The sequence below is a fragment of the Chelonia mydas genome, chromosome 26 (assembly GCF_015237465.2).
Source record: "Chelonia mydas isolate rCheMyd1 chromosome 26, rCheMyd1.pri.v2, whole genome shotgun sequence".
In the NCBI taxonomy this organism is placed as follows: domain Eukaryota; kingdom Metazoa; phylum Chordata; order Testudines; family Cheloniidae; genus Chelonia; species Chelonia mydas.
In genome coordinates this window covers 14,231,959-14,474,488 of record NC_057859.1, presented here as the reverse complement: position 1 = coordinate 14,474,488, position 242,530 = coordinate 14,231,959, and the positions used below count along the sequence as shown (strand labels likewise).

Below are 242,530 nucleotides of genomic sequence, written 5' to 3'. Positions count from 1 at the left end.
ATGTTATTTTCTGTCTTCTTATCTATCCCTTTCTTAATGATTCCCAACATTCTGTTTGCTTTTTTGACTGTCGCTGCACATTGAGTGGATGTTTTCAGAGAACTGTCCACAATGACTCCAAGATCATAGAATCATAGAATATTAGGTTTGGAAGGGACCTCAGGAGGTCATCTAGTCCAACCCCCTGCTCAAAGCAGGACCAATCCCCAACTAAATCATCCCAGCCAGGGCTTTGTCAAGCCTGACCTTAAAAATATCTAAGGAAGGAGATTCCACCACCTCCCTAGGTAACGCATTCCAGTGTTTCACCACCCTCCTAGTGAACCCCCTCTTTGGAACCCCCTTTCAGGTAGCTGAAAATCTCCTTCTTGAAGATCTCCTTCTTAGAATCATAGAATCATAGAATATCAGGGTTGGAAGGGACCTCAGAAGGTCATCTAGTCCAACCCCCTGCTCGAAGCAGGACCAAGTCCCAGTTAAATCATCCCAGCCAGGGCTTTGTCAAGCCTGACCTTAAAAACCTCTAAGGAAGGAGATTCTACCACCTCCCTAGGTAACCCATTCCAGTGTTTCACCACCCTCTTAGTGAAAAAGTTTTTCCTAATATCCAATCTAAACCTCCCCCACTGCAACTTGAGACCATTACTCCTCGTTCTGTCATCTGCTACCATTGAGAACAGTCTAGAGCCATCCTCTTTGGAACCCCCTTTCAGGTAGTTGAAAGCAGCTATCAAATCCCCCCTCATTCTTCTCTTCTGTAGACTAAACAATCCCAGTTCCCTCAGCCTCTCCTCATAAGTCATGTGTTCTAGACCCCTAATCATTTTTGTTGCCCTTCGCTGGACTCTCTCCAATTTATCCACATCCTTCTTGTAGTGTGGGGCCCAAAACTGGACACAGTACTCCAGATGAGGCCTCACCAGTGTCGAATAGAGGGGAACGATCACGTCCCTCGATCTGCTCGCTATACCCCTACTTATACATCCCAAAATGCCATTGGCCTTTTTGGCAACAAGGGCACACTGCTGACTCATATCCAGCTTGTCGTCCACTGTCACCCCTAGGTCCTTTTCCGCAGAACTGCTGCCTAGCCATTCGGTCCCTAGTCTGTAGCGGTGCATGGGATTCTTCCGTCCTAAGTACAGGACCCTGCACTTATCACTCCTCCTTCACCTGGAGAACTCCCTCCCCAAACTCCCCCGTTAGCCGCTCCTGGTCGCTAGCGCCAATCAGACTGGAAAACGGATACCCTAGGATGCCCAGAAGATGCTGTGTTATTTCAATCCCATAACTGAGTCCCTGGCTCACTAAAAAAATCGGTGAGAACCATGAGCACAGACACTAGACCCCCGTCAGGCTGATGATGGCGGTGGGGCAAGCAGCCTAGACCCACGGTTCAAAAAGGGCCTCCAGTGGTATTGCCCGAAAAATGCTGGGGTAGGGGAGCTATGGTCTTGTGGTAGGTGCCATGGCTCATTGGGGGGCCCTGTGTCTGGGCAATGGGCACCATGGGGGGGGCCCTGTGTCTGGGCAGTGGGCACCATGGCTCGGGGGGGCACTATGGCTCGGGGGGGGGGCTGTGTCTGGGCAATGGGCACCGTGGCTCGGGGGGGCACTATGGCTCGGGGGGGCTGTGTCTGGGCAATGGGCACCATGGGGGGGCCCTGTGTCTGGGCAGTGGGCACCATGGCTCGGGGGGGCACTATGGCTCGGGGGGGGGCTGTGTCTGGGCAATGGGCACCATGGGGGGGGCCCTGTGTCTGGGCAGTGGGCACCATGGCTCGGGGGGGCACTATGGCTCGGGGGGGGCTGTGTCTGGGCAATGGGCACCGTGGCTCGGGGGGGCACTATGGCTCGGGGGGGGCTGTGTCTGGGCAATGGGCACCATGGGGGGGCCCTGTGTCTGGGCAGTGGGCACTATGGCTTGGGGGGGCACTATGGCTCGGGGGGGGCTGTGTCTGGGCAATGGGCACCATGGCTCGGGGGGGCACTATGGCTCGGGGGGGCACTATGGCTCGGGGGGGGCTGTGTCTGGGCAATGGGCCCCATGGCTCGGGGGGGCAGTATGACTCGGGGGGGGCTGTGTCTGGGCAGTGGGCACCATGGCTCGGGGGGGGGCTGTGTCTGGGCAATGGGCACCATGGGGGGGCCCTGTGTCTGGGCAGTGGGCACCATGGCTCGGGGGGGCACTATGGCTCGGGGGGGGCTGTGTCTGGGCAATGGGCACCATGGCTCGGGGGGGCAGTATGACTCGGGGGGGGCTGTGTCTGGGCAGTGGGCACCATGGCTCGGGGGGGGGCTGTGTCTGGGCAATGGGCACCATGGGGGGGCCCTGTGTCTGGGCAGTGGGCACCATGGCTCGGGGGGGCACTATGGCTCGGGGGGGGCTGTGTCTGGGCAATGGGCACCATGGCTCGGGGGGGCACTATGGCTCGGGGGGGGACTGTGTCTGGGCAGTGGGCACCATGGCTCGTTGGGGGGCAGTATGGCTCGGGGGAGGGCCCTGTGTCTGGGCAATGGGCACCATGGCTCGGGGGGGCACTATGGCTCGGGGGGGGGGGCTGTGTCTGGGCAGTGGGCACCATGGCTCGTTGGGGGGCAGTATGGCTCGGGGGAGGGCCCTGTGTCTGGGCAATGGGCACCATGGCTCGGGGGGGCACTATGGCTCGGGGGGGGGGCTGTGTCTGGGCAGTGGGCACCATGGCTCGTTGGGGGGCAGTATGGCTCGGGGGAGGGCCCTGTGTCTGGGCAATGGGCACCATGGGGGGGGCCCTGTGTCTGGGCAATGGGCACCATGGCTCGGGGGGGGCTGTGTCTGGGCAATGGGCACCATGGGGGGGGCCCTGTGTCTGGGCAATGGGCACCATGGGTCGGGGGGGCACTATGGCTCGGGGGGGGGGGCTGTGTCTGGGCAATGGGCACCATGGCTCGGGGGGGCACCATGGCTCGGGGGGGCTGTGTCTGGGCAATGGGCGCCATGGGGGGGCCCTGTATCTGGGCAATGGGCGCCATGGCTCGGGGGGGCCACCCCGGCGCGGGTGTCTCCGGCCTGCTGCCCCCGCCCGCGGCTCCCCGAGCGCTGCCCCCGGGCCCCCCCGCCGTGCCTGGCGGCGAGCCGGCCAGCTCCGCTCCGGGCGGGTCGGGGGCCACCCGCCGGGTTGTCTCAGCGCCGCCGGCTCCGCTCCGGAATCCCGGCAGCCGGGTCTTGTGGGAGCGGAGCGGAGCATGCGCAGTGCGCCGGGGCGGCCGGGGCTGCGGCGAGGCCTAGTGCAAACGCCGAGCGCCAGAGGCGCGGATCCGCCCCGCGCGGTGAGTCCCGCCCCGCCCCCCCGCGCCCCCCACTGCCCCCCCACCTAGTCCCCCCCCGCTACCCGCCATTGCCCCCCGCGCCCCCAGCTCCCCGCCCTGCCCCCCAGACTTCCCACTGCCCCCCCGTCCCCAGCGCCCCGCCCCCATTGCCCCCCAGTGCCCCGCCTAGTCCCCCCGCTACCCGCCATTGCCCCCCCAGCTCCCCGCCCTGCCCCCCAGACTTCCCACTGCCCCCCGTCCCCAGCGCCCCGCCCCCCCGCGCCCCCCATTGCCCCCCACTGCCCCCAGCGCCCCGCCCCCACCTAGTCCCCCCCGCTACCTGCCATTGCCCCCCCACGCCCCCAGCTCCCCGCCCTGCCCCCGAGCGCTCCGCCCCACCTAGTTCCCCCCACTGCCCCCACTACGCCCCCTCACTGCTCCCCTTCCCCGCCCTGCCCCCAGCGCCCCACCTAGTTTGCCCCACTACCCGCCATTGCACCCCCGCGCCCCCCAGCTCTCTGCCCTGCCCCCCAGACCTCCCACTGCCCCCCCCCGCCCCCACCCTGCGCCCCAGTGCCCCCAGCGCCCCACCTAGTCCCCCCCGCTACCCGCCATTGCCCCCCACTACCCCCAGCTCCCTGCCCTGCCCCCCCGCACCCCCCACTGCCCCCCAGCCCCCACCTAGTTCCCCCCAGCTCCGCACCCTGCCGCCTGCACCCTCCGCCCTAGCGCCCCGCCCCACCTAGTTCCCCCCACTGCCCCCACTACGCCCCCTCACTGCTCCCCTTCCCCGCCCTGCCCCCAGCGCCCCACCTAGTTCGCCCCACTACCCGCCATTGCACCCCCGCGCCCCCCAGCTCTCCGCCCTGCCCCCCAGACCTCCCACTGCCCCCCTGCCCCCACCCTGCCCCAGTGCCCCCAGCGCCCCACCTAGTTCCCCCCGTTACCTGCCATTGCCCCCCCGCGACCCCCAGTTCCCCGCCCAGCCCCCAGGGAGGCTGGCTGGCTGGGTGGGTGTTGCAGCAGGAGGTCAGGCTGTGGGGGGCATTAAGGGGGATTTGGGAGGGGGCGGTGCCGGATGCTCTGCCAGCGGGAATCTGAAGGGCAGAGGGCACTGGGTTGTTTGGCTGGGGGTGTTATGGGGCTGGAGCTGGATGCCGTAACGTGCCACAGAGGTGTCTGTCTCCCGGGGTCTGGTGGGGGGAGGCTGCTCTGCCTGGGCTCTGCCTTGTCATCTGTGTTGGGGACGGGGCAATACAGCAAGGGCCATTTCCCCACAGTGTGTTTACCTCCTTCTCCCATGTTGCCCCAGCGCAGGGTGGACAGGATGAGGAGCCGTAAGAAGCATTTACATTGGCGCTAGAAGCGGGGGCGCCCCAGAAGACATGTCGTACCGAGGCAGCGAGCGGGACTTCCAGACTTCAGCCAGGAGGATGGGAACCTCGTTGCTCTTCCAGCTCTCTGTCCATGAGAGAGAGCTGGACCTGGTATTCTTGGACCACAGCTATGCCAAGCCATGGAGTGCCCACCCCGATGCTAGCAGTGCCCGGCCTACTCGGATGCTCTTTGTCACTCCCAGGAGGCACCAAGACAGCACCATGTGAGCATAGCCTTTTCTGGTGCTACTGAGTTGATTGGCTTTGGGTTCACGCGTACCTTGTATATTCCTTTCCTGTGCTCTGATGGTTCACTCGTTGCTTTCTGTGTCTGTTTACAAGGTGCTTTTTATCACATTAGGTAACACATGTTGAAACCCCAGTCTAAGAACATAAGAATGGCCAGACTGGGTTAAACCAAAGGTCCATCTAGCCCAGTATCCTGTCTTCCAACAGTGGCCAGTGCCATGTGCCCCAGAGGGAACGAACAGAACAGGGAATCATCAAGTGATCCATCCCCTGTCGCCCATTCCCAGCTTCTGGCAAACAGAGGCTAGGGACACCATCCCTGCCCGACCAGATCTACGTGCAGTATTCCAGATGTGGGTGTAGCATGGATTTATATAGAGGCAATATGACATTTTCTGTTTTATTATCTATCCCTTTCTTAAAGATTCCCAACAGTCTGTTCGCTTTTTTGACTGCCACTTCACATTATTCCAAGATCTCTTTCTTGAGTCGTAAGAGCTAATTTAGACCCCATCATTTGGTACGTAGAGTTGGGATTATGCTTTCCAATGTGCATTACTTTGCATTTATCAACACTGAATTTCATCTGACAATTGTCTAGACAGGACAATTTGTATTTGAACATGTTAGCTGTAGAAGGTCTCCCCTAGAGGGCAACCTGTGCTGTCTAGTGTAGATTTTTTAAGACATTAACACATGCTAACTGAGCTGGGTGGGAGGTTTTCAATTAAATGTTTGTCAGAAAATGCTGATTTTTCTAAACTGAAGCTGTTGCAGTTGAATTTCCCCTTTTGAAAAATGTTTGAAAAAAATGTTTTGGAATGATCAGCATGTTCCCTTTTGACTTTTTTAAAAAATGAAATATTCAGTTTTTCAGTTCAAAACAAAAAGTCACTTTGGAATTTAATTCAGTAAAAAAACAAACTAAAAAAACTAAAAAGGTTGAAATAGAAATGAAACAGTTCAAAATTATGCATATATTCTGAGGCCAGACAGATCATTACGGTCATCTGGTTTAACCTTCTGTATAACAGAGGACAGAGAACTTTCTCAAAGTAATTCCTGGAGCTGATATTTTAGAAAAACATCCAATCTTGATTTTAATATGGTTGGTGGTGGAGAATCCACCACGATCATTGGCAAATTGTTCTGTGGTCAGTTACTCTCATTTTTGTGTGTGTGTTTGTGAATAATGTCTTATTTTCAGTCCAAAATTGTCTAGTTTCAGCTTCTAGCCATCGGATTGTGTTGGACCTTTCTCTGCTAGATCAGTGATTTTCAATCTTTTTTCATTTGTGGGCCCCTAAAAAATTTTGAATGAAGATGTGGACCCATTTGGAAATCTTAGACATAGTCTGCGGGCCCCCAGGTGTCTGTGGACCACAGGTTGAAAACAGTTCAGTGGTAACAACCTTTTGCAGACCCCTTAAACATATTCTGCGGCCCGTCAGGGGTCCGTGGACCACAGGTTGAAAACAACTGTGCTACACTGATGAATCCATTATCACATATTTGTTCCCTATGTAGGTACTTGTAGACCAGTGATTCTCAAATTTTTGTACTGGTGACCCCTTTCGCACAGCAAGTCTCTGAGTGCGACCCCCCCACCCCCTATAAATTAAAAACACATTTTTTATATTTAATACTGTTATAAATGGTGGAGGTGAAGCGGGGTTTGGGGGTGGAGGCTGACAGCTCACAACCCCCACGTAATAACCTTGTGACCCCCTGAGAGGTCATGACCCCCAGTTTGAGAACCCGTTATAGACTGTAATTAAGTCACCCTTTAATCTTCTCTTTGTTATACAAAACAGGATGAGCTCCTTGATGTCTCACTGTAAGGCAGGTTTTCTAATCCTTTAATCATTCTCATGACGCTTCTCTGAGCCCTCTCCAATTTATCAACACCCTTCTTGAATTGTGGGTGGCAGAACTTGTCAAAGTATTCCAGCAGTGGTCGCACCAGTGCCAAATTGAAGTGAAATTACCTCTCTACTTTTTCTCCAGATACTGAAATTAAATGTTTCAATTGACTTGAGCTGAAACTTTTTTGCATTTTCAAGTCATGTAAATTTTCAAGATTTTGACTTTTCAGGGAGTGGGGAGGTTGGATGGGGGTGGGGTCCTGGGGGGGGCGTTTAGGAGCAGGGGATGCTGGGAGGGGGCGGTCAGGGGACAAGGAGGTGGGGGGGGGTTGGATGGGTTGGGGGCAGTCAGGGGCGGATAGGGGGTGGGGGCCAGGCTGTTTGGGGAGGCACAGCCTTCCCTACCCGGCCCTCCGTACAGTTTTGCAACTCCAATGTGGCCCTCGGGCCAAAAAGTTTACCCACCCCTGTGCTAAAGGAGCACTCAAGAAAGACAAGGGCATTGCAGACACATTAAATGAATTCTTTGCATCGGTCTTCACTGCAGAGGATATGAGGGAGATTCCCACACTGGAGCCATTCTTTTTAGGTGACAAATTTGAGGAACTGTTCCAGATTGAGCTGTCAGTAGAACAAACTGATGAATTAAATAGTAAGAAGTCACCAGGACCAGGTGCTATTCACCCAAGAATTCTGAAGGTACTCAGATATGAAATTGCAGAACTATTTTTTGAATGTAACTTCATGCTTAAATCAGCCTCTGTACCAGATGACTGGAGGACAGCTAATGTAATCCCGATTATTAAAAGAGGCCCCAGACACAATCCTGGCAGTTACAGGCCGGAAAGTCTAACTTCAACAGCAGGCAAACTGGTTGAAACTTTAGTAAAGAACAGAGTTATCAGACATGTTCATGAAACAGTATGTTGGGGAAAAGTCAACACGGCTTTTGAAAAGGGAGATCATGCATCACCGATCTTTGAATATTATGTGGGGGTCAGCAGGCATACGGACAAGGGTGATTCACCTGATATGGTATACTTGAATTTTCAGAAAGCTGTTAGCAGGGTCCCACACCAAAGGCTCTTAAGCAAAGTAAGCAGTCAAGGGGTAAAAGGGAAGGTCCTTTTCTGGATCAGTAACTGGCTAAAAGATAGGAAAACAAAGAGTAGGACTAAATGGTCACTCTTCACAATGGAGAGTGGTAAATAGCAGCGTCCCCCAAGGATCTGTACTGGGACAAGTGCTGTGCAGCATATTCATAAATGATCGGAAAAAAGGGTTAAACAGTGATGTGGCAAAGATTGCAGACAATACAAAATGATCCAATATCGTTAAGTCCAAAACTGACTGTGAAGAATTACAAAGGGATCTCACAAAACTTGGTGACTGAGCTACAAAATGGCAGATGAAATGCAGTGTTGATAAGGGCAAAATAATGCACACTAAAAAAATAATCCCAACTATATCTACAAAATGATGGGGTCTAAATTAGCTGTACCACTCGAGAGAGATCTTGGGGTCATTGTGGATAGTTCTCTGAAACCATCCAGTCAATGTGCGTCGGCAGTCAAAAAAGCTAACAATGTTTGGAACCATTAGGAAAGGTAGAGATAATAAGACAGAAAATATCATGCCACTAGAGAAATCCATTGTACGTCCACACCTTGAATACTGGGTGGAGTTCTGGTTGCCCCATCTCAAAGAAGATAGATTAGTATTGGCAAAAGTACAGAAAAGGGGAACAAAAATGATTAGGGGTATGGAACAGCTTCCATATGAGGAGAGATTCAAAAGACTGGGATGGTTCATCTTAGAAAAGAGATGACAAAGGGGGGAGGGGATACAATAGAGGTCTATAAAATCATGAAATGTGTGGAGAAAGTGAATAGAGAAGTGTTTATACTTTCTCGTAACACAAAAACTAGAGGTCATCTAATGAAATCAATAGACGAGGTTTAAAACAAACGAAAGGAAGTACTTCTTCACACAACGCACAGTTCACCTGCGGAACTCATTGCCAGGGGATTCTGTGAAAGCCAAAAATGTATCTGAATCCGAAAAAGAATTCATAGATTCATAGATATTTAGGTCAGAAGGGACCATTATGATCATCTAGTCTGACCTCCTGCACAACGCAGGCCACAGAATTTCACCCACCACTCCTACAAAAAAACCTCACACCTATATCTGTGCTATTGAAGTCCTCAAATTGTAGTTTAAAGACCTCAAGGAGCAGAGAATCCTCCAGCAAGTGACCTGTGCCCCATGCTACAGAGGAAGGCGAAAAACCTCCAGGGCCTTCCAATCTGCCCTGGAGGAAAATTCCTTCCCGACCCCAAATATGGCGATCAGCTAAACCCTGAGCATATGGGCAAGATTCATCAGCCAGATACTACAGAAAATTCTTTCCCGGGTAACTTGGATCTTACCCCATCTAAAACCCATCACAGGCCATTGGGCCTATTTACCATGAATATTTAATTACCAAAGCCATGTTATCCCATCATACCATCTCCTCCATTTAATCTTTTAAGAGTTTAATCTTAAAGCAAGATAGATCTTTTGCCCCCACTACTTCCCTCGGAAGGCTATTCCAAAACTTCACTCCTCTGATGGTTAGAAACCTTCGTCTAATTTCTAATCTAAATTTCCTAGTGGCCAGTTTATATCCATTTGTTCTTGTGTCCACATTGGTACTGAGTTTAAATAATTCCTCTCCCTCTCTGGTATTTATCCCTCTGATATATTTATAGAGAGCAATCATATCTCCCCTCAACCTTCTTTTAGTTAGGCTAAACAAGCCAAGCTCCCTGAGTCTCCTTTCATAAGACAAGTTTTCCATTCCTCGGATCATCCTAGTAGCCCTTCTCTGTACCTGTTCCAGTTTGAATTCATCCTTCTTAAACATGGGAGACCAGAACTGCACACAGTACTCCAGGTGAGGTCTCACCAGTGCCTTATATAACGGTACTAAGACCTTCTTATCCCTACTGGAAATACCTCTCCTGATGCATCCCAAGACGACATTAGCTTTTTTCACAGCCATATCACATTGGCAGCTCATAGTCATCCTATGATCAACCAATACTCCAAGGTCCTTTTCCTCCTCCGTTACTTCTAGTTGATGCGTCCCTAGCTTATAACTAAAATTCTTGTTATTAATCCCTAAATGCATGACCTTACACTTCTCACTATTAAATTTCATCCTATTCCTATTACTCCAGTTTACAAGGTCATCCAGATCCTCCTGTAGGGTATCCCTGTCCTTCTCTAAATTAGCAATACCTCCCAGCTTTGTATCATCTGCAAACTTTATTAGCACACTCCCACTTTTTGTGCCCAGGTCAGTAATAAAAAGATTAAATAAGATTGGTCCCAAAACCGATCCCTGAGGAACTCCACTGGTAACCTCCCTCCAACTTGACAGTTCACCTTTCAGTAGGACCCGTTGTAGTCTCCCCTTTAACCAATTCCCTATCCACCTTTCAATTTTCCTATTGATGCCCATCTTATCCAATTTAACTAATAATTCCCCATGTGGCACCGTATCAAACGCCTTACTAAAATCTAAGTAAATTAGATCCACTGCGTTTCCTTTATCTAAAAAATCTGTTACTTTCTCAAAGAAGGAGATCAGGTTGGTTTGGCACGATCTACCTTTTGTAAAACCATGTTGTATTTTGTCCCATTTACCATTGACTTCAATGTCCTTAACTACCTTCTCCTTCAAAATTTTTTCCAAGACCTTGCATACTACAGATGTCAAACTAACAGGCCTATAATTACTTGGATCACTTTTTTTCCCTTTCTTAAAAATAGGAACTATGTTAGCAATTCTCCAATCATACGGTACAACCCCTGAGTTTACAGATTCCTTAAAAATTCTTGCTAACGGGCTTGCAATTTCTTGTGCCAATTCTTTTAATATTCTTGGATGAAGATTATCTGGGCCCCCCGATTTAGTCCCATTAAGCTGTTTGAGTTTCGCTTCTACCTCAGATATGGTGATGTCTACCTCCATATCCTCATTCCCATTTATCATGCTACCATTATCCCTAAGATCCTCTTTAGTCTTATTAAAGACTGAGGCAAAGTATTTGTTTAGATATTGGGCCATGCCTAGATTATCCTTGACCTCCACTCCATCCTCAGTTTTTAGCGGTCCCACTTCCTCTTTCTTTGTTTTCTTCCTATTTATATGACTATAGAACCTTTTACTATTGGTTTTAATTCCCTTTGCAAGGTCCAACTCTACTTGACTTTTAGCCTGTCTCACTTTATCCCTACATATTCTGACCTCAATAAGGTAGCTTGCCTTACTGATCCCTCCCTTCTTCCACTCCCTATATGCTTTCTGCTTTTTCTTAATTACCTCTCTAAGATGCTTGCTCATCCAGCTTGGTCTACAACTCCTGCCTATGAATTTTTTCCCCTTTCTTGGGATGCAGGCTTCCGATAGCTTCTGCAGCTTTAATTTAAAATAATCCCAGGCCTCCTCTACCTTTAAACCCATAAATTCTTCAGTCCAATCCACTTCCCTAACTAATTCCCTTAATTTTTGAAAGTCAGCCCTTTTGAAATCAAAAACCCTAGTTGCAGATTTATTTTTGTTAATCCTTCCATTCAGTTTGAACTGAATTAGCTCATGATCAGAATTAGATTAGTTTGTGAAGGTTAGGTCCATTAATGACTATTAGCCAAGATAGTCAGGGATGCAATCCTATGCTCTGGGTGTCCCTAAACTCCTGACTGCCAGAAGCTGGGAATGGATGACAGGGGATGGATCCTTCGATAAATTGCCCTGTTCCGTTCGTTCCCTTTGAACCATTTGGCACTGGCTGCCATCGGAAGAGAGGATATTGGATTAGGTGGACCTTTGGTCTGATCCAGTATACCAGTACTTATGTTCTTAAACTGTATTTGACCCATGTTACCAAACTGCTACCACCTCGGGCCATTGAAGGCCCCAGTGGGGCTAGGAAATCTCCAAGCATGGACCACTGCGTGTATGGCGTCCCGCTGAGTTCACTGGAACATCATGCAGACGCACAGGTGTGTGCTACAGGATCTGTGCCTATGACTGGAGTAGGTTGGGAGACGTGGTTAAAACCTGATTCAGGGCTCATCAGCACTACAGGCTGCAAGTAACCTTGTCAGGAGACAAGCATGTTGTTAGATGACATTTCATAGTATTACCAGGATAGCTCAGTGGTTTGAGCATTGGCCTGCTAAACCCAGGGTTGTGAGTTCAATCCTTGAGGGGGCCATTTAGGGATCTGGGGCAAAAATTGGGGACTGGTCCTGCTTTGAGCAGGGGGTCGGACTAGATGGCCTACTGAGGTCCCTTCCAACCCTGATATTCTATGATTCTGTAGCATAGCCTGGCCCCAAGACAGAGTGGTGCAGAACACTGTTACAAATACAATGAAAAACAGCGCGATTCCACCTTCTGCTCCAGTGACAGCAGCTTCAAAGGCTGTCTCTCAGTCATGGTCCGATATCTGAGGATGAAATAAGCTTGAAGGAGCCTTGTTCTTTCAGACAGATGGGCACAGGTGTGCTGTCTCGGTTCCATCTCGCTAGGCAGGTACCTGTAACCCGCTGCAGTGTGTTTCCAGTTCCTGTTTTGTGTTGAGAAACCAGCTGCTCTGAGGCTGCTGTGATATGGCAGGGTCCTGTTCTCTGAAATCCCAGCTCTCCTTTCAGTGAGGTGGATGTCCCCATCGACGTGGAGACTGTCACACCCACGCCTGTCCCCCTGTACGACAACCAGAAAGCGCGCAGTGTGATGAACGAGTGTGAGCGCCACGTCATCTTTGCCCGTACAGATGCCGATGCCCCTCCTCCGCCCGATGACTGGGAGGAACACATGAACAGGTAGCGTGGCTGGGATGCTGTGGGGGGTTTCTGTGCGGCAGTGCTTACCGAGAGGCTGTTAGCTGGGAAGAGGAACAAAATAAGCAACTTGGAAATGGTAGTACGTAGAGACAGCGATCTAGTGGTCCCAGCGGAAGATTGGGATTCAGGAATCCTCTTGTTGGTTGTATTATGCTAGCATAGAGAGCCTGAGCCGAGATTGGGACTTCATAGTGCCAGGCGCTGTGCATACGGATAAGAAAGGGTCCCTACCCCAAGGAGTCTGCAGTCAATACAAAGGGTGGGAGGGGAAACTGAGGCAGAGGTGAAATGACTTGCCCAGGTTCCCATAGCAGGTCAGTGGCAGAGCTAGGAAGAGTCTCCTGACTCTGTCCATGGTCATGGTCCATGCTGTCTCTGGGTTCTGTGTTTGCCTGGGAGAATTAATGTTTGTAGAATGTTTTGAAGTCCTGATGCAAAAAAAGCTATAAAAGGACAAAGCGTTATTAATTTGCCGACATTAAACTGACTTGCATTCTCAAGTAAAACCAATGACTGATCTGTAATGTTGTCTTGTGCGATACAAAATGGGTAGATCACAGACCTAGGGTTAGTTTATTCTGTAATGTGCATTGGACAGCAGGCCTTTTCTCGTTTTTGCATTGGGATTGTGTGTATGCAGTGTTTGGCAGTGAGTGTTTTGCAGGATGAGGACCTTGGTTTGGTTTTTTTATTTGTTTTAATGTGTCTAGACATGCACTGTTCCACTTTAGGTGACTTTTCACATCCTTCTGGGCTTTATTTTTTCTTTAGTATTCTTCTTATGTTCAGATTTCTAGAAATATATTTCCCAGAATTCCCAGTAATTTGAGACTTTAGTTCCTTTATAAACTGTGGAACTTTCACTTATTTCATTGCACAGGTATTCAAAGGAATGTGTTATCCAGCTGTTAATTTTACAATGACATATGAGCCTCTGAAGTCAACATCTGAAGATAGGCTGCAGTTGCTCATAGTCTAGCCACTTCCTGGGGCTTTAGTTACCAGTCTAAATAAATGGATTTTCTGTCCTTTTCCCCCACTATGAGCCCTGCTAATTCTTGTGGCTTTCTAAATGTAATGTATCATGTTTGCCCTGAATTTTGCACACAAGTACAACTGGATCAGATGCTGCCTGTTTTTCACTTGCATGAGAGTTCACATTGGTCCAAGCTCCCTTCCCTTTTTTCCTCAGTCAGTCTTCAATCAAGCAAAATATTCCTAGGAAGAGCTTTCAGTTGCCTCTCTATATGTGCTAGCCATCAGTCTCCTTTACAGAGGCCTTTCTCTTCAGAACTTATGAAGACTGTCTGTAGTCTGAAGCAGACACTCTTCTGTTCTGTGTAAGATACTGTACATCAGTTTTGCATCTGCATGTGTAATTTGGATTGAAGCCTGGAGCTAGTAACTGTGTTTCTTCTTAAAACATTGTTTGAAAATGCTTTTTCTGCCTGAGTGCTTTGTTTATTAGGAAGGAAAGGTGATTTTTTGTCTAAGGAATGGGGTTAGAAATCGTCTAGAATGCAGGTCACCCATCTATCTGTGGGCTTTTGTCCCCGGTTGTGTAATGTCTGAGTGCCTCTTGTGAGACAGAGGAGCAACGAGGAGCTGAGGCACCGCATGTGTGTTGGCCAAGATCACACAGGAAATCTGTGACAGAGCTGAGAATTGAATTCAGGTCTTCTGAGTCCCAGGTCTGTGTTGGTTAGGGGTGTGAAAAAACAAACTCACTAGTGACACAGCTGTGCCGACAAAACCCCAGTGGAAATGCAGCTATGCCAATGACAGAGGGCTTCTGTTACCATCGCTAACGTCATTTGGGGAGGTGGTGTTCCTGGGCCAGCAGAAAACCTCTTTCTGTTGGTGTGTGCTGTGTATGCCCTTGGGGCTATGCTGACGTAGGCTGTGTAGTGTAGACATAGCCCTAGCCTGTTCCTGGCTTACCACTGACTTGCTGGGTGAACTTTATATTCATTATAATCTTAAATTTTAGAAACAAAATTCAAATGTAAACTAATCTACCAGAGTCACAGAAAAATCCACACAGCGCTGAGGTCATGAGTGAGATCCTCATTGCAAACCGAGGGAAATCTGCCTGTAAAGACAAAGGTGGCACTTCCAGCTCCTGATCATCCCCGAGACTTGAGCGTGACTATCTGGACATCCTCTGATGATAGATGCATGGGTAGCTTTCATGTAAGATGGATGGTATTTTCTCAGTCTGCATTGCCCAGATCATATATGTAGCCAAAGCCATAAGACAGTGTAGAGACAATAATTATTGATCGTGAGGCATGGGATCCGAGCGCAGGAGTGGGAGCCATTAACTCCTGGGTGCTAAAAGCTGATAGATCAGCTGCACGGTCTTACCTACCTGCACCCTTACTGCTTCGTTTTAAGAGTTAGGAGTGAAAAAACGTAATGTGGAGCTAAACTCTTTATATCCTATCTAAACTACCCTCTTGGATTTCCTTTCAGGTCGGGTTGGACGATGGCCCAGAACAAGCTATTTAATAAAATCCTTAAAGCCCTGCAATCTGACAGGCTGGCCCGCTTGGCCAATGAAGGGGTAAGATCTTTCTTCCCCCATCCCCTCTCCTTCAAGCTGCAGCAGCTGCATTGCCTCCTTATGCACCCAATCCTTCCTGGCAGCGGCCATGAAACGTAGGACAGTTTGGATCCTCAGCTCTTGTAACCTCCACCGTGAGCATGTTTATGGCTCTGGTATGGATTAGAATGTGGTCTTCAGTGGGAGAAGGATTGGCCCATGCTCACTCGCCAGAGGAACAGAGGCTGTAGCAGCGAATTTTGCCCTGGTGGATTCTGTATGGTCCTGGCACACTCACTTTCCTTACGCCCATGTGGTCTGCTCCCCTTGTTTTTAGGCTTGCAATGAGCCAGTGCTGAGGAGGATAGCAGTGGACAAGTGCGCCCGGCGGGTCCGCCAAGCTCTGGCCAGTGTGAACTGGGACACCAAGCTGATCCAGTGGCTTCACACCACACTGGTGGAGACGCTCAGTTTACCTATGTTGGCTGCTTACCTGGATGCTCTGCAGACACTTAAGGGAAAGGTGATAAACACAATGAGTTCTGGAATGTACTTTGCTTTCACTTAATACCACTTTCTCTTTAAACGGTTTGTTCGGGGGAAGCTGAGGGGACATTGATATCCTTTCTGGGTGACTGGGGGAAAAGTAGCTTCTTTGCCCCGTTCTCCCTCCCTTTTCCCCACTGCGCTATCTTGGGGAGCTTTTGCCTTGAGGATTAGGAGGGAGGACTCCTAGTTTTTCTGTGGTGGTACTGGGTGATCTTCAGCATGTCGCTTCACCTCTTTCTGCCTTGGTTGCCCTATCAGGAGAGTGAGGAAAGGAGAGGCTACTAGCCTGGGACTTGGGAGAGGCTGGGTCAGCTCTTCGCTCTGCCACAGGCTTCCTGTGTAACCCAGGCAAATCCCTTATTTTCTGTGTGCCTCAGTTCCCCTCTGTACAATGAGGATAGCAGCTCTGCCCTGCCACAGAAGGGGCTGGGAGAATAAATACAGCATAGCATGAGGGGTGCTCGGTTATCGTAGATAGATAGATTTTTGTAAAAGAGGACTAATACTTTACAGGCAGGTTGTAAACAATTGACAAACAATTAAGTTTGTAAAGCCCCTGGAGCTCCTGGGATGAGAGTTATAGTAACATATGAGTTTCTAAACTTTTATGGAAGTGATTCAGAGAAATACAGGGGACTTAGGAGGTGCTGTGCTAGGAACAAGGGGACTTGGGCTGTTTTCCTTGCTCTGCCACTGGTCTGTTGGATATCCTTGGCCAAGTCTCCTCACACCTCTGTGCCTCAGTTTCCCCATACATAAAATGGGAGTAATGATACTGAGCTAGTTTGAAAAGTGCTTGAGATCTATGGATTGAAAATCATGAGATCAGAGCAAGGTGGGGGTGATCGTGTTAGTAGCAATAGTATTCAGTACCTTCTTTTATGCTTTGTATGCAAGAGGCACGTGCCACGGTTAAATGTTCTCGGCAAACAGAGAAGACTTTGAGGAAAGGTGCTACAGGAATGTTGTGTTTTACTAAAACTTCATTAATTGATCTTTTTCTCTCAATTCGAGTAGAATTGTGTGTTTTATTTGTTTGGATAAGCACTTTCAGTACAAGTGCTGAATCCCATGATTCCATCCCATGAAGGCAGGGTGAATTGGTACAATACAGCTGTACTTTTGCATAGCATCCGTCATACAAACTAACTCCCCAAATGGTTAAATACAATAAATATTAGAGGTGCAGAAGGATGAGCAGGTTTGAAAAAGACATTTACAGCAGAGAGATCAGCTAAGATTAGGGCCGTCAAACAGTTTAAAAACACAGTTGCGATTAATCGCAGTTTTAATCGCATTGATAAGCAATAATAGAATATCACTTATTGAAATATTTTTGGTGTTGTGGGGGAAGTGTGTGTGTGTGTTGGGGGAGCAATGGAGCAGGGTGGCAGTAGGGGGGCACCCGTGCCCCGAGGCATGCACTGGTGCCCCCCCCGAGGATGGCCCTGGTGTGCAGTTAACATTTGTTAAAAAAAAAAAAAAAAAAGCGTTAATTTGTTTTGAGTTAATCGTAGGCGTTAACTGCAATTGATTGGCAGCCCTAATTATTATTTTTTATTACAAATATTTGCACTGTAAAAAAGATGGTGCAATCTACAAGTCGAAGCATGAAGGGGCATACAAATGCTTAGCACAGCGGTTCTCAAACTGGGTCAGGACCCCAGAGTGGGTTGTGACCCCTTTTTAATGGGGTCAACAGGGCTGGCTTAGACTTACTGAGTCCTGGAGCCGAAGCCCAAGGGCTTCAGCTCTGGCAACAGGGCTCAGGTTATAGGCCCCCTGCCTGGGGCTGAAGCCCTTGGGCTTTGGCCTCCCCGGTATTCAGGCTTTGGCCCCCCACCCGAGGCGATGGGGCTCGGGCGGGCTCAGGTTTCAATCCCCCCCCCCCTCCTGGAGTCGTGTAGTAATTTTTGTTGTCAGAAGGGGGTCGCAGTGCAATGAAGTTTGAGAACCCCGGGTTAGCATATCTGGCACGTAAATACCTTGCAACCCCAGCTACAACAGTGCCATACAAACACCTGTTCTCACTTTCAGGTGATGTAAATAAGAAGCAGGAAGCATTATCTCCTGAAAATGTAAACAAAGTCGTTTGTCTTAGCGATTGGCTGAATAAGTAGGACTGAGTGGACTTGTAGGCTCTAGAGTTTTACATTGTTTTATTTTTGAGAACAGTTATGTTAAAAAAAAATTTCTACATGTGCAAGTTGCATTTTCACGATAGAGATTGCACTACAGTACTTGTATGGGGTGAACCGAACACTACTATTTTTCTTACCGTTTTTACAGTGCAAATATTTTTAATCAAACAAAATATAAAGTGAGCACTTTGCATTGTGTTGTAACTGAAATCAATATACTTGAAAATACAGAAAAACACCCAAGATAGTTGTAATAAATTTCAATTGGTATTCTATTAGTGTTTCAGTGCGAATAAAACTGTGATTAATGATGACTGATTTTTTTAAGCTAATTAATTTGTTTTGCGTTAATTGCTTGGGTTAACTGCGATTAATCGACAGCCCTCGCTAAAACGGAGAGTCTGTGAAGTAGAGGGAGATTGTTCCACCGGATGGCAGGAGGCGCAAAGGAGAAGGCTTTCGTGGCAGCGGCGATGCAGTGCTGTGAAGGGATTAAAGGAGAGCTCAGTGCTAGTTGAGTGGAGGGAGCAGAGAGGGCAGAAATCGGCCAAGGTCTGGTCTGGAGGCTGGAGAAGTGCATGCAGGGTTTTAACCACAAAGAGATCATTTATTTAACTGGATCCTGCAATGAAAGAGAGCCAGTGGAGCTGTGTGGGGGTGAAGGTTGCACGTTGAGACAAGAGCGTGCAGATATATCAAATACAGACTCTCCCTTCTGGTGGGTTGACACTTCTTGGTGCTCATGCAGTATCTGCGGAATGAGTCTCTTCTAACAAAAGATATTGGAATCGGTAGTGACACCTGTTCACTGATGTGTTGTCCTTACCTAGTGCCCTGAGGAGGGAACATTTACTGGTCAATTTCTGTGCTCTAAAGGTCTCATTTTCTCCAACTAAATTCCGGTGCCCTGAGTCAGCAAGTTCCTTGATGTGCGAAAATGCAAAGTCTGTAGTCCATCAGTAATGGTCTGCGAGCAAATATTCCCCAAAGGGCAACTTGGCTGGACCTGTGTCTGAAGACAGCTCCTCCTGAGCTGTGGCCTGGGCACTCCCAGCTGTGCTGCTCTGGGTCTCCTCCACAGCAGTGCAAAACCCAAGTACTAGCCCCTGGACTCGTACCCCATAGTGTGTGTGGCAGGGGAGTGCCAGGTGTGCATTCTCCCGTTGCTGGGGAAAAGCTAACCGAATTTCCCATGCTCTGGTATAGACATTGAAGTGCCCAGTGAAATCAGTTCTGAAGAAAGATCCCATAGGATATCAGGTGTGTGGTTAATTAGTTTCTTCAGCCATGGTCTGGCCTTTGGTTTCAGATCCCCACCCTGATTGACAGGATGCTGCTCTCGTCCACCACAAAGACAGGGGCAGCAGGGGCTGAGGCTCTCTCCCTCCTCCTGAAGAGACCATGGGACCCAGCTGTGGGTGTCTTGTCACATAATAAACCTGTGAGTACATCCCTGGGCTTGCAAGGAGGGAGGGGCTCAGCTCAGTGTCTGATTGGTGCCCGAATCTGTTCGCTCTCCCCAGTCCTCTCTTTGTGCTTCTCCGTCCAGGTCTCTCTTGTACGCTCGGCATCATGGTCTCTGTCATGGTGTCTCTACCCCGAGTACCTCCTGTCTTCAAAGTGCCCAAGCGCCCTCTTCTCCTTCAGACCCAGTCCTTGGAGAAATCCATACTGCCTTTTCTCTCTGAGATGAGCAAGGCAGGGGGTCTAGTTTTCCCTTCAGTCTGTGCCTTGGGGATGCTGTTTAGCCCCTGTTCTAGGAGGCCTGGGCTGGGCTTGTCCTTTGTCGATCATCCCTAGCTGTGTGTGTTTGTTTAGTAAGGGTTGCTCCAAGATCATCACTGGTGCTCGTAAGTACTGCTGGCCATGTCGTTCTCGGCAGCTGTGGCAGAGGGTGCTCGAGTGCATGTTTGGGCTTTGTAGCAGCTCTGGTTCAAATGATCTGCCGTCTTAACTTGCACACGGCTTTTCAGTAGCTCAGCCTGACAAACTCCTCTGTGTGCCCTGTGCTGGTGCAGATGTCCGAGTCCTTTGCTCAGAGCAGCGGGGGGGAGGGTGTGGCTTGACTGGTACGCTTCGCAGGCTTGTCCTGGGGACCATGCCTGGGCCTGTCAAGGATGTGGGGGAGCGGGCAGGTCTCAGGGAAAGGAAGCGGCTTGTCTTATCTTTCTATTGCGGTGAATTTTGTAGAGCAAGTTGCCTGGTTCTCCTCTCATCCTGATTGCGTCTTCCGGACCCTCCAGTTCTATGTTCCCCACCTCTCGCCGGCACCGGTTCTGGCAGTCGCAGCTCTCCTGCCTGGGAAAGGTTTGTAACTCGGCATGTTTTTGAAGGGAGGAGGGGCTGACGTTCGTACTAGCAGCTCTTCAGGGGCATTTAGGGGCAGTGTGACTGCTGTTCAGCTGGCTTCTGTGATCCTGCAACTGCTGTCAAACGCCCAACAGCTAGGTCCTCCCCTGGAGCAGCTCCCCTCAGACCCGCACTGCTTGGTCTTCCAGGCAGGGCTCTCCACACCTCTGCGGCCATGGGCCATAGCAGCAGACCTACTGTCCTAGCACATGATTCTGCTTCAGGGATTGCCCAGTTGAGTGGATTGAAGAGCGCGTGGCTGGGATTCTCCAGTATAAACAGGTCACGGGAAAGGGTTATTTGGTGTCTGGTAGCCTGTCTTCTGCCTGGGTGAAGTGCTGCTCGAAGCCTTCCTTGTGCATTGACTGCATGAGCACTCTAGGAGAAAAGCCAGTAGCAGGTGGGGTGGGTTGGTAGGGGAATGACCGAAAACCCCTGAGTCCTGACTCTGTGTGTTCACCCCTGTCAGAGCATCCATACGAATGGTCATCAGGACATATTGCTCCACAGTGGAACTGCTGTGATTTATACGGTGCTCTCTTTGCGGCTTGTGTTCCAGGTGATCCCTGTTGCCACCCACCTGCTGAATAATGGTAGCGGGGTGGGAGTGTTGCAGTGTCTTGAACACATGATTGGTGCAGTCAGAGGCAAAGTGCTGGAGGTAAGTGTATGGGCAGCCTAGGTGGGCCTGTAACGTATGCCACTAACACCCATGACCGTCACTGTGCCTGCACTGTACTGTTGCCTTTCCTCTCACTCCTCCTTCTGTCTCGGCCAGATTCACAACCATTTCACCCACAAGCCGATCATCCTGATTGGATGGAACACAGGAGCCTTGGTGGCCTGTCACGTAAGTAACTTCTTGTCTTGCATCCTATCAGAGGCCACTTTACACTGTACCTCTTGACTAAAGGTCACCTGGATTGGCTCTGATTCGCAAGTGCCCTCCCAGCGCTCGGCCCCATGCTGGATTGGGCACGGGTGGTAACTGAACAGTGTGGCCCTAAGGTGTGTCCAAGCTAGTTATAGAACAGCGAGGAACCCGGATATTCCCTGGATCTTGTATTACCAGACCAAAGGCACTTGTGTGGCCGATCACCTGCCTCACCACTCCGTGTTACCGAATGGTCAAGTGGTGATGAGCAAGTTAAGTTGATTAGTGGCAGTTGAGGTGGATGTGGCCAGTGGGGAACTGGATAAGGCAAACTAGGGCAATGGGTAAGAGTGGAGTTGGAGATGCCGGTGTAGGGGTTTGATACATGGTTGCAGCCCAGTGAGTATATCGGACTGGTCCAGATATGTCACTCTGTCAGGGTATTGGAGTTAAAGGACCCACTTTCCTTCGAGAACATGAAGCAGTCATTGAGACAGATGGCCTGATTCTGCCCTGTTGTACCGCCCCTTGGAGTTCAGTTTGCACTTACATCCAGGCAAAAGTGAGCTATGGGAATCAGGCGCGGTATCTTCAAGGGAGGTTCTGTATTCCAGGAGCACAGGCAAAGGAGAAGAGGGTCCTCCCAGAGTGAATAACTGTGCTTTCCCTTCCTCTTGCAATCTCCGCATGAGCACTAGAGTACCAAGAAGGGGGTGGGGTAAAGTACAGGAGAACCTCAGAGTCATGAACTGACCGGTCAACCACGCACCTCGTTTGGAACCGGAGGTACACAATCAGGCAGCAGCCCAGACACAAAAACGCCGGTACAGTGCTGTGTTAGAAATGTAAACTAAAAAAATAAAGGGAACATTTTTTTAAAAACAAAAGATTTGATAAAGAAAGTATTAATACAGTTCCAGAGCGTGGAACCTGAGGGTGGCATGATGGGTTCCAAGCTGCTTGGAGATCCAGGTCGTAGGGAGGGAGAGGCAGCTCAGGAAGAATCTAACTTCAGGGTGATAGAAAGAAGCTTGCTATTTGGCAATCACACCAAGTAAAGCCTTGTATTAGTTGGTTCCCCAGCTTCGTGTGAGCTGATGTTTGGCGTTATCTGGGATTATGTGTGACTCTATGATTAAAAGTCTGTCCTTTACTGGTGGTCTGCCTGTTGTCAATACACAGCCCCAGTGTTCCCTTATTTTTTACGTCCATGTGCAGAATGAATTTTGTTATGTGCACCAATATGGAGGTGATGTGTGACACCACATCAGGGTTGGGGATGAGGGGTTTGGGATGTGGGCTCTGGGGTGGGGCCAGGGATGAGGGGTTTGGGGGTGCAGGCTGCCCCGTGGCTGCTGTGGGGAGAGAGGACTCCCCCCAGCCTTCTTGCCGCAGCAGCTCGGGGCAGGGGGAGAGGTGCCTCTCCCAGGCTGCGGCAGCTCCGGCGGGCCTGGGCCGGGCCGAGGGAGGGGCCCCTCTCCCCCGGCCATGGCAAGTCTGGGGCAGGTCTGTGCTGGGGCCGGTGGGGAGGGGTCGCCTCTCTCCGCCACAGCCCTGAGCGGGCTTCTCTCCTTTCCCTCCCATCCTGAGGTCCTGTGTTGCAGTCTCCATCTTTCTGGGCACAGGCAAATGAGGAGTTTGAGATCTTTGCTAGAGGGAGGTATTGTCAAAGCCAGGTGTGTGCGATGGCGGGAGCCCAGCAGCAAGGGCTCTGCGAACTGTGTTGACGCTGAGCGGGATTGTTCTGGACGGGCTCTGGGTAATGATGCTGTCTTGCTGGTCTCTCTAGGTCTCAGTGGTGGAGTACGTCACCGCAGTTGTGTGCCTTGGATTCCCTCTGCTCACAGTGGATGGGCCCAGAGGGGTAAGCGCAAAGCAGTGGTCAGAGTTCAAAAGACGGGATTGGTTAGTTAACCAGGCCACTGGATCTCTAAACTTGTTTTAAAGTCCAGCCAGAAGAGCAAGGGTCTGAAGTTTGATTTTCACCTGCAAGTATTTTCAAGTGTGTCTGAGCCCGTCTAGCGTTTGGGGTGATGGAGAGCCATGTCCCAACAATCCGGGCTCTGGGCAGTGAATTATGGTGGGGCAGTCTGGTAGGGAAGGAACTTAAGGGTTTGACTGCATCCTTGGTGTGACAGCAGAGTTGTGTGCCTGTGACCCATCTCTAGAGCCCCTCTTAGGCCCCACTCCAGAAACAGTTGCTGATCTCACCTTGCTTTGCACCCAGCAACAAGAACGCCAATTTAGGCAGACTTATCTGGTGACCTGATGTGCTCCTTTGTTAGCTGGCCTGTCTGAGACTGATTCAGGAGTGACCTTGGGACCCTGGTGCCACTCAGCTGACTAGCTTTGGGGGCTGTGTGAGAAGAGTAGGCCCTGGCACTGTATTGCCTCCATATAGAAGGCAGTGAGTTCCATACAGGGGACAGTTCTGTACCAAAGCCTTGTGCAGGGCCACATTTTCCCACTGGGAATATCCCCTTTGGGGCATAACCTGGGAAGTCATGAGACTGAATGGTACAGGCCTGCGACTTACTCTTGCATGTTAGGTGTCAGAGTAGCAGCCGTGTTTGTCTGTATTCACAAAAAGAAAAGGAGGACTTGTGGCACCTTAGAGACTAACAAATTTATTTGAGCATAAGCTTTCGTGAGCTACAGCTCACTTCATCATGTTCGTCGATCTAGCATGGCATTTGGGTAGCTACTGCAGTGACGGGGGAAAATGCAGCGAGAGTGGCTGTCTTGATAGTGGGTCAGTCTCAGCTGGTGTAAGTCAGTGGAATGACACCGATTTAGATCAGCTGAGTTTCTGGCTCAGTGCCTCTAGTATAAATGTATTAACTTGCCCCATAAAGGTTGTTAGGTCCCGGGCCTTCATATTCTATCGCCCAATGGCCCCTCTGTCCTTCAATTTTAGCTTGGCTCATTGTCCCATGCTTCTGCAGGATGTGGATGACCCCCTGCTGGACATGAAGACGCCAGTTCTCTTTGTGGTTGGTCAGAATTCTTTGCAGTGCAACGCTGAAGCTATGGAAGATTTCCGAGAGAAAATCCGAGCTGATAACAGCCTGGTGGTGGTGGGAGGAGCTGATGACAATCTGAGGTATGGCTCTGTGACATAGTCCCATGGTGTTGGGATGCTGTCTCCCAGAAGCGTTGAGCGATGTCTGGTCAGGCCCATGGGCCATGCATGAGGATTCTAGGACTTCATTCTGAAATTAGATGGGGACTGGATGGCTAACCGGATAAAGAGCCTTTTATTTCTGGGTAGTCACGTTACATCAGGCCCAGGCTCGGGGGAGGAGAAACTTATTGCCATCAAACCAGCTGTGTGGAATGAGTTGGTAAGACGTGGCCCAGCTCCTAGTGGTCACGTGTCCATGTCACAGGTGACACACACTGTAGCAGTCACAGCTTGAGTTGGCCATAGAGAATGGACTGTCCCCTCTGGAGCCAAAAGCTGTCCTTTTCCAGATCAAGGTGGAGGCAGGTGGGCAGGGCAGGGTGTGCGGGAAACTTGTGCTGTTCCTGCCATCCAGGCTCTGTCTGTTCCATGGGCAAATGGCAAACTCAGTTCTCCAGGGCTGACAGGCTTTGCCTTTTGCTAACATGAGCATTCGTCACGCGAGGCTGATGGGTGCGTGTGGGGTGATGGACTGCAGCCGATTGACAGCATTCCTTTCCGCTGACAAGTTGAAAGTCCTGGGTGCAGCGATTATCCCCTTTGTGTAAGGCCAGAGAGCCTGAGTTTTATAGACTTTCCTTTTCCAAATCATTCTCGGCTCTGCTCTTGGAGGTGGATTTTGGCTGATTGCAGTATCCTAAAGGGCACTCCTTTGGGAGGTGGTCAGCAGGAGAAAGGGTGCTGTGGGACTGGCAGGAAGCCATGGACCACCTGCTCCAATCACACTGGTGTAAATCTTGAGTAACCCCATTGAAATCAATGGAGCTGTACTGCTATAAAATGAATGTGAGAGGAGAATCAGGCCTGGTGGCCAAATTATGCAGGCGCTGTCATGCCAGTAACATGTAACTAGGAGCATATAATAGGAGTGATCAGAAACCTGGGGAGGGGAGTGAAATGCAAAATTAGCGACTAGCAGCATTGAAAATGCAGCTTGAAGGGAGAAGGCGCATGTAGCCTTTCTGACGAAGCTTTGGGCCTGAGTTTCAGAGCTGCCGAGCCATTTCCCTTTGAAGCCAATGGGATTACCAGGTGCTTAGCATTAGAGCTGGGTGAATAATGAAGTTTTTGGTTCACTGGCAAATCCAAAACATTGGAAAAAAAAATTCATTTCGGGTGGAAGCAAAACCAGTTTTTTGTTTGGAAATTTTCATTGAATTAAAAAGTTGAAAAATTTTCATGTCAAAGCTGCGTGTTTTGCTTCAATCCAACTTTTTTGATTTCAGGCATTTTGATAAAAGCCAAGGAGGACTAGATTCACAGACTGGGGGAGGAAGGGCAGCTGATCCCTTATAACCTTGAACCCAGTGGTTATGGTCCTCCTGGGGTGTGAGTGTCCAGGTTCTCCCATGGGGAGAAGGGGTTTGAACTTGGGTCTCCCACATTGCAGAAGAGCACCTTAGCCGCTGGGCTATTGGATAGGCTGGTGTAGGGTTTTCTCAGTCTCTCCTGGGTGAAGCTGTTCCACTTGTTATAAATAGTTAAATAGTCATTGGAGCAGGGATATGAACTTGAGTCTCGCACCTCCCAGGTGTGTGCCCTTCCCACCAGGCGATAGTCTCATTCCTTTTCTAGTCACTGTCATCTGAATTTCACCCAGCGCTCCTTGGCATATCGTGTCCAGCAGATGGAGCCCTTGAATTAAGCACACTTTGAGCTGATTAGTTCCTACTTCCTATTGGTGGCATCTCGGTAACACAGCAAACCTCATTTGATTATTGGCTTTCAAGCTAAGAATGTTGTCCACAGTGCGGTGGGGGCAGGGGAAAGGGGGGAGGAATGAACATCTATTGACTCGCCCACCTTTTTAAATAGGATAAGCAAAGCCAAAAAGAAGGCGGAAGGCCTGACCCAGAGCATGGTGGACAGATGCATCCAGGTAACGAGCAAAAAGATCTTTCAGCGCCGTTTCCCCTCCATAGCGTGACTTCCTGGTCATCTCCATGAGCACACGCTCCAGGGCTGCTGCCTAGATTGCCTGGGCAGGGGTGGGTGGGCAAGGGAAGTCATTGACAGCATAGCAGTCCAGTGCCCTCGAGGTGAACTCAGTAGTCCTGACATGTTAGCCCTTTTGGGTGCTATCAGGGCCATAGTCCTTCATATTTCCCTCTTGGTTCAGGTGTGTCCCAAGTCACAGGTTCTAACTTCCAGCAGAGGGGCTCAGATATCCTGGTGATGGGCGCAATGTCAGCGGCTGAATGGGTAGAAGGCAGAGCAGCACCATTTAGAGTCCTAGATTCACCAAGACTCATGCTCTTGTTGCGTTAAGTGCCCTGACTCCGCAGTGAGCAGCTCTCTGGGTTACCTGGTGCTGGAATTTCTCTTGTGGCAGTTTAGCACAAGCCCAGCCTCCTGTGCTAGCCTGTTTGCCCCCATCAGTGCCTTGTTCTGAGGCCGGCAGCACACTAGCTCTTCCAGTCATGGGCTTCTCTGAAACACAACAGCCTGCTGAAGCATGGACTGGCCTTATGCTTGTGGGGGAGGAAGCTGGGGGGAGGATAGAAACCTCTAGAACTAGTTCATGGCGTCCACGTTCATTTCGCTTGTGGCCCAGACGGCTTTGATGCTACTTTAGTGTGTCTGCTGATGGTACTATGCACACGAATCCCCCAGCAGCAGTTTTCAAGAGGCGCTGTCTACTGGGGTGGCTGTTCCTAGATTATGGGCCATAAAGGGGATGTCCTGATACAGATGTCTGGCCTGGGGAAGCAGGTGTTTCTGGTTCTTCCTTTTGTGCTACGGAGAGCGGCATACTCCCCTCCTGTTCCCAGAGAGCCACCGAGATTAAGCGTTAACACGATACCTACTAACATTAAAAATAGCTAAATTCTTCTTGTCTTGAGCAGCGTAGCTGGGTTACGACTCCTCGCTGGGAAGATCTGAGTGGAGTAGAATCTAGTGCAACCCTGGCTATTCTCTGTTTCTGGACTCGTAGTATTTATTTCTTTAGACTGTTAAGCTAAATTCCCTGCACCCTAGTAGGGCAGTAACTGGAAGCTGCTTCTAGGCAAACTGTGGAGGGTAGTTGTTAAGAGGAGTCTGACCCTTCTGTAGGATGAAATAGCTGACTTCCTGACCGGAGTCCTCACCCGCGCGGACAACCATTCAGGCTCCGACCCCAGGGACCTCGATGCCGAGAAAAAGAAGAAACCACGTGACTTGACCAGGAGGGACCTGTCGTTTGACTTGCCAGAAAGAACCAGCAGTCCCACCTCCCCGGCAGCCAAGGTGCCGGCCTCACCTTCTGGCTCAGAGGTAGGGACTGGCCCTCTGGGATGTGGAGCTGGGGAAGGCCTGTGTTTGAATGACCATCCTGTGGGCTGTTTTTGCACTGATGAGCCAGGCTGTGAGAGCACAGGGATGATGTCTATATGGGGGGAGAGGTGTGCATATGAAGGTGTCAGCTGCTCACATGGTGGCAAATGGCTCTTCCAAAATAGATGAGTTGCATTTTAAGGTTTCCTGCAAAGCTTAAGAACATAAGAACGGCCATAGTGGGTCAGACCAAAGGTCCATCTAGCCCATGTCCTGTCTTCCGACAGTGGCCAGTGCCAGGTGCCCAAGAGGGAATGAACAGAACAGGTAATCATCAAGTGATCCATCCCCTGTCACCCATTCCCAGCTTCTGGCAAACAGAGGTTAGGGACACCATCCCTGTCCATCCACGAGCTTATCCAGTTCCTTTTTTAACTCTGTTATAGTCTTGGCCTTCACAATATTCTCTGTCAAGGAGTTCCACAGGTTGACTGTGGGTTGTGTGAAGAAAGACTTCTTTTTCTGTGTTTTAAACCTGCTGCCTATTAATTTCCTTTGGTGACCCTAGTTCTTGTGTTATAAGAAGGAGTAAATAACACTTCCCTATCTACTTTCTCCACACCCGTCATGATTTTATAGACCTCCATCATATCCCCCCTTAGTCGTCTCTTTTCCAAGATGAATAATCCCAGTCTTTTGAATCTCTCCTCATACGGAAGCTGTTCCATCCCCCTAATCATTTTTGTTGCCCTTTTCTTTATCTTTTCCAATTCCAGTATATCTTTTTTGAAAAGGGGGGACCAGATCTGCACGCAGTATTCCAGATGTGGGCGTACCATGGATTTATAGAGAGGCAATATGATATTTTCTGTCTTATTATCTTTCCCTTTCTTAATGATTCCCAACATTCTGTTCGCTTTTTTGACGGCCGCTGCACAGTGAGTGGATGTTTTCAGAGAACTGTCCACAATGACTCCAAGATCTCTTTCTTGAGTGGTAACAGCTAATTTAGACCCCATCATTTTATATGTATAATTGGGATTATGTTTTCTCTGTATTATCAACGTTGAATTTCATCTGCCATTTTGTTGCCCAGTCACCCAGTTTTGTGAGATCCTTTTGCAGCTCTTCGCAGTCTGCGTGGGATTTAACTGTCTTGAGTAGTTTTGTATCATCTGCAAATTTTGCCACCTCACTGTTTACTCCTTTTTCCAGATAATTTATGAGTGTGTTGAATAGGACTGGTCCCAGTACAGATCCCTGGGGGAACCACTATTTACCTCTCTCCATTCTGAAAACCGACCATTTATTCCTACCCTTTGTTGCCTATCTTTTAACCAATTACGAATCCATGAGAGGACCTTCCCTCTTATACCATGACAGCTTACTTTGCTTAAGAGCCTTTGGTGAGGGACCTTGTCAAAGGCTTTCTGAAAATCTAAGTACACTATATTCACTGGATCCCCTTGTCCACATGCTTGTTGATCCCCTCAAAGAACTCTAGTAGATTGGTGAGGCATGATTTCCCTTTACAAAAACCACATTGACTCGTCCCCAACAAATTGTGTTCATCTGTGTGTCTGATAATTCTTTTCTTTACTATAGTTTCAACCAATTTGCCCAATGCTGAAGTCAGACTTACTGGCCTGTAATTGCTGGGATCGTCTCTGGAGCCTTTTTTAAAAATGGTGTTACATTAGCTACCCTCCGGTCATTTAGTACAGAAGTTGATTTAAATGATAGGTCGCATACCACAGTTAGTAGTTCTGAAATTTCACATTTGAGCTCCTTCAGAACTTTTGGGTGATACCATCTGGTCCTGGTGACTTATTGCTGTTTAGTTTATCAGTTTATTCCAAAACCTCCTCTATTGACACCTCAGTCTGGGACAGTTCCTCAGATTTGTCACCTAAAAAGAATGGCTCAGGTTTGGGAATCTCCCTCACATCCTCAGCCGTGAAGACTGATGCAAAGAATTCATTTAGTTTCTCCGCAATGGCCTTATTGTCCTTGAGTGCTCCTTTAGCATCTCGATCGTCCAGTGGCCCCACTGGTTGTTTAGCAGCTTCCTGCTTCCGATGTACTTAAGAAATTTTTTTCTGTTACTTTGAGTCGTTGATTAGCTGTTCTTCATATTCCTTTTTGGCCTTCCTCATTGTATTTTTACACTTCACTTGCCAGAGTTTATGCTCCTTTCTATTTTCCTCCCTAGGATTTAACTTCCACATTTAAAGGATGCCTTTTTCCCTCTCACTGCTTCTTTTACTTTGTTGTTTAGCCACAGTGGCACTTTGTTGGTTCTCTTACTGTGTTTTTTAATTCGGGGTGTACATTTAAGTTGAGCCTCTATTATGGTGTCTTTAAAAAGTTTCCATGCAGCTTGCAGGGATTTCACTTTTTGCACTTTACCTTTTAATTTCTGTTTAACTAACTTCTTCATTTGAGTGTAGTTCCTTTTTTTTAAATTAAATGCTACCTGTGGTGGGATCCTCCCCCCCCCCCCCCCCCCCCCCCGACAGGGATGTTAAATTTTATTATGTTGTGGGCACTATTACTAAGCAGTTCAGGTAGATCACCTCTTGGACCAGATCCTGTGCTCCACTTAGAACTAAATCAAGAATTGCCTCTCCTCTGGTGGGTTCCAGCACTAGCTGCTCCAAGAATCAGTCATCTGTGGTGTCTAGAAACTTCATCTGTGCATCCCGTCCTGAGGTGACATGTACCCGGTCAGTATGGGGATAGTTGAGATTCCTTGTTATTACTGAATTTTTATAGCCTCTCTAATCTCCCTGAGCATTTCACAGTCACTCTCACCATCCTGGTCAGGTGGTCGGTAACATCCCTCCGCCTATATTTTTATTCGAGTGTGGAATTACTATCCACGGAGATTCTGTGGTACCGTTTAGTTCATTTAAGATTTTTACTTCATTTGATTTTACGCTTTCTGTCACATACAGTGCCCCTCCCCCACCAGCACGACCTGTTCTGTCCTTCTGATACATTTTGTACCATGGTATTACTGTGTCCAACTGATTATCCTCATTCCACTAAATTTCTGTGTTGCCTATTACATCAATATCCGCCTTTAATAGGAGGCATTCTAGTTCACCTATCTTGTTATTTAGACTTCTAGTCGTGGTATATAAGCATCAGAGTGCCTGGGCTGGGGGTCGGAGTGCGGGGGGGAGGGGGGAATTTGCCTGGGCTTGGGCGGGAGGGTTGCCTGGGCTGTGGGTCGGAGTGTGGGGGGAGAGGGGCCTGGGCTGGGGGTTGGAGTGCAGGGTGGGGAGGCTGCAATTCCTGAATGCTAATCCTGGCTCGGATACTGACTCCTGGTGTGACTTGGGGCAGGTTACCTGTCCTCCATGACCATCTGTAAAACAGGGATGGTGATATCAAGCTTGGTCACTGGGGATTGTGAGGGTCAAGTGGGAACCACCGATCTGCGGAGATGTAAATTAATTGCTATACCAAGCATTATGATTAACCCATTGCTGCATCCTGCCATGGAAACCTGACTGCATGGGGCTTCTCTTCTTGTTTGGGCAGGATCTGTCCAGTGTCTCCAGTAGCCCCACCTCGAGTCCCAAAACCAAAATGGCTGCTGTATCATCTGTCCAGAAGTCCAGCCAGATGGGTGCCACCCAGCTGCTGAAGAGACATGTGCAGAGAACAGACGGGGTCCTGACACACAAGCAGGCACAAGGTAACACCCCAGCAGCTTGCTCCACTCGCTTCCTCCTCATTACCCCGGTAAAGCCCCTTGCGGGTGTCACTGTCCAGCCATGCTCATACTTTGCCCTGCAGGATTATTCTAAGTCTGCAACCTTCCTTTGGTCATGTGACATTCAGATGGGGCGGTCTCCCCACAGCTCAGACCCCATGCACTGTCACTCCTAAGTAGTGGCATATGGGAGCTGACTCGGGGCAGGAAACGGTAGTCTCTCTGGCATAGGAGGGTGAGTCACTTACAGGCCTTTGCTTTGCTATTGCCCAGACTGGGAAGGGTCTTTTCCTGTCTTGGTGGCCAAATCATCGTGCAGTTGTAGAATGTCGGCCCAGGGGGTGTGGGCACATCTGTTTTGGGGCACCTGATGGGCTGGTGGTTTGTATCAGTGAAGATTTTCTAGGGAGTAGAGGGTGGTCGGGGTGGGTAAGGCCACTGAGCCGGGATGAAGATGAGGGTCTAGCGCAGGGGTAGTCAACAGGTGGATTGTGGGCCAAATCCAGACCGCCAGATGCTTTTGAATGGACCCCCAAATCTCTTTATTTACTTCTTATCGTTGTTGTTGTTGTTTTTCTGGAATCTGGACCGTTCCTGTACCTTGACAAAAGATAATTGACTACCCCTGGTTTAGAATGCAGGGGAGGGCCAGCCACCAAGAAGGAAAGGCTAACCTGAGCTGTGTTTTTTGTCCTGTGGGATGCTGATTAGATCTTGGGATGAACCTTCAGTCGTGCGGGGAAAGGTCTGACAGGCAGTGCTCTGTCTGGTGTAGGCAGGGTTGTGGTAGCCATGTTGATCCCAGGATATTAGAGGGACCAGGTGAGTGAGATAATATCTGTTATTGACTGGCTTCTGTTGGTGCGAGAGACGAGCTTTCGAGCTACACAGAACAAGAGCGCCGTGTAAATTCGAAAGCTCGTCTCTCTCACCGACAGACGTCAGTCCAATAAAAGACATTACCTCCCCCGCATTGTCTCTCCGTGGAGCGGGAGGTATGTTTTCCTCTGGAACCTGTGGATAATACTTTGTCACGGATGGGCCATAGAAAACCCCTCCTGGCAAACACTATTGATTTAGTTGGGGTTGGTCCTGCTTTGAGCAGGGGATTGGACTAGGTGACCTCCTGAGGTCTCTTCCAATCCGAATCTTCTATGATTCTATGATAATTGGGAAGTAGTTCTCCCATTTCCAATCTTTCTTGCTTCCTTTGCTCAGGACAGATCTGAACAGGCCTGCCAGTTCCCCGTGAGCATTGCCCTGTGCTCCGGCTAGTTCTTTCTCTGATTCACAGTAGGTTGCAGACTGGAACTTGAGCCCAGGTCTTGCGCATAGTAGAGCAACGCAAGAACCGTTGAAGTCTGCTCTGGCCTATGTTTTAGCTATAGGAGCAAGTTCCTGGCGAGTGTATGAAGGGAACTGAGCAGGAGAAGGCTCTGTGGTTGGTATCATTGCAGACACTTCTGCAGGGTAAAGACAGTCCAGAGGGAGGGTTCATGGAAGCGTTGTGGCAATGAATGTTTGTGTGTACTAGTTACTGCTTTCCAGTCATTGCCAGCATTTCAGCACAGAGATGGCCAGTGTGACTAGCTCTAGGGTGTCTGTGTGGACAGCTCCAATATCAGACATGGGGCGGAGCCCAGCATCACAAGCCTGCTCGTGCTCCCTGGAGGCGGTCATCAGGGGACAGGTAGGGGGCTGTGGGAAGGATGCTGTGTAGTTTGGTAGTGCTCTTGGGGAGGGAGGGAGAGGGATGTCTCCAGACCTGTAGCCCCTTCCTAGGCGGGTGTGATGCATTGCAGTTTGGGGGATGAGTCAGGGGTGTCTCCAAATGCCATGAGGCTGCATCATGGAGCTGTACTTCCATCTGTCAGAGTGAGTGGTGACTGCAGAGCTCCCTGCTGGCCAGCTGTGGGTCCCAGGGAGTGAGTGGTGTCTGCAGAGCTTCCTGCTGGCCAGCTGTGGGTCCCAGGGGCGTGAGTGGTGTCTGCAGAGCTCCCTGCTGGCCAGCTGTGGGTCCCAGGGAGTGAGTGGTGTCTGCAGAGCTCCCTGCTGGCCAGCTGTGGGTCCCAGGGGAGTGAGTGGTGTCTGCAGAGCTTCCTGCTGGCCAGCTGTGGGTCCCAGGGGAGTGAGTGGTGTCTGCACAGCTCCCTGCTGCCCAGCTGTGGATCCAGGGGAGTGAGTGGTGTCTGCAGAGCTCCCTGCTGCCCAGCTGTGGGTCCCAGGGGAGTGAGTGGTGTCTGCAGAGCTCCCTGCTGCCCAGCTGTGGGTCCCAGGGGAGTGAGTGGTGTCTGCAGAGCTCCCTGCTGGCCAGCTGTGGGTCCAGGGGAGTGAGTGGTGTCTGCAGAGCTTCCTGCTGGCCAGTTGTGGGTCCCAGGGGAGTGAGTGGTGTCTGCAGAGCTCCCTGCTGCCCAGCTGTGGGTCCCAGGGGAGTGAGTGGTGTCTGCAGAGCTCCTTGCTGGACAGCTGTGGGTCCAGGGGAGTGAGTGGTGTCTGCAGAGCTCCTCGCTGGCCAGTTGTGGGTCCCGGGGAGTAAGTTGTGTGTGCAGAGCTCCCCGCTGGCTAGCTGTGGGTCCTAGGGGGTGAGTGGTGTCTGCAGAGCTCCCCGGTGGCTAGCTGTGGGTCCTAGGGGATGAGTGGTGTCTTCAGAGCTGCCTGCCCCCACCGGTGAAAGTCAGCTGTGGGTCCAGGGAGTGAGTGGTGGCTGCAGAGCTGCCTGCCCCCCGCCTGTTGTCTGTCTCTCCCCCCACCCCCCGTGAAAGCCAGCTGTGATACTGTAATTCTCTCTGATTCATTTCAGCTCAGTTTGCTGCTTTTCTGAAACAAAACATGCTGGTGAGGAAAGCTCTTCCTCCTGGCACCTCTTCATGTCTCTTTGGTGAGTATCTCCTCACTTCCTCTCTCTCTCCGCTTCCTTCCTCCTCCTCTGGCTTTCCTCCATCACCTTCCTCTCCTCCTCGCACTGGTTTGGGGGGCGTTCTAGCGTGTGGTCCCCCTCTCTCTGCTCTTTGCTTTCTCATTGCTGTCGTGGGAGCTGAAGCAAAACAGCCACACCCCTCCCCTGGCTTTCCCTCTTTCTGGCCGGTAAATGTTCCCTGGGAGTGACATGATTTTGCAGTGGTTTGCTCTGATGTACCGTGGAATCATGTGAGTGTCCTGGCAGCTTCCTGTGCTCAGGAGCGTAACTCTTTTGTGTGCTGGGTCTGACTGGCTGAGATGCAGACCACAGCATGGGGAGTTGTGCTTTTGACATGGAAGGCGCTTCGTTGATGCATGGTACGGGAAAGTGCTTTGGACAGCCTGTCGCGGGTGCAGAGACGGGGCTGCTTAGTGGCTCAAGGAGGCCGGCTGGAGCATCTTTCCAAACCCATGGAGAGTTGGAGGAGGAACAGCAGAGGAGTGGGTAGGGAGGGCGAGGGATTCCTTGGGAAAGCAGGCAGGCAGTGCTGAATTGGATCCTGAAATGGATAGGAAGCCACTGTTGATGGTGGGAGAATGGGACTGGAGGAAGAGACTCTGGCTACTGTATGTCAGAGCCTCTGAGACCTAGAGATGAGGGGGCCAGATTCATAGCTGAGCTAAATGGATACAACTTCTTTGCCTCCGATTGCATTGGCTGCCACTGTGGAGTCAAGCTGAAGGATTTGAGGTTAGAAGAGGTTGGTGATAAAGGTCTGAAGGAGGATTTTAGCAGGGCTAGGCTGGTAAGAGGGTTGGGAGGCATTTCAGTTGCTGTAATAGCTGGATCTGTCTCTAATGCGAGTCGCTTTGTCATGACATGACCTGTCAGTGCCAGAGCGGGTGGCCCCCGGCTGTGGGGAGTGCGAGTGTGATGGAGGAACACCTCTCTGTAAAGCATGGTGCCTCATGGCATAGTGCTGGTGGCTTCTTCTCTGGACGAATGAAGCTCTGGATAATTAGTTGGAGACCAGCGGGACTGTGGGGTGATGTAGCTGGGTTCTCTGAGATACCAGGAGGTCCCCATCCCTCTCTCTGCCTAACACACAACTGGGTTATTGTCCAAACACTCCCTTCTTGGGGTTTGGCTGTGTCCAGAAGTGATATAACAAAGCCCGAGGCAGGACTGTATAGACAAGCAGGTCCTAGCCTAGGCTGGCTACTTATTGAGTTCTCCTTCCCTCAAGCTCTGCCTCTGAGAACTTTGGTTTTTCTACTACGGCGTTGGAGGTAATGAGATCCACCTGGTCTGGGTGACTCAGCGGAGTAGTTCTGCACTTCTCCGTGGGGTCTGAACACGCAGCAGCAGCTCACAGGCACAAAAAGGATTCATTGCCTAACTGGGGTGATTCCTGCTCGCATGCTCTCTGGATGGGAAGAGATTTTTCCCTGGGACGCATTGGCAGCAGCCCCACCCTGTTTCTGGAGCATTGAGCAGGCGGCATTGGCAGGATCCAGGTGTGCAGTGTTCCACACCATCAAAGGGGCACTTCAGTCCCTGCCATCCAGCACTTTATGGGAAAATGCCTTCGTGCGGTTACATTGGATTTGCCCGCTGGCAGCTCTGACAGTAGCTAGTGTGAAGCCAGGGCTGGTCACACTATCCTCCAGCCCTGCTGCTTCTGCATCGGTGGGGCTGAGGAGAGGGATGCAGCCTCCCTGCAGGAGAACAGCGTGGTGGGAAGCCATGGTGAAGTGGGAGCAGTAGGTTTGTCTAACTAGAGCTCAGAGGGCTGGTGCCTGGGGCTTCAGCCTGAGCGCACAGGGAGCTCTTCCCATCTGTTGTGAGAACAAGAGGCTGTGTGCGCCACAGTGAGAAGTGTGTGCCACAGTGACTATGTAACGAAGGAGGCTTTGATCATGTGGAATGCAAGAGGGTGTGTTTGATCACTGGTTCCTACAGACTATCATGGATGCTCTGAGGAGTAGTAGCATCATTCCCCCTGCCGGTGCCATTTCATGGTGCTGCCCAGCTGATGGCGCTGGGTGGTGCGCTTGATGCTTGGGCGGTCTCAAGGGCTTTTGCAGCGGAACTGATGCCTGTAATCTCTTTGCATAGGTGATCAGAAACTCTCTGGGTAGTTCCATTCACTCTGCATGTTCACAGTTCTGGGGAAGGTGTGTAAGCTTTGCACATCTGTTATCAGCCAGCACCCCACCTTGCTGCCCTCAAAGCAGGACCCTGGGTGCAGGTGCTAGGATAACATGCACTGATGCTTGCGTTGGGGTAGAGCAATGCCAACAAATAAATGCCTAGCAGTAATGTGGTTCAGCTGCACTCTCCCCCAGCAGTAGGTCGGGGACCTGCTCCTGCACAGTGGGGTCATTGATCTCCAGGAGGATGAAGGCTGTTCAGTAAAAAACTTGGACCCCAAGGACTATTTCTTCTACACACATGCGCTTCCTCCCCTACCCCCATAGGAGAAGGAATTAACTACCTCAGTGACTTTTTTCAGGCTTTATATATTCTTGTTTCCCCTACAGCCCTCCCCAGCTTGAGGGTAAGTATTTAGGGCAGGTCTTCACTACCCGCCGGATCGGCCGGTAGCGATCGATCTATCACATCTCGTCTAGAAGGGATAAGTCGATCCCCGAACGCGCTCCCCGTCGACTCCGGAACTCCAGCTCACGAGAGGCGGAAGCGGAGTTGACGGGGAAGTGGCGGCGGTCGACTCGCCGCCGTCCTCACGGCCAGGTAAGTCGACCTAAGATACGCCGACTTAGTTGCGTATCTTAGGTCGGCACCTCCCCCCAGCGTAGACCAGGGCTTAGAATTGAGAAACAGAGGCTGGAAGGGACCTTGGCAGGTCATCTCGTCCAGACCCCTGTGCCGAGGCAGGGCCAAGTAAACCTAGACCAAACCTGACAGGTGTTTGCCCACCTGTTCTTCAAAACCTCCAGTGATGGGGATTCCACAACCTCCTTTGGAAGCCTGTTCCAGAGCTTAACTCCCCTCAGATTTAGAAAGTTTTTCCTAATCTTTAACCTAAATCTCGCTTGCTGCAGATTAAGCCTGTTACTACTTGTTCTGCCTTCAGTGAACATGGAGAACAATTGATCAGTGTCATCTTTATAACAGCCCTTAATCTATTTGAGACTGTTCTCAGGTCCCTCCTCAGTCTTGCTTTCTCAAGGCTAACTCAGTTTTTTTAACATTTCCTCACAGGTCAGGTTTCCTACATCTTTTATCATTGCTGTTGCTCTCCTCTGGACTCTCTCCAGTTTATGCACACCGTTCTTCAAGTGTGGCGCCCAGAACTGGTCACAGTACTCCAGCTGAGGCCACCCCAGTGCTGAGCGAAGTGGGACACAATTACCTCCCATGTCTTACTTACCACATTCCTGCTAATACACCCCAGAATGATAGTAGCCTTTTTTGCCACTGCATCACATGGTTGGCTCATATTCGGTTTGTGATCCACAATGACGCCCAGACCCTTCTGAGTGGTACTATGATCTAGGCAGTTATTCTCCATTTTCTACTTGTGCAGTTGGTTTTTCCTTCCTAAGTGCAGTACTTTGCTCTTGTCTTTATTGAGTTTCATCGTGTTGATTTCAGACCATTTTTCTAATTTGTCCAGGTCGTTTTGAATTCTAATGCTGTCCTCCAAAGTGCTTGCAAAGGGTTGGTGTCAAGTGCCTTACTTCTATTGCCCCTTAGTCCAGAGTGGACTGAGACCAGGTGTGGTGGGAACTCCCTTTCTGAGCACTGTAGATTTACACCTTTCACATTGGAAGGCCGGTCTTCATTTCAGCACCTCCGCTGCAGAATGTGCCGGGGCTGGGTGGTGTGCTAAAGCTTACTTCTCCAGTGAAGAGATGGACAGCAGGGTGCAAGCCATGAACTCCCGGGTTCTAAATTGAGATCATGCAGTTACATATCAGCAGTGGAATACAAATGGGCAAGATGCGGTACTGAGGAAGGATGGTCTTGTGGTTAATAATCACTTCTGTTCCCCTAGTGCCCAGGGTCCCAGTCATGTAGAGGGTCCCATTTTGCTGGGAGCTGTGATGTGTGCGCCAGAGCATCGACAGAGTAGGCCTCAGGACAGAACAGATGTGCTCGGGCAGGGTGGGTTGGGAGGCTGAGGTATAAAGAAGCTGTTGAGCAGAAAAACGGAAGTCTCGGCTTGCCTATGTGAGGCCAGACAGGTTAGGATATCGGACAGAGATCCTCAATCCTGAAATCAATGGGATTTAGGCACCTAAATACCTTGAATGATCTGGGCCTTAGTCTTTGTGGACCTCAGTTCCTCATCTGTACCTTGGGGATAACAGTGCCTTGCAGGGGTGTTGCGAGGGAACGTACAGGAATGATTGAGCTGTGCAGGTGTGGTGGTGGTGAGCGCCAAGGAAACACGATAAAGAACTGACTCTTGCAGAGCAATGAATGGTGGAGTCCAGCAATACGCGCTGCAGTGCAGGGACGGCTGGGGCAGAGCACGGGGTCAGCAGCTGAGGTCTAATCCCAGCTTTGACGGGGTCTTGTGTGCATTTGGGCAAGTCACTTTACCTCTCTCTGGGCCTCAAGTTTCCCCGTTGGTAAAGTGGGGATACGTGATGATGGGCTGGCATTTGTACTGTGTTTTGGAAATGAAAAACACTTCTGTAAGGGGCACTAGTACTGCAGTGGTTCATAAAGTGATAAGCCTGCACTGTTTTTCAGTGCAGAAAAAGACAGGATCCTTAGACTGTGCTGCCTTAGAATATGAAGAGCTCATTCTAAATACAGCAATTTGTGATGCACAAGGAAATCAGCTTAGAGACGTGAGTGGTAAGGAGAGAGAGGACTCTCCAGCGGTTGGTGATGGGACACTAGATGGGGAGGGCTCTGAGTTACTACAGAGAATTCTTCCCCCGGTGTCTGGCTGCTGGGTCTTGCCCAACTGCACAGGATCTAATTGATCACCATATTTGGGGTCAAGAAGGAATTTTCCACCATGTACTGACAAGCTGAGGTTGTTTCCTCAGCAAACGTCATTCCTGCCTGAAGAAAAGGAGGACTTGTGGCACCTTAGAGACTAACCAATTTATCTGAGCATAAGCTTTCGTGAGCTACAGCTCACTTCATCGGATGCATACTGTGGAAAATACAGAAGATGTTTTTATACACACAAACCATGAAAAAATGGGTGTTTATCACTACAAAAGGTTTTCTCTCCCCCCACCCTTCTCTCCTGCTGGTAATAGCTTATCTAAAGAGATCACTCTCCTTACAATGTGTATGATAATCAAGGTGGGCCATTTCCAGCACAAATCCAGGTTTTCTCCCCCCCCACCCCACAAACCCACTCTCCTGTTGGTAATAGCTGATTCCTGCCTGAGTTTGCAGGCTGCATCCTGGCGGCCTGTGTCCTAGGTGCCAGGCCTCCCTGGTATGGTTGAAAATGGGGTACAGAAAGCACTGGTGAAGGGAGCTGGGGGAAATTCAACACAGGGCATTTTGGAAACATACTATTAGAGTCTGTCCCCTTCTGCCATGTCACTTTCACGGGGGACTCTGCAGAAAAGTCTGCGTGTTTAGTATCCAGGGTTGTTCCGTGGGCTGGCTCAGGAAATGCTACACTGGCACAGATGCAGCGGTGCAGCCGGGCTGCTGCCGTGTTCACACTTACTAGAGTGACAGAAGCGGGTCTTCCAGTGCTGTACTAAACCCACCTCTTCTGCCGACCTAGTGGTGTCTACACCGGGGCTTGGGGCGGCTTCATTACATTGCACAGGATGCAAAATTTTGTAATTTTGTAGTTAAGGCAACGTAACGCTGTAGTGTAGACCAGCCCTTAGTAACCAACTTCGATTTCCCTGGGCCTTGCTGGGCTCTCCCCCAAAATCTCCCCAGGAAGCAGCCTGAGTTTGAAACATCGAGATTTTATACCGCAGATACTGTGTCCACCTCAATGTCTGTGCAGCACCTGGCACAACAGGGCCTTCCACCGTAATTTACGGATTAGAATCAGGAAAATAATATAAAACAGAGGAGACAAATCAACCAAATACAGAAGCCTTGGCATGCTGCTAATCCCTTTGCTCAGCCCAGACAGTGACAGACTCTGTAATATGGCAGTAAATATGTCCCTTTCCGGTGGAGGTAAATAATGTGCACTATTTTCAGACAGCTCTTTGGCAGACCTTTAATCAAATACCGGTTTGTTATGAAGGATCTTTGCAGGAGCCCATGCCAGCGACCTGTAATTCAGAGGGGTATCTTCCCACATGTTCCTGTGTCCAATGGTAGTTTTCAGGAGCTACCTCAACAGCTGAAGTTAAACTCAGCCCTGACTCTTCCACAGATGCCTTGTAAAAACGTTAACAACGTCACTTGTGTCTCTCTCGGCTTTCAGAGAGATCTGAAATCTCGCCCAAGATTTCTCTCCAGTCTTTTGCTGCTTTTTCCCAAATTCTTGAGGTGGTTCCCAACAGGCTTGAGGGCTCTTGGTGTCCCTTTTTGACCTCTAGAAGCAACACATTCACACACACGGGAACTTGGACTGTCTTGCTCTTTTATATGGCAGGTGCCCAGTAGATAGTTGGTTTCTAAGAGTCTGAGTAATACCCAAACCTCAGCCAGACAGGCCTTGGAAGTCTCACGGGGATCACGGTGCAGGCCCCCTCCTTGCCCAGTCACACCTTCCTCACCCTGCAGTTTCCCTATGTCAAAAGACAAAACGGAGAGGCAGACCCAGGTTGCTCTAGCCCTGACACAGGCCTTCAACACCAGCACCCTGCGATGCAGCATCTGACAGGGGCAGCTGAGCCAGTCAGGAGGGGTTCACACGGAGCACAGCACAATCCGTTAAGATTCTCACTTGGCTCCTGCACTTCCTCAGTTTGCAGAGCAGGGCCTAAAGGACAGGCGTGGCTGTCACCGAGTCAGCCCTGGGGCCCAAGTGGGAGCAACTTGTGCTGTGGTGCTGAAGGCCTTAGGGTTCCGGTGCAGCGTGGGGCACGGGTCATTTGCAGGTTTAAACTAGCGTAAATGGTGGTTCTCTGTAACTTGACCCCTTTAAACCATGATTTGAGGCCATCAGTGACTCAGCCAGAGTCTGTATAGATGATCATGATGGTCCTCTCTGACATTAGAGTCTGAGTCCTGGTGCATGGAAGTCAGGAAGGGGCCGCATGAAGGAAGCTGTAGAGAATATGCATGGGCTTGTGTTCCCTCTCTGGGTATATATCGCATTATCATCCGTGCTGGAGTTATGCTATCCTCAGGGCACCAGGTATTGGTTTCAAATATACACTTCTGTGTCTTCTAGTTCCAGTCTCCTCAGAGCAGCCAGAAGCGACTGAGAAAGAAGATGTGCGAATGCAGCTGAAGAGACATCAAACCCCCAGCCCGACCCATTGCAGCAAATCCTCCAAGCGAGCCAAAATCAAGGTGACCATTGTCTCCCACGGGGAAGCTGCTGGCACGGGGAATGGAGCACCCCTCATTGCACAGCCGGAAAGTGAGTCCCAGTTCCAGAACTGCTCTTTAAACCGGAGATATTTACATTCAGTGATATTTACATGGAGATTGGGTAGTCGGTGTGTCTCAGGCCAGCTCTGGGTATGAGGATATGTCTGCTGACAAAGATGGAGCCAAAGGGGAGGAACCTTCTTCTTTAACAATATAGACATGGCAGGCAGCCTAAGTGGTTCCAGATGCCTGCGACTGGATGCTCAGTGATGCTTGGGGAAGGGTGGGGATTGAAGTCCCATAATAGATAGTGTACAGCAGAGCATATGGCAGAAGCTTCGGTTCAAGGGAATCATTCAAATTGTATGTGCCAGGGTGAAAGGCTGATTGTGGGGGTGGGGGGGGAAGGGTTTTCCCTTTGTATATGACTTTGCACAATCTACTGAGTTGTGAGGGACATGGTCTTTTCACTTTCCTCTGGAGCTTCAGGCCACTGCTGGACGCAGGATACTGGTCTTGAGGGACACTCAGTCTCGTTCAGTTTTGTAAGTCTGTGGCTTGCTTAAGTGTCTGTCCCTCAAATCCTGATGCTGTAGAAGTGACAACAAAGGACTCCCAAACAGGTTGGAATCTCTCTGCAAAGATCTCATCTGGGACCCGCTCCATACAAGGAGGACCATGTTGGGATTTGATGTGGTCTCCCACTGGAAGAATCTCTGTGTATTCTCGGTATAGAATAGTTTCTTGCTCTGCTGATTCCCTTTGGGCATTGCAACGGTCTGAAGTCTGTCAAATACACCTTTTATATATACATATGCAAAACCCAACTCTTTTCCCGTCTTCTCCTGGATTAAGAAAACCCTCCTGTGATCTGAGTTGCAACCTGGTGAGCTGCAGTCCAGAGAGAGCTGTAGTGTGTTCAGTTTTGTTTCCCTCCAGCACTGGAGAGGAGGCCAGGAATTTTGTTTGCTTATTGTAACCACTGTACATTAAGGAAACTGTCCATTGTGGTAGGCCAGGTTGATGCATAGTAGGACTTCTGCTTGAAGCACCAAAAAAGAATTCTTAAACGTAATTGCGAGTGAGTGGAATTAGTGTGCAGCGTAGGACTGAAAGGGTCAGCACGCCATTCCAAAGCCCTGGGAAATCAGAGATTTTTCAAAGCTGTAAAGTAAATTGATCCATTTTGCACCATTTCTTGGTTAATTTAACAGTTGGTTTTACTGTGAAAATTAACTAATGAATATATTGTGGCTTACCTTCAACAGCTTTGGAAGTCTCTGATTTCCTGGATTATTTTTTTTAATTTTCAAAACTTTATTTCTTTTCACAGAAAAAAAATGAAATGCAGAAGTAAACATGAACCAAACAAGAATTCCCTCTTACCGTGCGTGAGCAGGAGGAATACACAGGACAAACGCATTTGTATCCCAAACACCGCAATAAACAAATATTGTAACTCACCGGCCTTTCTGTGTATTTTGTAAAGTGTCTCAATAGAATGCTTACAAAATCAACCACTAGAAAACCGGCATGTGCTCAATGATCCATCGAGGCAGTAGAATTGTATAATAATAATAATCTGGCAAGGAGGAAGTGGGGGTGTGAGTGAAGTAGAAGCAGATTAGTGGAATTCACCAGAGATGCTTACATCCCTGTGCAGAGCACATGGTATCCAGTGCTTTCAAATGTCGAAGCTGATTCCCTCAGTCCTATTGTGCATCATAAGATTGTCGCAGTGGCAACTTCCTGGTTTTATTAGTGATTCTATTTGGTTTGATGTTTCTGGAAGGACTCGCTCTCCTAGAACGTGCTAGAAAATATTTGGGATTGCGCTGGAGCTTTCCTTTAAAAAGTGCTTTGGGCAGCTGGATGAGCTCTGTTCCCCCAGCATTGCTCTGTGTCACTGGGCCGTGCGTGATGGCAGGGGCTCCCCAAAGGCTGGAATAGGGCAGAGCTTTACGTCTCGTGTTTTTCTTTGTTTCCCACAGGTGTGCCAGGAAAGCCCCCCACCATGACCGTAGGCCAGTCTGGGTCAGGCGTAAAGGAGTTCTCGGGACTACTTACCACCACCAAGTGAGTGTATCATTTTATTTTTAATCTGTGGATCTCTGAGAGAGCTGAGCCGACGCCAGGCTCCAGAGAGCAGTGATTCCAGTGTCTGCCACTTCCTCGGACCTTGAGTGTGAAAGGACATGTCAGAGGTCCAGCTCTGTGTCTGAATCCTGAGATATAGGAGATATCCAACCCCCTGGAACCTACCCCTCGTTGGTGTTGACTTGTTGCAGGGCAGTCCTGAGATGTGTTGGCAGAGTGAGGGGAATAGTGGGGAGTGCATCCTGGTGATAGGTATATCTCTCTCTTTCTATGGGGGAGACAAAGATTGAAATGATAGATTCAAACCTCCTGATCTTTGTGATTCTGGCACTGCTTTCTCTCTCCCTGCATCTTCTGCCTTAACCTGGACTCCAGTTCCTGTCCTTAAAGAATCTTCCCTGCCCAGCCCTTGTCTCTGCCACTGCGGCCTCTCTACCTGCTGCCAGACTCATCCCCCAGGGCTGTAATTCTCCTTTGAAATGCCCCCCCCGGGAGTTTCTTGCTGTACATCTAATGCTGTCTCAGTCTTCTCATCTCCCATGGTGCTGCTCTGGTTTGCTGTATGCCTCAGAGAGGCAGCCCCTGCCTTTAACCTGGAACAGGAGGCAGGATCTGGAAAATAAAAACGGTTTTAAATTGAGAAGTCCCTTTAACTCCCAAGGTGGAATCTGTCTGTGTATAACACCTAGTTGGCATGGCATGGGGACAGAGGGCTTACAGTCACCCCGCATTTCAGAAATAGACATCCTACTCCATTTGTGCGTGCTTCTATCTCCCGTCATGGAGGCACAGCCGCTGCGGCAGTTTTGAGTTCACCACAGTAAAGTTTTCTGTCTCACCCAGCCCTTCCAGAAGGAGAGTGGCTCTGGGCTGCGTTTGACCCCTTGTCTGCAATCTTTGTCCTGGAAATACATCCCCTTGGAGTTTGTTGGTTACTGGAGTGCATTTGCCTTGTTTCTCTGTTTATTTTCCAGGCTGAATTCTGTGGCGGAAACCCCCACCCTCAGCTCTACCCCCTCGGCCATGATCCCTAGCAGCACAGCTCCCAGCGCCTTCCATTCCTTGCAGAGCAGGCTCGTGGCCAGCAGTGCCCACTGCAGGCAGGCCCAGCCTAGCAACGCGCTCCAAGGTACCTGTCTCTTTCTTCATGCCTGGCTTGGGAGTCTGCAAAGCAAACCTGGCCTGCGAGACGGATCTGTTGGAATCAGTCGTGTGTTTCCCTGCCTGCACCTTTCCTCTAACCCGGGAGTGGCTGAGAGCCTTCCCAGCGTTTGGCTATCCCGGGGGCCTGATGAGGCCAGTGGCTTACTCAGGAGCTGGAAAGTGAGCCTGGTGGAGGATGGAACACTGGGCCAGGCCCTGTTTCCATTGCGGTCAGGGGCAGCTAGACTGGGTGACATTGTTTCAGTGAATAATACATCTGCAGAAAAGTCCATTTTGGGGGATACTTTCAGGTCAAATTTAGCAAATAGTATCAACCTAGAAATGGGGGGGGGGGGGGAATTCCAAAGTGATTTATTTTGGTCCATTTTTAAATGGAACATTTCAGCTTTTTTGTTTTGAAACGGTGTTTTGTTTAATAATTTAGCTAGTATTAAAAAAGGGTGAAAGACACCCCAAAGTGACCTGGAGCAAAACATAAAAACTTGAAGAACAAACAAACCAACCCCCAGATGTGTTTTGTTTTGATAAGAAAAACCGTCAAAATTCAATTTCAGTTTGAACCGAACCACGTTTTTGTCAGATTTTTTGGTTCAGCTTCTGAAATAAGAAATCAATGATGCTCTCCGCTCTAATGGCAACATCTCCACCGATTTCGGTTGTACGGGAGCAGGAAGTGGCTCGCTATCTGGTGTTCTAGACATGACTGGCCCTGCCTACACTGGGCGCACATCCTGTGTGCAGTCATGCGAGTTGATAGGTGTTGGGTCGTGTTCTAGAATGGTGTTTTCCTCCTGGAGACATAGCTCATAGGGAGGACCGAGGGGCTCCCACAGGTCAAGAGGTAGCGTGACTCAGGGGACAGCCTCCTGCTGAAGCTAGTCCACCAAAGGTGAGAAACTGGCTCTTCATGGCAGGTTATTCTCCAGCCTTGTTTGCTTTCAGGAGCAGCGTCTGCTAGCAGCCTCCTGCAGGGACTGAGCTTCAGCCTGCAGGACATCGGCACCAAGTCACCAGCCCTTCCAGCGAGTGTAGCATCCGTGGGGCCATCCATACAGGTAGGCAGCCCTAGCGACATGGAGGGTTTCAGATAGGCACAGGCTCTCCTGGAGAGCGGGAAAGTGGATCTAGAGAGCTTGGGAGGACAGCATCCTTGTCATCCTGGAAGTAGAGCTCTGCTGTGGTAAGGAGCTCTCTTGAGGCTCTTGCTCTTGTGTTTGGGGCTTGTACCCTCAGGAGGAGGGTACTTGAGGACCAAGGGTGATGGATGCCTTCTCTACAAGGACCACTGCTGTCTGCAGCCTGCCCTCCCATCTGGAGGCTGGGTGCAGTGATGGCATGAGGTGCATGGCAAATGGGAGTTCTGGCACAGGAGACATTGAAACCTAAACTTGACAAAACACTAGACAATGCAATGTAGGATTGGTCCTGCACGAGCCCCGGGGAGTGGGTGAGATGAGCCCGCTGGGCCTTTCCCACTCCTGCTTCTCACAGTGGAGTTGATTGCAGCCCCATCAGCTGTAGCAGGGGCAGCCTGCAATGCTCCACCTCTATCTGAGCAGCCTCCACGCAGATCAAGGTGGTTTATTGCATGCTAGGGCCAGTAGACTCCATGGGCTGCCCCTTCATCTTAAAATCAGGGTGTCCATCGTGAAAGGGCCAAACTTCATCCGCCCTTGGGCTGAGATGCACTGGCTGCCTACTGGGATGAAGGGTGAGAAGACTCTGCCAGACCTCGGAGACCTCGAACTGCCCTTGAGAGTGAGGGGGAGCAGGGAAAGACATCCTGCCCCTTCCTCCCTGGTGCTCACCGCACTTGCCTTGCCTTGCAGACCTCAGCTGGGAAGACACCAGCACCTATCCAGAGTTTGAGTGCCATAACCACGGGCACTGGGACAATCGTCCGCACCATTCCAGTCGCCACATCCTTGTCGTCTCTTGGAGCCTCGGGGAGCGGGAAGCCCACAGCTATTCACCAGTTGCTGACCAACGGCGGGCTGGCCAAGCTGGCCAGCAGCCTTCCTGGCTTGGCTCAGATCTCCAATCAAGCGGCAGGTAAGGGGCTAGTGCTGGTGGGGCGTTTTGAGACGGAGATGCAGGCCCTCTCCCATCTCCTTTCAGACTGTAGTTTGCATTTACAAAGCTTGTTTGAAGTTCAGAGTGCTCTGTGTATGCCGACTTACCCTCCTGACGCCGCTGCAAGGAGGGAACTATTGCCGCCCCCCGTGGAGACACTGAGGCACAGAGAGAGGAGGCGATTTGCCCAAGGTGTCCCAGTGAGTCAGTGGCGGATCTGGGATTGGAATTTGTGAGTCCAGCGAGAGAATTTACATCCCTCGCAGGGTGAAGGGGGGATCCGCCACCATAGATAGTGAACATCCATTTCCTCCCCAGTAGGAGTCCATCTTCATCATGCACATGATTGAAGGCCCCTTTGCATGTTCCTTAATACCAGGCAGAATTATACCTCGCATGGTTTAGGATGGCTTGTAAACAGGGCCAGGTGGCTGTCTCTGAACAGTGAGTCCCCTAATTCAGAGCATTCCAGGCACCATAGAGCCAAGATCCAGCTACGGGTGCGGGCTGTGTGTTCCTTAGAGGTGCCAGCCAACGTGTGACTTGTGCCCTGTCTGCTCACCCGAGCTAGTGACCGCCATTCCAGCCGTCAGCTCCATGCTCTGGAACTCGCATTACTGCCTTGGGTCGTGCTGACATCCTCGTTACACAGCACGTCGTCTGGTAATAGGAAATGTGCAGGGGGTCTGGGTGCAGGTCTCCGAATATTACTGCCAGAGACTGGTTACTGCCTGGAGAGCTAGTGTTGGGCTTTCCCAGAGGTGGATTTGCTGAGCTGTATGTTGTGTTGGGGACTGTGATCCTTGCAACACTCCATGTTCGGTCTGTCCTATAGCTGAGCTCCATTTGCTGGCAGTTAGGGAGCAGCTGCCTGGCAGCTGGCAGGGCGGGGTTGTGTCTGTTTGATCTGATTCTCCTGTAAAAGCCCGGGGCGAAGTGTGTGCTCGGAGATCGGCTGGTCGCAGTGACTTGCCTCGCTCCTGTGTCTTCCAGGCTTGAAGGCTCCAACCACCATTACAGTGACCCTACGGGGGCAGCCTAACCGTGTCACTACCCTGAGCCAAGCGGCTGTGGGGACTATCCAGCCCCAGCTGGAGGAGCAGCAGCTGCAAACTCAGACACCTCAGGTAATTCCGGGTCTCTGGTCTTAGGCGAAGAGAAGCCATTGGGGGTATGTTATGCTTCCATCATCAGTGTTTGCTGACCCACATGTTTTGTGCAGAAGCATCTCTCCTGGGGGGAGTGTTCTGCAATATGGCCCAGCAACCCTCATTGGGATTTTCTCAATAGGGTTTTGCCAATGCCGAAGCCAGGGTGTTTACTCCCTTATGAGCTGTTGTGCCCCTGTGCTGTGATTTGAGCGGAGACTGAAGTGGACAGGAACGAGCGCTTGTGAGGGAGAGCAGTGTGCGCTCTCTGGGCAGAAAGGGGCGTAGTAGGACAGTGGTTGGAGATAGATCAGTCCTCTCCTGCCACAAACGCAGAGGCCTCCACCCAAATAGTGTATCTGATGTTACCTCACAGCTGCACTTAATCAACTGGAAATGCCAAACCACGGCAGTTACGTTGGATCCAAACACCTGGAGTTGGTGTCAGCCTGGGAGCCCCTGTTTAATGTCCCTCTGACACTTGGGGCTTTCTGGAGAGGTGTTTGTAGACCCTGCTGTGTGGCGAGGAAGGCGGAATGGGGCTCCCTCCAGAGCTGAGGTCGGTTTGGGCCCAATTTGACCCGAACCTGACTAGAGCACAGACAATCCAAACCCAGCCTGCGGTTGTTTTCATACCCGACCCTGGCGCTTGTAGCTAGTCCCAGGGGTTGCAAGGGTGTAGCTGCCAGCCCAGACTCCGTTTTCCATACTTTGTTTCCTCCTTCGAGCCGCAGGGCTAATTATCCTCCAGCCCTGCTCTCCCTCCGGAAGCTTGTAGTCGGGCTCTGCTGGGGTCAGGTCAGATTGCAGGACTCTACTCCAGAGCCTCTTGCTGCATCTCTTTCAACAAAGGGTCAAACAAAGAGTGAGGTCGTGGGGGGGGCGGGCGGGCGGGCAGGGAGCGGCACGGTGCCCCATCCTGTGCCTGGAGTTTGGTGTCTCAAGCCTTCAGATCCCTGAACTGAGACCAGGCACCCGGATGGCTAATGATTGGCAGGTGTCTGTGGGTAACACCAGGGTCTCCATACTGTCATCTCCTCCACAGGTCCCAACACTTCCCCATGCAGGTGGCAGGACCCAGTGAGGTGGGACTGTTCAGTATTTATCATGTTCTCTAGGGCAGTGTTTGTCAGCGACCGGTCTGTAGGCTGGTGCTGGTCCCGAGAGCTCTCTGACATGGTTTAGGAAGGTGACAAGCCAGTCCCTGGTATCGAAAAGGTTGAAAAACACTGCCATAAAGTAACATTTTTTCATGACAAATCTCCCTTGGGATTTTTTCACTCACTGTGACAGGAGTGAGCCCTGCTGCTGTTGGAAGAAGGTTGTAGACTCCTGACCTGTCAAGTTCCCTCCCTGGGAAAGAGACTCAGGGCACCGTCCTCCCAGCCCCCAGCTGTGTCTTGTCCTGGGGCTGAATCCAGAACACAAGCTGCCTTTGTTAGAGGCAGATTTGTTTAGTGAAGAAGCAGTTAATGGTGTCAGATGTTCCAGGCTTGTGATCTCAGATCTGCAGTGGCAAATTTCAGCCCAAGGCTGAGTTCAGAAAGGAAACGAGCAGCTAGAACATGTTAAGAAGAGGGTGAAATCTCCAGGGCAGACGTCAGTTTGCAGTTGAGACGTAGATTTGCAGATGTCAAAGCCAGAAAGGACCATTTTGCGCATTCCAGCCTGAGCTGCCTAACCCAGGCCAGAGACCCTCACCCATTGTTCACCATCGGCAAAGTTGCAACCCTCATAGACTGTAAGGTCAGAAGGGACTATTCGAATCATCTACTCTGACCCCCTGCACATCACAGGGCACAGAACCTCGCCCACCCACCCCTGTAACAGCCCCTGAACCTCTGGATGAGTTACTGATGTCCTCAAACCATGGTTTAAAGAGGTCAAGTTACCGAGAACCACCATTTACGCTAGTTTAAACCTGCAAGTGACCCGTGCCCCACGCTGCACCGGAACCCTAAGGCCTTCAGCACCACAGCACAAGTTGCTCCCACTTGGGCCCCAGGGCTGACTCGGTGACAGCCACGCCTGTCCTTTAGGCCCTGCTCTGCAAACTGAGGAAGTGCAGGAGCCAAGTGAGAATCTTAACGGATTGTGCTGTGCTCCGTGTGAACCCCTCCTGACTGGCTCAGCTGCCCCCGTCAGAGGCTGCATCGCAGGGTGCTGGTGTTGAAGGCCTGTGTCAGGGCTAGAGCAACCTGGGTCTGCCTCTCCGTTTTGTCTTTTGACATAGGGAAACTGCAGGGTGAGGAAGGTGTGACTGGGCAAGGACGGGGCCTGCACCGTGATCCCCGTGAGACTTCCGAGGCCTGTCTGGCTGAGGTTTGGGTATTACTCAGACTCTTAGAAACCAATTATCTACTGGGCACCTGCCATATAAAAGAGCAAGACAGTCCAAGTTCCCGTGTGTGTGAATGTGTTGCTTCTAGAGGTCAAAAAGGGACACCAAGAGTCCTCAAGCCTGTTGGGAACCACCTCAAGAATTTGGGAAAAAGCAGCAAAAGACTGGAGAGAAATCTTGGGCGAGTTTTCAGATCTCTCTGAAAGCCGAGAGAGACACAAGTGACGTTGTTAACGTTTTTACAAGGCATCTGTGGAAGAGTCAGGGCTGAGTTTAACTTCAGCTGTTGAGGTAGCTCCTGAAAACTACCATTGGACACAGGAACATGTGGGAAGATACCCCTCTGAATTACAGGTCACTGGCGTGGGCTCCTGCAAAGATCCTTCATAACAAACCGGTATTTGATTAAAGGTCTGCCAAAGAGCTGCCTGAAAATAGTGCACATTATTTACCTGCACCGGAAAGGGACATATTTACTGCCATATTACAGAGTCTGTCACTCTCTGGGCTGAGCAAAGGGATTAGCAGCATGCCAAGGCTTCTGTATTTGGTTGATTTGTCTCCTCTGTTTTATATTATTTTCCTGATTCTAATCCGTAAATTACGGTGGAAGGCCCTGTTGTGCCAGGTGCTGCACAGACATTGAGGTGGACACAGTATTTGCAGTATAAAATCTCGATGTTTCAAACTCAGGCTGCTTCCTGGGGAGATTTTGGGGGAGGGCCCAGCAAGGCCCAGGGAAATCGAAGTTGGTTACTAAGGGCTGGTCTACACTACAGCGTTACGTTGCCTTAACTACAAAATTACAAAATTTTGCATCCTGTGCAATGTAATGAAGCCGCCCCAAGCCCCGATGTAGACACCACTAGGTCGGCAGAAGAGGTGGGTTTAGTACAGCACTGGAAGACCCGCTTCTGTCACTCTAGTAAGTGTGAACACGGCAGCAGCCCGGCTGCAGCGCTGCATCTGTGCCAGTGTAGCATTTCCTGAGCCAGCCCATGGAACAACCTTGGATACTAAACACGCAGACTTTTCTGCAGAGTCCCCCGTGAAAGTGACATGGCAGAAGGGGACGGACTCTATTAGCATGTTTCCAAAATGCTCTGTGTTGAATTTCCCCCAGCTCCCTTCACCAGTGCTTTCTGCACCCTGTTTTCAACCGTACCAGGGAGGCCTGGCACCTAGGACACAAGCCGCCAAGACGCAGCCTGCAGACTCCGACAGGAATGATGTTTGCTGACGAGACAACCTCAGCTTGTCAGTACTTAATGAGTAATGGAAACAGAGATCTATTCGGACCAAAAGCTGATGCCAGTTGCTCTCCTTGCATCCAGAAGATGGAGGATGAGGATCCCAGGGAAAAATGTTTCTCCTGACTGTGAGGGGGTCTTTCTTATCGCACAGTTGAGTTCCCTGTTTTTGGCGTCACTAATGCAAGTTCCGTGCAGATGGCCCTGCCATCGGGGATGCAGGAAAGCAGACTGTGACTGGGGACTCTGAGCTGTCCATTTTGAAGCCCACTCCTCTCAGAACAGTTGCTGTGACCCATGGCTGCCTCCAGCTGGGAGCCCCATGGAGCTGGGGGAAGAGAAATTGCTTTGGCTTTGCACTGCTCCTTCATCATGGGACTTCAGAGAGAAGGAACTTCTGAGCCACTTGAGGCCCACAGATGTGGGCGAGGGTGTCGCTGGAAGCTGCCCTCAGGCTCCGTCAGTGGAGCTGGTACATTAAGCGTTTGTAAGTCCTGGGCCTGTTTCTGGTTACATAAGGATCTGCACTGTACTTTTTTATCAGTAATTTCCACACATAGACATTCCTCCCGTGTGCCTTGTAAATGCTTGGTGGCTGTTCTCCAGCTTGTCAGGCGGTGGGAGCACCTGGTCCCTTCACCTCTCTATTCAGGGTCAGTTTGCTGGCATGAGGTGGCCTGTAAGTGTCTCCGGAGTTAGTATCTCTGTGTCAACGCTGAATCTCGTGAAGGGAATGTGGAGATGGTGATGATAGCTCCTTGTGTGACATTGTGTGCACTCACCATAAATCCTCTTCCAGTGTTGAAGATCAGTCTGTCGGAGTCACATCCAGTTCTGTTGCTCTGTAGGTCAAAATCTCCTTGTGTAAGCCTGAGTCAGTCTCTGGTTTTCCAAGGCTGGTTGAAGAAGTGATCAGAAATAGCATGTTTTCCTTTCTACTTCGTTACCTGCATTGAGGTACCCTAAACAAACGTGGCAGAACAATAACTAGATTATTAGTCTGACAAACCCATGACATTTCCAGGCATAGATTAACTCCATGCGTTGTTGCAAGGTGGGACTTGAGGCTTAATTCTAAGCTGTGAGTTTGACTTACATTGTTGGGTTTGTGTGTTTAAGGCAGTGCTTCGTTGTGTTAATGTCCATGGAGAATTCTTTTAATGTCATGAGTTATGTATTTCAGCAACTGCTCTAATTATATCCATTAATGTAATTGACTTACATTTGCCATTAGAATGTGTAATTCTGTTTGACAGCACCTCTTCTTGATAAAAGACTGAGGGAAATAACCACAAAGAACAAAGGCCGTTTTTCCAATACAGCTGGGTGGTCTAAGGGAGTTGAAAGTCATTGGGAGTTGGACTCTTGGTCCCCTTTGAGAAGTGCAGCCTTCCGCTCTAAACCTGTACCTGTAATAGGTAAGCTTTGGATTGCCCAAGGTTTCACCTAATTACTGGGGCTTGGCTAGTTCTTCTTCAACCTCTATGGAAATAAGATGTAAAGTTTTAACAACGAGAGTAATTAAGTATTGGAACAGCTTACCGAGGGTTTTGATGGTGATCGACAGTGGACGTTTTCTAACAGATCTGTTCTAGGGATTATTGTGGGGCAGGTGGCTGGCCTGTGATCTACAAGGGGTCAGGCTAAATGATCACAATGGTCCCTTCTGGCCTTGGAATCTATGAAAATTTTGCTCGGAAGGCAGTTCTATTGGGCCAGTGTCCCCTGTCCAGGTTACACCTGGAATCTAGATGAGATGCAGGTTTTCAGGATTCAGTACTGGTTAAATAATAGGAAACGCAGTCCAAGTGGCACATGATTAATGCTGGCATCATAGGGGTTGACAGTGGAGACCAGTGCTGTTGGAAGATGAAGGGGATCATGACTTGTTGGTGTTTGCTTATGACACTGGCTTTGTTTCAGTTGCAAAAGCCATAAAGGAGTATGAGGCGCTCTGTTGGCTTTAGGTTTCAGAGTGGGAGCCGTGTCAGTCTGTATTGGTAAAAACAACAAGGAGTCCTTGTGGTATCTTAGAGACTAACACATTTATTTGGGCATAAGCTTTTGTGGGCTAGAACCCACTTCATCAGATGCATGGAGTGAAAATACAGGAGCAGGTATAAATACATTAAAGAGGGGGGATTGCTTTACCAAATGTGAGGTCAGTCTAATGAGATAAATCAATTAACAGCAGGATACCAAGGGAGGAAAAATAACTTCTGAAGTGGTAAGAGAGTGGCCCATATCAGACAGTTGACAAGAAGGTGTTGCAGGGTTTGGTTCCTGTGTTGGTGTTTTTGTTGTGTGGTGTGTGGTTGCTGGTGAGTATTTGCTTCAGGTTGGGGGGCTGTCTGTAAGCGAGGACTGGCCTGTCCTGCAAGGTCTGTGAGAGTGAGGGATCGTCCTTCAGGATAGGTTGTAGATCCTTGATGATGCGCTGGAGAGGTGAGACCTGACCAGGAATACTGTGTGCAGTTCTGGTCTCCCATGTTTAAGAAGGATGAATTCAAACTGGAACAGGTACAGACAAGGGCTACTAGGATGATCCGAGGCATGGAAAACTTGTCTTATGAAAGGAGACTCAAGGAGCTTGGCTTGTTTAGCCTAACTAAAAGAAGGTTGAGGGGAGATACGATTGCTCTCTATAAACATATCAGAGGGATAAATACTGGAGAGGGAGAGGAATTATTTAAGCGCAGTACCAATGTGGACACAAGAACAAATGGATATAAACTGGTCATTGGGAAGTTTAGACTTGAAATTAGATGAAGGTTTCTAACCATCAGAGGAGTGAAGTTCTGGAACAGCCTTCCACGGGAAGCAGTGGGGGCAAAAGATCTATCTGGCTTTAAGATTAAACTGGATAAGTTTATGGAGGAGATGGTATGATGGGATAACATGGTTTTGGTAATTAAATATTCATGGTAAATAGGCCCAATGGCCTGTGATGGGATAATAGATGGGGTGGGATCTGAGTTACCCAGGAAAGAATTTTCTGTAGTATCTGGCTGGTGAATCTTGCCCATATGCTCAGGGTTTAGCTGATCGCCATATTTGGGGTCAGGAAGGAATTTTCCTCCAGGGCAGATTGGAAGAGGCCCTGGAGGTTTTTCGCCTTCCTCTGTAGCATGGGGCACGGGTCACTTGCTGGAGGATTCTCTGCTCCTTGAAGTCTTTAAACCACGAGTTGAGGACTTCAGTAGCTCAGACATAGGTGAGAGGTTTTTCGCAGGAGTGGGTGGGTGAAATTCTGTGGCCTGCGTTGTGCAGGAGGTCAGACTAGATGATCATAATGGTCCCTTCTGACCTTAATATCTATGAATCTAAGGCCCTTCAGAGTCTGCTCCAGCTTGCCTAAAATGGAGCAGATTGCAGCCCCTCTTCTCTTTAATGTGCAGGTGTCAGTGCTCAGGACACCAAGATTCATAGAATCATAGAATCATAGAATATCAGGGTTGGAAGGGACCCCAGAAGGTCATCTAGTCCAACTCCCTGCTCAAAGCAGGACCAAGTCCCAGTTAAATCATCCCAGCCAGGGCTTTGTCAAGCCTGACCTTAAAAACCTGTAAGGAAGGAGATTCTACCACCTCCCTAGGTAACGCATTCCAGTGTTTCACCACCCTCTTAGTGAAAAAGTTTTTCCTAATATCCAATCTAAACCTCCCCCATTGCAACTTGAGACCATTACTCCTCGTTCTGTCATCTGCTACCATTGAGAACAGTCTAGAGCCATCCTCTTTGGAACCCCCTTTCAGGTAGTTGAAAGCAGCTATCAAATCTCCCCTCATTCTTCTCTTCTGCAGACTAAACAATCCCAGCTCCCTCAGCCTCTCCTCATAAGTCATGTGCTCTAGACCCCTAATCATTTTTGTTGCCCTTCGCTGGACTCTTTCCAATTTATCCACATCCTTCTTGTAGTGTGGGGCCCAAAACTGGACACAGTACTCCAGATGAGGCCTCACCAGTGTCGAATAGAGGGGAACGATCACGTCCCTCGATCTGCTCGCTATGCCCCTACTTATACATCCCAAAATGCCATTGGCCTTCTTGGCAACAAGGGCACACTGCTGACTCATATCCAGCTTCTCGTCCACTGTCACCCCTAGGTCCTTTTCCGCAGAACTGCTGCCTAGCCATTCGGTCCCTAGTCTGTAGCGGTGCATTGGGTTCTTCCGTCCTAAGTGCAGGACCCTGCACTTATCCTTATTGAACCTCATCAGATTTCTTTTGGCCCAATCCTCCAATTTGTCTAGGTCCTTCTGTATCCTATCCCTCCCCTCCAGCGTATCTACCACTCCTCCCAGTTTAGTATCATCCGCAAATTTGCTGAGAGTGCAATCCACACCATCCTCCAGATCATTTATGAAGATATTGAACAAAACCGGCCCCAGGACCGACCCCTGGGGCACTCCACTTGACACCGGCTGCCAACTAGACATGGAGCCATTGATCACTACCCGTTGAGCCCGACAATCTAGCCAGCTTTCTACCCACCTTATAGTGCATTCATCCAGCCCATACTTCCTTAACTTGCTGACAAGAATGCTGTGGGAGACCGTGTCAAAAGCTTTGCTAAAGTCAAGAAACAATACATCCACTGCTTTCCCTTCATCCACAGAACCAGTAATCTCATCATAAAAGGCGATTAGATTAGTCAGGCATGACCTTCCCTTGGTGAATCCATGCTGACTGTTCCTGATCACTTTCCTCTCCTCTAAGTACTTCAGGATTGATTCTTTGAGGACCTGCTCCATGATTTTTCCAGGGACTGAGGTGAGGCTGACTGGCCTGTAGTTCCCAGGATCCTCCTTCTTCCCTTTTTTAAAGATGGGCACTACATTAGCCTTTTTCCAGTCATCCGGGACTTCCCCCGTTCGCCACGAGTTTTCAAAGATAATGGCCAAGGGCTCTGCAATCACAGCCGCCAATTCCTTCAGCACTCTCGGATGCAATTCGTCCGGCCCCATGGACTTGTGCACGTCCAGCTTTTCTAAATAGTCCCTAACCACCTCTATCTCTACAGAGGGCTGGCCATCTCTTCCCCATTTTGTGATGCCCAGCGCAGCAGTCTGGGAGCTGACCTTGTTAGTGAAAACAGAGGCAAAAAAAGCATTGAGTACATTAGCTTTTTCCACATCCTCTGTCACTAGGTTGCCTCCCTCATTCAGTAAGGGGCCCACACTTTCCTTGGCTTTCTTCTTGTTGCCAACATACCTGAAGAAACCCTTCTTGTTACTCTTGACATCTCTTGCTAGCTGCAGCTCCAGGTGTGATTTGGCCCTCCTGATATCTTTCCTACATGCCCGAGCAATATTTTTATACTCTTCCCTGGTCATATGTCCAACCTTCCACTTCTTGTAAGCTTCTTTTTTATGTTTAAGATCCGCTAGGATTTCACCATTAAGCCAAGCTGGTCGCCTGCCATATTTACTATTCTTTCGACTCATCGGGATGGTTTGTCCCTGTAACCTCAACAGGGATTCCTTGAAATACAGCCAGCTCTCCTGGACTCCCTTCCCCTTCATGTTAGTCCCCCAGGGGATCCTGGCCATCTGTTCCCTGAGGGAGTCGAAGTCTGCTTTCCTGAAGTCCAGGGTCCGTATCCTGCTGCTTACCTTTCTTCCCTGCGTCAGGATCCTGAACTCAACCAACTCATGGTCACTGCCTCCCAGATTCCCATCCACTTTTGCTTCCCCCACTAATTCTACCTGGTTTGTGAGCAGCAGGTCAAGAAAAGCGCCCCCCCTAGTTGGCTCCCCTAGCACTTGCACCAGGAAATTGTCCCCTACGCTTTCCAAAAACTTCCTGGATTGTCTATGCACCGCTGTATTGCTCTCCCAGCAGATATCAGGAAAATTAAAGTCACCCATGAGAATCAGGGCATGCGATCTAGTAGCTTCCGTGAGTTGCCGGAAGAAAGCCTCATCCACCTCATCCCCCTGGTCCGGTGGTCTATAGCAGACTCCCACCACTACATCACTCTTGTTGCACACACTTCTAAACTTAATCCAGAGACACTCAGGTTTTTCCACAGTTTCGTACCGGAGCTCTGAGCAGTCATACTGCTCCCTTACATACAGTGCTACTCCCCCACCTTTTCTGCCCTGCCTGTCCTTCCTAAACAGTTTATAACCATCCATGACTGTACTCCAGTCATGTGAGTTATCCCACCAAGTCTCTGTTACTCCAATCACGTCATAGTTCCTTGACATCACCAGGACCTCCAGTTCTCCCTGCTTGTTTCCAAGGCTTTGTGCATTTGTATATAAGCACTTGAGATAACCTGTTGATCGCCCCTCATTCCCAGTATGAGGCAGGAGCCCTCCCCTCACAGACATTCCTGCCTGTGCTTCCTCCCGGAATCCCGCTTTCCCACTTACCTCAGGGCTTTGGTCTCCGTCCCCCGGTGAACCTAGTTTAAAGCCCTCCTCACTAGGTTAGCCAGCCTGCTGGCAAAGATGCTCTTCCCTCTCTTCGTCTTGCCTTTACCTGTTCTCTGATAACCTCCTCTGCAAGAGGAGCTGCTATATAAATGGGAGGTATCTAGATGGTATCTGCTTCCTTCAGAGCCCATCAGTGCGTGGGGTTATGGAGTTGAGCCTCTACCTCCAGAGCAGTCTAGACTCTTCTGACCAAAGGAATTGGGCCTGGATTTCTGGCAAAGCAATAAACTGTTCAGCCACTGGGTCTTGCAATTTGCAAGACTTATAAAGCAACATTTTGTCTCAATTTGGATAAAGCCATTTAAATTAATAGTGTCAAAATCAGCTCGGGTACCACTAAGCAGAGAGGCTCTTGGGTCTGCAGAATGTCCTGCAAGTCAGGCACTGCCTGGGCTACTTCAGAAAACTGCTTCACGTTGGAAAATCACCTTAGTAATCAGGGAGAATTAGCCTGGCAGCAGGGAGAGAGCTCAGTCTGTCGGGGTGGGCGCTAAGCTCTTCTTAGTGAGAGATGCTTCCTCGTTTTCTCATCAGACATGACAGATACAGGATGCTACTAGCAGGCTCCTGCGCTTGGGTGTGATCTGCAGTGCACAGGGTGTGCGCTCCTTAAAAGAATGGGCCAGCTCGTTAAAGTGCAGATCTCCTGGGTTCCGTTCCTGGCTCGGCAGCTGACCTGCTGAGACACCTTGGCCAAGTTTCTCTGTGTCTCTGTTTCCCTCTCTGCAGAACAGGGCTGCGAAGGGTCATGTGCCTGGGGGGAGCTGGAGAACGGCCTCCTGGGTGTCTTTGGGACCCCCTACGAAGAGGGGGTAGTGTGCTGTTGTGTAAGCGGGAGCTTCCAGCCTCAGTGGCTCACAGTTGCCAAGCCCCCGGGGAAGGTTTGGTCTGACAGACCTGACAGAGTTGCCGGTGGCTTGGGTTAGTGTGGGGCTGCTTGGGGGAAGCAAGCCCACTCTGAGATGGGACCGAGGGGCAGACCCCTCCCACACTCGCTGAGGGTTTGTCTGCACAGGGGGGTAACGCTTGGACTCAGCTCATGGCAGCAGATTTCCATACAGCGTGTGCCAACCCGTTTGCTAACTGGCAGCCAGTTAGTTCCAGCCTCGACAGCCCCTTGAAGCGAATGCAAGTGGGTGACTCTGGATGTGGATGGCACAGTGCATCTGTGAGCCGAATACCTAATAGACCTTTTAGGAATCCCCGAATTGGTTAGTTTCTGGAATGCGCTGGGAAGGTTAGACGTCTGACCAGAGGTCTCCCACTGAATGGGCTCTGCACAGACATCAGGCTGAATGTCCAAGGGAACTTGTGCATCTTTCGCGGCCCAGCAGAGCGCTCTTCTGATGCAGAAGCGAACGTGAGCATGCTGCTTCCAATCGTGTTGCAGTGCTGGCAGCATCCTGACAGTAACCGTGCAGCGTTGCTTTCAACAGAGGATCCCTGAGCGCTCAGAATCTCTTGTTAAGCCTCACAAGTCCCCAGGGACATGGGTCAGTATTAGCTGCATTTTACAGCCGAGGCACAGCGTGGGAAAATGACTTGCCCAAGGTCATCCATAGAGTCATTGTGGAGGTGGGGATAAGGCCTTAGGTAAGACACAGTCACCTCTGCTGAACTCGCCCTCCCAAAGGTTGATGGGGATATTGCTGAATTTATTTAAGGAAGGTCTTTGCAGAGCTCTGTCTTGTTCCACAGAGTCCTCCTCCAGCTGACAAGTAACTGGTCAGAGGGAGGGAAAAGAGGCGTAGAGGAAAGGTTAAAACGTAGAGAAGTGGATTTGAATTTCCAGCTGCTGAGAGAGGTTACAGGCAATGGAAAGAGAGCCCCGCTAGCGAAGGGCTGGTCGGCGTCCCCGCTCTGCATCACACTCCCAGCTCCTGTGAGTGCTGTGAGTTTTTCCGTTGGGTCTCAATTACTTTAACCCTTTCAGGCTCCAGGTGGTGCAGTTGGGAACTTGAGCACCCCAGCTTCCAGTGCCGCCCCTCCTGGCAAGCTGCTGTCTCAGATGGAACTCAGCAAGGCTCAGGCTGGCATAGAGATGGCTCCTGCTGACCCCGCGTCCCACCTGACCTCCGCAGCAACGCCACCTGTAGGTGAGGCGCATGGCAGTTCTGGGGCACACGCAGCCAGGCCTTGGGGTCAGTGTGGAGGAAGGGCTGGAGCCATGCCTGCCTGGTGACTCGCAGGGTTGCTGTGGTGGTGTGGCTGGATTGCCAGGACGCCCAACGGTCTTGTTGGTTTTTTTAAAGTCACAATCCCCCTAGTAACTGGTTTCTTTGAGTACGTGTGTGCACTTTATTGGGCGTGACAGAGCAAGGGAAGGCTGTAGAGCAGTGTAGCTGAGACCATTAACCCCAACACCTAGGTAGTTGTTTTAAGTTCAGCTCCATGGCCTAAAGTTACAAACTCCTCAGGTTCTGCATTTCTGCTGGCTGTGATCAGCTGTCCTGCAGCTTGTGCGAAGCGTGCGCTTTCAACGCTTTCTCCCTGCTGTGCGTTATTGTTGATCTAGACTAGGGAGAAGGGATCCAACCCCCTGCAGCTCAGTGAGTGTGTCGGTTGCAGCTGCCCAGGGAGAATCCAAACCCACATAACCAAGCTGCCCTCTATTGTATCCTTGAAATGCTTTGGTAAGAAAAGCTGCATCGCGGCTGGTTTGATTCTTTCTTTCCTGTTGGTTTCAAAGTGAAGAGAAAAGCTCTCGAGGCAGATGGATGGTAAGCATTCTGGGCGAAATGAGGAGATGGGACAAAGCCCCACTTGAAAACAATGGAGCTGTGTTGAAGTGTCTGCCAGATTCCTCAAAGTGCCAGGGTCTAAACAAACGGCTCTGGAGCGCTTGGGAATCTCTGCTGTTGTACAGAGGCTGGCGCCTGGTACTCGAATGATCTCCCAGTCCCTGCAGGGCTAGAATCACTGCATACCACAAACCCCAGCAGTTCTCCCACTGAGAGCAATAGGGCAGTGGGAAAACGCTGTTTTCTTTTTCTCTCCTAGCTTGAAGTGTTTCCCTTTGCTATTTGTACTTCAGCTAGTGGGTGACCCTGGTTGTTTTCAGAAAGCTTTCTTGGGTCACTCGTGGCCCTGGATGACTGTTAACCCAGTAGCAGAGTTAGTGTATGCTTGGTTGCTTGTTTAGTGGCCAGAGCCGCAGTAGGTGCTCCAGAGAAACACACAGCAGATACAGCCACTGCCCTTCAGAGCTTACAGTTGAAATAAACCCCTGCCCAACTGGGAAATACAAGCAAAACAAAGGGCGGGGCGGGGGATGAGAGATGGAAGGACAGGGGAGTGCTTTTCAACAGTGCAGTCTAGGATTTTCCATACCAGCTTAGATCTCTGGGTTCAACTTCACTGGTACCCTGCCTCCAAGGGCGGCCCCAAATTGAGACTTCAGAGAAAGGAGAGCGCTACTCACATAGTGAATTTGGTGAGTTGTGTGATGTGTTTGTGATGGCAGGGAGGGGGAAACGTTGCTCCTGATCCTTGGGATGGCTGGTGGCGTGCAACCTTACCCTGAGTAGGGGACTAGGAATCAAGGCAAGTCGAACTCCAACTTTCTCTGTGTCAGGACCTTGTGCTCCCAGATAAGCCTGTAAGTGCCCTTCTCTTAGGGACATCCCAGCATGCCAGGGCTGCTGAGTTGGGCACTATTCAGTGAGACAGGAGTCAGGTAGGGGTCCTGTCTTTGTGGCATGAGACTATTCCTGCGTTAAGGCAATGGCTGAGGGAACCTGCAGTCAGGATGCCTAGCCCGGGCTTGAGCACGTGCAGGAAGCTTCCTCGCTCAACAGCATTCATGTTGTTCACTTCACCAGATCCTGCCTCCTGGCCTCAAAGAGATCAGAGCCTGTGGGCGGAGGTCAGGTGGTGGGGGAAGAGGGCTCATCTTGTCCCAGATAATTGCCACTGTAGCACTTCTAGCTAGGAGCCTTTCTGGTCCCTGTGAATCTGACCCCAGTGCTGTCACACAACCTGGCCGGCTGCTGTAAAGGTAATGTAGCCAGCTGCCTCCTTGTGAGACGCAGCATGTCCTCCCTGGGCACACGCTTGCATTCCCTGGCTGGGAGGTGCTGGTGTGACCCAGGAGCTAGGGCTGAGATAATACCCCAGCTTACTGCTGCGGGCACCGTGCTCCAGAGGTGCCATCTTTCGTTGTGGTGAACAGGACCTCGGCTGATCGCTGTGGCATTTCTAGCCCCGGTAGCGCTTTTCACAACGATAGAAATAGTTCTGGAGCCCTGGCCAAATGTAAATTTGGTCATTTCATTTGAATGTCCCCTCCCTGCTATTTTAGTTGGCTGTGGTCATCTTGTTCTCTCTCTGACCTAAACAGCTGCTGTAGTCCCACTCAGAGGTGGCTATGTTTGGAGTGATGGTGAAATGATCTGCCTATATTCTACTCTGCATTTCTACGGCAGATTTCCACCCAGTGGTCTCAGAGTACTTCACAAACACTAGTTAAGTCTCTCAACCATTTCTGTGTAGTACAGACAGGGAAGCTGAGCCCCAGGAGTTGAGTGACTTGCCAAAGGTCAGGCATGCCACCTTGAGCAGGGATTAAAACCCAGGTCTCCTGACTTGAAGTTCTGTCCCTTAACCACAAGACTATCCCTGTCCTGCTAATCAGCTTGGAAGGTGCTTTGACATCACTGGCTGGAAGACGGAGCACGTCTGCTGGACATGATCAGTGCTGAAGAACGGTGGTGTTGTGCTCCAGCCCTGGAGCTGTTCTCTGTGTGTGCAGCCACTTTGCTGCCAAGGGTTTGAAGGACAGTGGATCCACAGCAAGGGCTTTTCCTGAACCTGCATGTGAAAGGGGACCCGGGGTGGGCAAATCCATGCTGTTTGGGCCCCCAAAGGGCATGGCTTGCCAAAGCACCAGAGGAGTGTGCTGTGCAGTGGGAGAGGTCAGGGCCACTGCATAGTAATGGGGGCATGAATCTGACCCTTCCACTCTGCAGCTGACCTCAGTTTCAGTGTACTTGCCTGGCCTAACCTCCTTTGAGTATCCTGCTCCCTCTGGTCTGTGCAAGAGCTCCTGTCTTCCTCCAGCATTAGAGTTGCTGTACGTTTGCACTTCTGCCGTTCCCTTGAAGAACCCCAAGTAGACCTCCCTCCTTACTCTGGCAATCTCAGCTGACTCTCGGCTCCCTCCTGGGGTTTGCATGTGGCTAGAAAGTGGGCAGCCTCTGTGTCAGCTTCTCCTTCCTCCTCACACCACTGCTGCTCAAGGTGGAGCTGAAGGCACTGTGACCTGTGCTAACAGGACTTTTGCTTAGAGCTCAGCTAACGCAAGCCAGTATAGGCTCAGTGTTCAGGCCAGTGAGTGAGATGAACCAGTCACTGCTGGCCATGGGTTCTGTGCAATACATGTAGCTTCGGCGAAATCGCTGGGGGAAAGGCCTTGACATCTTCCCACAAGCCTGCCATGGTTTCCCTGTCCCCCGCAGGAGACCAGCAGTGATCATGCAACTCCGTGCCAGAGGAGGTTGTGAAGGCCAAGACTATACCAGGGTTCAAAAAAGAACTAGATAAGCTCGTGGATGAGAGGTCCATCAATGGCTATTAGCCAGGATGGGCAGGGATGGTGTCCCGAGCCTCTTTTTGCCAGAAGCTGGGAATGGGCGACAGGGGATGGATCACTTGATGATTACCCGTTCTGTTCATTCTCTCTGGGGCACCTGGCACTGGCCACTGTCGGAAGACAGGACACTGGGCTAGAAGGACCTTTGGTCTGACCCAGTCTGGCCACTCTTGTCTGATCAGCCTGCCAGAAAGACACAGTGCAGGACAAGCTGTGAGTTAAGGATGAGAGCTGTTGTCGTGGTGGTAATTCTGACTCTGGAGCTCTACCCCCCTCAGAGAAACAGCACCATCACACCAGGGCAAGGCAGGCGAATGTTCATGCCAGTGCTGGGTATCGGTCACAGCTGTTGTCCTCTAGCATTGTGATTTCCATCCTCCGGAGTGTTCCTGCCCCCTTTATTGCGGGAGACCTATCCTCCTCTTATCCAAGAGGGTTGCAATTTGAGGATTACTTTGGATCCTTGGCTGCTTCTGGGTTTGCAGCTGGCATAGGTGGTCCCTGGTCTGGCACTCAGGACGTAGTATTCGTGTGCTGTGCCAAGCGCCTGTCCCCGGGGGCCACAACACGCCAGGGCGCTTGCAGTTGTAGGGGTATATGCTGGCTCTGGGGATGACCTGGGCACATACCGTGGTTTACAAAGTAACTTGCCCGCAGCAATGCACAGCTTACACCCTGGTTACCTCTGCCCCAGCTGCTGCGGGCTTGGCCTGTAGAGACGGTGGAAAGCAGAGGGGAACACTAAGCTGTCTTTGTCCCTCTGTCTCCGCAGTGACCACCACCAGCCCCATGAAAACCCTGTATGTCATGTCAGACGCCAAGCTGTCTGCGCTCACCAAATCTGTGATGGCTGAGGCTGTCTGCGCCCCCCTGAAACCTGTGGGGATCCAGACGCCCTCCTCGTCTGCCTGCTCGTCATCCTCCTCCAGCTCACCCCCCGGTGCCGTGACCTTCACCTCTGCGATGCCGGCTAGCCCCCACTGCAGCCTGGTGCATTCCAAAGTGGGGCCCATCCTGCAGAACACTACCAAGACTGTCATCCTGACCTCCACGCTGGCAGCAAAGGGCGACGGGCCCCTGGGGCGCAGGGCGGAGAAGGTCGGCCACACCCTCGGGGCAATGGAGTCCCTGGGGAAGGTGCCCTCTGTGGTGGACAATGGGAGCACCATCATCCACACCAGGGAGACTCTGGCTAATAGACATTTGCTGCCACAGGGCGTGGTGCCAGCTGGGGCTGGCACCACGCTTATAACGCTGGGCAGCAGCCTGGCCAGCCCATCCATCCTCGCAACAGCGGGGCCCACGATCAGCCAGAAGCCATAGCGAATTGAGCACCGCTTTGCCACGAATTTGAGTTTGGCCTTCAGTATGAACTAGCGCTGTTGGCTGCGGGAGTGCAGCACCCGTGCTGGGCCCAAATGGACATTTCTTTTGGTTTGGGGTTTTCTTTTGCTGTTTAATAAAACTATTTTTTTTCAGTCGTGTGATCTCTTCATTGTAGCATTTCTCCTTTGATCACTGCCTGCACTGTAGCCCGAAGAGGAGAAGGAGGGATGTAGATTCTCAGCATGGAATGGAAATCAAAATGCAATTATGCTTTGCATCTTTATAGTATCTTTCAGTGAAGGATTTCAGAGCTTTGCAAACAAATGAGCCCCCCAGCACCCTATGAGTGAAGGAAATGCTATCCCCTTCTTCTTTGGGGAGCTGCAGCTGTGTTCCACACAGGCATGTGTGCACATTGGAGAATTTTGCCTAGCAGTACCTGTTGGGCTGGGCTTGTGCCTTGGGGCTGTAGCCCGTCCCCTGGCTATTTGAGGCAGTTCTGCCCAGCCCCCCCTCAGTTCCTTCTCACCATGCATGGCTGGAGTCAGAGCTCTGTGTGGTTATCACCTCTGCTTCTCTGTCTGTTTTCCTCTTTGTGTGTGTAGCTTTTAGATAGCTAGCCCTACCCTAGATAGTGTTAGTTAAGCTCAGTAGTTGGGATACTTATTGCCCTGTGCGGTGTCCTCACCACGGTTCAAGCACTGCTGTTGAGTGCGTGGAGCGATTGCTAATAATGATCCTTGCATGAGGTGCAGGCTGTGTTTAGGCCAGGAGTGTTCTGGTACTCCTGTATACTTTCCTTCTGATTCCGATCATCCCTTAGGTCATCCTCAGACTGAAACTGTACTGTGCCAAGGTCAGCGTCCTTGCTCCGCCATGGCCGAGGCTATGTTGCTTCTCCGACCTTCTTGTGTTTTCAGCCTCCAATGTCCCGTCCTCTTCATCCTGACCTTCTGACTCAGCATCATGGTCAGATTTTGCATCCCATGATCAGCTCTCTGCATCTCGCTGCGTGGCTGCTCTGTGGTTAAATGAGGAGGAAGAGCGATGTTCAGAGGCAGGTTCTACTCAATAGCAGGAAAACCTGTTTGGCCAATGGAAGCATTTTTTGATATGGTTGTTGGTCCACAGAGTTCCACCAAAGCTGGCTGATATCCAGGACATCTTGATGTACCTGTTACATCTTCAGTCGTCAGGTCTGGTACTTAGGTTGTTGAGGGTGCATCTGGTGTCGATTTTGGCACTTCATGCACCCATCCGTGGAGGTCAGTATTTTCCAAACCATGGTAACAAGGTTCTTCAAAAGAGTCCGTCGCCACGCACCAGTGCGAGAACCAGTTCCTTTCTGGCCTTAGCGGCTTCGCCTCATCTGGCACCTCCATTCAACCCTTGGGCATCCTTGTCTTTCTTTTTTGTGTCAAAAAGCAATCACGGTGGCAATCACGTCTGCAAGTGTGCGAATTGCAGGCTCTGATGGCAGATCCTTCTTAAGCGCAGTTCTCCAAATACAAAGTGACTGCGGCTGCATGCGAAGCTTTTATCGAAGCGGTCTCTCCATTTCACTTGAGCCAGGCGATGTACGTCCCTGTGTTCTTTCTTTAAGCCACATTCAGCCCTGAGGCAGTAATGTCTTCACACGGGAGGCGATCTCTGCCCTTTTACCTGGACAGAACTCGATCGTTTTGTGCTTCGCCTCATCTGTGCCTTACGCAGCCCAATGAAGGGACAAGCAATCTCTTCACAGACTCTCCCTGGGGGGATAACTTCCTGTATCAAGACAGCTTATGAAATAGTTCTGTCCCCGCAAAGGGTTTGAGCTCATTCTGTGAGAGCCGCAGGCTACGTCAAAGGTGTTTAAGTGGCGTTTCAATGTTGGATGTTTGCAGGGCTGCCCCTTGGTTGTCTGTACTTACTTTTCTGAACCACTATGGCATTACCATAGCATCCAGAGCAGAGGCAGACTTTGGGAAGGTGGGCCTGCCATCCTGGTTTGAATAGACTCTGAGCCCCACCTCCTGCGAGTGCTGCTTGAAAGTCACCTACGTGCAATACATGGCTGCATCCACTCGAAGAAGAAAAATGGGTTACCTGCCTGTCTAGTCACTGTTGTTCTTCAAGATGTGATGCAGACATGTTTCCACAATCACTTTCCATCCCCTCTGCACTGGAGTTGGGGCGGTGCTGCCCAGGGAGGGGCTATGGCCATGAGGCGCGAACGCTGCCCCTCTGCGGGTACGGCAAAGCAAAATTCTCCGGCTCCGGTGCACTGGGTGCGTGCACACCTATGTGGAATCCACGACTGCATTGCATCTCGAAGAACAACCGTTACAAATCAGGTAAGTAACTGTTTTTTCAGATGGGGAAACTGAGGCTTGAGTCAGGGCGATCAGCAGCGCCTCACTTACCTGTAGATTAGATAGTTTTCGTGGTAGTAGACTTAGTTATTAGATAGTTTTATCATTATTACCAAGTAATATCACCAAGACAGACTTTATCGCCAAGTCTGTCTCGGTACTGATGGCACCAAGCTCGTCAGAACTTGTGCTGGGAAGCTCCAGTAGAGTGAGTTCCCAGAGAGCAGAAGACCCGAAGCAGGCAGGCTCGAAGAGAGCCCCACAGGGCAAAGTGAAACCTGCTACTTCGGTACCCACGGAGCTGAAGCGGCACTCAGCACCGAGCGGCACAGTGGCGCCACCTGCTGCAGCTGTGCAGCACAGCACAAGACCCTCGGCACCGGCTGCTATTACTCACTCTCCTGCACCACCAGGGACACCGACATTGGTACCGATGCTCATGTTACCGCACCAGTTCCTGAGACCTCCTAATCTCATCAACACCGAACTCTCCGCTCCTCGGTACGGATGGCACTCCATCCTGATCGATACCGAGCTGACTGACTCCACCCAGGTCGGCTCCCCTCCTCTCTAGTGAGGATGACGACGAGGATGAAGGGGTGATATATACAACCCATCACTCCTCACCCAAACCGGGACCACCCCATCAGAGTACCACTCATCCATGGATGCAGGTACCAAAATATGGGCACCAATGGGCACCGCCCCCTATGTCATTCCCACCAAATTGGCCCTACTGGGACCCATGGGCACTATACAGGACGCAACATCGAAGGCTCCCTAGCCCACAAGATCAAGAGCACCACGGTCTTTATCATCATCTATCCCAGCAACCTCAGAAACATAAGAAGAGGTGACTGAGGAAACAGGAAATCTCCGATCAGGAAGTCTTATCACCAGTGAGCCTGTCATCTTCGTCTTCAGACAAAACTATAATGCCCCCACCCCACCACAGGGGATGATTTCAAGCAATTCTAGGACCTTCAAAAGGGTGGTAGAGTCCTCGGACATATCACTAGAAGAGGTACCTGTATCACAACAAACTACTTGACATACTGCAGACATCTACATCGATGAAGATAGCATTCCCAAACTATGATGCTATTATGGAGCCTGCCAAAACCATCTAGCGGACACCAGCTAGTGCACCCCCATCTTGCAAAAGATCTGACAAATGTTCCATCGAAAGGAGTTGAGTGTTTATTTACACCCGCCACACACACTCACACCAAACTCACTTGTAGTGGAAGCTGTTAACAAGAAGAGAAAACAACAACCCCCCATGACAAAGAATGGAAGAGGCTAGACCTCTTCGGCCACAAGGTGTATTCATCCACAGCACTGCAGTTTCGTAGAGCCAATTATGAGGCCCTATTGTCCAAATACACACACATCATTTTCTCAAAAATGTCAGAATTTCTTGACAGTTTACCCAAAAAGAAAAAAAGAGCAGTTCAATGCTAATATTGCTGAAGGCCATCTCATCATCATGACAGCGCTACAGGCCTCATTGACTCTGCAGAGACAGCTTCACAGTCTATCAACATCTGGGGTCATGCGCTGTGCATCTTGGCTACTTCTCTCGGGGCTCCCTTGGGAGGTCCTGTCAACTGGTGAGGATCTGTCCTTCGAAGGCCCAAAGTTATTCGCTGCCAAAATGGATGAGTCTCTCCATACTCTTAGGGACTCAAGGGCAACCTTAAAATCCCTGGGCATCTATACATCTGCAAATAAAAAGAAACAGGGCAGGTATTATACCCAGAGATTCCGATCACCACCGTACTCACAGTCGCACAGGCACTATGACCAACATCCCAAACAAAGACAAATCAGATGTTGACAAAACCAAAATCAATCATCAACGTCCCAGCAGTCCACCTTGAAACAACCATTTTGAAGGTGTGGTCAACGGCGCATGAGACCACCGCACTCTTTAATGCCGGAAACAGACTAATCTCCCGACCATTTGGTGATGGCCTGTCACCATTTAACAGAGTCTGGAACACCGTCACAACAGACAAATGGGTTTTGGAAATTATCCAAAGGGCTATTCCATCCCCTTTATCTCCATCCCACCTACCCAACCTCCTTCCCCGTCCCTCTTCAGGGACCCCCTCATGAGCACCTGCTGCAACAGGAAATAAACCACCTCATGCAATTAGGTGTAGTGGAACCCGTACCAACGCAGCAGAGGGGGCAAAGTTTTTACTCATTATTTTCTAACACAGAAAAAGATGGGTGGGTGGAGACGCGTTTTGGATCGAAGGAAACTCAACAGGTTTGTTAGAACACGTTTCAAAATGGTGACACTAACCCTTATAATTCCTGTGTTAGAGAAGGGGGACTGGCTGTTGGGTCTCGACCTGCAAGACGCATATTTTCATATTTCCATCCATCCATCCATCACACAGAAGGTTCACCCTGGGAAAACGCTTCCGATACAAAGTGCTACCCTTCCATTTCTCGACTGCCCCAAGAGTTTCTCCAGCGTTTTAGCAGCGGAGGCAACATACCGCCGCAGACACGGAGTCAGGATGTTTCCTTATCTGGACAACTGCCTCCTAAGGGCACCAACACAGCACGAAGCAATAAGTGCCACACAGAACATCACCCTTTTCATGAACTTAGGGTTACCGGTAAACACGTCACCACGCTCGTCAACTTAACTTTGACAGTGACGGACAGTCCACAAATATCTGCCAGAACACGTCTCCAAATACGGGGACGTATGGCAGCAACAGGGTTTGTTGTCGAACACGCCAGACTCCACATGAGAGGCCTGCAGGCCTGGCTTCGAACAGTCCACATACCACACGGGCACAGCCTAAGCAGATGCCTCATGATGCCAAGGAAGGTAAAGGACTCACTAAAATGAGAGACGTCTGCACTCATTGGAAAGGTTATGCTTTACTGAATGTGATTATCCTGTAAGGGAGGAGGGATAGCTCAGTGGTTTGAGCATTGGCCTGCTAAACCCAGGGTTGTGAGTTCAATCCTTGAGGGGGCCATTTAGGGATCTGGGGCAAAAATTGGGAAGTGGTCCTGCTTTGAGCAGGGGGTTGGACTAGATGACCTCCTGAGGTCCCTTCCACCCTGATATTCTATGATTCTATGTTTGTATGCATGTATCATTTTGGTATCTGAAGTTAGGAATATTGTCTATGCATCTATTACAAGTGTGTTTACGCCTGGGGAATGCCCATTAGGCAGAATGCACTCAGTCTAAGATGGCTGGCTGGGAAAGGCCATTGGGGAGAACAATAGGTCTTAGAAGAAGCTAATCTCCCAGCCTCCAAGTCATGGCTGCTGTGACGCTATAGGGACATGTGACCAAGTCACCTGGTGCTGGACTCCATCTTGGACTACCAGTGTTTTTCCACTGACCGGGCATGGGAACCAAGCTGGGAGACAAATGGTTCCTGCCATATGCCAAAGCTATTTAAGGCAGGGGAGTAACATCATTGTGATTCTTCACTGACTCCCCGCCCAAAGGAGACTCTTGGAAACCCCTGAGGAACAAGGACTGACTGGGGGAGAAGGGTTGGACCCAGACTAGAGGGATTTCTAGCCTGAGAAAGGAATACCTAGGGTTTTAAGCTGCAAGCAAGGGCAGCTGGCCCCTTAAGAATCCCTGCAACCAGCTTAAGTCATCATTTGTGGTGACCTGGCAATGTAGCTGGCCCTTTGGGGTTCAGAAGAACGTTTTGTAAATGTGAGCGGAGTTTTAAATAACTTCTCACTGTACTGGGTGCTGACTGGGAGCCAGAGAACTGGAATGCAATTAGGGGGCTGTGTGAGTTCTTTTTTAGCTTCTTGATTTTCAGTGGGGGGGATCAGGACGACAGTTTGTGATTGGTTGGGGAGTTTAATTTCAGTACAGGAGCGACCCATGCCCTGCCAATAGTGGGGGAGGGGGTGGAGTGAGGGCAGCTGGCTTCAGCAGTGTTGCTGAGCATGCTCAGTCCGTGTAAGCATGGTCAGTACAAGCCAAGCAGCAAATCTAGGGAGGGGGGACCCTGCCTCCCCCCCCCCTCACACACACGCACCAGTTTTGGGAGTATCTCTTCCCCCTTTTGCAGCCTGCCCTAACCTTGGCATTCTCAGTGTAGGCTGACCCAGGTCACACTGGAGGTAAATGGTAAAGGGGATATAATTCAACATGGTAGATTGTGCCAGACAAACCTGATCTCCTTCTTTGAGAAAATATCTGATTTTTAGATAAATGAAGTGCAGTAGATCTAATATACTTGGACTTCAGTAAAGCATTTGACCAGGTACCACATGGGAAATGATTAGTTAAATTAGAGAAGCTGCGGATCAGTACAAGAATTATAGGGTGGATAAGGAACTGGCTAGAGGGGGGAATGTCACGGGTTGTGCTGAACGGAGACTTATCATGCTGGAGGGAGGTTACTAGTGGAGATCGTCAAGGATTAGTTGTGAGGCGTCTGAGCCACAGAGTGTGATGAGTCATCAGAGGTGATTTCCTGAAGGTCTTGTGATAGGCCCCAGGCCATTCCGCCAGGATTGAAATGAAGAAGAAGACAGGAAGGTGCATGTTCCACCCCGGTCTAATCCGGTGCCGCTCCAGCTGCCCCACGGCCAGCGCCCATGCACATCGACGCAATGCAAAGAGTATTGGTGATGGAACAGCCTTTGCCTGTATTGGGCTGGTGAGGCCACTTCGCCACCGAATGCACCCTCAAATAAAGAGCTGTGGCAGATCCAGGAAATGACCATGTCCAGCCCATTAAAGGGGCCAGATGTAATTACGCAGTCCGGTTCCCCAAACAGACCCCGCTCTATTCTGCCAACATGCATTTCACAGCTGTGGACTGTGGCCATCCCCACCTGCAAGTCTTACTCCATCTCCGCATCCGGATCATACCTGGGGTGAACTGCACCCAATTTGCACTCGTGGTTTCTGGAGCCTTTAACAATTTTATGGACACTAGGTTCACTAAGGCTAACCAGCTTCTGGTACGAAGAAAGCTCACCCCAGATCTCCTGGAATCAGTCGATGGTGGCGTACTGCCCTCAGGTCACGTCACCCATTAAATTGTGCCCCAAGACCACCGAGAAACTCTGCAATTGTAACTTAACTCAGCCCACGTCCCAGTCATACTTAGCATCCTCTGGCTCTCGGTCCATGATCCAGCTGTCTCCTGGAAAATGTAAACGGTCCAGATATAGTCAGAGATGATGTCTAGCCGCGTCAGGCGCCAAGGAAATGTGGAAGAGCCTGGAGAAGGACGCTGCCTTCCACGTTTAGTCCATACGAGGAGATAATGGCTCACCAATTGCTGCAAAGCATCACGACTTTGCAGGTAGGTTTGATCAAAGAAATACTGAGCCCTACTCCCTGCCTCGCTCCTGTGACTGCCCACCCTCAAACCCCATTACGCTCTCTCTACCAGGCTCAGTCCAGGGTTCTCCTCACCAAAGACCCCCGGGTCTGTTCAGCTCCTTACCATGGGTACAGCTCTGCCTGAATGGCTTAGCCTGGTGCTGCCCAAAGGCCCTGCCAGCCAGGTCCTTGGAGGTGCTTTTCGGGTGGGTTTATAAGAAGATGTCATGAAAATCCATATTGATGTGCTGGGGGTGGGAAAATGGATTAAATAAAGCCAGGCAGCCCCCTGGAGAGCCCAACAGTGTCCGAAGGGGCCTGGCGCTGTCCCACGCAGGCGTCGGCTCACAGCTGTGGAGTTACTGTCAGTTTCTGCACTCGGGAGCAATGCATCAGAATCAGTCCGAGCTTCCTGGTCAGGCAGGGAGGGAGGGTCTGGCTTGAACTAGGGAAGGCCAGGAAAACATTCCTCCCTGCACCTGGAAGTGGGGAATCAGTTACGAGTCCTGAGAGCACAAGCAGCAAAACCAGGTGGTTTTCTTCTTGTTGCATAAAGACAGTCTCGTCTGTCTCCATATACCCACCCTGCCATTTGGTTAGACCCTGCAGCGTCCACACTAGATTCCCGGGGAGCAAGACGACTAATCTAGTTGTGTGTGAACTGCTGGGGGGGGGGGGGGGGGGCTGCGGAGCAGGTGGGGTGGCAGGATATCAGCAGAGCTGTTGATGGGGTGAGCCCATGTCATGAGCCCATCTCTGAGCCTGAGGAGTCAGCCCTCAGACTGGCTCCCTGGCAACCAACCAGGGCTCAGACAATCCACAGGCGCTGGTCTAACCAGGTGACCCCAAGGCCAGGGATACAGGCTCCCAATGAGAGCAGCCCACTCCAGTCTGCTCAAACTCGCGTCCTTGCCAGGAGTATCCCCCGCCGCTTGGTGCTTCCGACCTGTTCCAACCCGAGCCTGCTCCTGCTCCAGCCTTGTGCCAAGCCTGCTCTTGGGTCCTAATTCCTGCTCTCACTCCTGGATCCAGTCCCTGGCCCACCCACGAGCCCTGCCTACCGCTGCCTCGCTAGGTCTGCCCATCCACTTCCCAGTGTCTGCCAGTCTGAGCAGACTCCCTCCTTTCTGGGCCTGGGTCCAGCGGCTGAGCTGGGGACCCCCCTGAATGTCCACCACTGAGATGACCGAGTTGGTCCTTTGGGGTCAAGTTGCCCAGTTGCATCTGGAGAATGCTTCCCTCCGCTCACAGATCCCAGCAGCCACGGTAACCCCACGAGGGCTGAACGTAACTGTGGAGTTGAGTTCTCGAACCAGGCCCCCTCTTCTGCCCACATGTATGTTGGCGTCTATGAACTGTCATCCTCTGCACCTGCAGGTCTTGCTCCATCTCTGGGTCCCAACTGCACCTGTGGTGAATGTGACGGGTTCCCCCCAGGGTTCCCCCTGGAATGGGGATACCACTGAGCCCCCTGACCCACCAGCCTGGGCTCCCTCTCACACTGCTGCTGTGACAAACTGCAAAGCCCTCCAGCCTCCGTACAGGTAGGCCACACCCAGCTGCAGTTAGATGCAGGCTCTGTCCAGCCCCTGCAATGAACCAACGGTGGAAAGGCTACAGCTGAGGCAACTGGTGGAAATGATGGATGGTAGCATGCTGCCCTCTGGTCCAGCTATCCGTGAACTGTCTTGTCTTGCCTGCGTCCCCTTTAGCGCCGTGATCGCCCAGTGCTTGTTTGGCGAGCTCCTGCTTCTGGGGGACTTTAAAACCTGTTGCTGTTCGGTTTTGTGTCTTTTGCTAGTTACTCTTCAAATTCCTCCTTGGCCTCCGTAATTATACAGCGACTGGCCAGAGCGTGGGCGCCTTCCTATTTTCCTCAGCAGGATTCAACTTCCACTTTTTAAAGGGTGCCTTTTCGCCTCTCACCACCTCTTCTACTCTGCTGTTTAGCCAGGGTGGCATTTCTTTTAGTCCTGTTACTGGTTTTTTAATGATTATTTTGCATGTACATTTAGTTTGAGTCTCTGCTACGGCGTTTTAAAATCTTTCCCCTGCAGCTTGCAGGCATTTCACTCTTGCGACGGTTCCCCATTTTTGGGTCGTTTCCCTTTCTGAAGTTGATTTCTTTGGTATTTTCCGCACTACAAGGACGTTACATTTAACTATATCACGGTCAGTATTACTGAGCGCATCCGCTATATTTATCGCTCGGACCAAATCCAGTGCTTCACGTAGGACTAAATGGAGAATTGATTTCTGCTAGTCCCTTGGCATCAGCAGGCTCTTTCACCGCAAGACCAATTTCCTTGCTTTGTGTATCTTTTCAGTCACAAGGAGCTATTTTGTCCCTCTGGTGTCTGACAGCGCTGCTGGAGACTCCTAACACGATTTCAGCAGCATCAGTGCTGGCAGGCAATAGGATAAACTCCCCGCACCTGTTGCGTGAGGCTGCCTTGCTGGTCTAGTGGGTTTTGAAGGCACAGTGCAGGAGGCCTGCCAGGCTGTCTCCGAGGCAGAGGTACCTTTACAAAAGCACTTTTCTCTGTTCTGAGGTCAGTTGCCCATCTCTAAAACAACTCCCGCTGTCTCCTGGCATGCGGCTTATGTGACTGGAGCTGGCTGGAGCGCCGGCTTGGTGTCATGCTTTCCTTAGCCAGCGCGGCATCACCTAGCGCACACACTGGCTCTGGGAACAAACTGCCGGGACCTGCAGATACATAAATTCCAAGGCCAGAAGGGACCATTGCGATCATCTCGTCTGAGCCCCGGCTTCACACAGGCCAGAGACCTGCCCACTATACTTCCGAGAGCAGATCTGTTAGAAAACATCCAACCTTGATTTTACAATGGTCAGGGATGGAGAATCCATCCCAACCCTTGGTAAGCTGTTCCAGGGGCTAATTAATCTCACTGTTAAAAATTTACACCTTATTTCTGGCTGTATTTGTCTCGTTTCAACTGCCAGCCATTGGATGGTGTTAGACCTTCCTCTGCTAGACTGACGAGCCCAGTATCAAATCTTTGTTTCCCACTGTCACGTTATTGACTTGAACTGGGACCACATAGATCATTGTTGCAACCAAGGTCCTGGTGTGGCACCAAATCTTATATAAAGGGGGTCAAATAAGGTGTCTAAGACGAGGTGATGGTTTGCTGGTTAGGATCGTGCTGTCTATATGTGGGTATCATTTTTATAGTTGAAGTTATGAATATTGGCTCTATACTGTCTATAGTTCAAACTTATGCTCTGCTTCTGGGGGACACCCCAGACAAGTTGGGGTCAGCTCTGCTTAGCCTACTGGGTGGCCCATTAAGGACCACCAGCTACACAACTGGCCCATTGAGAGAAGGCAGACACGCCTTGGGACTCAGCCAGGCGTGCAGGGACCTGCTAGGGACAGAACTTTGAGCTGTTTCCAGGCCATGGGATGGGCAGCTTGTCTTTGGAACAAAGAAAGCAGAGACCACATGGCAAGAGACTATACAAAGCTGCTGCAGCTCCTCCATCTTGTCTTCAGTCCTGCTTCTGGCCTCTGGAGGGACTTAGCTACACTGAAGCTTTGAACCAAGCACTGAACGACCCATCCCAGCTGGGGATGTTCTCGAGAGACTTGATTTGAACCTGCCGTTTATTCCATCACTGCTACAAGCCTGAACCAAGAACTTGGTCTTGACTGTATGTCACTGATTCCATGTAACCAATCCTAGCTCTCATCTCTATCTTTTTCCTTTTATGAATAAACCTTTAGATTTTAGGTTCTAAAGGCAATGGGGCTTTGCAGGGGCTTCCAGATGAAAGTGGTTGGGGCTCAGTGGAGGGGTCTGGGTGCTGGGGGAGTGGGGCTTGGTGGGGTGGGGGTCAGTGGCCTGGGGGGTCTGGATATGGGGGCTCAGGCTCGTCAGGGTGGGGGTTTGAGTGCAGAGAGCTCAGTGGAGGGTGGTCTGGGTGCAGTGGAGGGAGTCCAGGGGGCAGGGAGTCTGGGTGCAGGGGAGCTCTAGATGCACAGGTTGAGGGTCAGTGGGGTGGGGTTTGGGTATGGAGAGCTAGGGGGGTTATGGGTGAGGGTCAGGCTTGGCAGTGGTGTCTGGGTATGGGAGGTCCAGATGCACAGGGGTTGAGTGGATGGGTGAGCAGCTCCCCGTACAATAACCCCCCCCCCACTCTCCTCCCCCTCCACAGCTGAGCAGTGATTGGGGCAGGAAGCAGGGGAGGATGCTGAGCTTCCTGCAGCTGGGGGAGGTTTCTGGGGGTGGGTCTGACATAGCCCCAGCCACTCCATGCAGGGGAAGAGGAAGTTTTGTCCTCTCCTGCCTCCAGCCCAGCCAGGACTAGCTGCTGATCCCAGCTCAGAGTAGGAGCCACTGGCTGGGGTGTCCCCAGCCCTGCAGTGATTTACCTCTTCGCCGGCTGCTCTGCGCGCCTGAAACAATGAACCTGCACAGCTGGGGAGTGCTGCGTGGCTGCTCTTGCAGCTTCTCTTTGCTTCCCTATCAGAAAGTCATTTTTCTACGGGGAAACAAAGAAATCTGCAGGGGGCATAAATTCTGCGCATGCGCCGTGGCACAGAATTCCCCCACGAGTAGATAATCATTATATAAACCCAGAGTACTCCCACACCTTGACTATTGCATGCGGTTCTGGTCACCCCATCTCAAAAAAGATATGTTAAACCCAGAAAAAGTACAGAGATGGGCAACAAAAATGATTAGGGGTCTAGAACAGCTTTCATACGAAGAGAGATTAATAAGACTGGGACTGTTCACCTTAGAAAAGAGACGACTAAGGGAAGATATGATAGAGGTCTATAAAATCATGACTGGTGTGGAAAAGGTGAATAGGGAAATGTTATTTACCCTTGCCTATAGTACAGAAACCAGGAGTAACATGATGAAATCAATAGGCTGCAGATTTAATATAAGCAAGAGGAAATACTTGTCCACACAATGCACAATTAACCCATGAAACCCTTTGCATGGTGGGATGCTGTGAAAGGCAAAAGTATAAGAGGGTGCAAAAAAATACTGGATAAGTTCTTGGAGGACAGGTCCATCAATGGCTATTAGCCAAGATAGTCAGGGATGCAACCCCATGCTCAGAGCAACCCTAAACCTCTGATTGCGAGACACCGGCAGGGGTCGATCACTCCAACTGCCCAGTTCTGTACACTCCCCCTGAAGCTGTAGCGCTGGGCATTGTGGGAGACCGGACACCAGACGAGCGTGGCAGTTCTGATCTTCATGTGGTTTTACTGGGGCATTGTAAGTGGCTAATTTTGAAAATTTAGCTGGTGTGCGCCCAGCCCAACCGGTTCGGGGCTCTAATCCAGTTGTACGGAAATCAATGGGAGTTTTGCAATCGGCACCAATGGGGGTGGGTTCAAGCCAGCGAAGAGTAACTCTTGGTTGTGTACAGCCAGAGAGCCACAAGGCAGACTGAGATGGCTGGCTTGTATTTTCAGACCAACGTTAGAGGATTTCTGGAGCAATCGGATGTCTGCCTCAAAGTGACGAATCTCAGTCCTGCAGTAGAAGAGGGACAAAACGCTACTTGTATTTCCTTATGAGGAAGGACTCAGATGGGAGTCGTTACATCTGCAATGCCCCGTCCCTCCTGGACCGGGCTGGAGAAGCATCAGTAGCTCTGTGAAGGTACAGAGCGCTTCTGCTGACTCACCCGGCAACTGGACACGTGGGTCTCATTATCTCCATTGATCAGGCTCTGACAGCGTGTCAGCGTGAATCTCTCTTGAAGTTCTTTGGGCAACACTGGCGCAGGGAGGTGAAAAGTACATTTCACTCTTCCAGTTTCAGTGAACTGAGTCCCCCAAATTGTACAGAACTGATGGGGCTTTCTCTAAGACTACAAGCTTTCCGTGTGGGCGGGTCACGTGGATTAGCACCGCATTCTGCTCCGGTTTGCTCAGTTGTCGAGTGCAAAGGCAGTACCGTTGTAAAATCCAAGCCACGCCAGTCATCAACCATTGTTTAGCTTGTGAAACCGAACTGGTTTAAAAGATCCTTTACCGCTCTCTGCATTAACTAGCTAATGCAGCCGTGTCAAAATCAGAGGAGAGACAAAGCACAGTGTTGCAAGGACCAATTACTGTTTGTTCAAATAAGCTGCAAATCAACAGTGCTGTATATTGGTCATTCTTATATGCAGGAAAATAAGTTCTGCCAGAATCCTTTTGCTGAGAGCCAGAATCAAGAGCAAACTGTCTTTGTCACCAAATAAGCAGATTAGTCCATCCCCCGTCCTCCCCCCCACAATCAACCATAACAGCTGACTCAACAAAACTGTTATTGAGACTAAATCAAACACACAAAAAGCCCCCAGGGAAACAAAAGCTCAGGAGACGGGGGGTGCTGACAAGCACCCAGCTATGCGCTCACAGAGCACGACCCCCACCCCCCACTCCCGCTAACCCTGCAAGCAAATGAAGACGTATCAACTCCCTCCTGATAAGCCCAATACATGTCAAAGCAGAATGCAAACACCAGCTGAGAACAGAGTGGCCCAGAAGGGTTCTTACACAATACCCAGGTTTGGGGTGGACAATCAGTGGCTCCCCCATCCAAGATGGGGACCCTAAACCTCTCCGGTATGTTCTTAGATACTTACAGCACAACAAGAGTCGATGCAGAACTGGTGGGGTGTAGGACTAGAGCTCCCCAAACGCCACTGCCATATGCAGTGTGGGTCACCACTAGGTCCCAAAGCTCTTTTCAGCAGGCTTATGATCCCCATTTTAAAGATGGGGCAAGGGAGGCACCAGTTGGCAAAGTGACTTGCCCAAGGTCACAAAGTAAGTCAGTGGCAGAGCAGGGGACAGACCCCAGGCGTCCTGCTTGCCGGGCCCATGCTCAATGCACTAGGCCAAAGCCGGAGCTCTCAGAACATGGGGCTCTAAGGCAGCAGCCCAGCGGGGAGGCAAAAAGGCATTAGTCTGGTCCTTAGCTGCCTAAAAACAACGAGGAGTCTGGTGGCACCTTAAAGACTAACAGATTTATTTGGGCATAAGCTTTCATGGGTAAATAACCCACTTCTTCAGATGCAACCCCTCTGAGACCTAGTTGCATACAATCTCAGGTGGGGAAAATCCACAAGCCAATCTGTACACAAAACATAACAAACTGGCACCCTGGGGCTGTCATTAGAGTAGTTATCTGTGGGAAGAAAGGAAAATCTCGGCAGTTTCTGTTTTTTCAATAGCCACTAGCTTCACTGTCCCCCGCTACACACAAGAGAGACTCCCCCCAGGCTCCGGCCTCTTCCACGCAGAGCCTGGCGCGCTACATCGCAGCATCCGATGACGTGAGAGCCTGTAATCGTAGCGCGGTGAGATCTTGTGCCTTGCAGAGCTGCGCTCTCAGGGGGAGAGGTCCCTCAACCAGGCACACGCAGCTTTGTTCTGGGCAGGTGTCCGCGGGCAGGAAAGCAACACGGTCCCTGAGAGGTCTGTGCAAACACGCACAATCTAGTCCTCAAGCAGGCCCCCGAAGCATGGGAGACAAGCCTGGTGCAGGGGCGAGGGGTTTGCTCTGCGAGACTCCGCTGCCCCTCGCGCTGTCTCAGCCATAATGACTCCTCGGACGTCGAAGGCGTTACGCCGAGGTCGAACTCACGGGAGAGCAGACTCAGGCCTATCCCAGCCTGGCCCTTGCAGGCTGTGTGACCCTGGGCCAGGCATTCAGGCTGATATTTCAGGGGCTTAGAGACTATGGGGAGGAGTGTGGGGTATAAAAACTGAGAGAGAGAAAGAGAGCGAGCCTCCCTTGGCTGTGTTCCAAGACGAGGTGGGTTGAACAAAGCCCCTCTGTTGCCCGCTGTCCCCCCGACATTTAGAGGTGCTGGTTCCCGAGTCTCCCCCCCGTTTTCCTGGACATGCCAGTGGCCGCATCAGCGGCATCTTTCCCCGTCGCTGCTTCAGACTCTGGACGAATTCTGCCCAAGCCTGGCAATCTCTCGGAGGCTGGAAACCTGGCTTCCCAGTGCGTGCCCATGGGCATTAGCCCAGCATGCGAGGCTGTGCCACTCTGGCATATCCACTGGCTGGGACTGGGCTGCTGTTTGTCAATGCCGCCTGTTGGACCGAGTGGCCTGGGGAGGCAGCCGCTGCAGTGTGTACCCAGGAAAGGGCCCGTGCAGCTATCACACCGCTGGGATCGGCGCCGTCGGGAGCTGCGCTGAGACCTGACCTGTTGTCAGCGGGCACTTGGCTTTCAAATATGGAAAGTGGACTCAAAACCAAACGGCGATGTTACATCTAAACCAAACCGCGGCAGGGACGTAACAACGTACCGGGGAGGGACCAGTTAAAGGGACGCTGTCAGGTTGGATCGATCCACTGCTAAAGCAAAAAGAACAAATAAAGGAGATCTGATAAACTCAAACAAACAAACTCCTCGTTGTTTTTGTGGATACAGACTAACACGGCTACCCCTCTGATACCTGATAAACCCAGGGAGTCTGTGTTTCAGCCTGGCCTTAACTGGACCTCTGTTTTGCGTAGCGAATTTGTGATGTGTTAGTTTTGCATCGGCAGTGATGTGTGGGTGTGTTTTAGGTCATTCAGAGGTGGCTGTCCCTTGATTTGTGGGCAGAGGCTGAAATGGAGGACTTTGCCCTCAGCCACACTGGCACATGAAAGTTGTGGGTGCAAAAACCAGGGCCAGTCTTTACAAACCTATCCCAACCGGGATCAAAATGTCACATTGTTTATTTGTATGTCAATGAAAACTTTTTTTACAAATCTAACCCGCACCCTGCCGTGTTGGAAACCCGACCATGTCCACTTCGTGCTACGTTCCTCCAGTTTCACAGGCCACGCTTTTATTAAATACATATTGTTCAAAAATCTGAGTGCTTGACATTGTCCCGTAATAATGCCTAGCTGTTCGGAGTGACGTCCCATTGGTTCTGGCGCTGTATTTCATGGGTGTCTTTTCTTGGTCAGATTTGGGACATTGATGTGTACAGAGAATGCCAGACTTCACTTGTATCCTATTCTATGCCCGCTGAGTGGGAGGTGTCAGTCATCGCCCAGTCTACTGTGCCTTTTCCCATGGATATGAAACCTGTGTTGTGCAGGAGATCAGACTAGACGATCAGAATGGTCCCTTCTGACCTTAAAGTCTATGAACTGGGCTTGTTTAGTCTGCAGAAGAGAAGAATGAGGGGGGATTTGATAGCTGCTTTCAACTACCTGAGAGGGGGTTCCAAAGAGGATGGAGCTCGGCTCTTCTCAGTGGTGGCAGATGACAGAACGAGGAGCAATGGTCTCAAGTTGCCGTGGGGGAGGTCTAGGTTGGATATTAGGAAACACTGTTTCACCAGGAGGGTGGTGAAGCACTGGAATGGGTTCCCTAGGGAGGTGGTGGAATCTCCTTCCTTAGAGGTTTTTAAGGCCCTGGCTGGGATGATTTAGTTGGGGTTGGTCCTGCTTTGAGCAGGAGGTTGGACTAGATGACCTCCTGAGGTCTCTTCCAACCCTAATTTTCTGTGATTCTGTGATTCTAACACAACCCAGAAGGGATTGGATTTCAGTGACAGGTGAAGGAGTATCTGTGCCTATCATCAGTGAAGCATTTGGGGTTGGGAATAGGGCTATAGAAATGTAACTCATCTGCTAACAAACATCTGCAGTTCCTGATGTCTATACCCAGACCCAGCATTTCCTTCTCCATTCACAGCAGGTGAACGTTGTGATTTCTTTTAGGCACTGCCTCATCCTGATATTTCATGAGAAGATCCTGTTCCGAGTTTGGCCCATCCTTATCAGCAAACATCAGTGGAGGTAATGACATTTTGCCAGGTGCTCCAGGATCTCGGCACAAAATAAACATAAACTCAGGAGTAAAGGTTCTCCTTTTTTGAAAGACATTTGGGCACATTAGCGCCTCTAAAAGGGGAGGGAACAGTCAGGGTCCTCCTGCGTTTCTATAAATCCAGGCAGCAGGTTTCTGACAGACCTCATAGGGAACTGTCTCACCCCTGGAGCCATTTCTTAGCGAACTCCAGCTCCGTCTGTAGGACACTGAAAAGCCAAGATGGTGAGTTGAATTTTCTGCTTTGTGCCATGCATCTCTCTCTCTCTTCCGTCAGCGCTTTCTTTACGATGGAGAAATAATGTTCAAGCCATCATCGGGTTACAGATGACCTAGCTGAACTTGTAGGAATCTAAAGACTTCTCTCCATTAGAACAGAGCCAAGCAAAGAACCGATTTTTCAGTTCAGTGGCGGGCCCGAAAAATAAAAACAAAAAAATTGTTTTGGGTCAAAGATTTGTTTTGAAATAAAAAGTCAAAATGTTCCTTTTTGACATTTTTGAAATGAAGTGTTTCAGCTTTAAAATTTAATTTATTTTTGGCTGAAACTCTTCACTGAATTCAACCTGAATTTGCCAATAGCTTCAGTCAATCCAAAACAGCATTTTTGTGTGTGAATAAACTATTCCCTCCCCGCAATTTGCCAAGCTCTACATTAGATCATAATCTCAAATGCAAATATTACATCTGCTGATGAAAACAAAGAACTTTATGGGGGTGGGGCTGCGGGAAGGGAGAATCAGTCTTTACAAAGGGTACATATGTGTAAGCGGGGGAATGGTCCGGCTATTGGGGAGAACTTTCCTGGCTCGCGAAAGGATCTGAGTCCTCGCTCCCGCCCCCTTTACCCAGAGCCCTGCCTGACCTCGAGGGCTCCCCTCCCACTCTCCCATGGGGCAGAGTCCGCGGAACCCCAACAAGGCTGGGCCCAGGATTCCTGGGGGCTCGACCCCCAACCTGGTCATGGTTACTTGGGCAGGGGCAAGGGTGTCCCCACGCCGGGGTGCTCTCTCTGCACTGATCGTTACACACAATTCAAAGCAAATACGATTTACTAAACAGCAACCAATTAAAAAATAAGGGAAAAGGGGGAAAGGCTAAAGGAAAACCCGACACCCCGCTCTGTGGCCTGGGGACGTCACCACCAGCCTCTCTGGGATGTCAGGGCAGTTCAGTCTGTTCCTCACACGTCCCAGGCCCTGGCTGAGCGGCAGAGAGGCTGTGGGTCGGACACTCGCTCTGGCGGTGGCCACACGCTCTCAGGCTCTCGGTGGCAGGACCCTTCTTCCCAGCATCGCTCCCGCCCTGGCAGGGTTATAACCCCCTTCCAAGTCCGGCCTGCAGGGCCTCTGGGCTGGGGGCGTCTCCCTGCGCTGGGCCGGCTGCCCAGGGTCCCCCCCTCGCTCTGTCCAGCTGTTCACCGCACCCGGCTCCGGATGGCTCCAGCCCCAGCCCCCGGGGCTGCCTTTTCTGGCCCCTCTGGGCACTGCAGCTCTGCTCCCAGCACAGGTCTGCTCCCTGGGCTGCTTCTCTGGCTGGCCCAGCCCTGCTCCCCAGCTCAGCTTGGCCCCTGATCTCTCCTTAGCTCGGCCCCCACTCTGTTCCAGGCCATTCCTGCTCATCCCCCGGCCTCCGGACTCCCACATCATTAGCCTGCCTGCCCTGTCAATCCGGCTGACCTGGAGCATTGGCCTCTCCCCATTGCCCCTGGGGACTGTCAGTCTCAGGGTCCTGATTTCCCATCCACCCTTCCCCTTTCTTTTGATACTGAGAGCTAACCCCTCCATAAAGCATCCTTTGGCCTGAGTCACAGTCATGGATTGCAAGGCCAGACGGGACGGTTGCGATCGTCTAGTATCAGTACCCTTGTCCTTAGTTTTGTACAGAGCTGTAAGTGTTTAGACAGGGTTTCTTGGGTTGTTTCTCATCTCATCCACCCTGTCCTGCACGAGGAGAAGAGCTCACACTCTGCTGTGGGGTTGGAAATAGGAAACATTCGCTAGAGCCAGCACAGATCTCCCGGTCAATAGGTAGCTCGAGAGAGGGTGTGTGGAAAGGCAGACAGGCAGCAGCTCCACACTGGGAGAGGTTGCCCAGCGCTGTGAGTAGCGTGGCCCGTGGAACGCCCTCCCGGTAGCCCCCGTAGGGTTGCCTATGACATATTGGGCCTGGGTTTAAAGCCCCGATTCTAAGGTCCCTTCAAGTGGAAGTGTCGTAACCAAGCCCAAGCTGTAGCTGTTCAAACATCAGTCTGTCAGGGAAACCTCCGAAGGAGGGAGAGTCCAGGGCCCAAGAACTGAAGTCCAAGAGGGTATGTTTACACTGCAAAAAACGACCCGTGGCTGTGAGTGTCAGACCTGGGTCAACTGACTCGGGCTCACAGGGCTTGCGCTGTGGGGCTGACACTAGCCCTGGAGATGACTGGGCTCAGGCTGGAGACCTGGTACGTGGGGAGGGTCTCAAATATCTACCCTGCTATCTTTAGCCCTGTGGCACGAGCCCTGTGAGACTGAGTCACTGACACGTGCTGCCACGGGTCTGCTTTTGCAGTGTAGACCTACTCAGAGAACACAGTTAGGGCCTGATCCTGCGCTCCCTAGTTGAACACAAAAATCTCTGCCCGCCTCAGGAACAAATAGATTCTTTGTTGTGACTCTTCCCCCTGCTTCAGCTTGTAGCTGCCGAGGGCAGCAGGAGTGGGTTTGGAGAAGCCTCTGGCTCACTCTGGCATGGCTGTGATGGGACCCAAAGGGAAACATGCCCCTCACGCAGAAGAGCAGATTAGCATGATGGCAGGGAGGGGTTGTGAAAAAGGGAGGAGATAAGGGGTACTCTGGGAGGACTGTCCCCCAGAATAAGAGAATGATTGGTAATCAACAAGGGATGAGATTTTCAGAGGTTCCCAGTCAATGGACCTTGTGCTCCTTTGGAAAATCTCACCCCGTGGCATTGGGTAGGATCCCATGGGGGCAGACATGTGGGGACTGTTACCTCCCTGCTCCTTTCCGCACCAGGCTGGGGGAGCCCTTTATCCGTGTTCTTCGTCCCAGCCGGTCCCCCAGGCAGTCTGAAAACAAACGTATCGTTCACCCTGCAGCACTCATTTGAGCTGTGGTTTGATGATGATACAGCTGATCATTGTAAAGCCTGGGGGTTTATTTGAATAATAAACTAAAATGATAATAATAATGTCCCCTCCCATCTGGGTCACTGGTTCCAATCCAGCCCAGGTTGGGAATGTCAGAAAGTTATTGCCACCTTGTGGCTGTTTGGCTGGCATGAGCTGAGTTTTGTCAAGAAAACACACGTCTGACCGTGTCCCATGCCTCGCGGGCAGGTGTCCCTGCGGCAAAAACTGCCCATCTCACAGCTGGGGTTAATTGATTCTCTACTTGGCAGACTCAGCAGAGAACTCAAGGTTTGACTGGGCCACGGAAACTGGGTTCAGTCCTGGGACGATCTGTCCCCAGTAGAGATGCGTTGATTGGGTGCAGGCAAACCATATGCGTTTTAATGTGGCTAGATGTCAATGTAAACATCTAGGAACAAAGATCGCAGGCCACACTTACAGGCTGGGGGACTCTGTCCTGGGAAGCAGGGACCCTGGCAAAGATTTGGGGTTGTGGTAGATAATCAGCTCCCACTGCGACACCGTGGCCAAAAGAGCTAGTGGCATCCCGGGGTGCATAGCTGGGGAATCTGGAGCAGGAGTTGAAAGGTGATGTCAGCTCATAGCACAACCATTGCTGGGATCCGGTGTCCAGTTCCGGTGCCCACAATTCAAGCAGGATGGTGATAAATTGGAGAGGGGTCAGAGAAGAGCCACGAGAATGATCAAAGGATTAGAAAACAAAGAGAAGGTCAAGGGCTGACTTGATCCCAGCCTATCAGTATCTACAGGGGAAACAAAGATTTGATACTGGGCTCTTCAGTCGAGCTGAGGAAGGTCTCACACGATCCAATGGCTAGGAGTTGAAACTAGACAAATTCAGACTGGAAACAAGATGTAAATTTTTAGCAGTGAGAGTCATTAACAACTGGAACAACTCACCCAGGGTCCTGGTGGATTCTCCATCCCTGACATTGTTTAAATCAAGACTGGCGGGGTTTTTTAACAGATCTGCACCGGGAATTATTGTGGGGGAAGTTTCATGGCCTGTGTTGTTCAGCGGGTCAGACTAGATGAGCGCAATGGTCCCTTCTGGCCTTCGAAGCCATGAAAGTCAGAGTTAGTGCTCCCTGGCAGGGAGCGGGGCTGGAACAATTTGTAGAGTGGGGGTGCTGAGAGCCACTGACCCAAACTGTAAACCCTGTGTATGATGGAAACCACTTCAAGCCAGGGAGTGGGGCAGCACCCCTAGTTCCAGCACCTATGTTGGCAGGGCAGTGTGGGGAAACTCACATGGTCACTGTTTGTGCTGGACCTGCTCTGTGGTTTGCAGTCTGCCAGGGTTTGCTGGAGGGACACACCAAGAGGATAGCTCCTTGCTTTCTTTCATGAGAACGATGCCCGTTCTTGTACGGCTGCTGGCTAAGGCTGCGTGTTCTGAATGCAGCCGGGTGTTGGAGGGCAAGAACTCCAGGGTGGTTCTGTAGGGAGCCTGTGAAGCTGCTTCCATGAATTCTGGTGCATCTTTTGCAGAAGACCCTGCTCTGTCTGACCGTGGTCTGTGCCAGCCTGGCTGTCTGCCGTAGAGTCGGCTTTCTGATGAACAACGAGCAGATAAAAGAGGGTAAAGTTATCATTATTACTTCAGGCAAATGTTTATTTGGCACAAGTGGCAGTCTCTGAGCTAGTCCCAGACTAGCTGTGGGCCTTGCAGGCCAGGAGAGACGTGCCTTGCTGGAGCTGGGGGTGAGGCGCTCAGTGAGATGGCAGGTCAGGACTCAGATGCAGCATTTGTTTGTACCAAATGTCTGGCTCTAGCCAGTGTTATCAGCCCTTCACTGTCCTGTGTCTTTGTCTTTCCATGCTCTTCCATGTACGCATGCCCACCTGTACACACTCACAGCCACTCTGCAGAGCAGGTTTCTGTTCTGAGGCACCCCTACGAGAAAGAGCCCAGGAACCAAGGAATTTTTTCTTTCACAAGTCCGTTTACTATATAGTCCTCAGATAGAGGACGTATCAGACATTAAACGGATAAGAACAGATTTAAAAATTTTATTAAGATGATGCTAAAATAAAAAAAAACGGTACAGAGTTTAAGCATAGAAGTTTCTGGTTATCAGGGAATAAGGTACAGATTATCAAGGGGTGCGAAGTTCGGTTTAGGAATGGGTGGCGTAAGGAATACATAATCTGCAATCTCCCCGATTGGGGGTAAAAGTTTAACGGGTCAAAGTACAGACATTGAGATATGGGGGTATGTTGTTCATATAATGGCTATATTCAGGTGTGAAGTATAATTACACTTGATCTTAGCCAAAAGGCCGAGGTGAACTTCGTTCTCCTCACAGCTGAGATCTGGCCATTACAGACTACAGGTGGCTCTCCATTACAAAGTAACCTTCAGAAATAAACCAAATCCAATTTATGAAACTCATTACCCTTCTCTTGAGGCCACTCCTCCCAGCAAGTCCCTGGCAGCGTGTGCAGGGTGAGAACACGGCACTTTGACAGCGCTGCTGCCAGGCTCATACAAAGGCATTTGATCAGCAATCTGCTGGGGCTTATTAAAGAGACTGTCAAAAGGCAGAAATGGATCATGGGATCATGGATCATGGATCATAAGAGCTGCTGCAGTTCTGGAAAGCCTTTGCAGGAAGGTGAAGCCACACTCCTGAGTTTTTCACTGAGCAAAGCATGTTAATTAGCGAAGTAATTATGTTACAGGACCCTGTACCAAATAGGCTTGGCATTTACCCCCCTGCCAAATGTACAGCATAGACCTTGAGCAGACCTGCGCAAATAATGGATTTGTCAGTTTCTGGCAGTGCAGAAAACTTTTTTAAAACATCGTTTCAGGTCAAACCAAAAATGAAATGTTTGATTAATTGAAAAGGTAAAGAAAACAAAAACAAAAACCCAACTCATTTTTGGGTTGAACAAATGTTTTGTTTCTGTTTTGAATGTTTTTTAAAGTTTGACTTTTTTAGAATTATTTTTCTTTGTTTTATTCATCACGATACAATTCGGTGAAACCGACATGAACACATGACATGTTTTGGTGTCACCTCATCTGCCTTTTTCACCCGGCGCTCATCCTAATGCACCAAGGGTGGGTAATTACGATGGGTGGGTGAAATGGGTTAGTTAAAAATGCAAGACACTTGAGTAGTAAGTAGCACTTGGCGCATTCCCAGCACCTTCCATATGAGGCTCTAACTCACCCTGCAAAGAAGGCCAGCATGAGACCTGTGAGCCATCTAAGGGTCAGACTGAATTTCAAAGGAGTCTGCAGGAGGTAGCCACTCAAGTCCCATTGAATTTCAGTCCAGCCTAGGTCTTTCAGGACTTACGTGGGGTCGGTGGTGCACAGACCTGGTGCTAGCTCTCCACTTAGGAGTGAGTTTCACTCCTTAATGAGTTAAGACTCAACAGCATCCCAGTGAGGGAGGAACCTTTCCCAAAAACTGAATCGAAACTTTAGGTTGGGGGTGAAAATACCTGGTGAACTTTGAGTTTGTTCACTCGTTTTCCGGCCTCATCCCACCTGCCCAAGCTGCTGAAACACTGCCCGAAGCGCCAGAGCAGGGAGCTCTGAAATTCCCCAGAGCTTGGTCTGGAGATCCTGCCTGATCTCCAACCAAATAGGGCTTCAGGGCGTGCAGGTCCCCATCAGCACGTCTGGATCCTGTTCCAACCTGAGTGGAGCTAGTTCACCTCAGTCTGGGACAGTTTTGTCACCCCAAAAGAATGGCTCAGCTTTGGGAATCTCCCCCACATCCTCTGCAGTGAAGACCAATGCAAAGAATTTACGCTTCTCTGCAATGGCCGTATCTTTCTTGAGTGTGCCTTTAGGACCTCAATCAACCATGGCCCCATGGATTGTTTGTCAGGCTTCCTGCTTCTAATGTTCTTACATTGTTTTGTGATTCTTTTTTGTGTGCTTCGTTTAGTGGGGCTGATGTAATTGCTCAAACGCCTTGCTTGGGATGATTTTCAATCTTCTTACCCCACTGGCTACAATTAGAGGTGTCAACGTGCTGGTTAAAGGCTTCTGCTGATTGTCCTCAGTTTCAGAGACCTGTATTTATAACCTTAATTGATGCTTAAATAAATGGATGCTTTTAAATGGAACAGCCACTTAATCAGGCCAAATATGAATCCATTCCGGAGTCCTGACTAAGAAGTTTCTACTCTGGACACAAAGCCTCTGACTGTACAAAGACTTGTTTTCAGATCTGTCTCTGTGCTGCCCTTTTCATCCCAGCCGTACCCTTGGGTTGGGAAGTGTGGACGCACAGGGGATTTTTGGGGTCTCAAGAGCTCCTGAGCTGTATCCAGGCAGTTGAATATTTCAAGTGGATTTGCAATGTTAATAATTGCTTTGTTCAATGACTGTTCTTTGGCTAAAGCATTTCTTCCAGGAAGGTAACTAGGTCCGAGTTGAAGACATCAAGATATAGCTTTGCCTTTGGCTGCATTAAAACGTATTTTGGTTACCAAGCAATCTCTGTATCAGTGACCTGTTCTCATCGTTTACCACTCTGCCAATTTTTGTGCCACTCACACATTTATCAGCTGTGATTTTACATTCACTTCCAGATCTTTGATGAAAATGGTGAATAGCATCAGGCCTAGAACCAATCACTGTGGATCCCCACTAGAAACACCCCCAGTCAATGATGAGTCCCGGCTGACAGTAACTTTTTGAGATCTTAAAGAAACAAGATGGGTGAGGTAATGTCTTTTATTGGATCAACTTCTGTTGGTGAGAGAACCAAGCTTTGGAGCTAAAAGATAGAGCTTCAGCCAAGCTCAAGATTTGGAGCTTCACCACCTTGTCTCTCAACGCTGCAAACACACTGAAAGATTGTTGAGATCTGTCACTTAGCTCGTATTTCTTCACCCAGTTAATGTGTGCTCTCTCGTAGAACTAATTTTTTATGAGACCGTCATGCGGTACTAAGTCAAATGCCTTGCAAAAGGCTCAGTAGTATTACATCTATGCAGTTACCTTTATCAGCCAAACTTGTGAGCTTATCGATGAATGAAATCAGTCTGTTTATGTTAACCTGAATTTGATGGGCTAGTTGTTATGGCTCGCCACTGATCGCATCCCACCAGAAGATTTATAGGTCCTTGTCCAATTCAGACTACAGGGTCAGAGAACTCAGAGAGTTCTATATAGGGAGAGGACTTTTGGGGTGCCTTGGCAAAAACACTTACACTGAGGACAATACCAAATTGATAAAAACGTCATTGAGAGTAACAAAAGAATAATAAATGCTATGAAACTTATGACTGCAAAACAGTAGAAGAATTCCAAAACTCCTGGTGGTAACGTTCCTGTTATAAGTACCTTAACCTAACATACTCGCACCCTTCCTTGAGGAGCCGGTAATAGGAGGTGAAGGACCAGCCTCACTCCTGGCATGCCCGATAACAGGATGGTGCTGGCTTCCCCAGTAGTTAGAAATGTCGAGTAGTTATACTATACTGCACAAGCTGAGCTGACAGCGTGATAGAAGTTAGAGTAATAGGTAGATAAAAAAGATAATCTATAGAATATAGGAGAACAAAGAAAAGAAAGAGCTAAAGACTAAAAGAAGGCTAAAAGAGAGCTCATAAAAAGAAGCTCCAGACTTCTTCCGTACATGGTATTTTATAGGATCCTGACACTATGTAATTCAGGCCTAACCTACTGTACCCAAATCTTATTTCTGTACCTAAGAAATGTAGGGGTGCCCTTCTCCAATAGGTTAGTGGATTATGACACTTACTCTCTATATATTAAAAAGGATTATCTCCCTCCAAAAACTGCCAACCTAGGCTCTCTTGGCGACTTCCAAGTCGTGGTGTACCCTGTGGTTACTAACCGGTTGTAGACGCTGGATAAACTTGTTCAGTGATGTGTGTCATTCCTCCCTTTGGTTCCCCAAAGTTCAGGGACCATTCTTATCTGTGCCAAAGGCTACCAGCTTTTCTGCTGACTTACTCTTAACTGATTATACTTTTAGCTATATAGCATATCTTACCGGGTACAGGCTGGTAGGCTTCTTGCATTTCAGCAAAACTTATTCTCTGTATAATTATTAGGAAATACATATCATATGCCTCAGCACATCCTAAATTCAAAGGAATTAATACTGATAAAATATAAGAATGAAAAGGATTAATTCAGAAAGAGAAACATATTATTTGATACGGCTGGCTGGATTAGTAGGATATAATAGCCAGCAAAGTAATCCTATGGGCTACATTTAACAAGACCTAGTTTCCATAAAAATTATGTTGCTGCTATTAATATATTCCCAACCTTGAATTCTGTATCAGCTGAGTCATGAGATGGATCTCTCTCTCTCTCTAACCCCTGTCCGTGCCTGATGTCATTCACCAGCTTTGATCACATTCAGGGGAGTATCACGATGAAAGATTTTCAGTGGTGCAGCATTTAAATCGAGTAGTTGCTTTTCCTTGGCATCTTATAAATTGCCCGGAAGCAGCTAAATGTCTGATTCAGTTTGGGGTAGTGCTTGTCTTCTGTTTATAACATGAGTTTCCTTATCACAGCATTGACCCATTTTACCTGGGGCTGCGCACCAAATCTTAAATGCTTCTCAGAAAAAAACAACAACCCCTGTACTTGGAAAGTTACAAATGAGGCCGCTTTTCTGAATACACCAGATGAGCAGAATGGTTCTCCTTCGCCGTTGTTCCACTTTGGGAACCTCTGCAGGGTAGTTTGGATGTAGGTAGTTATTACATAAAACCCCCGAACAGTGGCTCCTCCGTGCATGTGATAATGAGACACACGCAGGGGCGGCAGGTTTGTATAATTTTTGGTGGTGCCCAGACTGGGTCTAGTCCCCCCGCCGCCCTGTAAGCCGATATATATTTTATTAAATAATTTAAAAATGGACTGGAAACTGTAAGCGTTCAACAGTTTCCCTTTATTGCACAATATCACTGTCGTAAGAAAAAATTATTTAACCAAGAATATCAACGTTATTAATACGCTTTTGAATACGGAAACAACTAAGCACTCTTTGATCAACAACCCTGAAAAGCAAATACTTTCTAAAATTAAAACAAATTTAGGGTTCGGGTTGTTGGTTGTTAGTGGTCCTACAAATCAAGAATTCGTTGCTGGGATAAAATGAAGCTACAACACGCCGGCTCCAGAAGATTTCAAGGGTCAATTAAAAGTGGGAAGTCAGACGCAGCTTCAATATATTATATTTTGTTGTACCTGCTGTGACAAAGTGGGCATGTTCTTCCTGTTTTCTCTGAATACTGTGTGGGTGCCTCAGTTTCTCCTAGGCATTTCTTCAGGATCTAGGTGGTGGGATAAGGGTGTGTGATTGTTGCAGAGCCCCAGAGAGCCAGTGTGATGCTGTCTGTCACACCGTGCACCTCCTGCAGCGTGTCCTCCCGGGCGGGGCTCCTGGGGAAGCCAGAGGGCCCTGCCCCCCAACTCCACTGTCAGCCGTGGCTCTCGGCCAGCCGGTAAAACAGAAGGAACACAGGATAAAACAGAGCTTGTTGCAGGTACAGAAAACAGGACCCCTCAGTCAGTTCCAACTTGGGGCGTGGGGAGCCCAGACCCAAGTTCTGGGCCTCTCCCCGTTTCCCCAGCCAGCTCCAAACGGACACTGTCTCCAGCCCCTCCTCTGGCCTTTGTCTCTTTCCCCGGGCCAGGAGGCCACCTGATCTCTTTGTTCTCCAACACCTTCAGTTGGCACCTTGCAGAGGAGGGGCCCAGGCCATCAGTGGCCAGGAGACAGGGTGTCGGCCATTCTCTGTGCAGACAGCATCACACTGGCTCTCTAGGGCTCTGCAACAATCACACACCTTTATCCCACCACCTAGATCCTGAAGAAATGCCTAGGGGAAACTGAGGCACCCGCACAGTATTCAGAGAAGACATTAAGAAAGTTCCTGTTTCGTCACACCTGTATACGACCAATTATATACTTTAAAGGGTGTAAAATAATCAAGTATTGTGCTAAACACGATCATACCCCAGACTGATCCCCAAAATTTAAGTTGGGTGTTTTTCCCCTCAGGTGAGGGCTCTGGGATGGGGCTGGGGATGAGGGGTTCACACTGAGGAGGGGGCTCAGGGCTGGGACTCAGGGTTGGGGTGCTGGGGGCACAGGCTCTGGGGTGGGGCAGGGCCGGGGAGCTCGGGGTGCAGACAGGCTGCCCCAGGGCTAGGGTCAGAGAGGAGTCTTCCCCGCCCCTCCCCGCCGGCAGCACCGAGCTCCGGGTGAGGGACCCCTCCTCTTCCCCCCCCCAGCACACTCACTCTGCACATGCTCCTAGGGCCCCACTCAGGTCCAGGAAGCCCCCTCGCCTCCCCTATGGTGGGTACTGGGTGGGGGCTGCCGTCATGTGAGGCCTCCCATGCTGCTGTCCCTGACCATAGCCTCACTGGGGGTGGGGGATGGGGCTGCCCCTTGCCCAGTGTGGGGCAGGAGGGGTGGCTGTGCGCGTAGGCAGGCAAGCTTTCCTTCTGGCGGCAGGGGCGCTCTGGGGAGGGGCGTGGGGCACTCCAGGGGGGTTGCATGGGGGGGGGCCCGCTCCAGGCAGGGCTGGGGGAGAGAGGGGGCGCTGGGACAGTTCGAAGGAGGGTAGAGGACAGATGTCAGCCTGCGGCTGCGTCCTATCTAAAGCCATGCACAGAGCACATGGTCGCAGGAAGAGAGCTGAAAAGCACACGGCCCCATGTTTTCCCCCCTGGTTTTGATGTTATCCATGTTCCTAGTGTTACTCTGCCAGGGGACGCAGAGGCTCGTGAAGGTGCTGAGTAGGGCATCATTAATACTCTGTGGTCCCCAAACTGGGGGCGTGCCCGCCTAGGGGGTGCGGAGGAACATTGGATGGGTGCAGCAGGGCCTCACCCAGCCCCGTTCCGCCCCAGCTCTGCTTCGGCCCGGCCCCCGTGCCCCGGCTGCAGCTCTGCTCCTGGCCCCGGCCCCCGCCCCAGCCCTGGTTCCCTGGGGGAGGGGGTGTCGACAGGGATAAGGGGGGTGCAACCGTGAAAAGTTTGGGTTCCACTGCTCTAGCCCTTGGTATCCTTAATCAGTCAGCAAATTCCTCTGTCTCAGGCTGCTGATGCTTCCACACAGTTAAGAAACTGGGCGTTGATAGACCCTGAGGACCTTAAGGGAAATAGGTGTTAAGCTCTGTGCACTCTCCAAGCCTTTCGCCAGGCCTTTGGGTGGATTGGAGCTTTGGTTTGCCACAACCGTTTATCATGCCCTGGTTCATAGCATCTCCCTCCATCCTGGCTTGATGCAAAGAAATCCTTGAAGAGGCTCCGGATAGTATCGGGGTGGAAACACAACAGTTCCTGAAGACTCTGGAGCACGGATACGAGTGTGAACGTTGCCATCTAGTGTTCAAGTAAGCACTGGCTTTCTGTCTCCGACTGTCCTTCATGGGGCGTGATAAAGTGTGTAACACAAAGTGGGCATGTCTACACTGCCAGGTAAGCCCCGGCTCAGACTCAGGCTCAAATCCTAATCCCCCTTCTGTCTACACATGAATCTCTCTGACTTGGGCTTGGACCCAGGCTCCTACGACCCCATGGGAGTGGAGGGGCAAACCCTGAGTCCAGTTCCAGGGTTCAAGCCCTATTGTTCTGAAGCATGGACCCGGCCACACCAGACTCAGACCAATGCTATCCCACAATCCCATGGGCTGAAATTCTTTGTCCTCTTTATCCCAGGAGTCACCAATCAACTCCCAGGAAACAGAGTCAACCCCCGTTTTTCATCACAGTTTGGCGTTTAACAAGCCGTCCATTTTATTCTGTCTGCTCCCTGAGCTGCAAACACAGCGAACCTGCTCCTGTCTTTGCAGCACCCACTGGCCAGAAAAGGTCCTTTGCCAGGCGCGCTGCTTCCTGGTCATGGGAGCATGGCCAGATTTTGGTGAATCTCCGGGGTGAGGCGAGCAAAGCATCAGGTTTAGTCAGAGCTCCGGGAATGACTATGCCTACCCGCAAAGAGGAGAGAAGGTGGCAGCACTGGAAATTTATTAGATCAGTGACCAGAGCAGGGGGTGGCTTAAGCAACTCAAGACCACTTACCGCAAAGCCAGGGACCAGAATGCAGCATCCGGTTGATTCCCCCATGAATTTTGACGCAATCCCAGGTGCTGTAGCTGCAAACTTAGCCCGTAGCAGGAATGCCAGATAGGGAGTCACATTTCAGGGAAAGGCCTGTTTTCAGGGCCCCCTCAGTAGCTGTCCGGCCCACTCCATTCATAGATGAGCTGTTTACTCGCCATTCATTTCAATCCTTCAGTGGCACACGTGGCTGGCTTCCACCGGCAGCTTGGGATAAAACCTCTCTTTGCCACTTGGGAACCACAAGAACTGGCATGTCTTCCAAAAGGTGGAACACTTGAAAGGACAGAGGAGGTTTCTGTAGAACGCTGTGGGAACCAGCCTCCGCCCAAGTCCAAAAGGGTCTGCAATTTTCAGAAAAAGTGATCTCTAACTTACCGTTCTCTGTCACATCTTTCACGGCTGTTTAGCCCAGCGCTGTCCAGGGAGCTTCTGTGGGCTGACACATCCCGCTAGCAATATATTGAAGGAGTGTTTTGCAAAGTAACTTTTTATGTCCCTGAAATTCCAAAAGGCCTTTTTCTTGCTCATGGTCTGAGACACAACAACCACCTTGTGTGTCCTGGCTGCTTTCAGGCCCACTGACCTCTATAGACCAGAGTACCTTGACAGCTCGCCCGCAAGCAAGGAGGAGCCTGGGTCACTGTACAGTCACGGACCGGTCCGAGAGGAAGCATTTCTGTGATGGACTTTTGGCTGGCGTTCTGGTCAGGGCCAACAGCAAAGAGAGGGGGACTTACAGCAAGTGGAAAGGCTCCGGCTGGCTGCGCAGCCTGAGGGCAGGATTTCTGCACAGGAGCAGACACTTGTTCCCCAGGTCCTGGAAGAGGAATGGCAGTTAAGGGAGGAAGACAGAGCACAGCAAAAGAATCGTTTGAGCAGCCGCTTTCACTGATGGCTGCCAGACTGCAGGTTTCTGCTGCACCTGCCCACCGGCCTGAGTTCCCTCCCTGGGACGATGGACCAGGAACAATGGGTGGGCCATGCAATTGGGCCATATCAGCGGATGGATAGGCCAAATGTGCCCCAGACCGAACAACCCCTCCCCCATGGACACCTCCTGCCCCGGTGCCAGTGCGTGTCAAACGTGCAACGAAGGGAAAGGAGAACGGGGGCCCGGGACATGCTACACTATGGGGTTCTGTCTTGGAAATTGTTTTGTTGTTTGCAGGTGTCTGTGCACTCAATTCCTGATTGTGTTAAGGGTTTTGCTCTGACTGGTGTTTTGGTGTGCTAGTGGCCGCTGGTCTGCCTGGTGAGGGTTAATATTGTGCCTTTCTAAGAAGTGTTCAAAAAGAAAGGTTTTTATTTTATTAAGAAATCGTATTACCCTCATTGCATCACATCACAGAACATGTGTTTCAAATAATAAACACACAATAAGTGGCCACTTTGAAGTTGTATGCAAACAGGATGTATTTGTCAGTCCAGATACCTTAATCTGTAGTTTTACCCTCCTTCCCTTATTTCATAAGTGGTCAGGTTATTCATAAGAACAATGCATGGCACTCAACTCCCTGCCCCCACTTACCTAATGGACGGCAAACACTGCACGAGCACATTCATAAAGGTACTATTCTCCCTCCTCCATTGGCCCATGCAAGTCTATGATGTGGGCGCACGGAGCATCCCTGCTCTCTGTTGCCCTGGTGCAGCCAGCCCCAGCTGTGGTAGCTGCATTGTCTGGCTGAGTGCACTGGCTCAATGGGCCCCTGCTGTCATAGGTGACCTTGGGCTTCACAAAGATTGTGAAGAGCGCAGCAAGCCACAGTAATGCAGACAGCGTTGATGACACTGGCATCCAAATGGGTCTCTAGGCATCGCCAGCGGGATTTCAATCTGTCAAACGCACATTCAGTCACCATTCTACACCTGCTGAGAGAGAAATTAAACCGTCCTTTTCCAGGGCCTCTGAGATCAGGATAAACCAAGGTGAAAGAGGGTACGCAGAGTCCCCCAGACTAATCATGGGGACAGTAACTCCATTTATGACAATGTCATTTGGTGGGAATAGTGTCCCAGCCTGTCCTTGAAAACCCTGGCATCAGGAACTTGTCCAGTAAAACCCACAAAGATATTCATAAACCACCCTCTGTGGTCCATGACCCTTTGTGGTTTATGTACTCATGTGCTCCTTGAGAGGGGCAAACTGTGGGCCCATGAGTCCCATCAGAGGCCCTGGCTCAGTTTGGAAACTGCATTTGCTCAAACCCAGCAATTATTTCAGTAATATCTCTAATGCCTGGCACCGGGGGTAAGCCACATGTCTGATAGCCTCAGAAACCTCTGCCACCAAATACACACAGTCGACTTTCCATCCCCAAACTGGTTGGCCATGTTGTAGAAGCAGCAGTGATCTGTATGCTATGTGTAACCTGTATGCTCAAAAGGTCTGTGACACCTTCCCCCCCTCACCGCTTTTGTCGCCTCTCCCTCTTTGAATACCTGTGAAGTGGCTTTCCCTCTCCCCCTCCCTCCTGGAAGGCTTGTGGGATGAATGGGCTGGTTGAACAGCTGGAAGATCAGAAGAGCTCCCAGGTAGACAAGGTGTCTGGGACTCTGATTAGGCAGCGATCACATGCTCAGTGCATGGACACTGCCCGAGGTGGAATGTGACCAACCAGACGCAGCCAAGACACCTCTAGTCGCAGGCCATGAGGAGCAGGTCCTTAAAAGGGGACGGGGCCATGTGCTCAGGAGGGCATTCACAAGGTTGTACCTCCCGTGAAGGCCCTTCGCCTGGACCGCCTGGCCAGAGGTTCATAGATTCATAGATATTTGGGTCAGAAGGGACCATTATGATCATCTAGTCTGACCTCCTGCACAATGCAGGCCACAGAATTTCACCCACCCACTCCTGCGAAAAACCTCTCACCTATGTCTGAGCTATTGAAGTCCTCAAATCGTGGTTTAAAGACTTCAAGGAGCAGAGAATCCTCCAGCAAGTGACCCGTGCCCCGTGCTGCAGAGGAAGGCAAAAAACCTCCAGGGCCTCTTCCAATCTGCTCTGGAGGAAAATTCCTTCCTGACCCCAAATATGGCGATCAGCTAAACCCTGAGCATATGGGCTGGACTCACCAGCCAGATACTACAGAAAATTCTTTCCTGGGTTTGCCACGTTGCATTCCATCGTGCCTCAGAAAGACTGACCTTCATCGCCCCGTCCATCGCTGCGCTGTGGGACACTTACCTCGAGGGTCCTGACATCTCCATTGCCAGGCCTGTCCTGGGCGCGTGAGTATGCGAGTGTGACTGTGACATCCCCCCACCTCTTCTTTTGAGCTTAGCTATCAGTATAATAAACATGCTGCTTTCTGCCAAACTCTGGTGGGTCATTAGTCCTCCCTAAGCTTACTAGGTGGCCCAATTTCGGGTAACAGGCAATGGACCGGTAGCAGTCTGGGGTCGCCAGCTCCCAGACAGTTATAGCAGCCCTCTTCTGGACCGGCCAGAGCTCTCCTGTGTGTGTCTTGATGCTGGAGGGTTGGGAAAAGTGTCTCACAAAGCCCGAAATGTAGCTTTCTGCATGCAAAAGTTCTGGGCCTGCCGCTGCTCACCCCAGCTCTGCGTGATGGTATGATTCCACCACTCTATGGTTCTGGCACTGCTTCTGAAGCACTGGTCCACATCAGAGGCGTCCGTAGCTATACCGAATGCCATGAGCAGCATCAGGCAGTTTGCGTTTGAGTCTGCCGTGCCCTCCGGCATTAGTGGTGTCACCTGCCTTTGGTGGGTCAGGAAATGCTGCTGGAACATCAGGATGTGCTGACAGGCCACTCAACTTCCAGTGACATGCAGGGATGGATACTCAAGTATTCCCCACAGGGCATGCGCAAAGGGCGAGAGCTACCACATTTTGGAAGGGTGCTAGGAAGTCTGGGATATGGTTGTGTAAGCAGAGTCTGAATGAGCTCTCCCCTAACATCTAGTGGTGAGCTGTGGAAGAGGACTTCAGGAGCTGATCTCGTTTGCTTGGGCAGACCCACCCTGCTCAGGTGCTCTGCATGATGGGATTGCTTGCCCAAATGATCACTTTTGGCTGGTGTTGGATCCCCAGTCTTCTTGTTATTGGGGCAGGAGTAATAAAGGGTTGTCATTCTTGTTGTGTGAATCAAGGGCAGCAGAACTGTACTTGGCATAGCCTGATGGAGGGACTCGCCCTCAACTAAAAGACACTTGCTAGACAGGGGACAAGGGTTCCAAAGCCCAGTGAGCTGAGAGAGGGTAGGGATGGGTATTTGTACTTGGTGGTGTGAGTATTGCTTAAGGGTTGCAGATATCCTGGGGGGCCTCTGTATAATCAAAGAGCTGATTTAGACTCAATTGAGAGTCATTATATGTGGTAGAACTGAAATCAGTGATCCCTGGTCTAAGTGTTAGACCTGCTTTGGGACGGTGTCTCTGGCGCAAAAGACACCAGTGGTGAGCCTCCCCCACTAACAGCTGAAATTACTGAGAGCTGTGTTAAGTGGAGGGACCTGAAGACATCTCAGCAATTATCTGGCAAGGTGGCTGGTGGAGAGGGCTGGAGTGGAGCCCCGCAGAGTGGCACAGCAGTCAGCCAGCAGGGTGGCTGGCAGAGAGGTGCAGCAAGCGAGTGCCCAAGCAGTGGAGCAAGTAAGGTGCGTTCCTACCCTCTCTGCCGAGAGTGGGAGGAGAACTCTGCAGACGCACCTCTGAACTCTGGGCCTGCACTGACCAAGGACAACAACTGTGAGTGCGGTGAAGAGAAGGGACAGACACATTAAAGGGACTTTTGGTTGCTGGACTTAAGAATCCGAAGGGAAAGGACACTGCCCAACTTACTTGGGTCTTCTGCTCATGGTTCATGTATATGAACCCTGTTTGTGGTGTTTTCCCAAATTAATGCCGTTACTTCCCTCCTTTTATTGAAAGTTTCCTTGCTACACTCAGACTCTGTGCTGGCGAGAGGCACCCCAGGGGTGGTGTGTAATTGTCCCAGGTCAATGGGTGGGGGCTCAAGCTGGTTCTGTGTTGTATTGTTGGAAGAAGAACCCCTAGATACAGAACCCAGCCCTTGCTGCCAACTCTGACTGGCAGAGGGGTTACAGTTGGTTGGACTCAGGATGCTGGAGCCCTGGGTTGGGGGTTTGAGTTAAAAAAATTCTCAACCTCAGGTCAGCAGGCCATGTATCTGCTTGAGCCCTGGGTTCCCAAACCCAAGGTTCGCTGACTTGAGCTCTGCTAACATGAGGCTTGCATGGCAGTGAAGACACACTTAGTGAGAGCTGCACAAACGCACACGTTAGGCGCATAGCCAGCCAAAAGCTATTTTAGATACCATGGGGTTTGTTGAGACTGCAATAAAAGACCTGCAGCACGACCATGGCTGGCCAGAGTCGGCTGACGTGAGTTTGCAGGGCTATAAAATCACAGTGTAGATGTTCGGGCTTGGGCTGGAGCCTGGGCTCTGAGACCCCACGACAGGGGAGGGTCTCAAAACCCAGGCTCCAGCCCAACTCCGAATGTCTACGCTGCAGTTTTTAGCCCTCCAGCCTAAACCCCACAAGCCCACGTCAACTGACCCGGGCTCTGACCCATGATGTGGCAGGTTTTTTATTGCAGTGTCTAAAAACCCATAAAGGCTGAGACACAAAACCAGGAAATTCAGAGTTCAGGCTCGCATCGTAAGAACAACATAAGAACGGCCACACTGGGTCAGACCAAAGATCTTTCTAGTCCAGTATCCTGTCTTCCAACAGTGGCCAATGCCAGGTGCCCCAGAGTGAATGAACAAAACAGGGAATCATCAAATGATCCATCCCCTGTTGCCCATTCCCAGCTTCTGACAAACAGAGGCTAGGGACACCATTCCTGTCCATCCTGGCTAATAGCCATTGATAGACTTATACTCCATGAACTAATCTAGTTCTTTTTTGAACCCTGTTCTAGTCTTGGCCTTCACAACATCCTCTGGCAAGGAGTTCCACAGGTTGACTGTGAGTTGTGTGAAGAAATACTTCCTTTTCTTTGTTTTAAACTGCTCCCTATTAATTTCATTTGGTGACCCCTAGTTCTTGTGTTATGAGAAGGATTAAATACCACTTCCTTATTTACTTTCTCCACACCAGTCATGATTTTATAGACCTCTATCATATCCTCCCTTAGTCGTCTCTTTTCCAAGCTGAAAAGTCCCAGTCTTATTAATCGCTCCTCATACGCAAGCTGTCATTTTAAAAAGATGAGATACGGGCAGCGTGTGCCAGAGGGAGTGCTGCCCTGGGTATGTTTGGCTCTCTCACAACCTGAGTGTGCTGTAATTTTAGATATTTTTTAGGGCTGTCGATTAATCGCAGTTAACTCACACAATTAACTAAAAAAAAAGTAATAGCGATTAATTGCAGTTTTAATAGCACTGTTAATAGCTTACCAATTGAAATTTATTAAATATTTTGGATGTTTTTCTACATTTTCATATATATTGTATTCTGTGTTGTAATTGAAATCAAAGTATATATTTTGTATTATAAATATTTGCACTGTAAAAATGATAAAACAAAAGCAATAGTATCTGGGGGGTAGCTGTGTTAGTCTGGATCTGTAAAAGCGGCAAAGAGTCCTGTGGCACCTGCTCGACTAACAGACGTATTGGAGCATGAGCTTTCATGACGAATACCCACTTCGTCAGGTGCATGTAGTGGAAATTTCCAGAGGCAGGTATAAATATGCAAGCAAGAATCAGGCTAGGGATAACGAGGTTAGTTCAATCAGGGAGGATGAGGCCCTCTTCTAGCAACTGAGGTGTGAACACCAAGGGAGGAGAAACTGCTTTTGTCGTTGGCGAGCCAGTCAGTCTTTGTTTAAATCTGCTATTGTGTGTCCAGCGAGGTTGAAGTGTTCTCCTACAGGTTTTTGTATATTGCCATTCCCAATATCTGATTTGTGTCCATTTATCCTTTTACGTAGGGACTGTCCAGTTTGGCTGATGTACATGGCAGAGGGGCATTGCTGACACATGATGGCGTATATTACATTGGTGGACGTATAGGTGAATGAACCGGTGATGGTGTGGCTGATCTGGTTAGGTCCTGTGATGGTGTCGCTGGTGTAGATATGTGGGCAGAGCTGGCATCGAGGTTTGTTGCATGTATTGGTTCCCGAGTTAGAGTTACTATGGTGCGGTGTGTAGTTGCTGGTGAGAATATGCTTTAGGTTGGCAGGTTGTCTGTGGGCGAGGACTGGCCTGCCTCCCAAGGCCTGCGAAAGTGAAATCGTATTTTTCAATTCACGTCATACAAGAACTGTTGTGCAATCTCTTTGCCATGAAAGTTCAACTTACAAATGTAGATTTTTTTTTTTGTTACATAACTGCACTCAAAAACAAAACGATCTAAAACTTCAGAGTCTACAAGTCCACTCAGTCCTACTTCTTGTTCAGCTCATTGCGAAGACAAATAAGTTTGTTTACATTTACAGGAGATAATGGTGCCTGCTTCTTATTTACAATGTTACAATGTCAGAAAGTGAGAACAGGTGTTCTCATGGCACTTTTGTAGCCGGCATTGCAAGGTATTTACGTGCCAGATATGGTAAACATTCGTATGTCTCTTCATGCTTCAGCCACCATTCCAGAGGACACGCTTCCATGCTGATGACGCTTGTTAAAAAAAAATACGTTGATTAAATTTGTGACTGAACTCCTTGTGGGAGAATTGTATGTCTCCTGCTCTGTTATACCCACATTCTGCCATATATTTCTTGTTATTGCAGTCTCAGGTGATGACCCAGCACATGTTCTTCCTTTTAAGAACACTTTCACTACAGATTTGACAAAATGCAGAGAAGGTACTAATGTGAGATTTCTAAGGATATCTATAGCACTCGACACAAGGTTTAAGAATCTGAAGTGCCTTCCAAAATCTGAGAGGGATGAGATGTGTAGCATGCTTTCAGAAGTCTTAAAAGAGCAACACTCCTATGCGGAAACTACAGAACCCAAACCACCAAAAAAGAAAATCAACCTTCTGCTGGTGGCATCTGACTCAGATAACGAAAATGAACGTGCTTCGGTCCGCTCTGCTTTGGATTGTTATCGAGCAGAACCCGTCATCAGCACGGACACATGTCCTCTGGAATGGTGGTTGAAGCATGAAGGGACATAGGAATCTTTAGCGCATCTGACACGTAAATATCTTGCGGCGCCGGCTACAACAGTGCCATGAGATCGCCTGTTCTCACTTCCAGGTGATACCATAAACAAGCAGCGGGCAGCGTGATCTCCCGCAAAGGTAAACAAACTTGTTTGTCTGAGCGATGGGACTTGCAGGCTCTAAAATTTTACATTGTTTTATTTTTGAATGCAGGTTTCTTTGTACATAATTCTACATTTGTAAGTTCAACTTTCACGATAAACAGTATTAGTAAGTACTGAATTGCAAAATACTATTTCTTTTGGTTTTTTTTTTGCAGTGCAAATACTTGTAACCAAAAATAAATATGAAGTGAGCCCTGTACACTTTGTATTCTGGGTTGTAATTGAAAGCGATAGATTTGAAAATGTAGACAACATCCAAAGAATATTGAAATAAATGGTATTGTATTATTGTTTAACTGTGCGATTAATTGTGATTTTTTTAATCGCTTGGCGGCCCTACCATTTTTTTACAAGTGCAGTTGCTAAGCAGTAGTAGCTGGTAGCCATCTACTGACTTTTCAGTGCACATGTAAAGTGAGTAGATGGGTCTCAGTCCAATTCCCAATGCAACAGTTATCCAGGACAGGCCGTAAGTACTGTCACAGGTCCCAGGCTCACGGTCTCTCTGACCCCTGGCTGGTCTCCTCGAGTGTGCCCCGCACTCAAGCTGCAGACCGCCCCTTTTCTCCTGGTGCGATCACACGACTCTCCCACTCTCAGACCAGGTATCTGGCCACTGTCCACATGCGGATCCTGGTAGGCCTAGCTGTCTTAGACCCCCCAAGGCCTCTAGGGATTGGGTAGTAGACCCTGTTCCATTAGCTCAGAAACCAGTCCAATCCCCGTCCGCTGCCCCTCCAGAGACTCCTTTGGTCAACACGCCGTGGAACATCACAGCTGGAGCCTGGAAGAATTCCGCTCTCTTGGAATGGAGGCCGGGGGTTGCTTATCTGGAGGCATTGTGTTAATTGCATGCTTGTTTTTCTAACAGCTGCCCATGAAGTCAGACAAATAGATTCACCCAGGAGCGTCCAATCACCCAGTGCAGCCCATACAGCAACGTGCCTCGCCGGCCAGGTCATGTTCAGTATTCACACAACTATCTCACAGCCGCGTTCTGGGATGAGTACAGGCAGCTCCCCAGAGCCCATCCCCACAGCTGCTACTCGTTGTCCCCCCCCCCCCCGCCCCCCCGAGAGTTGTGGAGCCATTATTTACCTGTGACCTGTATGTTTGTAAAAACCCAATAGCGTGCAATAGCTCCTTGATGGTGGGCGATAGTTTTAAATGCCGATTCTTAATTTGCTAGTCAGAGCTCTGGATCATTACCTGATAAATGCCAGTGCACAGCCACAGAGCATATGTGTGCACTGAAAACGGTGACGACCTCTTCAGCAAATTGCAATTATCAACCATGTGAAGGAAGTTGGCCTCTAAAACGGAATCACTTGCTGGATTACATTGTTCTCCAGCTAGCTTGTGCCGGGCGCCTGCATTAGAGAAGCAGGGTTGTCTGGGCAGAGTTTGAATGGGGCTGACGGGGCAGGTGGGAGTGCAAACGGGTGGTGGCTCGCCATGTGACCATAGAGATGGACTTCAGTGAAACTTGAAGCACCTCTGCCAATCAGACTCTTTTCCTCGGTCTGCTTCAGTGTCCCCATCTGTGCAATGGGACAATAACACCCACTAGTTTTGCCATTACACCGTGTCCACTGAGTGCAGGTTCGTGCCTCAGGCAATGGCCAAGGACTGATGCTTCAGAGAAAGTTACAAACCTCAGCCTGCATCTGGCCGACTGCACGTGAGGGGGGAAGTCCATCTCGCCCTCTAGGTGATTACATTACTTTTATCTTTGCATAAAAGCATAACTGCAAATGTTATTAGCTGCTGTCAAATTATCCAATCCCTTACAAAAAATCCAGCTGAGTACTTAACTCTGTGACCTGTGAAGTGTCCACGCTGCCTACACAGAATGGGACACTTTATTTCCAAGGAGTTTACAAAGAAAAAGTGGATGGGCTGTAAGGGAAGGCCTTGTTCTTTGGAAAGCCTTGTGCAAAACAGACCAGATTCTTCAAGGGGAGGGAAGTGTCTACTCCAGCACAGTAGACAGCACGACCTGCTTGCAAACTTGCATTGTCTCTTGTCGTGTGAATGGGCAGAAAGGCCTGGCCTGTCAATGTTGCTAGCGGGTGGATTTTCCTCTCCAGAAGGAAGCTCAGAATAATGAAACATCACATGCATCTGATGCATCTCAACCCTGGGTGCAAGCCTTACAAATGGACTTTAGAAGCCTGCCTGACGGTGAAGGCAAAGGGAAGGCCCCAGAAGTGTGTTGGAGAGGGAGCGGGGAGGGATAGCTCAGTGGTTGGAGCATTGGCCTGCTAAACCCAGCGTTGTGAGTTCAATGCTTGAGGGGGCCATTTAGGGATCTGGGGCAAAAATTGGGGATCGGCCCTGCTTTGAGCAGGGGGTTGGACTAGATGACCTCCTGAGGTCTCTTCCAGCCTGGAGATTCTATGAGTGGTGCCTGGCTCGTTACCGGTGCCTGCCGGTGAGCTCTGTCCCTGCACTGGATCAGCTCAGTGGCAGTGTGGGATCATTAGGGATGTGTGGAACAGGCAGCTGTTGGACACACCTCACTGATTACCAGGCACATTCTTCTACCTTTGCTCAGTCAGTTTAAAGCCTTTCCTCTTCCAGGTTGTAAAGCAACCCTCCCCCTCCCCCTCTATTCTGCGGGTCTCAGGGGGTTTTTTGAGACACACCTGGTGGCTCAAAGAACAGGTAACAGTATTGTGACGGTTTCAGGGTAACTGCACCTGTCCCCCCCCTCCCCGTGGGCCCTCAAGGGCACCCGCATAAGGTTTCGGGCTCCCAGCCATCACCTCTCGTGGGCAGAGAAACGGGTCTCTTTCCCTCCGCCTGGGGATTTTAATGCTCACAGCCCCTGCCATCCATTGGGCTATCCCCAGCAAGCTGGTCTGCCCCTGAGCCAGCCCCTGGGCTGTGCTTTCTCTCCCAGGACGATGGTCAGTGGGCTCCAGCAGGTACAAGTCACTACCAAGCTCTTCAAAAGGACGTTTATTCTTAGAGCAAAAGCATCATCTTAAAAAAAACACTAAAAAGTCCCCCGGGCGCGCTAAACCCACACCAGAGGTCACCCCCCAGCTCCAGCCTCAGGGAGGTATCAGGCTTGCAACCCCGCTGAGAGTTACCTGTTCATGGCAGGTTTTAGATGAAGAACAAGAACCATGTTGGCACAGTTCAGCTGTTTCTTTACACAGCCTGGGCCTTGGTTCTCTAGGCTCCCGTAACATCAGTCGCTGGCCCTTTCCTTAGGGCAAAGCGTGAAAAGGCTGGGGGGGTTTGCACAGGGGGTGTTGAGTCGTCTGTATTCATCACCCCTCAGTGATTCCAGATTCTGCAGCAAACCCACCCCCAGGGAGCCAGGAAGACACGTCACCTGGATCGCTACAAAGAGCGGCGAATATTTGACACCTCGCGCTGTCCGGCCCTTCTCAGTACAATGGCGTTCCAAAGGTTTTAATGTTTTAAACATAAACTACAGTGTGGGCCCCAAAGATGCTGCATGTGATTGCAGTGTCTGTACCGGGGATCTGGGCCCTTTCCTCACGCAGCCAAGGGCAATGAACTGGAGCCCTCGGTCTGTGCCCCAGCGGGTAAGGACAGGTAGCTGCAGGGCACAGAAGCCAGCAAACAGAGCTGCAAACAGGGGAGCGTGCGTGTGAGTTTGAAAGGGGAGTTTGTATTGCGGTGCTCGTTTGGGGTTTGTTTTTGCTGTGGGGGGTGGTGGTTTGGTGTGGTTTGTTTCCCGGACGAACAGGCTGTGACAGATACAGAGGCAGCAGTAGTAACGACCCAAGTAGGGGAAAACACAATGAAGATGACGGGATGTGGAAGCTGCCGTATGTCCATGATCCTGGACGGGGGACCTGGAAAGAGTTTCGTCTGCATGAAATGCCGCCTGATAGAGCTGATGGAAGAAAAGATCCGAGGTTTGGAGATGCAGGTGGAAAGTCTGGTTGAGTTTAGAAGGGGGTTCGAGTGGATTATGGAGCAAAGACACGAGGCGGCTGAAGGGAAAAGCTCAGACTTGCAGATGGAAGCAGGACCGAAGAACTCTGAGGGGAGACTGCTGGGTGAAGAAAATGGACAGTGGAAGCATGGGACTAAGAGAACCAGGCAGAGGAAAAGATGGGCTAGTGAAGGAGAAATAGAGCTCAAGAACAGGTTTGCAGAGTTGGAAAATGAAGAAGGGGCACAGCAGGTGGTCGCTGAAGGTGGAGGGGCAAGGAAGAAGAGAAGAGCTGCTAGTCCTATAGGAAAAGGGGAAGAGTCAATGGAGACAACACCAAATATGAGCCCCAGGAGGATACAAGATGGGTTGAAGAGGATTACAAGGGAGAATAGGAATGGAAAGGACTTGCAGCCAGAGGGAACGGGATAGACCAGAGAATCGCACCATCATCAGGAAAAGGCAGGTCTACATGACTGGGGACTCTTTACTGAGAAGAATGGACAGGCCTGTAACCAGACGTGTTCCAGAGAACAGAAGGGTGTGCTGTCTGCCGGGTGCTAAGATACGGGATGTGGACCTGAGGTTGAAGAGGATCCTAATGGGAGGGGGAAAGAATCCACTGATCGTCCTTCATGTGGGAACAAATGATACCAATAGATTCTCGCTGGAACGTATCAAGGGAAACTATGCTGGGCTGGGGAAGACGCTTAAGGAAATCGAGGCTCAGGTGATCTTCAGTAGGATTCTGCCTGTTCCTAGAGAAGGGCAACAAAGGTGTGACAAGATTATGATGCTCAACAGATGGCTTAGGCAGTGGTGCTATAAGGAGGGCTTTGGGATGTATGGCCACTGAGAGATATTCATGGACAGAGGACTGTTCTCTCGGGATGGACTTCACCTGAGTAGGGAAGGAAATAGACTTCTAGGATGGAGGCTGGCACAACTGATTAGGAGAGCTTTAAACTAGGAATTTGGGGGAGATGGTTGGGAGATGTCCAGGTAATCTCCACGCTGGATTTTAGCATTGAGAGGGAAGAAAACAAAGTAAGAGGGGATACAGCTGTGGGTAGGAGAATGGACATAAGGAGGAAGGGCAGTGTGGATACCAGTCTAATAGGTTATACTGGCTGCAGAATGACCGTGCCTAATAGGGTACAGAATGTGAGCGAGGCCAAACAGCAAAATTTAAGATGTTTGTACACCAATGCGAGGAGCCTAGATAACAAAATGGAGGAAGTAGAGCTACTGGTGCAGGAAGTGAAACCAGATATTATAGGGAAAACAGAAACATGGTGGAATAGTAGTCATGACTGGACTACAGGTATTGAAGGGTATGTGCTGTTTAGGAAAGACAGAAATAAAGGTAAAGGTGGTGGAGTAGCATTGTCTATCAATGATGAGGTAGAATGTAAAGAAATAAGGAGCTATGGAATGGATAAGGCAGAGTCCGTCTGGGCAAAAACCACATTGGGGATGGAAACTACTAGAGCCCCCCTGGGATAGTGCTTGGGGTGTGCTATAGGCTGCCGGGATCCGACGTGGATCTGGATAGAATCACTGAATATCAGAGTTGGAAGGGACCTCAGGAGGTCATCTAGTCCAACCCCCTGCTCAAAGCAGGACCAATCCCCAATTTTTGCCCCAGATCCCTAAATGGCCCCCTCAAGGATTGAACTCACAACCTTGGGTTTAGCAGGCCAATGCTCAAACCACTGAGCTATCCCTCCCCCCAAAACCTCTTTAATGTTTTTAATTAAGTAAATACTAATGGGAATTGTGTGATCATGGGAGACTTTAACTTCCCAGATATAGACTGGAGGACAAGTGCTAGTAGTAATAATAGGGCTCAGATTTTCCTGGCTGCAATAGCTGATGGATTCCCTCACCAAGTAGTTGCTGAACCAACAAGAGGGGATGCCATTTTAGATTTGGTTTTGGTGAATAGTGAGGACCTCATAGAAGAAATGGTTGTCGGGGACAACCTTGGTTCGAGCGATCATGAGCTAATTCAGTTCAAACCGAATGGAAGGATAAACAAAACCAGATCTGTGACAAGGGTTTCTGATTTCAAAAGGGCTGATTTTCAAAAATTAAGGACATTAGTTAGGGAAGTGGATTGGACTGAAGAACTTATGGATCTAAAGGCAGAGGATGCCTGGAATTACTTTAAGTCAAAGCTGCAGAAGCTATTGGAAGCCTGCATCCCAAGAAAGGGGAAAAAATTCACAGGTAGGAGTTGTAGACCAAGCTGGATGAGCAAGCATCTCAGAGAGGTGATTAAGAAAAAGCAGAAAGCCTACAGGGAGTGGAAGATGGGAGGGATCAGCAAGGAAAGCTACCTTATTGCGGTCAGAACATGTAGGGATAAAGTGAGACAGGCTAAAAGTCAAGTAGAGTTGGACCTTGCAAAGCGAATTAAAACCAATAGTAAAAGGTTCTGTAGCCATATAAATAAGAAGAAAACAAAGAAAGAAGAAGTGGGCCCGCTAAGCACTGAGGATGGAGTGGAGGTTAAGGATAATCTAGGCATGGCCCAATATCTAAACAAATACTTTGCCTCAGTCTTTAATAAGACTAATGAGGATCTTAGGGATAATGGTAGCATGATAAATGGGAATGAGGGCATGGAGGTAGACATTACCATATCTGAGGTAGAAGAGAAACTCAAACAGCTTAATGGGACTAAATTGGGGGGCCCAGATAATCTTCATCCAAGAATATTAAAGGAACTGGCACATGAAATTGCAAGCCCATTAGCAAGAATTTTTAATGAATCTGTAAACTCAGGGGTTGTACCGTATGACTGGAGAATTGCTAACATAGTTCCTATTTTTAAGAAAGGGGAAGAAAAGTGATCCGGGTAACTACAGGCCTGTTAGTTTGACATCTGTAATATGCAAGGTCTTGGAAAAAATTTTGAAGGAGAAAGTAGTTAAGGAGATTGATGTCAATGGTAAATGGGACAAAATACAACATGGTTTTACGAAAGGTAGATCGTGCCAAACCAACCTGATCTCCTTCTTTGAGAAAGTAACAGATTTTTTTAGACAAAGGAAATGCAGTGGATCTAATTTACCTAGATTTCAGTAAGGCGTTTGATACGGTGCCACATGGGGAATTCTTAGTTAAATTGGATAGGATGGGGATCAATATGAAAATTGAAAGGTGGATAAGGAAATGGTTAACAGGGAGACTACAACGGGTCATACTGAAAGGTGAACTGTCAGGCTGGAGGAAGGTTACCAGTGGAGTTCCTCAGGGATCGGTTTTGAGACCAATCTTATTTAATCTTTTTATTACTGACCTCGGCACAAAAAGTGGGAGTGTGCTAATAAAGTTTGCGGATGACACGAAGCTGGGAGGTATTGCCAATTTAGAGAGAGACTGGGATATCATACAGGAGGATCTGGATGACCTTGTAAACTGGAGTAATAGGATGAAATTTAATAGTGAAAAGTGCAAGATCATGCATTTAGGGATTAATAACAAGAATTTTAGTTATAAGCTGGAGACGCATCAATTGGAAGTAACGGAGGAGGAGAAGGACCTTGGAGTATTATTTGACCACAGGATGACTATGAGCCGCCAATGTGATATGGCCATGAAAAAAGCTAATGCGGTCTTGGGATGCATCAGGCGAGGTACTTCCAGTAGAGATAAGGAGGTGTTAGTACCGTTCTACAAGGCACTGGTGAGACCTCACCTGGAATACTGTGAGCAGTTCTGGTCTCCCGTGTTTAAGAAGGATGAACTCAAACTGGAACAGGTACAGAGAAGGGCTACTAGGATGATCCGAGGAACGGAAAACCTGTCTTATGAAAGGAGACTCAAGGAGCTTGGTTTGTTTAGCCTAACCAAAAGAAGGCTGAAGGGAGATATGATTGCTTTCTATAAATATATCAGAGGGATAAATACCAGGGAGGGAGAGGAATTATTTAAGCTCAGTACCAATGTGGACACAAGAACAAATGGATATAAACTGGTCATTGGGAAGTTTAGACTTGAAATTAGACAAAGGTTTCTAACCATCAGAGGAGTGAAGTTCTGGAACAGCCTTCCAAGGGAAGCAGTGGGGGCAAAAAACCTATCTGGCTTCAAGATTAAGCTCAATAAGTTCATGGAGGAGATAGTATGATGGGATAATTTTGGGAATTAATTGATCTTTAACTATTCATGGTAAATAGGCCCAATGGCCCGTGATGGGATGTTAGATGGGGTGGGATCTGAGTTATTACAGAGAATTCTTCCCTGGGTATCTGGCTGGTGAATCTTGCCCACATGCTCAGGGTTCAGCTGATCGCCATATTTGGGGTCGGGAAGGAATTTTCCTCCAGGGCAGATTGGAAGAGGCCCTGGGGGGTTTTTTGCCTTCCTCTGCAGCATGGGGCATGGGTCACTTGCTGGAGGACTCTCTGCACCTTGAAGTCTTTAAACCACGATTTGAGGACTTCAATAGCTCAGACATAGGTGAGAGGTTTATCGCAGGAGTGGGTGGGTGAGATTCTGTGGCCTGCATTGTGCGGGAGGTCAGACTAGATGATCATAATGGTCCCTTCTGACCTTAATGTCTATGAGAATTTAGCTCCACGTGTTCTCATCTGCTCCCCAGCCCAGAAATGGCTGTTTAGAAACACCCTTCAATTTCTCTTTAAAGTTTTGTGACCACTCAAACAATGGGTTTGGCTGGAGCTTGTCCGGGATGTCCTGGGCAGTGCCGGTAGCTGTTCAGAAGGGTTTTGCCAGGTGGAGCGAGTGTCAGTGCTTTTCCTTTCTCCCCAGTCTGCTTGCATTTTGGTCTCCAGAGGTGTATGGGCCCCAACCTGCAGGCAGTCTGTGCCAAAGCTTCCCTCAGGGCTCAGCAAGCCCTATGTGAATCCAGTGGCCGTTAGAAGGGTCACTTGGCCCCCTGCCATCCCAAAGTCGTAGTATGAGGGAGAAGGGAATGAACAGTGATGGAGGCCTGGACTTACTCTCTGGTGAGGAGAAGAGCTCTGCCGCCTCTCCGCTGAATGTCTGACAAGACAGTCTGAGAAGGAAAACTCCCTCCAGCTCTCCTATTGACGTTGTTCCCTTTAATTGAATAATTAAATATTAATTGGGGCAAAGAAAGCCCCAGAATCTCTCTCTAGCCTAGGGTTGCCAACTTTCTCATTGCACAAAACCGAACACCCTTGTCCCGCCCCTGCCCTGAGGCCCTGCTCCCACTCAGTCCAGCCCCACCCCCTCCATTGCTCGCTCTCCCGCACCCTCACTCACTTTCACTGGGCTGGGGCAAGTGGTTGCGGTGTGGGAGGGGGTGAGGGCTCTGGCTGGGGGTGCGGGCTCTGGGACTGGGCCAAGGATGAGGGGTTTAGAGTGCAGGAGGGGGCTCAGGGCTAGAGCAAGGGATTGGGGCGTGAGGTGTGGGCTCCAGGAGGAGGTGTGGGTGCAGGAGGGAGCTCAGTGCTGGGTTATGGGGTTAGGGTGCATGCTCTGGGAGTTGGCTCAGGGCTGGGGCAGGGGGTTGGGGTGTGGGTGGATGTGCTGGATGCAGGGTCTGGGAAGGAGTTAGGGTGCGGGAGTGGGTTACCACCTGGGGGAGGGGATTTGGGGTGTGGGCTCTGGCCGGGGGGGCACTAACCTCAGGCGACTCCCGGTCGGCGGTGCCATGGGGCTAAGGCAGGCTCCCTGCCTGCCATGGCTCCGTGCTGCTCCCGGAAGCGGCCTGCGTGCCCAGCCCCTAGGTGGAGGGGCCAGACAGCTCTGCCTGGTGCCCGCAGGCGCTGCCCCCATAGCTCCCATTGGCTGAACTGCAGCCAATGGGAGCTGCAGGGGTGTTGCTCCAGGTGGGGGCAGCATGTGGAGCCTCTCTGGCCTCTCCGCTGCTTCTGGCAGTCACAGTGCCTGCCCCCCATTCAGTTACGAGAATTCCAGGCTGCAACCCCAAGGGCTTCTCCAAATGGAAAGATGGCATTTGGGAGCAGCTTGTCCTCTAGGGAAGGCTAGCTTACACACAGACCAATGGCTGGCAAGCACAGGGCCGTCCCTAGCTATTTTGGTGCCCTATGCAGCCCCCCCCGCAGGGAGGCTGTGTGGAGCCCCAGGCCTCCCTCGGGGGGAGAGGGGCTGGCTACTTCCTGCGGGAAGTGGAGTGATCCGGCCCCAGCCTGCTTCACTCCACTTCCCACAGGAAGTGGCCAGCCTCCCTCCTGCCCACGGAGGCTTGGGGCCCTCCTACCCGCTGAGGCCTGGGGACTGCTCTGCTCCCCTGGCTCCCAAGCTTGGGGGAGGAGGAGAACCTGTAGAATTGATCAACGAAATTGTTTACTTTATTAATATCATAGAATCATAGAATATCAGGGTTGGAAGGGACCTCAGGAGGTCATCTAGTCCAACCTCCTGCTCAAAGCAGGACCGATCCCCGACTAAATCATCCCAGCCAGGACTTTGTCAAGCCTGACCTTAAAAACTTCTAGGGAAGGAGATTCCACCACCTCCCTAGGTAACGCATTCCAGTGTTTCACCACCCTCCTAGTGAAGTTTTTCCTAATATCCAACCTAAATCTCCCCCACTGCAACTTGAGACCATTACTCCTTGTTCTGTCATCTGCTACCACTGAGAACAGTGTAGAGCCATCCTCTTTGGAACCCCCTTTCGGGTAGTTGAAAGCAGCTATCAAATCCCCCCTCATTCTTCTCTTCTGAAGACTAAACATCCCCAGTTCCCTCAGCCTCTCCTCATAAGTCATGTGTTCCAGTCCCCTAATCATTTTTGTTGCCCTCCGCTGGACTCTTTCCAATTTTTCCACATCCTTCTTGTAGTGTGGGGCCCAAAATTGGACACAGTACTCCAGATGAGGCCTCACCAATGTCGAATAGAGGGGAACGATCACATCCCTCGATCTGCTCGCTATGCCCCTACTTATACATCCCAAAATGCCATTGGCCTTCTTGGCAACAAGGGCACACTGTTGACTCATATCCAGCTTCTCGTCCACTGTCACCCCTAGGTCCTTTTCTGCAGAACTGCTGCCGAGCCATTCGGTCCCTAGTCTGTAGCGGTGCATGGGATTCTTCCGTCCTAAGTGCAGGACTCTGCACTTGTCCTTGTTGAACCTCATCAGATTTCTTTTGGCCCAATCCGTCTAGGTCCCTGTGTATCCTATCCCTACCCTCCAGCGTATCTACCACTCCTCCCAGTTTAGTGTCATCTGCAAACTTGCTGAGGGTGCAATCCACACCATCCTCCAGATCATTTATGAAGATATTGAACAAAACTGGCCCCAGGACCGACCCCTGGGGCACTCCACTTGATACCGGCTGCCAACTAGACATGGAGCCATTGATCACTACCCGTTGAGCCCGATAATCTAGCCAGTTTTCTATCCACCTTATAGTCCATTCATCCAGCCCATACTTCTTTAACTTGCTGGCAAGAATACTGTGGGAGACCGTGTCAAAAGCTTTGCTAAAGTCAAGGAACAACACGTCCACTGATTTCCCTTCATCCACAGAGCCAGTTATCTCGTCATAGAAGGCAATTAGATTAGTCAGGCATGACTTGCCCTTGGTGAATCCATGCTGACTGCTCCTGATCACTTTCCTCTCCTCTAAGTGCTTCAGAATATAACTTCATAAGCAAAGTTTTATGAATGAAACAACATTCATTCATAAAACCGGTTATCCCAATAACTGGCTAATTGAGTTTCACTTTCAACCCAATTGCTGCTTAAATTGCTGAAACTTGCATGGCTTCAACATTGGAACTTCTGCTCCCTGTTTGTCGTTCCTTACACGTGTCCATGGTGTAACTCAAACTCCATTTTAACTTGTCCCAAACTCTATTTTAAAATGCTCACTTCATTTTGTAAACTCTACTGCAACCTTCATTTTGCAAAACCCGGCTGTAATCTGATTAGTGTAGTTTAGATGTGGGGGATGAGGGATGGATGGATGATGGACTCAACCTCCAGCCCCAGCCTGTCCTGATGAAATAAGTGTAAACGCCAACTGCTGAAGATGCAGACAACAGCCCTGACAAAGCAAGAAGAGTCCACCCTAAAAAGAAAAGGACAAAAGTACAACTGAAGAAACATCAAAGCTGAAAGTCAGGTCTGAAATTGACGGGTGATCAGTCACACCGGACCCAGAGGCAGCGTGATACAGCAAGACCTATAGACTCTGGATTCAAACTGAAGCCTACAAAAAGGATGGATGAGATGGAAGACTTTGGAGGGTAACATTCTGCTGCCAACATGGAAGGGCATCGGTGCATGCCCCACAGAGACCCAGCCCTTCCTTGTGCCCAGCTTTCCTGGCCAGTTAGCCGCCACAAGCTACGAACCCAAGCCACGAACTCAAGCTGCATTCAGGACTGGTAACTATACAGCAACTGCAGAACGTGTGTGTGTGTGTGTGTGTGTACGTACACATAGGTATTAGATATTAGTTATTGGTCATAAATCAAATTGTGTTATAATAAACGTGTTGTCCCCTGAAACGATCCTGTGTAGTTTTGTCTGCATAACAACCCGCCCCCCAGCACTCGCCGGTGGCGCGGCTGGGAGCCAGGGAAACGGAGCAGGCTGGGGCCGGGTCGGGCCTGGCTGCAATCTTCAGGGGAGTGGGGGGGGGGGGGGGGGGGCTGGGGCAGAGCCAGAGCAGGGGCTGGAGCAGCATGCAGCTGCGCAGGGCACCAGGAAACTTGGTACCCCAAATTTCCTGGTGCCCTACACAGCTGCGTGCTTTGTGTATGGGTAAGGACGGCACTGGGCAAGCAGCATCAGGAGGCTGAGCCACAGCATAGAAGGTCAGCATTAAGGCTGAAGCACCTGCGTACCAAGCAACATACTCCAGAAGCTGGAAAATTCAAAATGGGGAACCAATCCAGCAACACTAAGAGCCACCCTCCTTGCACTTTGCTATTCGATGGCTGGATATGCATGGCCGGTGGGGGAAAGGTCGGTTCACACAAAGCAGCTAGCTCATGTGCTGAATGGACAGCTGCCGGGTCCATCCTAGGATGTCTAAAACCAACAGACGTGAGCAGCCTGTAGGGGCTTGCTGGAATTGCTCCACCAGACATTAGCAGAGTGGTCACGAGCAAAATGGAATGATTAGGACGAGTTGAAGATGCCAGACAACATGGCCACACCATGGCAGTTTGCCACCTGAAATCGCAAAAAGCTTCCTAGTTGCAATGAAACTGCCCCCCCCCCACAAAAAAAAAATCACAGACAGGTGCATGGCTGGAAATGTGATGCCCACCGCTCAAAATACTCACCAAGGACACCAAAATGCACATGGACTTTACCTTCCCGCAGGTGCAGAGGAGCATTAGTTGACCTGGAGATGTTTAAATTGCCGCTGAACAAGAGTTAGCAGGCCAAAAGCCAATATCCGGCAGTGGGATTATTCCAACAACTCACACACTTGTGACTGGTGAAACACGGACCTTGGAACCTCTGTTGGTCTGCTAGCTCCTGGAGGAACCGTACACCATGGGAGATCTCACTAGAGCTACAGACCAGGACGTATCACGTGCCCAACACTGGGAAAACCCTAGGATTGTGGTGGAAGGACACAAGAAGGAGAACCGGCATACTGCTCACAGAAACGTCATGTACCAGGGATTAGAACCACACCTTTAGATACTGGAGATATCAGCCAGCGGTTTTACCTGCAATGGAATTGCCTCCCTCTGCAGTCTGCTCCCATCAGAAATAAGCTTGGCCATGTTTAGAAAGATGGATTGATACAGCTGTTTGCCTACCACTGCTTTGTGTGACTGGCAAGGTCTCTCTCCTTTCTCTGTATTTATAACTGCAGGGGAGAATCGTGGTTTTGCTCCTCAAACTCAGAAATGTTAAATATCAAAATTTAAGCAATGCCATGAAATGTGGGTACATAATAACAGGCCCCTTAAAGGTATGCAATGGTCCACAATAAAATAATCTTGGCAGAAGCGTGAAGGAGAAATTGACTGTCAAATATTTTTGTTGGAAACCTGTGTTTCGAAATAATGTCCTGTCTGCCTTAGAGAACTGCTTGGGATCAGAAAGTTCCTATTTATTTTTTAATACAAAAGTAATCTGTTCTCTTGTTTCCACCAAGAGCAGCTGCTATCCTACTGCCCCACTTACTGGCCTCCAACTGCATCAGCACCACAGGGTCTGATTTCTAGCTAGTGTAAATCAGCGGACTTCAGCAGAACTATGGCAAGGTACAGCAGCTGGCCTGGTGCTCTCAGATGAGAAGGAAAAGAAAATAGGTCTGATTCTCTAGTGCCCTGCACCTTGGCCCCACTTTTCAGAAGGGCTTTCTCAGCACCCATTTATGCCCCCAAATTGGTAGCCAGATTTTCAAGCTCACTTGTTGAGCACTGAGCTCTTTTGAAAAATCTGACCATGGGTGTCCAAATAGAGGTGCTAAATGCAGGCTCTTTTGAAGATCTGACCCCTTGCATGGTCATTACCACCCGTGGAAAAAGCAGAGACTCAGCTTTGGCAGCATTTTGCATCCACTCTGCACTTGTGTAAACGCCTGCACATGGGACGTGGCAATGCAGATTCAGGCTCAGTGACCTGGTGCCTAAACATTCCCTGGCATGTTTTAGAAGACAGAGCAGCTCTCCCATCCCAAATTCCAACGTGAGTAAGTATATCTTGCCCCTACACTCTGTCATCCCAGCTGAAAGAAGTGCTTTCGGTTCCTATTCCAAACATGATGGGAGGTGTTACACATCTCCTGCAGTTTAGTGGTGCATGAAGTGATTACTGTATATAGCAGTTTGCAAAGAGCTTTGGTAAGGCAGTGTTAATTATTATACATAGACCAACAAAAACAACATTTCACAATTGCAGTAAGACTTCATTCCTTACACTTCATTATATGCATTCGCACTGCACTTCCCTGCTGCCAGGAGACTTCAGTAACACAGTACAATTCATGCCTCGTCACACCTGTTAGTGTTTCCTAAATGAGACCCTTAAGTAGATCTAAAGGAGCCAACGTGTTTGCCCATTTAGCCAACACAGAGACCATATTTAATAGATACTTTCTAAGGCTATAAACCTCTAGTCCAATGGAATAGGAAGTACCTTAGACAAATACATAGGAAGAAAGCACAACGTGTCCCCAGGTTCACATTTTTATTTTCACGTGATCCTCAGCCTCTCGATTTATAGAGCACCAAGGGACATTTCATCACAGCACCGTGCACCTTTCCCTTGGTGGGCTCACAGCAAGTGAATGACAGAGTAAAACAGCCTGCCTCCATGAGGCTAAGATTTCCAGGGGCTGACTGTTTACTTGCTAATGCCAGACTCATACAGCTGCCAGATTTTACCTGCTTCTCCACTGGACACTGATGGCAGCTAGTCTCTGCCAAGGAAATCCTGCCATGCAGGTGGGGAAGGTTGCATGTCAGCGTGAAACTGGCATCTCCAGCGCTCCCCACCTCACTGAGCAAACACACAACTCCAACATCTTCAGCAGGAACCAGCTCCTGATGCAATGGGTTTACCAGAACAATGGGCCAGGGCACGTGATTTGCCAACAGAGGTCAGCAAATGAAAAAAGGGGAAGATTAGAAAAAGCTTTTGGAATGGAGGAATACCCACCTCACCCCACCACAGCTAACAAACACCACCACCAGAGATTGACTGGTGTGATTTGGGTACTGGAGCAAAGGTTTGGAAGACCAGTGAGCAAAACCAAAGCTGTAAATGAGAAAATTAACATTCTCACCTTGGATACAAGAGAACAAGCTGGGTCAGAGCTAGAGCACACATTCAGCAAACCAGTGAGAAAAGGAGGTACAGCCCAAAACTGCAACAGAGAAATTAGATGATATGGATAATCAGACATACATAAGAAAACCTCGATCTCCAAGTAGAGAGACAGGGAAACTCCTGTACATATCTTGCACAGTGGATGCTCAGAAACCAGAGAATGAGACAATTCAAACTGAAAGGACACACTGGCAAAAACAAGTGTGAGACTACGTAACTCCCTCGACTAATAGCAGGTTCTGGTGCTGCTGTTCCAGTCTCTGCCTGAAGCCTCTTTCCATGCAGTATATGTAATATATATATTTGAGAAGGGATCCCAAGGAGAAGAGCAGAGCTTAGTATGCAATGCTTGCCTTCCTACACGACTCCTCTGAAGGCCACAGAGGAAGAAGCAAGAGCCGGATTTGTTGGCGCTGGAAACCAAGGCATGGCAGCAGCTGGAAAAGTAACTCGTGTCCTTTGATGGAGTCGTTAGGCTCTTGTAATGAATTTACATACCAGGATGTGGCAGTAACATAATTCAGTAGTAAGCTTCAGAACAAGAAGTTGTTACTCCTGACTAGCCACTTGGGGGCGCTGAACATCTGCAGGTGTTTCAGAACACGCCTGATGGGATTTTCATCTAGGCTGACCAGTGACCAGACAGCAAGTGTGAAAAATCGGGACAAGGGGTTGGGGGTAATAGGAGCCTATATAAGAAAAAGACCCCAAAATCGAGACTGTCCCTATAAAATCGGGACACCTTAACCATAACATACTTGCAGAAGGTTTCTTTTTAACCCTGTTATGTCAGGATTCTGCCAGGAGAGACACCCCATTACAAGTGGGATTCCTCAGGCTAGAGTAGTGGTTTGCAGTAACTCTGCCAAACTAAGCCCATGCTAGATGACGTAGCATTCACCACCTCCCATTCACGTCACCTGAGGCTGTTCTGAGCCCCAGCTAAGACCCTCGGTAAATCGGAGCATGCATGTGTAGAGCTGGTGGCCAGAGAGAGACACTGACCTTCTACATTAGGGTCACTGGTGTAGCACTTACAGCAGCAAAATCAGTGAGCATCCCTGCACTGATCTTCAGTGCTTAGCGAACTGGCCTCACATTGTCCAGCTGCAGGGCTATTGGAAACCTAACCCTGAACTGCAGTTAAATACATTCATTCAAAATAATAGCTTAACAAGGAACCTGAAATACTGCACTGGGGGACTGAAAACAGACAAGTCATTTTCAAGTAACCTCTAAGAACAGCCTAAAAAACAAGTCTAAAGCCCTCTCAGCCAGTCACAAGTTCCTCAAAATAGCATGTTATTCTACAGTCTCTAACATCATGCTAACTCACAAGACAACTCTCACCTTTGTGCCCAATTTTCTCCACCTTCATAGCCCTCAGCAACTCCCATTAGCAGAGCACGTGAGTGAGCAGGAACGCTGGCCACAGGTCTGGGTGAAGCTTGCCCAGGGCTCTGAACAGTAACCGCTGTATACTTTGACCCATACCTAATTATACAGTGGCCATAAATAGATCCAGTGCTGGAGCCTTCGAATTCCACCTGTCCTGCTGGGAGGGAGCTCTCTGGTTTGTTTTCTCAGGGCTGCATGGGGAAGTTTAGAACTTGTAGTGCTGTAATGGGATGTCTATATGGAAATCTGTCTACAGCGCCCTCTCAAGGAAAGCATCTTGAGCTACTTCAGTGCATCTACACTTCACCAACGGGCGTGCTGGCACCCAACAGTTACAGTCAACTCTTCTGGAGCTAGAGCATGTGAGTCTGGCCATGAGAAGTTGTGGATCGGCTTGAGACTAGTCTGTTTTCCAACTTGTGTTCTTTTCAGCTCCAGAAGAGGTGTGTCAAACCCAGCAGAGAAAGCAGCACCGTGGAGCAGGAATTAGACCCAAGGCCAGGAGAAAGCACATGAGAATGGAGCAGCTTTCTCTGAAACACATGGGGCTCACCTGAATAAGGCACTTGTTTAGGATGACCACAGGGCCCCTTAGGGTGGAGGCCACCAGGGCTCCTTGGACTCAGGGTGGGAAGCATGCCACTCGGCCAAAGGCTGCCCAGTCTATTCTCCTGGCAGAGAGAAGGCTGATTTGCAATGAGGTGAAGGCCCCTGTTCAGTGGAATTAGCAGATAGCTCTAAATGGGTGAGAAAGTGGATAAAACAGTGACCATGCCCCCTTATGCAGCGAGAGCCAGCTTCCCCAAAGGTCAAGGGACATTCAGGCCCATATCTAGTTTAGACATGACCCCTTGAGTGCGTGCAAGGCACAGTTCAGAGTCCTAGAAGCACTGCGCCGTGCCTCAGGCAGCGTGGTATTTGTGCAGAAATAAAGGAGGGGGCAATGCAGGCAGCATTCCTGCAGCAGGAATGCTTCACAGGAGACACTTGGGGGCCAACCAGGGGAGGGAATGCCTTTCATCTTTAGGGATTTAGGCCAGTCTGCTGGTAACACGATCCTGCAGAATCGGATGAGCCTGAGAAGGCTGAATACAAGGCTGAGTAAGAGACAAATGGAGCGTGTCTCTTTTGGGAATGCGTGGCTAGGTCACCTGTCCATCTGGACACAATTTCTCTATCCCTTACCTACAGCAGCATTTGTTAACACTTCCACCTCTGCCCACTCCCGATCTGGAAGGCTCAGATCCCACAGAGACTGTGCTGCTAAAATAGTCACCAAAATTGCCAGTCCCATTCCCTGTTTCCTATCATAATATGCAACAATGACCTGTCTGCATTGAGAACCCTGCAGTGAAAAGCTGCGCTCTTCTGTTACCACCCCAGGAATGGGCAGTGCTGGCATGGTCAGTGCGAGAGAAGCGGCCTGTAAGCCTGAGCTTAGCCCCTTCAGTCCCAGCTCTAGTGGGGGGGAAAAAACAGAGCCTGAATTCAGATTTTTTTTAAAATAAAAACCAAAACGCACAAAAAGCAATGGGTGCAGTTGAGAGAGGATGGAAGTTGGAATCCCTGGTCTTGATCCTCCTCTTACAACAGTGACTAGTGTTACTGACCAACACAGGGGTAAGGTCCACGTCTGGTTTAACTTGTACTCCCACAACAACTTGGTACATGTATCTACTGTCCCATCAAAGGGCCGGAGAGAAGGGTGAAGTAAAATGGCAGGTGATTCTCTCTGCCACCTTTGTGTTGATGCTTTTCTTGCTTCCTTCCTCTTTTCTAGTCTCCGGCCACACGAGCCACAGCATCTTAGACTCAGGCCTGGCCTAGCCTAGGATTTAAAGGGGTGCTGTTAGCTAGATGGGAGCCGAGACCTAGGACATGTGAAGGTACAACTTGCCTGGTCTTGATTAGGCTTTCAAAGGTGCTGGTTAGTCCAAGCCAGCTGACACGATCTGATACTGCACCTTTAAATCCTGGTCTAGCTGAAGCCTTGTGGGGACAGATGCAGATGAGCTGCGTAAGTTACATGTTGGTAAGCGGCTGTTTGAACTAGTGCAACACACACAAAGGGAACGGAAAGTATCAGGCACACCACTTCAGACTCTTGGACACTCTCACCTCCGAAGTTGTCCCTGCACTCCCAAGAGCTCTGTGGGCTGCAAAATCCCCAAAGGCAGAAGTTAGGCAGCACAGGACACTAGCCAGAGTTCCGGGGGGGGTGAGGGGTGTCACTGAATTAGAGAAGAGGGTTTGTTGGAGGAAGCTGAACCAAGGGTTAGAAGGAGAGTCCCGATATGCCCTTCACCAACACTACACAAGGGAAGGATGGCCAGAGGGGCAGGCAGAAATTCCCATTTCTAACATGCAGGAGGCATTTCAGTCGGAGCAGTAGTTTTGAACGCGGCACCACTTGCAGAAGCTGAGCAACTCCCAAGATCCCACAGCTCAGGTGGCAAAAAGTCTTAGTTTCCTGCCAACTTTAAGATTCTGCATCTTTAACCCTTTCAAGGCCTTGAACTTGCTCCCACTGAAGTGAGCGGACAGGTCTGGCATCGAAACAGACAGGAGTAGGAGTCAGAATTCACATCTCCTAGTCCCACCAGTGTGATTAACCCCGCTGAAGTCAGTGGAGTTGTACCAGTGCTTACACCCTATGTGAGGACAGGCAGTACCGTTTGCTGCTCATTCCTGCAGCAGCATCCAACCACCTTCTTGCAAGGTGGTGCCAGCCTGTTCCCAAGAGAGCTATTCCTCACCAGCCCTGGACATAGTGCCGGGTCAGCAGGTCCCCATCACATGTGCTTCCTTAAGTGACAATGCCATCATCACAAAGCATACGCACCGAACACACTATTTGCTTAGTATTGACCACTCCTGATGGGCCTCTTCCTCCTCCCGCCACAGTCCCAGAGATCACACAGACCCCAAACACTCTACCCATTTTGCACCATCTTGGGCAGTTTTATTGTAGACCACCTAGATGCTTCCAACCAGACCAACGCAGCCTTTGGAGAGATCCACAGGAGCTTCCACAGACAGTGTCACGTTGGGATGGGAGTAGCTTGGGAACGTCTCAAAGCATTTCAGGGCTCTGCAAAACCAATGGGTGTTTTAACTCCCTTCCCCCAAGCCTCTGGAAATTTAAACCCATGATTCCTGTCCTTGAGGCGACTCAACTGAAATAAACTCGCACTGTTTTAGATCAGAAGAGCTAGTGCTCTGTAACATGGATCATAGAGCACCCCAAAAACTCAGCTGGCATACTGGGATACCCTAGAAACAGTACTGGTTAGTTCATTTCAATTTTTCTTTTCTCCCTGTCTTTACACTCCTATTTTCAGTCCTGCTATTAAGGATCATGGACCGACAACATCCACGTTCGTGCTGCACTTTGGAACCTACTTGTCTGAGCGATTACAAGATGGATGGGGTCACCTCTGGCATTAAGAGGAATCTCCAGAACCTATTTTGCTCCCGTTTTTTTTTTTTTTTTAAAAACCCACAACACGTGTGTGTTGAAGTCCCCAGCGTACGATGTCAGTTACAAATAAAGCTCAAAGATCAAGAGTAAAAATGATGTGGTCCACACTGTCCGTATATTCTCTGATTGCTTTGCAATACAAGGCCACGGGACTGGGGCAGCTCCAAAGGCGAGATGCAGCACAGCTGCAATGTTACTGAGTGTCCTACTCCTGCGCCATGGCTGGCTGGGACCCACTCCCATCAGTAGAAAACCTCTCTCTCCACAAGTGACAGGGTCCGTGCCAGTGGCTACAGCTTGTTGTTCCGGTGAAAGGTGGTCCCGTGAGGGGAGGCGTACGTTGGCTGATTGTGCCACGTCGACACAGGGTACAGCCTCTGGCGCAGCGAGCTGTCGTAAGACGTAGGGTAGTGCACTAGGCTGGCAGCCAGCGGCCGGCAGAGGTCTGAGGATTGAGTGGAGGCAGCTAATAAGTGGCCTGGAAATGCAGGGATGACAAATGGGCTGACAGAGAGCGAAGGAATCAGTGAAGAGGACTGGCCCTTTAAATGGTCCGCGGGGCTGCCAAAGTTCACCGGGAACCTCAGCATCGTCCCTTTGTAACTATCCTGCCCTGCAGCAGAGGGGAGCGGTGCTGGGAAGCTGGGGCTTGGCACCACGGCCTGGGGCTTGGCCAGGCCCTGCTGGAGGCTCGGCGACTCGCCGCGTTTGTCCTTTGGCTCCACTCCCTTGATGAGAGGCGAGACAGCCTTTAGCTTCTTCCCATGAACAAAGCCCTCCTCCTCCAGACTGCGCTTGCTCCTCGGCCCGGGGCCCAGGGCAGGGCTGCCCACCTGGCTCTGTGGGATGGGCTGGACGAGCCCACCACTCTTGGGCAGCGGGGGACTGGCCTTGGCAAAGCTGGCCATGGGTGGGACCCAGCAGGCTTTCACACTGGCAAAGGGAGAGCCTCTGCTCCCCGCAGAGCTGCCTTTATAGAAAGCAGAGGGTCCCTGGCTGTCTCTGCTCCAGGAGGGCGGGGCCTGGCTCGCTTTGCTGCGCAGATCTTCTGGCTGCTCCACACAACCCTCCGTACCCTCCTGCCTCTTCCGAGTGAGGTTGGCTGGCTGCAGGTCCTTGCCTGGCTGCTGATAGATGGAGAGAGACTCTGGGAAATCCTTGAAGCCCCGAAAATACTCCATCGGGCCTCGTAGGGGGTGGCAGCTCACGGGTTTCAGAACCTCACTTCTGTACGCATGGAAGTGGCCAGTGAAGATGGCAGGAGCAGGGGAGAGGTGGCGCCCTGAACTCCCGTCCTCTGTCCTCGGAAATATCTGGCTGCCTCTGGGGCTCAGAGATCCCTTTGGGCACGGTGCCCCCTCCCCTTTGTTAGGGGGGTGACACGCCTGGGCTGGGTCATTGGCATCATCCCCCTCTGGCACAGGGCTCCTTCCCTCTTTGCTCTGATGAATGACTGATGGCCTGTTGGAGTCGAGCTCTGGGCTGGGGCAGGGGAGCCCTGCAGACCTGGATTTCTTGCCTTCTGGGCAATGGTTCAGATGTCTCTCATGACAGTGCAAGGATTCAGCCTTGCTCACTTGAGCCAGCAGCTTCTTCTTGGCCAAGGGAGACATGATGCCATGGTTCCCTTTGAAGTAAAAGCTGGAGAAGAGCCGTTTGTAGGCCTCCGAGCAGCCGTGGGCCCTGCAGTTGCTGTGGCAGCTCATGGATGGCTGGCTCTTGGCCAAGTCCTTGGTGTTCGAAAGGGGAAGCCCCTCAGCTCGGTCTCCTGGTCGGCTCTGCTCGGGGCCATCTGTCACAGCCTCCCTGCCCCGTTTTGGAGTGGCAGAGGTATCCGGCTTCACCTTCTCAGGCAAAACCTGCAACCCAAGGGATGGGACCATGAGCGCTGAGAAAGGGCTGAGCACACTCCTGTGAGCAGAGCCAGGGTAGGGTCAGAGGGGGCACAGGACACAGCCCCCACTCATCTGCTAAATGCAGAGGGGCACTCCCAGGCCAACCCCTGACCTGGGTGAGCAGCTCCCACTCCTCCTCAGCCGCTGTAGTAAGAGCTCCCCATTCTAACCTGAACTTCTAACTACAGCTGTCCAGATCCACCGACCAGTTGGAGTCCGCCCTGAAAGCCATGGGGGGCCAACCCTCCAGCTCCCACACTTGCCCACTCCTTTGTTCTCTTCCCCCAGGCGTCCAGTCACAGCCTCCTCCTCCTCCCTGCAGCTCCACAGCCCATTGCAGTTCTCTTCTCTCAGAAGCTTTTCTCCCTGCCCAGTCCCTCGCCCCAGCACAGCCCCCAGTATCTCTCCTTGCAGCATGAGCACTGTCAGGAGCAATGGTCTGGAGGCTGCTGTTGAGAGACCCTGAGGAGGGGTTGGCCCAGCTTGGCCCAGTCCTGCACCTGGTCTCCGCTTTTCTCCTTCTTGACTCTCTTGCTCTTTTCAGCTGCGTCATCGCCCTGCTCCCCACGGGGCTCCCTGGAGACCTTGTACTGCTTCCGGGGCTTGGCAGGGGGCAGGGGCTTGTCATCCTCGCCCTTCAGGTGTCGCACATATGGGAGGACCAGCCTGCAGGACAGAGAGGCCAAGTGCATGAATCAGGGACTGTGGCCCAGAGGAGCCCAGTTCCACTGAGACGTGCAGGCCCTCCCCACCCTAACCATGACCCACTGCAGAGGACTTGGCTGGGCTCGGGCAGAGCACAGCAATGGCACTAGGCCTACGCAGCAGTACCCGTGTTCCTAGGAGAAAGCACCAGATTCCAGGACTGCTACACCCTAGCAGGTGCAACCAGCATCCTCAGGGACCTGTATGTCCGCCAACAATTGGGCTGCTCCCCCCACCCCACTCTTCTCTGGTCCCTTCCATTGGAGGATCCGCAAATACCTCAAACATGGTTGGGTGCATTCCTGCCACAACCTGCAGAGTAAGGGTGGTACCACACCCCATTTTACAGATGGGGAAACTGAGGCACAGAGCAAAGGGGCAGGACTTGCCGGGGTACCCAGTTTACACGTAGGGTGGGCACAAGGTGGGAAGCACCAGATGTAGCATGATGTTAACTGGAAGCTACTGATCTGGGGACCCAGGAGTGGAAGAGTGACCTCAGCAGGGGTCAGACCTGGGACCACTGGACTGGGGAGCAGGAGTTTCTGCTGCCTGCACGAGAGGCACAGTAACCAGCTCAAACCTCATGTGCCGCAGAGGGAGCAAGCCCCCTGCTGCGCTAGTGTGGGCTCAGCACCACAGACAGTGCCGGTCGCCGGGACAGACTTCACAGCCTGGCTGGCAGGGCGGACACTCAAACCGAGGCCTCAAGGGCAGCCGTCCGTGGCTGCTCCTGGTGACACTGACAGCTCGCTGAGGTGAGGCACTCCAGGAGGGCTGGCTGCTCTTCCTGTTTGTGCCTCCAGGGCTGTGGCATGGGCAGCAGGGCCCGTACCTCTCGTAGTGCCTCCGGGTGCAGGTGGCCGCGCTGGTGCTTCCAGGGCTGCCCCCCAGCTCATCATACACGTTCTTCCAGAGGCGTCTTCCTGTGACCTGCAAAAGGAGGGGAGAATGAGACCTACTGGGGACGCTGCGTCCACAGCATCCAGGAGCACCTTGCACAGCCCGCCTTACCCCAGCGATATGCCCTGCTGCAGAGCAGGGAGAGGCCCTGCCAGCACAGGAATCTGGGGTGCCTGGGCAGGGCTGGGGTGGCGACAGCAGCTCCCCTCCAAAGCTTAGGGTTGGGGAGTACCCAAGGAGCTGACCACAGGTTCTATGTTAGAGCTGGCATCCTTGGGCCTAGGCTCTTGGACCTGCTGATGGATGCTCATTGCACTAACGCCTGAGACTACATCCAGCCCTCCATGGAGCCTCACGACAGGGCCATGGCTGAGGACAGGATACCAGCACACAGATCACGGGACACCTGTTGGGATCCAGCCTAAGGCTGTGACCATCACGTTTTACAGCAGGGGAAACCGAGCCACAGAGCAACAACGGCCCAGCTAGAACAGAACCCAGGCTTTCCAGTTCCAGCACAGCACTGGTGTAGAGAGGCACAACCTGTCAGCGCCAGTGCAGGCCCTACTTGCTTATGCTGGGACCTCCTGCTGTCCTGCTTTGACCCCCAAGCCATCCTTCCCCTGAACAGCAATCAGCACCGTGCTGCACTGGGAGCCAGGCAAGAGTTAAGTGATGGGTGCTAACTAGATCCATTCCCCTCACCCCAGGGTGGGTCATCTGCAGGTGGCAGGGCTTTTGGTCAACTTGCTGAAAACACCACATGCTCCATCCCACTGGTGTCTGGAGCTGGAGAGCCCCTCTTGCGGGCTCCAGGCAGCCTCCCCTCCCCATGGCGCTCCACACAGGTGCTGGCGCCAGCAACTCTCATTGCTGCCGTTCGCAGGAACAGATGGGGCGACGGGGAGGAAATTAGCTGAGCCAAGCAAAGTGCCAACATGAAGGAAAATGTTCATTCTGCAGCAAAGTCCCCTCCCCCTTCTGCCCGTTAAATCCACCAGGGACAGGAAGAGGCAGCAGGAGATGCCAGCGCTGCTCTGCTCAGAGAGATAAATCACCAGGTGCCTGGTTAACTCTCTCATGCCCACCAGCCTCAGCAGGGCAGGGCCTTTAAATGGCCAGCTCCAGGACTCTGCACACTGCTCTTGCTCTACGGGGCTGAGCAGGGTACCTTTCCCTTTCCCCCAAACTCTCTTGCCTTGGCTGCCAATGTCCCCAGGGACTAGGTTCTCCACCCCTCTCCCTCCAGGTCCAGCACTGTGCTTTGCTTATTGCACTGCACTGTCTGTCCCAATCAGCAGCTGTGTGCCCTGTCCTTTGCTCCAGGACCTGAACCATGAGCTTCACCAAGACGCCCCTGCCCCTCCCCCTCTAACGCAGTGGATTTGCTTGTTGCAGGGAGGCATGAATCAGTTGGGACACCCCAGCGATACCATCTTTGCAGTTCTGCTGCAGAAGAGCCCGAAGGAAAGTCTACACCAGCTTCTGAGCCCCTTCTCTTCGTTCCGAGTGGGGTCACTGGGGCCGAGATCAGCACCAACAGCATGGATTGGCCACCACAGCTTTGTGCACCAGGGACTACCTTCAGCCCTCCGGGCATGACTCTGGCTGGAAGCAATGGCAGTTCCACCTCAGCTGAGAGACTCTGGGAGGTCTCTTCCATGCCAAGAAGCCTTGCCCCAGCACTGCAGCTGAGACCTGTTTGAACAGGAGTTTGGCCACAGGCTAGGACAGTCCGCCATGATCCTCTAAACCCTGTCCTGCTCCCAGCTGCTGCACATAGCAACAGATTTAGGCTCCAGAGGAAGTTGTGTCCCACTTTGCTAAAGAGATGACCCTGCAACAGGGCAGCATAAGGGTGATGGCAGTGGGTCCCTGCCCCAGTAATTCAGTTCCACGCTTCTTACCAGCTCATATGCTCCCAGCTTCTCCACAGCTTTGTAGATCTTCCACAGGTTAACTAGACAAAGACAAGGAATGGGCAAGGAGTGAGGACAGGTCACTGGGCTAATGTTTCATGACACCTGTGCCAAGACACTACTCACCCTTCATCACCAGCAGCCCTGTCAGTCAGACTCTTGGAGGTTGTGTGAGAGCAGCCCCATTGACTTTAATGGGAGCTACAAGATGGGCCATTAGCAACATGATGCAGGGTCGTCAGCCAGGGCAGGGTTCCATACACAGGATGTATAGGGAGCACCGCAGCGTGTCATGCCTGGAGACCAGCTGCTGTGCTGCCTTTTGGGGAGAGGTTAGTGCTGGGACACTGGGTGGCTTGGGCAGGGCACTGCCACAAGGAAGATTAGCAGACTGTTATGGGCCCAGTGAGCACAGAGGCACTGTCGCAAGGAAGCTGCCCGCCTAGCCGGCATGGCCAAGGCACTGACAGAGATCAGAGCAGTAAGCTTCACCACACACGATGGCTTTCTCCTTTCACTCTCTGCCGTTAGCACCCCCCCACACCCTGCTCCAGAGGGCGCAGCATAGATAACACCCCCATCCATGCAGGGCCTGGGAAGGGGAGTTCTGGTCACTCAAAAAGCCACCCTTGAATTGTTGTGAGCCACCTGCACAAGGATCTCACAAGCAGCAACAGTTTGCTTCCTTTGGGCCATTGAGTGGTGCTCGTTGCTCGTGGCGCTGGCAGGTTACTCAGCCAACAGGCCTGGGCCTGCCAGTCGTGGAGGGGGAATCACTGGCACTTGTCCTGGGGTAGCCCCACTTCCTGCCCCCAGTCTATGGCTGGCTGTTACATGGATGTGTCAGCCTCTCACAGGCCGGCCCTGAAGAGGTGGCTGGCATGTCACTCCTAAACCCACTCCTGCAGTGCCACCTGCGCTGGGAACCAGCAAAGGCTTCTGGAATTCTCCCCCCCACCCCAAGACACAGTTATGAGAAGCTGAGCAGTAAGCTGTGACAGGAGAAATGAGTGGACGCGTGCAAGGTAAATGGACGCACTCTGCTTGAAGCCAAGATGAGGCACTCTCTCGATGGGCGTGTGACGGTCCTTCATGAACTTGTAGAGATTGACCAGGAAGGCCTGCTCCTCTTCCTTCTCCCTGCTCGATGCCTGCTCATCCCCCATCTCCTCCACCAGCCTCTTCTGCTCCTCTTCGGAGCTGCTGTCTGGCTTCAGCGCTGGCGAGTCCTGCAGAGAAACACAGCCAGGCAATCACCAACTGAGGTGGGGAAGCCAAAGGACAGAGAGGGAGGGGACCTGCCTCAGCTCACACAGAGAGTCCATGACAGAGCCAGGAATAGAACCCGGGAGTCCTGGCTCCCAGCCCGCACTCTACTCACTGGACCATGCTTCCTATCAGAGCCAGGAATTGTACCAGGAGTCCTGACTGCCAGGCCATTGCCACTAGGTCACCCAACTTACATGCGTTTGCCACACAGAGCCGGCTAAAGCCATCCTGAATCCAGAGAAGACTGCATTTGTGCGTGTGTGGGGGGGGTGGATGATGGTGGGGGGACTGTATTAATTCCTTAACCCTCCTAGATATGCACAGCTGAGGAGCAGCAGCAGCTCCCACGACCTAGCTCATGTTTGCTTCAGAACAGCTGTGCAGGCTGGAGGGCCAGGATCCAGGACCAGTTGCCCCCAGAGTCCCTCAGCAAGGAGGGAAACAATGCAAGGCAACTTACAGAATGGCAGGGATGATAAGAGAGTTACTGAAGCTTCACATCTTCTTGCTTCTTTTCAACCTAATCTTGGACACCCCCAAACACATCTGCACGACTCTGCCTGCTGGACACACACTTGCAGCAGTGAACTGGGAGTCAGGACTCCTGGGTTCTATTTCCACCAGTGGGGTTTTCACCAAATGCCATGCTGCATTGTACCACTGCTCTAAATACCATCGAGAGGCGTTTTGCGGTCGGAGGCATTTTATTAGCTCCGGAGAGTAACAGACTTGTGCAACTAAAGAGTGAGAGCCAGAGTTTATTATTCTCCCGGCTGGGAAGGCAGCCAAGTTGGTCAGAGCACTGGAGCTGTGTGAGAACACGAGGAACAGCTTCCAGGAAAACAGAAGGGCAGAAATACTCGCTCTCATCCTCTCTCTCTCTCTCTCGGCTAAAAATGTTTCTCGTTTGTTTGTTCTACATTTTCCAGAGTTATAAAACTTGTTGCTATTTTTGGGCAAAGCAGCTGCTCAGCTCCCAGCACTTTTTCTTCTTTCTATTCTTTTAACTGCTTGTGACAGTGGTGTTATTTTAGCTGCTGAGCTATTTCTGGGCCTCCTTTTCCTTTTTTAAACCTCAGTGAATTCAGTGCGGGGGACTGGTGCGTGAGCGAGAGTCCTGGCAATTCAAGGCCTCTGCCACAGGGTAAGTTTCTCAAACCCACTCAGCACCACCACAACCCACTCAGGCCTGCCCTGATGGGACAGGCCTCTCCTCTAGAGCACGAGACATGCTTTGTACACCATCTGGTCCTCGCCCGCTCTCCTAAGCCTACCCACTTAAGTTGGCTGTGGCAGTGGTTTCGGTGAAGCGGCCACCTGCCTGTTGGAAACCAGACTGAGTGAATGAACCACTTCACCAAACTCCTTTCACCAGAACAACTCTCAGCGAGGAACAATTTTTCCTAGATTGGATCAACACTGGTGGCCCACAGAGCGAGAGGCATGGTCTGCCATTATTGGTCACCTAAGACATCCAGTGCCATTTAATGGAAGCAGGGTTATGGTGTGTCCTGCCATGGCTGTCACAGCAGCTAGGCCCACGGCAGGGGACTGCTGGGGACACTTTGTCTCTAGTCCCATCTTTAGCAATCACACCAGCCACCCAGTGCTGAGGACTCACGCAGTCTACACCCCTCACTCTCAGCACCAAGGGGAAGGTCTCTTTCGTATCCATCCCATCTCTCTCCCCACCACGATGGAAGTGGCAGGTGCCCCTTAAATGTGCCCACAAAGGCACAAGGCATCATATGTGAGTTTCCATAGTGCTTGGGGAGATAATGGATTGACAAGAACCAGTGTAACCCAACACTTGACCCAGGGAGGCTGTATGACTCACACCCACCCCATGGCTGCAACCTAGGAGGACTTTAAATTGACAGTGGAAGTGGATGAGGAGGGACACATCAGTCTCACGCGACAGTCCTGTGGAAGGTTCTGTGGCCAGGAGCCATGGAACAGGCCCCACAGGCAGGCAGATGCCTACAAGCAACAGGAGGAACAGAACTCACAACCTTCCACAATGGAGAAGCCACAGGCCTCTGGTAAGCTAAAGGGGCATCTCCCCCAAAAGAGAGAACGGACACGCTTCCTACGGCCCACATGCTCCATGCAGTGACCTCCACTGGGCTGGGTGCGCTCCCGCAGGCCTTTCACAGAACAGCATGGGGCCATGTGCACCCAGCAGCATACATAACTATGCAACATGCTCCATGCAGCAAGGGCAGCAATGCTCAGAGAGAGACAAAGGCGGACATGACTTTCCCGACTGCCCTTCACCCATTTCCCCCTCACTAGTTCCTTGGCCCTGTGGCTCCCCTCTCAGTTTCACGTGATGCAGACGGACAATCTGAGCATCTGCTTTCTCTTTTGGGTTGTCACCATTCCTGGAAATGGTCTCAATTCCATAACTGCACCGATTATTCCAGAGGCCTGTAATGTGCCTTGCCCCAAAACACTCTCAGTGTCTCAGTCGCAGCCTGGCTTCCGACGCCCTGCTGCAGATGGTGCACACCTGTGTGTGCACACCAGCCATTTGTGTGCACAAACTGAGCACCGGGCAGGTTTGCACACCTAGGAGTGCAGCAGCATCAGTAGTCTGTTGCACAACTGCTTCAGCAGCACAGGTTGCACTTGTCTGGAAGTTCAGGAGAACCCCTGAGTCTTATCTGCATCCAGCAGCCTCAATCAATCATCCCCTTCTATTTATAAAAACCAAGTTCTGGGTCTTCTCTATGGTAAGGGACACACCTTTGCTGCATGTTGCAGGTGCAAATAAGGGACTGATGCAGGTGCAAGTCAGCCCTGCCCATGCAAACAGGCCCCATGCAGAATTCCGTAGCCACTCTATGGAATGGCTCTGCATCCAAGGAGCCTGGCTTCAGGGGGAGCTGGCGACTGAGGCCAAGCTGAAGCAGCAGGTTATAAAGGCGATGCACACAGTCTCCCCCATAGTCCCTTCATCTCCGTGTCACTCCACATCTGCCCCTCCAACCCTCTCCCCCTCATCCCTGTCCCTTTTCTTTCCCTTTAGCTGATCTTAAGAAAAAAAAATCCTGGCACTAACTTGCCATTTGCTTGCATCGCATGGTTCACTCTGCTGGTGCGTTCTGCCCCTTCCCCGACCCTGTGTCTGCCCTGCCCAGGTAGACAACACTGTCTCATTGCTTCCTTGTGCTCTGCCTCTGCCGGTCGGCTCTCATCATGTACTTTGGTGCAGGTACCCTCTCTCTGTTCTGGGGCTGTACAGCACCCAGCCCAACAAGGTCCCAGGCCAGGACTGGGGCACCTATGATAATACAAATAAAACAACCCCCTCTTCCCTGGAGGCTTGACTTTACAATTTGTTGTTTTCCCTTCATCTAGAATAAGAGTGAGACCAACCCAAAGTCCAGGGCTGTCTTTTCATACGGACACCTATCAGGGTATGCTGGAACAGCGATGAAACAGCCTTTAACAACTGTTTGCCATCAAGGGAAAGAAGAGAGATTCTCCCTGCGCTAGGCTGCGCAGGAATTTCAGCTGTTGTTCCCGGAGCATTGCTGTCAGTTGCTGCCTGTCAAACAGCAGTGCAGCTATGGACACAGGTACCCAAATAACAAAATGACAGCATCCTTTACACACCTCCCTCAGAGGTTTCAAGCGCCCCATTCTCATCTCACGGAGAAGGCTGAGTGACTCAAGAAACTCCAATGGGAGACGAGGAGAGAACTTCATGCTGTTTCTCACTCACCACCCGGTCCAGTGGGTCCACAGTGCTCTGGCTCCCCTCGGGTCCAGGCTTCACAGCATCAGCCTCTTCCACAGGCCCTGGCCCAGCAGCCTCCATTGTGGATGTCTTCTTCTTCCTCTTCCCTTTGAAGCTGAGTGCTGTGGCCAAGGAAGAAGATGGAGAAACCATTGAGAAGCGAAAGGCCCGAACAACCATGCAAATCAAGGGGAGGTTCTCTCCATACTCTGCGCATACACACAGCAGAGTGAGATACCAAACAGGTAGATACACGTACTAGGGAATACATGTGATCAGTCCCTCAAATGCTGCAGGGCCCCAGTTTCCAGCATCAGTAACCCAGGATCCAACCTTCCCTCCCCTCAAACGCAGGGTGCAGAGCTGGATCTGGATCCAGACTTCCCAGGACTCTCCAATGGATGGAGACCCGCATGCCCAGATCTGCACAGCCCTGAACTCAGGGAACAGTTGGGTCTCTCAGGATTTCATGCGTGGACCCATGGTTCATTGCTACACGCCACCCTTTCTGAGGGAGGTCCCAGCTCTGCACAGGGGGCCAGCCCTCAGCTGAACCCAGTCAGAACTCCAGAGTGGGACACTCTTCAGCCTCAGACATGCCAGAGGGACCCACTGCCCCGGACTGGGCCCAAGGACAAGCAGGCTTTCCAAGAACAGAGACCTCTGTGACGCAGGTATCTGCCTTGCTTCCTGTTCAGAGATATGCATGTTTGTCAACAGCTCCTGATGGTGGGCCGTCTGGCCACTGCTTTCGCTTTCAGGGTGGCTTCCTGGAGCCGTGGGAGCCAGTGCAGAGCTGTGAACGCTTCCCCACCTCAGCCACATCCGTTCCTGCCAGACGCTCGGCTAACTGCCTCTGGCAGGTGGCTCACTCTCCCTTCAGTTGCTGAGGAGGGATGGGAAACCCCCCCAGCCCCAGCGAGCAAGTGGAGAGACCCTTCCACTTCCCCAGGCATTTCCTGAGACAACGCAAGACATGGAGACCTGCCTTAGGTCTCCTGCAGCCCCTAACCACTCCTGCTAGTTCTGCCCTGTCAAACGTCCTATCCTTCACCCCTCAAGCTCTTCAACAAGAGCCCATAGACAGTGAGAGCCGAGTAGAGGCCACCTTCCTCCACCGCCCAGCAGTTAAATAATCCTCACCAGTTCCCACCTGGCTCATAGAAGAATCCCAACCCCTCCAAGTCAGTAGGGGGGTAGAGCTGGGCAGACTGCCCTGCACTGTCCCCATTAGGCCTAAAGCAAGTATTTGGGTCTGTGCTGCTGCCAATACAGCCCAAAAGTAACTGACAATTGAACAATTACAAAAAAGTATGCCCACCCCCGACCAGAGAACCAGCAGGAAACTCCTGCCCAAGGGCCAGGCCAAGAGAAGCACAGCCGGGACACTGTAAGAGGTGTATTACTGTAGAGTCTAGAGGCCACACTGAGATCAGGGCCCCGCCGTGCTGGGTGCTACACAGACACCTACCTGCCCTGAAGAGTTTACAATCTAAATTGAAAGAGGGGAAACTGAGGCACTGAGCAGAGATGTGACTTGGCTAAGATCACACAGCAGGACAGTGGCAGAGCAAGGTTCCAGTGCCAAATTCCAGTCCTGAGGCCTCTCCCGAAGAGGGCCCCTGATTGCCATAGTGGGGACTGCATGGAGCCACCCCCAGTCAGAACCTGGGACATAGCTTGTCTTTGACTGTGGTCCAGCAAGCAACCTTGCTGAGCAACTCCCACACAACACAACGTTTCTGGAAATAAGGGGCTTGGAATGGTACATGATCTGCTGTGAATTCAGGGCAGAGGCCCCGCCCCATCCTTCTTCACTTGTGGGATTCATTCCATGTTGCATAACTGCTTAATATAGATTCTGTTTACACAACAAGGAAGGAAGAGAAACAAACAAACAAAAAACCTCTCCTACTCTGCACTTTTGCTGGTGCCTGAGCCTGAGCGAGCAACATCTGCCGGGGTGAGGTCACCTACTACTCCAACAACCCCTGTTTCCAAGCTGAGGGGAGGGCAGATCGGAACCAGAGCCGGTGGATCAGAACCAGGCCACATCAGTCTCTCCTTCTGACGCTAGTGAAATATCCACCTCTCCTTCTGGAGCCCTTTAAACAACAAGCGCTGATCTGTTCCCAAGGCTCAACCGCCCAGCCTACTCCAGTTCGTGTTTGCTGTGTCGTTCTCAGCCCCACAGGGTCAGCGAGCTCATAAAACGCTTTCACATACTGTACAAAGGGGAGAGAAAACTGGCCGGTTTAATGTTCTCTGGGCATGAGATCACCACGCACGGCAGCCAAAACAAGCCCGGCTTCTGAGAGGATTACTGGACATGATGACAACTTTGGGAAACAGAGCAGAGAACAGCTTGAGTCTTTTACCCAGCTTATGGCAGGAGCTACTATGGGGGAGGGAGGAAGGCGGCGAGTCAATTCTTCCCCCCCTCCCCCCAACTGCCTGGGCTCATCAACATGGCACAGAGAACAGGCAGGGAGAGGAAGGGACAAAGACACCTGAACCCCTCACTGAGGCAAGAGCACAACTCCCAATAAACAAAGGAGTCAAGTGCAGGTGTTTTTGTTAATTACAACGCAAGCCGAACACCATTAATTAGAGAGTTCTCCTAACAGTTATACTGGATGGATCACGGCTTGTTGACAAGCTGTGCCCTCCTCTCCCTATATAAACAGGGAAGACCCCTGCCTGTGCTGACACTGGAGACATTGGGGGGGGGGGGTCGCATATGGAGGAGTGAGAGCACAACTTGGCTCTCCTCACATGTAGGAATCTGCCCCTCTGCTCTGCAGAGTCCTGCTGATCCCGCTTCATTCTTCCTATGCAGATCCCAGCAGTTGTTCCTCCCCCCACCCTCATTTCCTATCCTGAGGATCCAGTATTGTACTGTTCTTTGTTTCATGCCAGTTGGGATGCATCTTATCTGGGTTGCAACACTGAAAAGCACCTGTTTATTTGCAAGGCAGCTGCACGCAGGACCCTGCTTGGCAGTTTTACTGGGATGGCAAAGTGCCTGTTTCGGGGCTGCCCTTCTGCACAGTTGGGGGCTCACACAGTTTATGGTGGTGTCCCTTCCTCTGCCAGCACTCTCCTTTCACCAGTCCAGAGAGGAGAGCTGGACATGCTGCTTTAAACCAGTTCTTTATCTTCTCATCATTAGTGGATTAATGTTGATACCACAGCATCAAATGTGATGGGGCAATATCATAACCATCGTTTTACAGGTGGGGAAACTGAGGCACAGAATGGGGAAGGGCGGGACTAACCCAAGGTCACACAATGGCAGAGCAAGGAATAGAAGCCAGTTTTCCAGGCTCCGACCCTTGTGCTTCAGCCATGAGATTACCGTGCTACAAAAGAAACCTTAAAACAAAAGCACCCCAACCTTGCTAACAAAGCAAGGACTCAGTACAAACAAGAGTGAGAGAGAGGAACCAGTAGGGTGCCAATGCCAGCAAGGAAGAAAGTGCAGCAAATCCATTCCCAAACTTCAGGGAATCACAGAAATTAGAGATGCCAATGACCCATGAGCTCATCTAAACCCTACCCAAAGGGGCAGCGGGGAGGGGGGGGGTGCTCAACCTCATACGTATTCCAGCGCATAGAGAAAGGGAGAGTGCGATTTAACGAAGCCCCCAAGGAAGGACGACTCCAATCTAATCTGGAACAGCAGAGTCCTCTGGCATTCTGGATTTTTGGTTCTGCCTTTGCCAACAATGACAGGAGATGTTTGTATTTCACAGCAGCAATCTGCAATTTCCAGAGTCACTCACTCACTCACGCACGCACCCCCCCCCCCCGCCCACTACTGAACATGCATCTTGTTCACACTACCGAGCGGGAGCGTGCTCGGGTGAGCAGGGGGGCAAATGGGAATAGCTCAGCTTCGTTCCTCTCCGCGGCCGTAGGGGGTGAAAAAAAGAAAGAAAGAAAGAAAGAAAAAAAAAAGTGTTCTTGAAAAGGTCAAACCATTTCTTGGCTCGGAAGGAGGGGCCGTTAGCATCTTCAAAGGAGGAGAGCGAGCCGCTTTCGGGAAATGACAGAGTACAATGGAACCCGACTTCTGCGTACACCCTGCGCCGTGCCGCCGCTTAACCCTTTGGGGGCCGCGGCGGGGAAGGGGAAAAACAGGCAGATTCTTCTGGGAACCGGCGAGAGAGAGGGAGGGAGGCTCTTGCTGACAGCTGTCACAACAAATTAGCTGAGAACAGCGACAGAGCGCAAACCGCAACAGGAAGTGGGATGCCAGAGCCCGACGCGGCGCTGAAATTTACCAACTAGAAAGAAAAGTGTACTGCGAGATAAAAAGTGACTGGGAAGCCCCCGGCAGCCAGAAACTTTTGAGACAAGGAGGAAAAAAACCCCCCCCCCCCCCCCCGTCCCGCCGCCGCCCCGCCCCTTCTGAAGAACCTGCCGCCGAGGACAACTGCGGCCCGGCCGTGTGGACAGGGCCGGCGAGCCCCGGCTGCCGGGCAGGGCGCGGGGCAGGAGCGGGCGGTTTTACCGTCACCGGGGTCGGAAGCCGGCTCCCGCCCCAACCCCGAACCGGTCGCAGCTCCTGGGGCGCGGGCCCCCCCACCTCAGCCCGGCCCCGCAACTTACCCCCCCCCGCCCAGCCCGGCCCCCCCCGACTCTCCCCCTCAATTTACCACCCCCCCCGGCCCGCCCCGCGCGGGGACACGCTTCCCGGCCAAGACCCGGCAGGGCTGTTTCTTACCCATCGCCCGCAGCGCCGAGGCCTCAGCGCCCGCCCGGCCCCCACGCCGCCGCCCGCCCCATGCGATACTCCGGAGTGTCCGGGCTGAGAAGGCAGCAACTCGCTCCCCTCGCCGGCCTGGCGCCCCGCCCCGCCCCGCCGATTGGGCAGGGGTGGCCGGTGGGCGCGGCCGATAGGAGAAGGGCGCAGTCAGTTAAGGGCTGGACCCGCCCCGCGCAGCTCGGGCCCCTGGGAGTTGTAGTTGGCCCGGGGTGCGCGGCCGCTCTGCCGCGCGCCGCTGTCCCCTCAGCCCGCCCGGCCCGCGCGCGCCGCTCTCCCCTCAGCACGCGCGCGCCGCTGTCCCCTCAGCCCGCCCGGCCCGCGCGCGCCTCTGTCCCCTCAGCCCGCCCGGCCCGCGCGCCGCTGTCCCCTCAGCACGCGCGCGCCGCTGTCCCCTCAGCCCGCCCGGCCCGCGCGCCGCTGTCCCCTCAGCCCGCCCGGCCCGCGCGCCGCTGTCCCCTCAGCACGCGCGCGCCGCTGTCCCCTCAGCCCGCCCGGCCCGCGCGCCGCTGTCCCCTCAGCCCGCCCGGCCCGCGCGCCGCTCTCCCCTCAGCACGCGCGCGCCGCTGTCCCCTCAGCCCGCCCGGCCCGCGCGCCGCTGTCCCCTCAGCCCGCCCGGCCCGCGCGCGCCGCTCTCCCCTCAGCCCGCGCGCGCCGCTGTCCCCTCAGCCCGCCCGGCCCGCGCGCCGCTCTCCCCTCAGCCCGCGCGCGCCGCTGTCCCCTCAGACTCCTTTCTTAGTCCGGAGTGACACCGGTGTAACGCGTTCACATCGCTAGGGTTTGACGCCGGTGTAACCGGGGAGGCGCTGTGGCCCTCTGGGCACGTGAGCCGGGCACAGGGCAGCGGAGAGCCGGCTCAGGCGTACCCGCGCCAGCACCCTGGACGGACAGGCGGCACCCCAGAGAGAGACCCTCCCCTGAGAGGGGTCGTGGGGCCGTCCCCGGCCTGCGGGCAGGGTATGTGCCCTGCAGGGGGGGAAGGGAAGTCCGGGACCGTGGTGGCTTTGCCGGGCGGAGACGTGCCATGCCAGGCTCCTTCATAGACTATCAGGGCGGGAAGGGACCTCAGGAGGTATCTCGTCCAACCCCCTGCTCAAAGCAGGACCGATCCCCAGTTTTTGCCCCAGATCCCTAAATGGCCCCCTCAAGGATTGAACTCACAACCCTGGGTTTAGCAGGCCCACGCTCAACCCACTGAGCGATCCCTCCCGCCATCCCAGCGTGACCAGCCCGTGGGCCGGAGTTACCGAACCAGAGGCTTTTCTGGTCGGCTCCTTTAAAGTCCAGCTGACACCAGTGCAAGCCCTGGCGGTGACTTCAGCGGGCTTTGGCTCCGGCCCCGCGGGCAGGGCTGTGTTCACAGCGCGGCCCCCTCTGGGCTTGAGATGTCTGTCCCTCCGGAAGCACTGGTTCTGACATTGGCGTGTTACTGTTATTCAACCTCTTTCCAGGCTCCAGGCTCTAGTTCCAGGGGCCTGTGCATGGCCCATCGGTCACGTTACATTCTGCACATAAATTTGCCCTTTTTTCCCCCCCTCTGGCTTCTGCTGCCTTGTGGCGAGGACTTAATTTAAAATAAAGCCGTGATCTGCAGTTGTGGGGAATAGGGCTTAATAGGGCAGCTTTTGAATCATACACTCAAATGGCAACTAGTGAGGAGCACGTAACCCTGAAAAATTGGAAGACTTAAAATAAGGGTTCATTGGGTGGAAACAAAAAACTAATTGATTTTAGCCTGTGCTGAAAGGATCCACTAAACCGCATGGCCCAGCCAGTGGAGTGACCAGGGGGGTCTCAGGTTGCCAGAGCCTGTTATATACAGTGTTGCTAAAATGCTCTGTAACATTCTGGAGTTTTGCAATGATCTTTAAATTGTCTTGGAATCTCTGTTATGAAAGAACATGGCAATTCTCCACATAGGCTTCATTGCCTTCACAGTGGTAGCTGCTGCAGTTAAAAAAAAAACAAAGTACATTTCAAAATAAAAAAATTCTAAGCAGTAATGATGCAGCTAGGTGTGAGGCTAGGTCTCCACTTCAAAGTTTTGCCAGCAGAGCTATTTGAGTTTTCATGACATTGCTGTGCCAACCAAAGCCCTAGTATCGTCACAGTTATACTGGCAAAAAGTGCTTTTGCCACTGAAACTTATTCTGCTCAGGGAACTGATATAATCTATGCCACTGAAACACACACACCCCTTTTTGTTTTTGGCCAGCATAAACTAAGAGGGGCTGGTGGTCTGCCTATACCAGCCACGCTTTGAAATGTGGACAAGTCCTGAACAAGTACCTGGCTGACTCAGGGCCGTAGTGGAGAGGAGTCTGGGGAAGGGAAGGGTAAAGTGAGTGTCACGGTCAGAGATAAACTGGAAGAGGCTGTTATGATGAGGTGAAGCCGGGGGAGGCCAGCCGGCTTTATATAACATTCCAGCTATGATTGCACTGTTGTCTCACATTTTGTTGTGTTACTGTCATTGCAAAAACTTAAAAGGAAAGGGTTGCATTATTTCCTTTCTTTTGTGAAAAAACAGGAAACTGGAGTTGTGCTCCTTTCAGTGCCATAGCACAGGAGAGGAGGGGGAGGCTGGAAAAATATTCTACTATATTGTTGTAACTGATCAGAGAGAAAGGACAGCACAGGAAGGGCTGTGGTGTAAGGTACAGTGAATGATTCATACTTTTTATGACTTCCTTCTCTTGGTTCAAATAATCTCTTCCAAGAAACTTTCCTACAATAATCCCCCAATGAGCTGATAAGATAGATAGACAGAGCTAGAGACAGAGACAGAGAGATGGAGCTTGATTTTCTGTGGTGCTGCACACCTGAAGTTCCAAATGAAACCAATAGGAGAGGTGTCTGCTCCATGCTACTGAACATCTGGTCCCTAGATGACCTAGATAGTACATGATGGGTAATGTGGGATACAGGTTTTGTTGGACTGAGGTTGGCCACATTACTCATGTGAGGCAATGCAGCTGAATACAATGGTTCTGCAATTCATTACATGGTTCCTCAATTTATTATGAGTCCAGTCCTGCTGTGTGACCTCAATTCGTATTGATATTTCTGGGAGTTAAGGCAGTCAGTACTTCGCAGGATTGGGCATTACAGTATGTGAGTATCATCCACATGTATGAGATTAGATAGAGAAAGAGAGGATGAGTGAGGTCCCAGTCCCTAGAAAAGCCACATAGAGTTAACTATCTAGCCATGTGGGGACTCAAGCTAAGGATTTACTGGAAATCGATCTCTGACTGGCACAGAAGGCACTATCAGTAAAATATTGCTCGGTGTTATACATAGTTCTTGTGACTGTATGTATTGCCCAGAGCCATAGCTATTCAAAAAATATAATCATGGACAGTTTTATTTGGCTTCATAAGGCAGTGGGATGTAAAACTGAATTAGCAGAGATTTCTGTCTGAGGAAGGGGTGTGGGGTAAGAGTGGGATAATGTAATAAGTTAACTGTTAGAAATGGATGAACTTACTCTGAATACTGTGTAGGCCTTGAACTGAGAGCTACGTTGTCTGAGATATAGTCTGTATTGTCAGATGGAGACGATGACGGTTTCATGCCTGAGTGTTAACTATTCTATTAATATAATAAAAATTAATGAACCCTGGTGCTTACATGGGGTTTACAGCTTCCAAAGGATGTGGAGCTGTAAATTAATTGGAGACACTGTGGTAAGAAAGCTAATATAGGTCTTGATCCAAACACACTGAAGTCAATTGATTGACTCTCACTCATTTAATTGGACTTTGGATCTAGGCCATATTGGATAATTGTATCTTTCACTCTGTATTCTGTCCTTCTGCCTGGAATAGCTGGATTGGTTTCCAGGCCACAAAATAGCTCTTTATGGGCTTCTGTGATCACAATCAGTGTTGTTTAATCTCAGCCAAGCACTGAGATTTTAGAGCAGAGGGGATGGTTTCCCATGCCTAAACCTCAACTTTGAAATACCTGGACTCCTAGGAATTTCAGGCTTGAATACCAGAGGGACTGAGTCACCCTTTCCTCCTACATGTGTGAATTTCCTTTCCATTTGTTATGTGAGTGTGTTTAGGACAATGGCTCGGTGGCTCTTTTCAGTAATAACCTAACTCAATATTTATACTGTGCTTGTTGCTGTAGTATCTGAACAACCAATAACAATGCGGCTTGGCATGGGTAGAGGGCCCTTTACCCAAACAAAATTGAACCAAGCCAATCTCAGGGTGTGGGGAGCCCCTGGATGAAGTACCTTTTTGTATGGTGTGAAAGAAGATGTGAGGGGCTAGCAGTTACAGTCATGCTGTAAACCACCAACTGCAGCCTATATTTCTGCCCAGATGGACTGAGCCCTTGTTATGCTCCTGAAAAGGGTTCCTGCAAAGTGCTGATCTTAAGAACAGTCCCCACACCCAAGTCCCTGCATGATGTTTTCCTACTCCTGGGGGTTTGTGTTGTCATTTCTGTTTGAGGTTAAAGCTCCACCGAGAATATTATTTAAATGCATCTCCTGTGCAATCAGAGGCTAAACCAGCCCCCTCCTCTGCACCCCTGGAGACTCCTCTGCTGCTGTTCTCCTGCAAAGGTGCTGTGATTGGGGTGCATAACCCCTGCATGGCACAGAGCCCAACTTCACAGGGACTCTGCACAGCAGTTGGCAGAGAGAGGGGCAGCACCAGAGTGTCCATAGGGGCATGGATTGTTTATCCATTCATCCACAGGAGGATCCTTCCTTCCATCCATAGGAAGATGGATGTATGTATCTATCCATCCCACACAGCAGCATGGTATCTGAACGCATCACAAGAAAATTAACTGGTAATGGTAATTAACTCCCTCTGCTAAGATCACATTAGGGGGCTCAGGAAAGCTTTTGTAGCTGGGGTAAAGAAGCCTTCATGCAAAGGATTCATCCTTCTCTTTCTCCCTCTTCCCCATTATGTATCTGCTCAGCACCTGGCCCAGCTACTTGTGGTGGGTGCTGGATGGAGGATGTAGCTCTCAATACTCAGAAGTGTGCAGTTTGCTTTTCAGAGCTGCCCTGTTACTTTAATGCAGATGTACTACATTTCCCAGAATGCAGTGCTCATAAAAGGGGAGGAGTCAGCCTTTGAAAAACACACGAGTGTAATTTCTCGTTAAAAAAAGAAGAAGAATCAAAGCATCAAGCGTCATGTCTAGGAATAGAACGGGAGCATTGCCAAGTTATTACAGAAGATGAGTAATCCACTTAAGTCATTCCTCTAAACACCATTCCTTGTAAGAGAATTAAAATATCAGCTTACATCACCAAGTGCAGCTCTTAGCCTGGATGAGATGTGCATACACAATGTGAAAACGTTACACTGGGATTGCAAATCATGAGTAAGATCTGGAGGGCAAATGAATGGCTCATTCAGGGTACAGATTTCAGAGCAAAATATGTGCTCGCTTCCAAGCAGCAACAGCTGGACATAACACAGATGAGAGATCCACAACTCAGGGAGAAATTAGACAGTGGCTTAAAATAATTAAAAATATGTTTATATTGCCCCTTCTCTTGGCATTTTGGAGACCTGCACCAGGTTTTGTAATTAACAAGGACAAAGTCCACAAGAAGCTGAGGCTGAGTTGGCTCAGAGGCAATAATAACTTTTAGAATTTACATAGCACTTTTCATCGCTAACCTAAAGCATTTCATCAAGGTCAGTTTCATCATTAGTCCCAACTTTACAGATGGGGAAACCAAGTCATAGAACACAGAAGTATTTTACCCCAGGTCAAAAATCAGCACAGCCAGGACTAGAACTCACGTCTTCCAACCCCTGTTTGGTGCCTCATGCATTAACTCATGTTTCTTCTTACAGTGTAGCTGTAGAGCAAAGGAAGTCTTTGTGGATATTCTTGGGATTCAAGCTCTTTGCTATTCACGTCACTGGTGTGCACTAGTGCCCATAAGTCACAAATGTTCAGGCCAGGAAGTCTCACTCTCACCCCTGTTGTCAGAAAGCAAAAGCCTTGTGAATACTAGTGCAATGGTTATCGTGATCAGGAACTGAACCAGTAAGCTCCAGGGCTAAAAGCACAGGGCACGACAGTTTGACGACTTTTGACCTGAGGTTATGGCTCCTGTAGCTAACAGCTATAACAGAACTCATCCTCTCTGGATTTGGCACAGAGGGTGACAACCCACTCAATAGTGACTTACACTGGTATGTATATCCCAAATGTATATACGCTGGATGTGCCCAACGCAGCTCCCTCCAAAATCTCTTCTTATTGCCTGCGTAATAGATTAATTGAAAAGCTACCAATTTTCATGGATGAATTGCAAAACAGACCAAAAGAGCCACCTCCCATTTAATAAAGCTGCCTTAGATCATCCAGTCAGAACCCAGAAACAATGCCTTGTGACTCAGCTCGCCCAAGATACCATGCAAATAGCAAATATTGGTAACCACTGGCTGATGTACTAACCATCCTGTGATCAAAAAGTAATTTTTGCAAAGACTAGAAATGCTTGAGATGTGCGAGTGACCTTTTCACTCATGTCACGTACCCCACCGCTGGGACTGCACTCATACAAGAATCCACACAGGCCCTGGAGGAAGCACAAACTCAGCAGGCCAAGGCTACCTTCAGTTACATCCAGGCAATTTCACTGACGGCAATTGTGCAGGCCCAGGGGATGCTGCCAAATTCTGGCCCTGTGATTCTATAACCCACAGGTCAGTGTGCGACAACTCCTCATCAGAGCTTAATCCACAGAAGATGTGAGCCTGCTACAGTCCCAGCTGTAAAGACTCCTGCATCTAACTGAGGAGTTGTCTAATGCTGGAGTCCCTGCTTGGCCAAGATGGTGCCCATTACACGTCTGTTTAGGAAGTGACTCTTCCCTTTATGGCTGGGCTGCAGATGCTGTTGTTTTGTCAGAGGCGGCTCTACCAATTTTGCTGCCCCAAGCAGTCGCTGCCGAATTGCCACCACCGCAAGAGCGGTGGAGCTGCCGCCGCAAGCTGCCACAGCGGGAAGAGCGGTGGAGCTGCCGCCGCATTGCAGCGGCGGGACACGGACTGCCGCCCCATTCTAAATGCCACCCCAAGCACCTGCTTGGAAAGCTGGTGCCTGAAGCCAGCCCTGTGTTTAGTTAACAGCATAAATTGTTAACCAGGTACCAGAGGAGAGGACAGACATGGCCTGATTTTCAAAGGTGCTCAACACCATTAAAAACCAGACAGTCAACTCCTCATTCTCCTGTTCTCAGTGCTCAGCTGCCACGCATGCCCCTGGCACCATCTCTGCCAAGGCCTTAAGAACATAAGAACGGCCATATTGGGTCATACCAAAGGTCCATCCAGCCCAGTATCCTGTCTACCGACAGTGGCCAATGCCAGGTGCCCAGAGGGAGTGAACCTAACGGGTAATGATCAAGTAATCTCTCTCCTGCCCTCCATCTCCACCCTCTGACAAACAGAGGCTAGGGACACCATTCCTTACCCATCCTGGCTAATAGCCATTAATGGACTTAACCTCCATGAGCATCACTACTAGTCTCAGTACTGCACAGAGGGCTTATGCCTCATACAGGTCAACCCCTTGTTCTGTCCAAGGATCTTAGTGCTCCTGACAAACATATATGAACTAAACCTCACAGCAGGCAGGAAAGAACCACTATCCCCACCTTAGAGATGGGGAAAGGAGGCACAGGAAGATGAAAGGACTTGCCCACGGCCACTCAAAGAATTATTAGAGAGATGAGAATAGAGCTCAGGAGTCTGGACACCTGGTAAGAGCCGTGCTGTAGATTTGCATGTCTTACATTGTACTTCTCTGAATGTCAATGGCATTCAAGGCCGAGCCTTGTTCAACCAGACTATTTCTATCTATTGTATTGAAACAGGAAAAGTTACCGTTTCGGCCACAAACGACCTTCTAGACACACTGAAGGAGGGCTCTGTCCTCAGAGGAGGGCTCAGAGTTCAGCTGGACGGTCCTGCTACAGATGTTCCACTGAGTTGGCTGTCCATGCTTAGCCCAGATGGTCTTCGCGGTCCAATCAATGGACACTTGCTGTGTTTTTCCAATAGCTGCCTTAGCTGGTTAAGCTGGGTCCAGAATGCAAGCAGAAGATGGAGGAGAGTGGTGGTAAATACCGGTTCATCTCTGAGTCCAGAGGAAGAGCTCTGTGGTTGCTTGTGTTAATTCTACCAGCGGACAGAGTGGTGGGTTGTGAGTCATCCCAAGACTCAGGGAAGTGGCTTGTGTGTGTATATATATGTGTGTGTGTGATTAACTCTTTCATTACTGGAACACCTGGGCTTTTTGGGGCTGTTGTAACTGTGGCTCGGGGTGGCTCGCTGAATGAGTGTGCCGTACTTTCCAATAGCAGAATAAAAGCTTCCTCTCCAGCGAGCTGGGTGTAGTATCAGCACCGCTGCATCAGTGAGAGCTTGGGAAGCAGACAGGCAGGGCAACCAGCAATCTGAACTCCGCACTCTGATGGCCCCTGCCCTCCATGATGGGGCACTGAACCATTCATCCTCCAAAAACACCAGCTCTAGCTGGTAGGCACCAAATGATTTCACCACCTGTTCGCTGCTTTGTGCCTGATACAGGTTTGGTGGGTCTCAGCCTAGGGGTCATGTGGACTAGTTGGCCCCTTGCTGGCAGTCTGAGCCGAGAAGCCCATGAGACTGAATGCCCCCACTTCCTGCCCAGAGCAGTGGGAATAGAGGAATTTCTCTGCTGGGTCTGTCCCAGGATCCTGCATTTGGCAGTGATGAATGCCTGATGTTTCAGATGAAGGCCAAAGCCACCATGTGCCCTGGCCAGTGGTGCATCACTCTGAGGGGGAAACCTCAGCAACAGAGCAGCCTACCACGCAAATTCCATGCAGAAATGAGTGGGTCCAGTTCCGCCCCGCCTCCTGCCAGTGCAGGATTGTTCCCTACCACACATTGCGAGGACAGTGGTTTTCAACCTGTGGTACACAGACCGCTGGGGGTCTGCAGAGTATGTCTAAGATTTCCAAAGGGGTACACACCTCCATTTGAGATTTTTGAGGGGTCTGCAAATAAAAAGAGGTTGAAAACCACTGTGCTAAAGCTTTGTGAGGCCAGAGCTCTCCCCCTTCCCACAGCAGATGGTTTTACAGCCTCAGAGACCTCACTCTGAGGCAGTTTTCTCTGATAGTTTCAGGTCCCTTTATTTAAATCTCTCTCTCCTATTTACACTCCTTGGTGCCCTCTTCAGTGAACCCTCTCTCCCTCTCCTCGGCTATCTGCGGCTGCTATCACAATGCCCTGTCTCAGCACTTAGCCAGCCTGGTCGTTTAGCTCTTTTAATCTTCTTCCACAGGCCAATCCGCACTGACTGCTCACGTTGCTCTTCTTTTAATGGCCTCCAGTTCACCAGGATCCTGCAGGTACCCAGGGACCCAGACCTGAATGGAGCATTCTAGGAATGGCTGCACCAGGGCCACAGAGTGGGGGACTTTCACATGCCTGTTTCATGCTGAGGCTGATGAGCAGGGAATAGATAATTTCATTAGCCTTTTTTCCTTCCCTCTTGCATTGCAAACTTATGCCTTTCGTGCTATCCACTCTCACTCCCATGTCTGTTGGAATTCCTACTTCCCCACTGCCTCTTCCCCACTGTGCATTTGCGACTGTGTCTACATTGGTGCTATGGGATGTTATTCCCAGCTCACATAGATGTATACATGGTAGCTGTGCTCGAGCTAGTGTGCTAAAAATAACAGTGTAACCAGGGTAGTGGGTAGTGGCCTCAGCTGCATGAGGATGTACCAGGGGGTCTGGGAGGATATGTACTTGGGTGGCTAGTCCAAGCCACTACCAGTGCTACTCCAGCTATGCTGCTATTTTTAGCCTGTTAGCTCGATCAGAGCTAGCGTAGGTACATCTACACAACCTGGGATTCACACCTCCCAGCTACAACGTAAACATAGCCTGGGTTTCAGATTATTGCATATTACCTGCACTTTTCCACACTGAAGCTCAGATTGTTATTTTTCTGCTCAGTTCTCTGTGTATATATCTTCCTACTGTATTTTCCACTCCATGCATCTGATGAAGTGGGCTTTAGCCCACGAAAGCTTATGCTCAAATAAATTTGTTAGTCTCTAAGGTGCCACAAGTACTCCTCGTTCTTAGTCTATCCATGTGATTTCTCTACTCTCACAGATGTTGGCAACTCCTCCCAATTTAGTGTCATCTGCAGAGCTGATTGAAACTCAGAATCCCCATTCCAGAGGTCCTTCCCACATTTCAAATTTGTTTTCATTCCGCTTCCAAATTTCCTGTGAAACCAATTTTTCATAAATATTTTCTTTTGGGTCAATTGCAATGTTTCATTTTGATAAAATCCAAAGGTTTTGTTCCAATTCTGACTTTTAAAATATTTTAGATTATACCATAATTTATAATATACTATCAAATACAATACATTTCAAAACAAAAAATTGCTTTGAAACAAAAAATGGAAACATTCCCTTCCAATAAGGTCAAAATGTCCTGTCCCCTCCCCGCCTGAAATCACTATGTTTCCATGCAAAGGTTCCATTTCAACACAACAGCATTTGCTGATGGAAAAATGTTTTGTCAGAAAAGTTCTCTCCAGCTCTAGCTGTTTGAGCATTTCAGGAACATGCCGAGTGCTCTCTTCTCTGAGACATGCCATGAAGCACCGTGTCTAACAACCCTTCTCACACTCTTGGCTTGCTCAGCTCCACATGATGACACAATGGTTGCTCCCACAATCCGCTTGGTTTTAGCAGCTCCAGAGATTATGTCATTTCCACAGAGCTGCCCCGAAAAGCACAGAGGATTGTGGATAACACTATGCACTGGGGGCACAGGGAGATTCTTTGCCTTAGCCAGGCCCCCTCGCTTTACCAGTCTTTCGCCACTCTAATCCAGGACTGCAGGGATATTGTCCTCCCGTCCTTCGTCGGTGCCTCTGCGCCCAATTCTCAGAATGCACCAGAGGACACTTTCAGGAATGTATGAGTCAATACACATCGCAGATGAGAGCAACAACAGAAGGGGTTGACGACCAGCAAACCGCAGTATTCGACACATCGAGCAGCCAGAGACTTCCTACGTGCTTCTAAGCTGCTGCATCATGTTGGGAGGAGAAGACCCTAGAGCAAAAGGTCTTAGCCACTTAGTTTCCCTCAAACCTGGTTTTGATAACAAATTCTGGCAGGGATATTAAACCTCACGCTTCAGTGTTTAAGCCAGTCTCCGACGATTAGGATGTGTCTACACAGCAAAACCCCCATGGCAGCGAGTCTCAGAGCCTGGGTCAACTGACTCAGGCTCATGGGGCTGGTGCTACAGGGCTAAAAATAGCTGGCTGGAGCGCAGGATCTGAAACCCAGCGAGGGGGGAGGGTTTCAAGTGGAACGTGACTATTTTTAGCCCTGTACCGTGAGCTTGAGTGCGTTGACCTAGACTCTGAGACCTGCTGCCAAATGGCTTTTTTTGTTGTGTAGACATACCTTCAGAGCCCAGAATGGGACCTACATGGGGACCAGGTTATCCCCACATCTGCTACTGCAGAGTTCTCACACCTTCCTCTGCAGCATCTAGTGCTAGCCCCTGTTAAAGATCTTGGGATACTGGGCTAGATGGACCTTGGGGTTGAGCCAGTCTGGCCATTCTGATGTTCCCGATATTATTCTATTCTGTTGTAGGCATTTCTAATGTGCCCATCACTGGGATGTTCCCCGTTCACACATGTCACAAAGCACCAAAAATTTAGCACAGCTGGTACTCAGAGAAGACTACAGGGCTGGAATAGCAGGGAACCTGCAGGCTGCGATTGAGGGGTGGACAGACAGCAACGGCAGTAGGTATCCCTCCCTGCACTGGTCCCACAATTCAGTATGTGGGGAGCCCAGGGCTGGAATAGCAGGGGGCTGCAGGTCAGGATTGAGTCGCAACTGGCAGAGCAACATGGGTGGAGAGTAAGGCCTGTTCTACACCTGCTGATTGTTCCAAGTTAACTATGTTGGTTAGGGGCGTGATTTTGTACTGATATAGTGTTACCACTACAACCCCTACTGTGGAACCAGTTTTACCGGTATAAGGTGCCATATACCTGTAGCTTATTCTCCTATATTTACCATTATACCAGTAAACCTAGGTCCACACCAGGGGCTAGCATCAGTTTAAATTATAGCAGTACAAACCCTGTGCAGAGGCAAGTGGAGAATGAGCTGTACTGTTCGACTGGTTTAACTCATCCACGCTGGGGCTGTAGCCTTGGACTGTACTGGTTTCAGACGGATAAAGTGGCAAATAGCCTGTGTCTGGAGCGGCTCCCACTGCACTAGCAGGAGCCCTTCACTTTTACTCACACTAGATTTACTCACAAACTTAAAAAAGCTAGAGAGAACTTTCCTGGCCCCTTTTGGGTTGCCTTATGAAGCCCCCTCCTCCCACTCCTTCAAGCCCCATTAACCCATTCGGGGTGGGGGGAGTGGGGAGAGAGAAGCTTCTGACATGTCTCCAGAGAGCTCTGTTCTTTTTATAGCCAAGAATCTGCTAATATTCTGGTAGAAGTTTTGAAACAGCTCAAAAATCCCCCCTTGTGACTCAGCCAAAGCCAGCAGCAGGAGCAGCAAAAAAGCAGAACTGGTATGTGATAGGCAGCAAAACATAGGCCCAGTAACAGCAGGGTGAGAAAGGAATGACGAAAGGGAGTTGAAATGGGAGTTCTGAGATTATTGTCTTACTCCCATAACAGGAAGAGAGGAATTGCCTGACCTGCTCAGACCTGGGTCTATCCAGCCCAGCCGCTGACTTGAGCCAGCACCAGCAGCTTCTGGGCATAAAAGTAGGAGAACCCTTCTAGTGGGCAATTCTGGAATAACCTGGCCCCGTGGGGAGTTCCTTCTTGACCCTGTCATTTGAGGGGGTTGCTCATGCCCTGACGCAGGAAAGTTACTATCCTCTCCAGTGTAACTGTGTGGCTGTTCTCATTCACAAGGCCGGGGGGAAGAGGGAGAGATGAAAAGAGAAGAGAGGAAAGGTGCAGGGTCGGTTTCTCCCAGTGAAGTGCCAGAGGAGAGAGAGCTGGTAGGGCCAGGCAGGGGCACTCCCCCTGTGTGGGAAGGCAGGGGGCTATGCGACACTGTGCCAGGGGCCCTTAGGGAGCTTGGCCCTGGAACCGGAGAACATGGGATGACTCAGGAGAGTTTCTGTGGTGAGATTAACCCTTTCATTACAGGAAAGCTCTTTCCACGCCCCACAGGGTCTGACTCAAAGCAGGGTCTCCAGTCATAGTGAAAGAGAAATCCCACTTGCAAAGGGCTTTGAATTTCTCCTCTGTTATGAAATTATTAAAGGGAACAGGAATAGCAGGGTTTGCTGAGGCCGCCAAGTGAATGGGCTGAGGGGGGTCGGGGGCTGTTGGGAACCTTGTGGCTCAGCTACGGGCAAGCCCGAGCACCAGCAGGAAGGGGAGGAGGTATGAGGGAGGAGAGGGGAATTTTACACACTTGCTACAAAACAGTAAATATAGTTTAGGTTCTTTTTCTAAAAAATTCTTGGTAAATTTAGTCCTTGTGAAAGTGAGTTAAAGGCAGGCATAGCTTGGGTTCCCCCTGCCAATGCCCTTCATTCCCAATCTCCAGACTCCTGCTATCTCAGCTCTTGACTTCCCTACAGTTCTGCTGGTGCCCCTCAATCCCACCCCAGAGCCCCCTGCTATCCCAGTCCTGCATCTCTCCAGAACGAGGATGGCCTGCCATTCTAAACTGTGACAAACTGTGTGAAGAGTTAACAACATGGACATCAGGGTCCCTGGGAGAAAATCACCCAAGTCATTTCATCTTGAGGCCTTGCGATGGTCTAACAGTATCACCATGGTTCCCCAAAGGACATGTGGCACCTGAGCCAGGCGTCGCGCGTGAGAGAAGGTGAATGCACAGAACCCGCCTAGTATCTCTCTCTCTGCTGCCAACAGCAAATCACGCTGGCTGGTCTACTCAAACTGCGAAGAGAAGCAAAGCACCCCAAGCTGATTAATCCCGGTAGTCGATACACAAAATCAAAGGCAGCAGAGGTGTGTGTTAGCCTTTTCCGGACTGGGAACGTGATGAGCCTGTTTGGGTCCCGCACGCAAGCTAGAGGGAGTGAGCTGGCTTGCTGCACAGTGCTCGTGGAGAGGGTGCACTCGCAATCCTGCTGCTGCAAAGAAACCTCAGCAGGACGAGGCTTTGCTCAGCGCCATCTCCATGGAAGGCTAAGAGCGTTGGGGACAGTGTAAATCAACTGAGGCCATGGGTTTGAACTGCTGCTGTCCTGCACCTTGTGCAGTCCTCTCTGTCATGCAAGGTGTGTGTGAAATACAAATCAGAAGGGGAACACTTGGCATTAGAGTCAATGAATGCGACTAGGCTTGTGCTATCGTTGCATTGTTTCCTTTGCACCCCCTGTCCACCCTAAACTGGCCAGGCCCTGGGGAGCAGCAGCCTCCATTAATTCCCATTGTCAATATTTTTACTGCACTAGGTCTGGACACACATAGGAAGCCCCTGCCTGGCAGAGTGGACAGCCTCCCCACACCAGGGAGGGGCTCTTCTCACCATTGCAGAGATGGGGAGCTGAAGGGATTGGGCTAGGGTCACACTATTGCAGTGCCAGACATTGAACCTAGCTCTCCTGAGCCCCAGCCCCGATTCAGGGGTTGGGTTTAGTGTACAGGTGTGGGGAGTTGGGGGCCTGGGATAAACAGGGGGTCAGACCAACAACCTGGAGGTCCCTTCTGGCATTAAACTCTGTGACTCTATGATTCATGGCTCCAGCACAAAGTCTCACGTCTGGCAGGATTCTCACCACTATTCGTAACTCCTCGGACACTGAGGTTAAAACCCTTCTCCCAGAGGGCTGGCTGCCTGCTCTGCGGAGGGCGATGGGAATGGCCAGTATTCATTTTATTGCTTCGGCACTGAGAGAGGAAATTCTGCTAAGAAGCAATAGCTTCGGGGGGAGCTTTGAGCCACAGAGAGAAGCTGGGGAATGGGGGGACACAGCGAGGGTTGTACCAGCCACAGAGGGGCTTTAAGGCCTTCTGCTGGTGTACTCAATGGCCCTTAGTAACAGGATTCGCCTTGGGCCTCATCTGCAGATTTCAAATTGCTTTACCAAGGCAGAGCAGTGTGATTGCCCCTAGTGTCCAGGTGGGAAACTGAGGCACAGAGGGGTAGGGATTCATTCCAAGCACACACATGCTTACACACATATGCTCACATGTATACTCACTATGCACACACACACACTCCCACACAACTACTCAGCTCCCAACCACCCACTGCCATTCATATATACACACACACACACACACACACAGTCCTTCATTCACATCCACCCGTGTAGCCAGCCTGTGTATTGTCTCGTATTATGCAGTTCCTTTCTCAGCTCACTGTAACCTCACCCAAAGGGGAAGTGGTGACAAGCTGTGTGTTGAACCTGGAGGCAGCGATGCTCACGCTGAGTTCGTTCCGGCTGATACTGTACTGGCTGGGACCACAGGAAGGAAGCTCAGAGCAGCAATAGACTAATAATATGCATTGTTATAAAGAGAAAGAAACAAAACCACCCTGCTTTCTATTTTTGACTCCGGTTTCTATTAAAGCAGATCAGGGACTTTCTTAAGAACATGAAGAAGATAGTTAATTAGCGGCAGTCAGGCTGCAAACAACAGGCCTAGATTCCAGGAATGGTGCCATGAGCAGGACACCAGCCTGGGATTCAGGGGACCTGGATGCAATTCCCAACTCCACTGCAGACTCCCCACTTCACTTAGAACCAGTTTCACACGGGGCATGTAAATGCCAAAATCACCCTGTAGACACCACTGACATTCACAAAATCACTGCTCAGCTGCTGCTGATCCCTGTAGGTGTCTAAATTTCTGCTCGGGAAGGGCAGGGGCGCAGATCAATGTATTAAAGATTGTGAGGCGCGGAGATACGACAGTGATGTGGGCCCAGACAGATTTATCGTCTCTTGCCGTCACCTCAAAGTTAAATGGGGCCTTCCCCATGGCCTTAGTCCCAGACAGTATTACCAAGTGGCTGGAGTGTACCTGGCAGGACTGGCTCCGAGCTGTGTTTCTGTCTCCCGTGGCTGGGCTCTGCACAGCGGATAAGCCTTGTTATAGCTACTGGGTAGGGGCGTTCTCCTCTTGCTCCGGGCTTGGAATTCCATGGGCAGGGAAACAGGTTGGCTCCTGTGGGATCGGAGGGGCGTCAGGCAATAGCTATGAATGACATCACAACGTCTGGGCCTGAGCCAGTTTGGGATCGATGGGCTGAGCCAGGTCAAGGCCCCACGTATTGGAGGACCCCAGTCCCAGGTGCTCACACAGCAGAGCAAAGGGAAAATACAGATAGCTAACAGACGGCTAGAGAATCCAGCAGACTGGCAGGGGCATTCGTGGCATGTCTCTGTGTGACCCTCATGTCCCTGGGTTAGGAGCAGGATTTGAACCCAAGGCCTTCAGTACCCAGTGTAGACCTTGGCCTGGTAACTCTATTGTAGCGGGCCATTTTCTTCGTATACCAGTCCCTAGAAGGGGCCATGACACACCCTATAAACATATTACGGAGGCCCCATGGGTACCTCTACGCTGCGGTGAAAGACCTGCAGCATGGGCGTGACTTGGGTTGCGGGGCGATACAATTGCAGTGTAGACATGAGGGGATTGGGCCTCCTAGCCCTGACTCCAGCCCAAGCCGAACATCTGCACTGCAGTTTTTAGCCCCGCGGCCCGTGAGCCTGAGTCAATTGACCCAGGCTCTGAGGCTTGGTGCCCCGAGTTTTTTATTGCAGCGTAGACGTGAGCCATAGCAGCAGACCCTCCAGCCCCACATCATGCGGGGGCATCTGGACAGAGCCCCTGCCCCTGTTTCGCCAGAGCTGCCTTGGATTGCCATGGTGCTGAGCCTCCTCAGCTGCTGTGATTCATATCCCGACTACAGTCACTCAGAGCTGAGTGAAAATGGAACGTCCCGCAAGCTACAGCTCTGACCCTCGGCATTTCCCCCGCAGCCCGGCCCCACTGCACTGAAGGGAGGCAGTTATCAGAAGCCGGGGCTCTGAGTCATCTCACCTCACACTGTGGTTTGCAAAGATTCTTTACATCAAATTATGTGAAATTTTGTTTCAGGATATTTTGGTCTTTGACGCAGTCAGGGGCACGACGGGGCGGGGAGGCTGGGGCTTCCAGCCCATCGCGGGGCACCGTTCATCCAGGGGTCTTTGGAACCCCGCACACAGCTCAGAAATCTCCCAGGCTCCAGGAACAAAACTTCAGTTGCAGATATAAACATCCAGGCCTAAATAGACAGACACACAGCTACACGCCCACACTCTGTGCACCCATTGACACATGAACAGGCACAGCAGGAAGTGAATGGTTAACTGGTCGGAGGAACAGGACGGCTGAAAGTCCAGGATCCCACCCCTAGCCAGGCTGCCCCCGCATGCAGCAAAAGACCAGGATGATGGGGCCCTCTGCTGTGCGATGTCGTACTGCAGATCTGTCATGCTGCCATGGGCTATAGGGATTGACTGGAACTGCAGCGTGGTGATCAGACTGATGGAATGGCTCATCCAGGCTTTGGCTTATGTGGACCTATGTCAGTGGCTACACTGCAGCCTTGCTCCCGCCGAGGTAAGAGCCCCACTACACTGACGTAACGACGAGAGGCGTAGGACTTATGTTGGCGCAGTTAGGGCGGTGCAGTTTCCCTGTAGACCCTGTTCCTTACATCGCTGCCACTGTTCCCTCTAAGCTGCGGGCGTGCGCACACAGATCCTAAACATGGTGAAACACTGTGCGCACAAAAATTTGCACAGAAGAAATTTTTTGCGCATGCAGCCCGTCAAAAAATGAGAGGGAACATTGATTGCTGCTGGATAAAATTCTTGTCAATTTCAGGGCTCCAGCAGGGAGCCCTGAAATTGACAGGAAAGGTTGGTAGGTTCCCCGCTGTGAACGCTGCAGCTGGCTTACAGCTCCGGCTGTCACTCTGGGCACATGCGGGGCTCCAGCTGTGAGTGCCCCAGGATGCCCCACTTCAGTCGGTGGAAGTGCTCTTTAAGTCGACCTAATTTTGTAGAGTAGACAAGCCCGAAACAGAGCAGCTCCCCCAGAGGGTCGCTTGGTCTGGATTTGCAGGAGGGAGCAGTCACAGGAGTGACTCATAGCATGAGCGCACGAAGGCTTCATTGCAATGAACCTGGTCACACTTTCTAGTGAGGACCCCCTTATAAAGAGTTTAAGAAAGGTTAATAAATTATTCATAGACAATTTAATAAGCCGTTAATTGATTATAATCAATTCTATCGAGAGTCCAACGTGGCAGATAACCATGTACAACATACCCGCCTCCTGGCGGTGTCCTGCTACTCACGGCTATTAATCATTGTGCAGCCCTTTATAAACCATGTAGAAATATAAAGGGGAAAGCAGTGGACGTGTTGTTCCTTGACTTTAGCAAAGCTTTTGACATGGTCTCCCACAGTATTCTTGCCAGCAAGTTAAAGAAGTATGGGCTGGATGAATGGACTATAAGGTGGATAGAAAGTTAGAATCATAGAATCATAGAATATCAGAGTTGGAAGGGACCTCTGGAGGTCATCTAGTCCAACCCCCTGCCCAGAGCAGGACCAATCCCAACTAAATCATCCCAGCGAGGGCTTTGTCAAGCCCGACCTTAAAAACTTCTAAGGAAGGGGATTCCACCACCTCCCTAGGTAACGAATTCCAGTGTTTCACCACCCTCCTAGTGAAAAAGTTTTTCCTAATATCCAACCTAAAATCTCCCCCACTGCAACTTGAGACCATTATTCCTTGTCCTGTCATCTGCTATCACTGAGAATAGTCTAGATCCATCCTCTTTGGATCCACCTTTCAGGTAGTTAAAAGCAGCTATCAAATCCCCCCTCATTCTTCTCTTCCGTAGACTAAACAATCCCAGTTCCCTCAGCCTCTCCTCATAAGTCATGTGTTCCAGACCCTTAATCATTTTTGTTGCCCTTCGCTGGACTCTCTCCAATTTCTCCACATCCTTCTTGTAGTCTGGAGCCCAAAACTGGACACAGTACTCCAGATGAGGCCTCACCAATGTCGAATAGAGGGGAACAATGACGTCCCTCGATCTGCTGGCAATGCCCCTACTTATACACCCCAAAATGCCATTGGCCTTCTTGGCAACAAGGGCACACTGTTGACTCATATCCAGCTTCTCGTCCACTGTAACTCCTAGGTCCTTTTCTGCAGAACTGCTGCCAAGCCGTTTGGTCCCTAGTCTGTAGCGGTGCATGGGATTCTTCCGTCCTAAGTGCAGGACTCTGCACTTGTCCTTGTTGAACCTCATCAGATTTCTTTTGGCCCAATCCTCTAATTTGTCTAGGTCCCTCTGCATCCTATCCCTACCTCCAGCGTATCGACCTCCCAGTTTAGTGTCATCCGAAAACTTGCTGAGGGTGCAATCCACACCATCCTCCAGATCATTAATGAAGATATTGAAAAAAAAACGGCCCCAGGACCGACCCTTGGGGCACTCCGCTAGATACCGGCTGCCAACTAGACATGGAGCCATTGATCACTACCCGTTGAGCCCGATGATCCAGCCAGTTTTCTATCCACCTTATAATCCATTCATCCAGCCCATACTTCTTTAACTTGCTGACAAGAATACTGTGGGAGACCGTGTCAAAAGCTTTGCTAAAGTCGAGGAATAACACGTCCACTGCTTTCCCTTCATCCACAGAACCAGTTATCTCATCATAGAAGGCAATTAGATTAGTCAGGCATGACTTGCCCTTGGTGAATCCATGCTGACTGTTCCTGATCACTTTTCTCTCGTCTAAGTGCTTCAGAATTGATTCCTTGAGGACCTGCTCCATGATTTTTCCGGGGACTGAGGTGAGGCTGACTGGCCTGTAGTTCCCAGGATCCTCCTTCTTCCCTTTTTTAAAGATGGGCACTACATTAGCCTTTTTCCAGTCGTCCGGGACCTCCCCCGTTCGCCATGAGTTTTCAAAGATATTGGCCAATGGCTCTGTAATCACATCCGCCAACTCCTTTAGCACTCTCCGATGCAATGCATCCAGCCCCATGGACTTGTGCACATCCAGTTTTTCTAAATAGTCCCGAACCACTTCTTCCTTCACAGAGGGCTGGCCACCTCCTCCCCATGCTGTGCTGCCCAGTGCAGTAGTCTGGGAGCTGACCTTCTTCGTGAAGACAGAGGCAAAAAAAAGCATTGAGTACATTAGCTTTTTCCACATCCTCTGTCACTAGGTTGCCTCCCCCATTCAGTAAGGGGCCCACACTTTCCTTGGCTTTCTTCTTGTTGCCAACATACCTGAAGAAACCCTTCTTGTTATTCTTAACATCCCTCGCTAGCTGCAACTCCAGGTGTGATTTAGCCTTCCTGATTTCATTCCTACATGCCCGAGCAATATTTATATACTCATCCCTGGTCATTTGTCCAATCTTCCACTTCTTGTAAGTCTCTTTTTTGTGTTTAAGATCAGCAAGGATTTCACTGTTAAGCCAAGCTGGTCGCCTGCCATATTTACTATTCTTTCTACACATCGGGATGGTTTGTCCCTGTAAGCACAATAAGGATTCTTTAAAATACAGCCAGCTCTCCTGGACTCCTTTCCCCCTCATGTTATTCTCCCAGGGGATCCTGCCCATCAGTTCCCTGAGGGAGTCAAAGTCTGCTTTTCTGAAGTCCAGGGTCCGTATTCTGCTGCTCTCCTTTCTTCCCTGTGTCAGGATCCTGAACTCGACCATCTCATGGTCACTGCCTCCCAGGTTCCCATCCACTTTTGCTTCCCCTACTAATTCTTCCCGGTTTGTGAGCAGCAGGTCAAGAAGAGCTCCGCCCCTAGTTGGTTCCTCCAGCACTTGCACCAGGAAATTGTCCCCTACAGTTTCCAAAAACTTCCTGGATTGTCTGTGCACCGCTGTATTGCTCTCCCAGCAGATATCAGGATGATTGAAGTCACCCATGAGAACCAGGGTGTGCGATCTAGTAGCTTCTGCGAATTGCCGGAAGAAAGCCTCGTCCACCTCATCCCCCTGGTCCGGTGGTCTATAGCAGTTGGCTTGATTGTCGGGCTCAACAGGTAGTGATCAATGGCTCCATGTCTAGTTGGCAGCCGGTATCAAGTGGAGTGCCCCAAGGGTTGGTCCTTGGGCCGGTTTTGTTCAATATCTTCATTAATGATCTGGAGGATGGTGAGGATTGCACCCTCAGCCAGTTTGCAGATGACACTAAACTGGGAAGAGAGGTAGATACGCTGGAGGGTAGGGATAGGATACAGAGGGACCTAGACAAATTAGAGGATTGGGCCAAAAGAAATCTGATGAGGTTCAACAAGGACAAGTGCAGAGTCCTGCACTTAGGACTGAAGAATCCCATGCACCGCTACAGACTAGGGACCGAATGGCTCGGCAGCAGTTCTGCAGAAAAGGACCTAGGGGTTACAGTGGACGAGAAGCTGGATATGAGTCAACAGTGTACCCTTGTTGCCAAGAAGGCCAATGGCATTTTGGGATGTATACGTAGGGGCATTGCCAGCAGATCGAGGGATGTCATTGTTCCCCTCTATTCAACATTGGTGAGGCCTCATCTGGAGTACTGTGTCCAGTTTTGGGCTCCACACTACAAGAAGGATGTGGAAAAATTGGAAAGAGTTCAGCAGAGGGCAACAAAAATGATTAGGGGACTGGAACACATGACTTATGAGGAGAGGCTGAGGGAACTGGGATTGTTTAGTCTACGGAAGAGAAGAATGAGGGGGGATTTGATAGCTGCTTTCAACTACCCGAAAGGGGGTTCCAAAGAGGATGGATCTAGACTGTTCTCAGTGGTAGCTGATGACAGAACAAGGAGTAATGGTCTCAAGTTGCCGTGGGGGAGGATGAGGTTGGATATTAGGAAAAACATTTTCACTAGGAGGGTGGTGAAACACTGGAATGCGTTACCTAGGGAGGTGGTGGGATCTCCTTCCTTAGATATTTTTAAGGTCAGGCTTGACAAAGCCCTGGCTGGGATGATTTAGTCGGGGATTGGTCCTGCTTTGAGCAGGGGGTTGGACTAGATGACCTCCTGAGGTCCCTTCGAACCCTGATATTCTATGATTCTATGGAACTGTCAAGGAGATGCTGATTATCAGGAATGGTGGTCATTGGTTCCTTACGGGCATTTTTAGCTGTACACTGAAGATGTTGTCTGAGCACAGGACTGGAATGCCTGGGATCAAGCCCCAGCTCTCTCGCTACGTGATCTTGGGTGAGTCCCTTCCCCTCCCCATGCCTCAGTTTCCCCATCTGTACAATGGGATTAAAGAGGCTTTCCCACCTCCTGCGGTGCTGTAAGAGGTAATTGGTTGACTCATGTTTGTGCAGCGTTGTGAAAATGAACAACTTTGTGGATGCTAAGTATGACCGTCCCTCGTGCGTGTCACTTGTCAAACCAGCGGGGGAAGAGTTTGACTTTTCAGCTTCCCCGGCACCATGGGAGAACATGAGACCCCCAGGTGCCCTAGTCCTGATCGAGGATATGAATCACTTCTGCTGAAACTGGGCCCCAGGAATCCTGCCCCAGCATCCTCTTTGCCCTGGGACTTTCGTCCTAGTTTGAGGCACAGAGCAGGGAGACAGCTGGGCATGCTCACCCCAACGGGGGCAGGAATGAGCCCCCGTGGAATGGAGGAAAATGGCTCTGAACATGTAACTCTGACTTGGAGAGCTCAGCTCCTAAATCTGTCTGTCTGTTTGCTGCCCCCATCGTCACCACTCTAGCACTTAGCTGACATTTAAAGGTTAACCCCAGCATGTTGTCACTTCCCCACCAGGCCTCCCTCTCTGGTAACATTTCCAGGATGTCACGAGACACCATGACCCACAGGAGGGGGCCTCTGTGCCTCCTTTAACCCCCAACCAAGAGCTGGGCCTCTGCACTGCTCCCTGACGGGCATTGGCAGTGGTGCCCTCTGGAAGCGTCCACAGTGCTGGCACTGGGACCATTGAGCTCCTCTGGATGGGGGCGTGCAAAGGGGCTGCCATCCTCACGAGGTTGCAGCGTGGCACCAACGCCCTGGCTCCTCGCTGCCAGGCCTTCTCCACTTCCCAACAGGGGCCCCAAGCCCACAGGACCGGAGTGGTGCTGATGGATCCATCCTACTCCAGACAAACCTGGCTTGTGGGGCAGCTTAGGGTATGTCTACACGGCAACGTGAGCCCAGGCTAGGTTTGGGCCTCAAGCCCTGTTCCGTCTACAAACACATCTGACTTGCATCAATAGGACCCAGGTCATGGGGGTGGGTCTGAGCCGAGTCCCACTGGGTCTATCATTGTGCAATGTGGATGTAGATTGAGAGTCTGGGTCCCCAGCCTCATGTGCTGAGAGGCTGCTAACACTCTCCCACGGTCCCAGGGACCCGTGTTTCTTGCCTTTCTAACCCAGGACTGGCTAAGTGACTCCTAGGAAACCGCCCGGTTCAAGCTGCTCAGCATTTAACCCTTCCCATTCCATTCTGACCACTGACTTGGAACCCGAACCAGACGTACTTGTCTCCTGCACTAGCTAGACGTCCTTTGCCAAGCACGCTGCTCCCTGGCCACGGGACCACAGTCAGCTTCGAGTAAATCGCTGCTGTGAGGTGAGCAAGACGGTTGACTACAGTACCAGAATGACCATGTGTACCAGGAAAAATATCAGGTAAGCTGGCAGCGTTGGCTTTCAACAGACCAGTGGCAAATGGAGAGAGCGGCTCAGGTGGCTCAGACCTGACCGTCAGAAAGCCAGGGATGAGACCCGTATCTCTGGGAACTCCCTGTCATCCTGGCTCTTCTGCAAAGTCCTGTGCTGAGCACTGAGCCTCCAGCAGCTCATGACAGTCTGATCAGCAGGGACAGCCACCTTCTAATCCCCGAACCTAAGCACCGGAGTGGAGCCAGCAGCTGGCTGCATCAGGCTTGCAAAGTGACTTGTGTTCACACGGGTCCCCAAGGAGGTTTTGTTGCTGGAGCAGCTGTTGCCTGGCCTGGGTCCATACTTGGAGGAGCTGTTTGATGCCCCTGAGGGTAGCAGCCTGCCGCAGAACGAGAAGAGGCAGAAGTAGCCCTGGTGCTTGGGAAATTTCTGTTTGTTGGTTGATACACAAATGGGACTCGGGATTTCTGGTTTATGACCCAATTAAATCATTATTCCAAGCCGCAGGCTGTGACCACTAACGGTGGAACGTACGACACTGCTTGGCACCCCCACATGGAATTCAAAACGGGCACCGGGAAGCACACACGAGGGAAACAAGCAGGTTGATTAAATTCACACATGGTTACAAAGACACGTGGGGCTGTCCCAAGTCAGAGCCTTTGAAACGCGGCCCCGACTGTGTGCCTCCCGCTGTCTTGCTCTGGGAAATTAGCTCATTCAGCTGTGGAGAGTCCTCTGCAGTTGGTGTCTTGCCCGTTGTCTGCTCGGCTGTGTTGTCTCCACCACCAGGACACGTGTTGCTCTCTGGTCCGCAGTGTCCTCTTCAGGACACTGCCCCCCAGCAGTGGCCACTACACCATTCTCACCCCCTTCCGGAGCAGGGGGGAGGTCACGGCAGTCCTTCGGCTTGCCCCTGCCTCAGTGGCCAACCACAACCCAAACTCTAGCCACTCACCTCGGGAAAAGTTGCAGTCTGCATCGGCCATGCTCCTCCGCGGCCAGGAGCGGTGGAAGGGCGGGGGGAAGAACCCAGGCCCACTCACTACTCTGGGTCCTGACACAGGGACCCACTAGCAGCAGCCTCTCTGCCCTCCTTCTCTCCCCTTGTCCAACTATAGTCCCTGAGCCACTTCCCCTTGCACCTTCTCGGCCCTTTTTAGCAGGGGCCGCAGCCTGGCAGGTCACAGGCAGGAGCCCTCTCTCTGCTCCCCCAGGCCTGCCCAGCACTGCTCCGTCCAAGGTGCTACCCCTTTCTCCCAGGAGCCAATCCTCCTCCCTTGCTAGTCAGGGAGAGACTGCCCTCTCCTCTCTGCTGCAGCCTTTATATAGGGCTCAGCCTGGTCCTGACTGGCTGCCTCATTTTTGGCCCTGATTGGCTCCCCACAGGCCCTTGCTGATTGGCTCCTGGTCTGCACAGCCTGTTCCAGCCTTTTTCTCATGGAGTGGGGCAGTCGCCCCACGACAGCCTTAAACTTGCGTTCCCTGACAGTGCGTGGCACGGTACAATCAGCTACACCAGAGTGCACTGAGCCTCCTTTAAAACTGTACCGGGGGGCGGGGGGGACACATTAACTGTCTGTAATGCACTAGCGGGCGGTGTGTAGTCCAGAAACGTGCCAGGGGTGGGCGGTGCTTGGTAGATCCTTGTTACAGAAGTATGCTTTGGGCGGGGCGGAGGGAAGGGAATTTCGGCGCTGCATTCCCGGTCAGGAGTCCAGGCAGTCCCTGTGGTGTGTCTGGTCCATACTGTCCAGGCGTGTTTGCATGTAGCCCACAGACAGGTGTAGTCCATGCAGGCTGCGTCCTAAGCTGTAGCAGCGCCCGGAGAACTATGACGGCAGAGACCTGGCAGCCGCTGACAGGGAGGCAGCAAGCCATGTGGAAGCCTGGTGGTTTCCCCAGGAATTTTGATCCAATCCTGGGTGCTGAGAGCTGCAAACTTTCCCCAGGGTCGGGACTCCAGCGGGGTGGGCACATCTTGGGTCAGGGTGTACTTTCGGGGCCCTCCTCTGTAGGCCGCCAGCTCACTGCATTCGTAGCGGTGCGGCTCGGTCACCGTAGCCGGCACAGCTGGCTGGCCGGCCCACGAGAGCTCAGCACAGACCCTCCCTTTGCCAGGCAGGAGTCTCCAGAATTGCAAAGGCCTCCAGAAGGCTGAATGCCTGAAAGGACCGGGGAAACAGAGGTGGCAAAGCACGGCGAGTGGCAGGGGTGGCAGGTTTGTAGAAATTTTGGTGGTGGCCAGAACCCGCCCCCACCCAAACTCCGCCTCCTCCCAAACTCTGCCCCACACCTGCCCAAGGCTCTGGGAGGGTGTTTGGGTGGGGGAGGAGGTCTGGGGTGCAGGCCCTAGGCTGGGGCAGGGGATTGGGGTGCAGGCTCTGGGAGGGAGTTTAGGGATGGGAGGGGGTGCGGAGGGAGGGGGTGCAGGTTCTGGGAGGGAGTTTGGGGATGGGAGGGGGTGCAGAGGGAGGGGGTGCAGGGTGAGGGCTGTGGGGTGTGGCTGCAGATGAGGGGTTTGGGGTATGGGAGGGGCTCAGGGCAAGAGTAGGGGTGTAGGGGGTGAGGGCTCTGTCTGGGGCTGGGAATGAGGGGTTTGGGGTGTGGGAGGGGCTCAGGGTGAGAGTAGGAGTGTGGGGGATGAGGGCTCTGTCTGGGGCTGGGGGGTTTGGGGTGTTGGAGGGGGCTCAGGGCTGGGGCAGAGAGTTGGGGTGCGGGGGGACGAGGGCTCTGGCTGGGGCTGGGAATGAGGCGTTTGTGGTGTTGGGGAGGCTCAGGGCTGGGGCAGAGAGTTGGGGTGCGGGGGGGATGAGGGCTCTGGCTGGGGCTGGAGATGAGGGGTTTCTGGTGTTGGAGGGGCTCAGGGCTGGGGCAGAGGGTTGGGGTGCAGGGGGATGAGGGCTCTGGCTGGGGCTGGGAATGAGGGGTTTGGGGTGTGGGAGGGGCTCAGGGTGAGAGTAGGAGTGTGGGGGGTGAGGGCTCTGTCTGGGGCTGGGGGGTTTGGGGGATTAGAGAGGCTCAGGGCTGGGGCAGAGGGTTGGGGTGCAGGGGGATGAGGGCTCTGTCTGGGACTGGGAATGAGGGGTTTGGGGTGTGGGAGGGGGCTCAGGGCTGGGGCAGAGGGTTAGGGTGCGGGGGGACGAGGGCTCTGGCTGGGGCTGGGGATAAGGTGTTTGGGGTGTTGGAGGGGCTCAGGGCTGGGGTAGAGGGTTGAGGGTACGGTGCGGGGGTGAAAGCTCTGGCTGGGGGTGTGGGCTCTGGGGTGCGGCAGGGCTGGGGATGAGGAGTTTGTGGTGCAGGCAGGCTGCTCCGGGACAGGGGCCAGAGAGGAGGACTCCCCCCAGCCCTTCCCCTGCCGGCAGCAGCGAGCTTTGGGGAAGGAGCCCCCCTTTCCCGCCCCCCCCATCAGCACACTCGCCCCCACCACTGTCACTGCATGTGCTCCTAGGGCCCCTCTCAGGCCCAGGAATCTCCCTCGCCCCCCCCCCCCCCCCGCCGTGGCGGGTGCCGGGGGGAGCTGCGTGCGCCTCCCCCGCTGCTGTTGCCCCTGACTGTGGCCTCACTGCGGGCGAGGGGTGGGGCTGCCCCTTGCCCGGCGTGGGGCAGGAGCGGTGACTGCGGGCGGGGGGCCCCCTGTGCGGGTGGAGGGTCCCGCCGGAAAGGGAAGGGTCCGAGGTGGAAGGGCAGGCTCAGTCAGTCTGCCCCGGCAGTCGAGATGGGGGGCAGCAGGGCTGCAGGGAGGCAGCGTGGAGCTGCACGGAAGAGGCAGAGGCAGGGATGCTCTGCTCCGGGGCCTGGGGAGGTGCGCGGGGGCCAGGGGCAGCAAGCGGGGGCTGGGGGACACTCGGGGGAGGCGCGGGGAGGGTGGCAGGTGGGGACACCCGGCCCCAAATATGGGTGGGGCTGGGCCCCTGGGCTCTCGATATTGCTGGTGCCAAGGCACCACGTGGAGATAGACCTGGCGAGTGGGTGTCCGAGCCTCAGCAGAAGGTGGCTTTGGTTAGCCCCCAGCCGAGCCCTGGGAGCCCTGTCAGCTTACCGGGCTCTGAGGCTCGTTGTCACTGGGTTTCCTTTGGCTCCTCTTAGAGTCCGGGAGTCATGAAACCCTGACTCCAGGGTGATCAGCTCCCGCCACTCGCTATTGCCCCTTTCTGACCAGCATGGGCATGGCCGGGACGACGGCATGGCTGGATGAAACCCACCAGTCTCGAGGAGAGGGAGGGGCCAGAGGGCTGCCAGATATCCCCCCCGCGCCCGCCCCAGCTCCATATACCTTGAAACCCTGCAGCTGCCTTATGCCACCGCCCCAGAACCGCTGTCCTGGGTCAGGGAGGGGGAAGAGCTCAGGGAGAATTATTACAATTCATCCTCTACTTCACTGGGACAGGGACAGTGCTGGACTGGGTGCCCCCTTGCACCCCACCCCCGCGGTATTCTCAGTCCCCTGGCTCCCGCCTCCACAGCCCCCCCGCCATGCTCAGGGCACCGCCCTCCATTACATACGCCCCGTGAGGGCACCACAGCACTCCTGGGCAAAGCGGGTCCCTTGGGATTGGGAGATCCTACAGGGCCTGGTGAATCCCCCCGGGATGGGACCCTGCATCTGCGGATCGCAGATGAGTCGTGCTGGGTGGACACGGCCTCCAGCCTGGATTCCTGGGTCCCTTCCCCGCTCGCTGTGCCCGCCCCCTCCTCAGATCGGGAGTCTCATGCTGCCTGTTTATCTTGCACGCTGACAAGGCCCTGACCAAGCCACACCCCAGCACAGCCCCCGAGATGGGGGTGCTGAGCCCCAGCTGCAGCTGAGCGAGTTTCCAAAGAGCTGAAATAGTCCATTAGAGAGAGAGCATTCAGGAGCTCGTGGGCAGAGGAGCCAGAAGCTGCATCTCCATCTTTCACCCACCCCCCCGGCCAACGCCAACGGCCTTTCACTCCGCCCCCCAGGGGAGGGCAGGCGTGGTCCAGCACGTGCATGTGACAGTTGCTGTCATCATGGGGGCGCCCCCGTCTCAAGGCTGCCAGTCACCTCCATCACAGCCCAAGGAGAACAGAGAAAGCCAGGGTAAACCCCTCTTTATTCCCCGCCCTGGCTTTTACTTTGTGTTCTTCGCCTCCCCACTAGTGATGCCTAAGGAGGGGTTAAAAGTGATTCGTGCTGGAGGGAGGGGTAGGAGTGACAGGCACCCCAGGGAAACCGACAGCGCGTTACATAAATAGAGAGCACAGTTAGGCTGGCCTGATTTGAACCTGATCGGCTCATGCTCCCGAGGGCTCAGGCTCTTTGGCCCGTGCAGCCTTTTCGCGTCCTCCCAAGTCCTGCGGCTGAATTCATTTTCTGGGAAGAAAATTGTTCCTCAGTAATCAAGCCTGAGAGCAGCAAAAACCCGCGTGGTCCGGAGAGTACAGTATAGACAGCCCTCCCTCGCTCCCCGGTGGAGTGCAGGGCACAGCAGGGACTGGGCTCCACACGGCACAGGGAGTCCACAAGGACTCCTTTTCTTCTTACCGCACAGGGGGAAGTTCCTCACTGGACTCGGCAGTGTGTGGGCCTTTACCACTCATGGTGGAGTCTCCATCGCTGACCATTCGTAAATCAAGGCGCGATGTTTTTCTCGCGGAGATCTGCTCTAGGAATGACGGTGGGCAGATCTCTGGCCTGTGCTATGCAGGAGCTCAGACTGATGATCACAATGGTCCCTTCTGGCTTTGGACGCTATGAACATGCTGTAATCTGACCTCAGTGTCCCTGCAAGGCGCTTGGGGGCGGGGGCTGCAGGGCTGCTGGAGGTGTCATCTTCTGGTGTCATCTCATAAAGCCAAGCTCCTGGGCACATGTGTTCTGGGGAGGTCCCAGTGTGCCGTGTGCTTGAGAAGGGTCGTGAATCCTGGTGCCCTGGGCAATTCCAGTCCCTACATTCCCCCATGGGACATGGGAGTTTTCTTCACTTCCTGTTTTAAACAGCCCCAGTCCAAGAGGGGCCTGGCTGAGCCCTGACAACCAACGGAATTGCTATTGACAGGTTTCAGAGTAACAGCCGTGTTAGTCTGTATTCGTAAAAAGAAAAGGAGTACTTGTGGCACCTTAGAGACTAACCAGTTTATTTGAGCATGAGCTTTCGTGAGCTACAGCTCACTTCATCGGATGCATAGCCATGCATCCGATGAAGTGAGCTGTAGCTCACGAAAGCTCATGCTCAAATAAACTGGTTAGTCTCTAAGGAATTGCTATTGTAATCCTCGCTTACAGAATCACAGGGATGGATGGGACACTGCTAGTCCCAACTCCAGCACACACAGGCAGGACTGAACTTGCTGCTAACTCCCCCCACTCAGGTCAGATCAACAACATCATAGTGTTAAGTTGTTGTATGTTGTATAACATACAACAACTTAACACTAAGATAAAGATACAGCCCCATCTACTGGTGGAGATGCTGTCTACTCTAATCTTTACAATTCCCCTCCACCCCCGGTTAAACAGTAACTCCTAGGATTTCTGGCCATCCACACAGATTTCTGGATTGGTCTACCCCCTCGAGTCCTGATTCAGTCATGGACACATCACTGACAATCTAGATCCAACCAAAAGTGAAGTTCAGGTCCTCTAGGTCAAGCCTATTGTTGTGGACAGATGGTCACAGGAACCTGCCGGGTACTTCCAAATCCTCTTTTGCCGCGCTCTCTTGCTCATCCTCAGTGTTTACCCTCCCCTTTCTTTCAATGAATCTGTGCACCAGTTCTCGATGCACCTCAAAGTGGCGAGATCTTGCTTTTTGGATCAGTAGTTTAGTTTCTTAATTGTGGTGTGAGGTCCCCTCCAGAAAGGAGTCCGTTTGGGATTTTTTCCAGTTGCATGGTCACACCTGCTCTCCTTCCTGGATAGGCATTTTGCACCTGGCGTGCTTGCTTCTGGCTCATCTGTTCTTCCACCTTCTGGAATGCTGGCCTCAGGTCACTGAGATATCCACCACGTTACACACCGGGGTAGGTGCAGGGGACAGTTCTTGCTGCCTGACCATCAAGTCTCAGGGAAGCATCAATTTGCGGAGTCAAAAAATAATCAGAAGGAGAGTGATGGGTTGTTGAGTGCTGGCTGGGGCTTACGTGCAAAGACGACGGGAGGTGACTTTGTAGTCCAGCCTCGTTGGTCTTCCCTGACGAGACTCTAAGCACAGAACCGGTGGTGTGGCTCACTCTCCCCGTTACTCGCAGGGTAGGCAGCACTGCTCCTCACCTTGGTTCTCTGGAGACGTTGGCAAACCTCACGTAGAAGCCGTGCCTCCCGGTCCTTCCCCTGATCACTGCAGATGCACCTTGGTGGGCCAAGCAGCAGCATCGCTTGCTTCATCGACGCACGTGCAACAGCCTCCGTCCTTTTATCCACCACGTGCTCTGGAAAGGTGGCAGCGTCAGGCACCTGCAACCCATGCCATTGCTGGGCCCCCCAGGCAGCAATGGGGCCCCGGACATGGTGGCTCAGCCCTTGTCCATGGTGACAAGCACAGTGGTCGGGGAGCTAGAACGCACCCCACCTGTGTGGAGGATGCCATGTTGCTCTACAAAATGCTGCGTGACCATGTGTGCATGGCGTGTGCGTGCTCACTCCATGAGGAGGATGGCATTTTTTGGAGCAAAATAGCATCCTTCTCACAGGTAGCAGCCCCAGAAGTGAGCTTTGTAGGGGACCCCACGGGCCAAGAGCTGCCACAGACGCTCCCAGCAAATACTGATTTCCAGCTGGTGTTGCTCGTGGGGGCCTGTAGCAGGTCGCAGACTCGCCGGCACGGCGCCTCCTGCTGGCCATCTTGGGAATTAGCGCCTCATCCTCGGAGCGCCCTCTGCTGGCCTGTGTCTCGCCTGCCTCAGGCCCTGAGTCCCTCCCGGACCCCGGTGCCCCATACCTTGGGGTGGTGCCCCACTGCAGTGCCCTCATGCTCTCGGTCGCCCCTCCTAGGGGAACCCCCCACCCTCTAAGCCCACCTTGCCTCAGTGGCTACTGCCAGTCATCATCATCTAGCCCCTTTTCCCTGGGGCAGACTGCAGCCGATAATGGCCACTCATCATTGGCAACGGGGTGGGACCTGCTGCCTTTGCCTGTCCCCGGGCTACCCCTCCGCCTGCGGCCTGGGAGTTTACCAGGCTGGAGCTCCCCAGCTCCCTTTGCCCTTCCCCAGCACTGCTCTGCTCCAGGTACCTTCCTCCCAGGCAGCCAGCCCTTCCCACTCACTGGAGTGAGACTCCTCCAGCTTCTGGCCCCCCAGTCCTCTTATCAGGGCCAGCTGGGCCCTGACTGAGCTGGCCACACTTGTGGTCAGCTACTCCCTCAGCTGCTCTCACTCCTTTTATCCCAGCCCCCTCTCCAGGGCTGCTTTTAACGCCTGGTCTGCGGGAGTGGGGCAGCCGCCCCACCGCAGGGCCTTTCCAGGCAGTCTGTCTGAACTGCCTGGGCTCAGCAGCTTGGGGCATTCCCCCAGTGGCGTTCTGCTTACTCTTGCAGGCACTTTACGTTCCTGATGGGTGAAGGCAGGAAAGTACCCAGCCCTTAACATCTGCAGCCGCGCCCTGCCAAAGAAATCAGTCAGATACCTGGTTCAGAGCCTCAGTGTCTTTCCAGCCCCGAAGTGGCCAGCTGTTTCGTTATCACGAAGACATCCCAGTACATTCCCTGCAAGCTTGCTGGCAAGACAATCCTCTAACCTTCAGACACCAGCAAGTTGGAAGCTGGATTAGTGGATAATTGCTTCTGAACTGCATCGAAGCTCCTCAATCTGTCTCCCCCTTCCCTAGAGCTGCTGGCACCAAACCGGTCGGCTTCTTACGCTATTCTTGCCAGACGTCCTCACAAGTCCAGCTGAGTCTATTCTCACTGCCCCCCTCCGCCCCCGACTGAGTGCATTTGCAACCACATTTTGCTGTCTGGGTCTATGGGGAACTGTGACTGTGTATTTAGACAGTTTGTTCGTCCATCTCGACAGGCGTCCGTCTGGGTTGCGCTCAGGGCCAGATTAAGCATTTGTGGGCCCCAGTGCCTGGACCAGGGCCCCACCCCCTGCTCTGCCCTCATGTTCCAAAGGACATGCTTCCATGCTGATGACGGGTTCTGCTCGATAACGATCCAAAGCAAAGTGGACGGATGCATGTTCATTTTCATCATCTGAGTCAGATGCCACCAGCAGAAGGTTGATTTTCTTTTTTGGTGGTTCGGGTTCTGTAGTTTCCGCATAGGAGTGCTGTTCTTTTGAGACTTCTGACAGCATGCTCCACTCCTCATTACTCTCAGATTTTGGAAGGACTTCAGACTCTTAAACCTTGGGTCGAGTGCTGTAGCTATCTAGTTGGCAGCCGGTATCAAGTGGAGTGCCCCAAGGGTCGGTCCTGGGGCCGGTTTTGTTCAATATCTTCGTTAATGATTTGGAGGATGGTGTGGATTGCACTCTCAGCAAGTTTGCAGAGGACACGAAACTGGGAGGAGAGGTAGATACGCTGGAGGGTAGGGATAGGATACAGAGGGACCTAGACAAATGAGAAGATTGGGCCAAAAGAAATCTGATGAGGTTCAACAAGGACAAGTGCAGAGTCCTGCACTTAGGACGGAAGAATCCCATGCACCGCTACAGACTAGGGACCGAATGGCTCGGCAGCAGTTCTGCAGAAAAGGACCTGGGGGTTACAGTGGACGAGAAGCTGGATTGGAGTCAACAGTGTGCCCTTGTTGCCAAGAAGGCTAACGGCATTTGGGGCTGTATAAGTAGGGGCATTGCCAGCAGATCAAGGGACGTGATCGTTCCCTTCTGTTCAACATTGGTGAGGCCTCATCTGGAGTACTGTGTCCAGTTTTGGGCCCCACACTACAAGAAGGATGTGGAAAAATTGGAAAGCGTCCAGCGGAGGGCAACAAAAATGATTAGGGGATGGGAACACATGACTTACGAGGAGAGGCTGTGGGAACTGGGATCGTTTAGTCTGCGGAAGAGAAGAATGAGGGGGGATTTGATAGCTGCTTTCAACTACCTGAAAGGGGGTTCCAAAGAGGATGGAGCTCGGCTGTTCTCAGTGGTGGCAGATGACTGAAGAAGGAACAATGGTCTCAAGTTGCCGTGGGGGAGGATGAGGTTGGATATTAGGAAACACTATTTCACTAGGAGAGTGGTGAAGCACTGGAATGCGTTACCTAGGGAGGTGGTGGAATCTCCTTCCTTTGAGGTTTTTAAGGTCAGGCTTGACAAAGCCCTGGCTGGGACGATTTAGTTGGGGATTGGTCCTGCTTTGAGCAGGGGGTTGACTAGATGACCTCCTGAGGTCCCTTCGAACCCTGATATTCTATGATTCTATGATCTTTAGAAATCTCACATTGGTACCTTCTTTGCATTTCGTCAAATCTGCAGTGAAACTGTTCTGAAAATGAACAACATATGCTGGGTCATCACCTGAGCCTGCTATAACATGACCTATAGGGCAGAATACAGGTAAAACCACAGAGCATGAGACATACAATTCTCCCCCAAGGAGTTCAGTCACAAATTTAATTAACGTATTATTTTTTTAACGAGCGTCATCAGCATGGAAGCATGTCCTGTGGAATGGTGGCCAAAGCATGAAGGGGCGTACGAATGTTTAGCATATCTGGCACATAAATACCTTGCAACTCCAGCTACAACAGTGTCATGCAAACGCCTATCTCCTGTAAATGTAAACAAACTTGTTTCTCTTGGCAATTGGCTGAACAGGAAGTAGGACTGAGTGGACTTGTAGGCTCTGCAGTTTTACATTGTTTTGTTTTTGAGTGCAGTTATGTAACAAAAAAAAATCTACATTTGTAAGTTGCACTTTCATCATAAAGAGATTGCACGACAGTACTTGTATGAGGTGAATTGAAAAATACTGTTTCTTTTGTTTATCTTTTTACAGTGCAAATATTTGTAATCAAAATACTATCAAAGGGCGCACCGTACACTGCGCATTCTGTGTTGTAATTGAAATAAATATATTTGAAAATGTAGAAAAACATCCAAAAATATTTATAATCAGCTTCAGTTGGTTTTCTCTTGTAGTTCAACAGTGCGATGAAAACCGCGATGAATTGCAATTATATTGTGAATCGAGTTAATTTGTTTGGAGTTAATCGTTTGAGTTACTTGTAATCTGACAGCAGCCTTTGAGGCATCCCAAGGTTCCCAGGCATGGATGGGGTGGGTCTGGGAGTGAAGCACAGCGTGGTGTAGATGTCCCAACACCAATGCTTTTTGGTGTTCCTTTATTCAGACAATAAACTGATACAATGGCGCAGTCTGCTCTGCGAAAGGTTTACATCTCTCCGGCCTACAAAGCTTTGTAGCTTGTCCAGGTTTGTAGGAACCTTCTGGTGCTTTCTAACACTGGTGTCATAGAATACCACGGTTGGAAGGGACCTCAGGAGGTCATCTCGTCCAACCCCCTGCTCAAAGCAGGACCAATCCCCAATTTTTGCCCCAGATCCCAAATGGCCCCCTCAAGGATTGAACTCACAACCCTGGGTTTAGCAGGCCAAAGCTCAAACCACTGAGCTATCCCTCCCCCCTAGCCGCTGGCTGCCAGAAGGTGGGAATGAGCGACAGGGGATGGATCACTTGATGATTCCCTGTTCTGTTCGCTCCCTCTGAAACATCTGGCGTTGGCCACTGTCAGAAGACAGGACACTGCGCTCGATGGACCTTTGGTCTGACCCAGTAGGGCCGTTCTTATGTTCTTATTCTGTTTCCGGGTTGAGGCTAGGGAGGCGGGGTTGAGGCTGGGTCCTTGGGAGGTCATGCAGCTCCTCACAAACCGGCATTTGTTTCCTGCAAGTTTAAAGCCTGACTCCTTAAAAAGCTTTAGTGTCCCTTCCACTGCTCCCAGATGTTCCTCCCGTGTTCTGTGGAACCTACCCAAAGAAGTCCTGCAAGTATGGGGGGAGGTCTTCAGTTCTCAAAACTTGGGTTAGATCGTTTACTACCCTTCAAAACGTGAGTCCAAAGAAATGAAAGAATCCTGAAATTGTGACCGTCGTGAGCTACAAGCTATCTGACAGTCACGGACAAGCGCCTCACTCACGCTTACAGGGTCGGCATAAAGGAGATCCACCTCGCTACCCCGGAAGCAGGAGAATGGCTTTTGAATGTCAAGATTTTGAATGTCGGGGGGAGGGATAGCTCAGTGGTTTGAGCATCGGCCTGCTAAACCCAGGGTTGTGAGTTCAATCCTTGAGGGGGCCATTTAGGGATCTGGGGTAAAAATTGTGGATTGTGCCTGCTTTGAGCAGGGGGTTTGACTAGATGACCTCCTGAGGTCCCTTCCAACCCTGATATTCTATGATTCTATGAAGATTCAGTGCTAAGCTCAGCCTGCTGCTTTTCCAATGCCATACGAAAGAAGACGAAGGCCGAAAGCCATTCTGCAGAACTGAAACAACCCAGAGGTTGTCACAAAGGCAGCTTTGTCTCGATCTTCAGGTGTCAGTGTTTGTGCTATGTGGGGGGAGTGGGGAGCTATCTTGGACTGTCTGGGAATGACGTCTCTTTCAGTCAACGCATATCCTCAAGTCTCTGTTGGGCTTTTCCTCACTTCCCGTGATGGAGATAGCTCAGTTAGGCACCCTCCAGAGTGGGCTTTAGCTTCTCCAGCACAGCGACTGACATGCCAGGGGAATCGGACAACAGGGGCTGCCTCACAGAAACACTCCCTGGCTTATTGCACCCAATCATCTCTCCCAAGCTCTTTGTTGCCCCTGGAGAACACACCAGCACATCGTAAGAGCAGCTGGTCTAATCATTTCCTTTCAGGGCCTTCCCCAGCTGCTTCTGTCAAGTCAACCCCTGGCTCTTCGACTTCTTCCCAGCTCTTGATCTCTGTCCCTGTGAGAGGCTTGAGACACCAGCCCCATGGTCTGATTTTTCACTGGCTGCACTTCCTGGTCAGTCACATGAATCGCTCTTACCCAGAACTTCCCCTTTGGTCCAGCTTGAAACAGCAACCCTGTCCGGTCTGGATCTTCAAACACTCCCGCGAGTTCACTGCCGCTGTCCTTTATCCTTCGGGGCATTACTGCATGATGAGCTGGCTTCCCTGAGCTTTATTCCAAGTCACTGCAAGGAGCAGTTGCTCTCTGTCACCCTGTAGGCAAGGTGGAGTGATCTCTAAGCCCCAAGAATGGTCCCCAGTGCCAAACTCTTCCTCCTCCTCACACCCAGCGGGTGCCAAGGACACGTCTGTCGTTAACACCCCTGGAGTGCTTGTGACACCCTGGCATGACACCCGCTCCCCGTGCAACAGCACTAGGAATATTGGTCACCCCAGCAAACGTCCATTTAATATGCAGAGACCCCCTGCTCAGAGGGGCCCGGATTTCTCCTGTTGTCTACACTGGCAGATGATATTAGTCACCAGTTTAAGGCCTGAAGTACAAATGTTCTTCCCTTTCAGCACGGGGTGTTCTCCATGCATCAGGCAGTTCAGATCCTGAGTCCAGCGGCATGTTGTGGCTTTCCAGCCGTTGGTGTCTCCAGGCACATGGTAACAGGTATCTCGCAGCTCCTCACATGGGTGTCTCCCTCGCACTCGTTTCTTGAAGTGCTGCCTTGGGTAGAAAGGACTCGCCCTGAGGCTGGGAATTAACAGCTGATCCCTTAAGGAAACACCAATTTCTGCTTCCATATTTTCAGCTCTCTGTCTAATGTGGGCCATGAGGGTATCCAGCCTGTCCTCCTTCACCTGCAGGTTAGGATGCTCCCCTGCTAAACCATTGATAAACTAACGTTTCACATAGGATTCTCTCATGACTTGCCACTGGGGGTAAGCCCCTGTCATAGAATCATAGAATCATAGAATATCAGGGTTGGAAGGGACCCCAGAAGGTCATCTAGTCCAACCCCCTGCTCGAAGCAGGACCAAGTCCCAGTTAAATCATCCCAGCCAGGGCTTTGTCAAGCCTGACCTTAAAAACCTCTAAGGAAGGAGATTCTACCATCTCCCTAGGTAACGCATTCCAGTGTTTCACCACCCTCTTAGTGAAAAAGTTTTTCCTAATATCCAATCTAAACCTCCCCCATTGCAACTTGAGACCATTACTCCTCGTTCTGTCATCTGCTACCATTGAGAACAGTCTAGAGCCATCCTCTTTGGAACCCCCTTTCAGGTAGTTGAAAGCAGCTATCAAATCCCCCCTCATTCTTCTCTTCTGCAGACTAAACAATCCCAGCTCCCTCAGCCTCTCCTCATAAGTCATGTGCTCTAGACCCCTAATCATTTTTGTTGCCCTTCGCTGGACTCTCTCCAATTTATCCACATCCTTCTTGTAGTGTGGGGCCCAAAACTGGACACAGTACTCCAGATGAGGCCTCACCAGTGTCGAATAGAGGGGAACGATCACGTCCCTCGATCTGCTCGCTATGCCCCTACTTATACATCCCAAAATGCCATTGGCCTTCTTGGCAACAAGCGCACACTGCTGACTCATATCCAGCTTCTCGTCCACTGTCACCCCTAGGTCCTTTTCCGCAGAACTGCTGCCTAGCCATTCGGTCCCTAGTCTGTAGCTGTGCATTGGGTTCTTCCGTCCTAAGTGCAGGACCCTGCACTTATCCTTATTGAACCTCATCAGATTTCTTTTGGCCCAATCCTCCAATTTGTCTAGGGCCCTCTGTATCCTATCCCTGCCCTCCAGCGTATCTACCTCTCCTCCCAGTTTAGTGTCATCCGCAAATTTGCTGAGAGTGCAATCCACACCATCCTCCAGATCATTTATGAAGATATTGAACTAAACCGGCCCCAGGACCGACCCCTGGGGCACTCCACTTGACACCGGCTGCCAACTAGACATGGAGCCATTGATCACTACCCGTTGAGCCCGACAATCTAGCCAGCTTTCTACCCACCTTATAGTGCATTCATCCAGCCCATACTTCCTTAACTTGCTGACAAGAATACTGTGGGAGACCGTGTCAAAAGCTTTGCTAAAGTCAAGAAACAATACATCCACTGCTTTCCCTTCATCCACAGAACCAGTAATCTCATCATAAAAGGCGATTAGATTAGTCAGGCATGACCTTCCCTTGGTGAATCCATGCTGACTGTTCCTGATCACTTTCCTCTCATGTAAGTGCTTCAGGATTGATTCTTTGAGGACCTGCTCCATGATTTTTCCAGGGACTGAGGTGAGGCTGACTGGCCTGTAGTTCCCAGGATCCTCCTTCTTCCCTTTTTTAAAGATTGGCACTACATTAGCCTTTTTCCAGTCATCCGGGACTTCCCCCATTCGCCACGAGTTTTCAAAGATAATGGCCAAGGGCTCTGCAATCACTGCAGCCAATTCCTTCAGCACTCTCGGATGCAACTCGTCCGGCCCCATGGACTTGTGCACGTCCAGCTTTTCTAAATAGTCCCTAACCACCTCTATCTCCACAGAGGGCTGGCCATCTCTTCCCCATTTTGTGATGCCCAGCGCAGCAGTCTGGGAGCTGACCTTGTTAGTGAAAACAGAGGCAAAAAAAGCATTGAGTACATTAGCTTTTTCCACATCCTCTGTCACTAGGTTGCCTCCCTCATTCATTAAGGGGCCCACACTTTCCTTGGCTTTCTTCTTGTTGCCAACATACCTGAAGAAACCCTTCTTGTTACTCTTGACATCTCTTGCTAGCTGCAGCTCCAGGTGCGATTTGGCCCTCCTGATATCTTTCCTACATGCCCGAGCAATATTTTTATACTCTTCCCTGGTCATATGTCCAACCTTCCACTTCTTGTAAGCTTCTTTTTTATGTTTAAGATCCGCTAGGATTTCACCATTAAGCCAAGCTGGTCGCCTGCCATATTTACTATTCTTTCGACTCATCGGGATGGTTTGTCCCTGTAACCTCAACAGGGATTCCTTGAAATACAGCCAGCTCTCCTGGACTCCCTTCCCCTTCATGTTAGTCCCCCAGGGGATCCTGGCCATCTGTTCCCTGAGGGAGTCGAAGTCTGCTTTCCTGAAGTCCAGGGTCCGTATCCTGCTGCTTACCTTTCTTCCCTGCGTCAGGATCCTGAACTCAACCAACTCATGGTCACTGCCTCCCAGATTCCCATCCACTTTTGCTTCCCCCACTAATTCTACCCGGTTTGTGAGCAGCAGGTCAAGAAAAGCACCCCCCCTAGTTGGCTCCCCTAGTACTTGCACCAGGAAATTGTCCCCTACGCTTTCCAAAAACTTCCCCTACGCTTTCCAAAAACTGTCCACATTGCCAACTCCACCTCTGACACCACAGAGCCTTACACCTGTGTCCCTGTTCCCATTCCTGCCCTTAGCCAAACATGATTCCAATTTCCTTACCCCCATTCCCTGTTCCCATTTCCCCCGTTAGCAAAACATGATTCCAATTTCCCCACCCCCATTCCCTGTTCCCATTTACCCCATCCACACACCCACCCACTCACTTCCTGATTGACTGCAGGCTATATAGTAAAACTTGAGTTCTGCTTAGCTATACCTTAACCAATCATTTTCCTGAAATGTAACTAACCCACCCTAACATATTGTCACATGATTATGTAACCAATTATATCCCACCACCTTAATTAGTTTACACCCAGCAAAATTAATTATACAGCAGACAGGAACAATCACAGAACCAGACAGAGATTATACAGACAAACAATAGCAAAGTGGGAACTATAATGACAAAACAATACAGAAGTGAGGATTTCCCATCCCAGCTATTGATAAGTGAGTTCTTGCCAGACAGGATGCTACCAAACTAAGTTTCCTTTTACATCTTCTAGGCACTTCCCTTTCTCTGGAGGCGATAGGCATTATCAGGACAGGAGCGTATTCCTAAGAGCCCAATAGCACCTGCTTTCAATGTGACTAGTTTGGGATGTGAGGATGTCACCGGTCGCTTCCCAGCTTATGGCTGCCTCTGTTGCTTAGCCAAAGGCCTTAGCCTAAGCACAGGGCCTCAGACTGTCACAGTAAGAGAAGGCCCTAACACCGGCAGACAGTGATTTTGATTCTTTTATATCTCTATAGCTAGCCAAGTGATAAGAATGCACCTACATTCTTAAAATACAGGCCTTTGCAGACAGGCCTGAATATCTATATCCTAACAACTATCCAAACACACTGCTAGGCACTGTGATGCTTTCTCATCTGTCTGTCCGTTCACGGAGAGCAAGAGCTCAGATTCAACGTGCTCACAGATTCCAGTCTCAGCTGCAGCATCAGGAAATCCTTTCTCAGGCCCAAGGGATTTGGCCATCTTGAAGCAGCTGCCACCAGCTGTAACATTTGCTTATAGAATCACAGGGTTTTAATGGGACACTGCAAGTACCAACACCAGCACGCAGAGGCAGGACTGAACCTCCCTCTGCAAACCTCACAGCTCCGATCACTATCATAACATTACATGACAACAACTTAACGCTCAGATAACGGTACAGCACCACGTACTGGGAGAGGTGTTGTCTACACTAGTCTTTACACTGCAGAAAAGGCAGCAATGGAAGAGGGTTGCCACCTGGCTGGTTTTTGTCCTGCCTTGCTGGCTGCTGGTGACAAGATTTAATATGCTGGGGGATTTTGCCCTCTCCCCAGTCCACCACCCTGAGGGTGAAGGGGGAGGCAATGCTCAGCAGAGACTTCCCATGGGCCTGTCCCTTTAAAGAGCCAGGCTTTCCTTGGAGGGCTTGACTGCCTTCCCCACCTTCCCAGCACGCTCCAGGCTGAGCGGTTGGGTTTGCGGTGGGGCCGCCTTCCCAGAATGCACCCCGGGACAGGGAAGGTAACCTGAACCGCCCCCAGCTCCCAGCACCAACACCTGCAGCATCAGGGGAGCAGGGGGAGGTGTCAGGCTGGAGGGTGCCTGAGAGGGGCTGGGGGGGAGGTGAGGCTGGTGGGGGTTCCTGGGCAGGGCAGAGGCGGGTCAGGCAGACTGGAGGGTGCCTGGGAGGTGCTGGGGGGTGTCAGGCTGGTGTGGGGGGAGCATGGAAGGGGCAGAGGAGGGTCAGGCTGGCAGGTGTGTGACACTCCGCTCATCTAGCCCGTCTTTGCCAAAGACACCAGGGACCAGGTGTGCAGGGAACAGCTCACACCAGCAGAGCTACAGTCTTGTGGAAAGGGGACGGTGTCAGCCAATCAGATCCATGGTCCCAGGGGCCCATCGGCTGAACCAGTCTCTCTTGTGTGGGGCGTAGCAAGGAGTGTCAACACAAAGTTCCCTTTATTTCTCATTTCCGCCACTAGGCGGCAGCATCCGGTTGGGAATAAACAGAATTTGGGGAAAAGTGTAGGTCTGGTCGCTGGGAAACCCGGAGTGCCTAGATCCCGTCACAATGCACTCAGAGACGAGCTCAGGGATGCCATACGATTAGGGTTCGATCCCAACCAACAATTGCAGAGCCTGTTGGAAAAGGTCCTTGTCTTTCCTTTTAGGACCCGAGATTTCCCAAGGAATAGGGCTGAAGGTGACAGAAATGCCGAGAGGGATAGAGAGGCCCCTATGTGTGTTAGAGAGAGAGAGTAAGGGAGTCATTGAGGGGTGTTTCTAGTGGGGTTCTGCAGGGATTGGCACTAGGCCTGATGCTGTTCATCCATGATCTGGGCGGAAGCAAATGCACAGTCGCTGCTGACAATATTTGTGGATAATACAAAGATGGAAATAATGATAAGGAGCGAGCAGGCATCCAGAGTGATCTGGATCACTTGGTGGGCTGGGTGCATTCAAACAACATGAAGCCAAATGCAAGAGCAGTGCCTAGGAAGACAGAGGGCAGGGCCAGGCCTCTGGAATGGGGGGCTGTACCCTGGAAAGCAGGGACTCGGGAAAGGAGCCGGGGTCATGCCGGACAAACAACTGAACAGGAGCTGCCAGAGCGGCTGGTGTGGTTCTTGGATGTATAACCAGGGGAGTAGTGAGAAGGAAGGGGATTTCACCTCTGTACGTGGCTTTGGGAGGCCAATACTGGAACCCTGTCTCCAGTTCTGAGGTCCACTTTATTAAAAGGGTGTTAAGAAATTGGAAAAGGTGCAGAAAAGCGCCACAAAAATGATTCGAGAGCTGGAAAAAGAGGCATAACAGTCAGCGACGTAAAGAGCTCAATGTGTTCAGCTTCTCATCGCATGGCGACCTGGTCACAGTGTGTAACCGTCTTCATGGGGAAAGCACGACAGGTGCTTCTAATCTGATGGAGAAAGGCAGACCAAGAACCAAAGGCTGGACAGTAAAGCTAGACTGGGCCTTAAAGCCAGACACATTCACATGAGAAATAAGGCACACATTTTTAATAGTGGGGGTGATTAATGACTGGAACAACCTACCGTGCCTTTCTGGAAGGTGCTTTAGTCAGAGCATGTTATTGAGCTCAGTACAGTGAGTGAAATTCTTTGTCCTCTCTTATACGGGGGGTGTGGAGTGGGGCGGCTGCCCCGCTCCTGGAGAACAGGGGTTAAAAGCCGCCAAGCTAGGCTGATTGGGGAAGCAGCCCCAGCTGGGGCCCTGCCAATCCTGGGCCCAGCTGGGGCCAGGAGACAGAGGAGTCTCTCTCCAACCCTGGAGTGGGAAGGACCTGGCTACCTGAGAGGAAGGTACCTGAAGTGGAGCAGGGCTGGGGAAGGGCAAAGGGAGCTGGGGAGCTCCAGCCTGGTAAACCCCCCAGGCTGCAGGCCTTGTTGAAGGCCTGCAGAGGTACTGGGGCTGCAGAGGTGCAGCCTGGGGATAGGCAAAGGCAGCAGGTCTGACCCCCTTGCCAATGATGAGTGGCCATTACGGGCTGCAGTCTGCCCCAGTGAGCGGGGCTAGATGATGACTGGCAGTAGCCACTGAGGCAAGGTGAGTTTAGAGGGTTGGGAGTTCCCCTGGGAGGGGAGACCCAGAGTGTGCGGGTACTGCGGGGGCAGAACCTCAAGGTAAAGGGCACCAGGGTACAGGAAGGACACGGGGAAGCGGCAGCCGAGACACCGGCCTGCAGAGGGAGCTCCATATGCTGGAAAAGAGCTAATTCCCAGACGACCAGCAGGAGGTGCCGCGCCGGTGAGTCCGTGCTTTGCTACAGGGTCAGACGAGATTACTTAAAATCTGGCCTTAAAATCTATGAGCGAGATAGATAGATCCCCTAATTAATTATAGGTGAAGTTGGTTGTGTTGCCATTGCCTGACATTTTCCATTATAAGATCCTATTGTTATTTGCTCATAACTTTGCCATACTTTAACTCTTTGGACTGTAATTTCCCATGCTGTGCGTCTGCCTCAGGCTGTTCTTTAAATCAGCTAATATGGTTCAGCTACTTCTGAGAACAAGGTTGGGGAAAATTCATTTTTTGCTCACATTAACAATTTGTTAGACATTTCCGCTCTAGCACCTCCGTGTTTTGGAGCGGGGACTTTGGCAGGGGGATCACCAGGCATGTGCCTTTTGCCATCCCTGTGAAATTACACTGAAATCTGGCCAAGTTACAAACCTCTGAAAAACTCTCCACTTGCACATATTCAGTAGAGTCTTGTTAGAATTTGGCAGCTAAATTCTCCAAAGATTCTGTTTGCACTGAGCATGCTCCATCCCCTCACAGCTCCAACATGTGACCAGACAGCACACGCATGATGCCCACAGAGTGAGTGAGCATGCTCCATCTTGAGACCACAGGGGCTGAGCTGGACTTTTCCTGACATTTCTATTGTGGCAGGTCCACATATGTAGCTACTGCTCCCAGTTATTCTCATGGCTCAAGTGGTACTCCTGGGGGAATTCTGCACCCAAAAATTAAAAATTCCATGCACAATATTTTAAAATTCTGCAAAATTCTGCTTATTTTATTTGTCAAAATAACACAATAATGCAATTACAGGCCAGTAAGCCTGACTTCTGTACCGAGCAAACTGATTGAAACTATAGTAAAGAACAGAATTGTCAGACACATAGATGAACACAAGTTGCTGGGGAAGAGTCAACATGGTTTTAGTAAAGGGAAATCATGCCTCACCAATCTACTAGAATTCTTTGAGGGGGTCAACAAGCATGTTGGACGATCGAGATACAAAAGGAGCACTTAAAGACGATAAAGTCACCACGGAGAAACTAAATGAATTCTTTGCTTCAGTCTTCGCGGCTGAGAATGTTAAGGAGATTCCCAAACCTGAGCCATCTTTTGTAGGTGACAAATCTGAGGAATTGTCACAGATTGAAGTGTCACTAAAGGAAGTTTTGGAATTAACTGAGAAACTTAACAGTAACAAGTCACTGGGACCAGATGGCATTCACCCAAGAGTTCTGAAAGAACTCAAATGTGAAATTGCGGAACTGTTAACTATGGTTTGTAACCTGTCCTTAAATCAGCTACTGTACCCAATGACTGGAAGATAGCTAATGTAATGCCAATATTTAAGAAGGGCTCTAGAGGTGATCCTGGCAATTACAGTCTAACGTCAGTACTGGGCAAATTAGTTGAAACAATAGTAAAGAATAAAATTGTCAGACACATAGAAGAACATAAATTGTTGCGCAAAAGTCAACATGGTTTCTGTAAAGAGAGATCAGGTCTTACTAATCTATTAGAGTTCTTTGTGGGGGTCAACAAACATGTGGATAAGGGGGATCCAGTGGACATAGTGTACTTAGATTTCCAGAAAGCCTTTGACAAGGTCCCACACGAAAGGCTCTCATGTAAATTAAGTTGTCATGGGATAAGAGGGAAGATCCTGTCATGGATTGAGAACTGGTTAAAAGACAGGGAGCAAAGGGTAGAAATAAAATGGTACATTTTCAGAATGGAGAGGGGTAACTAGTGGTGTTCCCCAAGGGTCAGTCCTAGGACCAATCCTATTCAACCCATTCATAAATGATCTGGAGAAAGTGGTAAACAGTGAGATGGCAAAGTTTACAGATGATACTAAACTGCTCAAGATAGTTAAGACCAAAGCAGACTGTGAAGAACTTCAAAAAGATCTCACAAAACTAAGTGATTGGGCAACAAAATGGCAAATGAAATGTAATGTGGATAAATTGTAGCCAGACAGCCAGCCCCCGCCCCCGCAGACCAGCATTGCTGGAAACACACGTAACAGGGCACTCAGCATAAATTCCAGCACAGCCTTTGAAGCTGTGAGAAGCACAGGTGTGCTGCGACAATGTGCCTCTGGGAACATATACAAGGATTAGGCTCACAGCAGGCAGAGGCGCTGTGACAGACATGGCTCTTAGCCCCTACTAAAACAGCATGATGCACACACACCAACATCCTAGGTGGGAAAATATTTACCCTGATAAAAGAAATGTCCAGTAGTCGAAACTTATTGTTTCTCCCTTGCAAGTGTCAACTACTCTTGCGAGAGCTGGCGTCACCCCGACAGACCAGCCCCAATTTGGCGTAGAAAGGAGAAAGAGAATAAAGGAGTACAGAGGTATAAGTAGGGGACCTACAGCACCATGATTTTTGAGTGCTTTTCACTATCTATCTGCTGGTCAGATAAGTGACAGCCTCCCAAGGCTTCTGCAGCTAAGAGGGTCCCTAAGCCTTGTCCCTTATTCGTCTTTCCGCGGAATTGAGTGACCGATCCTGGCTTGGCACCGCTGGAATCGAGAGATGCAAGGAGGGTAAGAAGCACCCACACCTGATCTCCTATCTTTAGTGTACACATATTTTGAAATAGAGCTCTATACTTTGTTTTCTTTCTTTGGGATTGTGGCTTCAGTTTTGTAACTTGTTTGTGTGTGTAACATCTCTACATTTAAATAAGTAGGCACTAGCAATTTTGTAACCACATGATTAGAATCTAGTTTAATAAATTTTGGTAACCATTGTGCATAAGCCTGACTTGTTTCTCTGGTTTACTGTAAAGCAGCCAACACAATTAAAGAACCTCAGCCGTTTTGGCTATAAAGCCTGGCCATGAGGTGAGAGTACTAAGAGCCTAGCGTTGAGTTGTGCCGCTTCCACGGGGCAAACTCTTGGGGCACCTGTCAGTCAATCCTGGCTGCCCGCTGCGAAGGAGCTCTGAGCTCTAGCAGTTAAAGTCACGGGTGGTTAGGACCTTGGGGCATCCGTCAGCCTAGCCCGGGCTGCCCGCCGCGAAGGGACAGTGCGTCCTAGCGGTTAAAGTCACGGATGGTATAAAACGGGCATAGCTGGCACCTCACCAAACATCCCTGGCCATCGGCTAACAGATTTGGCGTCACGAACAGGATTGTGATATAGGCTGCACTACAGTAACACAATGAAACCAGTCATGATAAACACCACAGAATTCCCTGAGCTAGAGAAAAGTTTGACCCAAGAGGGATGGGGAAATCCTCTGTGGAGCAAAGAACTGCTGGAGAAATATTGGGGAAAACCAGCAGAGATCTGGCAGCATTTCTGTAACTGGAGAACTGCCTGCAAGATGAAGAACATGAGGGAAATTTGAGTGGGGCGGAGCTGGATGAAGAAGGGGATGACAATGATCCATCCACCTCTTCAAAAACAAAGAAGGGAGGTAAAAAGGGAAAAGGGAGTAAAGCTCCAACACACTTTACCAAAATTACCACCCGCCAATATACTCCCATGGAGTTAAAAACAATCCAGGGAGATTTTGCCAAAAAGCCTGAGGAAGGTATAATAGAGTGGCTGGTCCGCCTCTGGGACACTGGGGGTGGATATATACTCCTGACAGCCCAAGAAACTGAGCTCCTTAACTTAGGTGCAGGAATATTCCTGGAACACTCAGAGGGGAACACGCCTAAAACACTTTGGTCTCTGGCTTGTCGATGGGCAAGAGGAATTTACCCAGCAGACCGAGATGAACCCACAGTAATGCACTGGACCAACATAGATGAGGTAAAAGCAGCTCTATTAACTGTGGCTGTCATTAGCATGCTTGGCCAAAACCCTCAAGAGTTAGCCTATGAAAGTCCATGGGAGGGTCAGGTAAAGGTAGATGATCTCAGACCCCTCTTAAGGGAGCTCCGAGTAACCATAGGGCTATGGCACTGTCCCTTAGATCAGAAGCTGCAGCACATAACAGTACCTTTCGGGCACTGCTAAACCTTCTGGTGTCATACTTTAGAGAATTCGGAGACATCAGAGCACTGACAGGCAAAGCTAAGATGCGTTCCCTTCAGGGAAACAAGGGGGCACCATCTAAAGGACATAAAAACAAGCGAGAGCCAACCCAGGAGGAAAAGGAGCTTAGAGCCAAGTTGTGGAGACAATATCTGGCTTTAGGTTATCCCAGAGATGTGATAAATGGACTGCCCACAGAGCGGCTAAAATTATTCACCACCTTTAAAAGAGCTGCCTGGGAGACAACTAATGCTACTCCCAGTGCACCTCTGCAGCTCTCTCCTCCTTCCCCACCTGCAAACACCCTGTATACTCCATTGCTGCAGCAACGGCAAGAGTTACCAGAGCAGGGAAACTAGCTTGCGGGGGTCACTCTCCTCTCCCAATAAACCAGCTTAAATCCAAAGAGGAGAAAACAGCAGCAAAAGACCCCCGGATACATGTAACTGTAAATGACAAACACATTGTTCCTTTCTTAATGGACACAGGGGCTCAAATGTCCATGATTAAGCGAGAAAGTTTTCAGGGCTCGCCACCTACTGGCCGAAAGCAGGTACTTGTTACAGGAGTAAATGGCAGTACCATAACTTACCCATTAGTTAAGATAAAACTGGATATCCCATTGCAACCCCACCATCAGCCCCGAAAATATGAGGTGATTTTGGGCAATGCCAACATACTGGGCATGGACGTTTTAAGAGGAAAGAAGGGAAGGATTAATGGGGAAAGATGGGCTTTTGGAGTCAGTTCTGTTCCTCATGCCACCCACCTGGAAGAGGAAAGCCCTCCCCACTATTCTGTAAACTTACTTAGCAGCGCGCCTGCTCTCCCGCCCTCAATAGTAACAAACATAAAGCAGTATAATGTCCCAGCTGAGGCCATAAGCCCTGTTACTGACCTGATCAAAGATTTGGAACAGCGAGGAATTTTAATTCGTACCCACTCTCGCTTTAATTCGCCTGTGTGGCCCATCAAGAAACCAAATGGCAAATGGAGACTCACTGTAGACTATAGGAAGCTAAACAGTAACCCTGGACCATTAACTGCAGCAGTCCCTAGCATAACAGATATTGTAAACACCATACAAACCTGGGATAAACCCTGGCTAGCAGTATTAGATGTAAAGGACATGTTCTTCATGGTCCCTTTGCAACCAGCTGACCAGGAAAGATTTGCTTTTACTTGGAGAGGTGTACAATACACTTTTACCCGAATGCCACAAGGGTTTAAACACTCACCCACTATTTGCCGTGGGGCACTGGCAAAGGTCCTAGATGACCTTATACTGCCACCCAATGTACAAACTGTGCAATACATTGATGACATCTTAATAGGTGGGAAAACCTCAGAAGAGGTACAGGAGGCTATGAATAAAATCAAAGGAGCACTAGAAGCCCTTAATTTAGAGTTACCAGCTGAGAAATGCCAAGGTCCCTCCCAAGAGATAAAATTCTTAGGTACTGTATGGATGGGAGGTAGGAGGTCTGTGCCTAATGACACCCTGCAAGAGCTAAGTCAGGCACCCTCCCCTGACAGTAAAGATCAGTTGAGACAGATTTTGGGAACCCTGGGGTTTTGGAGAAAACATGTACCTGGCTTTGCCATTATAGCCAGACCATTGTACAATTTGTTAAAGAAAAGTGCTGCCTGGGAATGGGCTCCTGCCCACGAGGAAGCCCTCAGGCAACTGATAGGGGAGATACACACCTATCAGGCTCTGGGTCCCATCCTGAAGCCCCATTCCATTTGTACCTAACTGTGGGAGCCACTGGAATGTCTTATGCTCTCTGGCAAGAAAGTGACACTGCTCCCAGACGACCAATTCAGTTTGGTTCCAAGTCATGGCAAGGGTCACAGGCTAACTACACGCCTTATGAGAAGGTGCTTCTGGCAGCTTACACAGCCTTGAGAGAAACTGAGGAATTAACTCAGGACAAGGACATCACAATTCACACTCCTCTTCCAATCATTAAACCTATATTGGAAGGGAAAGAGTTACCACCTGGTGTAGCACAAAAAATGACTGTCCAGAGATGGGCACTTTACATACACCACAGGGTAGGTAGTGCAGACACTGCACAAAACCCCACTATGATTCAGGAATCCCTATGGAAAGTAGGAATGCCTGATGAATACCGCCTGCCTCCACAGCAGTCTCCCATTAAGGATGCTGCCCCATTTGATCCTTCTAAGCCTGAGGGAGTATGGTTCACTGATGGCAGTGCCAGGCTGGTTAAAGGAAAATGGAAGGGAAAAGCTGCAGCAGTGCCTGCAGACACCTCTGCAGCACCCCTAACTGCTGACATTGATGGGTCAGCACAACTTGCAGAATTGGCTGCAATTAAACTGGCCTGTGAAGCAGGAGCCACCGCAGTATATACGGACTCCTATGCGGTATGGGCAGGTGCCACTCAGTGGATCACTAACTGGAAAAATAACCACTGGGAAATAGGAGGTAAACCAGTATGGGGACTGGAATACTGGAAGTGGTTATATCAGCATGCCCTGCAACAACCCCTGTCTATAGGACATGTCTCAGCTCATCAGAGGAATAATACCCCAGCTGCACAGTTAAACAATTTAGCCGATGCAGCTGCCCAGCTCTTTACCACCCAAGTAGAATGGGAACGCTTATATTCATGGTTACATGATAATTTAGGACACACAGGAAGTGATGAGTTAGTGCGGCAAGCTCATATCAGGAGGTGGCCTATCACCCACAGACAGGCTAGAGACCTGGTGCAAGCCTGCGCTATTTGTGCTGAGACTAGAAAACATATAGCAGAAGGACAAAGGTTTGCCAGGCTAAGAGATGGAAAAACACTATGGGCAACCTGGCAGGTCGACTATGTCGGACCACTGCCCACTACAAGGCAGAGGTGGAAATACATCTTGACTGGGGTAGAAATTGTTTCAGGGATTGGTTTTGCATATCCAACCCGATTGGCAACAGGGTTGTCCACAATTATGGGACTAAACCGCTTAACAGCAATTGTCCCAATGCCTCAAGAAATCCAATCAGATAATGGTTCGCATTTTAAGAATAAACTTGTAAGGGAATGGACCCTTAACCATGGAATCCAATGGACCTTCCACCTTCCATATCGACCTCAATCTAATGGCATGGTCGAGCGCTGGAATGGGTTGCTAAAGAATCACTTGAAGCCTACTGATGGCACATGGGGAGACAGACTGGACGAAGTGGTGCAGAGATTAAACAACAGACAGACTCCTACAGGAAGTCCAATCAGCAGGGGATTCTTCCCTACAGGGAAAGCTATCTCCCCTGCCAGAACACCACTGCACAGTTCCAAGTATGCTCCTGGAGACACTGTTGTGATTAAACACCCAGCCCTGGGAACCTTTACCTGCGTTTTGCACGCCTATAAAGAGAAAGGTGTATGGAGTGCCTTAAATGCTGATAAAAGGCTAATAACCATTACAGAGGCTTGGATCGCATCCAAGACCGGCTGACCATGTGATTTATTGCAGGAATGGTCCCATGGTTCCGAGCAACCTGCCAGCTAACCTGTCAGCAAAATGGACCATGCAGCAGACCTGTTTGATCACTAGAGACTACTATGGACTGTTGATATATTTGCCATTACTTATAATAGCAGGTGTAATTTTTGCTTTTGGTTTTAAAATAAGTTTTTTAGCTAGAACACGACCCACCAGAGATATGTTCCTGCAAGCCCTCATGATCCTTCTGTTGGCTCCAGTCACCTTGGCAATACCAGAACATCCTCTTCGGGGAGCAATCCAAACCATTGCCTCAGCTGCTGGTGCTACAAATTGCTGGATGTGCACCTTGCTAAATTCAACCAATGGACTGGGAATTGAATTTGTACCACTCAGCCTAAATGATTGGTGGAACAAAAGCGACATCTTTCAGTGGGGAGCAGCATGGTACACCAACCACCCTCGCATTGACTCGGGGGAGGTGGGACAATGGCATCGCACTGTTTGGGGACGGCCTGTGGAATATGTAACGGGATCATCTAAAGAAGTATACCCTATTTGTTTTGAAACTCAGGGTGACATACAAATGGGTAGTCTAGATAAGCAGCAATGTGCCCATACAATTGTATTTGATAAAAGAAGTGGGGATTGGACTACCTACCCACCCATGAACGACAAAAGGACTTTAAAATGTTGGGAAGGTCCCATCAACGGCACACTTGAACATAGACCCCTTTTGAGTATATATAATGCCACAATTGTTCCCCTGAATATGAGTAGATACCCTGAAAGCAGAGATTGGTATGACCAATCACTGTTCTTTATTCCCAGTTCCGGACACATTTATAACCCATTGCTAATCAAATCTATTAACTCCTTATTAGATCAGTGTAATGAAAATGGACTTTTTCGCTCAGATCAAATTTTAGAAGACTTGTTAATAGTTTTGCTCTGTACTAACATTAAGACGGGATATTGTGTTCCATATCACCAACCCATACCTAAACCTGAGGGGGGCAGGTGGCACAGAGGACCTTATTCACCTATTCTTAGTAAAGAACCTGGCTTGTTCTTTATTTGTGGGAACAAGGCATATAAATATCTGCCTGTAGGTTGGACTGGAAGGTGTTCACTGGGACATGCAGTACCCGAGGGACTAACAGTACACCCTCATGTTGATGCCCCCAGAATAACAAATCTGGGAAGTTTTATACACCGATCCAAACGAAAGTTCACCTACAACCCCCTGATTGAACGGCCCTCTGGTTTTCACCGATTTACACGCGCACTTATACCTTGGTTAGGTATTACTGAGCTCAAGATGGCAATAGCAAATGTTTCTGGACAATTGGAAATTGCTCTTAATCATACTGCTGATGCATTAGGGCTTTTAAATGAACAACTTCAGTCTGTGGCCCGATATGCTCTGCAGAACAGAATAGCACTAGACGCTACCCTAGCCCAGCAAGGAGGAGTGTGTGCTGTCATCAACCAATCTTGTTGTTTTTATGTAAATCATTCAGGGCAAATAGAACAAGATGTGGTTGCTATTAAAGGTGCAGTTAAAATTTTACATGCAGTGACTGAGAATGGACAAACCTCATGGATGCAATGGTTAGCTCAACACTTGGGATTTTCCCTCTCCCCGTTTTTACATTCAGTTGTAAATACTGTTTTAACCATTTTAATTATTGTAATTGTTTTTTGTGTAACTTTATGTATTATGAAGCGTTTGATTCAAACTGCTCTTTCCTCCACACAAATCAGATACCTAGAGCTAAAAAGGGATCCTAACCAATTCCGCGAACCCTCATCCTATAATTTGGTTGTTGGGTATTTCTAGATTTCCCCAAGGAGGGCAAGAGGTGCTGGCATCACCGCCACCTTGCAATCTGGGATGTAGTGTGGTGCATCAGGGGGTGGAATGTAGCCAGACAGCCAGCCCCCCCCCCTCAGACCAGCATTGCTGGAAACACACGGAACAGGGCACTCAGCATAAATTCCAGCACAGCCTTTGAAGCTGTGAGAAGCACAGGTGTGCTGCGACAATGTGCCTCTGGGAACATATACAAGGATTAGGCTCACAGCAGGCAGAGGCGCTGTGACAGACATGGCTCTTAGCCCCTACTAAAACAGCATGATGCACACACACCAACATCCTAGGTGGGAAAATATTTACCCTGATAAAAGAAGTGTCCAGTAGTCGAAACTTATTGTTTCTCCCTTGCAAGTGTGAACTACTCTTGCGAGAGCTGGCGTCACCCCGACAGACCAGCCCCAATTTGGCATAAGAAAGGAGAAAGAGAATAAAGGAGTACAGAGGTATAAGTAGGGGACCTACAGCACCATGATTTTTGAGTGCTTTTCACTATCTATCTGCTGGTCAGATAAGTGACAGCCTCCCAAGGCTTCTGCAGCTAAGAGGGTCCCTAAGCCTTGTCCCTTATTCGTCTTTCCGCGGAATTGAGTGACCGATCCTGGCTTGGCACCACTGGAATCGAGAGATGCAAGGAGGGTAAGAAGCACCCACACCTGATCTCCTATCTTTAGTGTACACATATTTTGAAATAGAGCTCTATACTTTGTTTTCTTTCTTTGGGATTGTGGCTTCAGTTTTGTAACTTGTTTGTGTGTGTAACATCTCTACATTTAAGTAAGTAGGCACTAGCAATTTTGTAACCACATGATTAGAATCTAGTTTAATAAATTTTGGTAACCATTGTGCATAAGCCTGACTTGTTTCTCTGGTTTACTGTAAAGCAGCCAACGCAATTAAAGAACCTCAGCCGTTTCGGCTATAAAGCCTGGCCATGAGGTGAGAGTACTAAGAGCCTAGCGTTGAGTTGTGCCGCCTCCACGGGGCAAACTCTTGGGGCGCCTGTCAGTCAATCCTGGCTGCCCGCTGCGAAGGAGCTCTGAGCTCTAGCAGTTAAAGTCACGGGTGGTTAGGACCTTGGGGCATCCGTCAGCCTAGCCCGGGCTGCCCGCCGCGAAGGGACAGTGCGTCCTAGCGGTTAAAGTCACGGATGGTATAAAACGGGCATAGCTGGCACCTCACCTAACATCCCTGGCCATCGGCTAACATAAATGTAAAGTAATGCACATTGGAAAAAAATAACCCCAACTATTCATACAATATGATGGTGGCTAATTTAGCTACAACTAATCAGGAGAAAGATCTTGGAGTCATCATGGATAGTTCTCTGAAGTTGTCCATGCAGTGTGCAGCGGCAGTCAAAAAAGCAAAGGGGATGTTAGGAATCATTAAAAAAGGGCTAGAGAATAAGACGGAGAATATCTTATTGCCCTTATATAAATCCATAGAATGCCCATATCTTGAATACTGCATATAGATGTGGTCCCCTCCTCTCAAAAAAAATATACTGACATTAGAAAAGGGCAACTAAAATGATTAAGGGTTTGGAACGGGTCCTATATGAGGAGAGATTAAAGAGGCAAGAACTTTTCAGCTTGGAAAAGAGGAGACTAAGGGGGGATATGATCGAGGTCTATCAAATCATGAGTGGTGTGGAGAAAGTGAATAAGGAAAAGTTATTTACTTGTTCCCATAATCTAAGAACTGGGGGCCACCAAATGAAATTAATGGGCAGCAGGTTTAAAACAAATAAAAGGAAGTTCTTCTTCACACAGCGCACAGTCAACCTGTGGAACTCCTTGCCTGAGGAGGTTGTGAAGGCTAGGACTATAACAGGGTTTAAAAGAGAACTGGATAAATTCATGGAGGTTAAGTCCATTAATGGCTATTAGCCAGGATGGGTAAGGAATGGTGTCCCTCGCCTCTGTTTGTCAGAGGGTGGAGATGGAGGGCAGGAGAGAGATCACTTGATCATTACCTGTTAGGTTCACTCCCTCTGGGGCACCTGTCATTGGCCACTGTCGGTAGACAGGATACTGGGCTGGATGGACCTTTGGTCTGACCCAGTATGGCCATTCTTATGTGGACAAGGTGAGATTTTCAGAAAGCTTTTGACAAGGTCCCTCACCAAAGGCTCTTAAGCAAAGTGAGCTGTCATGGGATAAGAGGGAAGGTCCTTTCACAGATCAGTAATTGGTTAAAAGACGGGAAACAAAGGGTAGGACTAAATGGGCGGTTTTCAGAATGGAGAGAGGTAAATAGTGGTGTCCCCCAGGGGTCTGTATGGGAACCAGTCCTGTTCAATACACTCATAAATGATCTGGAAAAAGGGTAAACAGCGAGATGGAAAAATTTGCAGATGATACAAAACTACTCAAGTTAGTTAAGTCCAAAGCAGACTGCGAAGAGCTACAAAAGGGATCTCACAAAACTGGGTGACTGGGCAACAAAATGGCAGATGAAATTCAATGTTGATAAATGCAAAGTAATACACATTGGAAAACACAATCCCAACTATACATATCAAATGATGGGGTCTGAATTAGCTGTTACCACTGAAGGGAGATCTTGGAGTCATTGTGGAGCGTTCTCTGAAAATATCCACTCAATGTGTAGAGACAGTCAAAAATGTGTACAGAATGTTGGGACTCATTAGGAGAGGGATAGAGAATGAGACAAAAAATATCCTATTGCCTCTATAAATCCATGGTACGCCCACATCTGGAATACTGTGTGCAGATGGGGTCGCCCCACCTCAAAAACGATATATTGGAATTGGAAAAGGTTGAGAAAAGGGCAACAAAAATGATGAGGGGGATAGAACGGCTTCTGTATGAGGAGAGATTAATAAGACTGGGACTTTTTAGCTTGGAAAAGAGACGACTATGATGTTATCTGATTAAAATATGACCACATAGATCATTTTTCAACCACTGTTACATATTTGCAGAAAATCTTGTAAAAAGGTTGTTGAGTGAGGTGTCTATGAAAAGGATATGACTTGCTGGTTATGATTATGCTACCTGTCTGCATGTATCATTTTTATATTTGAAGTTATAAGTATTGGCTCTATACCTGGATTTCAAATGTTTGCTTCTGGGGTAACGCCCACAAGGTAGCTAGCCAGCACATCTTGGAGGGAGCATTCAAATTCAGTGACCCATCAAAAGGACACTTAACTGACAATGGACCACGGTAGATGCCCATCTCACTGAGTGGACTGTCATTTAAACGTGCTGTCTGGAGTGCAGGTAATGGCTTCCTGCAGTGACTGAGGGAAATTGGGCATGAACATGTGACTTGCCTGCATGACTCCAAACACCATCTTGTTGCTGTAATTTTCCACAGTAAGAACAATGGGATGCCCTCCACATGGCAAAAGCTATAAAAGGCCCTGGAAACACCTCCATTTGGTCTTCGATCCTGCTTCTTGCCTCTGGAGGAACTTTGCTACAAACTGAAGCTCTGAACAAAGGACTGAATGACCCATCCCAGCTGTGGATGGACTCCAGAGACTTGACTTAACCCGGCAGTTTATTCCATCACTGCTACAAGCCTCAACCAAGAACTTTGCCATTACTGGATGCCATTGATTCCTTTAACCTGTTTTAACTCTCACCTTTCTTTCTTTTTTATGAATGAATCTTTAGGTTTTAGATACTAAAGGATTGGCATCAGCGTGATTTTTGGGTAAGATCTAAGTTATATATTGACCTGGGTGTGTGGTTGGTCCTTTGGGATCAGAAGAACCTATTATCTGATGAGATAGGCATTCCAGTTCTTATATCACCCAGTGTTTTTGGTGGTGATATAAGAACAGGAATGCCTGAGGAAACTGCCTGTATGTTTTCTTGTTAGCCAGTGTGGTGAAACAGAAAGTTTACTTTTGCTGCTGGTTTGGTATATCCTCTGGGAGATTAGCCAACAGTCTTGGGGTGTATCTGCCCTATTTCTCAGCAGTTCGTCCTGAATTTGGCATCCTCAGTTGTGACCCACTGAGGCACAGTTACAAGGACTAAGGGGCGGGGGTCTATAAAATCATGACTCATGTGGAGAAAATAAATAAGGAAGTGTTATTTACTCCTTCGCATAACACAAGAACCAGGGGTCACCAAATGAAATTAATAGACAGCAGGTTTAAAACAAACCAAAGGAAATATTTCTTCATACAACACACAGTCAACCTGTGGAACTCCTTGCCAGAGGAGGTCGTGAAGGCCAAGACCGTAACAGGGTTCAAAAAAGAACTAGATAAGTTCATGGAGGACAGGTCCATCGATGACTATTAGCCAGGATGTGCAGGGATGGTGTCCCTAGCCTCTGTTTGCAGGATTCTCTGCTCCTTGAAGTCTTTAAACCACGATTTGAGGACTTCTATAGCTCAGACATAAGTGAGAGGTTTTTCGCAGGAGTGGGTGGGTGAGATTCTGTGGCCTGTGTTGTGCAGGAGGTCAGACTAGATGATTATAATGGTCCCTTCTGACCTTAATATCTATGAATCTATAAGCTGGGAATGGGCGACGGGATGGATCACTTGATGATGACCTGTTCTGTTCATTCCCTCTGGGGCACCTGGCACTGGCCATTGTTTGCAGACAGGATACTGGGCTAGATGGATGTTTGGTCTGCCCCAGTATGGCCTTTCTTATGTAATATAATCATGCCAGATTCGATTATTTTGGTCATTTATTTCAAAATACCTGTCCGCAACTATGTCTGTAACAATACAGACAATAAAAAATCAGGAAATGTGTTTTGACAAATAGATTCCTTACTAGGCATATTAATACAGAACTCTGAGTAATAACTCATTTACACTACAATACAGGAACATACTTCCCGCACCCCTCAGAAGCGGTGCAAAGGCTTGGGGGAGTCAGGGTAATGGAGGAGCTGAGGGAGAGGGAAGTAATTGCTGGGTGGGAGCCTGGGAGTGAATCTGGAGGGTTGTTGGGGGGAGGGGGAAGAAGTATGGAATGGAGGGTTTTTTCTGGGGGGGAAAGGAATTGTTAGGAAGCTGGGGAGTCTCCCTCATGCAGACCCTGGCTGACCCCAGCCTCTTCCATTCAGTAGGGCACATCTGCCCCTGTCCCCATGTGTCCCTGCACTCCCACTTAGCCAAACTTCCTCCCCGCATCCCCATGTGTCACTGCACCCCTACTCAGTCACCCCATACCCATGTGGCCCTGCATCCCCAGTCTGTCCCCCTCACTAGCCCTTCTGAACCCCAGTCTATGTGACCCCCCCCACCACAGCCCCATGTGCCCCACTCTGTCACCCCCATATTCTGTGCCTCCTCACCTGGCCTCATGGGCAGGGCACTGTGAGGAATGCAGCCTCTCATGCTCCCTAGCGCTGCTGGCTGCCACTGCTGGTGAGGCAGCTGCCCTCTGTTCTGGTGCCACAGCAGCCCCTGGTCGGCAAAAGGCAGAACCACAGCCCCGCTCTGGCAAAATGTATTTTCTGTGGAGAAAAAAAATCTGCAGGGGGACACGAATTCTGTATGTGTGCAGTGGGGCAAAATTCCCACTGGAGTAAAGTGACAGAGGGCTGTGTTTTGGATCTAAAGATCCCACCCCTGGTGATGGCCCACTATGGCTCCACGTGGTAGAATTATTTCAATTTTAAGTAATGATTCCAGAACAGTGGTTTTCAACCTATGGTCTGTGGACCCCGGGGGGTCCGCAGACTATGTCTAAAATTTCGAAAGGAGTTAGCACCTCCATTTGAAACTTTTTAGGCATCTGTAAATGAAAAAGGTTGAAACCACTGGACTAGAACAAAGTCACTTATATTCCTGCATGGAGCGTCTACAAGGGGGAGTTATTCTGGAACAGCTCTAGCGGAAGGGTTGGTTCTGCTTCAGCTGTACTGGGAAATTTCCCTGTGTGGAGAAGCCCCTTGTTGTTGTTGGTGGTGTTGTTTGGGTGAGAGAGTAAGTGACTGAGTATATGGAGATAGCTAGATAGAGGGGGTGGATGGGGATGGATAGATAGATAGATAGATAGATAGATAGATAGATAGATAGATAGATAGATAGATAGATAGATATAGAGGGGTGTCCATGGGGGGTGGGGGGAGAGAGAGAATTTGTGATGAGTGATCCTTCTTGCGTCTTATGATCTCTGCCAATAACAACATTCCTGCTGAGGCGAGCAGGGCAGGCGTGAAGAGGATCTCACCCCATGTGTATTGCATATGTGCTGTTGTCCCCGCCCATGCCCCTGCCTCTGTGTCCTGACGTAGAGGGGACTGAAGTCCAGCAGTTGTGGAAGCCTGAGCCTCTGTTAAAAGAAACAAAGCATTTCCCAGAAATGAGGGTAGGCGCACTAGCAAAGAAGTGAAAGTGAGGGGGAGGGGGGAGCAATGGGACTGGGCTGGGCTGAACTCCAGGGAGTCCTGGTAGAAGTAAAAGCAAATAGGAAACTTGCATTTGCTCCATGTGGGATAAAGGCCAAACCCACAGTGAGCCAAGCCAATGCTGGGTAAGTTTCACTTTTGCCTAGCAAAGGCTGCCAAGTGGATATGAACATAAACAGTGTGTAGGAAAGGGGTCAGGTACCAGGGGAATAACATTGTGGGGCAGGCTGGGTTTAGGGGGAATATTAGGGTCCAAACAGGGAGCTTTCAACTTAAGAGGGCAGTGGAGGGCAACAAAAATGATCAGGGGGCCGGGGCACATGACTTGCAAGGAGAGGCTGGGGGAACTGGGATTGTTAATCTGCGGAAGAGAAGAATGAGGGGGGATTTGATAGCTGCTTTCAACTACCTGAAGGGGGGGTTCCAAAGAGGATGGATCTAGACTGTTCTCAGCGGTAGCAGATGACAGAATGAGGCGCAATGGTCTCAAGTTGCAGTGGGGGAGGTTTAGGTTGGATATTAGGAAACACTATTTCACTAGGAGGGTGGTGAAGCACCGGAATGGGTTCCCTAGGGAGGTGGTGGAATCTCCTTCCTTAGAGGTTTTTAAGGCCCTGGCTGGGATGATTTAGTTGGGGTTGGTCCTGCTTTGAGCAGGGGGTTGGACTAGATGACCTCCTGAGGTCTCTTCTAAACCTAATCTTCTGTGATTCTAAGAGATCTGGGAGGAAGGGGTCCCAGCAGCAGGGACGAGTCTCTGCCTAGAACAGGTCCTCACCTAGTCCTTGCCCAGCCTTCCCTGCTGCTGGAAACCCAAACTGGATTGTACGTTTGTCCTTCATGCAAGACCAAACTGGGAATGTGCTGGGCCATTCTAGACCCATCGGGGCTGGTCAACACATGTTATGGCCTGGAAAAGCAAACACCCGACTACATGACAGCAAGACACAAAAAACATGTGTCTGAAATTTGCGAATGTTCTGAATCTGCAGAAGTAAACCAGATACAATGTCTGAAGGGTCAGGGAGCAGTGGGGCCATGGGACGCAGTGTCCCGGGGCTCAGGGAGCAGCCATTGCACAGAGTCCCAGACGTCAGTTCCTGTGTAGATGTAACATTGACAGACCCCGGTCATCGGTGGGTGGGATCGAACCTGGGATCTCTGGAGCTCAGTGCAAGAGCCTCTACAGCATGAGCTAAAACCCAACTGGCTGTTAGCTAAGGCCGTAGAGCAGGCTCTTTTTACTCTCTCTAAGTGGTCTCCGTGCCACTAAATGGGACAGACCACCACACCCAGGAGGTGTGTGGCTTACCTAAAGGCCACCCAGCTAACTGCATGCTTGCTCCAAACAATGCTGAACCTCGAACAGTCCTCTGAGAAGTCACGTTGTTCCTTTCTGTCTTCAGATTCCTGGAAGTGGCTCCCAGACTTTGCCTCTGTTTAATGAAGGCAAATACATTTGGAGCTTGACTCAGCCTTGCTTCAATATGTTTGTTAAATATTTGCCCTGTGGTGTCCTTGGAGCGGAGATAAGGGTTTTTATGCCAAGTAGATGCAGATATACTCTGCCTGCTGGCAACTCAGCCCCGAAAGGAAAAGGCAGGTGGTGACACAAGACTTACGAGGAGAGACTGAGGGAACTGGGCTTATTTAGTCTGCAGAAGAGAAGAGTGAGGGGGGATTTGATAGCAGCCTTCGACTACCTGAAGGGGGGTTCCAGAGAGGATGGAGCTCGGCTGTTCTCAGTGGTAGCTGATGACAGAACAAGGAGCAATGGTCTCAAGTCGCAGTGGGGGAGGGCTAGACTGGATATTAGGAAACACTGTTTCACGAGGAGGGTGGTGAAGCACTGGAATGGGTTACCTAGGGAGGTGGTGGAATCTCCTTCCTTAGAAGTTTTTAAGGTCAGGCTTGACAAAGCCCTGGCTGGGATGATTTAGTTGGGGATTGGTCCTGCTTTGAGCAGGGAGTTGGACTAGATGACCTCCTGAGGTCCCTTCCAACCCTGATATTCTATGATTCTTCGACACGTCCATGTGTGCTTCTATTGTGGCGAGCCAGGCCCCTTCGTCTCCACCCTGCCTGGCCCAAAGGCTGAGCCGAAAGGTTCTGGAGAACAAGCCAGCCCAGTCCTGGTCTGAGCTGGGCACAAAGGCAAGGCATAACCAGTGATGAGCTGCCAAAAACTGAAGAACCGGTTCCTTCAGTTGCTCCAGGTCTTCAGCAGCACTTCGGTGGCGAGCCCTTCGCTTGTTCTGGGTCTTCGGAGGCACTGAAGTACCTGCCGTTTGAGTGAAAATTTTAAAAAAAGGGATTCTCAGCCAGGGGAGCCTCCCCAGCTGGGAGCTCAGGTGGGCCAGACAGGATGGTCCTGCGGGCCGGATGCGGCCTGGGGGCTGGAGTTTGCCCACCCCTTTAACAACCGGTTCTAAACAGGCTTCAAAATTTAACAACCGGTTCGTGTGAACCGGTGCGAACCGGCTCCAGCTCACCACTGGGCATAACCCTGAGTCCCAAAGACAAGTCCTGACAGGGACAAGCATCAGATCCTGCCAGCTGGGACCACAACTCCAAGTGCCTGTCCTAGCCCCATTTCCCTCTGATTCTGGGTATCTCCTGCCCACCTGTCACAGCCCCCTCATTCACTGGCAGGAGTCACGGGTCTCTTTTCCCTCAGGGTTCTGTCAGCAGCACTGCTGGGCTCTGATGGATGGCGAACAGCTGGAAGAAACCCAAGCCCCATGGCAGGTAGCGATTGGCACAGCAGGGATGGTTGAGGATCCCACTCCCCACCAAATACAGTGATTTCGCTGATGTATTTGAAAAGAGAAATGCAGACTCCGTACTTCCCCATGGGACCATAATGGTCCTACAGCCTTACAGCCCAGGGCAACATCCCGTCCAGCTGGCTTTATGCCATGGCTGCATCTGAGCTAGCTAATGTATGCCTCCAGGAGAATTTGGCCAAAGGTTTCACGTGCAAATCCACTTCCCCTGCTGAGCCCCTGAAAGATGGCAGCCTCTGTCTCTGTGTAGACTACTGGCCTTTGAACCAGATCACAGCTAGAAAGTGGTACCCACTGTCCCTAATACCGCAGACCTGTTGAATCAAGCCGCTCCTTGGATATTCACAAAGCTAGACCTTTGGGGGCACATGCCCTTGTGTGCATGAGGGCCAGAGCTGAGCGGAAGACCGCCTTTCGGCCACTGGGAACATTTAGTGACGCCATTCGGCCCGACAAATAACCGCTCCGTTGCAGCACTTCATTCGTGGCGTGTTTCAGGACATCCTAGATCAATACAAAGTCGTGTACCTAAGGTGATATACTTATTTCTTCAGACAATCCCAAACAGCACCCAACTCATGGTCGAGCTGTCCCAGAGAGGCTTTGCCAACATGGGTTGTAGCCTTCGGCTGTGTTTCCACTGACTTCCTGGCTTCAGTCTGTCCCCGGCAGGGATCGAGTTGGATCCAGAAACGATAAAGGCCGTCCGCGATTGGGCAGAACATCCACAAACGTCAGCATTTTCTGGGCTTCACGGATTTCTACCTCCAGTTCATCTGCGTTCTCCGGCAGAATGCTCTTGCCCCTCCTTGCTCCATAAGCACCCCCCGTTCAGCAGGACTCTGGAAGCCCAATGCACCTTTGAGCACCTCAAACTTGCATTTACAGCTGCCTCCATACTAGCCCACCTGCTTCCACATGAGCCTTCAATGGGAAACAAATGTCTCCAATGTGGCAGTTGGAGCAGTGATCCCCCAGGGCATCCATGTGCCTATGGGCAGTGCATGAAGCCCCTGCTTCAGGGAAGCTAGTCCCTCCCCCATTGCTTTCACACACCCCCATTGGAGGCCCGAGCCCCCCACCGTGGCCGAAGGTGCCCCGCCTCAGCCAGCACGAGTCCCAGCCCGCCGGCTGGCCTGGTCGCTGGCCCTCGGCCGCCCCAGCCCAAGTGCCGGGCGGCCCCAGCCCGGGCTGGCTGGGGGCCTGAATACCAGGTGACCCTTGCCCTGGAGCACCAGGCGACCTGAGCGTGGGGCAGTCCCAGCCCTGGAGCGCTGGGTGGACCCTCGCTGGGCAACCGCAGCCCCAGAGCGCTGACCAGTCCGAGGACTGGCCAGCCCCAACCTCGGCCGGCTGGCCCACGCACAGGCCCCAGCCGCCCCACGTCCTGGGCTGCTGGCTGGCCCACCCCAGCCCTCGCCCCCGCCCGCTTTGGGGGAGAGGCTGAGCAAGGGAGGGAAGAGGAGCAGCCTGGGCTGGGCCACGGGGGAAGAGCGGGAAGCAGGAGGGGGCCTCAGGGCAGAGGGTGGACAGGGCCATGCCTGGCTGTTTGTGGAGGCTTAGCCTCCCCTGGCCTGCCATACCCGCCACCTAGGTATGTGCCTTTCTTTCTAAGAAGCTCATTCCCACTTATCAATATTATGAAATCCTAAACAAGGAACTTCTGCCCAGCAAGGCAGCTTCGAGGAGTGGTGGCACTACCTGAAGGGGCCCAACACCCAGTCCAAGTATACACGGCCCTCAAGAACTTGGAATATTTATGGAAGGCCAAAACCCTCAATCAGAGGCTGCTCCACTGGGCCCTGTTCTCCTCCTATTTCAGTTTTACAGTCGCCTATTGTCCAGGCGCGAGCAGCAGAGCAGACACTCTATCCCGAAAAGCAGAGGACTATGCTGACTGGAAGAGACCCAACCAAGAGACCTACATCCTTAAATCCCATAACTTTCTTGGTGTGACAACGCACCTGGACCTGCGCGACCTAATCCACTCAGCCTCTGCCCAGGGGTCTCCCCTTGGTGACCAGGAAGCCATAGATCAGGAAGTGCATGAGTTCAGAGATGGATTGACCTTTGTGAAGGGACATACATATGTTCCCCCAGCTGTCCCCATGTGATGGCCCTGTGGATGTGCCAAGATTCCCCCCGGCGGGGCATTTCGGCTGTTCCAAACCCCAGCATCTGGCCTCCTGTTTCTTTTGTGGCCTTTCATGCATGCCACCACGCAGATATATGTAGCCTCCCATGACATATGCACCCGCATTAAGGTGCCACACAGCAAACCCTGTGGGCTCCTCCAACTTCTGGAAACTCGACCCAGGCCCTGAGCAGCCATCACACTAGACTTCATCGTGGTACTACCTGGGTATCCAACCATCTTAACTATCATCAATCACCTCACGAAGATGGCCCACGTCGTGCCCTGCCCCCAGTTACCTTCCTCCGAGGAGACTGCCCACTGTGGGTAAACCAAGTCGTCCGCCTCCATGGACTCTCTGAGCCCATTGTTTCTGACCGTGGTGCTCAATTCATCTCTCACTTCTGGAGGGAGGCTCTCCAATTGTTGGGAGGACACTCCTGCCCTTTCTTCAGCTTATCATCCCCAAACAAATGGCCAGAGGAACAGGTTGAACAAAGTCCTGGAGCAGTATTCTGGTGCTACTTCCATCGGAATGACTGGTCCTCGCTGTTCTTCTGTGCAGAGTTCTCATAAAATAACACGGAACACTCCTCTACAGGTGAACGACATCTTCCACTTCTGATCTCACCCTGAACTGCCCACACCCTCCCCTAACCCAGCTGTTTTGGAATGGGCACAATTGATCCATTGTACCCAGGGGGAGCTAATGACCTGCCTGGAGGAAGCAAGACAGGACTACAGCGGTATGTGGACCAACAACAACAGAAAGGTCCCGGCATTCTGTAGGCCAGAAAGTATGGCTCTCAGCAGAGCATCTCTGTACCGACAGACCACCCCATAAACTTGATCACCAATTCCTCAGCCCATATTGAATCTGCCAACTGATCGATCCTGTCTCTTTTGAACTCCACCTGTCTCGTTCTCTCAGAATCCACCTGGTATTTCATGTGTCCCTACTGAAGCCATATGTGACCAACCCCTTTCCCCGCTGGACCCAGCCACCCCCCACACCTGTGCACGTTCAGGACTATGATGAGTATATGGACCACAAAATCCTCAATTCTAAAACGAAGCGGGGTAAGCTGTGGTATTTGATTGGAGCATTACAGGGCTAAGGAGCGATCCTGGGAGCCTGCTGAAAATGTTCCTGCTCCCAAACTTGTAAAAACCTTTCATGAGAACCCACACCTATTGCTGCCCTAGGGAGGGGGGTAATGTGATGCCCCGGGTCTTGAACTCACGCCTGGGTGTGCCCAGACAACTGCCACATCCTGGCCTCCACCCAATCTCTGCTGAGAAGTCCTTAGGACGACAGTCTCAGCCAAGGCACCACCCACAGGAGCCATGGTTGGAGGATCACCCAGTTCCACTGATTGGTCCAACTACGCTGCATTGGATCCTGCTTGTACCTGCCTGCTGCACCCACCCCTGTTCTGGATTCACTGCTCCTGCCTTCACTCCTATTCCCATCGTGTTCCTGCCCTGTGCCTGATCCCTGATCCTCGCCTCTCCTCCAGCTCCTTTCCTCAATTCCACCCTCAGTTACCAGTCCCGGCTCCAACCCGGCCTCCGACTTCTGAGCCAGGCTCTGAACCTCGGCTTCAATCTCTGACTCTGGCTTGGCCCCGGCTCTGGTAACTGGCAGTTGTCTCTGGTGCTGACGCACGGCTTTGCTCTGTCACCAGACCTGACTTCTGGGCCAGACCACCTGCTCCCAGAATCAGACCTTCCCTCTTACGATGCTGCAGGGTCATAGGCAGTGGGCCAGAACCCTCTTTCCTGGACAGGGCATCTGGTACTACATTTTGCTTCCCGTTAATACGCACAATTTCCATGCCATGTTCTTGGAGCGTTTGGAATCGGTGCCCTTGGTTCTGTGTAACCAAATGAACGGGAAGTGGTCGGATAGTACACTGAATTTCCTGTTTAAAAGCAAGGGCCTTAATTGTTTGATTACCCACATAATGGCATAACTCTCTTTCTATGGCAGAGTAATTCTCCCACGTTCTTAACTTCCAGACGCTCAGACCCTTACGATGGATAAAGCAGCAGGAAAGGCAGGGTGAGCGAAGAAATGCAAGCTCACCAAGCAGCCGTTGGCAGAGCCGTCATATACAGACTCTGGTCTTGAATTTATGTGTTTGTGTAGCTATAAACCTGTGCTCGTAATTCGTCCTGCAATGTTTAGCTTCATCCCACAGCCAGGCAGGGAGGGGCTGCGTCCCCAACCAGGTGAGACTAGACCCAGGCATTCAGCCTTGCACAACTCAGGAAAAGGTATGATGTGGACGGCCCCTTCGAGCCCCAGGCTACTGTGAAAGCTGCTGCACAGTCGGTAAAGGGGGTGGGAACAGACTCCGTAAAGAAACGCCGGGTGGTCGTTGGAAATGGAAGGGAAGATCAGGGTTGGAAGGGACCTCAGGAGGTATCTAGTCCAACCCCCTGCTCAGAGCAGGACCAATCCCCAACTAAATCATCCCAGCCAGGGCTTTGTCAAGCCTGACCTTAAAAACCTCTAAGGAAGGGGATTCCACCACCTCCCTAGGTAACGCATTCCAGTGTTTCACCTCCCTCCTAGTGAAAAAGTTTTTCCTAATATCCAAATAAACCCCCCCACAATAGTTTACCTGCCTGGAAAGAGGCAGAAGCAGAGCCCCCCCCCCCCCCCCCGCCATCACAGGGATTATTCCATGGACTGGAGGCTATGGGCTAGTCCTGGTTGCTCTAGAAGTGACCAGTGGTGCCCCTGCCTGCAGCACGTGGACACCAGAAGCTCCAGCGCACAACCCCAGTGCAGAGCCTGATCTCCGAGGCTGCCTGCGGTTCTGGGGGGGAAGTCCCTGGAGCAGGATCCTGATCACCGTGAGATCAGCTCCCAGCGGTTGGAGCGCAGCTGGAGGCAGGAAAATCCCTACTGTTCCTCCACTGGGCATCCGTCAGCTCTGGGCACGAAGCCAGCTGGTGTTGCATTTAAAATGAATATTGGAAATACGCAAAGCAAAACCAGTCATACCATGTGACAGTGAGAGTGTCTGTTGCTCACTCACTGGGGGTGTAACATGATCACCACCCACAGCTCGTATAAAAACGAGTCTGGTGGGCATGAGGGCCGGCACTGCACGGCAGGAGCTCCTGGTCCCTCTTGAGGTGAGAGGACAGAAGCGGACTTTCCGGGCTGCCTGAGCATGTGAAGAGAAGCCTCACCCAGCCTGCAATGGGGAGCTGTTTTAACCGGCCGCAAGGTAAGAGGGAACGATCCTGACACACCGCATGGTCCTGTCCCCCGGGGGAGAGGGCTGCAGTTGCCCGCGGTACAGCAAGGGAGCACCTGCACTGGCAGGCGGAGGATGGAAAGTGAGGGGTGAAATGCCAAGGTGTAGACTGCGACCTGGCTTTTGAGCTAAATGCCAGCATTTGGGATCCGAGTTCAGCCCTGTCTCAGCGGAAGGATCGAGCTGTGGAGAGGAGATGGGCAATATACCCTGATCATATCACATCCTGGGGCTGCCCCAGCCTGCCAGGTGCTATTTGTAGACGGGCTTTATCTGCTCCCCCGCACCATAGTAACTGGGCACCTCCCAGGTATCCTCTCTTGTGGGGTGAGCTGGAGCAGGGACCGAGCACAGAGAGACGAAAGGTTTGTCCGCCCGCTGCATTCGTCCGCACCACAGGGCTGTAAATTTGAGGGCGTGTGTGACTGGCCCACGTGGACACTGCTGGTGCCCTCAAGCAGGCCGACAGAGCCCTGTTTGCAGGGCTGGAGTAACACACACCAGAGAACTTTCAGGGTGTGCAGCAGGGGCCACACAAGCCAGTTAGCAAGCAGCAAGCTGGCATCTACCCGAATTGACCCTCTCTGAGGTGGACGAATGCACCTAAGTAACTTACCCTAGGAGTCTGTGGCAGAGCAGAAGCTGGACTGCTGGTCTAGGGGCCAGGCTAGAACCAACAAACCATCCTTCACCTGCCTTTCCTTACAGCTGGCGGAGCCTCTGCTTTAGCTCCAGGAGCAGGGGCTGGCGCTGAAGATTACATGTGAGTTGCTGAGCTCTGTGTGCATGTAGCCGTAGCTCATTGCAGAAGGACAGATAGAAATAAGCTGTTGTGTGTATTGCCCATTTTAGACATGGAGACAGTGGGCTAAGTGACTTGCCCAAGGTCACCCAGCAAGTCAGTGGCAGAGCTGGGAATAGCGCTCAGGAGTCCTGACGCCTAGAAACAGCAAAACTGTCATGCTGGAGCAGACCTGCGCAGTGTCCTGCCGCTGCAGTCTGTCCATGTCCAGATCTGCGACCCCCCCGCTCCTCTCTCACATGAGGGATGAAGGAGTTAACACTGGAGAAACGTACCATCACCGTGCCTCTGCGTTAACCGCTCACAGAGGTGAATGGGGCAGCTCAGAGCTCCCAGAGCTGTTGTCCCAGTGATGCTGGGTTTCTTTGCGGCCAGGGGCTGAGGGTTTTAAGCTAGAGCGAGGGGCCAGTGCACCATCCCGCTGCGCCCCAACCCCGCTGAGCCTTGGCTGCAAGCGATGGCTTCGCCAAGCTAGCGTGTGGAGGAAGGGATGGCTGGAGCTCCCGGGCTGTAAATGAACAATACCTCACCTCCAAAAAGAGCCGGCTGATCCCGTGCTCTGCCACAGACACCATGTGCGACCCGGGCAAGTCACTTAGCACCTTGGTGCCTCGGTTGCCGTTAGTGCCCGGGGCTCATTGCCCTGCCACCCACGCATGTGTACGAATGTGTCACAGACTGGGCGGTGCTGAGCTCCTGTGGTGCTGGGGGCACAGCGAAACCCGAGACAGGTAGCTCACCCTGAGGATGGGCGTGGAGAAGCCATGACTCCCCCTCCCCAGAGCACTGTAAACTGGCTTGAACAGAATCCTAGACTCACAGGGCTGGAAGGGACCTCGAGAGGTCGTCTAGTCCAGTCCCCGGCATTCGGGGCAGGGCTAAGTATTTTCTAGACCATCCTTACAGGGGTTTGTCCGACCTGCTCTTAAAAATCCCCAGTGATGGAGATTCCACAACCTCCCTGGGCCATTTATTCCAGCGTTTAACCACCCTGACCCTTAGGAAGTTTTTCCTAATGTCCAACCTAAACCGCCCTTGCTGCAACTTAAGCCCACTGCTGCTTGTCCTGTCCTCAGAGGTTAAGAAGAACAATTTTTCTCCCTCCTCCTTCCCAAGTGGAGTACTTTGCGTTTGTCCTTATTGAAATTCATCCTATTTACTTCAGCTCATTTCTCCAGTTTGTCCAGTTCATTTTGAATTATAATCCTATTCTCCAAAGCACTTGCAACCCCTCGCAGCTTGGTATCGTCCGCAAGCTTTACCAGCGTACGTTCTATGCCATTATCTAAATCACTGATGAAGAGATTGAACAGAACCGGACCCAGAACTGATCCCTGCGGGACCCAGGGCCCTCCTACCCATACGCAAAGTATGCAGCTGCTTAGGGCACCAGGAAATATGGGGCACCAAATTTCTGGGTGCCTTACGCACCTGCGTGCTGCTCCAGCCCCAGCTCTGCCTCTTCCCCATGGCCCTGCCCCTGCTCCACCCCAGCCCTGCTCCCGCTCCACTCCTTCCCCAAAGCCCTGCCCCTGCTCTGCCCCCATCCCGCCTCTTCCCGCCCCTCCCTGCCCCTGCTTCACCCCCACACCCCTGAGAACTGCAGCAGGGCTGGGCCTGCACTCACCGGCGGCGGGAAGTGCAGGGACCCGGCCCCAGCCACGCCGCTCCCCCATGCCCCCCAAGCCAACCCTGCCCCCCCGTGGAGGCCTGTGGCCCCACACCCCCTCCCCCACGATGGGGGCTGCGTAGGGCCCCAGAATAGCTAGGGATGGCCTTGGCAGGACCCCACTCGTTACGCTCTTCCAGCATGACTGTGAACCACGGATAACTACTCTCTGGGAACGGTTTCCAACCAGTGTTACGCCCAGCGTGTAGTTGCTCCATCTAGGCCTGAGCAAACAATCAGGGAGTTTACAGGTACGCGGCCCCCGTGCAAACCCGGGCAGCAGCTCGGGGCGGGAGCAGAGTGGTCAGTGGTGTGGACACCAGCCGAGGGGGGTGGGCTGGGGAAGGAGGAACCTGACGGGAAGGGAGGAGGGGGCTGCCAGGCAGGTGTGGCCGAGGAGCCGGGGGCAAAGCTAGGAGGTGGCAGGTGTGAAGCCAAGGGGCCCGATCCTGCTCTGAGGTGTCAGTCCGGAGTCATTCCAGGGGGGATTACACTGTGCAGAGGAGCAGGGCGTCTGGGCCCAGACTGGAGGAAGGAGAAGAGCAGCCAGCTGCCCCGGCACCGGTAGGCACACACCCTCGCCTGAGCGGGCGAAGCCGGGGGGAGCCCTGGAATCTGGCTAAACAGGCGTTCTGTGCATGTGGGCGAAGGCCGCCTTTCCCCGGAAAGGCCCCAGGGGCCTTGGCCTCGCTACGGGCAGAAGGAATTGCCCGAAATGGCATGGAAGCCCTTTGATTTGGCAGATTTCACATTGGCCAGCACATGGGGCCAGGTGGGAGATGGGCCTTCCAGCCAGACCATTGAGAGCTACTCTAACGTCAGTAGCTACATGACAGCAGCTCCTCGTGGCCCACAGCAAAGGGTCAGGTTTGGGGGCTCATTATGCGGTGTGCTGTGCAGCCGTGACACAGGCCGGATCTGCACCTGGGGTGGTATGGGTAACGTTGTAAAAAGCACCTCGCCGATGTCGGAGAGCCGGTCCCATTTTCAGAAGCAGTGGAGTCAATTAGGGTCAGATTTCCACGGGGGTTTAGGCCCCTATAGATGCAGTTTAGCTCCTGCAGGGGTTCGCAAAGCACCTGGCTCCCAATGAAATTCAGGCGAGATGGGAGCCTAGGCACTTTTGAACATCTCACAAGGCTCTTATTTGCATATTAGGCACCTAAACGTGGTTAAAAATGTGGCCCTTAAGAGCCTAAATTTCATTGAAAGTCAATGGGACATAATTGTCCAAGCCCCTTCTGAAAAGGGCTCCTAAATCACTAGGTGCTTTTTGCACAATGTGACATGGATGGAGTGGCACCGATTTACACCAGCTGAGGATCTGGCACGTTGAGGAATGAGCCTTTCCCTAGCGCAGAGACCTTGCACTCATGATACAGCGATTCTCCCTTGCTCTCTCCTCAGCCCTGATCTGCAGCCCCTTCTGACCTTAAAAACCTGTAAGGAAGGAGATTCCAGCACCTCCCTAGGTAACGCATTCCAGTGTTTCACCACCCTCCTAGTGAAATAGTGTTTCCTAATATCCAACCTAGACCTCCCCCACTGCAACTTGAGACCATTGCTCCTTGTTCTGTCGTCTACAACCACTGAGAACAGCCGAGCTCCATCCTCTCTGGAACCCCGCTTCAGGTAGTTGAAGGCTGCTATCAAATCCCCCCTCACTCTTCTCTTCTGCAGACCAGATAACCCCAGTTCCCTCAGCCTCCCCTCGTAAGTCATGGGCCCCAGCCCCCTGATCATTTTTGTTGCCCTCCCCTGGACTCTCTCCAATTTGGCCACATCCTTTCTGTAGTGGGGGGTCCAAAACTGGACGCAATACTCCAGGTGTGGCCTCCCCAGTGCTGAATAGAGGGGAATAATCACTTCCCTCGATCTGCTGGCAATGCTCCTGCTAATGCAGCCCAATATGCCATTGGCCTTCTTGGCAACAAGGGCACACCGCTGACTCAGATCCAGCTTCTCATCCACTGTAATCCCCAGGTCCTTTTCTGCAGAACGGCTGTGACGAAGTGGGAACATTCTCAATGTTTTCTCTGAATACTGTGTGTGGGCCTGAGTTTCCCCTAGGCATTTCTTAAGTCTCTAGGTGGTGGGATAAGGGTGTGTGATTGTTGCAGAGCCCTAGAGGGCCAGTGTGATGCTGTCTGCACAGAGAATGGCCGACACCCTGTCTCCTGGCAACTGATGGCCTGGGTCCCTCCCCTGCAAAGTGCCAACTGAAGGGGTTGGAGAACAAAGAGACCAGGTGGCCTCCTTGCCCAGGGAAAGAGACAAAGGCCAGAGGAGGGGCTGGAGGGGGTCTTAGTTTGGAGCTGGCTGGGAAATGGAGGGAGGCCCAGAACTGGGGTCTGGGGTCCCTACCCCCCAAGATGGACCTGACTGAGGGGTCCTGTTTTCTGTACCTACAAGCTCTGGTTTAGACTGTTCCTGTTGTCTAATAAACCTTCTGTTTTACTGGCTGGCTGAGAGACACGGTGAATCGCAGGAAGTGGCGGGTGCAGGGCCCAGACTCTCCCATACTCCGTGACAACTGCTGCCGAGCCATTCGGTCCCTAGTCTGTAGCGGTGCCTGGGATTCTTCTGTCCTAAGTGCAGGGCTCTGCACTTGTCCTTGTTGAACCTCATCAGATTTCTTTTGGCCCAATCCTCCAATTTGTCGAGGTCACTCTGGACCGTATCCCTCCCCTCCCCCCACCTTTGTGTCATCCGCGAACTTCCTGAGGGTGCAATCCATGCCATCCTCCAGGTCATTAATGAAGATGTTGAACAAAACTGACCCCAGGACCGACCCCTGGGGCACTCCACTTGATACCGGCTGCCAACTTGACTTTGAGCTGTTGATCACTACCCATTGAGCCCGATGATCCAGCCAGTTTTCTATCCACCTTATAATCCATTCATCCAGCCCATACTTCTTTAACTTGCTGGCAAGAATACTTTGGGAGACCGTGTCAAAAGCTGTGCTAAAGTCAAGGTATATCACATCCACACCGATTTCTCCATATCCATAGAGCCAGTTATCTCATCATAGAAGGCAATCAGGTTGGTCAAGCATGACTTGCCCTTGGTGAATCCATGCTGACTGTTCCTGATCACTTTCCTCTCCTCCAAGTGCTTCAAAATGGATTCCCTGAGGACATGCTCCATGATTTTTCCTGTGACTGAGGTGAGGCTGACCGGCCTGTAGTTCCCCAGATTCTCCTTCTTCCCTTTATTAAAAGATGGGCACTATATTTGCCTTTTTCCAAACATCTGGGACCTCTTCTGTTTGCCATGAGTTTTCAAAGATAATGGCCAATGGCTCTGCAATCACATCAGCCAACTCCCTCAGCATCCTCAGATGCAGCGCATCCGGCCCCATGGACTTGTGCTCGTCCAGCTTTTCTAAATAGCCCTTAACCTGTTCTTTCACCACAGGGGGCTGGTCACCTCCTCCCCATGCTGTGCTGCCCAGTGCAGCAGTCTGCATAGAGTACTTCAGCTTTTTCCACATCATCTGTCACTAGGTTGCCTCCCCCATTCTGTAACGGTCCCACACTTTCCCTGACCTTCTTCTTGTTGCTAACATATCTGTAGAAACTCTTGTTGTTACTCTTCACATCCCTTGCTCGCTGCAACTCCAGTTGTGTTTTGGCCTTCCTGATTACACCCCTGCAGGCTTGAGCAATATCTTTATACTCCTCCCTAGTCATCTGTTCAAGTTTCCACTTCTTGTAAGCTTCCTTTTTGTGTTTAAGCTCCCTGATGATTCCACTGTTAAGCCAAGCTGGTCACCTGCCATATTTGCTATTCTTTCTGCACATTGGGATGGTTTGTTCCTGTGCCCTCAATAAGGATTCTTTAAAATACAGCCAGCTCTCCTGGACTCCTTTCCCCCTCATATTAGCCTCCCAGAGATCCTGCCCATCAGTTCTCTGAGGGAGTCAAAGTCTGCTTTTCTGAAGTCCAGGGTCCGTATTCTGCTGCTCTCCTTTCTTCCTTGTGTCAGGATCCTGAACTCGACCATCTCATGGTCACTGCTGCCCAGGTTGCCACCCACGTCTACTTCCCCTACCAATTCTTCCCTGTTTGTGAGCAGTAAGTCAAGAGGAGCATGGCCCCTGGTTGGTTCCTTCAGCCCTTCCACCAGGAAGTTGTCCCCAACACTCTCCAAAAACTTCCTGGATAATATACAAAAGAAAAGGATAACATAGGTACAAAAATAAAAAACTGAACATTGTGTTCAAATATTAATATGCCTGAGCCTGGCTACCCGGGGCTGAAGCCCGAGCCCTGCCATGCAGGGCCCCTGTGGCATGGACACCTGGCCAATTACCCTGCTTGCTGCCCCCTGCTGAAGCAATAGGTTTCAGCGTACCATTCAGGAAAATGAACACACTCTCTGGTTAAATAAAAAGCAATGTGTCCAAATAGCACGAGGTGAAACGGCTTTTATTTTTTCGATGCTCTCGGATTTATTTTGGGGGACCCCCCCAAAATGTGCTCATGGCCCCCTGAGCTCCCCGGTTGAGACCCGCAGTGCTCGAGGGCTCTTTCACTAGGGCATGGGCCAGAATCTTTAGCGGGTGGGGAAGCAGGCAAAATCACAGACCGTTTGGCTGCCTGTCTGGCTAGTGTTTGCTTTGGCGCCCGTCACTGTCGTGTCTAAGGCTGGGATTTTCAGAAGGCCCAGCTCCCACTGACAGCTGATGGGATTTTGGTGCCCGACTCCCTTTGGCATTTGAAGACCCCAGCCTAAGGCTGTGACTACCCTACAATGGCACGGCTGTACCATGCAGCTGCACCGCTCTAAGGTCTCTAATGTAGCCGCTCTAAACCGATGGGAGGGCGCTCTCCGGTGAGCTTAACCCTCCAGCCGCTGTTCGGTGGGAGGAGACGCTCCCCCGCCAACACAGCACCGTGCACACGAGTGTTTAGGTCAGTGCAACGTACGTCGCACGGGGGGGTGGTTTATTCACACCCCTGGGGGACATAAGTTCAGCCACCCAGGCTATAGTGTAGGCGAAGCTGTAACATCTTTCTTCCTGCTCCCATGCCTCCTCCCGGCAGCTTAGCATCTGGGGAGGAAGCCGCATTTGTCTACATAGCTCGTGTGCCAGCTGGCTGCTGGGGAGCCCGTGAGCCACAAGCCCAGGCTGCAGATACGTGCTGGGGTTGTGATTAGCTGTCGCACCCCGTGACTGGCCGATAGCAAGGGTGCTCCATGTGGACACTTTCTTTTTGGGGGGAGGAGAGGCCACAGTTGCCTGTATAAGACAAAGCCCCTAATATCGGTAGGTCTGGTTACCCTCCCCAGTGAGGCAATCAAACCTCTCCTGGTGAATGACCCTGACAGTGTCCCAGTGCGACAACCTTTCACTTTCTCACTGACTCAAAGTAAAATCCACGGTGAATTCAGACAAGCCACAAGGTTGTTTTCCCTCTCACCATGATTAGTATCTGTGACTCAAGAGAGAGGACTTCTGGCCAAGGAGGAACAAGGGTCGCAGCTGGCCTAGAGAGATAGTGCACAGGAGGGAGATGGGTTTTCCTTCCTCGGGATAAACAGCCTGGGAAAAGGATCGGATCAACACAGGGAATTCCAGCCTAGGAGATTGAATTCGCCTCTGAACCCAGGAGATGGGGCCCTTCCAGGGTAGGGCTAAGGGGGACCGAGGTATCAGCATGAGGAACGGCAGGACTGAGCTGACATGTGCTCAGGAGATGGGGTTGCGTTCGTGGCATGCTTAGGGATCCCTGATGCACCAAGGCGAAGAAGGCTGCGAGGGGAGGAACATGGGGAGTGGGTTTAAGAGGGGGTTAGTCCCTGAGGGCAGAGGACCCTGCTGGCATCGGTGGGCGGTGTTTGGAAATGGGCAGATCAGCCAGTTCTTGGCATGGTCCCTTCTGCTTGGTGGCTTGGGGAAGACAGTGCTGGGGTCAGGCTCTTGAAACCCCACAAGAAGACGGGCCCAAGTCTACCCTGAACTTGATGGTGGGAGCAAGATACGGGCCCTGTGGTTCAGAGGCAGAGCAGCGCAGGGAGGAGGCCGGTCTCTACAGATAAGTGGGGGGGTCTGCTCTCAGGGGTTCTCAGCCTCTCCCAGACCCTTCCCCCATCTCGCCAGAACCCCCCTCCATTTAACAGTACGGGAAGGGCAAGGTGCCTGTGACCCCCTACACTGCAAACACTGTGTGGGCATAGCCCCACTGCAGACAGTGGGGGGCCACGGTGTCACACTGGAGCCTAGTCTCCAGCACTCTCCCCACAACCCTGGAGGGCCTTTGGCAGGGGGCAGAGGGCACTGGTTAGATGGGGCTGCAGATGCTTGGCCCGGCAGGACTGGGCACCGAACATCTAGCAGCTGCGCGAAGCATCACTAGCGCATTCCTTCCTCCACAGGCGTGGAGAGTAGTGACGGGGACGCCTCCCAGCCCATCTTCTTCCACCCCTTCACCCACGGCTCCCAGGTCCTCCTGGATGAGTTCTACCACGTGGCTGAGCGGGCCAGCAGCTTCCATGACGGCATCGTCTTCACCAACCGGCCCATCCGGCTCCACGAGCAGGTGACGCTGAAGATCTTGAAGAAGGAGGCCAGTTGGCACGGGGGGCTGAGAGTGGGCTTCACCTCCATGGACCCCTCCAAGCTGGACCCCCGTCACCTGCCGCCATTTGTGTGCCCCGACCTGGTCAGGCAGGGGAAGACCTGGGCTGCAGTCCTGCCAGACCACTGCGTGGAGGAAGGCACCATCCTCACGTTCTGGGTGGACCAGAGAGGCAGAGTTTTCTTCTGCAGCCAGCAAGAGGCCCGGAGCATGTGCCTGGTGAGGGACGTCCCCGTGAGACGCTGTCTCTGGGCCGTCATTGATGTCTACGGGCAGACCAAGGCGGTCCAGCTTCTGGGTGAGTGTGCAGCAGCGCTGGGGGGCTGAGGCAGTGGGCTCACGGTCCACACGCATCCTGGGAGATGTTTCGTTCCCGCCTGCCAGGGCCGCAGGGGCCACCCCACACCGGGCGGGGGATTCACGGCAGCACAGGGAGGGAAGCCAGGGGATGACAGACATGGCGATGGCTGGCTGCTCTGCTTGGCTCAGGACAGGGGAGCTCTGCAAGGCACCGCTGCCCTTTGGAGTGTGGGCACAGAGAGGCAGAATGCCCTGCCCCGACTGCCCCACCTCACACCCCTCTGACCGCGGGGGCCGCCCACACTGCCCCACCTCACACCCCCCTGACCGCGGGGGCCACCCACACTGCCCCACCTCACACCCACTGAGTGCGGGGGCTGCCCACACTGCCCCACCTCACACCCACTGAGTGCGGGGGCTGCCCACACTGCCCCACCTCACACCCCCCTGACCGCGGGGGCCACCCACACTGCCCCACCTCACACCCCTCTGACCGCAGGGGCTGCCCACACTGCCCCACCTCACACCCTCTGACCGCGGGGGCCGCCCACACTGCCCCACCTCACACCCACTGAGTGCGGGGGCCGCCCACACTGCCCCACCTCACACCCCCTGACCGTGGGGGCTGCCCACACTGCCCCACCTCACACCCACTGAGTGCGGGGGCCGCCCACACTGCCCCACCTCACACCCCCCTGACCGCAGGGGCTGCCCACACTGCCCCACCTCACACCCCCCCCCGACCGCGGGGGCTGCCCACACTGCCCCACCTCAAACCCACGGAGTGGGTGTGAGGAGAGGGTGGGGATTCCCCGGATTGCATGAACACCAATCTCCCTGGGAGCTGCGATCAGATTTCCTGACCCTCTGGGGCTTGGCACAGACGCCTGCCCTGGAGGGCCTGGCCCGGCCGCTCAGGGGGCTGCTGCAGGGTGGACTCTGGTCCCCTCGTTCCCTCTGGGGTCCGTCGAGAGAGGTTTATATTCGTTGAGGCTGATCCTGGACTCTGTTTTCCTCTTCTAGATCCCACGAGGCCCCGGGGAGGCGTCGGTGGGCCCGCCCCTGTCCCCAGGCCATCGCATCCTGCCATGCTTCATGGTCAGTGGCTGAAGGTGGCTCTTACCACCGGCTCCTGCTCCATTTCCTCTTGGGGCATGGAGCCGACCTGGGAAGGGCCGTGTCCCGACATACATGAGAATGGCCAGAGCGGCTCGGCCCAATGGTCCAGCCAGCCCAGGATCTCATTGCTGGGTGCTGTGCCCGGCCTGTGGGCAGCCTGCCTGGACAGGAGGCCCTGGTAGCCCTAGGAGCTCTGGCTGGCTGGGAGCGCGGCCCATCTGTCCGTTCTGGAAGTCCCAGCAGAGACGGGCTTCCTCACCTCCACTGACCGCTGAGGGTCACCTGACACAGCCCCAGGCTCAGGGTCGGAAGCATGGCAGGTGCAGAGACACGGCTGCCCAGCCGGCCGGGTTGCGAAAGGGGACAGCCCTCGGACAGGCTGTGTCCCGGGGTCAGCTGAGGGCGTGCCCACAAACTGCTTACAAAACCGCCGTCGCAGCGGTAATGTCGGGGGGTCATTCCAAGGTGGAGGGGAGCTATCTCTGGTCCTAGCTCACCAGCGCCCCGGAGCTCTCGAGGGATGGGAGGGGTGGGCTCGGGCAGGACATTAGCCCAGCACATTTCTTGTTGGGCTCAGGGGAGGAAGCCTCGCCTGCCCCTTTAACGCCACGCTCCTGTCTCCCCAGCGCCGGCGTGCCGGGATTACAGCTTTCTCCCGGGAGGCTGCACGGAGGAGTGTGTCATTTGCTGCTCACACGAGGCCAACGCCCAGCTGCAGCCCTGCGGCCATGGCACCCTCTGCCACTGTTGTGCCCAGCAGGTCTTCCACAGCAACCGCCCTTGCCCCTTCTGCCGGGAGCAGCTACAGGACGTCGTCCCGGTCGTCCCGGGAGCTCCAGCTGCTGGGACACGTCTGCCTGTTGGGAACCAACCATGGCCAGGATGATGAATGGACGCAGGGGTGGGGGGGTTTCTGAAACCTGCCCCAGTGAAAGGTAGATCTCCTCCCACCCCACCCCCCGCACAACCCTGCTGCTGGCTCCCCTTGCTGTGGGGGTCTTGGCCATGTCTCCTCCACCCCCCTCACTCTGCGCCTTGCTCGGGCGATGACGCTCCCGTACTCTCCCTGGCTGGGCTGTTTCGCACAGAGCAGGGGAGCTGGGGGGCAGCCCCATGACGAGGGACTCAGCCCAGCAGAAGCAAGGAAGGTGATGAGCCAAAATCAGCAGGCTCCCATTTCCTGTTGTTTCTCATGTATTCTGGGAACCAGCCCCTGAGCAATCTCTGGCCTTCTGTCCATGCCAGGGATGGGGGTTCAGACGCAGGGAGCCCAAACCAGAGCCCAGCTCCAGACCCCAGCACTGGGGGGCTCAGATTTAGGTCTGAACTCCACAGCTCCGGCCTGTCTGTGGGGACAGGCACTCCTGGCCCCACCAGGCCCTTTCCTCTGCCCCCTGTTGCCCCGGGAGTGGGGTGGACACTGCTCCCTAGGGAGAGCAGGGACATGCCAGCCAGAAGGGAGAATGGAGCGGGGAGGCAGGGGCCCATGGGAAATGTTCCTGGGAGAATTAGTCTGCCCAGTTCATCCCCAGCCCGTGTAGATAGCCCTGCTGTCTGTAGTAATGTCCGGTGCCTGGAGAGAGGAGCTCTGTCTGACGGTGTAACTATGTAAATAGGCTGAAATGTGTGTAACGAGGTCTCAGTCCCTCCCATCAATGTGTAACGAGCTCCGTTGTACAGCTTGGCGTGTCTCACACACGCACGCAAGGCAGCACCTCCCCCAATGAACTCAGCTTGCCTGCCGGGGGGGCTGCTACATCACAGCCAAGTGGGCGGCTTTCGCTTACCCAGGAATTTGGGGCCAGGCCTGATGCTGAGTCCGCTGGAGTCAATGGGAGCCTTTCGATTTGTGCCGAGGGGCTTTCGATGAAGCCCTGAGTGACGGAGGCTCAGCGAGTGTCACTGAGATGGGCCTCGTCGAGGCAGACGGATCCAGGACCAGATGGGGGCCTCCGGGCCTAGGAAGCTGGGATGAACTGAACCAGCAGCTGTTCTTAATGCAAGGGAATTCCTCCTACCTCGTGCAGCGAGGGGAGGGATGCCAGACCACGGGGGCCGGAGGATCCTGGGGGAGTGGAAAATGCCTGGACTTTCCTGCTGCTTTGGGGAGGGGAATTCCATGGAGCACTCATGTGACCCTCACCCAGGGATGTGTGGGAGGGAGATGTGGACCTTTTCTTTACAGTCACCTTGGTGACAAACTTCCCCACAAATGTCACTCAGTAGGGCCTGATCCTGGGTTCTATGCCAGCCTCTGCCAGTGGCCTGCTGGGTGACCTTGAGCAAGTCCCTCCCCCTCGCTGTGCCTCAGTTTCCCCGTCTGTAAAACAGGAGTAATAGCACTAACCCCTTTTGTAAAGTGCTTTGAGATCTATGCTTGAGAAGTGCTAGCTGAGAGCTGGGTATGGTTTACTGTTGGCTTTGGATCAAGCACCATCATTTGGGATTAAATGTAAAACAGTATGTAAAGGCCCTGGGCCAGATTCTGATCACAGTTACACCAGGGTAGAGCCAGAGTGAAGACAACTCCCCATGCACAGCATGCCCTGACCGCTATGCCTTACCATCATGAGCTGGGCTGTGTGTTTCGGTGACTCCTTTGAAAATCCCACGCCTTAATCTTTAAAACCACCTGCATGCCAATGGGGAGAGGGGTGTGACGTTCGCGTCCATATGGACACACTGCCAAAGGCTTGTCTGTTATTGTTAATAAACCGTATTTCTTATGGCCTGGCTCTCTCCAGGGATTTCTGTTTGTCTTCCATTCCAGCCACGGTGTGGCTAAGGCCCCAGAAGCTCCTCGGTTATGGGAGGTGTGGAATGGTTGCTGGGTTTGGTATTGTGAGTAGAGGTTTTGTTGTATGAGCAAGAGGAGGGGCTGTTGGCCACATCAGATCCTGGGGGTCTGAGGCCAGAGGGGTCCAGTTTCCTTCTCCTTCGGCCTCTTTCCAGAGTTTGGGTTATTCCTTCCGCGGTTCTTTGATGTTTTGAGACCATTTTTATACCAATAAAGCGAATGGGAGCAGCCAGTGTTGTGGAGTGACCCTACAATAACCAAACAGGCCGGCCCAGCACCCTCAGACTTGTGAACAGCATCGATGACCCTGGCTGCTGCCAGAGCACTTGTCATCCCAGGCTTGGTCTACACCTAAAACGTAGGTCAACCTAGGCATGAACCCCCCCCGAGAGATGTACACCTGGGCATAGGCACCGTGGCGGATTATCCAACGGGCCCACGGGAAATGGGCGCCCCAGCCGAAATTGGAAGCCTGGAGACCTGGCAGAAACCGCGAGGCAGTCAGAGGAAGCCCCAGTGCCCCGACTACGGTCCCCAGCAGAAGTGCAGGGCAGGCAGGGCAGGGTGCGGCCCCGGGGCCTGGATGAGCTCTCGCTCCCTGCCACCGCCTCAGGGCCATGGCAGGGGGACAGAGCTTCGCCAGTCTTGGGGCCATGGGCAGGGAGTGGGCAGAAAGGGCCGAATGGGGAGGGACCGTGGGTGAAACGGGGACAGGGCCACAGGGGGAAGGGGCAGGGCCGCGGGCAAGGCCGCAGAAAGAAGGGGCAGAACGGAGGTGGGGCCGCAGGTAGCAGGGGTCAGGCAGGGCCCTGGTTCCGGCACCGGGGTCCCCCCACTTGCTCCGGCCCAAGGCCCCAGGAGACTTTAATCCGCCTCTGCACTGGCGCCGCTCGAGCTAGTTCTGCTCCTGGGGAACTCGTCCAGCGACCGAGCGGCGAGGGGGCGGATTCGTTACAGCAACGGGAAACCTGCGGCCTTTGCTGGGGCAGGTGTCTACACTGCACAGTAGCTGCGCTGCTCGGGTGCAGACACGGCGCCACCCTGCAAGGGCAGGGCTCGGGGCACTCTCCACACCCCCCACCCCAAGAGCAAGGGGCTCGTCTCCAACGGGCTTTTTCTGCCCCAGTGCAATCCTGACTGCGCTAGGGGATTGCATGGGTGTGGCTGCAAACCGCGCAGACAAGGCCTAAATGCCGCGTTCACGTGAGACAGAGTGGAAGTGTACCCAGGGAGGCACCCGGCTGCAACTTCAGGGTCCCTCTGATTACGGACTCCTTCTGAGCTGAGGATGCAGTCTCCTTCCTTCAGATCTCTCTCAAACCCTCCCCAAGAGGTGAGCCCTGATTGCTTAAACAATAGCTGCATTCAGCGCCTCCGTGCCTCATCCCTGGGGCATGCAGGGTCACTGCAGGAGGCCGGTGCAGGGGATGTCCCATTACTCATGCCCTCTGGCAGGCTGTGAGTAACCAATCCCCCATAAATCAGTCCCACAATCACCTGCACACAGGACTCTGGCCTAGAGGAAACACACAACGCTGATCACCCTGTGACTTGGTTTCCTATTACCAGGACCCTTACTCCAGGAGGCTTTGAGTCAGAACCTCAGCTGCTGTAAATCCGGACTAAAGCCAATGGAGCTGCCCATTTACACCTGCAGGGAGTCTAGCCCAAGAAGAGCTTCAGAGGCCACCTGACAAGAGGCCAAAGGGGCAGGGGAAGATCCCAACCATGTTCTTGTCTTCCTCACGTGACATCAGTGATTGGCTTTGGGGCCCACTGACTCTCAGCCCGCGTCTAGACTAGAATTTAAAGAGTGACTAAGTCTCATGGCATTTGGTTTCCTTGAAACCCCAGCTCCTGGAGTCATGTGATCACACGAGACTCTCAGCTCACATTTTTAAAAGTATGTTTTTAGCCCCCCCTGGTTGTGGCAAGAAGTTTGAGCATGTGACTTGTGTGTGCCCCAGAGCCGCAGAACCCAACAAATCCCTTAAAACCTCGTGATGGTGTGAGCCCTGAGGCAGGTTTTGAACACCTGGGCATGGCCATACTGGATACGCTGGAAAAGTGCAACACACACAGGTTCCTCTGAGAGCATGTGCTAATTTCCGTGGACTGTCGGCGAGACTCCACCAAACATCTGTTTATTGTGTGTACCGCAGTAGTACCTGGGATGTAGGCTTCAATGAAGCCATGACAAGTCACAGATGCCAAGGCCAGAAAGTCCACTGTGATCATCTAGTCTAGAAGTCCCCAAAGTGTGGGGCGTGCTCCCCCTAGGGGGGGCGTGGAGGAACATCTGGGGGTGCGCGGGGCCCAGGCCAGCCCCCACAGGGCTGGGGAGGGAGCACCACCCAGCCTCTCCCTGTCCCCAGCCACGTCCCCGGCCCCCAGCCCCACGCCTGGCCCGGGCCCAGCCTCAGTGTGGCCCCATTCCCGACCCTGCGCCAGCCCCCAGCCTCGGCAGCTGGCCATGGCTCCGATCCCAGCCTGGAGCCAAGGTTGGGAGCAAGGCTGGGAGCGGAGCCACACATGGCTGCAAGCCCAGCTGCTGGCCCCACAGCAGTCTGGCTGCGGCTCCACTCCCACCCCCAGCCTTGACCCCTGGATGCTGCCCCAGCCTGGGCCCCCAAGGGGGGTCGTTGCCCACCCCCGCTCCTTGGGACTTCTGCCCCATCCAACCCCCCGCGTTCCTTGACGCCCCCCCCGAACCCCTGCCCCATCCACCCCCTTCCCCTGACTGCCCCCAGAACCGGGCCGGAGGGTCTCGTGGGCCACCGTAGTGGGTGCCCACCCCACCCCTAAGAGCCAGAGGGACCTGCCGGGGGGCGAGGTGGGGAGTCCCGGCAGTGCTTACCTGGGGCAGCTCCCAGGAAGCAACCGGCAGGTCCCTCTGGCTCCGAGGGCTGGGGGAGCGTAGCTGGGGGGGAGCAGGGGGATCGGCCGCTCCCCCCACTGATCACATCAAAAGTGGCGCCTTGGACACCGACTCCCTGGGTACGCCGGGGCTGGAGCCCCCATGGGAAAATTTGGTGGGTGCAGAGCCCCCACCGCAGCTCCCCGCCCCACGCGGGCCCCAGCTCACCTCCGCTCCGCCTCCGCCCCTGAACCCCCCCCCCCCCCCCCCCCCCGGCTTCCCGTGAATCAGCTGTTCGGCGGGAAGCTGGGAGGGCTGAGAAGCAGGCGGCAGCTTCGGGCTCAGGCCCAGGGTGGTGGAGGTGAGCTGGGGCGGGGGGGGGGGCCTTCCCTGCGCTCCCCCCCCCGGTTACAGCTGCGGCACGGGAGGCCCTCCTCACCCCCCCACCTCACAGCTCCCCTCCGCCTCCCTGGGCCTGAACGCGAAGCCACCGCCTGCTTCTCAGCCTGCCCCAACTTCCCGCGCGAACAGCTGATTCGCGGGAAGCTGGGGGGGGGGGGGCGGAGAAGCAGGGTGGGGCGATGGTGAGCTGGGGCCGGGGGGGGGCGGGGAGCTGCCGGGGGGGCTCTGCACCCATCAAATGTTCCCCATGGGGGCTCCAGGGCTGGAGCACCCCTGGAGTCGGTGCCTAAGATGCCACTTTTGGCCAGCTAAATTTAGAAGCCATCGCGGGACAACCAGTTCTAAAAGGGCTTCTACATTTAACAACCGGCTCCAGCCCACCACTGCCCTTACCCCTGTCTGCCCCCCCGCCCCCCAAGCCGTGGCCCCACTCCTGGCCCTGGTTCCAGGGGGTCTGTGGGGGCACAGACAGGGATAAGGGGGGGCACGACCCTCAGAAGTTTGGTGCCCACTGATCTAGTCTGTGGTTTTCAAACTTTTTTTCTGGCAACCCAGTTGAAGAAAATGGTTGATGGCCATGACCCAGCAGGGCTGGGGATGAGGCGTTTGGGGTGTGGAAGGGGTTAGGGGCTGGGGCAGAGGGTTGGGGTTTGGGGGGTGAGAGCTGCAGGGTGGGGCCGGGAATGAAGGGTTCAGGGTGTGGGAGGGCACTTTGGGCTGGGGCAGGGTGCTGGGGTGCAGGAGGGGGTCACGGCTCTGGACTGGGGGTGCAGGCTCTGCAGTGGGGCCTGGGATGAGGGGTTTGGGATGCAAGAGGGGGAGCTGGCTGGGGGGGGGGGGCGCTCAGGGCTGGAGCAGGGGATTGGGGCATGGGGTTGGGGCACAGCCTTATCTCGGGTGGTTCCTGGTCCACGGACCAGTGTGGGTGCTAAGGCAGGCTGCGCCCCGGAAGCGGTCAGCAGCAGGTCCGGCTTCTCGGCAGAGGCGTGAGGGCAGTGCGCAGAGCCCTGTGGCCCCCCCGCCTAGGAGCCGGACCTGCTGCTGGCCACTTCCGGGGTGCAACGCGGCGTCAGAACAGGTAGGCACTAGCCTGCCTTAGCCGGACAGAACTGCCGACGGGACTTTTAACGCCCCGGTCGGCGGTGCTGACCAGAGCCGCCGCGACCCAGTGCCTTGCATGCCGCAGTTTGAACACCACTGCTCTAGAACACAGGCCAGAGAACAGCCCTGAAATAATCCGTTTGCCTAGAGCAGCTCTTAGAAAAACATCCCATTTGCACCCGCTGGGGCTCTCTGCTTCCAGCTCTGCCCGTGCTGAAGGCCTTGTCTACACGAGACTTTTCAAGTGTGTTCGAGCATATCGGTGACACAAGCGAATACCCACAGGTGGGGAGGGCAGCTCCAGTCAAGCCAATGGGGGCCGCGCTTGGGGGGCGGGGGGAACATTCTGTGCCGGCCCACAGGGACACCCTTTCAGGTTTTTGGGGGTGTGGGCAACTTTAACTGTGTTCCAGGGGCTACTTAGGCAACTTAAAACTCTAATTTGTTTTTGCAGATAACTTAGAAATATCTGAACGGAGCACTGTATCCAATTCCTATATCAAGACAGTTAAATATTAGACCCTCAGCTCCAATACTAACCTGTTCTGACATCTTGTGGGAAGTCACGTAAGGGACACTGGCTAGGTTTAAAATGGGAATGTCTATTCTTACTCAGACACTCTTACTAATGTCAGACGGGACCATCACGATCCTCTAGTCTGACCTCCTGCACATTGCAAGCCAGAGAGCCTCACCCACCCACTCCTGTAACACATCCCGAACCTCTGGCTGAGTGACTGATGTCCTCAGCTCATGGTTCAAAGACATAAAGTTACCAAGAATTCACCATTTACTCTAGTTCAAACCAACAAGTGACCTGTGCCCCAAAACACCACCAGGGTCTCTGCCAATCTGACCCCGGGGAAAATTCCTCCCCAGCCCCAAATATGGTGATCGGTTAGACCCTGAGCATGTGGGCAAGGCCCACCAGCCAGACACCTGGGGAAGAATTCTCTGGAGTAACTCAGAGCCTGCCCCATCTAGTGTCCCGTCTCTGGCCGCTGGGGATTTTTGCTACAGACAGTTGCAGTCCCTGTCACATCATCCCCTCCATAAACTTCTCAGGCTCAGTCTTGAAGCCAGGTATGATTTTTTCCCCCACTGCTCCCCTTGGGAGGCTGCTCCAGAATGTCACTCCTCTGATGGTTAGAAACCACCTAATTTCAAGCCTAAACTTGGCCAGTTTTTTAGCCATTTTTTCTGGGGTCTACATTGGTGCTTAACTTTTAAATAACTCCTCTCCCTCCCCAGTATTTATCCCTCTGATGTATTTATGGAGAGCAATCATATCTCCCCTCAACCTTCTTTTGGTTAGGCTAAACAAGCCAAGCTCTTTGAGTCCCCTCTCATAAGGTAGGTTTTCCGTTCCTCAGATCATCCTAGCCCTTCTCTGCACCTGTTCCAGTTTGGAATTCATCTTTCTTTAACATGGGAGACGAGAACTGCTCACAGTATTCCAGGTGAGGCCTCACCAGTGCCTTGTATAACGGTACTAACACTCCCCTGTCTCTACATGTTAGCCTTTTTCACGGCCACATCACATTGATGGCTCATAGTCATCCTGGGATCAGCAAATGGGGGGAGGGATCGCTCAGTGGTTTGAGCATTGGCCTGCTAAACCCAGGGTTGTGAGTTCAATCCTTGAGGGGGCCATTTGGGGGAAAAATTGGGGATTGGTCCTGCTTTGAGCAGGGGGTTGGACTAGATGACCTCCTGAGGTCCCTTCTAACCCTGATATTCTGTGAAATACACCCAGGTCTTTCTCCGCCTCTGTCACTTCCAACTGATCCATCCCCAGCTTACAGCAAAAATTCTTGTTAGTCCCTAAATGCATGACTTTGCATATTGCACTATTAAATTTCATCCCATTTCTATTACTCCAGTTTATAAGGTCATCCCGATCTTTTTGTGTGATATTTCAGTCCTCCTTCATATTAGCAATACCTCCCTGCTTTGTGTCATCTGCAAATTTTATTAGCACACCCCCACTTTTTGTGCCAAGGTCAGTAATAAAAATGTTAAATAAGATTGGTCCCAAAACTGATCCTTGAGGAACTCCACTGGTAACCTCCCTCCAGCCTGACAGTTCCCCTTTCAGGGTGACCCATTGTAGTCTCCCTTCAACCAGTTCCTTATCCACCTTCCAGTTCTCATATTAATCCCCATCTTCTCCAATTTAACTAATAATCTCTGGTGTGGAACTGTATCAAACGCCTCACGGACATCCAGGGAGATTAGATCCACTGCATTTTCTTTGTCTAAAAAAATTGGTTCTCGTCTCAAAGAAAGATATTAGCAACTTTGTTACCACCTCTTGAATCCAACATCCGACACAATTGTAGAAAAACCTACAATTACTGTCTATCATTTAGACTAGTGTGACAAAGTTTCTCCTCTGCCTTGGTGGGTCCTGCACTTTTTGGCAGATTTGCTCGCCTCAGAGGTTCACGGCAGCCCTCAGTTTGGCCACTTCTGCTAGAGGCTCAGACCGGCCGTTCACTCAGCCAACCTCATCGCTGGCCGCATGGTGGAAACGGAGAACAATCCCCGCAGTCTCTGTGTCCCACCTAGTGGGTCGGGGACAGGGCAGATCCCTTTCCACATTAGACCTTCCCTTCTGGTGTTTCTCAGACCAGGTCAACTCCTCCTGTGTCCAATCAGGAATTGGGGGGATGCAGGGAACCTGGGCCCACCCTCTACACTGGGTTCCAGCCCAGGGCCCTGTGGATGGCAGCTGTCTACAGTGTCCCCTGTATCAGCTGTGTGACAGCTACAACTCCCTGGGCTACTTCCCCATGGCCTTCCCCCAGCACCTTCTTTATCTTCACTGCAGGATCTTCCTCCTGAAGCCTGATCACACTTGTACTCCTCAGGCCTCCAGCAGCATGCCTTCCCACTCCTGCTCCTTGCACACCCCCTCACTAACTGATGCGAGGACCTTTTAAACCAGGTGTCCAGATTAGCCTGCCTGCCATAATTGATTCTAGTAAGTTCTTTAATTGGCTCCAAGTGTCTTAATTAGCTTGCCTGTCTAAATTGGTTCTAGCAGGTTCCTGATTGCTCTAGGGCAGCCCCTGCTCTGGTCACGCAGGGAACAGGAAACTATGCATCCAGTGGCCAGTATATTTGCCTTTGACCAGACTCCTGCACCCCACTGATCTGGGTCTGTCACATAACTCACTTTTTGCAGTTCACCAAACTTGGAACAGATCATTGAAATTTAACAACCATCCTAAAGGCCCTTTCTTATCTTAATCCCCTGTTAATCCCTCTGTTTATAAACAAAATTCTGACTTCCTGCCTCAGAGGCCCAAGCTGGGAGAAATCTCCTGTTTCCTCTGCAGAGCTCATTGCATCGCACACTCAGGCTGCTGGCCTGAGGCTTGCCGTGTGGGGTGCGATGCCCTCCTGCCCCCCCCAAACTCTGCCCATGCTAATACCGCATCTTTCGCCCTCATCTGGACAGGGCCACTGCTGAGAGTCGAATCCAGGGGTGGCCAATCTGTGGCCCCGGAGCCACGTGCGGCTCTTCAGGAGTTAATAGGCGGCTCCTTGTCTAGGCGCCGACTCCGGGGCTGGAGCGACAGGCGCCAACTTCCCAATGTGCCGGGGGGTGCTGACTGCTTAACCCCTGGCTCTGCCACAGGCCCTGCCCCCACTCCACCCCTTCCCGCCCCCTCCCCTAAGCCTGCCGTGCCCTCGCTCCTCCCCCACCCCCCACAGCCTCCTGCACCCCACGAAACAGCTGATCGGCGGGGGAGATGCTGCGGCAGGGCTGCCGGTGGGCGGGAGGCGCTGGGAGCGGGTGGGGTGGAGCTGATGGGGGGCTGCTGGGGCTCTTTGGCAAGGCACATGGGTAAATTCTGGCTCCTTCGCAGGCTCAGGTTGGCCACCCCTGGTCTAATCCAACCTACGAGACAGTCACTGGAAATTGCCATATGCTCAGACCAACCTGGGCGAGCTGTTTCCCTGGCTTTCTAGGAGTCAAGTGGAGGGGGCTGGAGACAAAAACCAGCTGGATGGCGTGTTGAAGGCATGCGCTCTGCGGGCACTGGGAGGAGCATCATGCCCAAGACGCAGGGGGCCAGTGGCAGAGGGCCCTGTGCTCAGGAAGTCTGGAGCCCTGTAATCCTGTGGGATGGAAACATTGTTTGTTCTCTTTGAACCAGGGACAAACAAACAACTGAGTTTGGTCCTGAATGCCCCACTGGGCCTTTCCCAAGACACAAAGGAAACAGAAAGGGGATGAGGGTGGCTGAGGCACTGTGTCTTCAAGGAAGGCGTTCCAAGGGAGGTCTCCTGTTCAGCTCCAAACTTTTTACGCAGTTGTTTCCAGCAACTCGTTAAAAAATAAAGCACCTTTTACTCATCAGGGCACAATTCCTCCATGAGCCAGAGGCGCAGCTGGTGTAAACGAGCCTCGCTGACTGAAGTCGCCAATTTACACCCGCCGCGGAGCTGGCTCCAAGCATCTCAGCAGTAACTCCCCCATGGTGTGACATACACAGCTGAGCGGGGGCTGCCAAGCGGCTGCTGGACAACCCCTTTGTGCAGCCGTGCCAACTGGCCTGCCTCCCCCTGTCTGCATCGGTGCATTGTGGGACGCTCTGGACAGCTATCCCCCAGTGCCCAGCGGGGGACCGGGTTCCAGGGGGAGGTGTACGCAGAGCAGTACCATCCGGCAGCATGTGGGGCAATGCATTCTGGGCTATCTGTGAGGGAGTGCTAAACGGCAGTATACTGTTCTGCCACTAGGTGGCACTTTGTGTAAAATACCCTATTTAATCTAACCTCAGCCATATGGGGCCGGGCATTAAAGGCCCTTATGATGAACACATCTTGTTACCCCAGAATGGAGGGGAGTGTTACCCCAGAATTTGATCAAGCTAAGCACAGCCAGTTTTGTTCAATATCTTCATTAATGATCTGGAGGATGGTGTGGATTGCACCCTCAACAAGTTTGCAGATGACACTAAACTGGGAGGAGAGGTAGATACTCTGGAGGATAGGGATAGGATACAGAGGGACCTAGACAAATTAGAGGATTGGGCCAAAAGAAATCTGATGAGGTTCAACAAGGACAAATGACAAGTTTCAGAGTAACAGCCGTGTTAGTCTGTATTCGCAAAAAGAAAAGGAGTACTTGTGGCACCTTAGAGACTAACCAGTTTATTTGAGCATAAGCTTTCGTGAGCTACAGTGCACTTCATCGGATGCAAAGTCCTGCACTTAGGACGGAAGAATCCCATGCACCGCTACAGGCTGGGGACCGACTGCTTAAGCAACAGTTCTGTAGAAAAGGACCTGGGGATTACAGTGGATGAGAAGCTGGATATGAGTCAACAGTGGGCCCTTGTTGCCAAGAAGGTCAATGGCATTTTGGGCTGTATAAGTAGGGGCATTGCCAGCAGATCGAGGGACATGATTCTTCCCCTCTATTCGATATTGGTGAGGCCTCATCTGGAGTACTGTGTCCAATTTTGGGCCCCACACTACAAGAAGGATGTGGATAAATTGGAAAGAGTCCAGCAGAGGGCAACAAAAATGATTAGGGGACTGGAACACATGACTTATGAGGAGAGGCTGAGGGAACTGAGATTGTTTAGTCTGCGGAAGAGAAGAATGAGGGGGGATTTGATAGCTGCTTTCAACTACCTGAAAGGGGGTTCCAAAGAGGATGGAGCTTGGCTGTTCTCAGTGGTGGCAGATGACAGTACAAGGAGCAATGGTCTTAAGTTGCAGTGGGGGAGGTTTAGGTTGGATATTCCTTCCGTAGAGGTTTTTAAGGTCAGGCTTGACCAAGCCCTCGCTGGGATGATTTAGTTGGGGTTGGTCCTGCTTTGAGCAGGGGGTTGGACTAGATGACCTCCTGAGGTCCCTTCCAACCCTGATATTCTAGGATTCTAGGATTCTATGCGTGCATTCAGCCGCCATGAATTAATAAAATAAAAGGTTGTTAGAAGGAGGAGGGAGAAAAATTGTTCTTCTTAACCTCTGAGGACAGGACAAGAAGCAATGGGCTTAAATTCCAGCAAGGGAGGTTTAGGTTGGACATTAGGAAGAACGTCCTGTCAGGGTAGTTAAACATTGGTACAAATTACCCAGGGAGGTTGTGGATTCTCCACCATTGGAGATTTTTAAGAGCAGGTTAGACAAACACCTGTCAGGATGGTCTAGGTAATACTTAGTGCAGGGGACTAGACTAGAGACCTCTCGAGGTCCCTTCCAGTCCTAGGATTCTGTGATGATTCTATGATTCTATCGTTAAGGGTTTCTTGAGGCAAGGTCAAATGCTAGCTGCAGGCTTGCGGTTTTTGCTAATCAGAATGGGAGGAGGGGAGAAGAGAGTGAACAACCAATGAGACTGAAAGAAAATAAGTGGATGGAGACCCTGAGTTTGGACATCTTTGATATAGGAGCTTATTATGGCTCAGACGGTTAGGAATGTTTTGTTGATAAGTTGTTGATTGAAGTCAGGAGAGCTGATAACCCAGTAGGGGTCACTATGAGCCGTGTGTTTTGTAAAAGCTAGTTATAAAAAGTCTAGATAATAGAGTGTACTTGGGCACAGTTCTCTGAAGCTATCCGGAGAGATTTTTCCCTGACCCCCTACTCCCCGGTGGGGAAGCAACTGGCCATCACGACCTGCTGCTAATTACTCGATACCATCTCAGATTTTAGGTAATTATTTGGGATATCCTAACCCTATTGCTTATGTCTGTGTGTGCTTAAATCTAATAAACAGTCGTTTTAGATAGATGAGTGATATAAATAAGCATGCGTTTATCAGCCAGAAGTGCTGTGTTCCCATTGATTTATTCCTGATGTCGTCTGGAGTGAAACAGTTAAGTTACCACGGCTTTGGGTTTTAAGACCTTGGGTAACAGTCTGGGGTGTACAAGCCAGCTCCATAGCCAGTCCGTGCCTGGTACAGGAGTACATGACAGTATCCTACTGCCGGATTCTCCTCTCTTGGTGGTGTAAATCTGGAGTAACTCCACAGAAGGCAAGAGCAGTTGCAGAAAATCAGGCCGCTAATTTAGGTATCTAAATAAGGACTTAGGTACCTGTGTTTGAGAACTCTCACCAACAGCTAGTGTACTGTCAGCCCTTATGGAAAAGAGACGAACAGCAGAGAGGTCTGTAGATGTAACCGGGTCCTTTGGCCATGGCTCTAAAATCCTATAGAATTGACTAGACAATCACCGTAGGCCTTTTTGAACAGCTCTACAGAATTCTACAGCAGGGCTATTTATTACTGTAGCGGGGCGGTTACCCCGCTCCTGGGATAAAAGGAGTGAGAGCAGCTGAGGGAGGCTGGCTGGGGAGTTGGCCACAGGTGTGGCCAGCTCAATCAGGGCACAGCTGGCCCTGATAAGAGGGCTGGGAGCTAGGCAGGGGTGAGTCTCATGCCAGCTTGGACTGGGAATGACCTGGCTGCCTGGGAAGAGAGGGCACCTGATGCAGAGCAGGGCTGGGGAAGGGCAAGAGGAGCTGGGGAGCTCCAGCCTGGCAACTCCCCAGGCTGAGACCTTGTTAAGGCCTAAGGAGGTAGTGGGGCTGGGAGGAGCAGCCCGGGGATAGGCAGAGGCAGCTGGTCCAACCCCCTTGCCAATGATGAGTGGCCATTACAGACTGTAGTTTGCCCCGGTGAGTGGGAGTCGATGATGACTGGCAGTAGCCACTGAGGTAAGGTGGGTATAGGGGGTTTGGATTCCCCTGGGAGTGTGGGGGAACTGCCATGGGGCAGCACCCCAGCTTGAGAGGGCACCGGGGTGCGGCAGGGACATGGGGCCTGCGGCAGGTCAGACCCTGGCCAGCAGGGGGCGCTCCGAGGCCGAGGAGCTAATTCCTGAGCCTGACCAGCAGAAGGCGCCGCGGCGGTGAGCGCTCGACGTGCTACAATTACATTTTATAAGATGGTTCAAAGGAACCACAGATCATTTACTGTGAACTTTTCCGTAAGCAAGGGGTCTTCACTACAACAGCCCCTGACCCAGTTACAGTTTGCAGTGTGCAAGCAGTATGACCAGGCCCCCCTAACTGAATTAAAATCCTGAATGGTCCAAAGGCATCTCTAATACACCTTGTGTACTCTTCAATAATAGTTTACAAGAAATAGTTGTTTACAGTGTAGCGGTGCCCAGTGCCAAGATTGTCCAAAGGTGAAGTAATGGCTTTAAACTAATAAAAGACTAATGTGGAAATAAAGGAAAACACTTCCTTCTGGGAAGGCCCATTCGATAAGAAAAGCTATTGTGATAGCCTCGGCCAGAAAGTGATTAAGGTACTGTGCTTGCGAGCGGGGTTGAAGATGGTAGTGAAGAACAGCACTGCCCAACCCTCCGTGTTCAGAAGTCAGGAGGCAAGTTCCCCCAAACTGTGAGATTGGTTTCAAAATCCTAAATGTCAGCCTCTGTTTCTCTGCCTTCTGGTATCTGCCTTTAGGGGGTCACGTCTTCAAGCGTTTCTCCACAATTATGAGGGCGAGAAACGTTTTTTAATGAAAGCCGAGATCCTAGAATCACAGAGATCCAGGAGCTGGGGGTTTCAGAAAAATAGCAACTAGTGTGAGACTTGTAATGAAATCATGAAAGCTGGCAACGTTGGATAATGTACGGGGTACGTCAGCAACAAGGCTTTTGACTGTTAGAGCATTGCTGTTCTGCAAGATGGCAAAATATACTGTATATAGAACAGAGCAACAGAACCACGTGACTAACAGATCCCTCTTCCAGAACACCTGTCAAACCCTAGGAATCGCATCCATACAGTGTCACACAGGTGTGCTCTAGGGCCACCATCATAACATAGCAGCTAGCCTGTCAAATGGGGTGTAACATAACGGCCATGCATTTGACTGCAGCTCAGGCTCTTGCTGGTTCAAGTTCTCCTTGACCACAAGATGGGTTTCAGGAAGAAGAATTGCTGTCAAGAGATGGGGTCCCTTTGACCATGAAGGGGAAGAGCATCTTCACACAGTGACTTGCCAACCTGGTGAAGAGGGTCTGTTGTATTGATCTCAAGGGTCAAAAAAGTGAAAGGTGTTTCTAAACTCTGTGACAGTCCCACATTCAAACAGTGATGGGTCTAGGGGTTCTATAGAGGCCTTGGGCTACTCAGGCAAAGACCCAAAAGCATTAATTCTAAAGTGGAAAATTCAATGCGCAACACCCAGAAATAAAAACAAGAAACTGGAATGGAAGGATTATGCAAAACAAACAATGAAAACCTATTAAAGTCTCTCTCCTTTTGGAGTCTGTTATTTTCATTAACAATCTTTCTTTGATGAAAAGAAAAGGGTTAATTTACTCTCAGCCCTGATCATAGAATCATAGACTATCAGGGTTGGAAGGGACCTCAGGAGATCATCTAGTCCAACCCACTGCTCAAAGCAGGACCAATCCCCAACTAAATCATCCCAGCCAGCTGATGTTTGAAGGGTATTCACTTCTCTGGATTTTTAACAAATACACAGCAACAGGTGGGGGAAATATGGCTTTTGTTGATCTGCACACAATATTTTAAAATTCTGCGAAACTCTGCATATATTATTTGTCAAAATAACACAATATAATCACACCAGTTTCAATTATTTTGGTAATTTATTTCAAAATACCTATCAGCAAGTGTTACAGACAACAACAAAAATTCAGGAAATGCTTTTTGACAGATAGATTCCTTACTAGGCATATTAATACAGAACATTTAGTAATAATTAATTTAAACTACAATACAGAAACGTATTTCCTGTGCCCCTCAGAAGCAGTGCAAAGGCTTGGGGGAGTCAGGGTAACGGAGGAGCTGAGGGAGAGGGAAGTAAGTGGGAGAAGTAGGGAGCAGGGTATTTGGAGGGAGGGATTGTCAGGGAGTTGGGCGCTTCCCCCGGGCAGACTCTGGCTGACCCCAGCCTCTCCCACTCAGTCAGGCACATCTGCCTCTGTCCCCATGTGTCCCTGCACTGCCACTCAGCCATCCCCTGCCCCCATCCCCAGGTGGCCCTGCACCCCCACTCCCATTCAGCCCCAGCCCTATTCTGTCCTCCTCACTAGCCCTTCTGAATCCCAATGTATGTAACCCCCCAAGAGCCCCATGTGCCCCCCTCTGTTTGCCCCCCCCATATCCTATCACTCCACACCTGGCCCCACAGACATGTCGCCATGAGAAAAGCAGCCTCCGCTCTCTCCTCGTCCACTGCTGGCTGCTGCAGTGAGCCTGCTGCCCTCTGTTCTGGCACCACAGCAGCCCCGGGTGGGCAAAGGCATAAATGCAGTGCCTCTCCGGCAGAACGAATTTTCTGTGGAGAAAAAAAAAATCTTGGGGGGCTTTGAGCAGGGGGTTGGACTAGATGACCGCCTGAGGTCTCTTCCAACCCTGATCTTCTATGGTGCTATGAATTCTGCGTGTGTGCAGTGGCGCAGAACTCCCCCAGGAGTAGTTGATCTCTTTAGAGCGCTGGACGGCTGGTCGGTCGTGATTGGATGCTTTGGCTGGTAGTTCGACCACAAACATCTGTTGCTCGGACCCTGGCTCACATTGTGGCCAGGGACATCATTTTGTTGCGTCTTTTCTCCTTAGGCAGGTCAGGGTGGTGGACGTCTCATCTCACTGTGCTGATGCAGCGCAGCTGATTTCAGAGTGAGCGACAGGATAGAAGGAAAGACGAGGAGCAGAAAGTAACACAAAAAGAAGGGAAACAGAACATGAGCTTTTAAGGGCCCATGCAGTGCTGGGAATTAGGTAACCCCACAGATGACTGAGGACTGGATGTCATGATGGTATGATGGCATCCGGGACGCAAGGGGAAAAACAAAAGTTCCTTAAACAAGAGTAAGGCCTAATGGGCTTCCTCTTGGGAAGAAATCCCTTCGGTCTGGTCTGCTCCTTCTGTCTTGGGGTAGGAAAGATGAGGTGGGGTGACAGGAGCTGGGACGAGACGATCGGAGTTGGGATTCATTGAGCTGACATATGTTGGGAAGAGATGTAAAAAAGTTCTACCAATCCCAAAAGATCAGACCATTGCCTCCAGCTCTTACCCAAATATACACTTACAGCCAATTCTTATTATCTAAACTAAAATTTATTAGAAAAGAAAAGAGAGTGAGTGTTGGTTAAAAGATCAGTACACATACAGACATGAGTATAATGCTTGAGGTTCCGATTTATAACAGAGATGGAGAGCTTTGCAGATGCAAAGAGTTCTTTCAGAAATGGTTCATAGGTTATAGTCCAATGTCTGTATTCAGCGTAGTCCACTCAGAACGGGGATCTCAGTCCCTGTGGCTTGGGCTTCCCCTGCATGAAACCTCAAGCAGATCTGAGATGACAGGATCAGGACCCAAGCCAGTTTTATACAGTTTCAGGCCCTCTTGTGACAGCACAAAAAAGCCTCAAATAAAAACCATACCTAATCAGCAAACAAACTACCCAAATCCAAAAGGCTCAAATTATAACCCTCCAAAAAAAATAAATAAATAAAATAAACAGGTTAACCCTAAGTAAAATTAAAAAAACCCTTTTTTGTGTTTATGCACAGTGCTAAAATCTAAACTCAAATACAAAAGGGGTCTGCTTATATGCATCACACCCCTAACTTTTAATTCACCACCCCTCCCCCCAAAATATAATTAAATTAAAAAGCCTATGCAAAAATTTCAAAAAAAACCCATTAAATACACTGGCCTCAGAAACAAATTGTCTACATAAAAGGTATGGTATAACAAAATACTTGTAATAAATGTAATATTAATATTAAACATTGAAATAAATTTAATGTTAATAAATACCCCTGTAACAATGTAAAGTGTGAACAAGGAGATCAATCTGTAACTGATTGTGAACAATCAGTTGAGATAGCTGGTCCGAAGGTAGTGGGTTATCTCAATGTAAAGTGTATAATTTAAAATAAACAACATAAACCTTTAAGGTCATATGGTAATAATGCTTCTCAGCTATTACTTGTAAATAAACTTAAAGCTTAGCACAGCAAAAAAACATTCCAGACCTGGTCTACTGTATATAAAAAAAAACCTAAGGTACATCAGGCGGAGTGCCCCAGGGGTCGGTCCTGGGGCTGGTTTTGTTCAACATCTGCATTAATGATCTGGAGGATGGCGTGGATTGCACCCTCAGCAAGTTCGCAGATGACACTAAGCTGGGGGGAGAGGTAGATAAGCTGGAGGGTAGGGATAGGATACAGAGGGACCTAGACAAATTAGAGGATTGAGCCAAAAGAAATCTGATGAGGTTCAACAAGGACAAGTGCAGCGTCCTGCACTTAGGAAGGAAGAATCCCATGCACCGCTACAGGCTGGAGACCGACTGGCTCGGCAGCAGTTCTGCAGAAAAGGACCTAGGGGTTAAAGTGGACGAGAAGCTGGATATGAGTCAACAGTGTGCACTTGTTGCCAAGAAGGCCAATGGCATTTTGGGCTGCATTAGTAGGAGCATTGCCAGCAGATCGAGGGAAGTGATTGTTCCCCTCTATTTGGCATTGGTGAGGCCTCATCTGGAGTACTGTGTCCAGTTTTGGTCCCCCACTACAGAAGGGATGTGGACAAATTGGAGAGAGTCCAGCAGAGGGCAACAAAGGCCGGGGCACATGACATATGAGGAGAGGCTGAGGGAACTGGGGTTATTTAGTCTGCAGAAGAGAAGAGTGAGGGTGGATTTGATAGCAGCCTTCAACTAACTGAAGGGGGGTTCCAAAGAGGATGGAGCTCGGCTGTTCTCAGTGGTAGCAGATGACAGAACAAGGAGCAATGGTCTCAAGTTGCAGTGGGGGAGGGCTAGACTGGATATTAGGAAACACTGTTTCACGAGGGGGGTGGTGAAGCACTGGAATGGGTTCCCTAGGAAGGTGGTGGAATCTCCATCCTTAGCGGTTTTTAAGGCAAGGTGCCTTGCCATAAACAAGGTGCCTTGCCATAAAACCTTGGGTTCGTCCTGCCAAGACTTCCCTGGAGCATCGTGTCATGACCGACAGAACCCGGCCACTAAATTGATCCGGACTCTAAACTGGTAACTGTAACATCGACTGGCTGGACAGTGTGTGTGCGTGTGTGGTGTAATTGAATGCATATGCTAATTATTGTATCTTCAATAAATGCGGCATATTGCCTTTTCCCCTTAAAAAAAATCCGGTGTGCTTCTTATAAGCATAACACTAGGTATATAAAAAAGGTGACCTTTACAGAGCGCTAAATGTTAGGTGGGGGGAACAGAAAATTACAATAGGGTCATAGAAGCAACAAGAAGCAGAACAGTGGAAGAATCTGCTCAGCATCTGAGATGTCTATACGTAAATGCAAGGAGTATGGGGAATAACCAGGAAGAACTGGAATCATTAGTACATGAGCTAAATTGATTGGCATCACAGAGATTTGGTGGGATAAATCTCATGACTGGACTATTGGTAGAGAGGGGGTTTGCTTGCTCAGGAAGGACAGGCCTGGAATAAAGGGAGAAGGTGTTGCATACATCTAGAATATTTACAGTAAAGGAGGTGAGAGGCAGACTGGTTGAAAGTCTGTGGGTGACGATAAAAGTGGAAAAAAACCAGGGGGGATAGATGTCATGATAAGGGTCTACTATAGACCACCAAATCAGGAGAAGGCCGTAGATGAGGTTTGTCTAGAACAAATAACGGCAATATCCAAACACAAGACCTGGAGGAATGCCGGACCGTGACTGCCTAGACAGCTGTGCAATAGTAATACAGCAAACCACAGTATGTCCAATAAGCTCTTGGACTGCACTGGGGACCACGCTTTGTTTCAGAGGGTGGAGTACGCTACCAAGGGGACAACCATTTGAGACTTGATTGGGACTAACAGGGAGGAATTGGTAGCAAATCTGAAGGTGGAAAACAACTTGGGTGAAAGTGACCATGAAAAGATAGATTTCGTTATTGTAAGGAAAGGAAGGCGTGAGAGCAGTGGAATAGGGACAATGGACTTCCAAAAAGCAGCCTTTGACAAACTCAGAACTGGTAGGTGAGGTGTGTGGTCCCCATTTGTATTTCAATACCTGCCCTCCATCCCCTCAGCTGTAGACTAGCATATTCAGCGGTGATAGGGTCACTGGAGAGGCATTGACCTGCACGGCCTATTATAACCTCAGCTGGAAGCACGAGAAGATGCATAACACAGGTGTGGGTCAACGGACGCTGCTGCGAAAACCTTCCGGCTCAAGCGCACGGCGCACATATGCACCCACAATTGGAAAACAGATGAGGATCACACATCTTGAAGAACCTCCAGTTACAGGTAAGCAACCTCCTCTTTCAGTATGGCCAAATGGAAGGTCATAAATCTAGGAGTCGGACTGAAACCAACAAGATGAAATTCAGTATAATTTCAGGGGAATAACTGCTTAGATGGTCGTACTGCTGTAAAGGAAGTGAAGGTTGTAGTGGATCACCAATTGAATAGGAGCCAACAGTGTGATGAAGTTGCAAAAGAGGCTAATATCGTTCTGGGGTGTATAAACAGGTGTGTAGCATGTAAGACACCGTAAGCAATGATCCTGCTCTACTTGGCACTGGTGAGACCTCAGCTGGAGTACTGAGTCCAATTCTAGGCACCAGGCTTGAGGAAAGATGTGGCAAATTGGAGAGAGTCCAGAGGAGAGCAACAAAAATGGTAAAAGGTTGAGAAAACTTGACCTGTGAGGAACGGTTAAAAACCTGGGCGTGTTTAGTCTTAAGAAAAGAGACAGTAGGGGACCTCCAACCTGGGAAAAGTCTTCACATCCGTCAAGGGCTCTTATAAAGAGAACAGGGCTCGGTTGTCCACTGCGGGTAGGACAAGAAGTGATCAGCTTAGGGAGGGAGATTTAAGGTAGATATTAGGAAAAACTTTCTGCTGTAAGGATAGTGAAGCTCTGGAAATGGCTTCCAAGCAAAGTGGTGGAATCCCTGGGAGGTTTTAAGAACAAGTTGAACAAACCCCTGTCAGGGCTGGTCTAAGTTTACTTGGTCCTCCTGGAGTAGATGATCTCTCAAGGTCCCTTCCAGCCCAGCATTTGTATGATTCTGTTTCGAGCTCCCTCTGGGAATTGGAACCTGCTGCCTGGCAACATGAATTGTTTCCCCATGTGACTCCGGGTGTGTAGTATTCAGTGTAATCGGGTATGGTTCTGCTAGGCAAACTCCATTAGCATCTGTATCTTCAGTGGGTGTTTTCACATCTGCAGAGGAAACAGGACTATTCGGAACAGATTAGTAAAGAGTCAAATGTACAAGAAACCCAGCCCTGGTGCAAAGTAAATCCCAAGCACTGGTCCAAGAATGGTGAAAAATACATAGGCCAGTGTGGCCACAGAAGGACCAGGCCAGGCGCCAGGAGAGAAATTCACCCCATGCAGAGAAGTGGCACAGGCCAGCACAGGGCCAAGGTACAGACTTGTGCCACTCAATTCCTATTTTGAGGGCTCTATTGGTGCACCGGCCTGGGCTGGCCCTTGGCACTGGGTGTAATTCCCCCGGTGTGCGTGAATGGGAACCAGACGCACAGAGACAAGAGAACAGAGGCAATAACAGTGGCTTGACCTAGCACCTTCCATCCAGAACGGTCCCGGTGCCCTTCACGGCCTGTACCCGGAGATCCCTCGCTTCCCAGGAACATGCACCCAAGTGCACAGGCCTCTCCCGTCAGAGCTAAAAGAGAGCAGCTCCTTTCACCCAGGGCTCATAGACCAGAGGGTGAGATCACACCTGCACATATGCCCTTTCACATGCACATGTAGGCATCCATGCACACATATTATAGGGATCAGTGCAAACCGCACCTATGGATACACACTAGGGTGACCATACGTCCCGTTTTGGCCGGGACAGTGCCTTTTTTAAGCCCTGTCCTGGTCATCCTGACGTATGTTGGCAAAAGTGGGCATTTGTCCCGTTTCCTCTTGCCAACTGATCATCATCTTCCTAACCCTAACCCAACTGATCATCAGCTGGCAAGAGAAAACTGGACAAATGCAGTTTTGTCAAAAAACGTGGGTTGCAACCTTTGGAGGGGTGAGGAGGAACGTGCAGGGGGACGGGCTCAAGCAGCAACACCAGCCCTGACTGTGTGGGAGGGAGGGCTAGGGAGAGCAGCTTGGGCCGGACCAGACTTGCATGGGCGGGTAGCCGGGGGTCTTCGGCTGGCCCCGTTTGCAGGGGGTAGAGGGCAGCTTCAGGCTGGCCCCGCGCAGGCAAGTGGCAGGGAGGGCTGGGGGAGAGGCACACGCCGGCCCCGTGCAGTGTCCTGTTTTCCCTTTAAGAAAACATGGTCACCTAACACAAACACACACACACACAAATGTACCAACACACGCAGAGCAGGTGAAAGGGGTGCAGCTGCCAAATACTTCTGAGATAAGTATGCTTGTGGTTCCAAACAACCTCTCTGGTTGTGAATTGTTTCCACCTGCTGAGATGGCTCCGTGAGGAGGCCGGGGGAGCTCCTCCAGAGCTCGAGCTCCCAGTGCTATCTCCTTTCCATCTTGATTGTGTTTCCTCTCAGCTGCTGCTCTGCAACCCAGACCAGCAGTTCTCAAACTGGGGTCTGCAGACCCAGGTGTCCTTAGAGCCTGCACCTGGGGTCAGTAACATAGTATGAAAAATGTTTAAAAAAATCTCACCGCACATCTGCATTGCCTACTGATTAAAACCGAGAAATCTATTATTTCTGTTGACACGACGTATTCCATGGTGCATGAACAAAGCGGTGAGTATCAACTCACGTGGCATAAGCGTCAACGTAAAAACCCTCACTGCTTTGCGGCAGCAAATCAGAAGTGATGTCCATTTTTGGGGTGACAGACGTCTTTGGCGGGGGAAAATGGAATATATTTGTACAGTGTGTGAGCGATTTACATTAACAATGGATAAAAAATCCACACACTAGAACTGCTATTTGTGCTGAAGCCCTGGACAGTGCAGAGTCAAGTAGTAAGAAACAAATGAAGAACAGAAAGTCTGACGAAAATTATATTGATTTTGGTTTTATGGAATTTAGTGATGGATGATTGCAATGCGTTGTATGCTTACAAAGCCAATCAAACGAAGCAATGAAACCAGCTAAGTTGGAACGACACCTCCCAACAAGGCACCTGGAGTATAACAATAAATCCAGAGACTTTTTTTAGCTAAAGAAAGAAGAATACAATTGACAGAAAACTCAAATGACAAACATAACATCGGTTCCTGAAAAGGCACTTTGGATCGCAAAGCCCTGGTTGGGATGATTTAGTTGGGGTTGGTCCTGATTTGAGCAGGGGATTGGACTAGATGACCTCCTGAGGTCCCTTCCAACCCTGATATTCTATGATTCTA

The 242,530-nt window shown here is 51.2% G+C and overlaps 3 protein-coding genes across 37 annotated transcripts; 2 read left to right on the top strand and 1 right to left on the bottom strand.

The window, feature by feature from the left end:
• Window positions 1-3,177: 3,177 nt before the first annotated feature.
• Window positions 3,178-150,038, top strand: KANSL3 (KAT8 regulatory NSL complex subunit 3). 33 transcript variants are annotated; one of them, XR_006287626.1, is made up of 24 exons: window positions 3,179-3,309; window positions 4,601-4,888; window positions 12,488-12,658; window positions 15,155-15,245; window positions 15,562-15,747; window positions 19,224-19,355; window positions 20,105-20,221; window positions 20,823-20,924; window positions 21,042-21,113; window positions 22,927-23,001; window positions 24,083-24,240; window positions 26,137-26,200; window positions 27,376-27,576; window positions 31,126-31,282; window positions 34,101-34,178; window positions 41,515-41,706; window positions 43,649-43,733; window positions 44,729-44,883; window positions 45,861-45,973; window positions 46,748-46,970; window positions 47,985-48,118; window positions 60,107-60,269; window positions 60,689-60,787; window positions 62,807-65,241. XR_006287626.1 is itself a non-coding variant. In XM_037886401.2 (24 exons), the coding sequence occupies exons 2-24, from the start codon at window positions 4,674-4,676 to the stop codon at window positions 65,013-65,015; spliced, it is 3,333 nt and encodes a 1,110-aa protein (XP_037742329.1). In that variant the 5' UTR covers window positions 3,181-3,309; window positions 4,606-4,673; the 3' UTR covers window positions 65,016-65,241. The 33 variants fall into 33 exon arrangements, 26 of the variants coding, with proteins under 26 accessions (XP_037742327.1, XP_043392478.1, XP_043392479.1 ...); XR_005223461.2 differs by lacking the exons at window positions 60,107-60,269; window positions 60,689-60,787; window positions 62,807-65,241 and adding exons at window positions 82,484-82,587; window positions 87,261-87,351; window positions 90,330-91,408 and having other exon boundaries at window positions 3,181-3,309; window positions 4,606-4,888; XR_005223460.2 differs by lacking the exons at window positions 60,689-60,787; window positions 62,807-65,241 and adding exons at window positions 82,510-82,587; window positions 87,261-87,331 and having other exon boundaries at window positions 3,181-3,309; window positions 4,606-4,888.
• On the bottom strand, window positions 124,166-140,038 carry ARID5A (AT-rich interaction domain 5A). 2 transcript variants are annotated; one of them, XM_037886417.2, is made up of 7 exons: window positions 139,875-140,038; window positions 135,131-135,267; window positions 131,171-131,360; window positions 130,120-130,172; window positions 128,145-128,242; window positions 127,105-127,270; window positions 124,166-126,568 (listed from the first exon to the last, which is right to left on the bottom strand). In XM_037886417.2, exons 1-7 carry the CDS (start codon window positions 139,876-139,878, stop codon window positions 125,000-125,002), a joined length of 2,217 nt encoding a protein of 738 aa, XP_037742345.1. In that variant the 5' UTR covers window positions 139,879-140,038; the 3' UTR covers window positions 124,166-124,999. The 2 variants fall into 2 exon arrangements, with proteins under 2 accessions (XP_037742345.1, XP_037742344.1); XM_037886416.2 differs by lacking the exon at window positions 139,875-140,038 and adding an exon at window positions 139,127-139,380.
• Window positions 150,039-206,889: 56,851 nt separating the features above from the next.
• On the top strand, window positions 206,890-220,778 carry NEURL3 (neuralized E3 ubiquitin protein ligase 3). 2 transcript variants are annotated; one of them, XM_027832169.3, is made up of 4 exons: window positions 206,894-207,542; window positions 216,429-216,929; window positions 217,955-218,029; window positions 218,677-220,778. In XM_027832169.3, exons 1-4 carry the CDS (start codon window positions 207,515-207,517, stop codon window positions 218,934-218,936), a joined length of 864 nt encoding a protein of 287 aa, XP_027687970.2. In that variant the 5' UTR covers window positions 206,894-207,514; the 3' UTR covers window positions 218,937-220,778. The 2 variants fall into 2 exon arrangements, with proteins under 2 accessions (XP_043392438.1, XP_027687970.2); XM_043536503.1 differs by lacking the exon at window positions 217,955-218,029 and having other exon boundaries at window positions 206,890-207,542.
• The last annotated feature ends 21,752 nt before the right edge of the window (window positions 220,779-242,530 follow it).

Coding starts and splice junctions, on each gene's coding strand:
- KANSL3 (XM_037886399.2), top strand. CDS start 4,674: ATGTCGTACCGAGGCAGCGAGCGGGACTTCCAGACTTCAGCCAGGAGG. Junction 21,114..22,926: donor GAGCCTTGGTGGCCTGTCAC/GTAAGTAACTTC, acceptor TGGTCTCTCTAG/GTCTCAGTGGTGGAGTACGT. Junction 26,201..27,375: donor TGGTGGACAGATGCATCCAG/GTAACGAGCAAA, acceptor ACCCTTCTGTAG/GATGAAATAGCTGACTTCCT.
- ARID5A (XM_037886416.2), bottom strand. CDS start 139,160: ATGCTAACGGCCCCTCCTTCCGAGCCAAGAAATG. Junction 135,268..139,126: donor TCCTTCCGAGCCAAGAAATG/GTTTGACCTTTT, acceptor CCTTGGCCACAG/CACTCAGCTTCAAAGGGAAG. Junction 127,271..128,144: donor ACCCGGAGGCACTACGAGAG/GTACGGGCCCTG, acceptor TCTGTCCTGCAG/GCTGGTCCTCCCATATGTGC.
- NEURL3 (XM_027832169.3), top strand. CDS start 207,515: ATGGGGAGCTGTTTTAACCGGCCGCAAG. Junction 216,930..217,954: donor CAAGGCGGTCCAGCTTCTGG/GTGAGTGTGCAG, acceptor TTCCTCTTCTAG/ATCCCACGAGGCCCCGGGGA. Junction 218,030..218,676: donor GCATCCTGCCATGCTTCATG/GTCAGTGGCTGA, acceptor CTGTCTCCCCAG/CGCCGGCGTGCCGGGATTAC.